The sequence below is a fragment of the Capra hircus genome, chromosome 12, assembly GCF_001704415.2.
Source record: "Capra hircus breed San Clemente chromosome 12, ASM170441v1, whole genome shotgun sequence".
Taxonomy (NCBI): Eukaryota; Metazoa; Chordata; class Mammalia; order Artiodactyla; family Bovidae; genus Capra; species Capra hircus.
In genome coordinates, this window is record NC_030819.1 from 67,427,720 (window position 1) to 67,680,989 (window position 253,270).

General features: G+C 41.5%; 4 protein-coding genes and 1 pseudogene across 12 annotated transcripts; 3 read left to right on the forward strand and 2 right to left on the reverse strand.

Annotated features, from left to right (window-relative positions):
• On the forward strand, positions 2,617-3,422 carry LOC102187058 (annotated as a pseudogene). The gene has a single exon (XR_001296353.2). The product of XR_001296353.2 is annotated as a proteasome subunit beta type-6 pseudogene (transcript).
• On the forward strand, positions 12,494-64,965 carry RCBTB1 (RCC1 and BTB domain containing protein 1). Of its 3 annotated transcripts, none has more exons than XM_018056738.1 (13): positions 12,494-12,593; positions 29,169-29,244; positions 29,357-29,526; positions 30,046-30,196; positions 38,038-38,204; positions 41,463-41,621; positions 44,322-44,429; positions 44,914-45,056; positions 46,051-46,241; positions 50,971-51,097; positions 53,155-53,306; positions 55,138-55,268; positions 62,674-64,965. In XM_018056738.1, exons 3-13 carry the CDS (start codon positions 29,401-29,403, stop codon positions 62,812-62,814), a joined length of 1,596 nt encoding a protein of 531 aa, XP_017912227.1. In that variant the 5' UTR covers positions 12,494-12,593; positions 29,169-29,244; positions 29,357-29,400; the 3' UTR covers positions 62,815-64,965. The 3 variants fall into 3 exon arrangements, with proteins under 3 accessions (XP_017912227.1, XP_017912226.1, XP_017912228.1); XM_018056737.1 differs by having other exon boundaries at positions 29,360-29,526; XM_018056739.1 differs by having other exon boundaries at positions 29,380-29,526.
• On the reverse strand, positions 72,946-106,068 carry PHF11 (PHD finger protein 11). Of its 2 annotated transcripts, XM_018056741.1 has the most exons (12): positions 105,863-106,068; positions 99,487-99,608; positions 90,572-90,679; positions 85,883-86,016; positions 81,305-81,339; positions 81,036-81,107; positions 79,437-79,480; positions 78,524-78,706; positions 78,063-78,111; positions 76,912-77,043; positions 75,600-75,671; positions 72,946-73,680 (listed from the first exon to the last, which is right to left on the reverse strand). In XM_018056741.1, the coding sequence occupies exons 1-12, from the start codon at positions 105,954-105,956 to the stop codon at positions 73,541-73,543; spliced, it is 1,185 nt and encodes a 394-aa protein (XP_017912230.1). In that variant the 5' UTR covers positions 105,957-106,068; the 3' UTR covers positions 72,946-73,540. The 2 variants fall into 2 exon arrangements, with proteins under 2 accessions (XP_017912230.1, XP_017912231.1); XM_018056742.1 differs by lacking the exon at positions 78,524-78,706.
• SETDB2 (SET domain bifurcated 2) lies at positions 108,070-147,969 on the reverse strand. 2 transcript variants are annotated; one of them, XM_005687460.3, is made up of 14 exons: positions 147,856-147,969; positions 144,663-145,016; positions 137,723-137,848; positions 136,645-136,710; positions 132,756-132,852; positions 128,484-129,047; positions 124,147-124,263; positions 120,985-121,154; positions 119,142-119,361; positions 118,517-118,616; positions 117,067-117,160; positions 114,630-114,955; positions 110,805-110,893; positions 108,070-110,250 (listed from the first exon to the last, which is right to left on the reverse strand). In XM_005687460.3, exons 2-14 carry the CDS (start codon positions 144,676-144,678, stop codon positions 110,133-110,135), a joined length of 2,103 nt encoding a protein of 700 aa, XP_005687517.2. In that variant the 5' UTR covers positions 144,679-145,016; positions 147,856-147,969; the 3' UTR covers positions 108,070-110,132. The 2 variants fall into 2 exon arrangements, with proteins under 2 accessions (XP_005687517.2, XP_017912215.1); XM_018056726.1 differs by lacking the exons at positions 144,663-145,016; positions 147,856-147,969 and having other exon boundaries at positions 137,723-140,498.
• Positions 148,602-240,101, forward strand: CAB39L (calcium binding protein 39 like). Of its 4 annotated transcripts, none has more exons than XM_018056744.1 (12): positions 148,602-148,678; positions 157,244-157,393; positions 158,031-158,105; positions 176,548-176,685; positions 190,726-190,866; positions 194,488-194,652; positions 199,979-200,097; positions 209,100-209,268; positions 214,576-214,635; positions 217,883-217,948; positions 228,730-228,873; positions 237,811-240,101. In XM_018056744.1, the coding sequence occupies exons 5-12, from the start codon at positions 190,765-190,767 to the stop codon at positions 237,988-237,990; spliced, it is 1,005 nt and encodes a 334-aa protein (XP_017912233.1). In that variant the 5' UTR covers positions 148,602-148,678; positions 157,244-157,393; positions 158,031-158,105; positions 176,548-176,685; positions 190,726-190,764; the 3' UTR covers positions 237,991-240,101. The 4 variants fall into 4 exon arrangements, with proteins under 4 accessions (XP_017912233.1, XP_017912235.1, XP_005687516.1 ...); XM_018056746.1 differs by having other exon boundaries at positions 158,034-158,105; XM_005687459.3 differs by lacking the exon at positions 217,883-217,948.

Consider the following 253,270-nt stretch of genomic DNA (forward strand, 5'->3'; position numbering starts at 1 on the left):
TTATATAATCTGGCAGCTGTCATTAACTAAAATAGCACTTAAAGCACTTATCACAATACCTGCTTAATTAATATTCAGTTCAATTCAGTCGCTCAGTCATGTCCGACTCTTTGAGACCGCATGAACCGCAGCATGCCAGGCCTCCCTGTCCATCACCAACTCCCGGAGTCACCCAAACCCATGTCCATTGAGTCGGTGATGCCATCCAACCATCTCATCCTCTGTTGTCCCTTTCTCCTCCTGCCCTCAATCTTTCCCAGCATCAGGGTCTTTTCAAATGAGTCACCTCTTCGCATCAGGTGGCCAAAGTACTGGAGTTTAAGCTTCAATATCAGTCCTTCCAATGAACACCCAGGACTGATCTCCATTAGGATAGACTAGTTGGATCTCCGCGCAGTCCAAGGAACTCTCAAGAGTCTTCTCCAACACCACAGTTCAAAAGCATCAATTCTTCGGCGCTCAGCTTTCTTTATAGTCCAACTCTCACATCCACACATGACTACTAGAAAAACCATAGCCTTAACTAGACAGACCTTTATTGGCAAAGTAATGCCTCTGCTTTTTAATATGCTGTCTAGGTTGGTCATAGCTTTTATTCCAAGGAGTAAGCGTCTTTTAATTTCATGGCTGCAATCACCATCTGCAGTGATTTTGGAGCCCCCCAAAATAAAGTCAGCTATTGTTTCCACTGTTTCCCCATCTATTTGCCATGAAGTGATGGGACCAGATGCCATGATCTTTGTTTTCTGAATGTTGAGCTTTAAGCCAACTTTTTCACTCTCCTCTTTCACTTTCATCAAGAGGCTCTTTAGTTCTTCTTCTCTTTCTGCCATAAGGGTGGTGTCATCTGTATATCTGAGGTTATTGATATTTCTCCCAGTAATCTTCATTCCAGCTTATGCTTCCTCCAGCCCAGCGTTTCTCCTGATGTACTCTGCATATAAGTTAAATAAGCAGGGTGACAATATACAGCCTTGACATACTCCTTTTCCTATTTGGAACCAGTCTGTTGTTCCATGTCCAGTTCTAACTGTTGCTTCCTAACCTGCATACAGGTTTCTCAAGAGGCAGGTCAGGTGGTCCTGTATTCCCATCTCTTTCAGAATTTTCCATAGTTTATTGTGATACACACAGTCAAAGGCTTTAGCATAGTCAATAAAGCAGAAATAGATGGTTTTCTGGAACTCTCTTACTTTTTCAATGATCCAGCAGATGTTGGCAATTTGATCTCTGGTTCCTTTGCCTTTTCTAAAACCAGCTTGAACATCAGGGAGTTCACGGTTCACCTATTGCTGAAGGCTTGCTTGGAGAATTTTGAGCATTACTTTACTAGCGTGTGAGATGAGTGCAATTGTGCGGTAGTTTGAGCATTCTTTGGCGTTGCCTTTCTTTGGGATTGGAATGAAAACTGACCTTTTCCAGTCTTGTGGCCACTGCTGACTTTTCCAAATTTGCTGGCATATTGAGTGCAGCACTTTGACAGCATCATCTTCCAGGATTTGAAATAGCTCCACTGGAATTCCATCACCTCCACTAGCTTTGTTCATAGTGATGCTTCCTAAGGCCACTTGTCTTCACATTCTAGGATGTCTGGCTCTAGGTGAGTGATCACACCATCGTGATTATCTTGGTCATGAAGATCTTTTTTGTACAGTTCTGTGTATTCTTGCCACCTCTTCTTAATATCTTCTGTTTCTGTTACGTCCCTACCATTTCTGTCCTTTATCGAGCCCATCTTTGCATGAAATGTTCCCTTGGTGTCTCTAATTTTCTTAGTCTAGTCTTTCCCATTCTGTTGTTTTCCTCTATGTCTTTGCAGTGATTTCCTCTATGATTTCCTTTATGTCTTTGTATTGATTGCTGAGGAAGGCTTTCTTATCTCTCCTTGCTATTCTTTGGAACCCTGCATTCAAATGGGTAGCTTTTCACAACTATTTGTAAGCCCTCCTCAGATAGCCATTTGGGTTTTTTGCATTTCTTTTTCTTGGGGATGGTCTTGATTCCTGTCTCCTATACAATGTCATGTACCTCCATCCATAGTTTATCAGGCACTCTGTCTATCAGATCTAGTCCCTTAAATCTATTTCTCACTTCCACTGTATAGTCATAAGGGATTTGATTTAGGTCATACCTGAATGATCTAGTGGTTTTCTCCACTTCAATTTCAGTCTGAATTTGGCAATAAGGAGTTCATGATCTGAGCCACAGTCAGCTCCCAGTCTTGTTTTTGCTGACTGTATAAATCTTCTCCATCGTTGGCTGCAAAGAATATAATCAATCTGATTTCAGTGTCGACCATCTGGTGATGTCCATGTATGGAGTCTTCTCTTGTGTTGTTGGAAGAGGGTATTTGCTATGACTAGTGGGTTCTCTTGGCAGGATGCTATTAGCCTTTCCCCTGCTTCCTTCAGTACTCCAAGGCCAAAGTTGCCTGTTACTCCAGATGTTTCTTGACTTCCTACTTTTATTAATTAATTTTATTTATTTGTTTTATTAATTAATAAATTAATTAATATTAGATATTATTAATATCATGACTCTTAATCATATAGACCAAGTGGATTCAGAGGAGGGAGGAAGGGAAAGATTCTTCTGGAAAATATCTTTTCTTGCTCGAGGAAGATGGCGGCCACCCTAGTAGCAGCTTGGGGAACCAGGCCGGCACCAGCTTGGGGGCCTGAGGCTATTGCCCCCGACTGGGAGAACCGGGAAGTTTCCACAGGGACCACTATCATGGCCGTACAATTTGATGGGGGCGTGGTTCTAGGAGCCGACTCCAGAACAACCACTGGGTCGTACATTGCCAATCGAGTGACTGACAAGCTGACCCCTATTCACGACCGTATTTTCTGCTGCTGCTCAGGCTCAGCAGCTGATACCCAAGCAGTAGCTGATGTGGTCACTTATCAGCTTGGTTTCCACAGCATTGAGCTGAATGAGCCTCCGCTGGTGCACACAGCGGCCAGTCTCTTTAAGGAGATGTGTTGCCGATACCGAGAAGACCTGATGGCAGGAATCATCATTGCCGGCTGGGACCCCCAAGAAGGGGGACAGGTGTACTCGGTGCCCTTGGGGGGTATGATGGTACGCCAGCCCTTTGCCATCCGGGGCTCTGGGAGCTCCTATATCTATGGCTATGTGGATGCTACCTACCAGGAAGGCATGACCAAGGAAGAACGCCTGCAGTTCACTGCCAATGCTCTCGCTTTGGCAATGGAGCGGGATGGCTCTAGTGGAGGGGTGATCCGCCTGGCAGCCATTGCAGAACCAGGGGTAGAGTGGCAGGTACTTCTGGGAGACCAGATTCCCAAATTCACCATTGCCACTTTACCACCTCTCTGAATCCTGAGATCCTAAGATATAATGAGACACCCCATACATACCCCATTCAAAATTCAATAAAAGTTCATCAGTGAGAAAAAAAAAAAATCTTTTCTTAGCTCCAACGCTTTGTGATATTTTAATGCTTTTGATCATGCCTATTCCCAGTTTTCTCTAATGAAATGCTATCTATCCAGATCAAATGTCACATATTCAGTCAAAGATTTCCAAGACATCCTGGTTGGAAATGATCCTAGTTACACTGAACTGTAACATTTATACAATCCAAGCCTCTTCACCTTTGCTGTCTTCTACAGTAGGATGGCATCACCGACTCAATGGACATGAGTTTGACTGAACTCCAGGAGTTGGCGATGGACAGGGAGGCCTGGCGTACTGCAGTCCATGGGGTTGCAAAGAGTCAGACACGACTGAGCGACTGAACTGAACAGTAGGGTTGGGCATCTCTGGTGGCCCAGTCGGTAAAGAATCCACCTGCCAATGCTGAAAACATGGGTTTCATCCCTGGGTTAGGAGATCCCCTGGGGAAGAAATGGCAACCCATTCCAGTACTCTTGCCTGGGAAATCCTATGGACAGAGAAGCCTCAGTTCAGTTCAGTCACTCAGTTGTGTCCGACTCTTTGTGACCCCATGAATTGCAGCATGCCAGGCCTCCCTGTCCATCACCAACTCCTGGAGTTCACTCAGACTCATGTCCATCGATCCATCTCATCCTCTGTCATCCCCTTCTCCTCCTGCCCCCAATCCCTCCCAGCATCAGAGTCTTTTCTAATGAGTCAATTCTTTGCATGAGGTGGCCAAAGTACTGGAGTTTCAGCTTTAGCATCATTCCCTCCAAAGAAATCCCAGGGCTGATCTCCTTCAGAATGGACTGGTTGGATCTCCTTGCAGTCCAAGGGACTCTCAAGAGTCTTCTCCAACACCACAATTCAAAAGCATCAATTCTTCGGTGCTCAGCTTTCTTCACAGTCCAACGCTCACATGCATACATGACCACAGGAAAAACCATAGCCTTGACTAGACGGACCTTAGTCGGCAAAGTAATGTCTCTGCTTTTCAATATGCTATCTAGGTTGGTCATAACTTTTCTTCCAAGGAGTAAGTGTCTTTTAATTTCATGGCTGCAGTCACAATCCATGGGGTCACACAAAGTCAGACACGATTTACTGACTGAACCTCCACCACCACAGTGGAGTTTTTTTTCAGGTGGGTTTATATAGCTTGCTTCTCCCTAATTAGACTATAAACTACCTGGTAAGAGAGACTGTGTTTTTCTTTTTTTTATTATTTTGTATTGCAACCAGAAAAGAGTATTGTGCAAATAGTTATTCACACTTGACTCACCAGTAAAAAAAAAAAAAAAAAAAAAAAGCCCCAAGTAGTATATGAGATTCCTTCTAGCATTTTGTTTTTCTTTTGGCCACTGTGCAGTGTGTGGGATCTTAGTTCCTGAACCAGGGATGGAACATGTGCCCCCTGCATTGGGAGCACAGAGTCTTAACCACCGGACCACTAGGGAAGTACCGCTCCCCAACATTTTCGTATATATCTTTCATGGAGTTTTATAAGAATGAAGAACAACAACTGAGCACTAACTCATCATTGGGGGACAATAGTGGTAGATGTGGGTATTTTATGGTCAGTGGTTTTGGCTAGAGGAAATTTATAAAGAATACAGTGATGCCTGATTTTCCATTTTGAAACAAGGATGATTTTATATATACTACCAGTTAAACTCTGCATATAGGTTAAATAAGCAGGGTGACAATATGCAGCCTTGATGTACTCCTTTTTTTATTTGGAACCAGTCTGTTGTTCCATGTCCAGTTCTAACTGTTGCTTCCTGACCTGCATAGAGGTTTCTCAAGAGGCAGGTCAGGTGGTCCTGTGTTCCCATCTCTTTCAGAATTTTCCAGTTTATTGTGATCCACACAGTCAAAGGCTTTGGCATAGTCAATAATGCAGAAATAGATGGTTTTCTAGAACTCTTTGCTTTTTCGATGATCCAGCGGATGTTGGCAATTTGATCTCTGGTTCCTTTGCCTTTTCTAAAACCAGCTTGAACATCAGGAAGTTCATGGTTCACGTATTGCTGAAGCCTGGCTTGGAGAATTTTGAGCATTACTTTACTAGCGTGTGAGATGAGTGCAATTGTGTGGTAGTTTGAGCATTCTTTGGCATTGCCTTTCTTTGGGATTGGAATGAAAACTGACCTTTTCCAGTCTTGTGGCCACTGCTGAGTTTTCCAAATTTGTTGGCATATTGAGTGCAGCACTTTGACAGCATCATCTTTCAGGATTTGAAATAGCTCAACTGGAATTCCATCACCTCCACTAGCTTTGTTTGTAGTGATGCTTTCTAAGGCCCACTTGACTTCACATTCCAGGATGTCTGGCTCTAGGTGAGTGATCACACCATCGTGATTATCTTGGTCATGAAGATCTTTTTTGTACAGTTCTTCTGTGTATTCTTGCCACCTCTTCTTAATATCTTCTGCTTCTGTTAGGTCCATACCATTTCTGTCCTTTATTGAGCCCATCTTTGCATGAAATGTTCCCTTGGTGTCTCTAATTTTCTTGAAGAGATCTCTAGTCTTTCCCATTCTGTTGTTTTCCTCTATTTCTTTGCATTGATCTCTTTAACCATGAGAAATGCTGGGCTAGATGAAGCGGATGCTGGAATCAAGATTGCCGGGAGAAATATCAATAAACTCAGATATGCAGATGACATCACCCTTGTGGCAGAAACTGAAGAGGAACTAAAAAGCCTCTTGATGAAAGTGAAAGTGGAGAGTGAAAAAGTTGGCTTAAAGCTCAACATTTAGAAAATGAAGCTCATGGCATCTGGTCCCATCAGTTCATGGCAAATAGATGGGGAAACAGTGGAAACAGTGTCAGACTTTATTTTTTGGGGCTCCAAAATCACTGCAGATAGTGACTTCAGCCATGAAATTAAAAGACACTTACTCCTTGGAAGAAAAGTTATGACCAACCTAGATAGCATATTGAAAAGCAGAGACATTACTTTGCCAACCAAGGTCCGTTTAGTCAAGGCTATGATTTTTCCAGTGGTCATGTGTGGATGTGAGAGTTGGACTGTGAAGAAGGCTGAGCGCTGAAGAATCGATGCTTTTGAACTGTGGTGTTGGAGAAGACTCTTGAGAGCCCCTTGGACTGCAAGGAGATCCAACCAGTCCATTCTGAAGGAGATCAGCCCTGGGATTTCTTTGGAAGGAATGATGCCAAAGCTGAAACTCCAGTACTTTGGCCACCTCATGCAAAGAGTTGACTCATTAGAAAAGACTCTGATGCTGGGAGGGATTGGGGGCAGGAGGAGAAGGGGACGACAGAGGATGAGATGGCTGGGTGGCATCACTGACTTGATGGACGTGAATCTGAGTGAACTCCGGGAGTTGGTGATGGACAGGGAGGCCTGTCGTGCTGTGATTCATGGGGTTGCAAAGAGTCGGACACGACTGACAACTGAACTGAACTGAACTGAACTGAATCAGTTAAACTTATTTTGTTTTTTTGTGGGAGCGGGGGTTGGTCATTTTTTCTTTTCTTCATATTTGCTTAAGATGTTTTCCTTAAAAATTTTAAAAGTTATAGGTGAATTTAACATTGTATATACATCATAAGGAACTTAGAATATTTAATTCTGAATTTGCCTTTCATCTTCAATTTGATTGCTATGTAATATCCTAGTGTGTTTTATCCTCTAAAAATTAATAATGTTCTACAAGCATTGTTTACTTAGATTTACCAATGTAATCTACTAATTTCTTTACTCATTATTGATTCCTGTATTCAAATCCTTCCTCCTCGGTTTATTTTTCTTCTTTTTGCAAGAGTCTGTCAGTGGAAAATTCGCTTAGTCTTAATTTGAAAAGGTCTGTAGTTTTTTATCTTTATTATCTCCCTCCTCACTGTCAATTATCACCTCTGAAGGTTTAGGTGACTTACCCAATGGAGGGACTCAGATTCTCAAAACTCATGAGTTCCAGTTACTGTTTATCACGCCCTTCTCAGGCTGTACCCACTGCTCTTGTCCATTTGTTATCACAATTGCCCAGGACAGTACTAAGAGAAGTTCAAGTTGATTCTCTGGTGCCCCAATACGGGTTTTCTTGACTCCATGGGCTTCCCTGGTGGCTCAAACAGTTAACAATCTGCCCGCAATGTAGGACACCTGGGTTCGATCCCTGGGTTGGAAAGATCCCCTGAAGAAGGGAAAGGCTACCCGCTCCAGTATTCTGGCCTGGAGAATCCCCATGGACAGAGAAGCCTGGCGGGATGCAGTCCATGGGTTGCAGAGTCGGACAGGACTGAGCAACTAAGCACAGCACAGCGCACTGTAACAGCTGAGCACTAGCTCCATTGCCTCTTGGTGATAAGTCAGTTACCCTCACCAGGACCTTACTGTTGCCTGCTGGTCCCTGACACAGGGGCCCCAAGCGCCTGAGCGGTGGGGTAGCTTAAAGATCAATGAAGACTCTTGCTGTGTTCCCTGGTAGAAATGTTCCCCCTCTGGGAACCAAGACCTTCAAACCTGTGGTTATAGTTGTGAGGATGAGAAAGCAGAAATTCCCACGTGGGTCACCAGAATTGATGGTAAATAGGGACACTCCTGCTTCCACACACTGGCTCTCATTTCCAGGTTTCCTATTGAGGATAACAGCACCATATAATGGTGATTGATTTAGAGCATTTTGCATCCTGGAGGGGGTAGCAACTTGTCCTCACAGGGTGTCATCTCCAAGATGGCAATTCAGCCAAGCTTTCAACCGGCTGTTCTATTGTTTACCAGGCCAGTCTCTTCTGGGTGCCATACCATGGGATAGGTCCACTGGATTCCATGCCCATGTGCCCACTGGTCCACCTCCTTGGCTATAAAGTGGTTCCTGCATTGGATTTCATATTTAAGAAGCTCTTTCATCTGACCAAGGGATTCCCTGGTGGCTCAGACAGTAAAGGGTCTACCTGCAATGCAGGAGACCCAGGTTCAATCCCTGGGTTGGGAAGATCCCTGGAGAAGGCAATGGCAACCCACTCCAATACTCTTGCCTAGAAAATTCCATGGATGGAGGAGCCTGGTGGGTTACAGTCCATGGGGTAGCAAAGAGTCAGACATGACTGAGAGACTTCACTTCACTTCACTTCATCTGACCAGGGACAAGGAAGCAATTCTAAACAGAGAGTGTTGGATCACTTGTATATGGTGATCTTGCGTGGGAGTGGTGTTGACACCAGGAGAGCAGCAGTCTCACGCCTGGTCTCATGGCTGGTCCAGGGAGTGAAGCAGGTTTTATCTTTTTATGCCACCTGTTCAGCAAAGCATCTGCTTCAGCACAGGGGAAGATATGAATCAGGGGAGCCATCTCCTTCGGCCAGGGCTAAGGTGCTTATTTGTTTATTTAATGTGTTTGCGTGAGGATCACAGGGAAATCGTCTAGTTCCTGGGGTGAGGGTGAAAGGGAATTAAAATTCTTTTCCACGTCTCCATTACCACTCCTCTCAAGCTTTTCTCCCCATTTTACGCCATGTTTTTTCATCCCAACTGTAAGAGCAGAAATTATCCCCAAGGCAGTTTGATCACTAAGGACTGAGGTTGTAGAGCTTGTTGTCACTGATCACATTCACCTGCTTGGTTAAGCTCATTGAAGAATCTCCCTCTAGATAAATGCTACGTTTTATTACATTTGCACAATCCTAGAAATTATGTCATCTCAAGTCTCATAAACAATGATGTTGTTTTTGAGAATGCCAGACAGATTTCCTGACTGTGTATTACATAAACAGGTAAGCAATCTTATATAGTGACCTAAATGTTCCCTAGTTAACCATTATAAGAGTTGGTGGTTCTCTGGTTTATTTCTCTGAATCTTGACTAACCACGAGAAGAGAGAGGGGCAGAGAAGAAAAGGCAGAGATAATCTGAGTGCTCCCAGCTGTTTTCCTTCTCTCAGGAGAAATAATATTCAAGTGTTTAAGGGAGTAAGTGAAATCCCTTTTACTTTTGCTTGCTGAATATCGAGAACTTCCCAGTGACCTGTGAAAGACGCGTGTCTGCCTAGGGAACCTTTAGAAGACTTCCTTGGCCAAGAAAATTGTGTAAGAGGTGCATTCAGTCAAGCATTAGATAGCCCAGCTGAAGGAAGTGGGGCTGGTTTGGCTGACCCACGCCTGACCCAAATGAGACTCGGAGTAGAGGAGTACAGGGCAGGGAAGGGCGTAAACAAAAGATGATGTTCGGAGCTCCCATTTACAGAGAGATTGACTTTTGAAACGAAATTCTACAACCTCCGAGAGTGCTTAGAATGGCTCTCCTATGTCCCATCCCACCTTAAACCTTACATTACCTATATTTCATTAGTTTACTGACAGACACTTCTTATCAGCATAGTGCTGTATTAGCACGAACACCCGGATGGGGTATCCCCCCTGCCCCCACCTCTGGAGATAAGCGCCCAGTTTCTTCCTTAAACAACTACTAGTGAATGGAGTTCTTTTGCCCTGCAGGCAAATTTAGAGGGCCCTAAGATAATCTCCTTTGGAACAAGTAATTTTGCTGTTTTTAGAAACAGTTACAGAGAGCTTTTGGAGCTGGAAAAAAAGAAATCACCCAGCACAGAGCGCAGGCCGATTTTAGGTGAAAAGACTGTAGTTTGTCTGATGGAAACTTACTCAATCCAATAAATAGTCCTAATAAATATCTGATTCTTTCAAGTACCTTAATGTTAACCTAATTAGGTATCCTTTGTTCCAGGTGTAAACAAGGTCATCGAGTCCAGCTATGCAGGGTGACTCACTTTTCCTAAGTAAATAACACTGTTTCAGAGGCGTCCCTATCTTTGAACACATTGCTCTCTCTTCTGGAAGGGCTTTCCTTCCCTTCTTCATCTAACTACTTCTTGTCCACCTGAATTTGGTCAAACTTTTTTCTTAACCCCATGTCTAATTCTTGGTGCCTCATTTGTGTTCATTTAGCACTCTGTATCACACTTTCATCTTGGACTGGAATAACCAAACTACACCTTCCTTGAAACCCACAAGCATGTCTTACTAAACTTTTCATTCTCCAAGATTCTGGAAGCACAGCATCTGGCCCATGATAAGCAGTGAGTGCTCAGGAAGTATTGATGACTCAGACCCCAAACTCCCATTTTTTCCTCAAACACGTTTTACAGGAGAAACTGACTTCGGTGTCTTTGAGAAAAGTAGACCTCTTTTAGAACACTCACTGAGTGTCTGCTACCTTGGGGTCAAGCCACTTCATTCAGTGCAGATTGAGGGTCTTTGTATAAACCTTCACTCAGGTATTGAGGATCTACCACACTGATCATCACTCAGGGGATACTGAGGGCATCAAAATAAGCCCAGAAGTCTTGTTTTAAAAGAGTTTATAATTTAGGAAAGAAGATAGGGATAGAGAATTTACTTCTTACCAGAATTGAATGGAACCTTTCTGAGTACTGTGAGGTTTACGTATGAGAATAGGGACACTGTCCTGGAAACTGCAGCTGACACCTCTGCATGAACTTCAGTTGCTGTTTCATCAGGTGGAGGATGCAGGGTAGGAAGACAAGAGTGGGTTTTGACCTGGATTTTGAAAGATGAGTAGGAGACTGATATGTACTGATATGGGTTGTTAAAGATAACAAGAACTTGACAGTGGTTAAGGCAGTAAGAACAAGACTTTATTCAGCAACTACTGCAAAGGGGAAAACAAACCTCACTATAAAACTGGACTCAATTCCCTTGTGGCAATAGCTTGTGATCAGAATCTGTTTTTACTTCTTTAACTACTGTTGGGCTCTGGTTTTCTTTATGGGAGGAGAGGGCATTCAGGGCATCTCAGACTGAGGCCAAAGAATGAACAAAGAGGAGTAAAGCAACTTGGGGGGAAAAGTAAGTAATCCAAAGAAAACTGAGCAGTCAAGGGAAGCAGGAATTCTCTGCAGCCAGAGCATGGAGTTGTGTTCAGTTAGCGCTGGAAGATGAGGAAAAGTAGGCATCTTTTAGTAGATTAGCTGAGCTGTTTGGTGATGCTTAAAAAATGGTATGTTTTCCTATTTAAACGGGAAAAGTAAGTTTGAACAAAATTGTTTGCCAAGCAGTTGGGACTTTATATTGTGGAGCCAGAGAGTTTCCCCAGAGCTGCGCAGTACTTTATAAAGGTGACTGCAGTCTCCATGCTTTCCCAGGTGGCTCAGTGGTAAAGAATCCGCCGGCCAATGTAGGAGATACAAGTTTCGGATACCTGGGTGGGGAAGAGTCCCTGGAGAAGGAAATGGCAACCCACTCCAGTATTCTTGCCTGGAAAACTCCATAGACTTGGCGGGGGTGGGGTGGGGGCTACAGTCCATGGGGTCACAAAGATTCGGACAGTCTGAACTACTGAGCATGCACGCGCGCACACAAACCACAGACGTGGTCACAACGGATGACAGGCTGGATGGAGCAGCAGGTCGCATACCCACTCTCGGCCTCAGTGTTGTTGTTGTTGTTTTCATTTATAACAAAAATAAACAAATAAAGGGTCATTTGCCGTCTTAGGTCCCTTCCCATCCTGACAGCCTGCATCCGAGGTACCTCTGCCTTCCTTCCATTACCGGGGCCCTGTACCTCCCTCCCTGCTTCCTTCTGATCTTGGTGCAGGGGTCACTTTCTCTATTCCTGGGCCTTAGGCGCTTGTCCACCGGTAGATTAAATGAGAGACGGATGCCTGGAGCTTGGGGGGTGCGGGGGATAGACAGCTCTGGCCTTTTGCCCCTGGCAGCAACCCCTAAGTAATGCCCCCGTGGGCAGGCGCGCTTTGGGGCCGGGAGAAGGGTTTCCAGCCGAATATGTCCATCCTAGGTCCCTTTCGGATGGCTGGATGGCCCCCTCCCTACGGGCAATCATCCAGAGCGGGGACGGCGGGAGCAGAAAGGCAGGACAAAGCCGCTGCGAGTGCCGGCAGTCACCGAGCAACCGGGACTCTCCGCAGAGCCTGGGGGCTCCACACGGCTTCTCGGGAAGCCCCGCGCCCGCTGGCCCGGGCCGAGAGCCTCGGGGCTCCCAGGCCGGCGGGCGGCGGCGTCACGTGAGGCGGCCGGGGCCGCGTGACCCGGCGGCCCGGCCCCCGGCGCCCCCTCCAGCTCCGCCCCTTCGCCCGCCACTCGCCGGAGGTTCTCGGGCCCCGACGCCTCAGAGGTCCCGGCGGCTGGGCCTGGCGGGACGGCGCGCGGCCGCGGCTGGCCTCCCAGGTACCCCGGCGGGGCGGGGAGGCTGGGCGCGGGCCCGAGCGCGCGGAGGCCCCTTCCCCTCGCTCCGCCTTCCCAGCGGGCCCGGCCGGCGCGCCGCGTTCCTCCTGCGCGCTCCCCCCGGCCTGGGTCCCCAGGCCCCCGGTCCATCTGGCGCTGCGGCCAGGCGGGTGATGGGGCGGCCGGCGCCGCGCCGTTAGCGCCTCTGCTAGCGTTTCATCCGAGGAGGAGGAGGGACGGGGTGGGGGAGAAGCTCTGGAAAGTTTTCCCGGCTCCCTCTCTTTCGGGAGCTGCGGAGACGACGTTTTGCTCGGAGCTGAAGTCTGGCACGGCTCTGGGCGCTGGTCTGCGCGAGAGGAGACCTCTCCGCCGACTCTCCCCGTCCTCCCTCGGCCCTTGCCAAGATCTTCGCATCTGTTCCTAAGCCTCAGTAGGTCGCCATACTCTGCACCGTCTCCCTTTCCTCCGCAACACGGAGTCCACCAAAGGGGTTTTATTTAATAGGGACTTTGGTCCAGGAGTGCGATGAACCGAGTGAAAAGACATTTCTCTAGTCCTGCGTCGGTTAAGCTGCCTGCTTTATTTAAGATGACCGTCTAGGCACGCTCTATTCTGCTCTTGTAAGTGACTTTTTATGTTTATTTGCACGTGAGACACTCCGAAATCATCTGCTGCAGAACTCTGCATCTGAGGATTACAGTTTTATAAAGCAGTTTCATAACATTTAAGAAAACCCAGATTCATAGTCTTATTTGGTTTTGGCTTAGTCTTTTTGGAGGGAGGATTATAGCTCTTGGAGGCAAAAACTGAGTTTCTGAAGCTTGTGTGTGTTGTGGGCTAGCACATGAGAGTATCGAGGTATATAATGCTGAAAGGAATGGGGAAAATGATTTGAACCTGACAACAGTGTGTGATGTGCTTTAAATTTTTTCAAGTATCTATTTGTAGTGAGCACTGGTGAATTTCACCTCTTTGGACTGCCTTCAGGGTTGAATAGGTATATTTAGAGTCTGTTAATATGGCAGTTAATCTGTGGTATGGATATCTTTTAATCCATTGTGCAAATACCAGTCCATTTATTAATACTTCTAGACTAGTCCTTTTTTCCTACCCTCCCCGGCATTTCTGTTGAAGAGGAAGGGTATTCATCTTTAAAGAGATTTCTTCTGCAGTGATTTTTATGTGATCCAAACGATCAAGTTCTGAGAACTTCAGAAAGCAGGTAGCTATAAAGATCAGTGCTATCAAGTTTGCGGCTTAAAAAAAAAATTTCTTTAAAATTGTTTAAAGAGTTCGCTCTGTGTTCTCTGTCCAGCAGAAGCTTGGCTTCATCTTAATACTCAGCAGCTCAAGCTGGGAAGTCCAAGACTGTGTCTTCCTTTATCTGAAAGTCAGAGTGGGGAAAATGAAACAGAAGGGATGTGAAAGACCTTTATTATCATTATGACGCTGTTCCTTCTGTGTGTCCTGCATTGAACAGTAAGACAGGCGTGGAAAACAAGGTTTGGACCCTCAAGGAATGTCGAGTGCAGGCAGACATTAAGGAAGAATGTACATCACCTGTAATTTATATCATCTAAAGAGGACAATATTTTGGGTGTAAGTCCTTTAAAAAAAAAAACAAACTTTTTTTGAAGTCTAGTTGCTTTACAATGTGGTGTCAGTTTCTACCATACAGCAAAGTGAATCAGCTCTATGTATACATAGATCCCCTTATAAGTTCTTTTTAAAAACAGGTATACTGGATTGCTCTGTTCAGATAGTGAGATTTCATATTGTAAAAGGTACTGTGATACTCAAATTTAGTCCATTCCTGAGCCTAGAAGAGCCAGTAGCAAGTTTGAGTATTGAAGTACTTAGCCAAATCTATTTGATTCTTGAGTTTGGATAGAAAGAGTTAAAATAGCTGGGGAGACCTCTCTTTATATATATATTTAGTATAGATATGTTTTTTAAAAATGAGATTGTACCCCTGCATACGTAATATATTGTAAGTTGTGAAATGACTTCAGAAAATGATGAATCGCATCTAGGGAAGATTATACTTGGACCATTCCTGAAGTCTGATGGTCTGTCTCCATCCCACAGTCCCAGAAGAGAAGATTCCATAGCTTTTGTGAGCTTAGCATCCCAAGGGGGAAAAAAGAATATTTTTGCCCCAATATTCTTTTTGATGCTTAAGAAAAAGTTTGAGTTTTGGAAATAGATAAAGTCTGTACCCTCTCTAATGCTTCAATCCTGAATTCAAGTGGTATCTTGAAAATGTTCAGTAATACTGTCTACAGCTGTGGAAGAGTGTTCCAGAGGTGACTGCCAGCAATTTATCCCATCCCTCCATTATCGCCCCTCCTCCCCTCAAGAGATGGAGTCTGTTTCTGCTCCCTCTGAACCTAGGCTTTCCACATCACTCACTTTGACCAGTAAATGTGGTGGAAGTGCTGTGAGTCAGTTCTGGACATAGTCCTTAAGAGCCTGGCAGCTTGAGCATTTCCTCTCTTGGGGGCCAACAGCTGGTATAGAGGCTTGAGCTAGACTAGGTGGAGAAAGACCACCTGAGAAGGTTTATGTGAACAAGGCCTGGCCCGTTTCAACCCTGCTTAAGCGCCCAGTGCCTGTGATCCCAGCTGAGCCCACTTAAAACACAGCATTGAGTGAAATAACAAATTGCTGTTGTTTTAAGCCACCGAGTTTTGGGGTGGCACGTTACTCAGCAACAGATAACTGATACAGTGTAGCACCTTGTGCAGTGAAACCCTGGGTATGAATCCGGTTTGCGTATAAAGCTGTCCCAAGATGGGATCCATGAGCACAAGACTGTGGTCAACATACCCAGGGGCATGCTTTAAAGATAAGTCTCTCAATTAATTACATCTTTATTTCATATTACATAGGGATGCACTAGTTGAATTAAGTACAGTTTAATGAAGGCTATGGCTATGTCTGGGCTTCCCTGGTTGCTCAGCTGGTAAAGAATCCCCCTGCAGTGCAGGAGACCTGGTTGAATTTCTGGGTTGGAAAGATCCCCTGGAGAAGGGATAGGCTACCCACTCCAGTATTCTTGCCTGGAGAATTCCCATGGACAGAGGAGCCCGGTGGGCTATAGTCCATGGGGTCAAAAAGAGTCGGACACAACTGAGCCACTAGGCACCGCATAGCACCTGGCTGGCTATATCTTGTACTCTCCTAGATGATGGTTAAGTCAAAAGACAGTTTCTTTTGTGTAATTGGTTATTATTTGTATATATGATCAGTCTTAAGTTAACACTTGGTGATAGCAGTGTCTCACATGTTTTAGAGGAATTGCCCATTGTTGAGGTGTTGGATGTGTGGTGTTCCTTGAAGTTTGCCACTTGATGAACGTAGCATCCTCATGATTGTAGTCCTAAGTGCAGATGTAAGATCTGCTGCAGGGAACACAAGTCTGGGAAGTGCTTTGCTTTCAAGGGTCAAGGAGAGTGAATTGTATGCAAGCTGTCATTTCTAATGAATATGATATAGGACTTCAAAAATCCACTGATGGATTTTTCAGGGGCAGTTCTTACTGCCTTTTAAAATAATTATTTATTTATTTGGCCATGCAAGTTCTTAGTCTCGGCATACAGGATCTTAGTTGTGTGGCACATGGAATCTGTTAATAGTCCCCTGACCAGGGATGGAACCCCAGCCCTCTGCCCTGGGATTGGGAAGTCTTAGCCACTGGACCACCAGGGAAGTACCCTTGTTGTCTTTAAATGAAAAAAAAATCATCTGAGCAGCTTTTCATTCTAATTCTGGTTCAGTTAAAAAAAAAAAATCCAAAAAACCCTCTTTTCTGGAGAAGAAAATCTCATTGGAGATCAGGTGAGTGCTTTTATAGACTGATAGTCTCCGCCTCTGGTGGACTCCGTATAACATCTTTTTAGGTTTCCCTGATCAGTGGTCTTTCCCATCCTTCCTGGTGGCTACTTCAGTCTCCCCCCACCTCTTTTTTTTATTTTTTATTTTTTTGATGTAGACCTTTTTTTTTTTTTTTTTAAGTCTTTATTGAATTTGTTACAGTATTGATTCTGTTTTATGTTTTGGTTTTTTGGCCATGAGGCATGTGGGATCTTAGGTCCCTGGCCAGGGATCAAACCTGCACCCCCTGCATTGGAAGGTGAGGTCTTAAGCACTGGACCTCCAGGGAGGTCCTACCCTTATTTTTTATTGGTTCGCTCCATCTTTTGTTGCTACCTCCCCTCTTACTCTCAGCCGAAAGCCTTCCCTCTTCGTTCACAGGGAGAATTTATGAAAGAGAATGCTCTCAGATGCAAGTCAAACCCACAGTGAGATACTACCTCACACCCACTAGGGTGATTATAATGCAAAGACAGACAATAAGATGGAGAAACTGGAACCCCCTATGTTGCTGGTGGAACTGAAAAATGCAGACTCTCAGTAGCCAAGAGAGGACAATAAAGAAGGAAATTACCTCCAGCCTTGTAAATTCCTTTTCATCAGGTCTGTCCTTTACCTTTTACACGCTCTCAAACCATTGCAACCTGGCCTTATTCACCCATGCCTCCCTGAGGCTTCTTACAGTTGCCAGTAATTTTTGGTAAACCCAACAGACCTTTCTCAGTCCTCACTTTGTCTGGTCTCTCAGCAGCATTTGACCCAGACACTGCCTCTTGCGTCCCTAGGCTCCTGTGACACTCTCCTCTTGGTTTTCTTCCTGTGCTGCCTCTTCCTCCCGCCTCTGTCATGAAGCCCTGCTTGTCCCTTTCCTGTTGGAGTTCCTTTGAGTTTTTTCCAAGACCCTCTTCTCTTCTTACTCCACACGCTTTTTCCTGAGTGATCTCATGCCAGATTTCCAAGTCTCCAATACAGATCTCTTGCTTTTTAAAATTATTATTGTTATTTTTTGAACTAGAGTTGATTTGCAGTGTTAGCTTCAGGTGTACGGCACAGTGATTTGGTCATACATTTGGGTACATATCTGTACAGCTCTCTTTCTTGATCTTCAGATTTATAAATCTGTCTATTCTACATACCCACTTTGATATCCCACAGGTAGCTAAAATGCCCAGAGTAGAATTCCTCATCTCCCCCTGAAACTTGCTGTGTTCTCTCCCACCATGAGTGGTTGTTAAGGATCCCTCACTGCCTGAGCCGAGCGTCTGAGTGTGAGCCTTGGCTCTCCCTTTCCCTTGTGTCGCCTCCTCCTCCCGTTCAGTCAGTTACAGAATGCTTTTAAATTTGTCTCTGGGTGGTTTTCTCCACTTCTGTTTAGCTGGCATAGACGTCCATTCTTTCTTCCCTGGTTACCGCAGCCACCTTAGGCCCTGGGTGTGTCTCCTTCGTCATCCCCATCTAGTCTCTGCATTCTGTCGAAGTTGCCTTCACAGACACACATCTGATCATGCCACTTCTGTGCTTAAGTTCCTTTGGTAGTTACTTGTTGCCTTTTGGATAAACTAAGCTTTTCGGCCACCCTATGCGAAGAGCCGACTCATTGGAAAAGACACTGATGCCTGGAAAGATTGAGGTCAGGAGGAGAAGGGGATGACAGAGGATGAGATGGTTGGATGGCATCACCAACTCGATGGATATTAGTTCAAGCGAGCTCTGGGAGATGGTGAAGGACAGGGAAGCCTGGCATGCTGCAGTCCATGGGGTTGACTGAATAGCAACAAGCTTTTTGCAGCAAGTGTGGCCACGCTGTGGTTAGCATCTATTTCTGTGCCTCGAAACCGCCCCCCCTGCCACCCCAATTCCATGAAGTTCTGCTGGGGGCGAGATTGGCTCTGTGTCTTGTTTACCTAGAGGACATCCAGTAAACACTTACAGAGTGAATAGAGTGTGTTTCTGCCCATCCATTGCTGGAATTGTAGTTTGGCTTTAGGCCATCACAGGGCACAGGGATACTCTTCATGCAGTGGAGAGTAGTAGGTGAAATCATTTTAGAGATGTCCCAGGAGGAGAGGTTCATGACACCAGAGATAGATTTGAACTTGGACCCATCCATTTCTTTCACTATTCACTTGTCTATTTTTACGTGGCCTATTTTGCTAAATCTGCATGCTTGATGCAACAAAGAATAGAAGCGTAGAAAAAAATTATTTGTAGTCATGGAGATTTCTTTTCTGTTTCCTTTTGAAAATAAAAGTATGTCGTAAAAGCAGCATAACTTCACAACCCTGAAGTTTTCCTCTTTTGTTGCTAGTGCTGTGTACACTTGGGTGGTTTGCTTTGCTAACCTGAGCATGTGGCTTCTGTAAAATGATTTCTTCACTTACAGTGAATGGGCTGTCAGATTCCCAGGTGTCCTAGAATTGATTGCCTCAAGCTTCTGTGCAATGACATGAATGCAGCCTCTTGGAGGATGAAGCTTAAGAATCGCTTTCTGAGGCCATTATTGCACATTGAACTTCAAATCAGGTAACCTGTTGGGTGAGAAGTAACAGTTGTCTTCTTCAATGAGTAATGGACTTGAATGAAGCTGATGAGGCCAAAGGGAATCGCAGTATGTGTTAGGAAATTGCAAGAGAGCAGTCATGTGGCCCTTCAATGAAGGTAGGAGGGTTACCTTGTCCCTCGCACAGAGGAGTCTTGATGAGGGATGGCAGAAACTCCTTTGGAGAACACTTCATTCTTAGGGTCCCATAGTCTTTGTGGAATTTATCAAGTATTTGGGGCATTCTTTCTTACTCTTTCATTCTTGAGTGAGTGAGAGTCGCTTAGTTGTGTCCGACTCTTGGAGACCCCATGGACTGTAAGCTACCAGGCTCCTCTGTCCATGGGTTTTCCCAGCCAAGGATACTGGAGTAGGTTGCCATTTCTCTCTCCAATTTTCATTCTTGCCATACAGTAATACTGCAGAAAAGAGAAGTGAACGGCAGTTGCTCCAGCTGTTTCAGCATCTGTGTCTCAGCCAGTCTCTGAAACTTTGCTACTTTGCAAGATTTATATCAGAATAGATGAGACAGTTTTAAAGTGTATTTTTTTAAAGGGTGAAGTAGTAAAAAAGAATACCAATTTATTATTTTATAATTGTTTTTAATTTCTTGTTAATTTGACTTGAATTTTTTAGCCAGTGCCCTTTCTTTCCCAGGATCAAGGCACCTGGGAAAGGTAATTATTAACGTTTCTTATGTATATTAAATGATTTTAAGTAACTTTTTTTTTCACAGAAAAGATATTTATCAGTTTTCATCAATTAATAGCCAGACAAAAAAATAAAAGATAATTACAATTGCAAGCCATGATGGAAACATGATTAACCTAACAGTATAAAATAATTACATAACAAAAGTGTTTTTGTATTTAAAAGATTTTTGAGCTCATTCTCTGGAGGCTTGTCTGGACCTGGGAAATACATTTGGTGTCGAGATCAGTGTTGTAGCATCTGCTGGGTCTCAAAAAGCTCATCAGGATAGGTGTGGAAGAAAATAGTAAGAGTAACATGCGGCTCTTCTGTAACTTCAGAGGTTTTTTGAATTGCTTGTGTTGTAGCATAGATACAAGACACAAGTTATAAAATTGTGCTTCAGAAAAGTTTACGCCGAGCCCTAGAATTCCTGTTTGAAAGTCTTCTAGAATTGAAATATAATGTACTCCAAAATAGGGAAAGATGGCCACGCTCTAAATCTTTTGTGTTCAAATGGGAACTTACACGGGTGACAAAAGGAGGCTATAAAGAAATGCTTGTTCCTGCAGGAAACCTGGATGAGCTCCACTGAGGAAATGCTTTCATATTGTCATACGCTGGAGAGAATTTGACTTCTGGAACTTCATATAACCGGTTTCTGGGAGATGTAATTTTTATATAGTTGTAACTGCTGTGCACATAAATTTTTTTCCATTTACAGGTATCACCTGGCCTGTGTTGCCGTGTTTGTCTCATTGCTTACTTAGTTATTCCACTTGTATTTGCATTTTAGCTTTCTACTTACTAGGGTTGACTTTCTGTTAGTCCTAAAGTTTCTCAGAGACAGGGGTCATAATTGTATCGCTTTATGCTTTTCCCCAGCATTATTGGTATGTGGGGTCAGAAGAATGAATATATATTATCATTTTGTTGACATTATCAAATGGTAGTGCTTTCTTTTTTTTCTTTTTTTGGTAGTGCTTTCTTGTAAGACATCGTAGACTTTATCAATAGCTCATTAACTATAAATAAATCCCTTTTTTAAGATGGCCTAGCAACTAAACTGACAATTAAAATCATCACCCATCCAGTTTATGAAAAGAGAGAAACCTTTACTAGGGATCTTCAGTTTATATATAAGTGCTCTAAAGATGTTTCAAAAAAATCATGTTTCATATTTGCCATGACTGTTTCTGGATGTCGTCTAAACCTGGCTATGGCTGGTATGGTGCGGAACACATAGGCCATTTTAGACGGATTGTTCCAATGCTCAGAGTCCTTCCTGTTTCCTGTGAGGATGTCAGCTTCCGTGATAAAGAGTGATGCAATCTCACTTCATGCCCGGAGGATGACACCAGCCAGGGGAGTCAGAGTCTGGGAGCTGCCCAGTTCTGCTGGTGTCTCACTCTTAGACTCTCCTTTCCTTAGCAAGCTTTCGGGTGAGCAGAAGACGGGTTGTGGGGGTGAAGTCCCATCGGTGACATCAGTCTCTTTTGTGCCAAATACATCTGAGTAGAGTTCGGGGGTTGAGGTCTCTGTGGACACCAAGGGCTGGCTTATAAGGCAACCCCAAATTTCTGGTATCGTTTAGTATTGAGACCATTATTTGATCAGATGGAAGTTTTCCTGTATTATTTTCCTCCATTTCCTGTTTTTTAAAAATACTAAACATTTTCAAATATATTTTTGCTAGATCAGTAAAACAATGCCTTCCCTGCACCCTCCCTTAACACTCGGTTCTTAGGGGAAATGAAAACAGACGTGCTCTTAGGGGAATCAGAAGATGGGCTGCTGCGTACCCCTCAGTCTCCAGGTCTAATGCAGGTTTCTGTAATTGGAAGGTCTGTGTCTGTCCTCTTGATTGAATTTGCTTTCAGAGAGTACAATGAAACAACCTTTTCTTCCCCATGCCACCAACTCTGAGGGGCAGTGCCAGTTGCCAGGAAAAGCCAGCCCAGGGAATGTGATACAGATCTGTGGTACTAGTGCATACAGAGTCAGTCCCTGGCAACACGGAATGTATATATATATATATATTTAAGGATGTATTATTTTCTAATGGCAGAGAGAATACAGAGATCTGAGTGGGTTGGCATATTATCCTTTGAGAGTGTGAAAGTGAAAGTCGCTTGGTCGTGTTCGATTCTTTGTGACCCCAGGGACTGTAAAGTCCTTGAAATTCTCCAGGCCAGAATACTGGAGTGGGCAGCCTTTCCCTTCTCCAGGGGATCTTCCCAATCCAAGACCTGGATCAAACCCAGGTCTTCCGCATTGAAGGCGGATTCTTTATCAGCTGAACCATAGAGGAAGCCCTTGAGAGGGTTAAACTCTTTTCTAATCTCTGCTTCCATTTGTCTTTTTTGTTTTTTTCATGTTTATTTTATATCCATATAGCCAAGAAAACAAAACAAAACATTGAATCACCTATTAATGTACAGTGAATGATAATTCATTCTGCACGTATCAGTGCTATTTATGAGAACGTATTTCCTAAATAAAATAATGGCTAAAAATAACGTTGCCAAAAAAATCACTGTCTTGTTGAACTTCATGAGTAACTGTTTAGCATAACGGGCATGCTAATTACAACTCATTCTTTATGATTATCAATTAAGTTCTGGAAGGACCTGTTCATCATAGCAATTAGTTTGGTCTAGTTTGAAATGCTGTATGTACTGGAAAGTTCTAAGAAGGTTGTGTTTCTTTTATGAGTAGAAATGTTCCATTCAGAATTTCCCTAATCTGAGTTTGCTTTTCTGAGACAGAATTATGACTGTCCTTTTCCTGAACTATTTTTCAGTTCTGAAACTCTTCTACATTTAACTTTTAAAAATACATGCTTGAGGTTATTAATACAGGCTTGATAGAAGCCCGTGGGACCTTTCTTTGATTTTTAAAAATTGTGGTTAAAACATGCGTAACGTTAAATTTACCATTTTAAAACCATTTCTGAGTTTAATGACATTAAGTCGTTCACATGGTCATGCCAGTGTCCCCACTCTCAATGTCCAGAATGTTCTCGTCGTCTCTACTGAAATTCTGTACCCTATTTACTAACACCCTATTCCCACCTCCCCCAGGGCCCTGGCAACCTCTGTCTACTCTGTCTCTCTGAATTTGAGTACTCTAGGTATCTCATGTACGTGGACACATACCGTGTTTACTCTTTTGTGTCTAGCCTGTTTTACTTAGCATAATGTCTTAAGGGTTCATCCTCATCGTGTGTTAGTATTTCATTTCAAGGCTGCATAATATTCCATCACATCCATGTTTATTCATTCCAGTGGGTACATATTTTGTCTATCCATTCATCTGTTGATAGACATTTGAATTTTCCTTTGGTTGTTGTGAATAATGTTGCTTTGAACATTAGTGTACAGCTGCCTGCGACCCTGCTGTCAAATCTTCGGGGTATACACTAACAGTGGGGTTGCTGCTAAATCACATGGTAGTTCTGTGTTTGATTTTTTTTGAGGAACTTCCATAATGTTTTCCGTGTTGGCTGTTCAGTTCAGTCGCTCATTTGTGTCTGACTCTGCGACCCCATGGACTGCAGCACGCCAGGCCTCCCTGCCTACCACCAACTCCTGGAGCCTACTCAAACTCACGTTGGCTGTACCATTTCACATTCACACCTTCTGTACTTAAGTTTATATTAAAAATTCATTTACAGATTTGCCAGAAGCATTCTGTCCTCCTAGGTAGTGAATTGAAGGTACAAATACCTCTTAAAACTTGTAACAGATTAGGAGGATAAACATAGTTAAGATAACTATTATTTTCATTTAAAATGCTTGTTTATTTTTTAGCACAAAATATGTATTACAGAAATTTGGAATATAGTTAAGCAAAAAACAAACAAAAAAAAATCACCTCTATCTTTCCAGAGAAGTACATTACATATGATACTTAAAAAATTATATTCTTTTTCTGTATACATTATACTTAAAATTGTATTCACATGGTACATATTGTTTTATTATATACCTAAGTCTTCCAGAGTGCTTTTGGTTTTTGTGGGTTTCCTGGTTTGTTTTGGTTTTTCTCTTGGAAATGAGCGCATAGTTTAGCTTTTGTTAGCATCTTCCCTGAGTGCCCACTGATGTCGGGCAGAAAAGCACTGGGCTATCAGCCTTAAGATACCTGCTTGTCATGGTTGTTGTTCAGTTGCTAAGTTGTGTCCGACTCTTTTGAGACCTCACGAACTGCAGCACGCCAGGCTCCTCCACTGTCCCAGAGTTTGCTCAGATTCATGTCCATTGAGTCAGTGATGCTGTCTAACCATCTCACCCTGTCACCCCCTTCTCCTTTGGTCTTCTATCTTTCCCGGCACCAGGGTCTTTTCCAGTGAGTGGGTTCTTTGCGCATCAGGTGGCCAAAGTGTTGGCACTTCAGCATCAGTCCTGCCAGTGAATATTCAGGGTTGATTTCCTTTAGGATTGACTGGTTTGCTCTCCTTGAAGTCCAAGGGACTCGAGTCTTCTCCAGCACCACAGTTCGAAAGCATCAATTCTTCAGTGCTCAGCCTTCTTTATGGTCCAACTGTCACATCTGTATATGATTACTGGAAAAAATGATAGCTTTGACTAGACGGACCTTTGTCAGCAAAGTGATATTTCTGCCTTTTAATATGCTGTTTAGGTTTGTCATAGACAAGGAGGAGGTAATGGCAACCCACTCCAATATTCTTGCCTGGAGAATCCCATGGACAGTATAAAAAGGCAAAAAGGACACCCTGGCTAATCACCGCTGAATACTTAGCAAGGTACATTCCTATCCAGGGTGGCTTAGGTTGAGTGGACCTAGTGAACCTAACAGGTGTGAAGATTCTTCCCTATTAGTTACACATCTTCAGTCCATTCATTGGTAGAATAACTTCACAAGTTGCTATTTGAAGCGTTTAATTTGTTTTTGAAAACTCCGGAGTGATGATTTAAAGGAAACGTAGTTAAACTATGTTTATGTTCCTCTACAGTGAAATCCATACAGTTAGATAAAAACTGTTAATACCTGTGCTTCACATTTAGGCACAGTTAGTAGATACCACAGGACATCAGCATTGTCCTAACTAATTCCACTTTTCCTGTGATGGATCCTTGTATTTCCTAGTCATTGAAAGTCACAGGGTTCTTCAGTCTGATAAGTGCCTGGGTGCTAAGTCGCTTCAGTTGTGTCTGACTCTTTGCAACCCTATGGATTGTAGCCCATCAGGCTCCTCTGCCCGTGGGATTCTCCAGGCAAGAAGATTGGAGTGGTTTGCCCTGCCCTCCTCCACGGGATCTTCTGACCCAGGGATTGAACCCGTGTCTCTTCGTCTCCTGTGTTGGCAGGCAGGTTCTTCACCACTAGCACCACCTGGTATGTCTGATAACAGGTTTCATAAAAGGTTAAGTGGTTAATTTTTAGTGATTCTGCCTGCTTTGGCTTTTTGGATTAGCACTTTTATAATTTTGTGATAGAGGGTGGAATGTTAAGTCTTTGAAGTTGATAGAATGACGCTTCTTAGTATGATTTTCTTAATAACCAGCAAAGATACCACTGCCCCCAGGAAGAAGAGTAATTCAATGTCTCACCACTGTAAAGTAACTAATGACGACGGCGGTCATTCTGAGCTAATCAGAACATTCTGGTGGTATTTCCATTTGCACTGCGCTGCCTCAGTAAAGGCTCACCGCGAGCCCAGGCTCAGGACTGATCTGTCTCATGGGCAGCACAGGACAAGTCCTGGGTTTTGATGGCTCCACAGAGCTCTTAGAGAACCTTGCTTCTGTTCTGAAGATCCCCTGTTCATGTTATCAGTTGGCCAGGTTGAGTCTAGTCTGATGAAGACCCACTCCGTGCCTTAGTCCACAACCCAAGGGTATACTTTGTGCCACATGCTCTTGTGACCTCTCTGAGGATGAAGGACACATGTAGTCTTCAGGGCCTGCGTTCTCAGTGGTTTTGGGAGAATGAAGGTACCAATGACATTCCCAAGGTTTAACCAGGTAAATCCAGACAGAGGCATTTTGGGGAATTGGGGAATGGATTTTTTTTTTTTTTGGAGGTAAATTTCTTTTATATTTGAGGCATTTTGAAAAGATGCTGGTGTACGTGTCTGAGACAAGGTAAAGACAGAAGGAAGCCGTGTTGGGAGCAGTTCAGCCCTTGAAGGACTGATGTTCTCTGTAAGAAGAGTCTCAGGAGTGGGTGTTGAATCCTGACTGCCCCTGACTGCCCCGTGACCTGGGGAAGTCATTTCACCTTTGAACCTCTTTCATTACCTGGTAAGCGTGGATTATGGTCTCTTCCTTGTGAGGCTATTGTGGAGATTAAATGAAATAATGTCTGTGAAGCTACCTAGCACAGAGCAGGTCCTTGATCCTTTTCGTTTCTGACTTCCTGCACTGGCTGGTTTCATTACCAGGAGTAAATTGCTTGCTTGGAGTAAATTGCTCTGAAGCTACCTAGCACAGAGCAGGTCCTTCCTTGATCCTTTTCCTTTCTGACTTCCTGCTCTTGCTGGTTTCATTACCAGGAGTAAATCGCTTGCTTGGCTAGTGTCGCTGCCTTTGTGTTCAGAAATCCCTGGAGCTTATTCTTTGCATCTTGAACTGTAGATTTTTGCAGAGCAGCTTTTTGGAAAACCCAGGCTTAGGACGGTTATCACATCCCATGGATTGATTAAAAGCAAACCTGGGACTAAAACCCAGGCCTCAGGGCTCCAGTCCTTTCCACCAGGCCAGGGTTATTTGGTAATGCTTTCTGCTTTTCTGAGGAGTGTGGGCATGGAAGATACATGCTTTGACTTTTTTATTGACTCTCAAGTTACCAGTGTTTGGAGCAGTATCTCATAAAGCTTCACATAATTTAGCATGCATAAACTCAGTTCGTATGATGAGCTATCATTATGCACGTTAGCTTGATTTTTTTTTCTTTTTTTAGCAGATTACCAAACCCTTAGGGCAGAGCTGCCTGTAAACTGATTAATGACTGCAGAATAATTGCACTGCTGTCAGGAAATTGTATGACTTTGAATGGTAATATCCTTTTATGTTATAATTTTAAAGGTGGTGAATTGTATTTTTGGCTGATACAATTATTCCCCCCCTCATTTAAAATGTAATTGTATATTACCATTAAGTATTAAATTTTGACACAGTTTGGTACAGGTTTTGATTTAGTTCATATTCTAGAAGAATGGTGTCTGGATTTTCTTGGAATTTATGTCCCTCCTTGTAGATATCCCCACTGTTTCATTTCTTGTGTTTTTCTCCCCTTGTTTTGTAAGGGGCACAAGGCAGACCATTTGGGGGGCATCTTTTCTGTTACTTCTAAAAGCCTTTAAGACTGTCTTCTTAGCATGCAAAGAACACTTCTAAATCAGGAACTAAGAAAAGAATGAGAGTCCAGTAGAAAAAATACTGACTTTATGTAGTGGGATGACACCGGTCTCTTAATCATATGAGACCGAGAGGTGAAGGGTGCACACACTTACTAGTTTGAGCAAGCTCTTAAAATCCCTTTGTCTCCATTTCCTCGTCTGTCAAGTGAGGATTAAATGAATTAATAAATGTAAAACAACTTGGGACAGTATTTGGCATACAATACTCAAGAAGTGTTAGCTGTTGCTATGATTGTGATTATGTAAAAAAAAAATTATCCCAACCTCACTCATCCTAAGAGAAATTCAAGTTTAAGCAAAGCTGAGACACGTGAAAATACACTGTGAGCGAGGGTGCAGGTGAAGGGTGGTGCCGTACGTGGACGATTCTTTTATATGAATATATAGGTACTGCTTTAGCAGAGGACAAGTTAAAATAGCTGTTAAAGGTAAAAGAGCTATTAGATTTTGACCCTGCTGTTCCACTTTTAGGAATTTATCTTAGAAACATGTATTAAAAAGATGTGTATGTATGCAAGCAGTAGTTTCAGTGTTGTTCATGTTAGCAACAGACTGGTAGTGACTTATCTATTTCTGGTGGGAGGCATTGGAATTGTTAAATTCATATAATGAAATGTGCTTGTGGAATCACTGAAGAGAGACGGCGTACATGTGTTAATGATTCCAAAGATGTACTATTAAGGGGGAGGGGAAGCTTTCATCCCCACACCCCCACACCTGCCATGTAATTCTGCACTGTCTCTGGAAGGAATTAGAATCGACTGTGGTAGCGGTTGCCTTTGAAGAGAGGGTCAGGGAGGGGTTGTAGGGAGACTGACTTTCCTGTATCCTTTTGTACCATCTGGAACAGAAAAATGTCAACATGCGTAAGTGTTAGTTTTTCCCCTCCCTGAAGTCCTTTGTGTGCTCCCACCAACACACACACGTGTGTGCGCATGTACATACACCCTCATGCACACTTTTCAGAACAAATGTTAGTCCAGGGGTCCAACTGTGCAGTGATAAGAACCAGCCTGTGCTGGTGGTGGTGAATGCTTACTGAATATGCGCTGTGATCCTTGGGGCATTGCAAGCATCTTACCCTTCTCATCCAAGCAGGTGCTGATGAGCAAAACCTCCCTGGGTGGTGGAAACTGAGGCCCTGGCTGAGTAAGCCCAAGACGCAGGGCTCTCCTATAGTTGCTGGCAGAGGTGCTGGGGCCAAAAAAGACCTTGACTTGTGTGTCTGTTTTTAGAGATCTGAGAAGAGAGTGAGTTGGAAGGACCATTAAGAGTTCTGTGCCTCATTAGGAAACCCTGGATGTGTCTATCAACTCTTTGATTCTATTTCAGTTTCCAGAGGTGAGAGCCAGAATGGAAACTCACGAGGCTTGGTAGATTTTTGTGCTTCGTGCAGCCCCATGGAATTTCTAGAAATACTTTTGAACCCTCAGAGAATTGGACCTATGACCAAGATTCTTTGTGTGAAACTTCTTGAACAGATCAAATGTAGAGTTTTATGGAAATTGGTACATATCTCTACCTTGTATAGGATGCTCTTTAAGCTGATTGCTACTTGCCTGAAGGCTGTAGTTATCAGCTCTGACACCATGATGAGGGTGAATTGGCTTATCCTTGTGCGTCTAACATTTCTCAATGTGAAATGCAATGTGGTCTATATATATGTAGAAAAGGTAGTCATATAAATTATGCATTGAATATGGTACTTTCTTTTATGGTTTCATCCAGTAAATCTTAGGCTACTGCTTCTTAATATTTTTCCCATTCCAGGCTGTTGAGGGATGTTCCATTTCTATCAGTAAACAGTGGCTCATCCTGGGAGCAGTAGTGGAGAGTGGGAAGGTAGAGATAAATGATTCTGATTTTTATAACACACACACACTCCCACTCTCCTAGTTGAGATGAGAATTAACTCTCTTAGACAAATGAATATTGTAACCTTTAACTTTATCTCATTACCCTGGAGGCAGAAATACCTGATGAGACTGTCAGATTGCACACAAAACATGTTCGTGACCTTTGAGCCCTGACTTGTAAGCAGGCACGACAGACAGCTGGTTCTAGCCAGTGGTTCTTCTCGTTACAGGACAAGGCCCAGCTTCAAAGGTGGAGGAAGGATTCGACACGGTGCTGGGGAACGTGAGCCATCCATTTAACCGAGAGTAGGTGGTTTACTCTGAAACCAGCTTCTGTTTCCTCTTTATCAGCGTGGTCTTTTTCGGGTTCAGCGAGTGGCTGTTTAATCTCTTCTGGAACCCTCTCTGTTTGTTACAGCAGAGATGTCGGCTCCTTTGTAGGAATCACTTGAAGCCAGAGTCATGGTGGACGTGGGAAAGTGGCCCATCTTCACTCTGCTGTCGCCTCAGGAGATCGCGTCCATCCGGAAAGCTTGCGTCTTCGGCACCTCAGCCAACGAAGCGCTCTATGTCACTGACAGCGACGAGGTGGGCCTCTCTCAAACCCCAGAGCTTCCTTCTAGAGCTTTCTGGGAGGTTGAGTCTGCTGTGTGCAGACTGAGAAAAAAGGAGGGCAGGAGGAGAACCTGAAATCCAGAAAGATGGTGTGTCTTTGATGTAATTTGTCTTTTCCTTCAGTTTCTTGATTTAATACCCGTCATCCCTGCTGCCCTTCGAGTTTCATTGCTTGTTGCTCAGTAGCTTAGTCATGTCCGACCCCCTGGACTGCCGCACGCCAGGCTTCCCTGTCCTTCACCATCTCCTGGAGTTTGCTGACATCCGTCTCTATTGAGTCAGTGATGCCAACCAACCATTGAGTTTCACGGTACAGCCAAATACTATAAAACTTAAGTAGGCAGCAGAGGTTGAATTTTAACAGCTGTGTCAGTCTCTACCTATCTGCTGAGTGGTCAAGCTGAGCTGAAGCGCCTCTATGTTCAGGGTGGAGAAGGGACCCTTTGTGTAGCTGTAGGCCAAGTGACTCAGACAGAACTGTTTGTCTCCCAGGTCTTTGTATTTGGACTGAACTACAGTAACTGTTTAGGAACTGGAGATAACCAGAGTACACTGGTACCCAAAAAGCTGGACGCCTTATGTGGAAAGAAGATTAAGAGTCTTAGTTACGGGAGTGGACCCCACGTTCTTCTCAGCACGGAAGGTAAAGTGGCAACAAGTTCAGCGTCTTCTGTTTGTGGGAAATCGAGCGGTTAATTCTAACCTAAGAGGAGGTAGGGCTGGGCCACATACTGAGTTTCGAATGATTTGTTTCTTAATTTCTGAGCGGAAGTACATAAAGCAGGTGAAAGTTATTAAACACTTCAGGCTCCCCTTGGAACAGCCGTCGGATGACTTTCATTTTAAGCAAACTTGTGAGGTTTTAGACGACTTCTGTAAAGTTGTGGAAGATGAACCGCAGCAGACGAAGTGGTCCTTCAGCCCAGTTTTTCAGTGAGTTTTGTTGTAGCGTGGCAACGTCCAGGTTTTACTTGGTACGTTTTTAAAAACACAGGTGATACTGCTTTTGCTTTACTGGTGTCATTTCTGTATCTTGAATTCAAGTCTCAGTTCATTTCCTGGCATTCACGTGGCCGCCGTATAGAAAAAAGCTGGGGTACCTTCTTCCTGCCTCTCCAAGATCAGCAGAGAGGCCTCCGCGTTCTTCCCAGGCTGTTGATCTGTACCGTGGGCGCCCGGAACGCCCTGAGTCAGCCATGCATAACCCGGCTTCTTCCCTTCACGTTTGGGCACATGAGTTCCTGCTCTCTCTTGCTTTTGTTGGGTAAACTGTAGGGTGCATGGGAGCGTTTGCGTCTCTGCCTTTCTGTCTCTAGCCTGGGGAATCACGGCTTCCTTGGGTGTAACCACCGGTCTTAGTGTTGAGCTTTTTAGTTGCCTTTGACTCCCATTGGAATCCAGCTGGGTTCTCGGCATCTTCCTTAGGCTGTGAGGTCCAGATGTGAGCATGAGTATCTAGTAAGAGTGTAACTGGCGTGGAGCATAATGAGGTGATTATTCTGCCTCTGAGTTGTGTGATCTGGCCTTCTGGCATCACATGGGCCCTTTCAAGCAGCTGCTTCTTTGCTGGCTGGCTCAGCTTGTCATCCATTGTGACCTAATGGTTTAATGTTTTCCTAATGCATTAATTTTTTAATGCGGCAATTGACTTCCTACCATAAAGTACTGAAGCGGTCCCCCCCCCCCCTCCCAGAGCAAACTATTAAACCATATGCATGACCTTGGGGGGGTTAACTTTTGGAATTATTTTTGGAGTTCAGATCCTGCAGTTTTAAATATCTTGAATGTTATAATTAAGATATAAATAAGCAGAAAGCACAAATATAAGTAACTGATTTTCTTGTGGAAATAGTCTTCTTTTTGTTTTTAATTCATTTTTGATTGTTGTAATACATTGTACATAACATATATGAGATATGTGATATATAGCATGTTTAATGTATGTATAATATATACATTTGTGTGTATTTTGTATCTGTTTTAAGTAGTCATATAGTTTAAACACTTTAAACCATCAAATGTTGTATGACTTTTAGTAAAAACCAGCACGCAGTTTCATCCATCCTTACTCTTAAAAACCACTCCTTTTTAACTCCTTCAGGTGTGTTTTTCTGACTTTTAATCTCGTGTTTTTAAATTAATATGCTTATGCTGTTGGTTTTGAATTTTCATTTTAGACCTTCTCCTTGGACTTTCTGTATCAGCAGATAGGATTAGCACTCTCTGATTAGCCTTCCCTCTGCTTATCCTGCCAGTATAGTGATGTCACCATGTCTCCATGGTCAGTTTTCACATTCCCAGGGCTCGAAAAGTGTTATTCTCAGCTGAGCCATTCTCCTTTCTTCCACGGCTACCTGCTTTCCTGGGCTTACTTTTCTCCCCATCTCATTAGCACGAGCTGGAACTCCGCTGTATCGCAGTGTTGCTTCTGGGCACCTCTGAGCCCGTCGGGCCACTCCAGGTCATCCTGTCCCCCGGCTCCAGCTGGGACTGGTCATGCCAGGCTGCTGCACACCCGTCGTCCTAGATCCTCATGTCACCATCATCCTCGGAAGTCCCTTCACCTTTGTCCTTCTGAGTCACCTACATTTTGTGTCCCATGTCTTCCTCCTTGGATTATACCCTCATGTGGGTGAGACACATTTTCTAGCAGCTTCTTAAGAAAGGGATATGAGAGAAGTCTTTGAGACACCGTGTTAAAACGCCTTTATCTTCCCCAGGCAATTGGTCCCTGACTTGTCTGCACAAAAAAGACAAAACAACAACAAAACAGCCTTTTCCATTCCAGTCCTTTAATCGTGTTTTGAGCATTTGCCTCTACTGCCTGGTAGGCAGAGCTCAGTCCAGAGTAAAGGGTCTCTTCCTGGTAGGACCCATTTACAGCCACCGGGGCTGCTGGCATTTTTCCAGTGTAATCCCCTTACCAGCTCTGTTCGGGGGCATTTTCCCCGTAGCCCTGTAGTTTCTCTTGTTGACAGAATGGTTCTTGTGTCTGCATTTTGTGCCTCTCAGGTGCAAGAGGAAGATGTCTAGAGGCAACCTGTCTCTGTATCTCTGCAGCCCCTGACACCCACTCATTGTATGGCCCCAGGAGGCCACCCCAAGAGAGTGCACCAGACTGTCACTTGGTGATTCCCGTCACCCTCTTGTGATGGGCGTTGACACATCCTACTTTAATGAGCCTCTTTAATTCCCAGAGTGATTGCATAGGGCCATGCCCCATGTGGGCATCCCTTTTCCAGTCCAGTTTCCATTGCCCATCCACCTGACCACACAGCCAGGCCATTGGCTGTAGCCGGTGAGTTGGTAAAGACCCAAACACAGGGGGCTTTTCCGATTTCTCAGTTCTTGCATCACTGCTGGGAAAACAGCCTGCAGTTCAGCCACTGAGCTGATTGTTCTTGCCTCCTTCAGTCAGTCTTGCCATCCACTGGTTTTAATGTGGCCACTTTCCAAATGGGAGAGTGTCCATTTGCCTTAGAACTGCGTCTGTAAGGCCAGCAGCTCTTGGTCGCTTGGTTAGAGCTTCATAGGGCACATCTGTAAGGCAGAGGGTTCTAGCAGCTTCTCAGCTGGCTCCAGAGTTGGTCCTCAATGAACAGAGGCTGCCTGGTTCATGATATGGCAGGCACCTCCCCAGCAGCACGCCCCCTGGGTAAAACATTTCTGTTTTATTATGAAACCCTCTGGGTACTGCCTTCCTTATTAGAGTGCTTCTCCAACCCCACCCAAGATGTTGTGGATATCTCAAGTTTCATGATTATTTTATGTCCTTCAGTCATTGAGGGAATCTCAGTTACCACCCAGGCTACTGATTTCCTCTCAAATGGTGAGCAGCATCTGGGAAATTTCTGGTTTGAAATCCCAGTGGTCACTGCTGGGAGGTGCTCCAGGTTGGCTGTAAGCTCCTGGTGCAGAGTGCGGGGGGCGGATATTCTCAAGGTCATGTCTGAGTCAGTGCCTTCCCACCTTTTAGCAGTGGGAGAGCTGCCGCCCTCTGCTAACTCAGATATGCCTGCTCTCATGCAGGACCCCACTCAGATCCAGCTGTCTTTTGCAATCTTGCAGATGGGGCTTCCCTGGTGGCTTAGTGGTGAAGAATCCGCCTGCCAGGCAGGAGATGCAGGTTCAGTCCCTGGGTTGGGAAGATCCCGTGGAGAAGGGAATGGCAACCCACTCCAATATTCTTGCCTTGGAGATCCCATGGACAGAGGAGCCTGGTGGTCTATAGTCCATGGTGTTGCAAAGCGTCATACACAACCAAAGTGATTTAAAAAAGCCTGCTGTTAGTCCCCAGAAACCATCTACCTTTCCCCCAGTGGCAAGCTTCAATCGTTCAGCGAGTATATTGGTCCCAGCGCCCCAGCTTGAATTACAGTGGTGAGCTCTTCTTGTCCACGGGGTGTTCTCTCCTTAAACACCTGTTTGGGCTCGGGCAGTTTTAGGGGTTCCCAGCCAGCGCCCGGTTAAAACTGGCCTGAGGGTGGATTTCCACGCCTCATGTTTTAGGTAGGGGAAGCAGTCCCCAGTCAGAACTAATATCCACCCAATAATACCTTCAGGTAAGAGAGATGGGACCACCTCACACAGAGTCTGTTCCAAAACCCCAGTTACCATCCAGACTGCCACTTGACTCCTGTCCACTGTTGCGTGTCCGCATCCTCCCATTCTACGCTTGGCTGTTAAGACTTCACCCGCAGGCTGTGGAAGCACGGTGCGCTGGTCCTCTCCCCCACTGGCTGTTTCACCCACACAGGTGCTTATGCCTTTGGGTGCCTGGCCAGCGGTGGGGCCAGAAGATCCTGGCCTTTAGGTCAGTGTTCATCCTGATCATCTTCCTTATCCTCGCCCCAGGGCATTCCGGATCAATTTTCTTATCTTAATCATTACCTTCTAGCTTTTTGAAAAGAGAAAGGTTGCTCAGTCGTGTCTGACTCTTTGCGACCCCATGGACTGCAGCCCACCAGGCTCCTTTGTCCATGGGATTCTCCAGTCAAGAATACTGGAGTGGGTTGCCATTTCCTTCTCCAGGGGATCTTTCCGACCCAGGCGTTGAACCCATTGGGATTGAATACAGGTGTCTCCTGTATTATAGACATTCTTTACCATCTGAGCCACCAGGGACGCCCTTCTAGCTTTTTAAATGCCTGTAAAACTGGGATAAGTAGAGTCGACTTGTTTGGGGCCCTTCGGTGTCAGAGACCAACATGGGGTCCCTTTGGTCCACCAGACTGTGACAGTGCCATGGGCATCCCTTGGCTTCAGTTCCATCAGCATCCCTTTTATTGACCCCGCTCAGTACTTGAAGACTTATTCTGCCGGGTTGGGTCCCTTGATGCTCTCTCTTTGTCTTTCTCCATTTTCATAATTCCTTTCATGTTTTCTGTAAGATCCATATGGGGAAGTTGAGATAGCATATTGGATAAGGCATCTCAAGCTATTTGATTTTGTATTCAGAGGTGAATACCCCAGGTATCCTAAAGCCACAGTCCCACACGGCTTGCATCTCAGCTGCTTCATCTGGGATGTTCCATTTGCCATTAATAGCGGGAGTTGGGAAATCCGTCTTCTCAGGATAAACACACTACCGTGACTTTTATCCAGTTCACCACCCTGGCAGTTTCCTTGGGAATAACCTCCTGGGTCACGCACAGCCTTGTGTGATGGTTCAGTAGAGAGCAGTGGGTCCTGCCTCAACCCACACATGCTCTTCTAGCCTGCAGGCTTGAAAACCACAGACACAGCCCTTACATCAGTTGCACGCACAGCCTGTGTCAGTAAAGCTTCCTCAGGAAGCCGGTGACATCAGCCCTCAGAATGAGCCAGTTCCTGCACACTGTACCCCCTGCCTCCAGTTGTTTCTTGGTTTCCCCTTCCCCTACGTTAACTATTTTCTCAGTTGACCCAGAGGTATTAGAGGTACTTTCCTTTGCTCCTGCATAATTTTCTTGGCAGCTTTGAGGAAAATGGCTGAAGCTCAGATTGACCCAAATCTGAGCTTGAATCAACTTCAAGGGCTCCACCCAGCACTTAATTTTCATTTTGGCTGTTACATATGAAATAAGCAGGAAATTGTTCATTTAGTATGCTTCTTACTTTGCATTTCCTTATGTATCTGTTGAGCCAGTTCCTTAGGAGTTGGCTCTACTCCCATTTCTAAATTGCATTGATAACTTTGACCTTTAGTAACTGATCACTAAAGATTTTTGACTGTGTGGATCATAATAAACTATGGAAAATTCTGAAAGAGTTGGGAATACCAGACCACCTGACTTGCCTCTTGAGAAACTTATATGCAGGTCAGGAAGCAACAGTTAGAACTGGACATGGAACAACAGACTGGTTCTAAATAGGATAAGGAGTACGACAAGGCTGTATGTTGTCACCCTGCTTATTTAACTTCTATGCAGAGTACATCATGAGAAACACTGGGCTGGACGATGCACAAGCTGGAATCAAGATTGCCAGGAGAAATATCAATAACCTCAGATAGGCAGATGACACCACCCTTATGGCAGAAAGTGAAGAGGAACTAAAAAGCCTCTTGATGAAAGTGAAAGAGGAGAGTGAAAAAGTTGGCTTAAAGCTCAGCATTCAGAAAACGAAGATCATGGCATCTGGTCCCGTCACTTCATGGGAAATAGATGGGGAAACAGTGGAAACAGTGTCAGACTTTGTTTTGGGGGGTTCCAAAATCACTGCAGATGGTGATTGCAGCCATGAAATTAAAAGACGCTTACTTCTTGGAAGAAATGTTATGACCAACCTAGACAGCATATTGAAAAGCAGAGACATTACTTTGCCAACCAAGGTCCATCTAGTGAAGGCTATGGTTTTTCCAGTGGTCATGTATGGATGCGAGAGTTGGACTGTGAAGAAAGCTGAGCACCGAAGAGTTGATGCTTTTGAACTGTGGTGTTGGAGAAGACTCTTGGGAGTCCCTTGGACTGCAAGGAGATCAGCCCTGGGTGTTCTTTGGAAGGAATGATGCTAAAGCTGAAACTCCAGTACTTTGGCCACCTCATGCGAAGAGTTGACTTGACTCATTGGAAAAGACTCTGATGCTGGGAGGGATTGGGGGCAGGAGGAGAAGGGGATGACAGAGGATAAGATGGCTGGATGGCATCACCGACTTCATGGACTTGAGTTTGAGTGAACTCCGGCATTTGGTGATGGACAGGGAGGCCTGGCGTGCTGCAGTTCATGGGGTCGCAAAGAGTCGGACACAACTGAGCGACTGAACTGATCACAGCACGGCTGCAGTTTCGTACCACGGTGACTAGGTAGCCATCCGGGAGTCAAAGTTTCCTCATTCTTTGCTCTTTAATCTCTTTGTCTTCAAAAAACAAATGTCTGTGAGCCATTCCTGACATCAGCTAAATAGAGAGTTCTTGGTTGCAGTGTGTGTGTGTGTGAGTGAGAGACAGAGAGAGAGAAAGACAGAGAGAAAGTGTTAGTTAATTCCTAGACCCAATCTCTGTGTGCGTGTGTGTATATAGGCATTCCCACACCAAGAAGTAGTGCTTAGATATTATCAGGGTGTCCAGGAATTGCACACAATTCTGATGCTCTCTACTCAGAGATAGAATCAGATTGCACAGGTAAGAGGCTCAGTCCTATGACACCACCCTCCACTTGAGAGGCTGGTCTTGAGCCCAGGTTGTTCCCTGTGCTTCTGATTAACCTGCTGCAAATCCCAGGTTCCCTCCATCTCTCCTTGGGCTTTGTGGGTTTTTGTTTTTGTTTTCCACCATGGCATGTGGGATCTTAGTCCCTGACCCAGGGATCAAACTCAGGCCCCCTGCAGTGGAAGCACAGATTCCTAACCACTGGACCACCAGGGAATTCGTGCTTTGGATTGGATTAATTTGCTGGAGTGACTCAAGGAACTCCAGAAAATCGATTTACTCACTAGATGACGTATTATTATAAAAGGATATGAATCAACAGCCTGAATAAAGGAGCCTCCATCCTTGTAAGGTTTGGTGCCTAACACAATGGCATGTGTCAGTGTTCTGGTTCTCCAACATGGAAACACTCTGAAAAGGGGCCAGAAAACCGTCCCCTGAGGTTCTTACGGAGGCTTCCTTACATAGTCATGACGGCTAAGCCATCGGCATTGGCAGTTGGTTCAGCCTCCAGCCCTCTCCCCTCCAACCCACTTACCTTACGGTTGGTTCTCCTGGCAGCAGAGATGCCAGGAGATAATGTTCTCATTATCAAAAGACGCCCTCATCATTGTCAACTCTAAGGAGATTCCTCCGGTTTTGGGAGCTGTGAGCCAGGGACTGTGGATGATGACCAAATATACAAGAGCAATGTATTTTTGTAATCTGGATGCCCAAATACATACTTCTTACAAATCGCAGTGTCACTGAAAGAAGTAAAGGTTGGAACACGAGTTGTACAGAGTCTGGGAGGAAAGTTCCGGGTCGGCTGTCTCTTCTCTGAGCTGATTGTGTGTGTGTGGCCCCCCTTGTGTAGATGGAGTCGTGTATGCCTGGGGCCACAATGGCTACAGCCAGCTTGGGAATGGGACAACCAACCAAGGCCTGGCACCCATCCAGGTCTGCACCAACCTCTTGATCAAGCAAGTGGTTGAAGTAGCTTGTGGCTCGCATCATTCAATGGCCCTGGCAGCTGATGGAGAGGTAAGTGCCCTGCTCTTATGCTTTATTTTTACTTTTAATTATTTTTAATTTTGGGGGGGCCATTCCTCAAGGTATGGGAGATCTTAGTTCCCTGACTAGGGATCGTGCTCCCTGTAATGGAGGTGCAAAGTCTCAACCACTGGACTGCCAGGGAAGCCCCTCATTTACTTTCCTGTAGCTCGAACAGTAAAGAATCTGCCTGCAACGCGGGAGACCTGGGTTTGATTCCTGGATTGGGAAGATTCTCTGGAGAAGGAAATGACAACCCGTTCTAGTATCCTTGCCTGGAGAATCCATAGACAGAGGAGCATGGTGAGCTACAGTCCACGGGGTTGCAGAAAGTTGGACATGACTGAGCAACTAACACACACAAAAGACATATAAAAGTTACCATCTTAACCATTTTTAAGTGTTTGGTTCAGTGACATTAAGTACATTCATGTTTTGCAACCATCACCACCATCCATCCACAGCACTCTTTCCATCTTGCAGAACTGACCTCTGTGCCCATTAAACATGAACCCTCTCCTTTCTTTCAGTTCCACCCCTGGCAACCCCCATTCCGCTTTCTAAGAATTTGACCCCTCTAGGTACCTCATATGAGTGGAATCACACAGTGCTTGTCCACTGTGACCACCTTATTTCACTTAATGTCCTCAAGGTTCATCCACGTGGCAGCATGTGTTGGATTTTCATCCTTTTTTCAGGCTGACAGTGTTTCATTGTTTATCTGTTTTGTGTATCCATTTGTCTGTTGATGAACATTTGGATCATTTCTACCTTTGGCCATGTGAAAGTGCCTTGCCTTTTTTCTTTTTCTTAAGACCATATTTGTACTTGAACTGAATAGCATGTGAACGTAGCTGCCCTGGGTACATAGCTAAAACCACTGTGAGAACAAGCTCCTTCTCTAACACAGCCTACAGTGTGTGATCTGGAGCACTGTTTTGAAGACAGTAGACTGAACTCAAGGCAGTTGAGTCTCGGTTTTTGCTCAGATTACAAATCAGATGTGTATGGCAGTGTCCTGTACTGTCGTTTTCTTAATGACCTCTACCCGCCCCCTGCCCTCCCCAGGTCTATTTTGGTTTTCAGTAAATGTAGTGATGTTATAGCATCACTACCAGCATTCCAGTAGGTTCTGTACAGCTAGATTTCCTGCCCCACCCCACCCCCAACCAAGTTCCATGCATATCTTAACTGTTACTCATCCCGCGGGTTCTGTCGCCTGGTGCCTTGTGTCATTTCATCCCTCTCCATCTCTATCACCGTAGGTCGGGCTTTGCCCTCTCCTGGACTGTCGCCATGGTCTCTTCTGTTTGATAGCTTTTTTTTCTGTTTTTAAATCGTTATTTATTTATTTGGCTGTGCCGGATCTTAGTTGCAGCACACAAGAACTTAAGCTGTGGGATGTGGGATCTAGTTCCCTGACCAGGGGTCAGAGTCAGGCCCCCTGCACTGGGAGTGCAGAGCCTTAGCCGCTGGCGCACCGGCACAGTCCTCATCCCATAGCTTTTATGTTGGTCTAAACTGTGCACTATAACTTCTCTGTCCACTGTGTCTTCTGAAATAAAATTCAGATTCTGTTGTTCCCTGTTTAGACCTTCAGAGATGTTAGAGTGATTCCACTAAGTGGGGCAGGTTACAGCTGAGAAACCAGAGCAGCTCGGTGAGATAAAGGTTTCGTGGCTGGAATGTGCTGGAGCCGGGCCTTGCGCATAGCCCTGGTGCATGGAATCTACCGTTCCCAATCTGTTTCTTGGTCAGTGGAACCCCAGTCCCCATTTTTTAAAAAAAAACAAAAGGCAACTGCATTGGAAGAGAACTTGGGCTATTTGAAAAGAAGTGCAAAAGAACGACGGTTGAAATTAGAACTTGCTAATTGCGCAGCCTGCGTTCCTGGTTTATTGTAACCTTAAGCATATGCTACTCTGGGAAACTGGTAAAGATAAATATTTACACTAGCTAGTCCTGTGAATCCACTTAACAGGAAGTAATCTCTTTCAGGGTTCTTTCTTTCTTTGCCTGTGAAATGAACCTGTGCCACACGTACTTTTTAAGACATCAGTGTGAGTTTCAAGACGGTCCGTGGGCAGCCTCAGACATGTGATCTTAGGTAGAAAATGCTGACAGAGGAGAGAGAACAGAGACTCATGGAAGCCAGAATTCAGGCTGTGTGAGGACCGCTTGCCACAGGCAAGTGAGGGGGCTAAGAGGGGTCCTCACAGATCTTCTAGTGATGGAGGAAGTTATCTCCTCTGTGGCCAGCATCTGCCCTTGGCTGATTCTTTTCTCTGGCCACACTCTGTTTGACAGGCTCAGTTAATAATTCACTTGAAGGGATTTTTCATTTTGTTTTTCATCTTTAGCTTAGAGATCCATCTGTGTCTCTCTCCATTAGGAATATGGTTTTCAGACTGTGGCTGATCACAAGCCAAAAGTAAACAGGATGCATTTGAGGGGAGCTGCTTGGAGATGACAGCCATGAGGACTCATGAAACATTATCCAGAGCAACTCAACCTTCTAAAGCAGCAGTGCTACAGTTAGAATTAATTAAGAAAAAGAGTTTCTTAGCAACCCCATGTCATTCCTGTAGGGACAGACATCTCCTTAATACTTGTGAGTGTGACTGTGTTAGGAAGTGGAACTGTGATTAATAATTATAGTGATGGTGGGCTTGTGTCATCAGGGAGGGTATATAGTATCGCGCACTGATGATTAATGAGATAGAGGAAAGTAAGTATTGTTTTGAAGGATTTCCATGGGGGAAAAAAAAAAGACTACACCCAAAGAGTTAGGCTGATTTTTTTTCATATCACTGATACTTACGTGGCACATAACCTCGTTTCCTTTGGATGCCAGATCTAAAAACCATAAAGAGCTACTGAAATTACAGTGGCGGTGTAACAGTTTGGAGAGCACTGCTAGACTGCTTGGGTTCGTATTAGTAATAAATCGTATTTACTAGCTGTGGCATCTCAAGCAAGTCACTTAACTTCTCTGTGTTCCCATCTACACGTATCCAATGGGGATGATACTAGTATTAATACCGACCCCAGGGTCATCTTTCAGGCTTACTGTGAGGGTTAGATGGGTTCCTGTGTGTGAAGCACTTAGGACCATTAGCACACTGTAAGGACTCATTCAGTGGGTTTATTTTTGTTTTATGATGATTATTATGTAACATGATGATTATTGTGTGTTAGAATTTTCACCCTTACTCTTCTTTCTTTCTCTTTTCTCCTTCTGTTGTGTAGGTATTTGCTTGGGGCTATAACAACTGTGGCCAGGTGGGGTCAGGGTCCACCGCAAATCAACCAACTCCTCGGAAAGTGACAAACTGTTTACATATTAAGAGGGTGGTCGGCATCGCCTGTGGTCAGACCTCGTCCATGGCTGTTCTGGACAATGGTGAGGTGAGCGGTCTTCGCACCCCCCTTTCTCCTGTCCGTTTCTTTATGAGGTACGGGCTTAGATCATGGAAGGAAGAGTGCTCTGATTTGGTAGCTCCATAGATAGTTAGCTGATAGAGGTGTAACCACAGGCTGTTCGCTCCTCATTATGAATTTTTAAGTTCCAAGGTTTATCTGCAAGTAGAAGTTTGAATGTGTTTTTGCCAGATTCACATAGCCTGATGCTTTCAGGCATTTATTTTCGATTTAATGTAGTAGATGAAAGAGTTTGATGTTGCCTCTTTCTTCTAATGAAAGAGGACTCTTTTTTTTTTTTTAATTTAGAGAGATACACATTCCGTAGACAGAATACAGCCTGTCTCAGAAGATGAGACCAAGAGTGCGGCCACCTCAGACGGTGAGAGGCGCTGTGCGCTCTTGAAAGTTGGCTGACGGTGTTTATAAGCACTGATGCTAATGGGCATGAAGGCTGTGTGCCTGCCTTTGTCTGCAATGCTTGCCCCCAGGAAGAAGCAACTTGGAAATGGAGAATTTTTCTTCCTGACGGTTATTAGCTACTCTTAAAAAACCCACCTTTCAGTGATCCTCGACCACGGTCACCTTTGAGCTGATGGTTATTTCTATAAAATTGTTCTGGTGGCAGCTTCTACTTAAATGGACCTGTTACCACTTGTACGTGCCCCAGTGCACAAACTTTACTCCAGGACACTTCTCTGAACGCGAATGTACAGCATCCTGCATCGGGGTGTGAGGGTGCTGTAGAGTTTACTGAGTACTCAGCTCTGTTAGCTGACTCTCTGAATCAAGCCTGATACTATGCTGGATGACTTCCAAATTCCTTGGGATAGTCATCCAACATCCTCCATCCCAGTATTTTCCACTTCTTTATTGATTTCTTTCTCTTTTGAAACGCTTTTTTTATTTTTAAAAGTAAATTTAATTTAAAAATTATTATTATGTGATTACTTCAACAAAGGAAAACAAATAAGACACGTGAAATAAAAAGTGCCTGCCTGTCCCTCAGTTTTTTAATGGTTTGATGTATGTCCTTTTGGACCTTTCTCTATAAATAGTTACATACAGGTGAGTATAATTACCTACCGCTTTTCTCTGCCAGTTCGCACCTTTTTTTGCTTGACAGCATAGATGTTTTACCAGAATCCATTGGCAGACCATTTATAGTTGCTTCTATTATAACAGTTGCTAAATTTTCTTGGTATGGATGTTCGTTTTCCATGACCCATATCCAGAACTCTTCTGATGGGCATTTCAACTTTTTTTTTTTTTCATATTTGGTTACTAAAAACACTGTTGTGCTGATTTTCTGTTACTGTTTGTGTGTATATCTTTGTACACACATACAAGTATTTCTATAGAATAATTTTCCAGAAATAGGGTTTCTGGGTCAGGGAATATACCGTTACATTTTTGGATAGCTCTTGCCAAATTTCTCCTCAGAAGGTTCAAACCTGTTAGACTTCTGACATTGAACGTGTGCTTCTGGCCATCCCTTGCTAGCACCCTGAGGCCTTGTCCCCTTTCCCCCTTTCACCTGGACGTGGAAGGCCCTCACCCGCGCCCTGCTTTGCCCTGGGGTGTGTTGCCACCACACCGCGTGTTTCTGATCTGAGCCAGGCCTTCTGTCTGTTCCCGGCTTCCCGGCCAGGACTTCACCCTGTCCCACGCTGGCTGTTCTCAGCCTTCAGCACTCGCTGTCAGACCTGTGCCCGGCTCTGCTGCTTTGAGTGGTGACCCCTATTGCTGCAGGTGTCTGAGGGGTCCCCACATTCTCCTGTGTCTCCTCCTTACACCTCTTTCCTCTGTCCCGTCTCCTGTGGTCCTGCCGTCACTGCCTTCGCTGGACCCCCATCAGAGCTCACCTATCTGCCAATGGGAGACGAGTTTATGTATTTGAGGTCTTCCTGCCTCTGGTCTTGCTCACCGCAGTCAACCCTTCATGTTGCTGCCTGCAAGATTGCTCCAGAATACAACTTTAATTATGTTAATCTCTGCTTTGGAATATTTCAGTGGCAGATCCATGGATGCATTTCACGTTCCTTGGTCTATGTTTGGGCACTTCATCCCTTGGCCCATACTTTTCCTTCTGGTCTTTTCCCTACCGCCACCCAAGGTGGGTCCAGCCAGCCCACCTGCTTGTCTCCTGAACCTGCCTCTCCCTGGGATACCTTCATCCCCATCTACCCTTCAGCCAGATCTGAGCATCTACCTTGCTCAGATTTCTGCTATCTGAAAAAAAGCTTAACTTTCTTCCTATGGCTAAGTCCTTTCTCCTCTCTGTCTGCAATGCCTTGACTATATCTGTACCCTAGCACTTGCTGTCTGGCTGCAGAAAAATTGCGTATGTCCATCCCCCTGTTCAACTGCGTCCAAAGATTTAATTCCTACTACTTTTCAAAAAATCCTGAAATACAGTAGGTGATTAATAGTTGTTAATGAGCCTCAGGTTCCTCTTGTAGCAAGCAAGAATTAATGACTCGCCCAAGCCTATCCAGCTAGTAAGATCTGGAGCTGTCATCCCCACACCTGAAACATCTTCTGTTTGGAGATCAGTTGTAGGACCTCATTCAGTAGAATATGAGTGTTGGAAGTGAAAGAAATCTCTCATTTGTTTAGATGGGTTTCATTTTTATCTCTTTCCTTGCACCAACAGTTTTAAAACCCTCTTCTCCCCCTTCCTCTAAGGTGTATGGCTGGGGCTACAATGGCAATGGTCAGCTCGGCTTGGGAAACAATGGCAATCAGCTGACCCCCGTGAGAGTGGCAGCTTTGCACAGTGTGTGTGTCAACCAGGTACGTGTGGTGGGCTCCTAGCTGCTGCTCCCTGTCTGTCTTCCCTGCTCCGACTTGGACTGTCTGTGAGAATTTAGATCCCGGACCAGGGATTGACCTTGTTCCTCCTGCAGTAGAAGCACGGAGTCCTAATCATTGGACTGATAGGGAGGTCCCAGAAATTCACTCTTTTAATCAGACTTTTTGAACAGTCCCTTGTGCCTTCATCTGCCACATTTAATATTCTGTCCTCCCTAAATTCCCATGATGAGAAGCAAGGCCATGGTGCTGGCACATTGGTCTTGATAATTTGAAAAGCTACTGGGAAAAATCCAGTAGTCTCAGGTACAGGCTTTTCTAATGCTTTTTTAAATGTTCCAGAGAATGTCAGTCCACACCTGATGATGAACTGGCATTCTGCAGGAGCTGGCTGTAATCTTTGAGTAAATGTTTCCCCTGCCCTTCTGTTCTCCTGTTGATGGTAACCATGTAAATTTACTTGCAGATTGTCTGCGGCTATGCACATACTCTAGCACTAACCGATGAGGGCTTGCTGTATGCCTGGGGAGCTAACACGTATGGGCAGCTGGGAACTGGCAATAAAAATAACCTGCTAAGCCCAGCACACATCATGGTGGAGAAAGAAAGGTAACTTGGTGGTACCATGTCTTGGGACTGTGTGTGCATGGGGACTTGGGCCTGTGTGCTCTGGAGCGCTGGTGTTTGGCTTTGTAGCTCTTCTGGTCATTAACATTCTCATTGTGAACAAAAGAGTGCTGTGCCAGTCAGAGTGAACGTGAAGTTGACATGATTCTCTTGCAGCTTTCTCAGATGACCACCCAAAATAACCACCAATAGGCATTCATGCATTTTGCTGTATTGCCTGCAGACTTCCTAGTAGGGTCTGTCACCATGTTGAAATTTAAAGCATATTATTTTCCCTTTGAGCCAACTAAACTTTTAAATAAATAAAATCTGCCCTTGAAAGGCCATTATCTGTTTAAATATTGATTTGATTTAATGTGTGTTACTGGAATAGATGCTTAAATGTTTTTTGAGCCATATTGTGAGGTCTTGCCCACTAAAGCTTTAGGATGTTGACTTCTAATTCTGGGAGGCCACCTAAGAAGCATACAGAGAAATGTAGTAAGTTTGGCTTGATGTCCCTTTGGATTGGGATATTCAGAGTCCATGACCCCTGGACCACTGCTTAATCAGCCTAATGAGCATTCTGAGCCCCGATTGGGGGTAAGAGAGAAAGTTGTATTTGTAAGGAAATGGTTTATTGACTACAGGATTTTTTGCTACTGTTGAAGCCCCCAGAACTGCCAGGACATTTTTTTCAGTCTCTACTTTCCTCATTTATTTTGGTTGCTAGTCCGTTTTCCCAGGTTTTCCTCAACATTATGCATTACCTGTCCTAACTCAGAATGAGCTCCGGGTGAGAAAGGGGCACCAGGATGAGCGTAACCCAGAGCTGATGCCCCAGTCTTTTGGTTTTGTCCGTATGACCTGACAGCTAACTTCCTGGATCCTGGGCTCTTTGAGGTGTTCCGAGCACAAAACTTTTTATTTACCGTGTGTGGTGCACTTGGGCTTCTGCAAAGAAAACGTAACGTGCGTTTTTCGTAAAACTCTCCAGGGTGATAGAGATTGCGGCCTGCCACTCGGCGCACACGTCGGCCGCCAAGACGCAGGGCGGCCACGTGTACATGTGGGGCCAGTGCCGCGGCCAGTCAGTGACCCTGCCGCACCTCACGCACTTCTCCTCCACCGACGACGTGTTCGCCTGCTTCGCCACCCCCGCCGTCACGTGGCGCCTCCTGTCTGCGGGTGAGAGCTCCCGGCTGCCCGCCCGGACGAAGGGCACCGTCAGCCGAGCGCCGTGCCTGCGCGTCTGCTGGCTGTGGGCTCCGTCCGCTTCAGAATGCTTTACCCTCCTTTAGCTTTAATACCCTTCCCCAAATTAGATTTGCATGATACTGTTTATTAAAATACGATGGAATATTATATGAATTTATTATTTTCTCCCCTTGGGTGTTTTCGGTTTGAGGTGAAATTCACATACAAAAATTAACCATTTTTAAAGTATACAATTCAGAGGCATTTACTGCCTTCACTGTGTTGGGCAGCCAGCATTTACATCAAGCTCTACAGCATTTCATCACTGTAGAAGAAGACCCTATACCCATTACACTGTCACTCCCCAGTCTTTCTTTCCCCCAACCACTGGCAGCTACCAATTTGTTTGTTTTGTTTTGTTCCTATGGATTTGCCAGTTCTGGATGTTTCCCTTAAGTGGAATCTTACCAGATACAACCTTTTGTGTCTGACTTCTTTTACTCGGTGCTTTTGAGACCCATCGAGGTTGTAACATACTAGGTGTCAGTAGTTCTTTTTATGACTGAGCCCTGTTGTATTATATATATAGACTACAATTTGTTTGTCATCTATCTGTTGATGGACATTGGATGGTTTCCACTTCTTGGCTATTGTGAATACTGTTGTTTTGAACATTCATATACAGATATTTGAGTGTGTACAGATATTCTTAAGTCCTTTTGTTATACTAAATTTATTATATAATTTAATGTGAACTTAAAAAAATGAAGAGCTTGTTAACTTTGTAGAGTTAATTCCACTTTTTTTTCTCCTTTTTTCCTTTCAACCAGTCTCAAAAGTTTTTTTTTTTCCTTGGAGGAGAGCTAAGGAGAGATATTATGAAGGATAGTGGGGGACTTACCTGGTAGTTAAGACTCTGTGCTCCCACTGCAGGGGGCCTGGGTTCGATCCCTAGTCAGGGAACTAAGATCCCACCTGCTGCACAGTGTGGCCTGAAAAAGAATAAAAGGATAGTGGAGTTCAGAGTGATCTTTGGTTACGTCATCTGTCCCTTTTCTGAATACTGTCTTCCTTCATGGGCCTGTTGTTGATCGAAAATGTGAAGCTGTCATCAAGCTGAGTAGGCATTAGCAGGATAATCTCAGTCTCTTTTTATTTCTTATTTGTACCTTATAGCCAGTGTATTTCTTCTAAATGTATTTCTTCTAAATTGTTCTTTTGTTTATAGTGCAGAGGGAATAAAGTGAGTCATGATACCCTGTGCTTGAAATTTAATTCAGCTGTGACAGCATGGGGTTTGGACTGCTCAGCAGCTGATACTGAAGGTCTTGTAATATACATCCGGCTCAGGTGTGTCAGGTGGCTGGGGCTGTCCCATCAACAAGTGACCAGTCTTTGTGGTCATGGGGGCAAGATGTTTAGGAAAAGTAAAGCTGCTGCTCAACTTAAAGAAATGGAACCTTTGCAGGTTCTTTAACTGTAATTCAGTGATTGCAGTGCATGTTGTGATTAGAGAAAATTTAGTTCATAGGACGGGACTTCTTGGCCGTATTCACACATATGTATAGACCTGTATACATCTTCAAAGTCTCATATACCTGCCTAACCTGGACCTGTTTATGAAAGGCTTCCCTCGGGTTCTTGCATCTTAAAATCCTCATCTTGAAAAGACATTCTTTTCAGACCAAATGTCCTACCATTTTCTACTATTAAGTTAGGAAAAAATACAGTCACTAAGTATAACTCCCAGGTGACTGCTTTTCCTGTCCACCCTCTAAACGTCAGAAGTGTTTGTTTCCTCGCAGTTTCTGATCTCAGCAGGCCCCAGCATGGGACTTGCCCTGTTCATGTAGGCCACAGGCACCTTCTTGATGGGAAAAAGGTGCAGAGCACCTTCTCAAGAGGGTCTTAGAAGCCCGGGCAGAAAAGTGAACTCAGAGAGCTTCTATGCTCCAAAGGATCAGCCTGAAAAAGAAAGGGAGAGAGAAAAAATGACATGGGGTGACCAAACTTCGGTGAGTGAGGCCCATAACTTTATTTTCAAAAGGAACTTTTATACCTTGACTTGTACATAGAGGGAAATGAAAGATGCAAAGTCATGCAGAGTCAGCCCAAACATTACATCTGTTTCGTCTTAATCAAAGTCAGGATTTTTTCTGCATACCTTTCCCATAAACAATGTTGTATACATTATCTTCTGGCCTTGGAGGCCTGTGGACATTTTATGACCCTCTTTTGATAACGGCTGCTTAACCAGAAAACTTATTTTCCCTTGAAGTGTTTTTTCTTTATATTTCTAATCTATGTCAGCCTCAGAAAGTATTAAACGGAGTTACATTCTCATGGAGCAAAGGTGCAGTGAGTTACAACAAAGAAAGAACCAATGAGCTCAAAGGTCTGATGTGGTTAATTCCAAGGCTACTACTGTTTTTCTTACATTCCAACTATGTTAACTAATGCACTCCCAGGTGCACAGTGGATAAGGGATATGGGAACTTGGCAGCAAGCATTGGCTCAACAATGCAATCCTACACCAGCAGTACTCTTAATAGTTTTTAACTCTTCGAAAGGCTCTATATTTTTAGAATATTTTAGGCTTCCCGTGTCTGTCACAGTTGGGAGGCTGTGAACAATCACATGCGTAGCTGCAAGAGTCTGGATAAACCTGCCAAGTAAGCTAGAATGCCGACAGAGGGGGTTTGAATTGAAATATTCCTCTCATGCCCTAGAGACTTATTAACTAAAGCCCTAAGTTGACTTTTTCCAGACAAAGGTGGTCGGGGATAGCCCCCTGTTAATGTCAGAAGAGTTGGTGAAAGGCACAAAATAGTAAGACAGACAGATTCTGGTTTTGGGGTAGATGCTCGAGCAGGTCCAGGGGCTCAGGGAGTCCTGATCCGCCTTGTTCATCAGGTCTCTTCCACGTGACCTTGTCATGGGTGGGATCTCCCGTGCTGGCTCCCAGCATCAGAGGATGAATGGGTGCCTCTGAAGAACAGTTTCTCCTCTGGAGGGTGGGACTATACTTGTTGCCAGAAACCAAGGTGGTCCAGCCCTTAGGGCGAGATGCAGGAGTTGAGGTACTGAGAAGAACTGTGCTTTGGGTGTGGAGGGTGGGTACCAATCTAGGCTCTTGGACTCTTTGCCCATCTTAGTTATTTTCCGTCTTTTCATTCACTGGAGATTCAGATATCAGGATCAGGTTTTTGAGAGAATATCCACCTTTCCCCCAAAGCCAAGAGAGCTCTGCATCGTCAGGGTCGGAGGGAAGGCTGTAGATCAGAGTCACAGGGCTTAGGCAAATGGCATTTCCTTAGGAGAGTCTGATAATAGAGCTCACGGAAAGCTCGTTGTTAGGTTTCAGCCTAGCTTTTAGCAGTTGTCCCTCTGTAAGAGTTGCCCTGGAAACAGCAGCTGCTGCGAGTCTTGGGGGAAGTCCTCATGTTGGAGGACTTGGAAATGGGTCTCCTGCATCAGTAGTGCCTTCATTCAGCAATGCCAGTGAGGGTCTCTGGAATTTTTATGTTTCCCCGTTAGCCACCTTCTTCCTCTTTTCCTTTGTTCACACATGTAAAGCGCAAGAAAGTGTTGCATGAGTTTGTACACCCGCCTTTAGTTTTCTTTATGATAACACAGTTCTACTTATAGGGAAGAATTATATGTCCTTGTACCTTTTCATCAGGCAGTGTGACCACGGTTTTGTAAAGCGACTCCTCTTAAGTACGCATTCCTACTAAGTAAATTTGCTCTGCTTTTGGATAGCGTGTAAGGATTATTGTTTGTGCTGCATTAATTTTTAAGGTTAAGAAGGATGTTTAGATGCCAGATAGGGAGGGAAAAGGGTCACCCTGGGAAAGAACACCACTCTAGCGTGACCACTCATGTGAGGAATGTGTTTCTTAGGACTCCTTGAATTGAATTTACGAGCTCCTTGAAACTACCCTAAAAGCAGAGCAGAGGTGTCCAAAGTGCTTCAGTGGAGGAAAACTGATCCATTCTCAGCCTTAGATGAATACTGCTCAAACTTTTGAGAGAAGAGTTTACGTAAAATGACAATTTATAACTTTTTCTTTTCAAAAAGCCTTTTTTTTTTTTAATGGGAACCATGTTTTTAAAGTCTTGATTGAATTTGTTACAACAGTGTTTCAGTTTTATGTTTTGTTTTTTTTTGGATTTTAGCTTCCGACTAGGGATCAGACCCACAGCCCCTGAGCTAAAAGGTGAAGTCTTAAGTACTGGACTACCAGGGAAGTCCACGGAATACACATTTTTAATGTCTGGCTTAGTTTGGAAGACCAGTTTTTGGCCTTTCCAAATATACATTTTTAAAATTAATTTATTTTTTATTGAAGGATAATTGCTTTACAGAATCCAAATATACATTTTTTTCTTATAGTTTATACACTTGGCGACATTTAGGTATCACCAGCTGCTGAGACTCACCTTCTCATCTCGAGATGAGATCAAAAACTATCTCCTGTGTCTGAAGTACCTTCATTCAGTGCTGACAAGGGCCCCTGGAATTTTTTGTCTCCCTGTTAGCCTGTGAAATTTAATTTAATTTCTGTGACATTGATTTTAATACTGGAAAGTTGATTTGTCGAGTAAGGTGTGAACTCTTATGACAAAAATCTAATGGAATTATCCATCATGCTAGTCACTATCTTTGTGAAGTCTTTCAAACCTTGAGCACCTGTGTTAATGTGCTTGCTTCCTTCAGAGCATGAAGACTTTCTAACAGTTGCAGAGTCACTGAAGAAAGAATTTGACAGTCCAGAAACTGCCGATCTGAAGTTTCGAATTGATGGGAAATACATCCATGTCCATAAAGCTGTTTTGAAAATCAGGTATTTTCTCATGAGTTTAGAGTCATCAGTAGCCTTACTCTTTTGCAGTCTCCATTTCCTTGTTATTCCACACAATGGAGACTAATAAGAACTAATCTTGGGAGTAGAGTGAAACAGCACACTTAATAATTTTACATGTAGTATCAGTCCACTCATTATTGAAAAGTTTTGTGTGTATGTTTCTGTGTGTGTATGTGTATGCGCATGTACTCATGTGCCTTTTAGAAAAAGCATAATGTGGGAGTATTTTTCTGTATTGTTTGTTAAATGAAGTAGCTCATACATAATTATTTCCATCAAAAAAATTGTATATAGGTTTAAGAAAATACAAAGGCCCATCAGTGAAAAGTGTATATGTCTTCTTTTAATTAAAACTTCCGGAGAAGGCAATGGTACTCCACTCCAGTACTCTTGCCTGGAAAATCCCATGGACAGAGGAGCCTGGTGGGCTGTAGTCCATGGGGTTGCTAAGAGTTGGACAAAACTGAACGACTTCACTTTGACTTTTCACTTTCATGCATTGGAGAAGGAAATGGCAACGCACTCCAGTGTTCTTGCCTGGGGAATCCCAGGGACAGCGGAGCCTGGTGGGCTGCCGTCTATGGGGTCGCACAGAGTCAGACATGAGTGAAGTGACGCAGCAGCAGCAGCAGCAGCAGCAGTTAAAACTTCATTTTCCATAAGCAGAAAACTTAGGAATACTGGACTTTCTGGTCCTGAGAGACATCTAATTCCCAGTTGAAGAAATATTCTCTAAATATGGTGCATGGCAGGAGTTCTTGGTATAAATGTGAGGAAACTTTGTATTTATTAATAACTGGATGATTGCTCACTGAGGCTGCCATTCAGCAGAGAGGCACATAAAATCTGACCATTGAGAGTTAAACTGGCCATTTACGAGTCTTTTTTCAAAATTTAGTTTAACATCTATTTACAAAATAACATGTTTTTAGGGAACTAAAATGCTATGTCATTCATTACTTTAAGGGAGTAAGTGTCTACAGCAAAGTAGTAATTGAAAAGGGGAAGGGGAATTGTTTCTGTCTGAAGACCTGTGGTCAGCCCATCGGTCCCTTTCCTGCATAGTGTTCTGACCGAGTTTATCTATTAACCCTTGCCTAGACAACTGTAACTTTTTCCCTCCCAGATGAGGTAATTTCCTTTCTAATTGGAGCCATTCTTTCAGTATTCCGAATGGATATTGAAAATATATTTGTGTTTTTCTACTGTAGCTCATTTTAAAAAGGATTTGTAAAGATGATTTTTAAAAAATTATGAAGTATGTTATACTTTAAGAAAATCAAATATTCAGAAATCAGTTCCTCATTTAGGTGTATCTGTACATGTAAATACAACACAAAAAGACCTATTTAGTTTTTCTTCAAATATGTGACTATCCTAGTGGGTGTGCTTTACAAATAAATTGGTAACAGGCTTGGGAGGAGAAGAAGGGGAGCGGATGAAAGAAAAGGAACAAAGTTGGGATGGTGGCTGTTTTGAGGATGAGTCAGAAAAGAAGGAAAGTTGTCATGTATGGTAATGGAATAAAAGTCCTTTGAACATAATCCAGTTAACTTTTAAAACCATTTTAAGAATGTGCTCATTACAAAAATGCTGATTGCAAGAATGTGCTGGTAACACACAAACATTGAATCATTTGAGTGATATTAATACGTATCAAAAGTTTGAACAGTCACTTTTGAATTTCTTTTCAATTTCATTGTTTGAAATGCCCTTCTGTATAACATCTTTTAAACAAAACAGGTAAGCAAAAACCTTAATCTGAATGAGGTCTGTCAGATGCAAACAGTGGTGCTTGTTGAAGCGCTGGTTACTTTGAGGCTATGTGTAATTCTTACTGTTTTAATAGGCAATACCTTAAAGAATGAGAGTGAGTGTATGTAAAAGGTGAATATAAAAACCCTTGCATGTGGAATATATTTTGGTTCTTGTACGTGGAATGAATGTACTATTCAAATAGGGTAAATGTCCCTGTAATACTTGTTTATCCTTGCTCTCACCGCCTTAAGCAGGTAAGTTTTGCTGTTCTGTTTCAGGTGTGAGCACTTTCGATCCATGTTCCAGTCTTACTGGAATGAGGACATGAAGGAGGTGATAGAGATAGACCAGTTCTCCTATGCTGTGTACCGTGCCTTTCTCCAGTACCTCTACACAGACGCAGTGGACCTGCCCCCTGAGGACGCCATAGGTACCAGCCATGCTGGGACTGGCAAGACACAGGGTCAAAAGCATGTCTCCTCACACTCTTACTGGGCTCACCTTGTGGCTCAGCTGGTAAAGAATCGGCCTGCAATGCGGGAGACCTGGGTTCAATCCCTGGGTTGGGAAGATCCTCTGGAGAAGGGAAAGGCTACCCACTTGGGTATTCTGGCCTGGAGAATTCCATCGACTGTATAGTCCATGGGGTCGCAAAGAGTGGGACACAACTGAGCAACTTTCCCATACTCTTATAGTTCAGTTCAGTTAGTCGCTCAGTCGTGTCTGACTCTTTGTGATCCCATGGACTGGAGCACGCCAGGCCTCCCTGTCCATCACCAACTCCCGGAGTTTACTCAAACTCATGTCCATTGAGTTGGTGATGCCATCCAGCCATCTCATCCTCTGTCATCCCCTACTCCTCCCGCTGTCAATCTTTCCCAGCATCAGGGCCTTTTCAAATGAGTCAGTTCTTCGTGTCAGGTGGTCAACGTATTGGAGCTTCAGATTCAGCTTCAGTCCTTCAGTGAATATTCAGGACTGATCTCCTTTAGGATGGACATGTTGGATCTCCTTGCAGTCCAAGGGACTCTCAAGACTCTCCTCCAACACCACAGTTCAAAAACATCAGTTCTTTAGTGCTCAGCTTTCTTTTATAGTCCAACTCTCACATCCATACATGACTCCTGGAAAAACCATAGCTTTGACTAGATGGACCTTTGTTGGGAAAGTAATACCTTTGGTTTTTAATACATTGTCTAGGTTGATCATAACCTTTCTTCCAGGGAGCAAATGTCTTTTAATTTCATGGCTGCAGTCACCATCTGCAGTGATTTTGGAGCCCCCCAAAATAAAGTCTGTCACTGTTTCCATTGTTTTCCCATCTATTTGCCATGAAGTGATGGGACCAGATGCCATGATCGTAGTGTTCTGATAGTATTGAAGGGTAAAAGGTTTCAGATTTATTGATTTTTAATGTGATTTTTAAGAATGATTTAAAGTAAATGCCTTTAGAAATAGTATTGAATTTGGGTGAGAGATAAGCTTCCAGTTTGGGGTTAGTAGAGGCAAACTATTACATACAGGATGGATAAACAACATCCTGCTGTATAGCACAGGGAACTGTATTTGGTGTCCTGGGATAAATCATAATGGAAAAGGATGTAAAAGAGAATATGTTGTTCAGTCGCCAACTTGTATCAGACTGTTTACAACCCCATGGACTGCAGCATGCCAAGCTTCCCTGTCTCATGAATATGCTCTGGGAGATGGTGAAGGACAGGGAAGCCTGGCATGCTGCAATCCACGAGGTCGTGAAGAGTCAGACACAACCAAGCAACTGAACAACAACATGGTCGAGTATATAAGTGTGTAACGGAGTCGCTTTGCTGTACAGCAGAAATTGACATTGTAAATCAACTATACTTCAATTTTTAAAAAGTTTAGAAACTATATATAGATATCACAGTTAATAATTGTGGGCACAGTTAATTTATGACTGTGATCTCATTTTACTCTTTTAATCTTGAAGTATAAGTTGCTAATGAATTAAGCACATCGTTTTGGAAGCACAGGAGAATCCGATTTTTCCCTCTTCCTTTGTACTGTAGAAGAAATTGTATAAACCGAGTATAGGAGAGGTGTGTTTGGGAGGTGGGAAGGGGACGAACTTAGAGAATTTATTTAGTAAGATTTGGAGTACTGTTCCCTAAGAAGCTTCTGACTTATCTGTATAACTCTCTTCACCAAAATGAAATATTTATGTCTATAGATGATTGGAAACTATTATAAGCTCCATTAAGCATCCCATACTTTACTTTCAGGTCTTCTGGACTTGGCGACGTCCTACTGTGAAAACAGGCTGAAGAAACTTTGCCAGCATATCATCAAGCGAGGCATCACCGTGGAGAATGCCTTCTCACTGTTCTCCGCCGCAGTCAGATACGACGCAGAGGTAACGTAAACCAGCACGCAGAAACACACACCGCCCGTAACTCCCCGTGGGCACCTTTCCCCCTTTTTTTCTCATGGGACAAGGAACATGATGAGGGACTTCACTTCTGTTTAGGGAATCATTGAATGAACTGACCCCTAAAAAAAAGAAATCTGGCTGGCTTTATTCTCTTTCAAAAATGGTTGTTTCTCCTATTTCTACCTAAGATAGGAAACTGGAGTCCCAGCAGCTCCGCTGCAGGTTGGAATATAAAGAGCCACATCTAATGGGACTAGCAGACGGCACATGATACTCTCAAGTATTTCTCCAGGCGAGCTTAAAGTATCTTTCCTCAGGACCCGCTGTGCTTTCGCCCCATCTTTGCCCTGTCGTAAGCCGGGGCTGCCCTGTGGTTTATACCTGTGTTTGCTCTGAAGTTCTGTCGTCATCTAACTGTCACTCACGGTTATTCATGGATGAAGAGCCTGCTCTGGACTCCTTTTTGTTCAGTGGTTTTTTATACTGGATTGATTCATGGATCTCTAGAGAGTCCTTGAGTGAATGGGCTGTTGGGAGCCTGAAGCTCTTTGACTGTGTGCATTTTCTGGACGTGCAGAGCCATGGCACCGTCAGAATGTAAGCTCCCTCTGAGCAGGAACTGGATCCCGTCCGTCTGTGGCCTTGTGCCCAGCACATGGGTGGCCAGTGTTTGTTGAACTGAGTGGAGGTGGTGCCGCGGGAAGGATGCATTAAGGATAACTAGGGAACTGAAGGCTGAGAGGCTGCTTTTATGTCTTCATGGAGAATAAAAGTCAGAGAGCAATAGCTTTGGCATCTGAGGTGTCTAGCTAAGGTTTGCACCCGAAATGACACAGTCAGTCTTTCGTTTTATCGTCATATGACCAGGGAGATCACCTGGTGTCAGAATTTACCAGACTCATGCAAAGATCTGCAGCCGCGGCCTTGGAGATGTGTTGGAGGACAGACTGCGTCTTTGCCGCATTTGGGGATCGAAATGGACCATTATGTCTTGGGTTTTCAAAATGCATCCTATTTTTATTTCAGATTATATTATGATTATAAATATTTGATAAGGTCAGATATAGCTGATTTTCTCTGTGGCCTTTTCAACAGATGGGATGATGATCAAAGTAAATAATTTCTAATAGGAAATGGATGTCTAATTTTTTTCCTACCCTTTCTTTGTCATCAAACAGAAATGCTGTTTCTTCAGATTTTATTTCCTCCCAGTGATATAATTTTAAATTGGTCCATGACTTTTCACTTCATTTGGCGGTTGACTTTGAACCTTCTGTGTCTTTCCATATTCCTCCTCAGTGCTAATGAGGTCTGTGTTCTTGAGATAAGGATCTTGCTGACCAAAACCAGTCAGGACCGCCTGTGCTGTGCTACGTCGCTTCAGTCGTGTCTGATTCTGTGCGACCCCATGGACTGTAGCCCCAGGCTCCTCTGTCCATGGGATTCTCCAGGCAAGAATACTGGAGTGGGTTGCCATGCCCTCCTCCAGGGGATCTTCCCCACCCAAGGATCAAACCCGTGTATCTTTTGTCTGACCTGCATTGGCAGGCAGGTTCTTTACCACTAGCGCCACCTGGGAGCCAGGACCACTGGGGCAGCAACTCGACTCTAGTTGCTGGAAAGTTCTTTCTCACCTTCAGCTAAAATCTACCCCAGAAAGTTTACGGAAGATGCCTTATGCCTACCCAGGCCAGGTCATTTCCTTCACTAGTTTTCACTTTTCTGATATCAAGTACATTAGAAGCTGTCCCTTGCTTGAGACCACAGACGTGCTTCACCAGAGTCTGTCCCAGTGCGGGCGTATAGTTGGCACTCAGAAATACATGCTGAGTTAAGTGAATGAATGAATGTATTTGAAACATGTCACCATAAAGTTGTACTTTAAAAAAAATTGTTAAACAGTAACTCGTAATCCTGTAAATTTTATGTATTCAACGTAGAGAAATTAGAAAATAGAAGGCAAAAAGCCTTCTTTTTAGGTTGTATTATTTTTTATTCTGTTGGGAGTTATATAATTGACTAATGTAACTTTATATTTTATTTCCTTAATACTGTAGAATGTAGAAAGTAAATAAAGCTTTAGAATATAAAAATAAAGGCCACTTACAATATCTGTTAGTTGATGGGAAGCTCCTGCTAAGGGAGATTGGAAATTAGCTACAAAATCTGTTATTTTCAGTGATTCAGCTTAGGGACCCTACATGACTTTTCTTTCATTCTGTGAAAATGCTAGGAGGGTGGAGACTCCCTGCCTCTCATATTTCTTCTCTTTTCTGTAAAAGTTACTGTGGTTCCTCCATGCTTCGACAAGATAATTTTGAAGCAAATGTACATATGTTAAAGGAACAAAAATGTATTGACTTAATAGTTGTGAAGATTTTTGAAAGTAAGCTAATTGTTGTGGAACCCTTATATTATAGATGCATTGTCAAACTTTCTGCAAGTTTTTAAAAAGTAAAGAAGGACATAGAGAAAGAAGACTTAAATATTCCTATAGTACAAACCTGAATAAGTGTTGATATCAGGGGAGAAAATGTGAATAAAACCTTGTCTCATGATAGTCCTGATCATGTTATAGGTATAAACATTTTGAAATGCTTCTATTTATACTGTTTCTTTTCAGGAAATTTTTGTTTTCTGTGTCTGGTTGAACATTAGAAGAAACAATTGGGGAGGGTTTTTTTTGTTTTGTTTAATCAGATTAGAGAACTTTCCAGAAAATTTTAAGAGCAACTATGTCTTAAATTTTTGCTTTTGGTGGGTAGAAATAAATATCAGCCAAGAATCTAATTACAGAATTGATTTTGGGATATGATTTTTTTAAAACTTAGTGCTAATGCCAGGTGGTCAGCATTTACTTCTTTTCTTAGGAGGTTAATTAAACATTTTTTGTGATCAGTAGACTACAGAATATTTTTTGAGTGTATATTCAGTCACTCAGTCATGTCTGACTCTTTGTGACCTCATGGACTGCAGCAGGCCAGCCTTCCCTGTCCTTCACTCTCTCTCAGAGTTTGCTCAAACTCGTGTGCATTGAGTCGGTGATGCCATCCAACCATCTCATCCTCTATCGCCCCCTTCTCCTCCTGCCCTCAGTCTTTCCCAACATCAGGGTCTTCTCCAGTGAGTTGGCTCTTTGCATCAGGTGCCCAAAGAATTGGAGCTTCAGCATCAGTCCTTCCACAGTGAATATTCAGAGTTGATCTCCTTTAGGATGGACTGGTTGGATCTCCTTGCAGTCCAAGAGACTCTCAAGAGTCTTCTCCAACACCACAGTTCGAAAGCATCAATTCTTTGGCCCTTAGCCTTCTTCATGGTCCAGCTTGCACATCCATATGTGACTACTGGCAAAACCATAGCTTTGACTCTACGGACCTTTGTCAGCAAAGTGATGTCTCTGCTTTTTAAAAACTTTCCAATATGGTGAGACACTGAAATACTTTCTAAAAAAGAAAAAACCCACTTTGATATGGAATGTTTTTGTACTTGATGTACAGTTGATCCTTGAACAGTGCAGGGGTTAAAGGTGTATAATTTACAGTCAACCCTCCATATCTGTGGTTGTCCAAATCCCTGGAGTCAGTCAGCCTCGGATCCTGTAGTGCAGTTAGTATGTGCTGTTGAAAAATATCACCCTGGCCGAGTAGTCCTTCTGCAAAATGTCTAAGCACTCATGTATTTTAGCCTTGGGCTTTTCAGACTGGATAAGAACTCCATTGAAAGCTGCAACATCATTTTAAAATGTGGGTTTTAAGACTCAATCTTCCATGTTTTGTTACTAAAGAAAATCTCTGGAAAGAAAAACCAAGTTATTTTCGTAGTGTGTACAGTGATTGGAATAATGCGATGTTTAAAGATTGAGAATGAATTTATAAATGTAGAAGAGCAGTATTGTGTTTTGATTTTTTTCCTAATTACAACAAATCTGCTATTTGATCTACTTCAGAATCACTTTATAATAATTCCATCGCAGAATGTCATAAACATGGACTTTGCTTTCTGAAACACCAAGAATACCATATTATGAGATTCCTTGAATTTACACCCTGCCCACTTTGGTATTCCATAGCCTTGAGAAGGCACTTAGAAACTTTTTTCACCAGCTGGCCAAATACTCCTCGTCCTTCTTAGAATTTTTTTTTTTTTAAGTCCAGCAGTGCTGTTATAGTCGACTTATTCGTTGGGTAAGAGTTGCATTTTTTTTCCTGGGTGATTGAAGATCTGATCATTTGCATATTGAGCTGAACAAATCATGTCAGTTCTTACACTATTTAAGAATTCTCAGAAGGGCATTTTTCTAATTCACATAGCCGCATCAGCAGCACACGGGCTCAGGTACTGATTGAATCTGCTTGACTGTGCAGCTCTCTGGTTCATGGAAGTGAACGTGCGGATTTTAATTCCTCCCTTCAAGTGTGTTCAGTGCTTCTTTTTCTGAAGATCTGCCTTAACCACAGTTTAATTAGTTATTTAGACAACTCAGATTTAGGTTACTTTCAGTATTCTTTGGAGAAGGCAATGGCACCCCACTCCAGTACCCTTGCCTGGAAAGTCCCATGGATGGAAGAGCCTGGTGGGCTGCAGTCCATGGGGTCACTGAGTCGGACACGACTGAGCATCTTCACTTTACTTTTCACTTTCATGCATTGGAGAAGGAAATGGCAGCCCACTCCAGTGTTCTTGCCTGGAGAATCCCAGGGATGGGGGAGCCTGGTGGGCTGCCGTCTATGGGGTCACACAGAGTCGGACACGACTGAAGCGACTTAGCAGCAGCAGCAGCTGTATTCTTTAGTTAGCCTTTCAGTGTTTGAAACTATTAAACATTTGTTGAATGCGGTTGACCCTTGATCAACATGGGTTTGAACTGCATGGGTCCACTTATACATGGATATTTTTCAGTAGTAAATACTGCAGTACGTTAGACCCATGGTTGGCTGAATCTGCAAATATGGAGGGCCAACTATAAATTATACTTGGGTTAACCCCCTGTCGTTTAAGGATCAACTGCACTGAGAAATCTCACTAAACTAAATGGAGGGGAAGACAAAGCAGTTTGATAAAACTATTTTCATAGAGTTGTGAACTGACAATTTAGAAGCCCCATTTGTATACCTGGGGTTTCCCTGGTGGCTCAGACGGTAAAGAATGCCTGCAGTGTGGGAGACCCAGGTTTGATCGCTGGGTCTGGACGATCCCCTGGAGAAGGGATTGGCTACCCACTCCAGTATTCTGGCCTGGAGAATTCCACGGACAGAGGAGCCTGGTGGGATACAGTTCGTGGGGTTGCAAAGAGTTAGACATGACTGAGCAAATAACACTTCACTTTGTATGCCTGTACTATATAAAAAAGTTCTTAAAAGTTTATATCCCAGGTAATCTATACAATTAATAAACTGAATAAACTCACTTTTTCATTATACTACAAAGATCTTTAATTCCAAATTAGCAGATATAGAAGTAAGTTTTTGGTTTTTTTTTATTTTTTGCACTTCTTATTTTGTATGGGGTTATAGCAGAAGGGAATGGCAGAGGATGAGATGGTTAGATAGCATCACCGACTCAATTGATGTGAATTTAAGCAAACTCTGGGAGATGTGAAGAACAGAATAGCCTAGTGTACTGCAGTTCATGGGGTTGCAGAGAGTTGGACACAATGACTGAACAGCAACAACAAGTAGCCGATTAACAAGCGATGCTATGATGGTTTCAGGCCGACAGTGACGGGACTCAGCCGTACATACACATGTATCCATCTCCCCCAAACTCCCCTCCATCCAGGCTGAGAAGTGGTATGGTTTTGCAGTGTCAGAATTTTATTTCGCCTTTGAACTTGAAATTGTGTAATTAAAATTTAAATACCTAAAGATCTGTATCTGATATGTGACATGGTTTGAAGAACTTTTTATGCTGTGACTGGGTCCTTCTTCCTCAGTTATATGTAGATAAACTAGTTACATATTTTTAGATAAATTAAAAATGTGACTTTCATCTTTCTATGGAATATAATTTAGTCCCTAGAGCTGTTTAGTAACCATTGAGTTATAATACCAGGAGTGTTATATTGCTTTTTCCTGAATAACAATGTGAGAGAGAATGTTTTATGTTGTAGGGCATTCAGCTTTCCATTTAGCTCACCAGGAATCTCTTACTTTAAAACAAAATAAAACAAAGCCATGGATCTAGAGACTGCGCTAACAATCTAGATGTATTTTCAGTTATCTGGGAATAGAGCTCTGGCAGCAGCTGGCCGAGAGACTTCTGACGTGGTTTCTCTCTTCCTGGTTATGACTGGAGGGGGTGCTGCTTTGAGCAAAGGACAGAGAGACGTGTAGAACGAGGAAGCATTTGTTTGCAGGGGTCTGAAAGGGGCATTTCTGTGTGGAAAGCAGCCCTTCCCCACCCTGCCTGATGTTCTCATTTGCTGGGAGCTGGGATGCAGGAAGCCAAGACCCTGCAGTTTAACTGTTGTTGGGATCCTGGTCTGGTAGCACCCTGAATATTTACCTTCAGTCTTGCTGGCCAGGTTACAGAAGCTGAGCTGTTAGACTTCACCTTTGTGTACATTCCAGGTTACCTGACTGGTGTAATAAACGTATGTTCCAACACTTGAAGGAACAGAGGTCACAGTAGCATTTTGCTGGGGGTGAAAGCATGTCTTAGCACAGGCCAAAATCAATTCTGAAACTGTTGGTTTGCCACTTGTGTATGAGACTGGCCCTGTGAATGTTGATAGCTGGCGACTCTTCTCCTCTGATTGACTATCTGAGAAATTAGTGTGGTGGAAATCATAGTATATTATTCCTTGTGGCTTTAAAAATGAAGACATTTTTATATAGGAGAGCATGAAAGTGATTTTAAGGTCTTTGGAATTTTTATTTAAAATTTTTTTTAATTGTTTTTTTTAGAATGTTTAATGTGTCCCTTTAGGTTGACCAATTCTCTTCATCGTTTTTCTGTTTCTTAAAAGTCTTTTCTTCCCTGGAACCAAATGACCCGCATCTTAAGGCTTTTCTCTGATGCTGTAGTAAAACATATAATATGGACTTAAGTTGCTTTCAACTCTTTAAAACCATGTCTTTGAGTGACTGGATTATGTGATAATTGTGAAGAAACTGCACCCCCACATCCCACAACTCTGTGTGTGTGTTTTGAAGAGTCAGACTTGAGTACGGGAACCATTGCTTTTACTGTGTGATGAGAAAATAGTTTGTATTTTTTCTGCCTTGTACCTGTGGTCACGTGTTTGCCTAGTTTGGGGTTTCTGGCCTCAAATCTCTTCTAGGGGAGGGTGAGAGCTTTGGGGTGAGGGATCTGGAGAGAAGTAATTCAGTCAAAGTTAATTAAAAAAAGGCCTCTTCTTGTTTTTATTTTTGTTGTGTGTGTCCAGGATTTAGAAGAATTCTGCTTTAAGTTTTGCATCAATCATTTGACAGAAGTCACACAGACTGCAGCATTTTGGCAAATGGATGGCCCTCTCCTAAAGGAATTCATTGCTAAAGCCAGTAAATGTGGAGCCTTTAAGAACTGAAGCCCAAGACTGCTGGGTTTTGTGTGAGTGCTCTGGGGCTGGTGAAGGCTTGTCGTTTGTGCTCTATGGGGGATGTAATTCTGCAGGTAAAACAAAAACAAAACCATCACATGTCTTGCTCGCATGGGGATACAGTTCTCTGTGTAGGGATATGTGAAGAGTGCACAGCTCTTCCTGAACCCGATTAAAACTATTTCCAGACGTGTGTATTTTGAATGTGACCTTAACATGGCTGGGACATTGTAAAGGGGTGAAAGTTTTGCTGGTTGGTTGTTTTTTTGGTTTTGTTTGTTTCTGATTAGAGGAACTTCTAAAGTTGGAAAGCGGATGTTTGTGGCAACTCTCCTGGCTCATGTATCAGCAGCCCTTTTGATCCCAGGAGTTGGGATAGTGCACAGATTGTGAGAGGTCTAGCGGGCCCACCCCCACCCCCCAGAATGAAAGGTGCTGGCCTGGGACTTGGCTGAAGAGCTGCGTTAGTTGCTAGGTCTGTAGCCTCACTTTGAAGGGATAGTTAAGATCGTTTGAGGTTTTACTTGTGTTTTTTGCATCATTGATGACTTTTTTTAACTTCAAAATCATATTCAATTTAACATAAACCTATCGAAATGATAATTACATGAAGACGAATTTCTCGGTTAGTCAGGGTTTCTCTTAAGACTTAAGTACGTTAAAGAGTAGTAATGTAGAATTATCTATGAAAAATTAATGATGGAAGGAACTTCACTTGGGTGAAGGTGAATATTTTATAAATCAGAGTCTCCACTTCTATCTAACAGTGTTTTATTAAGGCTAAATTTGAGAACCCAAATTTTAATGCCCCCACCTTTTCCCCTATAAATGCTAATCGTGTAAGAGGATAATAGTGATATATTCAGCATTCTCTTGCTTCCTAAATCATGGTTGCTGAATCATCAGATTTGCTATGTCTGACTCAAATAAGTAGTTCTTAAACCCAAGTTTCTTACAGGACTTAACAGAGTTTGTTTTTATTGGTCTTTATCTGTGCCAAATACCACCATACATTTTGCTTATTTGAAATTTCACCAGCTTTCACATTTGACTTTCCTTTTGGTTGTGTTAGGTATAATATTTAGAACAACTTAACTTTGAAGAAGGACCTAAATTACGGGGCAGGTGGTCTGGTTATGAATGTGGCTTTGGGAGTGAGAGTGCTCAGTGCGTGTCTTTTCAGCTTGCTTCATGTGTGTCTGTTGAGCTTGCTTTGAGATCAAGGCTTTGTTCTTCTCTCTGGCCAACAGACTCATTTCTCTCTGGGGAAGCTCCCTTGGTGAACTGTTTGCTGTTTGGAAGGTCTCCCATCTGAATCGAGACTAGATACATTTTCAGACTCAAATGAACAAGAGGGTGAAGAGATGCTGCAGCTACTGTTTTTAGCAAAGTTTCTGTGTGTGTGTTGGCGGGGGAGGGCCCAGAGATGGAAATTCATTGATGGGGGCAATAAACACAAGCCCAGAAATCCAAGCCCCCTTTTCTTGACCGTGTTGCAAGTGATCAAAGCCCAGTGAGTTACTACATTAGGATTATTACTGCAGCATGATAGAATTTTCTTACTAGGTTGAGAAATGTACATTAATTTGATTATTAGCTATGATGGGTAGTACTTATAACAATCACTGTCATAGGCTTATGATCCGGGCAAAACAAGAACTTCAGTGTGTTTACTATTGCTCTTACTTGAAAAAAAAAAACACTTTAACAAAAGCACAAATTAACGTAGTATATCCATTTCCATAGATAGTTCATTCATTCAACAAATATTTGCCGAGTTCCTAATAGGTGAAGAACCACTTCTCAGATTACTGAGTTATTTGTATGAGTATGTATTCAGTGAAGAGGACAGGAAAAAGTCCTTCAGAAAGTACTTGTGTGTATGTGTTTTTTTTAAATTATACTCTCTTATTTTTCTACCTGGTTTTGTTAATCACGGCAGGAGGCAAAAACTATTCTTTGAGTTGTTTTCTTCATCTGACATAATTATGAAAGCCGAAGTATTCGTATTTCTTAAAATAGCCCTAAAATGTACTCTTGAACTTCTTACTGGAACATTTGATACTCTAGTTATACAGGTTGTATTTATGCAGTGTTTAGAGTGACATGTTAATAAATAAAGCAGTCTGTTAAAATGGGCATCTAGAGTTGTCTTTTCCCTCTCAAAAATCAATCATATGCAGCCTTAAAAAGGAAAGAAATTCTGACATGCTGCCACTTGGATGAACTTTGAGGGTGTTATGCTCAGTGAAATAAGCCAGTCACAAAATGACAAGCCCTGTATGATCCCACTTACATGCGATCCCTCGAGCAGTCAAGGTAGATGGTTGTTGCCAGGGGCTGGGGGAAGGGGTCCGAGGGGTTATTACGTAATAGGTTCAGAGTTTCCGTTTAGCAAGATAAAAAGTGTCCTGTGCGCAGATGGTACACAACAATGCTTATGGACCTAATGCTGCCGAACTTAACCATGGTTAATACGGTAATGTGTATTTTGCAATGAAAAATTTTTTAAAAAGCAGTACTCTGATTCTTGAATATTAGGCTAAAAGCAGGTATCACCGTGAGCATTTCCCTGGTGGCTCAAAGGGTAAGGCATCTGCCTGCAGTGCGGGAGACCCGGGTTCGATCCCTGGGTCAGGAAGATCCCTTGCAGAAGGAAATGGCAACCCACTCCAGTATTCTTGCCTGGAAAATCCCCATGGACAGAGGAACCTGGTCGGGCTACAGTCCATGAGGTTGCAAAGAGTCAGACACAACTTAGCGACTTTCACTCCACCATGAGCATGCTGTTTCTCAGCTATTTCCCAACCCCAGAAAGTAGGCTCTAGTTTTATTCCTGCTGAAAGACACTACAATTGAGCCATCACAGCGGAAAAATATTAATAATTCCGGATCCTTTGGGGGACTAATAAATGAGGGGTGAGACATAGTCTCTGTCCTCAAGGAATGTAAAAATTGTTAGGAGGGAGGAGCGAGATTTAGGATTAAACACAGTAACAACATTTATAAACAGCTTCTCGTAAGTCATTGAGAAGAAACCCAGTCTGGTTAGTGTGAGAAGTAGTTGTTCTGAAGGCCCTGTTTGTGTGGCATGGGGGTGCACACACACTGGCCTTTTAGCTCATTCCCAAAACAGGTGAGCGGCCCAAGCAACGGCTCAGAGGTGGGGGCTAACACGCCTTCCAGGACGTTACCTTAAGCAAGCTTGTTTGGTCAGAATGGAGAAAATAAACCAGGGCTCCTCGGGCAGCAGTGTTGGCAAGGGAAGGGCGTGTGGACACGTGTGGTGTGTGCGTGTGTGTGATGTGGATGAGAGCAGTTATTTCCCACGATGCCAGGCCCTGTGCCTCACAAATACTTGGTTTTTGTTTTCTGGCTGTGCCGAGTCTTCATTGCTGTTCTTGGGCTTCCTCTAGTTGCGGCTCATGGGAGCCGTTATTCCTGGTTGCGGTTGCACAGGCTTCTCGTTGCGGCGGCGTCTCTGGTGGCAGAGCCCGGGCTCCAGGCGTCTCTGGCTTGGTAGTTGTGACAGTGGCTTAGTCCGGCACGTGGAATCTTTCCTGGCCAGGGATCGAACCTGTGTGCCCTGAAATGGCAGGCAGATTCTTATCCACTGCACTACCAGAGAAGGCCCCTATGTTTTCTTTTTTAATGCCCACATTTTTGTACCATAGAGTAGGCAAAATTAGGCTCAGATTAAATAATTTTTTCAGCAGGAAGTGACTCTGCGAAAGTACAAACCCAGCTTCTGTTTTCACTTGTCCAACATTTGCCCCTTGATGGCTGCCTCCTTCTTGTTGCTCTGTTGTGCTGAGTTCCCACTGTGAATGACCAGTGAAATCTGAAAGTAAAGTGGAGGCCAGAGGGTTTTTTAAACGTCACGACATGAGAACTGCTCCTCAGATAAGCTTTGCTATAGGATGTAACATCAGGGAGGCAAGCGGAAGTTACAGCAGCATCTAGACCAGGGGAAATCTTTCTTCAGCAGGTCTAGGATGGAGTCTTGGCTTTTTTATTGAGGTATAGTTGATTTATAAGGTCCGTCTAGTCAAGGCTATGGTTTTTCCAGTGGTCATGTATGGATGCGAGAGTTGGACTGTGAAGAAGGCTGAGCGCCGAAGAATTGATGCTTTTGAACTGTGGTGTTGGAGAAGGCTCTTGAGAGTCCCTTGGACTGCAAGGAGATCCAACCAGTCCATCCTAAAGGAGATCAGCCCTGGGTGTTCTTTGGAAGGAATGATGCTAAAGCTGAAACTCCAGTACTTTGGCCACCTCTTGCGAAGAGTTGACTTGATTCATTGGAAAAAGCTCTGATGCTGGGAGGGACTGGGGGCAGGAGGAGAAGGGGACGACAGAGGATGAGATGGCTGGATGGCATCACTGACTCGATGGACGCGAGTCTGAGTGAACTCCAGGAGTTGGTGATGGACAGGGAGGCCTGGCATGCTGCCATTCATGGGGTCACAAAGAGTTGGACACGACTGAGCAACTGAACTGAATATTAGTTTTAGATATACAACATATTGATTCAACATTTTTATAGCTTATACTCCATTTATAGTTATAAAATCTTGGCTATATTGTGTATCCTAATAGCTCATTCATTATAAAACCTAATAGTTGTAGCCCTTGGTCCCCTAAGGTTGTGTTGTGTCTAGCCCCTTCCCTCACCCCACTTGTAACCTCAAGTTTGTTCTCTGTGCTTATGAGTCTGTTTTTTTCTGTTACATTCACTAGTTTGTTTTAATTTTTAGGTTCCACATGTAAGTTGAAAACATACAGCATCTGTCTTTTGCTCTGATTTCTCTTAGCATAATACCCTCCAAGTCCATCCATGTTGTTGCAGATGTCAGAATTTCCTTATTTTTGATGGCTATCTAGTACACACACACACACCCCACACATCTTCATCTGTCCATCTGTTGATGAACTTAGATTTCTTCCATATCACGGCTACTGTAAATAATGCTGCTATGAATATTGGGGGATTGAACCTGGGCCATGGCAGTGAAAGCCCAAATCCTAACCAGGGAACTCCCCTATTTATGGTCTTTTTGAGGACAGCCATTCTGACAGGTATGAGGTGATACATCATGATACTTTTTGCATTTCCCTGATGAGTTAGCAGTGTTGAGCATCTTTTCGTGTGCCTGTTGGCCATCTATCTCTGTGTCCTTTTTAACGAAATGTCCCTTTTGCTCTTCTATTTTTCATACAAAGTTGTTTTTTTTTTTTGATGTTGAATTAGATGAGCCATTTACATGTTTTGTATATTAACCCTTTATCATATCATTTGCAAATATTTTCTCCCATTCTGTAGGTTGTCTTTTTGTTCTGTAGGTGGTTAATGTGTCATTTAAGATCAGTGTTGCCTTATAGACTTTCTGTCTGGATAATCTGTCCATTGATGTAATTCAGCTGTGAAAGTTCTCCACTATTATTGCATGGCTGTCAGTTTTTCCCTTTATGTCTGTTAATATTTGCTTTATAAACTTAGGTGGTCCCATGTTGAGTGTCTCTATATTTCCATTGTTATATCTTCCTTGATCCCTCGATTGTCATGTAATGTCCTTCTTTACCTCTTCAACAATCTTTGTTTTAAAATCTATTTTGTCTGGCACAGTATTGTTTTCTTTTGATTTCCACTTGCATGGAATGCCTCTCCTTCTTTTAACTGTGTCTACACGTGTCTTTAGATCTGAAGTGACTCTCTTGTAGGAAGCATGTTTTTGTATCCATTCAGCCAGTCTCTGTCTTTTGATGAGAGCATTTAATCCATTTACATTTGTAATTACTGGTATGTTTGCAATTATTGCCATTCATTAATTGTTCTGTAGTTCTATTTGTAGACTGTTTTTATATATATATATATTTTTTCCTTCTTTTGTTCTCTTTCCCTTGTGATTTGATGACTATTTTTAGTTTATGTTTGAATTCCTTTCTCTGTTACTGCTTTTTGGGGTTTTGGTGTATGGGTACCATGAGGTTTTTGTATAGCTGCTGCTGCTGCTGCTAGGTCGCTTCAGTCATGTCCGACTCTGCGACCCCATAGGTGGCAGCCCACCAGGCTCCCCGCCCCTGGGATTCTCCAGGCAAGAACACTGGAGTGGGATGCCATTTCCTTCTCCAATGCATGAAAGTGAAAAGTGAAAGGGAAGTTGCTCAGTTGTGCAGGGACCCCATGGACTGCAGCCTACCAGGCTCCTCTGCCCATGGGATTTTCTAGGCAAGAGTACTGGAGTGGGGTGCCATCGCCTTCTCCTTTTGTATAGCAATCTGTGTATATGTGATTATTTTAAATTGTTGATCTCTTAATTTCAGATGCATTTTAACAGCCCTACAGTTGTACTCTCCTCCCCTCATGATGACTGTTTTTGACATATATTTTGAATCTGTTTGTCTTGTCTAGCCCTTAACTTCTTTTTGTAGGCATAAATGATTTTACTGTTACTTTTGTCTTTTCTGGAGAAGGGCACGGCACCCCACTCCAGTATTCCTGCCTGGAGAATCCCATGGACAGAGGAGCCTGGTGGGCTACAGTCCATGTGATCACAAAGAGTCCGACAGGACTGAGCAGCTAACACTAACACTTTCGCTTTTTGTCTTTTATCCCTCCTGCTAACTTTGTTCATGAACGATGTACTGTCTTTGCTGTGTGTTTGCCATCACCAGTGGGTTTTTTCCTTGTATAATTTTCATGTTTCTAGCTGTGTGGGCTTTTCTTTTCCACTAAAAAGTTTCCTCTAACATTTGTTGTAAAGCTGGTTTGGTGGCACTGAACATTTTTGGCTTTTGCTAGTCTGTGAAACTTTGGATTTCCATCAGATCTGAACGAGAGCCATGTCAAGTGGAGTATTCTTGGTTGTAGGGTTTTCCCTCTCATCACTTTAAATACTATCATGCTAGTCCCTTCTGGTCTGCGGAGTTTCTGCTGAAAAGTCAGCTGATGTCCTTGTGGGAGTTTCCTTATAAGTAACTTGTTGCTTTTCCCTGTTGCTTTTAGTATTCTCTCTCTACCTTCTGTTTTTGCCATTGTAGTTACAGTATATCTTGGTGCGGTCCTTTTTGGGTTGATCCTGTTTGGGACTCTGTGCTTCCTGGATTTGGGTGACTGTTTTCTTTCCCTGGTTAGGCAGGTCTTTAGCTTCTGTGTCTTCAGACGTATTCTCGGGCCCTTTCTCTCCTCTCCTCTGGATTCTCTATCATATGAATGTTGGTGTGGTGGTTACTGCCTCAGTGATCTCAACTGCCCTCTTTCCGTCCCTCTTTTCTGTTCAGTGTCAGTGATTCCCACTAGTCTGTCTTCCAGCTCATGGGCCTGTCCATCCGTATCATTTCAGTCTGCCATTGATTCCTTCTCGTGTGTTTTCATTTCAGTTATTGCATTCTGCATTTCTTTGCTGGTTCTTTATGTTTTCTAACTCTTTTTTAAGAACTTCTAGTTTCTCACTCTGTTCATTCATTCTTACTCTCAGTTCTTCAGTTGTCTTCATGATCATGACTTGGAACTCCGCCTCTGCTTAGCTCTAGGATTGTATCTTTCATCTGAGATGAAGTGTTTCTCTGTCACCTCATTTTATTTAACTTACTGTGTTTATTTCTATGTATTGGGGAGGTTGGTTATGTTCCCTGACTTTGGAAAAGTGGCTTTTGGTAGGGGGTGCCCTTCTGTGTGGGCTGTGTGGGTCTTCCTGCTGTGGCAGGCTGACCACTGTGGGCAGGGTGGAAGGTGTGGGTGGCCTCTGGTCTGATGGGTTGCCAGGCCCTGCCTTGGGCAGAGGCAGCTGACCACTGGTTGACAGGTGGATCACGAGGCTGTGGAACCCTGCGAGGCTCGCCCAGGAGCTGGTGCTGGCTCGCTGGAACCAGGAATTGGGTCCAGGAGATTCTGGAGCTGGTTCCTGCCCCCTGGTGGCCGAAGCCAGGTCCTGGGGTCCCGCTTCAGGGTCCTGGGGTCCCAGAACTGGTGTCCGACCCCTGGAGGCTATGGTCAGTTCCTGACACAGCTGGCTACAGGGTCTGGGGTGTCTTTTTTTTTTTTTTTTAAGCTGTTCTGGGTCTTAGTTGCGGCATGAAGGATCTTAGTTGTGGCATGCGAGCTCTTAATTGCACCATGCAGACTCGACCTCTCTGAGCAGGGATTGAATCCAGGCCCCCTGTATTTGGAGTGTGGAGTCTTAGCCATTGGACCACCTGGGAAGTCCTGGGTCAGGGTGTCTTGAAATTGGGTTTATCTCCTGGTGGGTGGAGCTTGGGCCCAGCTAGTCCCGGGACTGGTACTGGCCTGCTGGGGGGCTGTGGTTGTCCTGAGGCGGGTGAGGCTGGTCCCCAGGCTGGAGCCGGCTCACTGGTGAGTGGGCTGGGGCTCCGGGGAGTCTGGGGCTGCTGTCTGCCCACTGGTGGACAGAGCTGGGTCCCAGGGTGGTCGGGTCTGCTGTCTCTGCACCAGGGCCTGGCCCTCTGGCTGGCAGGGCTATGTCCAGGGGTGGCTCTGGGCTCGGGGGTCTTAAGGCGGCAGGTCTGCTGGTGTGTGGGGCTCTGTCCCCACCCCAGTTGTTCTGCCTGAGGTATACCAGTTGCTGCTGCTGTTTACTCGCTGTGTCCAACTCTTGCAACTCCATGGATTGTAGCCCGCCAGGCTCCTTTGTCTGTGGAGTTCTCAAGGCAAGAATACTGGTGTGGGTTGCCATGCCCTCCTCCAGGGAATCCTCTTGACCCAGAGATTGAACCCACATCTCCTGCTTTGGCGGGTGGATTCTTCACCACTACACCCCCCGGGAAGCCCAAGGTCTCCCAGTACTGGTACCGATAGGCTAGCACGGGCACGGCTCATCCTGAGGCTAAAGCTAGAGGATTCCAGAATGGTGTTTGCCACTGGTCTACCAGCACTGTCCACGTGGTAGAATGAGCTCCCAGAAACGGCCGGTCTCTGTGTTCCAGGTGAGCTCCAGTCGCCTCCCAGCTCTCAGGGAGACGCTTCACGATGAGCAGGCAGGCCTGTCCTGGGCTCTTTTCAAATTGCTGCTTGTGCCCTGGAGCGTGTGTTCCTGTGTGCAGCCTTTAAGAGTGAAGCCTCCATTTTCCCCTGCCCCCTGGGACTCCCAAAGGCAAGCCCCACTGACCTCCAAAGCCGAATGTCCCGGAGGCTCGTCTTCCTGGCACAAGACCCTTCGGCTGGGGACGCTGATGTGAGGCTCAGCCCGTCGTTCCTCGGGGAACCTCTGTGGGCCACTCACCCCAAGGGTGGGGCTTGACCGTATTTTTGTTTTTGCGCCACGTCTGGGTATGGTTCTTTATCTTCAGCTGTAGAAAAGACTATTGGGTACCTTCGGTCTCTTGGATCCATAGTAGTGTGCGTGTGTTCACTCAGTCATAGTCTCTTTGATCTATAGTAGTTCTTCGTGTGTGTGTGTGCACACATGCTCAGTCGTGTCCGCCTCTTTGTGACCCTGTGGACTGTACCCTCCAGGCTCCTCTGTCCATGGAGTTTCCCAGGCAAGAATACTGGAGTGGATTGTCATTTCCTTCTCCAGGGGTTCTTCCCAATCCAGGGATCAAACCCACATCTCTTGTTTCTCCACCATTGGCAGGTAGATTCTTGACCACTGTACCACCTGGGAAGCAAGTTGTAATTTTGGTATACTCTGCCATCTTCTAAAGTGTGTGTGTATATATATATATATATATATATTTTGGCTTCTATTGTTTGTCCTCTGATGATTCTGATGTAGCCAAATTTGAAAACCACTGAGATTTTGCCCCCAGTTATTACTGGCTTGGGCTGGGGTTGCCATTACAGCAGGGATGGACGTGTTCTTCATTTACATCATATTCTTCAACAGATATTTTCTGAGTGTATTATGTGCCAGATACCGTGTTGGGGACTCAGACCAAACTCATGCTGAAATGTAGCACTGTTGTGGGTCAGTGTGGTGAAAAGGTGGAAACGTGAACGTGAAGTTTTCAGAGGTCAGACGTGAATAGGACATTAACATCTGAACTATATATTGTTAGGTTGAGAAAAACCTCCAAAGAGGCCAGTTTTAAATGTTTATTTTGAAGATGATATTGTACTCACGTGGTGACTGTGGATGAAAAGAAATTTCAAAAGCAGACAGGTTTGGTAATGTATAATAAAATTTATTATATCAAAGAGGCATTATGGGCTGGAACTAGAATCAAAGATAAAAAGTTTATGCATTTAACGTTTACTGAGCATGCTAGCTGCTGGAAACGTGACAGGGAGAAAAACAGGAATGGGAGTTTCTGCCCACAGGCTGCTTACACTCCAGTGGTCTGATGTGCGATACAGTGGCTTGCACCGAGAAGAGACGTGAGGAGAAAGGACGATCTCGGTGAAGACCTCACAGCGGAACGTGCAGAGGCCCTGGGGCGGGAGCACCTGGCAGCCACTTCGCTCACTGGCGTGGGGAAGGCCGCTAAGGGGATTTTAAGAGCCATGGACGCACGGTCTAATTTACTCGAGTAGACTCTGAGGAATAGTTTACCAGTGGGAGAGAGGTAGAAGTGAGATGGCAGTAAGGAGGGGAGGCGGATGGGCTTCAGAGGCCCAGCAGCAAGAGCAGGTAAGAGCGGGCAGGGCCAGAGATGCCCCGTGGGCCCGGGGCTGACGGTGTGTGGCTTCACAGGCCGCTCTCCAGCTTTCACCCTGTCTGCAGCTGTGCTCGACTCCTGGCTCAGGAAACGGCCCTTCTTAAGAAGACAGAGAAGAATCTGAAGTGGAACTTGACTGAAGCCCAGAGCACAAGGTTTGTTTTAAGTCCTGGAGCAGCTCAATCTCTTCCTTCAGCTGCCGTCGCCTCTCTTCAGATTCGTGAATGTGATTCTCTACTGCTGTGAGGAGGAGGTTGTTTCAGGTCATTTGGTAGTTCTATACATGATGCACCATCTCTAGCCTCTTTTCAAAGTGCTCAGTACACAGCACTGTGCCCCAGATGGACAGGGTCCAGTGCCTGTGAGCCTTCATGCCTTTGCTTCCTCTCCTAGTTCAGGATCGAATTCTAGTATTTATCACACTTAAGGCGGGTCCATACATCTTTAAAATTTTGTACACAATTAGAAAAGGTAGCTTCTGTATCTCTCTGAGGACTTGAAAGCAGCGACTGTATAACCTTAATGCTGCACATTATCCATTTATTAGGAGAGGATGTGGTTAGATTACCGAGGGTACGGCAAACCTTTCAGACTAATGCATCCTAGTTTTAATGCTACAGAAAAGCTCCTGGCTTTATTTAGAAATAGGAGTGCTTTTATTGTGGCAACTTAGAAGCTACTTTAGTTAGGCTTTATGAATCTATAATAATATTCAATGGCAATGTCATTTTTTAAAAACCTGAAAATGGAAGAATATTAAAATATATACATACATAATCTTTTCTTGGAGTATCTGTATATATGTAGTTAACTTTCTGGAACATTGGAAATGCTGAATTAAGCATGAGAGTTACCCCTTGGAGTGTCAGAAATTAAATCTTCTAAGTTGGTTCTCATGCAGTTCCAAATAGTGTCTCCTCCTAACCGTGTCTCCCTGGTGCTCACACCCCGCAAACAATACACTGTACTGCTCCCACCTGACTCACCTAGTGCTGACATGTGCTAAACGTGCCACTTTTATACGAAAGAAAAATAAACACAAACGAAAGTCAAAATACAAAATAAAGCGGGTGCTTTCAAAAAAAAAGGTACTCCCATTAGAAGTATGCAGACATTCTCAAGAGACTGGTGAAAAAACAACAACACACCATTGTTGGTAAATTAAAAACAACATTTTCCTGCCAATTATAAATGTAACACAAAATTCAAACAAATGTGTATTATGAAAACAAAAATGAGAAAGGCTTATGCATACTGAGAGAGGAACATGAACCAATATTTTCTTCACGGGGAAAGTATTTTCTTAATACATTTGCTGGAAAGACAAATACACCTCCGGGAGAGAAAAGAGTATAGGCCATTGTTTGTTTTCAACTTCAGGGGGAGCCCTTTGCCCCAAATCCTCCACTCCTGCCTGGGATGTGCAGGGCACAGCCTGCCAGCTGTGTGTGGCAGCCTTGGTGGAGAAGTCAGGCAGGACCCATCAGTGTGGAAACGTAGCCTCTTTCAAAGGCATCCGGAACAATGGTCAGAGGACCACTGCCCAGTGTCTGCTGGAAAAATTGTCTCTGTTTCCAGCAGGCTTTCTCAAAAATTTCTTGGCGGTTCTTTTTTGATGATGAACTTTAGAATCAACCACAACTTTCCCTCTCCTCCATTAGATTTGAAGATTGATGTTGGCAGAATTGAAATTTATACACGTCACACCAAGTGAGAGGGAGACCGTGGCGTTGTGATTTATCACAGCCTCACCCCCGTTCCTGCTGATGTCCAGGAATGGTGCCCAAATACTTCCATTCTGCAGTCAATTTTTTTTTGTTTCTACTTTTTTAAATGAGTTTTTTTCTGATGAGGGAAGCATTTTGTGTCTGTATTAAATGTGGAAAATACAATGAGCACTGAGACAAAAGAAGTTACTATAACCCGGCCACTTACAGGTAACTGCTGTTTCCCTCGCGTGCAGTCTGTGTGCGCATGTGTGTCTGTGTGTATATGTGCTCCTGTTGGGTGGGAGGGCACATGTTTGTAATGGGCTTTTTAACGGAATGAAGCGGAATTGAACATTCTTCTAAAATAGGACTTTTACCACCTGACTAGTGTTGTATCATGTCAATATGGAAGTATTTATGAACTCTGCTGCTCAGTTATAACTCACATACCTGCTTGAAAGTTTACAAGTGTGTCTTCAAACAATCTACAGTCAAAAAGTGAAGTCCCGATTTCCTCATAGTCTGGAGGGAGGAAAACATTTTCAGTTGTTTTATACAGACAGAAACGCCTCACAGAGGAACCCCAGATAAGGAGCAGCGCACACAGCGGGCACCCCCTGCTGCAGCAGCAGCCTCCCCAGGGACCCTGCTGGAAACGCAAACCCCTGGCACCTTTACTGCATCAAAAAGGTCCCTGCCCCCTCCTGGGAAGGGGCCACCGTGTTAACAAGCCCCCCAGGAGGTTCACATGTGCTTGATCTAGAGACAAGAATAAACAAACAAAAGGATGTAATGAATGATCTTTGGCAAATGTTTGCTTATAACTTCACTTTTTGGTTTTGTCCTATAGAAAAAAAATCCCTTTCAAATAATCGTATATTTTACATTGTTCTCTAAAATACAGTCAGGCCTTTCCTTTTAAGACAGCTATGCTGCTGACCTCCTGTGCCGTCAAAAATCCAGGCTAAACTTTATAGCTAGCCCGCCAAAATATGCGGTTCTTCGATCTGTGGTTTTGCATCCACAGATTGGGTAGTATTTTATTGTGTAGTATTTACTGAAAAAAAATTCAGGTATAAGTGGGCCTGTAAAGTACAAACCTGTTATTTAAGTGTCAGCTTTATTTATAATAAAGCTTTTAGGCTCCTAACACAGCTTATAAGAAGGGTATGTGGTATATACCTGCGTGTACAGATGGAAACTTAAGCTGCCCAAAGAGTTGTTTCTGAAACGCATCTTTAAACCAAAATCGACAAAAACGTTAAAATTTCTTTCTTCTATGTTTTATAGTTTAAAAAAGCAGCTAGCTTTTTAATGAACAGAATCTGAGTCAAATCAAACCTATAGCTTTTTAATGAACTGAATCTGAGTCAAATCAAAACTAACATAATGAATGCCATTCTCAGATCTTAGTAGTAAACATGCTCAGTTGCGGGGAGGGGGCAAGTGTCTGACTGAATCTAGTTCTGAGCTCTTGCTGGTCACTCTCAGTTATGAACCTCTGGGGAAAAAACATTAAAACTTCCAGGGCATCAGGCTATTTTTTTTTTCTTTTACTACATTAATGAGTTTGTGAATTACTTACATTCTTTTGACTTACAGAGATCTGGATCAATAAACTTTATTTTTTCTTTTCCTTCTTTATCTTATTCTTTAATAAACAGCATAGAAAGAAAATGTGTACTTTAGGGGGGTGTTTGTTTTGTTCCCGATGTAGGTCTGTGAGACATCTCTATATGTAGAAAATTTGTTATTTCAGTACCTGATTCTGCGGTGGTCTCATCCATGAGTCTTTCCTGAATCAAATGAAGTTTGTCTAATATTTCTTCAAATAAAGCATCAAGAAGCCCTGCTTCTTTACATTTCTTGAGAAAAGCAGCTTTCACAATTGCATCTAAGAATAAGAAAGGAATTTCAGAAGGACATGGTACGTCTCAGGGCAGCCATCCTACACACACTCACTTCTTCAGACTTTCCCTAATGGTGGATGAGCGTTACTAGATAACACATACACAGCACTTTTGGGCTTCCCTGGTAGCTTAACTGGTAAAGAATCCTCCTGCAATCGGAGAGACCTGGGTTCGATCCCTGGGTTGGGAAACTCCCCTGGAGAAGGGCATGGCAACTCACTCCAGTATTCTTGCCTGGAGAATCCCCATGGACAGAAGGGCCTGGCGGGCTACAGTCCATGGGGTCACAAAGAGTCGGACGTGACTGAGTGACTAAGCACAGCACAGCACCTTTATCTTTTCTGTTAATTTCTCCATAGCTTGCTCTTTTTTTTCAAGCTGAAACAATGAAACGTTATAAAAAGGGAAAATAACTTCTCTGCTTAGAATAATGATGTAAATAGAATTTTCTAAAATTTAGCTTCAAATCTTTGAGATAATAGTCTCCCTCATTTTTTTTCTGTCACAATTGACTGTTTATCATTATGGAATATCTGTTTCCTTCACTGGACACTGGAGTGGGCAGCCTTTCCCTTCTCCAGGAGATCTTCCCAACTCAGGAATCAAACCCAGGCCTCCGGCATTGCAGGTCGATTCTTTACCAGCTGAGCTGTAAGGGAAGCCCATTTCCTTAACAGAAAGGTAAAACTACTGGCTCCAGCCTCCTGCGGTGAGGGTAGGGGATCACAGGGTGAGGGGCGGCCTGTCATTGGACTCTGAACTTGGGCAACCCTGGCTTCTATATCGGGAACTGTATCCTTTCCTAATACTGAAGAGCAGTGGGCCATCCCACCCCATTACCTTGATCTGTTGAGATTTTGATGGAGTGGATAGTCAGGACAGAAGATTCCCACTCTCACAGTTCACTACTACAAGTCCAGAAGAATAAAGTGGGGTGCCAACTCTCAAATTCACGGTAATAAGTACTGTAAGTCATATTTGTTACTGAAAACTTATAGCAAACCTGTGTGTCTGCTGTCCTTTTCCTTCTTCAGTGCCATTCTCTCAGGTGGCTAGGAGAGAAGAATCAAGACTACTTTACACTGATTTTTTACTGTTGATATTTAATACAGTAAGTCCTCTACATATGAACAAGTTCCAGTCTGAGAGCGCGTTCCTAAGTCCAGTTTGTTTGTGTTCCAACAGTTAGCCTAGGTACCCAACTAACACAATCGGCTATACAGTACTGTAATAGGTGTATAATACTTTCCACAAAAATAATACAGAACACACCAAAGAAACATTTTTAATATTACAGTACAGTACCTTGAAAAGTACAGTAGTACAGAATAACAGCTGGTATACAGGGGCTGGCCGAGTGAAAGGAAGAGTTACTGACTGGAGAAGGGAGAGGAGGTGGGAGACGGTCTAGAGCTGAAGGGCCGGCAGCAGTAGGAGGTGAGGGCAAGCTGCAGCTTCACTCACGCCTGAGGTTGACGGCACAGGTTCTGGCTCCTTGCTGGGTTCAATTCTATCTACCCTCTTGAGAAAGCGGTCCAGTGTTGTCTGGATAGGAGCTCTCTGTTTCTCATCACAGGCGACAGCGCAGCACTGGACTGCATTCTGAACGGCTGCTGCAGCCTTCGTGTGCCGTCCTACGTTCGGGTCCTGTGCTCGAAATAGAGACACTGTACTACTGTAGTCTCTGTAGTACTGTGAAGTGCACAACAGAACCAGCGCCTGTAGAGGCTGCACACAGGTGACAGTGTGCGCCAGACAAGTAAACCAGCTTATGTGACTGGACATGCTCACATCTTTGAAAGGGTGCAACTTGAAGGTTCATATGTAGGGACTTACTGTATTGCATAAAGTGAGAAGTTTTATCAAATTCAGTGATATGCCTATGGTGAAAGTCATGTCTGTAGGCATAAACATCAAATGTATTTTTGTGTTGTCTAACAAAACCTTAAGAGGTGTAACAAGCCCCTCTTGTATAAAGGGTGAGAGGCGAAGGCTGCTGGCTCATATTAATTTAGCTTATATGAGCTAATGCAAATCCCCAAAACATTTTCATATGCTTTACCCATAACAGGAATCAGAAAATTATGAGTCATGTATTAGGGCAAATATGGATCCTGTAGCTGGGAAATACTTGGCTAGGTAAGGATGTTCCACTGTACCATGTGGGCTCAGATCCTCACTGATTTGGTACCAGGGCACGTATTACAGGAACCATGGGATGGTCACCTCCTGGAGGTTATGTGCTTGGACACCCAAGACACATCTGACTTCTCTTTCATATTCATCTTATCATCTATCATTGTGTCACCCAAAATTCAGAATGGTTTAAAAAAAGACTGGAGAAAATTAAAGCTGTAATAAAATGAAGTCAAATTACCTGTACATGATGTCGTTTACGTCTTCCTCTTTTTCTTTTCACTCCTGAAAAGTAGGGTGAAAAACACAAACTATGTAGACGTTGGAATTCGTAAAGGAAAAGACTAATGCTTGACTGCATAAAGTGTACAAAGTCAAACTTGGGTATGTCAGACTTAAGACTAAATGTCTGCAAAACAAACGCCAAAAGGGCAAATTTTAAAATATAAAAAGACCATATAAATCAATATGAAAAAGGCAGCTTAGGTAGAAAAATGGGCAAATGGGGAGCTCTGGAGAAGAGGCTTCATTAAACAGAAAAACAAATTAGGTCATAGGACAACAGATGTAACTAATCAAAAGTAAGGGAAATACACTCAATTTCACCCAAAGTAAAGATATGCAGAGGAAAACAGAATTTTTCACTGGTCAGATTAAGATGAAGATGTTTAATATATAAAGTTTGCAAGGATTTGGGTCATTGTGTGTACTGCTGGTGTGGCCTCTAGAAGATAACTAGCCAACAGTTAACCCAGAGTTTCACTCTCCATACGCTTTGACCTAGCTATCTACTTACAGGAAGTCAAACAGTACTGTTACATACCTGCACAAGGATGATTCCAGAAGAAGGTTAACTACAGTATTTAATGTGATAGAAAAAGCTGGAAACAAGTGGTTCAGCTATACAACTGAGTAAGATACACAGTGGAAGACGATGAAGCCTATTTTAAAAAATGAAGTAAGATCTACTCACAGCCACTGACAGGGAAGAATCTCTAAGATACATGAAGTGAAAAAAGCAAAGTACAGTGTATGTTTGTATACACAGAACACTTTTGGAAGAATTTTAAAAAAAAGATGGTTTCATCCAGGGAAAGGATTCATTACAAATGGTGTTACAATTTTCTTTTTGAAATACATTATGGTCATCTTTTCCTGTCAATAAACATTGATTGACAGCAGTATTTTTTACAGTATATCTGATAAGTTGAAAGGCTGATGGTTGAAGAATGAGGGTAGCTCTTTGGTTGAAAGAGCATTGCTTAACACCACACAGTGCAGCTGGCAGGACAGGGAACTAAGCCTTCACCCGAGAGGGCTGACTCCCATGCAGACAGCATTCCAGGTAAGTGTTGGCAAGACGGCTGTTCCAGCAGTACACAAAGGCTACTTAACTCTAGGCAGCCAGGACCCAACTGGCCTCAGAACAGAAATGCTGATCATGCATTCTTAGGGAAACTGCATTCAGAGAACATACAGCACTTTTGTCAATTTTATCTACTGAAAATTGACAGTCATTTTATAAGATGAATCGGAGAAGGCAATGGCACCCACTCCAGTACTCTTGCCTGGAAAATCCCATGGATGGAGGAGCCTGGTAGGCTGCAGTCCATGGGGTCGCTAAGAGTCGGACACGACTGAGCGACTTCACTCTCACTTTTCACGTTCATGCATTGGAGAAGGAAATGGCAACCCACTCCAGTGTTCTTGCCTGGAGAATCCCAGGGGCAGGGGAGCCTGGTGGGCTGCCGTCTATGGGGTTGCACAGAGTCGGGCACGACTGAAGTGACTTAGCAGTAGCAGTTAGAAGACGAATAGTCATAAAACCCACAGCTTTTACCGTGTCTTGGTTTGGTCTGTTCACTGTAGTGAGAATGGAAGACACCAGGCAAAGGCTTCATCAATGGTAGATCTAGTTACAAAGAGAAATTTAGTCCATTATATACTGCACACTGCACAGGGACCAACAACTTAATTTTAAAAGTATTTTAACATTTTAACTCAAACACTTGTATTTTAACTTACTGAGGCCAGTACATCAGGTTATTCCATGTCTTACCTAAACGTTTACCTTTTTTAAACTCACAACACTGAATTTTAGATACTTACCATTTTGAGGGACAGCATGTTGTTGGCAAAACACTCTGAAAACATGAAATTTCAGAAAGTCAGATATTTTGACTTACACTTTTCAAGTATTATGCCTGTTGCTTTGTAACTTAAAAGGGAACTAACCTGTTTTTCATGAGGGCTTAACCCTAAGTATTTATTTTAAAAACAAAATTGCTGGGCTTCCCTGGTGACTCAGTGGTAAAGAATCTGCCTGCCAATCCAGGAGACACGGGTTTGATTTCTGATCCAGGAAGACCCCACATGGCCTTGGAACAGCTAAGCCCGTGTGCGCCAGAACTTAAGCCTGTGCTGTAGAGCCTGGGAGCCGCAGTTTCAGGCCCCTGGGCCCCAGCTGCTGCGGCCTGCTTGCCCTACAGTCTGTACTCTGCAACGAGAGAAGCCAGCACAGTGAGAAGCCCCCGCTTGCCACAACTGGAGAAATGACCCTGCGGCGATGATGATGCAGCAGGGCCAAAAATAAATAAATAGAATTATTAAGAACAGAACTGCTGGGACTATCCCTGGGTGTCGAGTGGTTAGGACTCTGCGCTCCCAACGCAGGAGGTGAGGGTTTGATCCCTGGTCAAGAAACTCAGATTCTGCATGCTACGTAGCACGGCCAAGGAAAAAAACCCCAAACAAAAAATCGCCGCTCAAGCCTGCGTTCACGATTGATGCACATCAAGTGCAGATGGAGCCCATACCAGCGTCCCCGGTGCCCTTGAACCACATGGACCGTCAACGTGCTCTCTGCAGGGGTGAGTGCTGATGACATATTTCAAACAATATGCTTATTACATAGGAGTCAGTGGGATTTTACTGTATAAAGATCCCGAGCAATCCAGCAGCTAAGGCACACATTTTCATCTGACTATACAAAGTTCTGCCGCTTCTCCACAATAAGCACAAAATTGGACTTCCCTAGTGGTCCAGTGTGTAAGAAACCACCTGCCATTGCAGGGGACATGGGTTTAATTCCTGGTCCAGGAAGACCCCACATGCCATAGGACATCTAAGCCAGCATCCCCCAGCCCACGTGCTCCAGCTGCTGAGCCCACGCCCCCAGAGCCCGTGCTCCACAACAAGAAGAGCCACTGCCAGAAGCCCGCGCTCCGCACAGCCAGGGAAGAGCCTACGCAGCAGCGAAGACCAGGCGCGGCCAGAAAGAGACCAGAGACTGAGGCCGCAGACTGCACGCAGCGATCTGCGGGGCGAGGCGCTTTCTAACTCCACAGGCATCGCCCCCAGATCTTTGATTTGAGCTGCACAAGCCTGGAACTGATCAGCCATAGAAGAGAAGGAAGAAGTGAAGCTGCAGTGGAGGAGTGCTCTGAGTGAAGGAGCTGCTCTGGCTCCATTTTTTTTTCTGCAGCCTTTGTTCCTCCTTTGCCCCCAGATCTGTGTCTTTAAGGTGCTGACCTCCAGATGCAGGGTCCCCCGAGCCTAGGAGAATATGAATTCTTCCCATCTTACCTATACCAGTGCCCGCTCCTCCATGCAGTTCTCCCAGCAAACCACCCTCCATCCCCAATCAATATTAATCTCATCCTTCAGATTCTGGTATCTCCGAGCACTTTTGTTTGCCAGGTATACTTAATTTTTTATGGAAAATTTCAAACAGAGAGAAGTGGAGGAGATGTGATGAACTCCCATGCCCCCACCCATTTTCAACAATTACCAACTGAAGGCCAAGCCAGCTGCATGCAAGTCCCATCCTGCCACAGGCTTAGTTCTGACCTGGTCCTCCTATGAGGTGACGGGTTTAGTCCATGTCTTGTTCCTCTTTACATCATAGCACCTAACAAGGGGTCTTGTGCGTGACAGGCACTCTGAATGTTTCAGTTCAATAAAAAAATCAAGGAAAGTTCACCTGATACTTGATAGTGTCAGTCGCTCAGTTGTGTCTGACTCTTTGCGACCCCATGGACCACAGCCCGCCAGGCTCCTCTGTCCATGGAATTCTCCAGGCAAGAATACTGGAGCAGGTAGACATTCCCTTCTCCAGGGGATCTTCCTGACCCAGGGATCAAACCTGGGTCTCCTGCATTGCAGGCAGATTCTTTACTGCCTGAGCCACCAGGGAAGCCTAATACTTGATAAAAACTATGACAAAAAGGATTACTTTATGGAGTCTCTCTTCAGTGGTTCTAATATATGATCAGTATTTTTTCAGACTTTAAGGTATAGCAGGAAGTTCTTTTTGTTTGACCTTGTAGCTCTGCTAATAATAGTCTTTCACAGTGGGTGTTTCAGGACTTTGGAGAAGTCATAATAAAACAAGCTCTTTGGGAAGGTTAAGTAATAAAAGTGAAGTAGAATATTACAACCCGTGGGTTTCTCCGTATATCAAATATAGAAAGAATATAAAATTAACATATTCATACATTTCCTGTCTAGTCTCAAGCAAGAAAATACCTATGGAACTTGTAAAATCAGATATCAAATTATAAATTATTTTAAATTTCTTGGAATGTTAGGTTTGCCCATATGTTAGCATATATGACCCCTAAGCTTAAAGAGGATGTGGTGGCAAAGAGCAAAGTCTCTGGAGCCCTTTAGCCCAGCCTTGCTACTTGCCAAAAGTGTGGCCTGGGTACAAATGACTGTCCCTCAGGGCCTCAGTCTCCTCATAATAGTACGGGAATAACAGTATCTACCTTACTGGGCTATTATATGAGTTTTAAATGAATTAACCTTTGCAAAGTACTTTGAAGTATTCCTGGCAAAAAGTAAATGGTTAATAAAGTAATAAAATAGTGTTGGAAGATTTTGATAAAATTGGGGGGGCAAGTCTACCCTCCATATGGAATTTTAAAATATCATTTAGGAATGTAATCGATCTTATAAAAATTGTATTAACAGTAACCCTCTGGGAGGGATAAATTAGGAGTTTGGGATTAGCATATATATACTACTATATATAAAACAGATAATCAGCAAGGACCTACTGTATAACACAGGGAACTCTGCTTAGTATTATGTAACAACCTGTAAGGAGAAAGAATCTGAGAAAGTCTGAGCTGACTCACTTTGCTGTACACCTGGAACTAACACACCACTGTAAATCAACTATATCCAATGATAAAATAATAATCCTCTCAGCACTGATCCTATTATTCAGACACCATGACTGAAAAAAATGTACATATCTCACTGAACTTGGAAATGTCCAGGACTTCCTTGGTGGTCCAGTGATAAAGAATTCACCTGCCGATGCAGGGAACACATGTTCGATCCCTGGTCCTGGAAGAGTCCGCATGCTGAGGGGCAGCTAAGCTTGTGCACCACAACTGCTGGGCCTGTGCTCTAGAGCCCGCGTACCCAGGGCCCGAGCTTTGCAACAAGAGGCCACCGCAAAGAGAAGCCCTCTCAGCAACTCGAGAGTGGCCCCCCACCGTCACAACTAGAGAAAGCCTGTGTGCAGCCACGAAGACCCAGCACAGCGAAAATAAAGAAAATGGTTCGATCAGAATCTGTTCACATGCCCCAAAGAAGTGACAAGTGTCTCCCTGGCTTGTCCACGCTAGACCATCAGTTTCTGTTTTATTCCATCTCATAACATTAAAAAGGTCAAAACTGTTAAGACCATTATATAACTTTCTTCACCTTTATATAACATATTCTAGACCACATCTATGTATGAAAGAGTTCACTTAAAATGACCTGAATCAATTAACAACTGGCTTACTGATTTCCTCTGACTAAACTGTATAATGACTTAACTGACATCTTTCATCAGAAGGAAGATCAAGTTTCTCCGGGTAAAACAAATACACTTGTAGTAGACTTGAAATACGCCTCACTGCATAAAAATTAACATGACAGAATTATTTAAAGACAAGGAGCAGGATTTCAAAGCCAAAACAAGTTTTTCTTCAAGGACTTGATGTCTGATAACTTGCTGCCTAGTTTATCATTTTCAGAGGCTGTTTATACTGAAGAGGGTGGTGACATTAGTGGGAAAATGCATCCATTTGGAGACAAGATGGGCATAGCGGGGACCTGTGACTAAGAAGGCTCCCTTCTGTTTGCAGACAAGCGCGAGTGAGAACTGGTTCCCAGCCTCGTGGCCAACTGTTAGGTCACTAGCGCCCCTATGACAAGCAGCACTTTCTACCAGGAAAGACACGATACAGGGAGAGCAAACTCCAGACAGAGCCAACCTTGCTTCTTTCCTTCCTGTGACTATTGTTGCTGTTTAGTCGCTAAGTCGTGTTCACCTCTTTGCGACTCCATGGACTGTAGCCTGCCAGGCCCTCTTGTCCGTGGGATTCTTTCTCCAGGCAAGAATACTGGAGTGGGTGCCATGCCCTCCTTCAGGGGATCTTTCTGACCCAGAGACTGAACCCACATTCATACACTGGCAGGTGGGTTCTTTACCACTGAGCCACCTGGGAAGCCAGGGATGGTCTTCTGAAGTCAGGTTCCTAACTGGGCATCTCCCAAACCACATTCCTACTTGGAAACAATTTGTATAGAACTAGCTTTAAAAAATCTTCTCTTACTCTAACCATTCCATATTCCAATCCACCCTTTCCCCAAATATGGCTTTAAAAAAACAGTTTTATTAAATACTTATAAATTCCTCTATGTCCATCAGCTTGCAGAACTGCGTGGTCATTCTTGGCACAGAAAAAGTGGTAATTCTTGAAACAGGATTTTAAGTCGCATCCCACGGTGGCTCCTTTTTTCCCACAAAATGTGCATTTCTACAGAAAAGGAGATTTACTGAGTAAACACCTGCTTTTTCAGATTTTTATAAAAATTAAAAGGCAAGAGGTCATCAAGTGCTATTTTTAAGCTGGCTGCCCTCATGTCCTCAGTTACAAACATTGGGTCCCGACATCTGGCTGCTCGTTTTGGAATCTCAGCACCACCTCAGCTAACTGGAATGTTTTTGTAATGATCTGATTAAAAGCAGAAAACTCCTGTCCCCTCTCTTTAAGAGATTTCTAAAAAGCAGGGCTGGCAACACTGCCAGGCTCTAGGCAAGAGGTTCTGCCGGTGACACTGAGCCTGTGGCCAAGGGCAGCTCCAGGGGGTGCCCTAACAGCTGTGCGATCTCGAGCAGGCCCCCTCCCCTCTCCTAGACCTGCATTCTCCCCTGGGGATAACAGCACGTGTCTTACAGACGCTTGACTGAGGAGACATGAGAGAAAGGAAGGGAAACCTCTTTGGCATCTATGCAGAAAGGCCACAAATGTAAAAAAAAACAAACATAAAAAAGCTTCTGAAGAGTAAGTTTTTTCCTTACTTCAGTTCATTTGATCTCTTGCCTCTGTATTAGTCTGTTGGCCTGATAGGAGGGTGGGGTAGAGATGGCTAGAAGGTCAGAAACCTAACTGTTTGCGGGAATCCGAGCCATGACCAAGGCTGGTTTATATCACACTCTGGCTGCACGAAGTACAAGCTCAAGGTAACCACCTAGCAAAACAGGAGAAAGCTCACACAGTATCCCAAGAGCAGCACAAACTGTCTAAATAAACAAAATGCAAATATGGGAGAGCAATTAGATTGTGCGGAAGGCCGGATGTGAAGTCAGAGTACAAAGAAGGACCATTTACTGTTGGGGGGGGGGCATCTAACTAGATGTATAGAAAAGAAGTAAGAGGAAGATCCCTACCTCACGATATATTTCTCAATAAATTTCATGTGGAATAAGGCTTTATATAAAAAATAGGTTATTTTTAAAAACGTACTGAAATCTGGAAAATATGAGAAAGAAGAAAAAAGTATAGCACTGAGGTGAGGAAGGCTGTCTAAGCAAGGCAGGAAACTCAGAAGCCACAAAGAAAAGACTGATCTGACTACGTAAGAGAATGTAAGCGCCGCCTTTAAGGTGATAAGATGCCATAAAAAGAAGAAAGGAAGACTGTTGGCTGCCTAGTTGATAATGGGTTAAGAATCTACTAACCCACAGAAAAACGGGAAGAGGCAAATCACACCAGAAATACAATCAGCTAATAAACATCAAATTAGAAGACGCTTGCTCCTTGGAAGGAAAGCTATGACAAAGCTAGACAGCATATTAAAAAGCAGAGACATTACTTTGCCGACAAAGGTTCACATAGTCAAAACCATGGTTTTTTCCAGTAGCCATGTACAGGTGTGGCAGCTGGACCAAAAAAGAAGGCTGAGTGCTGAAGAACTGATGATTTTGAATTGTAGTACTGGAGAAGATTCTTGAGAGTCCCTGGGACAGCAAGGAGATCAAACCAGTCAATCCTAAAGGAAATCAACCCTGAATATTCATTGGAAGGACTGATGCTAAAGCTGAAACTCCAATACTTTGGCCACCTGATGCGAAGAGCTGACTCATTGGAAAAGACCCTGATGCTGGGAAAGATTGAGGGCAGGAGGAGAAGGGGACGACAGAGGATGAGGTGGTTGGATGGCATCATCAACTTAATGGACATGAATCTGAGCAAACTCTAGGAGATAGTGGAGGAGAGAGGAGCCTGGTGTGCAATTCATGGGGTCACAGAGTCAGACATGTCTTAGCAACTGAACAACAATAAACACTGACTCACTGAAAGTCCACAGAGTAGCTGTTGACCTGGCAAGCTCTCTTATAGGACAGGGGAAACCGGAGTGGATAAGGTACTTGCCATTATGAAGTAAACTTTGTGGTGGAGACAGACAATGATCAAATAAAGCCAACTTTAAAACAATGACATATGCTTTGTAGAGAATTAAGGCCACGTGATACAGTGTCTGGTTCCCTACTTCAAACTGGGTGGTCAGTGATACACAAGGCCTCCCTAAGGGCGTGACATCATAAGCTCCTAGTCTACATCAAAGCAGAGGTAAGGACATTGTCAGCAGAAGGCCTTGTGTTCTTGTGACAGGAATGAGCTTCCATACTGGCCAGCTTACAAGAGGGACGAGTAGTGTTGCTGGAACAGAGAGGAGGCAAGGGGGAGAGTGTGAACTAAGATCCAGGGGGTAATTGAGGGCTTGACATAGGGGCCTTATGAACCACAGTGATGAGCTGCAGTTTCATCTTCGTGCAAGGGGAGCATAAACTGGCGCATAAAGACACTGTTCTGGCAGCTGTGTGGAGGATGGGCTGGGAGGGAGAAAGCGGGATGGGCACCCGCAGTGTTCAGCAACCGTCGAGAGAGCGGGGTCAGACCCCACCCTGGTGGATGGGTGGTGGTGAGAGAGAAGAGGAGGGCGCAAGGTCTATAGGGTGACACCGATGGGCTGGATGCTGGGCTGGGGCTGCGGAGCAGATGATGGCGGACAAGCGACCTGCTGTTTGCAGAGGAGAAGCGGACAGGTGTGGATGGACCGTGTGCAGGAATGTGCAGGGGGTGGAACTATTTTTTTCTGGGCCAGTTTAACGGGAGATGCAATTAGACATCCAGGTAAGTATGTCAGGCTGGTCTTCAGGGCTGGAGATAAGAGAGTCCAGGGATAAGAGTGGTCCTGAAGCCACGGGAACTGGATGAGGTCATGGAGGAAGGATGTTTAGATTGATGAAGGAGCCCAGGCCAGGGCCTCGGGCACTCCAAACCACAGAGGGTGAGCGGAGGAGGAAAAACAGCCCAGGCACCTGGGAAGAAGCAGCCTGAAAGGTAAGACATCCCAGCAGAGTGTGCCCGGACGTGAGAAGAAGGAAGTGCTGCAAGACGCAGGGCAGGGACCAGTGTGTGAGGGTCCTGCCGGAAGGTCACCTAAGTCAGACAAGTGACCCTGTAACTGACCAGCTTTTGGCGTATGAGGGAGGATTTTTTTTAAAAAGATGACATGATCTGTTGATCATGTTTATATGCTGACGGGAATAATCAAGTAGAAAGAGGGGACACTGATATGAAGGGGTGGGGGAGGAAAATGCAAGGAGGGGAAATGGTCAACCTCTCCAGGGGTCAGGGAAACACAATGTAGAACTTGGTGAGACTGGCAAAAATCAACAAGGTCTGCGACACTCATTTTTGTCTAGGACTGGGAGAAGCGCTCTTTCATCCACTAAGACCAGACGTATAAAGTGGTACAGTCTTCCTGGGGGTCATTTTGTCAGCACGTTTCAAAGCTTTTAAAGGGAATTCTCTCTGACTCAGTGGTTTCTAGGACTGTGCCGTACAGTACCCCTCACACCAGCACATAAGGGTAATGCACAAAGACGTTTACTACGGCTTTGTTGTTCCAGCGAAAACCAGAGTCAACTCACTATCTAAGGGCAAGGGAACGGCCTCACACCTTCTATTACATCTATGTAATTCTGTGAGGACAGTAAAGAGAATGCCAGGGAGAGTCTTATGCTTGTGGTTCTATGAACACGTCGCATCTTCTTTCTGGCCTTCCATAAGCTTTTGCACACCCTGTCCTCTCTCTCTGGAATTCCCTGCCTTCATTTTCACCCCCACCCCCAGCGCGGAAGGCTTCCTGAGCCCCAGCTGTGCTGAGCTGCCTGCTCACTGAGCGCCCAGAGCAGGCACATCTCAAAGTACATCAGGTGCTGCGGAAACTGCCCCCGTATATGCTGACATCGCACAAGGACTGAAAGAGTTTGCTCTGGATCACTAAGCTGACTGTGGGTTGTGGTGGTGCTGAGCGTGTCAGTGCTTATGGTTGCTGCACTGCTGACTAAGCTGTGAAGGGTGCTGTCACTGGGGGAGTCTCCTGTAGCAGCCCCGGGAGGGTAACTACCCAGGGTGCTTCGTTCCCAAGGAGCTGACCCCAGCTTCAAGGGTAGATCCTGATTATGTATGGTCACCTCTAGCAACTGGTGCAGAAAGAGAAATATGGCCTAACTCAGCTTTCAGGAGGGCTCTTAGGCCATGCTTGGGGAATAACTTTTTATAGACAGGAAGACGAAAACCTGATGCTTCAGCAGCTGCCTGTGGCCACCCTAGGATCACCAAGGGACCAGCTGATGCTGTGGACAGCAGGGTGGAAAGGATGATAGGCCCTTGATGATGTCATTGAGCCCCTGAATCAACCAACTCTGAAGCCAGTTTTTCCTTGGGCTAAGTGAGAAAATGAGCGTTCTTTTTTTTAACAGCCAGTCTCAGCTGGAGTTCCTTCTTTTAGCCAAAGCATTCTGACTCCTTATCTATTGATACTTTTTGCTGATGAAACACATTGTAGCTTATTTTAAAATATTAATATATTCAACTGAATATAAGTTTCCAATACAGATCCTCCTTTTTCAGCTCTCCAAGATACGTCTGTATCCCTGCTTTATTAATCAAACAGACTTTCTTTTGAAGGCATCCCCAAGCGTCTGTTCATCTTTCTGAGAAAATGATTCATACTTACCAACTTCCTTCCTCTCTTGATTTCTTTCTTTACTGATTCCACATCAAAATTTCTATCATTATTAGATGGATCACAGTCCTCACATTCCACAAGTGCAGAGGAATACAGCTGCAGATTGGGAAAAGAAAAACAATCCAGATTATGTACAAAGAAATGTTGAGAGCTACAAGTCAGAAAATGGTACCAAAAAAGTGTTCATCAGGAATGGAAGCTGACAACCTTTTGGGGTGTGTGAGCAGACCTCAAGCCAGCCAGCTTTTCTCTGGGAAGAGTCCTGATCCCTGGGCATGTTTCACACTGCCTAACCGGACTTGGTCAAGGCCCAGATCCCAAGCTGGGCCAACCAAAGTTCCTATTCTAGGAAAGTTAAATAGGCTCTGAGGCTCATGGTCAGAGAAGAGAAAGTCAGTCTATTGAGAGAGGGAAAACAAAAAATGAGGGCCAGACAGGACATCCCAGGTTCCTAAGGGCTTCTCAGCTGTTTCTTGGCTGCAACTCTGGACCTGCCTTCAGGAGCCACACAGTGGCCCTGCACCTCACTACAAAGCCTCTTGTGTATTCAGGTTGGCTCTAGTTTCTAAGAGCTTCTTGAGACCAAAAGAATCCAAACTACTTCCTAATGAAAGACCAACGTTACAGTATACTTACATCATAAAGTGCATGGAAAACATAAGAAAAACATTCTGACCTGACAAGGCGAAGATTTCTAATAAAAGCAGAAACTATAAAAAAGGTGTCAAGTTGCTTGGGACTTCCCTGGTGGTCCAGTGGTTAAGAATCCACCTTCCAACGCAGAGGACATGAGAGGACAGGGATCGACCCTGGTCAGGGAACTAAGATACCACATGCCATGGAGCAGCTAAGCCCGTGAGCTGCAAAAAAAGGCTCCACATGTTGCAACCAAGACTCAACACAGCCAAGTAAATAGATAAATATTTTTTAAAGTTATCAAGTTGGAATTCATCAAAATTAAAAGTTTTTGCTCTTTGAAAGACATTGCTAAGAAAAAAGAAAGGCAAGCCAGAAATTGGGAGAAAATATTTGCAATTCATATATCTGACAAAAAACTTATATCTAGGATATCGGAAAAACTGTTGCCACTCAATAAGACAATACAATTAAAAATGGCCAAAAGATCTGGACAGACACTTCAGAGAAGAAGAGTTACAAATGGTGAATAAGCACATGAAAAGATGCTCAAAATCGGTAACCCACAGCCACAGCTACAATGAGAAAGCAATACACACTCACCAGATTGGTTAGAATTAAAAAGACTGAAAAATAGCCAAGTGTCAGTGCAGGTATGGAGCGAATGAAAGGCTTACACATTGTTGGTAGAAGTGTAAAATAATGCAGTCACCTTTAAAGTTAAACATACACTTATTTTATGACCCAGCATTCCTCTTCTAGGTATTCACCCAAGAAATAAAAGCGTATGTCCACATTTAAAGAAGGCAAGAATATACAATGGAGAAAAGACAGTCTCTTCAATAAGCAGTGATGGGAAAATTGGACATCAACACGTTAAAAAATGAAATTTGAACATATTCTCATCATCCACAAAAATAAATTCAAAATGGATTAAAGACCTAAGTGCAAGATGGGGCACCATAAAACTCCTAGAAGAAAACACGGGCAATATTCTTTTTTATCTCCAAATGCAAGGAAAATATAAACAAAAATAAACAAATGGGACCTAATTAACCTTAAAAGCTTTTGCATCAACAAACCATCAATAAGACAGAAAGACAACCTATTGAGTGGGAGAAAATATTTGTATATGATAATGACCAGTAAGGGGTTAATATACAAACAGCTCATAAAACTGAAGATCAAAAAATAACCTGATTAAAAGATGAGCAGAAGATCTGAATGGATATTTTTCCAAAGAAGACATGCAGATGGCCAAAAGGCACATGAAAAGATGCTCAATATCACGGATCATCAGAGAAGGGCAAATGAAAACCTGAAAGAGATGTCACCTCACATCTGTCAGAATGGCTGTCATCAAGGAGACTGCACACAAATGTTAGTGACGATGTTGGGAAAAGGGAACCCTGTGCACGGATGGTGGGAATGTAAGTTGGTGCAGCTGCTATGGAAAACAATATGGAGGTTCCTCAAAAAAAACTGAAAATAGAACTATCATATGATCCAGTAATTCCACTCCTGGGTATGCATCCAAAGAAAATGAAAGCACTAATTCAACAAGATGCATGTACCACAATGTTCATAACAGTATTATTTACAATAGCCAAAGTATGGAAGCAGACTGCGTGTCCATCAACAGATGAACGGGTAATAAAGATGTGCGGTGTGTCTCTTTGTGGCCCCATGGACTGTAGCCTGCCAGGCTTCTCTGTCCGTGGGATTCTCCAAGCACGAATACTGGAGTGGGTAGCCACTTCAGAAGATCCCTTCTCCAGGGGATCTTCCAGATTCATGGATCAAACTCGAGTCTCTCACACTGCGGGCAGATTCTTTACCGTCTGAGCCACCAGGGAAGCTCCTATATATATACACACATATATGTATGCATGTATGTGTATGTTTAGTAGGTATACACACACACACACATAAACACACAATGGAATACTATTCAGCCATAAAAAAGAATGAAATTTTGCCATTTGCAACAACATGGATGGATGTGGAGGGTATTATGCTTAGTGAAATAAGTCAAAGACAGATAGTACATGTCATCACTTATATGTGGAATCTAAAAAAAACAAACCAGTGATATAATACACAAAAAGCATGTCTACATGAAGACACACATTCAGATGTTCACAGCAGAGTTATCTTAAAATCCCCAGGTGGTGCTGGTGGTAAAAGACCCACCTGCTAATGAAGGAGACACAAGAGAAGCAGGTACTGTCCCTGGGCTGGTAAGATCCCCTGAGGAGGGCATGGCGACCCACTCCAGTATTCTTGCCTGGAGAATCCCATGGACAGAGGAGCCTGGCGGGCTACAGTCCATGGGGTTGCAAAGAGACGGACACGACTGAAGCAACTGAGCACAGCACATAGCATAGCCCCACAATGGAAATAATACCTATGTCTATCAACAGACAATAAAAAAATTACGATAGATCCATACAATGGAATACTATGCAGAAATAAAAAGGTACAAAATACAGATATGCGAAACACCATGGAAGAATCTCCAAAGACTGTTAATGAGCAAAAGATGCCAGACACAAAGCATACACACTGCTTCCTTTCATACGAGATGGAAAGACAGGCTCAACCTAGAGGTGCTGGGGCTGGGGGGAAGTGGTTACAAGGAGGCATGAGAGAACCTTCTGGGGTAATAGAAATGTTCTACATCTTGATGGTGGTAGCGGTTACATTGGCAAATACGTGAATTAATACTCTCTGAACTGTACGTTTAAAATGAGTGCTTTTTAATGTAAATTATACCAGCAAAGTTAACTAAAAATAGAAAATGAACATTAAGAGTATATTAGGATAAACATCACAATCAAATAGTGTTATTCTCAAAATGGCTTAACAGCAGAAAATAAACAAGCACATATCTTATAGTAACAAATTAAAAGGAGAAAACTTGAGACATGAAAACCAAACATAACAGAATCTTCTGTTATAAAGCAAGTTATTAGGACACTTGAACCTGAAACCTGAGTGGTCTGAGGATCAGGTGATAGTCATATATTAACGCTAAATCCCTGATTTTGATGGTTACATTGTGATTATGTAAATATCCTTGTTTGTAGAAAAGGTGCACTAAGTGTTCAGGAAAGACATCGTGTCTCAATTTCCAATGGTTCTGTCAATGAAAATAATCAGTAAACCATCTATAATAAGAATGGATTTGAGCCAAATGAAGGCCTAGCCCGGAAGTCCATTTCCCAGATTACGCTAAGAAACTGCTCTGCAGAAGCAGTTTCTAGTACAGTTTTATACCTTGTCAGAACAAAGAACGTTAAACAAGTCAGCGTTACATTTCTTCAAAATTATTTTTAAAAAAGGAAGAAGAAAAAGAACAGACCAGCACGTACGCAGTGAGTCAGTATGACCTTGGTACCTGGGAAGGGAGGTTTATCATCAAAGAAGGACCAGCGTTGGCATGCCAGGAAGAAAGACATTTAATCTTTATTTTTAACATGGACATTCTTTACTTCTGGTCAATGTGCCCTTATCTCTAACAAATAAACCAGATGTACAATGTATATTTGATAGGCCACAGAAAGACTATTTTAGTTAGCATAAAATTCAAGTTAACTCATGTATAAGCCAGAATGACTTTCCTTTATCTCAATATGTGAATATTTCTTTGATCAGTTCCAACAAAAAAGATTCTTTGTACTGTATGTGCAACTTTTCTCTAAGTTTGAGATTTAAGAAAGCCAAAGTGTATATATAAAAAAAGAAAGCATTTAGCATTGTGCATGGCCAGAGAAAGAGAGGGAAAGAGCCCAGAAGAACATTACAATAGATGCAGAAAAAAGCACTTCATAATATTCAATACTTTAACTTGTAGAAAACTAGGAATAAAACGGAGCTATCTAATTTTAATAAATTGAAAGTATTAAAAACTTAAAGTAAATACAAATTTAATGATAAAACCTAGAAGCATCCCAGTAATATAAGAACAATCAAGGCTCACTAAAATGCTTCTAATCACCAGTATAACACAGTGTTCTAGAAAAATGTGGTTAAATAAGAAAAAGAAATTAAGAGGCCCCAAAGTTTATAGGAAAAAAAGTTTTCATTTATAGATGAGGACTGTCCAAATAAAATATCCAAGTAACTGATTTTTAGATGCAAGAGTTTGGCAAGATTTTTGGATGAGTTAAAAAAAAATCAATAGTGTTTGTGTATATCAATTATGCTGTTGTCTAGTTGCTAAGTCATATCTGACTCTTTTGCCATCCTGTGGACTACAGCCTCCTCTGTTCATGGGATTCTCCAAGCAAGAATATACTAGAGCCGGCTGTCATTTCCTCTCCAGAAGATCTTTCTGACCCTCAGATTGAACCTGCATCTCCTGTCTTGGCACGTGGATTCTTTACCTCTGAGCCACCTGGGAAGCCTGTATACCAATAATAGTCCATTTTAAAAACGTATTAACAAAAACAAAACAAAAACCAACACAGGAATAGACCTAACCCAAAGATCTGACAAAAATTTTTGGACATTTTTGAAATTCATAAAAGACCTGGCTAATATGTCTTCCCTGTTAATGGAAAGACATTTTGTGAGGGTATCTATTTTTTCCCAAATTTATCTATAAATTCCATAGAATTCCAGTTAAAATTCCAATAGAAATTTCTGTGAAACCTGATAAGCCGATCTCAAATTCAAAGTGCAAAAAAAAAAAAAAAAAAAGCTAAGGCTTATTGTAAAATCATAGTAATTAAGAGCATTGTACCAGCTCAGGGATACGTAAGTGACTAATGGAACACAATGGACAGCCAGAAAGATATCTGTGCCTATACGACAATCCTGTTAAGAGCAACAGGTAAGGATGAAGGTTCAAGAACGAGACATCTAGGTGAGAGTCCTGGCTCAGTCACTTACAGCCCTGTGACCTTGGGCAAGTCACTTAATTTCTCCATGCCTCAGTTGTTCCACCTTTAGTTTGGGCATAATTACAAAACCTCCGTCTTAGGGTAGTTGTGAGGATGAATAGTTAAACACAGGTAAGCTCCCACCCAGAGTATTACCTCACACACACTGGACACCAAATCATAATAACAATAGTTACCATTATTATCACTACAAATCAGTAAGGAAAGGATAGTTTGTTTTTTTTAATAACAGTGCAGGAAAGTGAAAGTGTTAGTTGCTCAGTTGTGTCTGACTCTTTACAATCACATGGACTGTAGCCCACCAGGCTCCTCTGTCCATGGGATTCTCCAGGGAAGAATACTGGAGTGGGTAGCCATTTCCTTCTCCAGGGGACCTTTCCAACCCAGGGATCAAACCTGGGTCTCCCACACTGCAGGCAAGATAGAGCTGGGAGAAGTAGTTAATCACATGGAAAAAACAAAAAGAGGTGAGAGTCAATTCCTAGGCAGGTTGATGAGATGTCTGGGGTACTCAAGGAGGAGAGTGGGGTCTGGAGTTCCCAAAGAGGAGGAAAGGACAAATGTTTTTTCCTACACTGCTTTGTCTTAGTCAATGTAACAATGAATCTTGCTCAAAGACATGTTTCTCCTTAACAAGAACCTTCTGACTAATCTTGTTATCTTAAGATGTATGTTGTGAAAATGCATCTGGTAAGACCCTTTATTGTAATAAGGTATATAGTGCCCTTGCAAAGACCAGTGAGCGGGGTACTCTCCACCCCTCTTCTGATGTCTGTGTCAGAAGCTTTCTCTGTCCCTTTTTCACTTTAATAAAACTCTGCTACACAAAAGTTCTTGAGTGATCAAGCCTGGCTCCTGGTCCCAAAGCTAAATCATCTTCAGATGCCACGAATTCGACATTGTTCACCATAAGTTGTCAAAAGTAGATCCCTGCTTTATATGGTGATCCAGATAAATTCAGTTGCATCAAAAATATCACTTCCCTTAATTATTTCGATCTTTCCTTTAGCTTTCTAATATGTTGTTGTTTAGTAGCTAAGTTGTATCCAACTCGTTTGTGACCCACAGACTGTAGCCCAACAGGCTCCTCAGTCCATGGGGTTTCCCAGGCAAGAATACTAGAGAGGGTTGCCATTTCCTTTTCCAGCGGATCTTCTCAACTAGGGATCAAACCCACATCTCCTGCATTGTCAGGTGGATTCTTTACCAATGAGCCACCTGGGAAGCCCATAGCTTTCTAATTTACCTCAGTCCTAAATGAGCTGTTTCTAAATCCAAAGGCATTCTTATTATCAACAAAAAACTGATTAGCATAATTAAAAAAAAAGCTAAATGAGAACAACACAATTTTTGAACTTTTTGGGAAACAGAAACTTAATATGGAAAAGAAATTCTTAGGGTGAAAATCCTACAAATTATAAAGGAAAATGATGAATGTTAATTACATTACAAGCTTCCATGCAACAGGAAGCACCATAAATAAAATCAAAAGCCAAATATATGATAAAGCATTGAATGTATTTTTATGTAAATAAACATATATAAGTGAAATTAAGATCTCAAAAATAAAATGTAGTCTCTGAACATGTCATAGAATCAACAAACGGAACTGCATAAAGAAAGCAAAACAGAACCACACAGAAGAAGGAGGTGCAAGCCCACAAAGTCATCCAGGAACTGCAAATACAAACAAGAGACTATCGCACACCCATCTGAAAGGAAAACATTAAATTTCATAGGATCACGACACACACCAAAACACAGACCCAAGGAGGAACTGTGAAGAGAGAAAAGAAGAGCTACAGGTTGGGGGCAAATACATAAAATATATCTGTCAAAGGACTTCTATCCAAGATATAAAGAGCTCTTAAAACTTAACAACAATAACAAGCTAATTAAAAACTGGACAAAAGATCTGGACAGACAACACCAAAGAAGATATACAGATGGTAAATAAATATATGAAAAAATGTTCAAAATCTCACGTCATCAGGCCATTACTGATTAAAATACAAACAACATGAACTCTCACTCATTTCGGGTGGGAATGTAAAATGGTACAGCCACCGTGGAGGACAGTTTGGCAATTTTCTACATAATTACACACACTTTTACCAGACCAAAATGAATAAATAAATAAATCACACAGAATTAAGTGTTGACAAAGAAGTAAGAACAGTGGAAGTCAAACTTGGCGCAATCCCTTTGGAGAGCAGTTTGGCACATTTCGTGAGGTGCAGAATGTACTCTTCCTTAGCCCATAGGTTCTGCTTTTTGCTAAGTGCCCCCCAGATCAGAGGAAAGCTCCCATGAATTAGGAGACCTATCTAAGGATATTCATGGCAGCTGGTCAGTCACACAAAAAACTGGAAAACCCCAAATGATCATTCACTTTAATAGTGATTATGGAGACTTCCCTGGGGGTCCAGTGACTAAGAATGTGCCTCCCAATGCAGGGGACGCGGGCTCAATCCCTGATCCAGGAAGATCCCACATGTCTTGCAACTAAGCCTGTGCACCACAACTGCTGAGCCTGCGCCCTCTGGAGCCTCTGCTCTGCAACAAGAGGAGCCCCAGCAGTGAGCAGCCCACGCACCGCCGACTAGAGTAGCCCCTGCCTGCTGCAACTGGAGAAAGCCCAGGCGCAGCAACAAAGACCAGCACAGTCAAAAGATAAGCAAACACTAAAGAAAGAAAAACAAAATCATTTTAAAAGATAGTAATTATAGTCATAAAATGGAATACTGTAACATTTAAAATTAAAGATTAGAGCGCCTATCAACATGGATAAGTCTCAATAATCCACAGAATTTGATAGAAATTCTGTAAAGTCCAAGAACATGTAAAACTATATCATATTATTGTTTAGAAATACTTAAATATGTGGTGGAAGCATAAAATTAAAAAGCCAAGATAATAATAAGTACCAAATTTGTGTTGGTGAAGGAATGCCGCGAATGGGACAGAGAAGGGAGAGTCCTTAACTATCTACGTTGTTTTTCCTTTAAAAAAAAAAAAAAAAGCTGAAGTGAGTATCATATAATACCATTTTATAAATCTGGGGTAGACATTTTATAAATGTCTATGGGTATCTGTTATATTTGAAATATTTAATTAAAATATCTTTAAAGAGGCTTCTTCACCAGAATTCCTTACGTTTGATCAGTTATAAATAAAACCAAAAGTAATCAAAAAGTGTTATTATCTGACACTTTAAAAAGAGAAAAATATGCTCCCCAAATCCCCACTTCAAAGCCCAAATCATGGGCAGCCAATGTGCTGTTCTTTGTTGTATTCAAAGTACATTTGTCTATTTCGGGATGTCCTTCCCTGAAAGGACTCATGTGTGTTCAAACTTACCAAACAGTTTTCATGAGCAGCTATATTCTCTGACTGTGCAAAGTACAGGACACTACACTCGAGGTCTTTGGGGCAGAGCGCGCATATCCTTTTTTGCAACCTTTCTGCAACCTGGAAGACACCTACAAAGTAACATCCCTCGTGAGAAATGGAAAGTGGAATTTCTTGGTCTGTAACTCCTCCACCCATCTTAAAGGAGAGGGCCGGGCACTTGTTTTTAGAAGAGTCTCTCAGCTCCCAGGGAGAAAAAATTTGGGACCCAAGTAGAAAAGCACCTTTGCAATTTTTAAAATTTTACTTTTGCATTTTTTAATGGATTAATAAAAAAGAAAATGTTTTATTTAAAATGTCCAGGGACTTTCTAAAACAAAACAAAAATAAATAAATAAAAGATTGAAACATGAGGAACAATGGGGTTCCCAGATGGTGATAGTGGTAAAGAACCCGCCTGCCAATGCTGGAGACATAAGAGACACGGTCTGACCCCTGGATCAGAGAGACTCCCACGGAGGAGGGAATGACAACCCACTCCAGTCTTCCTGTCAGGAGAATCCCATAGACAGAGGAGCCGGGTGAGCTAAGAGTCCACAGGGTCACAGAGTCAGACACGACTGAAAAGCCTGAGCACACACAGGAGGAAACCCTCTGCCTAACAAACAGAAGTAGGAATTTAAATACAAAGTTCTCACATCACTTCCCTGCCCACAGGAAGCTCTCAATTATAATCACTGACATTATAAATCAATTGTATTCAAGAAATAATGCTCTGATTAACTACCTATAAAAAAGAATTTAGATCCTTATACTATATTCAAAAATAAATTTGGGGTGAATTAGAGGTAAATGAACAATGTACTTTAATGTGATGTAATCTAGTATAATAAATTAGGAGAGAAAGATACATGATAGGAAGCAGTTTTTGTTTTTTTTTTCAAAGAGAAGAATGAAGAAAGGAAAGAGACAGAGAAGGAGAGCTAGGAAGAACAGGGAAGAGTCAGAGATGGAGAAAAAAGCCAGCTGTTCCCAACATCCCACTTGGATGCACCCGGGGGAGACAACCTTTACTCGCTAATCTATTAGTTTGCTGTTAGTTTGGCCACAAGCATCCATGTAATATTTCTTTGCCCTTTCCAATGCTCATCCTCTTTATTCATCTGGTTTTCCATAGCAGAAAAGCACTTTCAATTTTACCTTCAAATTTTAGTTCTGAAACAAAACTTCATTTAACGGTGAAAGGGTTTAATTTAGATGAGGTTAAACTGCTTAAGCGCTTCTTAAAAGTCTTTTTGGTTACTCCAAAGCGTAAGATCTCTCAGCACCTCTCTTAAATTAGACTTTTACGTCTCACACTGTCCAAAGACCTCACTTTGGAGCTAGCATTTGTTTCACGTTCAGATGAGTTTCTTCTTTAATTATCATTTGTTTCCTGGATTGGAGTCCTGCTTAGTGGGGCTACAAACGAGTGGTCCTCCTGCTCCTATCAACCAAGAAAACAGGAATGGGGGAGACTGAGAGGAAACGCCTCAGATGAAATGGAACCGGCGAACTGCTGCTTTTCATTCCTCTCAAACTACCACCGAGTCGGGAGCGCCTCTTTGTACAAGAGTCACTGTGTTGAGGGCTCTACACCAGCGCTATCCGTAGAAACGCCACGTGGGCCACAGGTGTAGATGAAGAATTTCTAGAAGCCTCATTTAAAAAAGCAAAGGAGGGACTTCCCTGGTGGTCCAGTGGCTAACACTCTGCTCTCCACGCAGGGGGCACAGGTTTGATCCCGTTGGGGATCTAAGATTCCACATGCTGCATGGCGGGTCCCCCTCAAAAGGAAGTTGGTGAAATTAATTTTAATAGGCTTTATTCCATCAAATATATCCAAAATACTACCCTTTCAACATTTAATCAATAAAACAATTAATTCATCCTTTGTACTGAGTTTTGAAGTCCAGTGTGTTTCGTGGTTACTGCACGTCTCAACTGGACAATCCATATTTTCAATGCTCCAGAGGCATAGGCAGACGGTGGCTACCAAATGGAAGATATGGTACAGATGGAAGAAGGTACAGCAGAGGCTATAAAAGAAACATGAGACAGAACTGTTGCCTGCAAGAAGCTGACAAGGTAAACAAGGAGATGAAGTAGCAACTACGAAAGTAAAATAACAGAATACATGGCACAGAGTAATGTAGCTGCTGAGTAGGAAATAAAATACATGCTATGGTCAGAGGAGGAAGCGCTCCCGGTGGGATGGGGTGCTGTCAAGGAGCCGGTACAACCTGGAGATGGAAAGGGGAGTCAAGGTGGGGGGGACGTTGCAGACAGAAGCACAGATGGGGGGAGAGGCCAAGAGGTGAGACTGGGAGACAGCTCATCAGCGGGACGGAAGAGGAGAGTTCATGCAAAGGAAGCGGGAAAGGAATTTGAGGAACAGACGGTGAAAGGCTGCCAGGAAGGATTTTTGAGGAGGGGAATAACACGATGAAAGAGTTGTTTTAAGCTCCATTTCAGTACAAGGAGGGAAATACGGTGCACCTGGACAGAAGGCTGGATGTCATAATGCTGTCTGTTCTAGCTCAAATAAGGGCAAACGAAAACATGCTGCCTGCCATCAAGCCATCAGCCACGGCAGCAATCCCCAGCCCCTAAAAATCCATCAAGCCACCAGCCACTGCAGCAATCCCCACCCCCTAAAAACGGTGTGCCCTCGGGGGGTTCAGGATGGTGAAAACGGAATACTTGCTCTAAATACTTAGGATGCACTTCTAAGGAATAATTTCCATGAGCCCAGATTCTTGCATCTTCCCATACTTGGAAAAGCTCTAAAATCAGTAACTTAGCAGTAGTCTTCTAATGTTCAACCACATGTTTGTTTTCAGCAAAAACTTTATATCCTGGCTCCTCCCTCACCTCTTCAAAGCAGTTCCTCAGAGTCTGGCTCCCAGGCTACAGTCCTGAGTAAGGTCCCCACAGGAAACAAAACTTGCATTTTTAGGTTGTGTTTTCCTTTGTTGGCGTAAGTTTTAGATTTAATGCCATTTCAAGTTAAATCTCAAGAAGGTTATTTTAAAGAGGTTGAAAAATATATTATTTGGAAGTATAAATGATTATGGGCAGTGAACAAAACTTAGGGAAAAATGAGAGAGAGTCTGTCTGATTTTAAAACATACTATAAAGGTATAGCCGGGACAGAAAGTTAGATGACTGAGTCAAAAAAGAATACAAAGTGCAGAGAGAAATGAATCATCATCTCTAATTGTGAATATAGGATATCACAAGGTGGCATCTGCATTTCTCCTCTGGCACTGACATCCTTAGCCCATTTTTCTACTGGATTATTCACTATTTCCTGATTTATAAGAGCTGTACTATCTCCTGATTTATCCAGGCTCACCATCACACACAGGAATGACCCCCAGCAGACATGTTTGTACTAAGTGACTCTTTCCCTATGCACAGCTGACAGTCCTAGAGGACCTACCTGCCCGTCCCAGATATACAGAATTCAGAATAGAAGATTTTAGTTCAGACTGGGCTGGCTTCTTGAAGGAGATGTAAAAACCTGAGAAGCTGTGAGTGTGGCCATCTTCTATCCCATTAGCAGGAAAACTGGACCAAAGAAAGAGAAGAACAAAGCAGATATGCTGAGTGCTGTCAAAGTGTATGAAGACTTTTCAGGCCCTGGTTCCTGGCTCTTTCTGGAAAATACAACAGCATCCATGCTCCTGGGATGAGTCTGGTCTCCCTGCTTTCCAGTAACAAGCATCCCCGTTGCTTAAATGGTATCAGGTTGATTTTGCACTATTTGTAGCCAACAGGCCCTGATTAACACTGGCACTGCCATGACCTGATCTCTGTGTGTAGGCACACGTGCACCTGAGAGTGAGCTCTGGCAGCAGTGTGGGAAAGCCTTGCCCTCACTGTCTTTTATCTGGTCTATTCTGATAAGCTCATGTCCCTCCTCCTGCTTTCCCTTGTCACGCCTCCACTTCCTTCGTCACACTGCTGCCAGAGTGGGCTATCTAAAATGTCCACTGTCCGTGTTTCTCTCCTGCTAAAAACTCTTCTCTATCACCTGGAGAATAGAAGCCAAGCTCTTTACATGCAGACTCACTGGTTTCTTTAATACGTGATGAGCACCTATTAAGCATCCTTTTAGGCACTACAAGTAAAGCAGGGAATAAGATGTGAATTTCAACACTCATGAAACTTACATCCTAGTAGTAGAGATAGACCCTCAAACACATTATTTTCAGGTAGTAGTAAGTGCTATGAAGAAAAAACGAGCAAGGGAAGGAGGGTGAGACTGATGAGGGTCGGGGGACGGCTCTTCTAAACAGGGTGGGCAGGCAAGGCTATCTGTGGAGGTTACCGCTGAGCAGAGATTTGAATATGGTGGGGGTTTAGAGGACTCGCAAGGCAGTGAGGGGTGGCAGTCATCAAGATGGGTAGGGATTGGATCAGATCAGGACACAGGGTACACAGTAGCCACAGTAAGATTATTCGGAAAGCAATGAGACTACTGCAGGGCTTTGAGCAGGAGAATCACATTTGCTTTTTGTTTTATAAGGTCCTTTTGGCTTCTGTGCAGTCCTGTCTGTATAAGAGGCTACAGCGGAAGACAGGAAACCCACAGTCTAGGTCTGAGATGATAGTGGCTTGGATGGTAGTGATAGAAGCGGCAAGAAGAGGTCAGGCTCGAGATATATTTTGGAGACAGAACTGACTGGTCTGACTAACACGTGAGGTGGGAGGCAAGGAGGAAAGAGCGGCACCGAGTGTGGAACTAGGGTCTTGGCCTGAGCACCTGGGTGAACGGAATGGGAAGGCTGCTAGTAGTTGGTTGAGCAGGTCTGGAGAATGTGGGTGTGTGCAGGCAAAAAGGAGTTTGAGATCGCTCCAAGCATTGATTAAATTGGTGATAGGAGTCTGGAGTTTGGGGAAAAGGTCGGGAAACAACCTCATCTCCAGTAACTCATCTTGCATTCTGTATGATCAGTAGTGCTAGTGTTAAGTCACTCAGCTGAGTCCAACTCTTTGCAACCTCATGGACTGTATGCAGCCCACCAAGCTCCTCTGTCTATGGGATTCTCCAGGCAAGAATAATGGGGTGGGTAGCCATTCCCTTCTCCAGGGGATCTTCCCGACCAGGGATCAAACCCAGGTCTCCTGCATTGCTGAAAGAGTCTTTACCATGTGAGCCACCAGGGAAGCCCACTAGCTAAATGCTCGCCGGCTAAAATGAAAGTCAACATGTTGCTTCACTTGTGGCTGTCACATTTGATGTTTTGTGGCTGGCGCCTTTATTCGAGTCTTCATCTCTGGACTGCCCTTTCGCCCTTTCTACCCCTGGGTGACTGACTCTTGCCTTTTAAAACGAAGACAGGGTGTCCCCTGAACACCAGGCTGAGCTGAAGGAGCCCCTCATTTGTGCCTCTGTGGTTCTCAGCAGCTCACACCCGAGTTGCCTATTAGATTCTCTAGGGCAGGGTCTGCCTAGTTCATCTCTGTATTCCTGGCACCTGGTCCTGAGCATGCACTGGGAAGAAGGTCTACACGGGTTAGAAGATCCACACCTGTTGAACTGCAAGAAAGGTGCCCCCTCAAGAGGCTGCTGTCTCACTTAAAGACAGGGCCACAGACTTGAACTACTAAATGGAAAGGAGGGCATGGTTCCAAAATATCGCATTCTCTGCGGAAAGTTTCCAAACTGCTTCTTAAACCTAGCCAGCCCGCCCCGACCCCTCCTCCCCGCCGGGCTTCTCCGGTGGCTCAGCGGTTAAAAAAAAAAAAAAAAAAATCCGCCTGCCAAGATCCCCTGGAGGAGGGCATGGCTACCCACTCCAGTATTCCTGCCTAGGGAATCCCTTAGACAGAGGAGCCTGGCGGGCTACAGTCCATGGGGTCACAAAGAGTCGGACGCGATTTAGCGACTAAACAACTGATCCTGAGACCCAACTGACCAGTTCTCTTCAAAAGGGGTCCACCTCCAGCCTAGCTCCCCTCTCCCCGGGGCACTTCTCCGGCCGCATTGTTTGAGAAGCGGGCGGAGCCGCGCTGGGAAAGGAAACCCACAGGCTTTTCTTTCGCTTTCCCCAGCTGGCTGCATTCCTAGCGATGTAGGACCGCAGCAACGGGCTTTCCCATCTGCAGTGGGGAGAGGCAAGGCACACGGTAAACGGAGGCAAACGATCGCCCCTCCGAGGGGCCCCGGGTAGTGGTCTGGGCTCGGGGCCGCTGGCGGTGGACGCCCGGGGGCCGCGGGGCAAAGACTTCACCGCGGTCTTGTAGACGCGGCCGGCGACTCCCATAAGGCGGCGACCGCAGAGCGGCCCTGGGCCACCACCGAGCCCCACCCGACCGCCCCCCGCGCGGTACTCACCGGTCGGGAGCGGGACTGTGTCCCGCGCGGCGTGGGCCTCGGACCAGCTGGCGCCGCGGGTCGACTCGGGCGCGGAAGGCCCCGCCAGATCCATGTCTGCGCGCTGCTTCCCCGCCGCCGGAAGTCCGCTTTGGCGAAATCAAGCTGATGGATTTCCCCTGCCGGGGAAGCGCACCGAGGCTTTGCAGACAGCTTCTCTACCTCCGAGTCTGAATTCGAACTGCTTTAAAAAGAAAAAACAAATCACGCCAGGCGCTCCCCACTCTGCGCCCACTTATCCGATGGTCGGAGGGAAGGTGGCCGAAGTCCCTGGACTCAGCTGGAGAAGTGATGGGTCTTCCTGAGGGATTACCCGTTATTTTTAAAAAGCCATTATCACGTGGGGCTTCCCTGGCGGTCCAGTGATTGAGACTCCACACTTCCACTGCAGGGGGCCCGGATTCAATCCCTGGTTGGGGAACTAAAATCCCACATGCCATGCGGCACAATCAAAATAACACTCCACACACACCCACCCACCCAAGTATTAACCGAGTGCAATGCCAGTTTCCAGTGGTCAGCCATTATTTCACTCGCACACCCCCCAAGTTTGGGCTGAACAGGTCTATCATAAGCGGAGGCAGAATTAACTGAGTGCAATGCCAGCTTCCAGTGGTAATCCTTTATTTAGCACCGGTAGCGTACACAGCACCATACAAGATGAGGTTTCTGGCGCATGGAACAAACACACAAAACACAGACGCGGGTAATTAAATCGCAGTTACAAAATAAGTTGCTCTGTAAAAAAGAAACATGTAATAGCTGGTGGTTTGCTGAGGCAATCAAAGGAAAAACTTCTCGAAGTCTTGCTTTTTGAGCCAGGTTTTAAAGAGAGGAAAGGAGGCAAATTGGGGACAGAAAAGAGAAACTGTTAAAAAGGATAACTTAGTCTTGACCAACACACATGAATTACAGCAGCAGATGTGCGGAGCAGCAAAAGGAGAGGAAAAAGGGCAGGCTCTGCCAGCAGTGTTTCGCCTTCAAGCAGTAAGACTGACTCATTGCCAGGCCAAAAAGTCCTAAAGACACTGAATAAGAGCTTGAATAGCTCAGCTGGGCCAAGTGAAGCAGGTGAAGGGCCCCTTCCCCCACTCTCAGATCCTAATCTCGGCTTTTCAGTGTTCCACTCTTAGGGAGGAGCAGACTGCCAAGATCACTAAGGAAAGCCTAAAGCCTGAAAGACAAAGACCAAAGGAAACATACAAAGAAAACAGAAATCTTGGAGGTCACAGATACTCAGGAAGAAAATATAGGCATGAATGCCTGTGTGTGATGTACTATATAAAGTGTTTTCCAAGCGACAAGATACTGCAACCATGAACCAGTAAGTTACTACTGAAGAAAAACAAAATATTCAGAGAGCTCTAGAAATAAAAAAAATGAGACCCTGCCCCCAAGTAAACTAACAAACTGTCATGTGAGCGTATGTTCCTCAATTCTTTGTCTCATCACAATAAAGATTTGGAGTGACGGACATTAAAGCCCCCTCGGCGTGTCGCAGCTCTTAAGTCTTGGATAGACCGTGTTATAGCTCTCAGGTCTCGAATGGACCATGTTATAACTCTTAGACAAATCAGTGTTACAGCTCAGTGTTACAGCTCTATTTTATTTAGAAGATAGCAGGAAAATCCATCTTCGAGGCATGAGGGCACGTCAATCTAGACACGAGAAGAGCGCCCCAGAGCGCGGGAGACAGCAAGCTAGCTTTGGCTCCTGTATTTATATGTTTCTGTCTCCCTGGGCCTGTCCTATATAAATTGGGCCAGCCAGGAGTGTTGTTTGTTTTACCTGAGGTCCTCACTCTGGTCCTTGGACCTTCTTTTGTTTCATTTTCACGGGCTTTTCCCTTCCTTGTCTTGTAGCCACTGCCATTTTGGACTCCTTTTCCCTGTTCTACCTACCTAACAAAACCAAAAAAACCACCACAATAGACAAATTGGAAGATTAGGTTGAGGAAATCTCCCAGAAAGTAGAGCAATAAGACAGAGCTGGAAATTAACAGAAAAGGTAAGAAAATCAGAGAACCAATTCTGGAGGTCTACGGTCTGGGTAACAGGAATCCTAGAAAGTGAGAACAGATAAGGTATCATTAAAGAAACACGTCAAGAAAAGTTCTCTGAACCAAAGAACAAGGTTTTCAGATTAAAGACTCCACCAAACACCTAGTATCAGGTGTAATAATAGACCTTTACTGGGAACAGAACACTGGGTCAAAGAGATTGCTGTAACGTTCTAGAGAGAGAAAGACTGGTCACAAATATAAGAGAGAAAAAATGGCCTCTGACTTCCAACAGTCACTCTGAAGGCGAGAGGTGAGAACATTTTCAGATTTCAAAGCAGCAACACTGGAATGTAGCATGTATGTTCAAAATTGGGTATGAAAGCTACTCAGAACTCTCTGCCCTGCCAAAACAGCAATCAAGTGTAAGGGCAAAAGAACATATTGAAACATATAGTCTCATTTTTTCCCTTTCAAAAGGTACTGGAGGATGTGCTTCACCCATAAAGTGAAAGTCATTCAGTTGTGTCCAGCTCTTTGTGACCCCATGCCTATATGTGGCAGTAAATCAATGAAAGGAGAAATAAGGGGATTTAACTAGAAATAGACCTGACATCGGAAAGACAAAGGGAATCTCTAGGATGCTGACGGGAGATGACAGCTGGGAACCAGTACAGATGGAGGAGATCAAGATGTCAGATCTCTGTACAGATTTCCCATACTTTTCAAGTGTCTTCATTTTATTTCAGTGCGTTGCCTAAAATTCCTGCATCTTTACGGTGAATAAATGAACTTCTCAGCTTTGCCCATTTGTCTATGGCTGTCTGGTTACAATTTCTTGCTCCCTTTCCTAGCTCTTTGGTTTCCCACTCTCTAACCCACCTTCAAGTTAAATTTTTATTTAGTTCAATATTTTAAAGAAATTAAACCTAGTACAAATTTAGATTCTTGTTTGAAAGGTGCTGCTGCTGCTGCTAAGTCACATCAGTCGTGTCTGACTCTGTGCGACCCCACAGATGGCAGCCCACCAGGCTCCTCTGTCCCTGGGATTCTCCAGGCAAGAATACTGGAGTGGGTTGCCATTTCCTTCTCCATTGTCTGAAAGGTAACCAAAGGTAATTAAACCCAGAAGCTGAGAAAAAAAACAAACCCTAAAAAACCCAGAACTACTTCAATTCCTCCTTTTTGAGCTAGTATTCCTATGCTGGTTCCAGGGGCGAGGAGAATTTCCTGACAGCCAAATGTACATCTTTGTTTTAACTCTTGGAGACTCTCACCCCCTTTTCACTAGATGATCATGGTCAGGAAACCTACAGCAGAGTAAATCTTTCCCTTTTTCTCTAGGAAAATAATTTGCACATCATGCCCAGGAAACTCCAACGGTCTGTTTCAGACTCTTTCAACAGAATTGTTTTAAGTGAAATTCTTACCCAGCACCATCTCTTCTGGCAATAAATAAGCCATGTCTGACTATTCTCTTATAAGTTTCCTTTTCTTACAGTTCTACTCTGTCTAGAACAAAAATATTTCAGCTCATCCAAGTTTCTATTCTCGCTTTTCCTGTGTTTGTATAGAAGGAGTGAAAAGAATCTGTGGAAAAGAAGTTTCATTTCAAAAAATGTGCCAAAACTTTCCCCTAGGAGAGTTTCTCTTCTTTCTCATTCAAGTGGACTGATGGGACACTATTTCATGGAGCTTATCCAATTAACTTAAAATACTTGGAAGTAATTTGCATAATATTAATATTCTTCAGGCTCTGATGCCCATCTTATGGCTCACAATGGTAAATTATTTGCCAGGAACTAAACATAAATAAATTTTGTAGGTAAAGAGGTGAAATGTGGCCCTGTGGGGCCTTGAAAGTCAAAGATCATAATTACAAAAGCAGTAAGAAGTGCTGAAATCAACTGTGACATCAGTTCTTCTGAATATATAATTTACAAATAAGTTACAAATTATACAGTGGTGTTTCATATAAAATATACACATCCATTCTACTCATGTACAGTTGAAGAGCAGTAAGAATAAAGAGATAGGCTATGCATATGAAAATGTCCCTATTTTGTTCCAAGCATTTCTAAGTAATGCAAATAAACACTCCCAATAAGGGTAAACTGGGATCTCTTGACAGATCGTAATGTAAATTAATTCCACTGGCCACAGGGATTTCTTTTGCATGGCCCTAGTTTCAGCTTGATCAGCTGATTTCATGAGCACGTATTAACTACAGATTTATAATATTTTTTTTCTACACTTATTAACCCCACATTGGCAGAGGATTTCTTTCTCAGGCATAGTTCCAGCTTCATAACCATAATCCCATGTTAGTTCTGTTCTTGCTTTCACATACCTAGAAAGTAGAAATTTAAAAAATAATCATAAATTATCCTGAATGAACCAAATTTGATTATAATCAATTTTCATGTTAACATCATTAACCCTCCTCAACAATATCGTTTTCTCTCTCCAACATCCACTACTTAGGAATGCTCTATTTGAGTTTTATTTCAAATCTACTAAAATCCCAAATAAGAAGAAACTTGTCAATATCCACAAGGGAGGAAGTGTGTTTTTAAAAAGAATGGGCCCCAGCAATGCACTGAGGCCCGGGGAAGTAATCAGGGGTAGTTCTGACTTAAAGATGTAGCATTCTGCATCATTTATTTTCTGAACTGAACTGGCTGAGACCTGTCATTCTTAGCCTTTTTGGACATTAATTCTAAGAGGAAATAAGAATTAAAATTTCAACTATTTAAAATTTTATCGCCTCTAAACAGTTTGGGATGACTGAGTATACTAGGGTACCAGAGAGTTAGGGCTATAGCATATATCTTCTTTTATTTTTGTACTGTTATTTTTAAAGTCACAACTTCAAAATTAATCATATTAAAAAATTTTTCAAACCTGTTGGTGAAGAACGCCACCAAGGGAAAACTTCTGTCATGTGTTTCTACAAAAACATTCTGTACCAAAAGATTTGGGCAACAACTATGCTGTTAACAAAAATAGACAAACACATGTTAGATATAGCATAAAGTCTGATACATTGTTCTTTGAAGCATTAGAACACCATTCTGTTTCCAACACATCTTATTTTTCTTTTTTCTTCTGACTAGTATGCAAAATATCATAGCTCATTACAATTTTGTTGATGGTAAGAATTCATTCAGAAAGCCCTGTTTTGACATTCTTACATCTTGCCAGTAGAAATGCAAAATAGTAAAAACTCCTATTTATCATTATTATAAATGCATTTATCTTTTGATTCAACAATCCAGTATCTGGGAGTGTATTCGACAGATATATCTGCATATATATCCATGTAAGATTATTTACCGAACATTGTTTTCAACAGTAGAGGTTTTGAAGCAATGCAAATGTCTATCTAAAGAGGATTATTTAAACTTCTGGATAGCCACACACTGGAATCATATGCACCTATAAACAAAAACAAATGAGGAGCTTGGTGTACTCATACAGAAAGATCTCCAGGGTATATCGTTAACTTAAAACACAAGGTGTAGGACACTGAATGTAATATGCTGTCTTTTAGGTAAGGGGTAGGAATAGGAACACATCCTTATGTTTACTTGTATTTTCATAAAGAAACACTGTAAGAATACACCAAAAAGTAATAAAAAATGATTTTACTATAGAGGGTGGATTGGGGGCAGGGTGAACAGGGGCAGAGTACATTATTTTTAAAACAAAACAAAAAGTTTAATATGAAGAATATGTTATGACCTGAATTTTACATCAAACAGATCCTTTGGAAAGGGCATCTGTGTAAGTAATTGATTTCTCTGCTGAACACAAGCATCATTTATTGTTCTTCCAAGGCTTCTAACATGGTGATGACTATCTCCTATCACCACCGTTTCAGTGCTATTTTGCTGCACATGAGCTGTTATTGCTGCACAGTCATCTATCACCAGATTCATACAGGGATCGAATCCCAGCAATTTTCCTCAGACACATTTACCACTGTTAGATTTCAATAATAACTTCCTATCATCCATACATTTTTTTCAGTTTGAGCCTGGTGAGCTTTACTCAGGGTACCTCCTTGGCAGGGTCACAGATGCTGTGAAACAATTCTGTTTGTATGTATTTTCTAAGGTGTCTTATTTTATTTAAGTTTTTAAATCATGAGAATGGATTATCTATGTAGAAAATTAAATCTAAAAAGACAGAAAGGCCTTGTTTTTCTCTTCCTATAAACAACGGGAGATCCAGCTAGTGAGACCAAACATATCATTCCAGTGTAGCCACTATTCAACGTAACTGACTGGAAAGAAAGCCACAACAGTTCTTTGCTAAGGATCATTCTTTACTGATCTCCTGGCTCTCCTGGCATGTTTAGTAGCTTCCAGCAGTTTGGCAATAGTGTAGAAGTAGTGAAAGTACAGGAGACCCAGGTTCCATCCCTGGGTCAGCAAGATCCCATGGAGAAGGGAATGGCAACCCACTTCAGTATTCAGAGAGGCGTCTCTTGTTAACCAAGTATCCTTCTAACTAGGAGAGCGAAAAAGAAAAAGGCCAAACAGATTTCTCTAGCAAGGAAAAAAAGTTCTTTGGTTTCAAAGATTTTCTGACTTGAGAGTACTTTTTCTTCTGATGGCACATGAATTACATTTAAAATTATCACTAAACAGCAATTTCAAACCATTCAAATGTCATATTTTAAAGAGGTGTTGAGGGAATTCCCTGGTGGTTCAGCTCTTAGGACTCTACTTTCACTGCAGAGGGTACAGGTTTGATCCCTGGTCAGTGAACTAAGATCCTTTGAGCCAAGTAGTACAGCCACAAATAAATAAATAAATAGGTCTTGAGTTTAGCAAAGGAAATACATAAAAGAATCTTGGGCTATGCATGCTTCCCATTATTTTAAGGGAAAAGTCAAAGCTGCCCATCCCACTAACAACGCCACAGAGAGGAAGAAGCGCTCTGATGCAGAGCAAAGAGAAAAATTAAGGCCACATCCAGAAATCAGTGAACCTGAATGGACTTTTCCAAAGGATGTGTGGAGGTTATCATAAAGTTCCTGTCCTGCTTCCACGATTCCTCGTCACTCTCCTGGGTAGGATAAGTCAGAACAAAGTGGAGCCCAGAGAGGAGGAGGAATGCAGGTGGTTTCTGCATGGTCCGGCTGGCCAAAGACAGGGCAGTCTATACAGACACTGGGACTAGTGGTGAAGGTATTTCTCTTTTTTCCCCTGGAAAATTTCTGGGACTATGTACATTCTTTGAAAAGCATGTATGATGGTAGGAGGCAGGAGAGACGAGACTGGCAGTCTGATGGGAAAAGCTAACTCCAATTCCACCCTACACAGTAGTTATGGCCAACAATGCAAAGTATCCCTCTCATCATGAAGATGCCAGGAGTCTTAAGTGTCAATGAACCTTGTGAAGTGAAAGTCGCTCAGTCATGTATGACTCTTTGCAATCCCATGGACTATACAGTTCGTGGACTTCTCCAGGCCAGAATACTAGAGTGGGTAGCCTTTCCCTTCTCCAGGGGATCTTTCCAACCCAGGTCTCCCGCATTGCAGGCAGATTCTTTACCAGCTGAGCCACAGGGAAGCCCAAGAATGCTAAAGTGGGTAGCCTATCCCTTCTCCAGCGGATCTTCTAGACCCAGGAATAGAACTGGGGTTTCCTGCACTGCAAGTGGATTCTTTTCCAAATGAGCTAACAGGGAAGCCCAATGAACCTTAAATCAGAGAAATCATAAATATTCCTCTATATAAATGAAAATAAGTCTCATTACATATATCCCAAACATACACAGAAACAGCAAATGACTATGGCTTAGGAATAAGAAGAGTTAGATAGTAAAATGCAATATTCTGATAAATGTACTGGTTTTCTGTACTAAGCCACTGCTGCCACTGCTGCTGCTAAGTCGCTTCAGTCGTGTCCAACTCTGTGCGACCCCATAGACGGCAGCCCACCAGGCTCCCCCGTCCCTGGGATTCTCCAGGCAAGAACACTGGAGTGGGATGCCATTTCCTTCTCCAATGCATGAAAGTGAAAAGTGAAAGTGAAGTCGCTCGGTCGTGTCTGATTCTTAGCGACCCCATGGACTGTAGCCTACCAGGCTCCTCTGTCCATGGGATTTTCCAGGCAAGAGTACTGGAGTGGGTTGCCATTGCCTTCTCTAGTACTAAGCCACTAAATCACTCAAAATTTAGTGAGAGTAGTAAAACATAAGTGCTCCCAACTAAATTTTTTTAATAGAGGTATTTCTGAATAAGACATTCTATCATATGAGACACAAAAGAAAAACTTATTCTATGTGCCCCGTTGTTTTTTTGAAGGAATGCATCTTAAAAGCCTTTCAATAAATATATACGATTTTCTTATAATTTCTTATAGTTCCTTTAAGCAAATGTTTACTGTGTGCTAGATAGTTTAAGCACTTTATATATAATACATTTATATATAAATGGCCCAGCAGCAATAACTACCGCTATGGGTTTTGTATATGTGTTTTTGCTAGATGATCATTCACAACATTCTGGACAGTTATTTACTCCATATTATCGAAGTGGGAAATACAGCATGGAGAGGTCAAGTAAGATGTCCAAGCCCATGTGAAGTAGAGGCCTGGCATTCTAATCCAAGTAGTGTGGCTCTGGAATCTATCAGTCATATTTTCCTCATGATTTTGTGAAGCAGCCTAGGGGAAAAATGTTTAGATATAGGAATCTCAGCCCATATACTCACATTAAGGAAGCGGCCCACATTTCCTTCTTTTGTGGCATCCAATAAAAACACATTCCCTTTATTGAACTTCTCTAGAGAATCAGATGAAGCATCCTTGATTTCATTTGGTAACTCTTTACCAAAAAAGACCTGCTGGTTTTGACATGCTGGAGATTTTTCCTCTTGGGGCTTTTGTATTTGAACCTCATTCTTGTTATCCAGTGTGACTGCTTGGTGACATGTGTCCCCTGGTGGAGTGTCTTCTCTACACTTGGTTATATCTATCACATCAGATTCAATCACAGGCTTGTCTTCACAATCTTCAACTTGGTTTGAGCTTGAGTCCTCTAATAAACATTTCAGAAGGAATTGTCAGGGAATATAAATGGCTGAGCAATACTGCTGAGAGTAACAATACTAATTAAGTGCAAGTTGTGTTAATTATTGCTAATCCGTACAATGTATTAAGGTACACAGTACTTCAATTTTACAAATGAAAACTCTGAGCTTCTGAAGGCTTAAGGGATTCACTCAACTAACTAACTAGCAATAATAATGAGAAGTGGGGTAAGAAACCCAGAAATATCTGATTCTGAAGTCTACCTTCTTTCTACTACCGAACAATGGCTTTTTATGAATCTGTATACATGTTGTTTCCTGTTACTATAGTTAAGCTCTACTCCTTACAAATTGACTTCTCTTCAACTTTGTACTCTGCATTTAAATATATTCTAAGCAGCTGGAACAGAAAGGGTTTAGGGAGCATTTTAGGCCTTTATGATACCAATGAAAGGCTGGGGAGACCCTGATTAAGTTACCCGCTCTAAGGCCCAGAAGCAATAACTACCGCTATGGGTTTTGTATATGTGTTTTTGCTAGATGATCATTCAGTAATCACACTTTTACAAACAACAATACTTTAGAAGATGAACTGCTTATTTTTCTTATCTAATAATGCAAGTAATTTTCCAAAATATTCAAAAGTATGGATGCATGTCAAATGGAATAAGTAAAATTATTTATTGTTAAAAAGTCATTTGTGCCTCCTAATTCAGTGGCAGAAAGAAATTACACTTTTCTAAAATTAATGTTTTTGATGTAATCATCACTGTTTCTGGCTGCTTTTTCCTATCATAGGTTACCTGCAGTAATATTAATAGTATATAACTAATTTTGTAGTACCTGCTATATGTACTGTAGTGGTCAATGAAAACAACAAAAGAACCAAGAGCAACAGGACTCAGACGACTTTCATGCTTTAAACAGTGATATATCAGAATGTTGTCCCAAAACACACATCTTTGACATAAGAACTATTTTAAGCTAAGGGCAATTTGAGCTAAGCAGTAATACAGGAAAAGCTCCAAGTCCTCTCCCCTCTCTGCCTAAAAATAGGATATAAATTTACAAAGGTGTCCTTCTATTAATACTAGGAAGGGGGGGAGTTGGGGGTGTATATGTCTAGGAAGCCCAAAGGGAGAAGAGGCCACGGTCAGTCAGTTCTTCACAAAGGGTCATGTCTCAGCAACATCTCTCCCTGAGGGATATACTGAAATGCAAATAAACTAAAGCCCAGTTTTGTCAGGTTTTAATATTAAAGTGGGCTTTCCTTGTGGCTCAGCTGGTAAAGAATCTGCCTGCAGTTGCGGGAGACCTGAGTTTGATCCCTGGGTTGGGAAGATCCCTGGAGAAGGGAAAGGCTACCCACTCCAGTATTCTGGCCTGGAGAATTCCATGGACTGTATAGTCTATACCATGGCAAGACTGGTAACACTGAAAGATGAGCACTCAGGGTAGCAATATTTTCACTTTCTGCTAAGCATCCTCTGGGGCAGCACTGGCTGGAATACTGCAGGAGAATGTCTTGTCTTTATTTTTAAAGGAGCCTAAACAAAGAGGAAATGGCTGCACTGGGCAGGGCTTCCGAAGCTGGAAATGGACTGTGAGTTGTCCATGCTATTCTCCTGCCCAGCATCAGGTCACGGCTGGCATCTAGACCAGGGGTCAGCAAACTTCTTCTGTAAGGGGCCAAACAGTAAACACTGCGGGCTACACCATCTCTGTTGTGAGTATTCAGCTCTGCTACTATAGTGTGCAAGTAGAGACAATATGTAAATCAAAGAGTGTGGCTATCTTCCGATACAATTTATTTAGCAACACTGAAATTATAATATCCTGTAAGTTTCGAGTGTCACAAAGCATTATTTATCTTCTCATCTCTTCTCAGTTATTTTAAAAGGTAAAAATTATCTTAGCTTACAGGCCATACATAAACCGGTGGTGGGCTGGATGTGGCCCACAGATCACGGTTTGTCGACCTCTGATCTAGACATACAGGAAGCCGTGTGCTGAATGCAGCATTTTTGTAATGGTGTCTGAAAAAATTAGCTACGAGTATTGAGCATGAGAGACAAAAAGGCAGAAGAGGGGGGCAACCACAGAATGAAACAAAGCCTACTTCTCATTTCCTTGGCTTTAGAGTTCAGATGTACTTGAGCTGGATTAAGTTCTCCATTATCTTCTGAGGTGACAGCCTCTGAGGAAGTAAATCCCTTAAAAGAAAACAAGGAAGATGTCTTTACTTTCTAGGTTAGGAAAAAGAATTTAAGTTAGCAGTAAGGCCTCTTTCATCAAGTTATCAATCTCCATAGGCTGCACCAATTAGAAGTTTTCAAAGACTCCAAGCTGATAGCCTGAGGCATCTCTGACACGTCGGAGCCCTTTAGCTGTGTTCTACTCCTAAGCACTTTCGTGAGCCACAGCTATGAACATTATAAGGACTGTCAAGACATTCTTGAGGCATTATAAATTCAAAATGAAATACACACATATCTGTCGGTATCCCTCAATTCTGATACCAGATGATAAATTTGGCTTCCACTAGAAGATGTGCAAAGATTAAAAACACTCTTTGGCTAGTTACTTGAAAGAAAAGGTTAAAGGAGCTGCCTATCTCCATGAGTTGAGGACACTGCAGTCACTTTATATGGTAATGATAACTTTCAAAAAGGGGTATTAGGTTTAGCACAATGCTTGGCACGCAGCACATTTGACCATTATTCTTCTTATCCATGTACTTCAACGGTCAACATGTGTTGAGCACTGAGCTGGGTGTCAAGCATTGTGCTACACTAAGTTTCTGACGTTATCTCATTTAACCCTCTTAATTCTGAGATAGATACTATTATTATAATTTTTCAAAAAAAGAAATGCAGACAGATGTTAACCAGCTAGTTAAGGTGCAGTGTTGGAGGGCAAACTAGGTCTATGTGATTTCCTGGCCCAATCTTCGCATAATGATGTGGTATTAAGGAGTTATCTTCTGTATGTTACTAGGCAGAGGGCAAGTATTTGTGTACCACCTACGTTAGTATTTTTCACCAACAAGCCATGAACTACCATTTTGTCTGCCTGTTCTGTTTCTTGCATCATTCTCTTAAGTTACAGTCTCTGACTAGTTATTCTTCTCAGGACAGACTGAAAAGTGTATCTTCAGAGGCTATCATGTAAAGCGCTGCTTTCTGGATGATCCTCTCATTAGACTGCTTCTGTTCTTTCTCCTACATCTCACAACCGTACCTCCTCAACCTAAATTACTCCATCCTTCTTTCTTATGTAATACTATCACTTTAGCTTCTTGCATGAATTCTTATACTGTATACCTCTCAGTCTCAGTAGAATACACGGTCAGATCACGATCAACATTCTCCTTCTATATCTAAGTTGGGAACATGCCAACCATTACTTAGGATACAAAGTTACTAAAAAACATAGTCCTAACACTTTAACAGCACCACATTACAAAATAATAAAAGAAATCCTACACATTATTAAGTAACACAAACAATTTGAATTAAATAGTAGTTAATGTTCTCAGAAGGGCACCATCTATGTTTTGCACTTTTTACCATATTTTTCCCATTGTGTTGAATAATGACCGTCTTGGTTTTAGGACTCCTAATGACTGAATGATATCGAATTCTTGCAATGCTGTTATATTTCATTCCTCTGAAAAGGAAAACAAAGTTATTCTGTAAATCACTAAAAACGCTCTTTACTGTGCCCTGAAATATAGACAGCATCACTGTTATGTAAATATTCATTAGAAATTAATCTAAGCTATAACACTTATGCCTACTCCTCACTAGAATAATCATATTTTAAAGTCAATCATTCTGGAAGTATATTTAAAAAATGAAGAAAATCTAAGAAAACCTTTGCAAATAAAATGGTGATAGAAAATAAAAAGAACTGCCAAAGTCATGACATCCATAAACAATCTGATTAAAGTCAAAGTTTTTAAAGATGAAGTTCCACAGATGGAAACTGAGGAAATACAGTGTGTTGGTCAGATTTTTAAATTTAAGTGCCCTAGATTTCTCAGTGTGAAACATACAACTGGGAAGCAAACTGATATATAAGAGATCCAGAAGCTGGAGTGGAAAGTAAGAAATAAGAAAAAGAAAGAACTACTCTTAATTGGTACGAAACAGTATAGATCAATCTTGACTGGGTTCCTATGATCTCACTCACATAATAGGCTCTTTGGTATTATTATGGAACTTAGGTGGATACTCCTGAGTCTCCATACTTCTCGGACATGCTTCCAGTTCTATTGGGATAACTTCAACCTCACAATCTGCAACTTCTATTTTCCTCTTTTTGGAAAACATATTTTTCATAACATTCTCTTCTTTTCCATTTTCATCAACAGCATCAGGTTTCTCAGTGTCAGATCTGCTTAGTAATCTTCCTAAAGGAAAAAGTAAAAGAGCTAAATATGACAAAAAGTAATAGTTACAAAGCAACAAAAGGGCATCTCTTCTGCTCTATTAGAACGGTGTATGGTGTACCTCACTTCTAGAATGAAGATAAACATTAATTCATCCTAGAAAACTACTGTGAGAAATAAAAAAATAAAAGACCAAGAAGAGATTTCGCATCTTCCAGTACATGAAAAAACATAGGAATCTAAGTCTGAAGTGGGATAATACAGAAGACAGGAGATTCAGCTACAATAATATAAAACAAAAATACAGATCAGAAAGCACTCTAGAACTCTAGTCTTACAATTATAGCTTTTGTGTCTAGTTATGAATGCTTTATCATTTAAAAACTTTATTTATAAAGTGATGTATTTAAATCTGTGGTGATATGTGCCTATTCTCATCTTAAGCCTTAATGTAATCAAAATGTTAGTCTGAAGTTTATGCATTTTCTTTCAAGGAACTTCAAATTACAGTTAACAAGTCAAAATTAACAGCTAGATTAGAGAGATACCCTTAGGTGCATTTCCTAGCAATGCAGATAAAGTCAATAAATGACACTTCCTGGACACCATCTGGCATTTTATGGTAAGCTAACTTTTATCAAAGGGTTATTTTGAGAAATATGAGAGACAAATGTCCAGGCAAGCTGTGCAGTATTTGTGTCTGTAAGGGGGATGTGGCAGGGATCCAGCTGTGACTGTTCTGAACTCTGAGGATTCCTGCCCTCACTAAAGGGAACCTGGAATTCCAGATAAGGAGGCCTGCTCTGGTCCCTGCTGCCTGGCACATTTCCTTCAGACTGCCTTGAGAGCCACATTTCACCAACCTTTCTCACTTCGTGGCACACACAGAAAGTGAGGACTTTTGCCTGACACTCTGGGGTAAAAGGAAGAGACTACTAGAGATGGACCTGTCTGGCCTGTGGGCTGTGGCCTGAATGAATCAGTAATTTGCACGACTGTAACACACGGTGGGGAGGCTTTGCTCAGAACATGGGCAACTCTCTATAGAATCCTGAAATGGAGAGAGCTGCCCTGACTGACTTGGAGAAGGCAATGGCAACCCACTCCAATACTCTTGCTTGGAAAATCCCAGGGACAGAGGAGCCTGGTGGGCTGCTGTCTATGGGATCGCACAAAGCGGGACACGACTGAAGCGACTTGGTGGCAGTAGCAGCAGCAGCCTTGACTGAATCATCACCTAAAGGTATTCATTATAACATTAACTTGCTAAATTCTAATAGCTCAAGATGTGGACGAAGACAGTCTCTGACCAATAATCTTTACCTTAGTAAATCAGTCACTTTTCTATTTAAAAGTTTTCTTACTTTACCCCGAAGCATCTGCAGCCACAGAGACTAAAAAACACATCTCATGCAGTAACCCAAGTTTTATCCTTCAGCCTTTCTTTTCTGGAACACCTGGTACCTCCTAATGCACGTCATGCCTTCAGGGCTCGATTTCCCAGTCACTTGCCTTCCTCTGACAGTCCTCCTATACTGTCGCTCTTGTCCTTGCTATAAGATCTCGGTGGCCCTGACTAGTCAATGGAGATTCAGAAATGTAGATCTTCCCACAGCGTAATGTGAAAGTAAACCTTTGCTTTACCTGAATAAATGCAAACAAACGTCCCTCTGTCAATATCATCTAGACAGCGCACTCCCCATCCCTTCTTCTCAGTTTTGAACACTTGTAGCCTCACTTGAGGTCCGTGCTGGACAACTCGGTTTTGACACATTCGTCGATCACACTTGCATAACAGGCTGCATTCATAAATGCTTGTCAATAAAATATACAAGAGAAAATCAATTAGACAAATTAAAAGCAAAAGCACTTTCTATTGCTACCTTGCTAATAATCACTGAGGGAAAGAGACCAAGTGTGAAGGCTCCCAGGGCTAGACTGCCTAGTTTCCATCACAGCTCCAGCACTCACTAGCTGCATGCCCATGATTTAATCTCTTTGTGCTTCAATTTTCCATTTTTAAAAATGGGGATTATATGGTACTACCATATAACATGGATTATATGGCATAGGGTGGTTTTGTGAAGATTAAATGAATTGGGTAAGTCAGACAGAGAAAGACAAGTATCACATGTTAATCTTTATATGTGGAATTTAAGAAAATGGTAAAAATGAACTTATTCACAAAGTAGAAATAGAGTCAGAGATGTAGAAAACAAACTTAAGGTTACCAAAGGGGAAAGTTGCGGGGCGGGGAGGGGGGATAAATCGGAGATCAGGGGTGACATATACACACTACTATATATAAAATAGACAACTAATAAGGACTTACTGCATAGCACGGGCACTCTGCTCAGTACTCTACAATGACCTATGTGGGAATGGAATCTAAAAGCAAGTGGATAGATGTATAACTGAATCACATTGCTGTATAGCCGCAACTAACACAACATGGAAATCAACTATATTTCAATAAAATTCAACTTTAAAAAAAGATTAAATAAGCCTATTTGCAAGGTGCTTGAGACAATGTGTGGCACACAATAAGGGTTAGCTCTTTCAAAATGTTGCCCAATGTCTAAGAAGGGAAAGTCTAGGAAGAATACTTTTCTGTTTGTCTTTTAGCAATAACCACCTTGAAAAGAAAATTCCCAATTCTCAGACGACCTCTGCACAGTATATGTCTTAATGGGGAAACGTCTACCCAAAGTAAGCTAACCCAATAGGGCTAAGAGTCAGAGGCAAAGCAGATGAGTGTCAAGTACTGTCTGCATGTTACATGTGTGTACTCTTGACTTCCATTTCCAAAAATGATATACAGGCTTTTAAAAAAATTCTTTAATTTAGATTTTTGGTATAAGAAACTAATTCCAGCTGAACTATTTAAAATCCTAAAAGATGATGCTGTTAAAGTGCTGCACTCAGTATGTCAGCAAATTTGGAAACTTGCCAGTGCCACAGGACTAGAAAAGGTCCGCTTTCATTCCAATTCCAAGGAAGGCCAATACCAAAGAATGTTAAAACTACTGTACAAATGTGCTTGTTTCACATGCTAGTAAGGTAATGCTCAAAATCCTTCAAGTCAGGCTTCAGCAGTACAGGAACCAAGAACTTTCAGATGTACAAGCTGGATTTAGAAAAGGCAGAGGAACCAGAGATCAAATTGCCAACATCTGTTGTTGGAAAGCAAGAGAATTCCAGAAAAACATCTACTTCTGCTTCACTGACTGTACCAAAGCCTTTGACTGTGGGGATCACAACAAACTGTGGAAAATTCTTAAAGAGATGCAAATACCAGACCACCTTACCTGTCTCCTGAGAAACCTGTATGCAGATCAAGAAGCAACAGTTACAACCAGATATGGAACAACGGACTGGTTTCAAATTGGGAAAGGAGTACGTCAAGGCTGTTTATTTTCACCCTGCTTATTTAACTTATATGCAAAGTATATCATGAGAAGTATCAGGCTGGATGAGTCACCAGCAGGAATTAAGAATGCCAGGAGAAATACCAACAACCTCACATATGCAGATGATACAACTTTAAAAGCAGAAAGCAAAGAGGAATTAAAGAGCCTCCTGATGAGGGTGAAAGAGGAGAGTGAAAAAGCTGTCTTGAAACTCAAAACTCAACAAAGATCAAGGCATCTGGCCCCATCATTTCATGACAAATGGATGGGGAAAAAGTGGGAACACTGACAGACTTTATTTTCTTGGGCTCCAAAACCACTGCGGATGGTAACTGCAATCATGAAATTAAAAGATACTTTCGCCTTCAAAGGAAAGCTGTGGAAAACCTAGACAGTGTATCAAAAAGCAGAGACATCACTCTGCCAACAAAGTCTGTATAGTCAAAGCTATGGTTTTTCCAGTAGTCATGAGTGGAAGTGAGAGGTGGACCGTAAAGAAGGCTGAGGGCTGAAGAATTGATGCCTTTGAATTGTGGTGTTGGAGAAGACTTGAGAGTCCTTCAGACTGCAAGAAGATCAAACCAGTCAAATCCTAAAGGAAATCAACCCTCAATATTCAATGGAAAGACTGATGCTGAAGCTGAAGCTCCAGTACTTTGGCCACCTAATGCGAAGAGCCAACTCAATGGAAAAGACCCTGATGCTGAGAAAGACTGAAAGCAAAAGGGGAAGGGGGCAGCAGAGGTTGAGATGGTTAGATGGCATCACCGACTCAATGGATATGAATTTGAGCAAACTCAGGGAGACAGTGAAGGACAGGGGAGCCTAGTGTGCTGCAGTCCATGGATTTGCAGAGTCGGAAACAACTTAGCAACTGAACAGAAACAACAAGTAAGAAATTCAGCATTCAGTTCAGTTCAGTCGCTCAGTCATGTCTGACTCTTTGCGACCCCATGAACCGCAGCATGCCAGGCTTCCTTGTCCATCCCCAACTGCCGGAGTCTACCCAAACCCATGTCCACTGAGTCGGTGATGCCATCCAACTGTCTCATCCTCTGTCATCCCCTTCTCCTCCTGCCCTCAATCTTTCCCAGCATCAGGGTCTTTTCCAATGAGTCAGCTCTTCGCATCAGGTGGCCAAAGTATTGGAGTTTCAGCTTCAACATCAGTCCTTCCAATGAACACCCAGGACTGGTTGGATCTCCTTGCAGTCCAAGGGACTCTCAAGAGTCCTCTCCAACACCACAGTTCAAAAGCATCAATTCTTTGGTGCTCAGCTTTCTTTATAGTCCAACTCTCACATTAAGAACATTTAGAAGACTAAATAGGCCACAGTGATAAAGCACCCTCCTTCAAAGGTATAAACACCCTGCAACAAATCCACAGTGTATCTTACCCAGTAGGTATCTGTCTCTCTAGTCTTTTATATTTATATCCAGCGGTTATTTTATTACTTGACAAGGGGCAAGTCTTGGCATTCCTTGCTGTCAGTTGAAGACATGCACATTTTGTTCTAAGAGGAAGACAATGGATGGAGAAGTCAGAATACAAAAGCATCAAGTTATGAGGCTCTCTTGACAAAAGTATTAAGAATATAGTTGTATTTAAAATAGTTATTTGGCTCATGGACTGTCAAGACGTCTTCCCTAAATAAAACAGACCTCTTTGAAAGACAACATTTACCAAAAGTTTATAAATAATTATAAACTGCCCTGTACCTCGACTTGCTCATTAAATAGTTAACTATACGAGTTTTAACATTTCAAAATGAATTCCTTTCATTTCCTATTCAGCAGAAGCTTCATTGTGAGAATTCTCCCAGGTTTGCTCTCCTACAATGGATAAACTTAAACGTGTCAAGCTCAAAAGAACTTACATAGTTTTGTGTATGTTTTATATTATCTCTCTCTCCAATGACATAAAAATAGATTGAGGAGACTGATGCCACGTATCCGGCTGTTTTTCGTAGCGCTGCTAAGCAGTGAACATGAACACCTAAAAACAAATTTCCTCTCTACCTACTGAGATGACTATCAAACATGACAGGGACTTAACACTCGATAGAAGTAAGTTATAAACCAGATGTGTGACTACTGGTTAAAAATCTCTGAATCTCATCTCCTGTGTTAAATGGCAAGTGACTTTAAGATTGTTTCCTCTATGATTCACTTCAGTATTTTTCTGTATATATACAATACATGTCAGAGTGGTAACTACCATTTGCAACAGAAAAAATAAGCAATAAATTGATTGACTTGGATTCTATTTACAGATGTAGAAATCTATTGTTGCTTTTTCAATACGAGTTTGTTTGCAAAGTTTACAAAGTACAGACAACACAAACAATAACAAACACTCATTCTGAGCAGACAGAATCAGCTGTCATCATTTTGTCTAGTCCTTTCTCTTATGTATATACAGCTGACCCTTGATCAGCACAGGTTTCAACTACACAGGTCCACGTATATGTGGATATTTTTCAATAGTAAATAACACAGTACTACATACATGTGGTCATGTATGGATGTGAGAGTTGGACTGTGAAGAAGGCTGAGAGCCGAAGAATTGATGCTTTTGAACTGTGGTGTTGGAGAAGACTCTTGAGAGTCCCTTGGACTGCAAGGAGATCCAACCAGTCCATTCTGAAGGAGATCAGCCCCGGGATTTCTTTGGAAGGAATGATGCTAAAGCTGAAGCTCCAGTACTTTGGCCACCTCATGCAAAGAGTTGACTCATTGGAAAAGACTCTGATGCTGGGAGGGATTGGGGGCAGGAGGAGAAGGGGACGCCCGAGGATGAGATGGCTGGATGGCATCACTGACTCGATGGACGTGAGTCTGAGTGAACTCCGGGAGATGGTGATGGACAGGGAGCCCTGGCATGCTGCGATTCACGGGGTCGCAAAGAGTAGGACACGACTGAGCGATTGAACTGAACTGAACTGAACATAATCTACAGTTGGATGAAAACTTGGCTGTGGAATTATGGATGCGGAACCGCTTATGTGGAGGGCCAATTATGTTACATGTTATATTTTTGAGGGCTGGCACCCCTAACCCCTGCATTGTTCAAAGGTCAACTATAATTTACAACCTTTATACTGTATATATGATCTTCCTTAAAAAAAAAAAGATAAAACTAAGCTCTCAAGAGGTTTGGTGAGGCATCCTTTAAACTTTTACATATATATTTATCCACAAACAATGTATTGTTTTAAAATATTACTATAGTTATTATCCTACAACTTGTCTTTTCATTCAATATAATGCTTTTGAGATTTACCTTTTTAACTTTTCCATAGCATTTAGAATCACAATTAAACTGCTTCTAGCTTTAATACAACAATGCTGTAACATCCTTATTCTTATGCCCTGTCTAAGCATCGCTTGGGTAGCAGCTTTCAAATATTTTTGACTATGACTCACAGCAAGAAATGTCTTACATTTCTAAGAAAAGATGCTACAGAGGCAGCATATTTATATGTGTGTGTATATGTAAAGTAAGAAATAGCAGTCACATATAAGTACCTTACCACTGTACTTCCTGTACACATGGTACTTTCTGTACAATTTAATTTTTAAGATTCTAGTTACAACCCTTTAAGTGATTTTACATCCTACTAAACTTAGAACTTGGAAAACAATGCTCTAGTATAAAAATACTATTGCTGAAAAACAGGAATGCATATCTTCAACTGCTGTGTAATTGTCTGAATACCCTCTTAACACCCCCATCCCCCACCATATAACTGTCTGGCTTTTTACAGAATTCTAGTTTTATATTTATTTTCCTTCAGCATCTTAAGCTAATATGCCTTTTTGTCTTCTATTATTTTTGATGAAAACTGCCTTGTCAATATATTTTTTCTCTTTTCCATCTGCTAGCATATTTATTCTTTGCCCTAGATACTTGCAAAGTTGCATCGTGATATATTTAGATGTACAGTTATTTTATTTCCCTTCCTAGGACACAGTCGGACACGACTGAAGCGACTTAGCAGCAGCAGCAGCAGCAGTACACAGCAGGCTTTTTCACTCTGAAGACTCCTGTCTTCCTTCAGGTCTGGAAAATTCTCAGCTATTATCTCTTTGAATGATGCTCTCTTCTCAGAGGTATGTTGGAATTTCCCATTGACCTTTCATATTTTTCAACCTGCAAACTTTTTTCCTCGTATCTTTATCCCTTTGCATTCTGGGAGAACCCTTTAGTTTTGCTTTGCTATTCACTGATTGTTTCTCCAGCTATACCAATGCTACCACTTAGTTCATCTACTTAGTTTTTTATTTCCATAACCATATGCTTTATTTCCCGTATTTCTAAATGGCTCTTTTACTTATATAGTATTGTTAAAAATGATCACCTCCTCATTTCATGGATGTTAGGATCTTTTCTCTTTGGACATCTTAGACACACCTATTTTAAAGTCTCCTTCAGTCCATTCCGCGTCTACCTCTGACTCCTCAGGCGGGGCCTGTGCTCTCTGTGGGAACTTACGCTGCCTTCACGGTCCTGCCTGCCTGTGTGCTCTGACTATGCGAGGTCATACTTCTGCCCAGGTCACTCCTGGGCGCTCTTCTACACTGGCTGCTCTGGCTCCGACCTACGGGTTTCACAGCTCTCAGCCTGGCTGTTATCAGGACAGTTATACAACCGCAGGCCCTGTGGGTTATCAGCCAACCTCCTAGTCTTGGGTAGGTCCCTGTTTCTGCCCGCTTTCCCTGAGAGCTTGGTGCCCACTCTCCACCATGCATGGGACACATTTAATTCCCATTCCTGTCAGGATCAGAATCCCTGGCCACAGTGTTCATGTCCAATTCCAGATTCCCGTGAGCCTCAGCTTTTTGCTTATTTTGTGACTTCTCTTGTAATTTGTGACCAAAAAACGAACATATGTGTGCTGGTGGTGCATGTTACATGGGGATTAGTTTCTATGGTCTAAGGCAAAAATCACACACCATCAAAATTATGCTTGAAAAAAACCTTGTTAAACTAACCATAAAGTTCAGTAAACACTGTCCAACCCAACAGTTACTTTTCTCCTTTAGCATTGAAGGAGACTGGGCTTGGCCAGATGTAGACAGGTTAGAGGCAATGCTTAAAAACAACAACCTATATTTAAACAGAATAAAACTTGGCACAGTGAGAGGTTTCCTCTATGACAAAACCTAAAGGAAAAGGCAATGGCAACCCACTCCAGTGTTCTTGCCTGGAGAATCCCAGGGACGGAGGAGCCTGGTGGGCTTACGTCTATGGGGTTGCACAGAGTCGGACACGACTGAAGCGACTTAGCAGCAGCAGCAGCATAGGTTCAAATCCTGGTGCTTAAATTTGTTGACCTTACATTTGGATTCTCAACTTCCTCATTTGCAACATGGAAATAATATTAACTACTCCATAAGACTTTGTGAGAACTAAACAAGAAAATAGATGGAAAGCACTTGTCACAATGTTTGGCACAGTTACACGGCATTAGCCCTAATTGTTGCTATCAATAGTTACAGTAACAGATTAAGGGAAAAACTTATCTCTGCAAGAAATAATTCCCCGATAAATAAAATAATAGGTGAAGAGTTTCCTTCCTACTGCTAAAGGAGAGTGCATCTCTCTATTTTCAATTCTTGATGAACTGGTTTTAGATAAGATAGACAGACAAACTGATACACAGCAGGATTTCTTGACAAGTACCCCTACATTCAGAAGATTTTTTTTGAAATGCCATGTTCTTCTACTCACATGTCTACGCAGCCCTCAGAACAGTCACATGAATCAGTAAACATGTTGGAAAAGCTGTTTAGATAATATGCTCGTGGCCACATAGTCTTTCTGTATTTAAACTGTGGAAGTTTTCTATTGTCAATTTCATTACAGAAAGCAATGGGCACCGATTCCACTCCATTGCTAATATCCACATCAGAAACAATTTCTTCTTCCTTTGGGTAATTCCGAGTCAATTGAACATAGGTATTGAAAGAAAAGTTATCTGTAAATAGAAAGTTACACTCTGTCTCAAGCAGGTAACGAAAAACTTCCTCCATGTTTCGTAGACTCCTTCCACAAGGGGTTTTATAACTCACGTGGAGTGCTGAAGAATGAGAGTTTGTCTTTGCGTGTCGTCTTTGGAAATGGCATTTGACTGGTAGCTGCAGAGGGTTTTCCCCCTTGAAGTTAAATGGCATTTTCATCAGACAGGTGCCAGAGCACTCATGCTTTTGGTAAGATAAATTTAAAGAAGATTCTTTTTCTCTAAAGTCTGCATCTTTATTTTCCATAAGGGGAATTTCTTGGTTTTCTGTAGATCTGTTTAAAATTAATTATTTATTAGAACCTCAAATTTATAGCACAATTCCCCATATTTAAAAAAAAACACTAAGATGATATTTAATTCCTATATTAGTTTCTTCTCAGACAACATGAAAATAAGCCAGACTCTGAAATAAATCTATGTTTTACAGTTATATAAAGTTATGTTTTTTAATCTTCTTCTGAGCACCAAATAGGTGGTGTTTTTTTTTCTAGCACCACTTCTTCAATGAGTGTCCAATAATTCAGTTCAATTCTGGCATTATCCACCTGGAGTCAGCATCAGATTCCACAAATTAAAGGGTTCAGTCCCACAAAACTGCCCCCAATCCAGACGCAAAATGCAATTTCCAGGTCACCACACTTCTGACCAATCCATGAGTTTCCACAACCTCCTCCTCTTTGCTAATGGGCTGGAAAGACTCACAGACTTCAGGACAGCATTTCAACTACTATTACCAGTTTATAATAAAAGATGCACTCAGGAACAGCCAAATGGGAGAGAGGCATGGGGTAATGTAGGTAAGAAGGGGCATGGAGTTTCCATATGCCCTCTCCAAATGCACCCCTCTCCCAGCACCTCAAAGTGTCTGCCAACCAGGAAGCTCCAAGAGCCCTGTTGTTTTTTATAGTGGTTTAACTGCTTAAGCATGAAAGATTAAATCACTTGCGACTGGTGATTATCTTCACCTGCAGCCCTTCTCCCCTCCCTGGAGGCTGGGAGGAAGGGCTGCAAGGGCATCAAAGATTTCTTGAATGCCTGCTATGTGCCAGGTGCTATGAAAACAAAGATGAGAGCTCTGTAATCAAGGAACTTACATTTGAGGCAGAGAATTAAGTATTTATAATAAAGCATAAATGATATTATGAATAATGCCATGTTAAATAATGTTATAGAAAGACATCTTTTATTTTTCTGATTTTAAGAGTTCTAATTTTATAATTAATTTTTTGGGTTTGAGAGTTCAATTTCATCTGGAGTTTATATTGATGTAACATGAATATCTAACTTAAATTCTCCAAATGATATCCAATTGTTCTAGAGTCTTTTACTGAATATTGTCAAGAGTCCTTTCACTTAACTTTGACTTACTAGCTTAATATCTCAAGTTTTTATAAATGCACAAAAATGTTCTCTTATTTTCTAGACTCATTTTTTTTTCTTTTGGCCATGCTGTATGGCATGTAGATCTCAGTTCCCCGATCAGGGAAAGAACCCATGTCCCTGCCCTGGGAACATGGAGTCTTAATCACTGGACGATCAGGGAATTCCCTAAATAACAAATTTTTAAATGAAAAGCATGTATTTTCATTTTCTAGTTGCTGGAACCATCCTGAAGCCTAGTTTAGATACTGTGATTTCCTTCACTGGAGCTATGAGCAGCAGCACAGTGGCCCTAACTCTATCATCTTAGCTTGAAACTCTTAACATTTCTAAAAAAACATTATAACATGGATAATCCAGAAAGTATTTCTATAGTGTTCATTAAAATCATTGGTTTTCTGGTAATGGTTTCTTTTTTAAGAACACTATTCATCATTCTCTTCTTTTTCTCATCCATTTGCCCTTTTCTTCTACATTTTGGGTAATCTTATAGATTCCAGACTATACCTTTGAGTTCCTTAATAGCAACTTTCACAATGAATACTTCCTTAAAAGGAAGTTTGGGGTAAAACTGATCACTGTACTACTATTTACATTAGGTAGTATTTGGAATGATCTATCCATCCTTAAAAGGATGAACAAATAAAATGTATTTTCACATTATGGAAATCCAAAGAACAGTTAAAGGGAATGAAACAGATCTATAACACAGCAAGCAACATGATTAGATCTCAAACTAATGCTGAGCAAAGTAAGAAGGTACATATATGAATATTTATGTAAAATTTAAAAACTATAAGTAATAGCACTAAATATTACTTATGGCTATGTAAATATTTTAAAAATGAACTAGAGAAATAAGTGATGACAGTGACTGCTCTTAGAAAGGCAGAGAGGAGAACAGGGTGGGAAGTTAGATATGGCTCAAAAGAGACTACAGTGTTTTGTTTTCTTTTAAAAAAAGACACTGGAAGCAAATACAATGAAATGTTAATAGCTGTTAGTTCTGGCTGGTGTTAATATAGTTTTTGATATATTCTTTTATATGTTTCAATCTTAAAAACTCTCAAAAAGATAGTAAAAAATATTGAATGAGAATGCAGCTAAAAGATCAATGCAAATCTATCATATCCATGGACTACAATGCAATAGCACCTAATACATTAAAAATGAGGGAAGAAACAAAAAAAAAGAGGTAAGGTTATGTTTTCCCTTAAATAATTTCAATCTATTTTAGTAGTTTTTGAATAATACTGGGGGTACATTCCATAGTAAAAATATAGTCTATAATGCATTTTTTGCTTTGTTCTTCCATTTTTCTTTGTTTTTCCATTTAACTTCTATCTTCTTAGCCTAGTCCACTTTAATAAGTTTTTGATTTATTTGTTTACTTTGGTATTCAGTATTTCCTTCTTTTTTAAAGACTGTGCCTGGAATTACTCTTTCCTTATCATTAAATGCCAAGTTCCTTTCTACCACTTTTTCTTATAAAGCATTATAGTATATTCTGAGCCATGAACACTACTATTTGTCTACCTGGGATATATATACCTTTGGTTTCATTCAGTACTTACTGAAATAAATTCTCTTAAGCTCTCATAGCTTTGTTCTTTGTTTTGTTCTAGACTAATTTACTCTTGAGTGATTTACATAGCTACAGTGTGGCTGAGAGGGTAAAGTGTCTGTCTGCAATGTAGGAGACCTGGGTTTTATTCTTGGGTTGGGAAGATCCCCTAGAGAAGGAAATGGCAACCCACTTCAGTACTCTTGTCTGGAAAATTCCATGGATGGAGGAGCCTGGTAGGCTACAGTCCATGGGGTCGCAAAGAGTCAGACACAACTGAGCAATTCCACTGGTGTTGGATAACCAGTAAACTGAGTGTTTCATTTCCCTTTTCAACTTGATTTTGAACTTTAAAACAAATAAATTATGTTTCAAGCTGGGTTCTGTGGCATTCTTTTCTACAAAATGTCATCAATTTATTTCCCCTATTTTTGCGGAAAGGGAATATGAAATACTGATGATTCAAGAAGTTCTTTGTTATGAAGGGATTAACTCAGCATATATTCAAGAGAAAAAATTTTATCTGGGGTATCCTTAGTTCTAAAGTTTATTAAAAGATTTTATTACTTACAGATTTAACAAATAACCTATGTAGAGAATTATTAAGCTACATAAAATATACAACTTTTAAAACTTTTCAGGAAGGGCAGGGGAAATGGATAGTTAGAGAGTTTGGGATGGACAGCTATACACTGCTATATTAAAAATGGATAACCAACAAGGACCTATTGTAAAGCACAGGGAACTCTGCTCAAGGTTATATGGAAGCCTGGATGGGAGGGAGTTTGGGGGAGAATGGATACATGTATATGTATGGCTGAGTACCTTTGCCATCCACCTGAAACTATCACAGCATTGTTAATCAGCTATACTCCAATACAAAATAAAGAAGATTAAAAAAAAAAAAACTTTTCATGGGAAAGAATCCTTTTTTAATATATTTTATCCACTCTTATGTCAAATGATTAGCAACAATAAATCGCTTTCTGGGAGCAAAAGCACTAACAACATAAATAAATTTAACTTCTATACATACAGATAGGTGCAGTCTTTTGGAAAGAAGTCTTCATATGATGTCGAGGGCAATGAACTTAATTTGTTTTCTTCTGCATTCTGGGTCACAGATGTATGATCTACATGAAAAAATTACAAACAAGTTAAAAATGAGTCACTGTAATATCTAAATAATAACTTTACTGACTAGAGATATAAGAAGCCCTTAAATCTGAAACCATTAAGGTTTCAAAATTGAGGCAAAAATTAGCTATCAACATTTTTAAAAATATTAAGAAAATAAGATAGGATAAAATGAGATGTAGAAGAAATTTCTACTGCAGAAATTCTAATTTGGCCCAAACTTTATCTGAATTTTAATCATCCTTTAAAGCAAACATCAAGTATCCCTGTTTCTGCTTGTATTTTACAGAAAAAATAGTGTAACTCTCAAAGACTCTATTAAGGTTGCAAAATGGGAAGCCTTCACATTTCTCTTGCTTTCTCGTTATTCTATTACTTTCTATTTTTGTAGAGAGAAAAGTATTTGGGTTGCTCTTTTTGTCTTTTCATTTGTTCCTTCATAGTTCTCTTAGTTTTCCCTATATCTTTCTGCACTTAATTTCATCTTGAACCAGGACGTCCCTGGTTCATTCTTGTCTCTGTTTTCCAACTTCACCTATTCTTACTCTCTAACATAACTTCACTATACAAAGAAGCTATGCAGTTAATGAAAAAAAGTTATAGATTTCCTGCTCTTATTTTGGAAAAAAAAAAAAAGTGAATATGCAGAGTAATCTGTTTTTAAAAAAATTGTTTTTAATCATGCTTTTTCCTATGCAGTGGTGGACCTTAATAAAAAAGTGATTCTCTTCCTGCCTTATTATTAACTTGCATTGGTCCTTTAGCGTAGACCAGCCTTATTAAACAGAAAAAAAAAGTTTAAGAAAATAAAGGAATAGTTTAAGTTATAATCCAGGGTCATGTGTGCAGACAAATGCGTCGCTTCAGTCATGTCCAGCTTTTTGTGTCCTTAGGCCACCAGGGTCCTCTGTCCAGGGGATTCTCCAGGCAAGAATACTGGAGATGAATACGAGAATATTTGCCATGCTCTACTCCAGGGGATATTCCTGACCCAGGGATAGAACCTGCATCTCATGTTTCCTGCATTGGGAAGCAGGTTCTTTACCACTAGTGCCACATGGGAAGCCCTAATCCAAGGTCATCCTTGGCTAACTGGAAAGCAAATATCCCTCTTTAGTTATGGAGGTAAAGAAAGAAGATTTAAAATCTGATAGATGAAGAGAGCTACAATAACTGATTAACAATTAGTTTCGGCCAGTGGTTAAGACTGTGCTCCCAACGTAGTAGAAGGCAAAAGTTCAATCCCTGGTTGGGGAAGTAATAACCCAATGCCATATGGCACAGCCTTTAAAAAAAAACAGTAAGTTTTTCAAATTAAGAATTTCTGATTTTTCACAGCAAATTTCTTTGAATGAGCCATATAACGCCATACTAACAGATACAAAGATAACAAAGGTGTATAAGCAGAGTCGGAAACAAGATTTACTAAAAAACAAGGAGATTTGATATCAACCATTAGATAAGAGGAGAAAGGAGTAATAATAATTTCTTTCAAGAAAACAGTATCCAGTTCTTTGTATAGGGATACAGCAAATATTTCTAGAATTACACACAAGCAAAGAAAAATCAAATGTATATTAGTGGTTTGGGGAATTCAGGCTGGATCTGGGTGGCTTGTTTTGACCTCAACACCAAGTCCTTTTGTTTCTCCCAGTCTTAGTATTCCTTTAAAAATAAATAATAATATGAAACCTAAAGTTTAATAAAGTTACTGCTGCTGCTGCTGCTAAGCTGCTTCAGTCATGTCTAACTCTGTGCGACCCCACAGATGGCAGCCCACCAGGCTCCCCTGTCCCTGGGATTCTCCAGGCAAGAACATGGCAGTGGGTTGCCATTTCCTTCTCCAATGCATGAAAGTGAAAAGTGCAAGTGAAGTCACTCAGTCGTGTCCGACTCTTAGTGACTCCATGGACTGCAGCCCACCAGGCTCCTCCATCCATGGGATTTTCCAGGCAGGAGTACTATGAAGTGTTTAATCCCTACATTTGCTAGCAATGTCACAACATAATTCCCTGATTACTTTAAAAACATTTGCTAGCTCTACCACTAGCAAACATATACTTCTATTTTGATAAATTTATTACACTTCAGATAAACATATAAAAATATGAAACTAGAATACTCTGCATTTCTACTAATGAAATCATTACTTTAAAAGAACCAAGACAAAAACCCAACTTACTTTCTTTTACTGGGAAAGATTATTTAGAAAGAAAAAAGCTGTTTAGAATTATTTCTTCTTACCACCTCTTGCACTTATAGGCTTCTCTCTTAGAAAACTAATCTAACCCTTAAGGTATGTTGATTCTAAGTGCTACTGTAGGCTACTGGGAGAAAGACTGTTTTCTTGAAAGAATGTTCTCTTTTCTAAAACTTTATGTTAGCGACTGAAACTGAAAACATTTCTGAAAAATAAAACCTTTCTTTAAAATAAACTGATGCATATACACAATGGAGTATTACTCAGCCATTAAAAAGGATACATTCGAATCAGTTCTAATGAGGTGGATGAAACTGGAGCCTATTATACAGAGTGAAGTAAGCCAGAAAGAGAAATACCAATACAGTATCCCATATATATGGAATTAATAAAGATGGTAACGATAACCCTGTATGAGACAGCAAAAGAGACCAGTCTTTTGGACTCTGTGGGAGAGGGCAAGGGTGAGCTGATTTGGGAGAATGGCATTGAAACATGTATAATATCATATGTGAAACGAATCACCAGTCCAGGCTCAATGCATGATACAGGATGCTTGGGGCTGGTGCACTGGGATGACCCAGCGGTATGGTACGGGGAGGGAGATGGGAGGGGGGTTCAGGATGAGGAACAAGTGTACACCTGTGGCGGATTCATGCTGATGTATGGCAAAACCAATACAATATTGTAAAGTAATTAGCCTCCAATTAAAATAAATAAATTTATATTTTTAAAAAATAAATAAAATAAACTGATGTTAAACCATATTTTCAAAGATTTAAAACTCTAAGGCTGCAAATTATGACAGTTAAAATGATTACAATCTGTTGAAAATACATGGCAGTATTAACTAAAATTTAGAAAATGTACTTCAACACTTTAGCAGATTGGTGATAGTCTAACATTTATAGGCTAGTGATTCTGATAACTTTTTAATAAAAAAAGTTTTTTAATTGAAGGATAATTGATTGACAGTGTTGTGTTTGTTATATAGCAATGTGATTCAGTTATATATACACACACACACACACGTATGCTCTTCTTCATATTCTTCTCAATTATGGACTACTATAGCATATTGAACATAGTTCCCTATACTATACAGTAGGACCTTGTTGTTTACCTAAAATAACTTCTCAATTTTTCTTTTTCTAATCCTAGTACATTATCTTTGTTCAATTCCTTTAAAGTTGATACACTGATGTTCTAATAATAATACAGAAATGAAAAAAGTTTCCATCAATTTATCTATACCAAAATATATCTTTGTAGCATTGTTCTTTACACAAAGCAGATTTACAGTGGTTTGGAGTCTTGGAATTCTGTTTGTGCTTCTTATAGGAGAACCTTTTTTGAAGAAGAGATACATTTGTTCTTCCTGAGAGGTTTAACAGGGTGTGCATTTCCTATCTCTGGATGGCCAGGACTTTTCATTGACTAGGAACACTGATTTCCATAACTTACTTATATGGATCTTGCAGTTTTATTTTAAACTGTCTTTGCTTAACGCAACATAATTAAGGCTGGCTTGCTTCAAAGCAAGAAAACAGCAGAGAATATTCTAGGTTAGGATTAGAAATGTACATACCCTTTATCAATGTTGAATTGTGGTTTATAGTTGCATCTTTTACTAGAATCATTGCTTGGATGTATTCTGTTAAGGAAGGGAAAAAAGAATGAAAACAATCAGCAACAACATCACCTTATTCAAGATTTCAGCTACTGTGCTATGCAATTCACTGATACATACTTTATCTCATTCCATCTTTGTAACTCCTCTAAGAGGTTTTTATGAGTATCTACTTTAAAGACAAAGAAATTGAAGCTTATAGGTTAAGCTGTTTACTTCAGGTCAATCAGATAGGAAGAGGTAGAAGTGAATTCAAACCTACATATATCAGATTCATGAAGGAATAAGAATATTAAAATGAAAGACAGTATTAATTTTGCAGACAAACACACAACAGATTAATGTCATAGAATATCCAAAAAGAATTTAAAATATCCTGGGGAAAACAAAGAATAGGAGGGGGGAAATTTTGCTTGAAAATCATATATTCTGATGTAATGAAGGAAGTTTCCATATAAAAGTCTATATTCTACAACTACCTGGGCTGAAGACAAAGAAACAGAAAAAATAAAAACGTGGATGACTGAACCGACTGCCTATGTAAAACACAAGACTTGCTCTCTGAAGACTACTAAGGCAAATTCTGTCTGAAGCAGGCAGAACATATCCATATACATCTAAGCTGTCTCTGAAAGACTGGGTGATGGATAGTCTGTTATATTTTACTGTATGTACTAAATGTTCTACAAGGAGCACATACTGGTTTTGTAATACACCCCCTCCACCCTGCATAAAGATACAATGAGGGAGAGAAAAGTAGCCTGAGATAAAGAGATTTATTTATTCATAATTTATTATTCAAAATAATCATCTTCATCCCCTTTTACAAATGCTCATAGTATGATAACAATCAGTTTTTATAGAAACAGAGCATATACACAAAAAAAGCAAACAGAACTGATGTCAGGTTCTTAGAAAATAAAAGAAAATATTTTGACTTTTAAAACAAATAGCAATACTGGAATTAGAACTAAACTGTATTGCCAGTGGGCAATATTTAGCATTAAATGTGTTGAAAGTTTTTATTGCTTCATACCTTTATTTGTGGCAGACCCATCTTTGATCTTTTGTTTCAGTGACTGCAGCACATTTTGTACTTGTTCAAATATGAAATCCACTTTCCCATCATCTTCCAGCTCCATCCAGAAAGTTTTTGCATCACCTAAAGAAAAAATAAGTGAATAGCCTAAGAGCTCAACAGACATAGACTGTAACTTTTCTAAGGCACATGCTACTAAAAATCCACTTAGTTTCTAAATAAAATCAAGATTTAATTGGGCTATTACTTTCCTTCAGGAAAAATATTTTTGTCACTGTTTCTTCTTTTCTTTCAGCCACATGATCTTAGTTCCCTGACCAGGGACTGAACCCAGGTCCTTGGCTGTGGAAGTGTGGAGGCCTAACCACTGGAGTCCTTGGTCACTGTCTCTTTAGAAAGAATGAAAAACAAAGATGACCTAGGCATCTCCCTTATTTCTGCTAACTAAAAAAAAAAAGTGTTGAAAACTTTAGTGAAACTATTTCTTGACTGGAAAACAGAAGGAATGACTTCATTCTGGGATGGAAGTGGGCGTACTTATGGACAACTATACATTTAAAATTTTTCAAGGACATAACCTCCAATGAGTATCAAGTGGATGATTTCAGAATGAAACATCTCAACAACCATTGAAATAATGAAATATCTAACACTAATGCTTTTAAAAATCTTTGCTACCAACTTTTTAATGGTTATCTTGACTGAAGAAAAACAATCTAAAAGCTGCAAATTATGTTTTATTTGGGGACCTACTGAGGACTACAGTCTGGGAGAGAGCCTCTGAGATAGCTCTGAGAAATGGCTCCCAAGAGGTAAGGGAGGAGTCAGGATAAACAGTTTTTGCTGAGAGGAAAAAATAAAACATGTAATTAAAGATTGAATGATTACTGCCAATCACAAAGAACAGATGTCTCAATTTAACGATGTTAGTGCTTTTTTATGTCTAGGGAGATACAAGAGTCTGGGCTCGCTGAAATTATTCTTCGGATATGCATCTTAACTATCTGTGGTCAGTACCTAATTTTTCTACCTTTTCAGTTCTCCTCAGGGAGTGCTACTGGGGGTGGATGTAGATGTTGGCTTGATGGCAGGCAGCACTATTTTCTGAAGTAGCAGGCAATATTTTTTGTTCACAGTGACATGAGGCAAAATAATGTTTAAAGCTTTTATAAAGTTATATAGATAAACTAACATTTCAGATGCTCAGCAAACTAACACTGTAATCAAAAATTTCCATCCTTTCACAGTTGAAAACAGAAATATGAGAAATGCAATGAAAATAAACTGACAAAAGTCAAATCTCACACCATGTTTCAAAGTAACAAAAATACCCAAAATGTTAAACACAAATTATTTCTAAAATAGATAACATTAATGCATACAATGCTTAAAATGAACAGGGCCTTAAGCAAAGGAGGAAATGCACTGAAGACAGGTCACTTGAGAAGCCACTGGGAGGATTAATGAGCAGACAGCACAGTAAGTTCACCAAAAAATACATTTTCCTTCATAAAAATTAAACCCAGAAACTCCCAGTTAGTAACGGTGGGGAATTCTTCAGTCTCTACTCTCCCTGGCAGTCATCTTACCCCAAGGGGACCTCTGGCTAACGAAGCGGCTGCTCTCCAGCAGCCTCAGGAGCAGCACTGCTTCCCTGTTACCTCTCTGGCCTGTTGGGTACTACACAAGACTAAGCCTAGTTTTAATTCCCCAAAGCACAGTTCAGACAAACGTTTCAACACTTGAAAAAAAAAAAAAACACAATGTGAAAAGGCAAAAGGGATGAGAAATGTTTTAGAGAAAGGTAGGGGGTGTGACATGGAGGGCCTTGTGTGCCATACTAAGCAACCTTATTTTTATATGGAAGGCAATGGAGAGCCACTTGAGAGGCTTAAGCAGCTTATCGTTATGTCATTAATTTGTTTTTAAAAATATCACTCATGGGGCAGTGGGAAAGGGAGTCAAGACTGATTTCTCTGTTCCTGACTTGGTCAACCACATGTACAATACTGGTATTATTTGCAACAGTGAATAAAGGCAGAGCAACAAGTGGGAAATTCAAGCAGCACAGGTAAAGTGGATACATAGGTTCCAGAGGAAGATCTGGTCCAGATAGGCAATTTTGGAGTCAATGATACAAAAATTCTTGATTGAAGCCACAGAGGAGATGTGATTAGAGAGAATGCGTAGAACGAGAAGGGTTTTCTGTAAAACATCAACATATAAGTGATGCGAGTAAGAAAAAGGAATCATGGAGACTGAGAAGGAATATAGCACCAGATACTTGAGTTGAAACTCAAATCAGTAAACTAATACTGCTGCTACTTGCCTCTAGAAATGAAGAATATCATCTTACAACTCCACTGTCTATCCAAGCTTGCTCCATTATTCAGCTAGATTTAAGATTTATTGCAAGAACATAATCATGAAGCAAGAGGTACGGCACCTTTGCAAAGAAGGAAGACAAGTAAACTATACAGTTATACTATATGTCTTCCAATCTCACATGAGATAGAGTCTTTGTAAATAGGCAACAGTCATGAATCATGTTGACCTGAGCTCATTTAGTAGATGAATATTTATGGACTGCTTACTAAATACACTGATAATGACCTAGGTACATGTATATGTATGTATTTATATTTCTCCATCCATTCCTTGAAGAGCTTCAGGGCAGTGGTCCAGAGAATCTCTAAGACACCTTTGAGCCTCTTATCAGCAAAGTATAGTTTATGAATTCTTGGATGTTGGGGCTTCCTCAGTGGCTCAGATGATAAAGAATCTACCTGTGATGCGGGGCACCTGGGTTTCATCCCTGGGTGGGGAAGATCCCCTGGAGAAGGGAATGGCAACCCACTCCAGTATTCTTGCCTAGAGAATCCCCATGAACAGAGAAGCCTGGCGGACTATAGTCCGTGGGTCAAACGAGTTGGACACGACTGAGCAACTAAGCACAGCATAGCACAAATCTTTTCAGACAATACACTAGGTCAAAGTATTTTAACAGTAATACATTATTTGCCTTTTTCTTCCCTATATCGACATTAGCTGATGGTTCAAAAGCTCTGGTGAATAAAAGTGCTGGAGCCTTAGTATGAATCAAGGCAGTTGCACCAAACTACCAGTTAGCCATTGTATTGTTTACCACCAATTTCACTTAGGGTTCTTGATAAGGCAACATAAATAATTCCCACAGTACAATGGCTCTTTCAAGGAAAACCACTAGTGAGACCATTTTGAGTTGTAAGATAAACTAGCTTTCTTATCCTCCCATCAGTTCAGTTGCTCAGCCGTGTCCGACTCTTTGCGACCCCATGAATCGCAGCACGCCAGGCCTCCCTGCCATCACCAACTCCCGGAGTTCACCCAAACCCATGTCCATTGAGTCGATGATGCCATCCAACCATCTCATCCTCTGTCGTGCCCTTCTCCTCCTGCCCTCAATCTTTCCCAGCATCAGGGTCTTTTCAAATGAGTCAGCTCTTCACATCAGGTGGCCAAAGCACTGGAATTTCAGGTTCAACATAAGTCCTTCCAATGAACAGCCAGGACTGATCTCCTTTAGGATAGACTGGTTGGATCTCCTTGCAGTCCAAAGGACTCTCAAGAGTCTTCTCCAACACCACAGTTCAAAAGCATCAATTCTTCAGCGCTCAGCTTTCTTCACAGTCCAACTCTCACATCCATACATGACCACTGGAAAAACCATAGCCTTGACTAGATGGACCTTTGTTGGCAAAGTAATATCTCTGCTTTTTAATATGCTGTCTAGGTTGGTCATAACTTTCCTTCCAAAGAGTAAATGTCTTTTAATTTCATGGCTGCAATCACCATCTGCAGTGATTTGGGAGCCCAGAAAAATAAAGTTAGCCACTGTTTCCCCATCTATTTGCCATGAAGTGATGGGTCCAGATGCCATGATCTTCGTTTTCTGAATGTTGAGCTTTAAGCCAACTTTTTCACTCTCCTTTCACTTTCCTCAATAGGCTCTTTAGTTCTTCACTTTCTGCCATAAGGGTGGTGTCATCTGCATATCTGAGGTTATTGATATTTCTCCTGGCAATCTTGATTCCAGCTTGTGCTTCCTCCAGCCCAGCGTTTCTCATGACCATGGAAAACCATTTTTACTTAAAAGAAACACTAATAAAAATTATGGTTTTCTGACTGGGTGTTTGGTACACATTTTCTCAAGCTTGAAGGACAAAACTAACTGCAGTCATTGCTAACGATAAAATTCAAGCTACCAAATTAAAATTGAAAATTTAGAAAACTTGCATCTGCCATGGTAAGTTTGAAAGGTTCTCACTAATTCATCAATTTTAGATGACTGACAGCGATATTAACAAATGCAATTTTAAAATACCGTGATTAAATGTGTCAACATTTAGAAAAATCTGCATAATTCATTGCACCAATGTTTTCCAAGTGGCCAATGCATGATGTTATAAAATCATGCCTGTGTAAGAGACCCATTCAAAGTGCAAGGCAAATTGATGGATTTTAATGTAACAGTGTAAAGAAAACTCACTGATATGAATTCAGATTCCACACTATAACTAATCTTGAAGGAATGACTACTTTTTGAGTTTTGTAGTTGTATCAAACAAAAATTTCAACGATTATCTGAGAGGCTATTAAAATATTCCTTTTTCCAACTTCTTGTCTGTGTGAAGCTTCATTTTCTTTATACATTTACACCGAAGCCTCATTTCACAACAGACTGAAGGCAGAAGCAGATATGAGAATCTCTCTTTTATTAAGCCAACTATCAAAGAGATTTGTAAAAATAAAAAACAGTGGTTTTCTAATTTTTTTGTTTCAGAAAATAGTTCTCTCTCACGTAATTTATATTAACATGTTGGGTTTATTATTTTAAAAATATAGATCAATTACCATTTTTGAAGCTTCTCAATTTCTTAATATAGTAAATATGAACAGATATGAACCACATAAACAAAAGCTATTGAGGGTTTTAAATACTTTGAAGAGCATAAAGTAGGCTTTATACTCTTTATACTCTGAAACCAAAAGAAGGCTTAAAACCACTGGCCTAGATAACTGTCCAGTGAAACAGGTACTACAATCTGTTTAACAATTCACCTATTACACACATGTTAAAGGGTGGTGAAACTATTCTGTATGATACTGTAATGGTGTATACATAACATTATGCATTCATCAAAACCCACAGTACTTGAAAGCACAAAGAGGGAAGCTTAATGTATGCAATATCATTTAAGAGATCAGGGATCCCAGGAAGGCATGTATACACAACTTTGCTGAAGGGCTGGGTGGAAAAGATGTTGATTGAAACAACTTTGGAAATAAGTGGACTCTGTAAAACTACAGGCAAAAGGAACTTGCACAAGCACTGAGGTTTCCCACCTCTGAATGAGTTTATACTTCTGATACTGCTATACATATATATTGGAATTAAGCAAATAAGTAAGTGGATAACAGATAATGGGAATTTACAGATAAGCAAGGGGACTAGGTTAGCATACCCATGTGGTAATGGATTAGAGCCAGAAACATCAGTATAAACTCATGTTTAACTTAATATAGTTAGAGATGGTTACATATAGAAATATTTATAGATACATATAAATACAATTTATATATATCTTGCTCTGTCAGTTGAGAGGGCCTATAATCAAGACACCCCAAGAGCAACAAACACACCTACTGCCCAGATCTTGGTTTGTAATACCATTCTCCAATAAAAGGAACCTGGTAGGCTCATTCAAGAAATGGCTCATTCTAGGAGGATGGCAGGAAATATATGAGATTAACTTGGAGCATCTTTTAGTACCAGAAAGTAAGAAAGTGCTAAAAACCAAAAACAAAGAACAAAACAAAAACCACCTGCACTGATGGAGTATGTCCAAGGGGGAGGAGACTGACTGAAAGAGCTCCAAATGCCCAATCCTGGGATAATTTGAATAACAAAATAAAAAAGTACTGGATTATAATGCAAAATATAACATGTATTCACGAATCTATACTGATATAAATACATGACTGAATAAATACATATATTGGGGAGAGGAGACCAATCTCCCTTGTAGAAGAATTTTGAATAATAGTATGAGCATCCTGTTCTCAAAGAGGAGTATGACTTTCCGCTCCTTAAGTATGGGCTGCACATAGTGATTTCCTGTCAAAGAGTAAGTAGGGAAACAGAGGGAAAAGAGAGCAGTAATTTATAGTGGAGAAATCACTGAACACAATTCAGCCAGGATCAACATCAACAGACAAGAAATCATGTTGATAACATGTACCCTTGACATCATTTGGTAAAAAATGACACTTTACCGCTATGGTCTTCCTCCCCCAAATAAACAACCCCAGGTCTAATCATGAGGAAAAAAAATATCACTCAATAATTCCGATAGAGGAGCATCTTCCAAGACACTTGGATACAAAATCTTACAAACACAAGAAATGTCTGAGAAACTGTTATATCCAAGAGGACCCTAAGGAGACATGACAAGTAAATGTAATGTGGTATCCTGAATGGGACCCTGGAATAGAAAAAGACATCATGTAAGGAAATAAGAATAAACTATGAACTTTAGTTAACAATAATGTGTCAGTAACAATAACTGTAACAAATGTATCAGCCAAATGTTAGATTTTAATCATAGGCAGAACTGGGTACACAGAACTCTGTACCAGCCTTTCAATTTTTCTGTAAAGTTTAAAGTTTTCTAAAAAAATAAAGTATATTTTTTAAAAGTACATTTAAGTACTGACTAAGCATTACAGATACACAATTAATTATAGAGTCAAAACTGTTGTTCCATGAGAATAAATCCTTAATTGTAATTCAGGAAAGTCACATGCAATGAAAAAACTTGAAAATTCGACAATTCAACTTCATTAAGAAGTCTATATACTTTTAAACATAAAGTTTAACAATGGTTTTTCAACCTACCATTTTTTTCTCCCATCTTTTGGTGCTGTTTACAAACATCAAATTCTTCAAAATTAATTGTATCAAAGAACTGAATCACTTTGATTGTAGAATATAACTGGAATCCAACTGTGGTCTCTGAAATTTGCAGTACTCAGAGAAAATATATTATTATACTGTTTTAAGCCGAATATTCTTTGACACCTGAATTTTAAACTGTGCTTGAAGAAACTTTCCGAAATGATTACTAGTCCAACTTAATGATCACTCCATGAATCTTTATCAAGTGAATACGTACAGTTGTATCAAATCAACAGTATCTTTTTAAAAACAGAAATCAACTCCATCTTTTGGTCCATGAATACATGAAACATTCTGTAAGGAAAACAATAAGGAATGGTAAAAGACATATTTGAAAATAATAAAATATATCAGAAAAAGAGGGTTGTTGTAACAATAGCTCTAGCTTTTAAAATAGCATGAACTATCATGAAAAAAGAATATGTATTAACTGGAAAAATATGTAAAATATCAATATTAGGAATATTATAGGAAAATTCAAAATTACCTATTTAAAGTATATGTTAATTAATATAAAGTATCTCCATTTCATAAACCTTTAAAAACTTTTAAATGGGGCTAATAATGTTAACTACTTCAAAAGACTGTTGTGAGGGTGACTTAATCCCTTAGAATAATACCTGACACATTACAAAGGACTCGACGAATGCTAAGTTATTATTATTCTTTCTGTATATATACTTTAAAAACAAAATTTGAATTTTAGTATATATAAATTTGTATGATCTTTCATTGATAATACATCTTGCACTTTCTCTCATCATTAATGTTTTTCTATAATATGACCTTTTAAGTGATTGCACAATATACTTTGGTCAATAATCCATTAAGTTAAAGTATACTAAAGAATTTTAATAATTAGAATGTAGCAAATTATTAAGTCAACCTCTATATGAGACGTTTAGATTATTTCTATTTTCCCAGTACAATGAATAATGATGGAACATACTTTACGCCTATCTCTGATTATTTCCTTAAGATACACACCTAGAGGCGAAACTAAGGTCAAAAAGAGGTCAGCAGTTTTAGTCTCAGGATGTTAGTCAACGCATGGTGAATTCTTCTCCTACTCCCACACCAAATTCACAGAAACCTTAAGTTTTTAAATTAAAAATATAGAATCATGCTGAAAATAAAAAGGAAATTATCTATAGACTGAGTCTGTGGGACCTCTCTGTGGAAAGGAAACAGATGGGAAGTTGCAAAGATAATGCCAACCACAAACGTATCATGGCAAAATAAAGAGCAGATCCTCCCAGAGGAGACGAGTATGTACAACTAAGAGTCACCAAACAGATGAAAAAAGTTACACCATGGAAGAGACTTAACAAGCCCACCAAACTCATGAATTGAACTGAATTAAAGAGAATTAACTGAGCATCCTGAAAATAATTTTAAAACAAGTATTACTGTATTTAATATCAAAGAGCTAAAGAAATAACATACAATTCTGAAAAATAATTAACTGGATATCTTGGATATAAAAGTAGTTGTTAAATAAACTCAATAATTAACATTCATAGTAACAGATTCAGATAAAGAGCCAGGAGACAAAGTTGAGTAACTCACTCAGAATACAGAGCAAAGAACTGGCAAAAAGAGGGGTAAGTAGAAAGAAGACAAGGCAATAATGATCAAAAAATTCTTATAACTGGACAACACATAGGCCACTAAGAGTCCATTGAGTAACAAAATAAACTTAATACAAACCACTAGACAAACCATGGGTAAACTTCAGAATATCAAGAATAAAGACAAAACCTCAGAAACTTTCAGAAAATCTAGATGATCTAAAATGAACACTTATCAAACTGGTAATCAGACTTCTCATCAGAAATGTCGATGCAAAATGTTAAGGGAACATAAGTCTGAATCCAGAATACTATTTCAGCCACCTTATGTTTCAATAGCAAGAGTTAAAAGAAAAAAGACTCTTAGAGACATTCAAAGAGCCATCAGAGACTCTGAAAGAAATGAAGAAGCGCTTCATTAATAGAACTAACCTAGAGGGAAGTGCTGAGGTAAAAGAAACAAAAGTGAGCAAATTCAGAAATAAAACACATTAATGCCAGATAAAGAGAGATTAAAAGTGGGTTTTAATGACGAATGAAATAATGCTAGAAAATAAAACCACAGGAAATTAACATTTTTTTTGGAGGAGGGACGGAAGGGGATTGTTGTAAGATTACAGAAAGTAAAGTAAATCACACGAAGTTCTTTGTAGAGAGAATATCAATACGAACTAAATGTATGAATTGCATTAAAAATATAAAGGTGACACATTGTAAAGCAACTATCCTTCAATAAAAATTTTTAAACATGTAAAAGTACAGTATGAAAAAGAAAACAGAACAAAGAAAACTTGGGGCTAAGCTCATTTAAAAAGAAAAATAGAAAAATACAAGATACGAATAGAAATATGGTAAAGAAAGAGGACGCAAAAAAGGCCAATTATGTTAGTAATCACAAAAAAGGTTTTCTTCAGTAAATTTGCAGAATATTGTAAAGCACAGAGAAGAAAATTTAAATCATTCATAATTTCATCATCCAGAGACTACCAATTTAACTTTAGATTGTCACAGTATTTAAAAATTTGTTCATATTTTTCCCCCTTCTCACTTTTTCATTTTGGCAGAAAAACACTGTTTCGCTTCGATTTATGGTTCGTTTTCACCAATAGGCTTTTGTGAAACTGTGACCATTTCTTCTGCTATGTTTTACCAGTGATGACAGTAATGAACATTCATTGCGTATAAACCATGTGTCAGGCAGGCTTCTAAACACTTGCCGTGTTATTGACCTGCATAACAATCACGAGGGACAAACTGTAGCATGCCTGGGTTTCTCTCACAAAGAAGCTCAAGCATGTTACACTGTAAACAGCAAAGACAAACTAAGGAACCAAGCAGCCTGGTTTCTGAGCCCTTTTTTGATCCTTCTAATCTACCACCTCATTCTTAACACACACTGCAGGATTCCACTTGCTGATGAGCACAATTACGTATTGTTTCTTATTTCCTACCTATTGGGAATAACTACTTATTGGGTTGTGGTTAATGAAAGGAGCTCTGAGCATCTGCTCCCAACTCCGTGATCTTGGGGAAATGATTTTACTTATTCAGCGTAGTTTTACCTGTGAAATGAGTCAGTGGATAAACCGTCAAGCTCTGCTTCTGGATTTTGGACCGCAGTTCATTTTCCGCAGCCCCTTTACAGCTTCAGGTTCCCAGCTGCTTTAGGAATCACCTCTCACGGTGTGCAGCCGGATGTCAAGAGACTGAAATGTGGCGGGTGGGAACTCAGGGCGCCCGCGGTCCGCCTCTTCAGCCCGGGACTGTACGCGGGCGAAAGGAAGATGGGAGGTCCCAAGGGGTGGGATCCAGGCGGCAGAGAGCTCCGCTGCGTTCCCTGGTGCTGGGCCGAAAGAGCCTTCGGGAGGGCCACCCACGGCAGCTCCACTAGCTCAGCTAACGGTTTCCACGCAGCCCGCGACAGCCGAGAGCTGCGCTCCGCCCGCCCCACTGGCGAGGCTGAGTTCCCCGCGGGTCGGACTCCTCTCCCACTCCACGCCGCCGAGAACCCACGGCCTCAGGTGCCCCCTGGCCGGGAAGTACTTCACCGTTTACTAGCCCTCACCTCAGCCAACAGTTCCGCCTCGCCTCAGCCGGGTAGGGAGGACAGCCCATATTTCTAAGGTCCATGAGCCCGAAATGGGAGTACAACACCGACAGCTCCCACTTCCCAGGCTCTAGCTCATTGGCTGCACACCCCTACCGGGTTCACGCCTTAGAGGTTCCGAGCGCGTACAGCCTGCAACGCGACGGCGCTTCAGCGCGCCGTTTTCCGATTGGCTGTCAGAGTTCTCGGGTTGTCTCGCGCTCTCCGACTGGACCAATGCGGATATCCACAGTCTAGAGACCGGCATCGCTGGAGTGGTGGTTCGTCTGTTTCCTCTGGTAGGTGTTTGGCTGCCATCTTGTGTGTGGCTGGGACTGGGCTGCTGGGCCTTTGAAACCTACCTTAGCGGCTCAAGCTGTAGAGATGTCCTGAAGAAGCAGTGGAGGAAAGAAGGGGCCTGAGGAAACAGACCTGGAAGCTTCTTACCTCCCTGAAAGGGAAAGGTTTTCCTGGTCTGAGTCTCAGCCCTGGCTGGAAAGAGATAAATGATGGAGGTGATTAGGATCACAGGCTTTGGTTGGTTATTGTCATGGCTTGGTGTGGACTCTGACACTTTAGCATCCCTTCGGTTCCAGGGAACTATTCTAGTAATCGTTGTCTGCGAAAGATTCTGACCATCAACCCTCTATACTCACAAGGAAGGTTGTCTGATGGACTGCCTGATTGAGAAAGGAACAAGACTGGTGATGGAAGAGGAGAGAGGGAGCTACGACTATCTTTACTAGTCGGAAGAGACGTCTTCGTTTTCTGTCGTTTGCGAGGGAATGACGACTAATGTGTTTTGCTTAACTTCTAAGGCCATCCTTTGAAGCCGTGCCCCAGCTTCTGCGTTAGGGCAGTTTTATTCATTAGTGTACAGCCGACACTCCTGCAGTGGTTTTTTTTTTTGTTTGTTTTTTTAAGCTAGAAGTGGATGGCCTTTGCAGAAACAGTGGAGGCGAAGGAAGAATTTTGTCAAATCTTGGTTTTCCTGATTACGTTCTGCTGAAGATTTGGGAATCTCAGGGTTTGCTTTGGCATGCTTGGTGGCTTCGTCCTGGGTAGGCAGAAGTTTGTGTAAAAGAAAGTGTTTTGCCCAGAGTCCAAGTCCCCAAAACTGAGAGAACAAGACGTCCCCAGCAATGCAAAAGCATGAAGGGGTTTTATTTCTAGCTGGAGCCAGGGCACCCCCACCGCAGTGGAGTGGAGCAGAGCAAGAGCCCGGAGCCCAGATTTACAGCAGTATTTATAAGTTTAGAACAGAGACAGGGAGTTGGCAAGGGTTGATTGGCTGCAGGGGTTTCCTGGTATTTACTGATTGGCCAGTTATCATCCCAGAAGCCCCGGAAGCATGACTCAGGGATTATTTTTGGCCTAGTGCACCTCTCTGAGCCTGTCATGGCTCTGGTGAGGTTGTAACAAAAGCGTTTTTAACTCCCAAACTCTTTGAGATGGGAGGACGGAGCCAGGAATTACCTCTTTCTCCTCTTTATTATTTTTAAAAATCAAAGTAGAAAGCTTGCTTGGTTATTCATTTGAGGGGGAAATTATCTCAGATCCGAAAACCTAGCTAAAAGGCTAGTATTTTATGATTAATGTTACCAGTTTTGATACTCATGAGAAGAAGCGAAGATACTGCCTTGAATTTAGAAATCAAATGGCAACCCACTCCAGTATTCTTGCCTGGAGAATCCCATGGACAGAGGAGCCTGAGCAGGCTACAGTCCACGGGGTCACAAAGAGTCAGACACGACTGAGTGACTTCACTTCACTATCAAGGTTAACTGGTAACCCATTCAAGTCAACAGTGCCTTGTATTTTGTGGCAGGAATATCAAGGAGAACAGCAGTAAAATGTAAAATAAACAATTGAAAATTAATTTTCTTTAAAAAATTTACTTTTTATCCATGAATCTTAAAATCTTAAGTTATAAGAGTTCAAATATCATTAATTTATTATGGAGTTGATGGCTTAGGTACTAGGTGCCTAAGGAATTTTGATATCTATGGGGAGTTTTGGAACTAGTCCTTGGCTCTGGAGAACTATATAGGCTATCAAAGGGATTGGTGGCTAACAAACACCAATAACAAAGTACCTGCTCAGTAAATGTTTGTGAAAGCCTTTGGGTAACGATAACACGGTAATAGTTCTTGGCATATATTCAAAAATATAATTGTTGAATGAATGAATTAAAAAATATAGCAATTGGGAGGTATGGATATATATATATATTTTAAGTTCAGTTCAGTCACTCAGTTGTGTCTGACTCTGCGACCCCATGGACTGCAGCATGCCAGACCTCCCTGTCCATCACCAACTCCCAGAGTTTACTCAAACTCATGTCCTTTCTTTTTTTTCTTTAGCCTAACTAAAAAATAACTTTTTAATCTGCTTTCCAAAAACTTGACCTTCAGTTTGTTTTTCTCTTCCAATTTATACATTAGAATAATACTAAGGATGAGTTCATAATCCTTTTTTTCTGAGGTGTGTTTATGAGATCCTACAGTAGAGATAATGAAAATGAACCCTTAAGTAATAATGCTCTATTTGCCATTTTTTTCTTGAAAGTATCCAGTCAGGGTAAATGATGCCAAACTTACTGCTTTCAGTCTCTTCTGCTGAAGAAAATTTGTTACTCTACAACTTAAAGTCAAAATACTGTGTTTACATTTACTATATTGCATAAATATGTTCTGTATATAAGTAATTTTAAAATAACAAATTAGGTGAGTATCTGCAGACTTTTGTTTGAAGAACATAATTCTCTAGATTTCATAATAATCTGAAGATCCATAGAAATGTTTTAAAATAACACTTTTGCATGAACAAGGTCAAGTGATGTTAAGTAAAAGTGATTTAACTTTGATTTAACTTGTATTAAAAGTTAAAGCCCTGGTGGGCTGCAGTCCATGGGGTCGCTAAGAGTTGGACACGACTGAGCGACTTCACTTTCATGCATTGGAGAAGGAAATGGCAACCCACTCCAGTGTTCTTGCCTGGAGAATCTCAGGGACTGGGGAGCCTGGTGGGCTGCGTCTATGGGGTTGCACAGAGTCGGACACGCCTGAAGCGACTTACCAGCAGCAGCATATATACAAATTTAGATTTTTTCCCATTATCAAGTGATACATAGTTTCTAAAAGAAAAAATTTGACGACACCTTTTAAATATGTTTTGTGACTGAATGTAGATTAGAATATCACAGTAATCCAAGTCTATGCCCCAACCAATAACACTGAAGAAGCTGAAGTTGAACGGTTCTATGAAGACCTACAAGACCTTTTAGAACTAACACCCAAAAAAGATGTCCTTTTCATTATAGGGGACTGGAATGCAAAAGTAGGAAGTCAAGAAACACCTGAGGTAACAGGTAAATTTGGCCTTGGAATGCAGAATGAAGCAGGGCAAAGTAGAGTTTTGCCAAGATAATGCACTGGTCATAGCAAATACCAACAACACAAGAGAAGACTCTACACATGGACATCACCAGATGGTCAACACCAAAATCAGATTGATTATATTCTCTGCAGCAAAAGATGGAGAAGCTGTATACAGTCAACAAAAACAAGACCAGGAGCTGACTGTGGCTCAGACCATGAACTCCTTATTACCAAATTCAGACTGAAATTGAAGAAAGCAGGGAAAACCGCTAGACCATTCAGGTATGACCTAAATCAAATCCCTTATGATTATACAGTGGAGGTCAGAAATAGATTTAAGGGCCTAGATCTGATAGATAGAGTGCCTGATGAACTATGGAATAAGGTTCGTGACATTGTACAGGAGACAGGGACCAAGACCATCCCCATTGAAAAGAAATGCAAAAAAGCAAAATGGCTCTCTGGGGAAGCCTTACAAATAGCTGTGAAAAGAAGAGAAGCGAAAAGCCAAGGAGAAGAGGAAAGATATAAGCATCTGAATGCAGAGTTACAAAGAATAGCAAGAAGAGATAAGAAAGCCTTCTTCAGAGATCAATGCAAAGAAATAGAGGAAAACAACAGAATGGGAAAGACTAGACATCTCTTCAGGAAAATTAGAGATACCAAGGGAACATTTCATGCAAAGATGGGCTCAATAAAGGTCAGAAATGGCATGGACCTAACAGAAGCAGAAGATATTAAGAAGAGATGGCAAGAATACACAGAAGAACTGTACAAAAATGATCTTCACGACCCGGATAATCACAATGGTGTGATCACTCATCTAGAGCCAGACATCTTGGAATGTGAAGTCAAGTGGGCCTTAGAAAGCATCACTATGAACAAAGCTAGTGGAGGTGATGGAATTCCAGTTGAGCTATTTCAAATCCTGAAAGATGATGCTGTGAAAGTGCTGCCCTCAATATGCTGGCAAATTTGGACAACTCAGCAGTGGCCACAGGACTGGAAAAGGTCAGTTTTCATTCCAATCCCAAAGAAAGGCAATGCCAAAGAATGCTCAAACTACCACACAATTGCAATCATCTCACACTCTGGAAAAGTAATGCTCAAAATTCTCCAAGCCAGGCTTCAGCAATACGTGAACCGTGAACTTCCAGATGTTCAAGCTGGTTTTAGAAAAGGCAGAAGAACCAGAGATCAAATTGCCAACATCTGCTGGATCATGGAAAAAGCAAGAGAGTTCCAGAAAACCATCTATTTCTGCCTTATTGACTATGCCAAAGCCTTTGACTGTGTGGATCACAATAAACTGTGGAAAATTCTGAAAGAGATGGGAATCCCAGACCACCTAACCTGCCTCTTGAGAATCTGTATGCAGGCCAGGAAGTAACAGTTAGAACTGGGCATGGAACAACAGACTGGTTCCAAATAGGAAAAGGATTACGTCAAGCCTGTATATTGTCACCCTGCTTATTTAACTTCTATGCAGAGTACATCATGAGAAACGCTGGACTGGAAGAAACACAAGCTGGAATCAAGATTGCCGGAAGAAATATCAATAACCTCAGATATGCAAATGACACCACCCTTATGGCAGAAAATGAAGAGGAACTAAAAAGCCTCAAACGAAGATCATGGCATCCGGTCCCATCTCTTCATGGGAAATAGATGGGGAAACAGTGGAAACAATAGCTGACTTTATTTTTGGGGGCTCCAAAATCACTGCAGATGGTGATTGAAGCCATGAAATTAAAAGACACTTACTCCTTGGAAGGAAAGTTATGACCAACCTAGACAGCATATTCAAAAGCAGAGACATTACTTTGCCGACTAAGTTCCATCTAGTCAAGGCTATGGTTTTTCCAGTAGTCATGTACGGATGTGAAAGTTGGACTGTGAAGAAGGCTGAGTGCCGAAGAATTGATGCTTTTGAACTGTGGTGTTGGAGAAGACTCTTGAGGGTCCCTTGGACTGCAGGGAGATCCAACCAGTCCATTCTGAAGGAGAGGAACCCTGGGATTTCTTTGGAAGGAATGATGCTAAAGCTGAAACTCCAGTACTTTGGCCACCTCATGCAAAGAGTTGACTCATTGGAAAAGACTTTGATGCTGGGAAGGATTGGGGGCAGGAGGAGAAGGGGACGACAGAGGATGAGAAGGCTGGATGGCATCACTGACTCAATGAACGTGAATCTGAGTGAACTCCGGGAGTTGGTGATGGACAGGGAGGCTTGGTGTGCTGTGATTCATGGGGTCGCAAAGAGTCGGACACGACTGAGCGACTGAACTGATTTGAACTGAACTGATGGCTCAACTTAATGATTGTTGTATGTGAAAGATACAGTTGTAAAAATCATAAATAAAGGGAGTTAGTAAATGAATAATTTATAAATAGTAAGAGTGTAAGACTTATCAAATAAGTGCAAATTTTTTAGAAAGCGGGGTTCGTTATCTTAGTATTAGACAAGGCAGAATATAATTGAAAAAGCATTAAGATGAAGGATATTATAAAATATCCCTTATAAAGCTAAGGGCTATATTTACAATAAAGATTTTTAAAAATATCTGTTTACCAAATGACACATCAATAGATATGAAGTAGAAACTGCTAGATATGTAAGGAGGAACAGAAGCCTCCTAATAATAGAAAACTTTAACACGTATCTCGACGTAAGTCAGGTTAAGTAGACCAAAAAAATCAATCAAGTAGCTCTTACAGATTTGTATCAAAGTCTGAATCCATTAATAGAGGATATATCTTCTCAAGCGCACATGCTGCTGCTGCTGCTGAGTCACTTCAGTCGTGTCCAACTCTGTGCAACCCCACAGATGGCAGCCCACCAGGCTCCGCTGTCCCTGGGATTCTCCAGGCAAGAACACTGGAGTGGGTTGCCATTTCCTTCTCCAGTGCATGAAAGTGAAAAGTGAAAGTGAAGTCGCTCAGTCATGTCCGACTCTTCGCGATCCCATGGACTGTAGCCTACCAGGCTCTTCCATCCATGGGGTTTTCCAGACAAGAGTACTGGAGTGGGGTGCCATTGCCTTCTCTGCAAGTGCACATAGGACAGTTATAAAAATCTAGATTAGACCACAAAGAATATCTTGGTTCCAGAATACAGAAGTCAAAATTTTGATCACACATAGTAAGTCAAGAAAATAATTCAAAAATTAAAAAAATAAAACTTGGCTCAGGGTTTCTGTAGGATGATGGTAACTTTCTAAATCCAAATCTCTCCATATATCCTTTTTGAAAACCACATAGATCTATAAGGAGAGCAAAGTAAACTACCACCACCCTTGCCTGACTAACATAATCTCAAATTATGGTTATGTAGGCAAGTTAACACTGAGACAAAACAGCGTCAGCTCTAGAACCTGTGCTCAGAATGACAAAAGTGAAGTTGAGACTTCAGAACAGAGGAAAGGGAAGCAGGACCTGGGGTCAGTAGAATGCAAGTAGAAGGGAAAAGCCTACCCTAAAGAGGAAAACCCTTGGTGTCTCAGTGGGTAAAGAGTTCACCTGGGCTTCCCAGGTGGCACTAGTGATAAAGAACCCACCTGCCAGTGCAAGAGATGCAACAGACATGGGCTCAACCCCTGGGTCGGGAAGATCCCCTGGAAAAGGAGATGGTAACCCATTCCAGTATTCTTGCCTGGAAAATTCGGTGGCCAGAGGAGCCTGGTGGGCTATATAGTCCGTGGAGTCGCGAGGAGTTGGACACACCTGAGCATATATGCATATTGCAAAAACAGCCAAAAATGATTCATGTTGACATATGGCAGCACCAACACAATACTGTAAAGCAATTTCTGTTCAGTTAAAAATAAAATTTTAAAAACAGCCACAACTGATTAATTATCTTAAAAAAGCCTTTCTCACCCAAATCCAAAGTTATATAATATAGTCTATGGACTGTGTGAGACCAGCACTTTGATGCCTTTCTGGTAAGAATGCAAAAGTGCAAATCCCAGGAGGAACTTTGACAATATCTTATAGAATTACGTACGCATGTATCTTTTGACCCAGACATCTCACTTTTAGGAATCTGTTCTAAGGACACATTGGCATAAAATATAAACTGGCATTTGTATAAATTTAGTCAAACAATTACTTTTATTAGCAAAAGATTGGCAACAATGAAATAATCTCCAGGTTGATGGTATCCCTTCCAAGCTGCCCTTTTCCTCAGAAGGCATAAAGAGACTGTAGAAAGTCTCCATGCACCAATATAGGGTGATCTGCAGAGTATATTTTGAAATGGAAAAAGCAAAAGCCCAGAAGAGTCTATAGATTAATCTATAAGTAGAAGGGATGGTGCCAATGATGGAGAGATTTCTCTATAACTTGTTTATATAGTTTTGATCTTAGAATCATGTATGTTTACATATTCAAAAATAAAATAAACAGGTAGAAAGAGAAATCTAAAAAGGAAATAAATTTACGTAACTATAAAGAATGTTGATGACATAGCCACTCAAGAAAAGGAACAATTTTAGTAACTTTATTTTATCTTTCAGATTTATTTATGGCTGCATTGGGTCTTCATTGCTGCTGAAAGGCTTTCTCTAGTTGCAGTGCTTATGCTTCTCATTGCAGTGGCTCCTCTTGTTGCAGAGATGAGCTCTAGGGTGTGCAAGCTGAGTAGTTGCAGCTCATGAGTTTAGTTGTCCCACAGCATGTGGGATCTTCCCAGACCAGGGATCGAACCAATATCCCCTGCATTAGCAGGCAGATGCTTAACCACTGGACCACCAGGGAAGCCCTGATTTTAGTGACTTTAGAACATAAATTCTGGACTGTACCTTGGCCCTCTGCATCTGCAGTGTCAACCAACCACAGATCGAGCGTGTTCTGGGAAAAAAAATTCGAGAAAGTTCCAAAAAGCAAAGCTTGCATTTTCCCCAGTTTATAGAGCATGTACATTGTTAAATAATGTAGAGATGATTTAAAGTATATCTGTAATGTTTATGTAAGGGATCTAAGCATCCATGGATTTTGTTGTCCATGAGGGGATTGTGCTGGAACCAGTCCCCCATGGATAACAAGAGATGACTGTACCTTAATGGGATATACTCAGTAGTATAATTGTTGTTGCATTGCTATTTTTGAAGTAGTTTATGTCTATTGTTGGGTAAAATAAGTGTTGCAAAATAAGTGTTACAGAATATTAATTCTTGAACAGAGCCACAGTAGTTTATCAGGGCTATGACTTAGAAAATTTAGCTTGGAAAGTCCTTTGCTAGATTGAGCAAAGTGGAAATGAAGTACAAAATTACACAGAAAGACAGCTAACGTAACAGAGTGCAGGTAACATGGCAGGCTTTGTGCTAGGCACTATATATATATGTATATATATAATTTGACTCTTAAGAGGTGTCCTTTGAGTTTGTGATACTATTTTCATAAGAGGGTCAGAGATGTTGAGATTTAAACCCAGATCTATGTGATTCCAAAGCCTGTGTTTTTTCTACTACATTATTGTAGGATATATACATCAAGTATTGAGAAGAAAGAATATCAAGAGCTAAATGTTCTATTTAAACCGGTAGTTGCTGCTCAGAAAATAAAGATGCAGACCCAGAGTCAGTGGTTTATACGTTCTTCATGCAAGAGCATTATACTGAAGGCGAGAGTGTAAGTTTTCTCTTATTTCTAATGGGAAAATGTAAACATACACACATGTACACCTGTACACCATCATATGGATGTTGAGAGAGAAAAATTTTATAAAAGTTGCCATTGATGACTGAAATTAGTGAAAGATATGAACTAAAGCTATGGCAAAGCAGAAAAGAGAAAAGAATCTAGTAGTCATGGGTTTTCATGGTGCTTTTATCAGCAAAAAACCTTTCAAAGCTTCCCTTTGTGATATTTTAGAGCTCTTCTAAGCTTTGCACAACTTTTTGTACATATTGAAGTTGTGTAGTTTAAAAAATACTAGTTTAGATAAAGAGGTTTCCTCCTGTGTAAGGTGAAGGCTGATAGGGATTTCAGCCGTGTTAGAGTTCCTCTCATCCATACCACCCTTTCACATTTCTACTTATTTCCCCCAATGTTGAAATATTTTTATTTGGTTCAATACTACTCTTTTAAATGTCTACCAGTTAAAGTAATCAGGAGTAGGCTATTTTAATTTGATTTATTTGTATTGATCTATGGTGATGATGAAAATTCAATTTATAATTCTATGTACCTGATAACAATAAGAAAAAACTGTTAAAATTTCTATAAAGATTTTTTCAATTAAGTTTTTAGCTTTTCTTTTTGTCAGAAGCTGTGTTGATCAGTGACTGTGGTGAAGGCTGAGAAAGTTGAAGCAAATCTGCAGGTGATACAAACTTCAAAGGTAAGCTAACATACTGGATTGGCCAAAAAGTTCATTTGGGTTTCTCCATATTATCTAACAGAAAAGCCTGAATGAACTCTGGCCAATCCGATAACTCAGTCAAGATTATAGGTGCCCTTGACAGACTTGTAGACTACCCTAACACACCAAAACAAGACTTATCGGGAATAATTATAATATCCCAATTAAAATTGTGCAAAGCAATTGCAGAAGTATTAAATAGATTTCCATTTCTGAGAATATGATAGAGAAAAGAAAGTGAAGTTGCTTAGTCATGTCAGACTCTTTGTGACCCAATGGACTGTATGCAGCCTGCCAGGCTCCTCTGCCCATGGGATTTTCCAGGTAAGAATACTGGAGTGGGTTGCCATTTCCTTCTCCAGGGGAATCTTCCCGACCCAGGGATCGAACCCAGGTCTCCTGAATTGCAGGCAGACTCTTTACTGTCTGAGCCACCAGGGAAGATCATGATAGAGAAGACATCCATAAAATATGTAAAATAGTAGATTCCATATTAAAAAATCCTTTAAAATAAATGGATGAACCTATAAGAAAACAAAGGAAACTTTCTGGGGCTAGAAACCAAGCAAGTCTATTCTGTGAGGTAAACAAGTGCTGAAATCACTGAATACTTTGGTGGCATCCGTCAATTTCTGTTAGCATAGAAACTTGTACATGGAGAAAAATGGAGACTTGGAGAAAATCCTTTGCATTCTGCAAAGTGTAGGGGGCCTGTTAGAAACCATCCTGGAGAGGCATACAACTCTAGGTGGAGTTAAAATCTCCCTGAGCAATTCCTGGTTACCAGGTCACATTTACTTGGATTTGAGGCCTTATTTTATATTATTTTCATGGTCTCTAAACTCTACAAGTAGAGAGTTTTAGTTTGTAATAGTCTGTGACAGTTTTCAGAAACCATCACAAATCCTCCATAGAGAGGGTTATTAACCTAGTTATCAAATAATCATAGTTAACATTCTAAAAAATAAGCTCATACACATTTTTTTTAAATCACAAAATATAACAAGGGAGAAAGAATAAAAATACATTGAGCTAGAGTCAGCAGAAACCAGAACTAAAACTTATCTATAGATATTTCAGCTATTAGAAGTATCCAAGATATAAGATAAATGTATTTAATAAAAGAGGGATTTTTAAATATAAAAAGTAACAGACTATAAAAATGGCCAGGCACACTAAAATAAGAACAAATTAGGGTATCAGAAATTATAAACCCCATAATAAAACTAAGAAGTAAAGATGTTAAACCCAGCATATAAGGCACAGTTAAAAAGAGAAAGAAACTGTGGTTGACCTTGTGAATTTTTTTCAAAAAGTACCTACTACAGTACTACATGATCTACGGTTGGCTGAACCCACAGATGTGGTTACTGCAATTACAGAAAGCTAATTTTAAAGTTAAACATAGATTTTTGACTGCATGGTGGTTAGTACCCCTAACCCTCCATTTGTTCCAGGTTCAACTGTGCATAGAAGGCCATACACAAAGAAAAAAGATACAGAAAAAATAAAAGAAATTGTGAGATGAGTTAATCAGAATAACAGGATACAATTTGTGCAAGAAAGTTAATACTAAAGTAGAAAAAATGAACTTCTCTACAGAGAAAGCGTCATCCCCTTTGTAAGGGGATAAAAGAAAAAAAAACAAATTTCATTTAGTGAGTTCCTCAACTCATCACATAAAAGTCAGCGCTTCCTCCTTGTCTTACTTTTTGATTCAAGATAAAGAACGTAGTAGAACAGGAAAGTGATTCATAATTTAAAAAAATCAGTTGTAGATTTATTCACAAATATTTGCTGAGAATAAAGCAGGATAAAGCAGTGAACAAAACACACAAATTCCCTCCCTTCAGATTAACTTATGTTCTAGTGTCCTTAAAGTCATTTAGGAAGTAAACATCAAGACAACAGCATGCTTTTTCCTTTCCTTTTCATTCATAACTTTCCTCAGCATGGGATTAGAATAGAGATCCAGGATTATGCAGACTTTATCATATTCAGAGGATACAATAGTGTAGAGTGTGTACATTATGTGTATCAGAGCCTACATTTTTTAAAAAATGCCTATCTAAAGAGAAACATAGCTGCTACTTTTTAAAAAATGAAACTTTCTGCTTACAAATGCTATGGTAGAAAGTTCAGTGTTTTTCTTTTTAAACTAGAACATTTATTGAGCAACTAATTATCAAAACTCTTAAGATCAACTGGATGCTGCCACAGCTGCTCTTTTGGGATTAGGTGATGTTGTTCAGGAACTCAGGCCTGAATCTGCTGTATACACCTTTTAGGTGCCTTATTCAGCTAGTGCCAGTGGCGTTTCTTTTAGCCTTGGCACTCCAGTTATATTTTCTCTTGCACTTGGCAGGGTAGTCGCATTTGCCACAGATCGGTTTATGTCAGTGATAGGACTTAGAGCTAGGACAGCGACACAGCATGTGTCTTACTGTGACATTTTCTGAACAACGACGTTCGCTTCCTCACCTCGCTTCTGATTATTACAGAAAAGAATAGAGGGAAAAAATAATCCTAAAAACAAAGAAAATTACTCTAAAATTTTCGTTGTATTTCCTTCTAATTTTATCTGGATAAAAATTATATGTGTATATGGACATGCAAATGGCTGTGTGTATTGTGGTTGTTATTGTTCAGTCACTAAGTTGTGTCCAATTCTTTGCGACCCCATGGACTGCAGCCCACCAGGCTCCTCTGTCCATGGAGTTCTCCAAGCAAGACTATTGGAGTCTATTGCAGTTTCCTTCTCCAGGTTGTATGTATATATGTAAGTAAAAGTGAATTTGATGTATGTATATGGGCTTCCCTGGTAGCTTAATCGGTAAAGAAACTGCCTGCAGTGCAGGAGTCCCAGGTTCAATTCCTGGGTCCGGAAGATTCCCTGGAGAAGGAAATGGCAACCCACTCCAGTATTCTTGTCTGGAGAACCCCATACACAGAGGAGCCTGGCGGGCTCTAGCCCATGGGGTCGCAAGAGTCAGACGCAACTTAGTAACGAAACCACCACCACCACCATACATATATGATAGCTGATTCACTTCATTGTGCAGCAGAAACTAATACCATATTGTCAAACAGTTGTAGTCCAATAAAAAATGAATTTTAAATACTCATATATTTTATCATTTAATTTTTATTTAGCATATTTTTCTTATATGAATATATGACCCTTTCAAATGTTATTTTGACATTCTATTAAATTCTATAATAAAATGGTAGCATAGCATAATTTATTCAACCATTTCTTTTTTGTAGCTATTCTAGGCTTTCCTATCATAAATAACATTATATAACATCACTGAATATCTGGTCATATTTCTGATTACTTTCTCATACTAGCTTTCTGTTAGTAGAAATGGTGTGTTAAAGAGCATAAACATTCTGAAAAATTGCTTCCTAGAAGTATTCTTAGTGATTTTATTCTGCACAGCAGCATATGAGACTTTGTCTTACCGCCTGGTGGTAGTCTATGTTTTAAAAAATCTTTATTCTATTCCTTAGGAAGATTCTGTTTCTTATAACAGTTATGCTTCTTTTACTAAGGTGAAAACTTTTATCTACATTTTTGATTCTGTATTGAAATGGAGAAATTGTCCACCTTTTAGTAGTTGGCACAAGAATTAGTTCACATTTCCTTTGTAAAACAAGAGACCGTGTGTGTTTATATTTACTACAGATTTCTTTCCCCCTGTGGTCAGTAGTTATTAATAGATTGTAATTATTTCTCCTATTCTAGATCATGTTTTAGAAGTCTTTAGAGTTATGGTAAAATGTGTTTTATAAAGAAAATGGAATCCAACTATAGTTACTGAACTAATTCCATAGAAATTTTTCCATTCAGTGTGTATGTTTTATTATAAGTTCTATGTATTTGTTTGCTGTCAATGGATTTGTTAGAATCTGAAAATTAAATATCTTGTTTAAAAGGACTTTCTGTTATTAACAAGCTTCAAAACATAGAAAGGGATACTCTGAGACAAGTTCCCCTTGACATTTTAAACTGAGTAATTTATAACTCAAGGTTTTCTTTCTCTTCATTCAGCCTTATCTTTCTTTGTCCTTTCTGTGTTCTTTTTAAATCCTGTTTTCTCCTTGGCTCTAGAGCACCAGCTTACAAATTGTACTTTTAAAGATTTACAATAGAAATAATATGATTTTCCAACATAAAATTTTTCATGTAGTTCTGATTTCCATAATTTGTAGCAAAGGGAAAGTTTGTAAAAACCTGGAAAATTAGAAGATGACATACTTTATAAAAAGAGCAAACATGGGCTGAGAGTTGTTTAAAAGCTATATTGTTTTCATAACTGATTCAAGAAAGAACTTTCCATAGAAGTATCGACTGTGGAAAAAGTAGAAAATAGCTCCAGCAAAGAAGGGCAGAGAAATATGAGACTCATCACCATCTGACTCTAGTTTTATAGCACTAAGCCCATCTTTGTTGGTTATGATGCTATTGTATATTATACCTGCGGATTCCATGATTTCTTTCTTTTGTCATTCTCTGTTAGTCCTTAAATTGGGAATTTGGAGGAATACCATAGCATGTTTCTCACCTAGTTAGTTTTTGTGGTGCAATTGTAAGTGAAATTGTACCATTGGACATAGAATTTGATGTGCATGAATTATAGCCTTTAGCGTTTCTTGCTACATTTATGTGTTTTTGTAACCTCACTTTTCACTCTGCCCCAGTGCTCATTCTGTTACCTCACTCTTACTCTCTTGAGCTGATTTTAAGTCCTTCTCTTCTGAGAAAATGGAAGCAATCATGTGCTTTGTAACTTCATTCCTCTTTACCCGGACAGTTTCTTTACGCACTCTTTCTCTTCCTTTTTCATTTTAGAAAAACATATATAATTCTTTGTGGGGGTTGAACTTTCCACTTATGGTCTTGATTCCATCTTCTGTTGTGGGCTTAAGACTCTTGCCTCATTAATTTCCCTCTTCTTATCTTGCATCTTCCTCCTATCTGTTCCACCCACTCAGTCTACTGACAGTTCAAAGTTAACAACAAAAAAGCAACAAAAATCCCTTCAAGCTCTCCTTCTGTTCCTTATCAAATGCTTGGAAACAGTGTTGTACGCTAGTGCCTTCATCAGCTCATCCTTAACCTCTTGCAATCCTACTTTTGCCCTGGACTGCTGTTGTGTGTCAGGTACTGCGAAGACTCTGACCTTTCCATTCAGTGTTCTAGGTGAGGCAGCTGAGCCATGCTACCTAGATCTGAACCATTATTACCAGTTTCCCAGAAGGACTGGCTAGGAGTCCTCTTCCTGCTTTATGCTTTGCTATAGTGCCCACATGGGGCTTCCCAGGTGACGCTAGTGGTAAAGAACCTGCCTGCCAATGCAGGAGACCTAGGAGATGCAGGTTCAAGCCCTAGGTGGGGAGGATCCCCTGGAGGAGGACATGGCAACCCACTCCAGTATCTTGCCTAGAGAATCCCATGGACTGAGGAGCCTAGCGGGCTACAGTCCACGGACTCGCAAAGAGCTGGACACGACTGAAGCGACTTAGCACGCATGGTGCCCTAAGATCTGGTGATCGCAACCTGGCTTTTACCTCTCTATCGAGAAAAAGAAACACAAAAAGGCAAAATGGTTGTCTGAGGAGGGCTTACAAATAGCTGAGAAAAGAAGAGACGCTAAAGGCAAAGCAGAAAAGGAAAGATATACCCATTTGAATGCAGAGTTCCAAAGAATAGCTAGGAGAGATGAGAAAGCCTTTCTCAGTAATCATTGCAAAGAAATAGAGGAAAACAATAGACTGGGGAAGACTAGAGATCTCTTCAAGAAAATTAGAGATACCAAGGGAACATTTCATGCAAAGATGGGCTCAATAAAGGACAGAAATGGTATGGACCGAGCAGAAGATATTAAGGAGAGGTGGCAAGAATACACAGAAGAACTGTACAAAAAGGATCTTCACGACCCAGATAATCACAATGGTGTGATCACTCATTTAGAGCCAGACATCCTGGAATGTGAAGTCAAGTGGGCCTTAGAAAGCATCACTATGAACAAAGCTAGTGGAGGTGATGGAATTCCAGTTGAGTTATTTCAAATCCTCAAAGATGCTGCTGTGAAAGTGCTGTACTCAATATACCAGCAAATTTGGAAAGCTCAGCAGTGGCCACAGGACTGGAAAAGGTCAGTTTTCATTCCAATCCCAAAGAAAGGCAATGCCAAAGAATGCTCAAACTACCACACAATTGCACTCATCTCAACACTAGTAAAGTAATGCTCAAAATTCTCCAAGCCAGACTTCAACAGTATGCGAACCGTGAACTTCCAGATGTTCAAGCTGGATTTAGAAAAAGCAGAGGAACCAGAGATCAAATTGCCAACACCCGTTGGATCATTGAAAAAGCAAGGGAGTTCCAGAAAAATATCTACTTCTGCTTTATTGACTATGTCAAAGCCTTTGACTGTGGATCACAACAAACTGTGGAAGATTCTTAAAGAGATGGGAATACCAGACCGCCTGACCTGCCTCTTGAGAAATCTGTATGCAGGTCAGGAAGCAACAGTTAGAACTGGACATGGAAGAACAGACTAGTTCCAAATAGGCAAAGGAGTATGTCAAGGCTTTATATTGTCACCCTAGTTATTTAACTTATACGCAGAGTACATCATGAGAAATGCTGGACTGGAAGAAACACAAGCTGGAATCAAGATTGCCGGAAGAAATATCAGTAACCTCAGATACACAGATGACACCACCCTTATGGCAGAACGCAAAGAAGAACTAAAGAGCCTCTTGATGAAAGTGAAAGAGGAGAGTGAAAAAGTAGGCTTAAAACTCAACATTCAGAAAACAAAGATCATGGCATCTGGTCCCATCACTTCATGGCAAATAAATGGGGAAGCAATGGAAACAGTGAGAGACTTTATTTTTCTGGGCTCCAAAATCACTGCAGATGGTGACTGCAGCCATGAAATTAAAAATCACTTGCTCCTTGGAAGAAAAGCTATGACCAACCTAGACAGCATATTAAAAAACTAAGACATTACTTTGTCAACAAAGGTCTGTCTAGTCAAAGCTGTAGTTTTTCCAGTAGTCATGTATGGATGTGAGAGTTGGACTATAAAGAAAGCTGAGCGCCAAAGAATTGATGCTTTTGAACTGTGATGTTGAAGAAGACTCTTGAGAGCCCCTAGGACTACAAGGAGATCCAACCAGTCCATCCTAAAGGAAATCAGTCCTGAATATTCATTGGAAGGACTGATGCTAAAGCTGAAATTGCAATACTTTGGCCACCTGATAGGAAGTACTGACTCATTTGAAAAGACCTTGATGCTCGGAAAAATTGAAGGCAGGAGGAGAAGGGGACGACAGAGGATGAGATGGTTGGATGGCATCACTGACTCAATGGACATGAGTTTGAGCAAGCTCTGGGAGTTGGTGATGGACAGGGAGGCCTGGGGTGCTGCAGTTCATAGGATTGCAAAGAGTTGGACATGACTGAGCGACTGAACTGAACTGATCAGCCTATATTTCAGGATTTTAGGGGAATATGAATACTTAAGGGTCCCCTTCCTTGTCCTACTTCTTTGGACATCACTGTTTCTGCTAATACTTTTGGTTTGTAGAATTGAAAGCGACCCCTGGCAGTTGAATTACAGGTGTGCGCAGGTGCTCATCCCTGCTGTGCAGTGTTCGGTACTGTTATTGCACACTTCATATTCTTGATGCTCTGACTTTTGGTCATAGTGGTAGTATACTCTTCTGGTTCTCCTTTCCTTCTCTGACTATGATTTCTTTAGTCACTGTTTTTTTCTACCACCACCTGTAGGTGTCCTTTAAAGGTTTGTTCTTGTCTTTCTTGTTGGTCTCTCATATTGCATTGACTTCCCAGGTGGCACAGTGGTAAAGAATCCGCCTGCCAGTGAAGGAGACATAGGAAATGAGGGTTCGATCCCTGGGTCAGAAAGATCCCTTGGAGTAGGAAATGGCAACCCATTCCAGTATTCTTTGCTGGAAAATTCCATGGACAGAGGACCCTAGCTGCTAGCAGTCCATGGTGTCGCAAAGAACTGGACAAGCGTCAGCAGTTGAGGAGCATACATTGCATAGGCAGCGTGATGTGTGTCTCTGGCTCTATTTTCTCTCCTAGTTCTGTGTGTTCAGCTGCCTCTGTAAACATCTATATCCAGAAGCCTTGCTGGCATCTCAAACTTGTTACATAAAAGCAAGTTGTTATTGTGTAAAGATTTGTTTTTTCTTCTTCGGCCCTTATTTACTCTGAAGATATTACCCGTCTACTCTCACATAGGCATGGAAACTCATCATCCTGTTTGTCCTCTCCATTACCACCTACATTTATTCAGTGGCCGAATCTATTGTCTCTGACAGTCAGGTAGTCCTCTCCTTCCCACTGTGTACTTAGTTTCATTGTCATCCTGCTGCTGCTGCTGCTTCTAAGTCACTCAGTCATGTCCGATTCTGTGCGACCTAATGGACTGCAGCCTACCATGCTCCTCCGCCCGTGGGATTTTCCAGGCAAGGGTACTGGAGTGGGGTGCCATTGCCTTCTCCACATTGTCATCCTGCTGCTGCTGCTGCTAAGTCGCTTCAGTCATGTCCGACTCTGTGCGACCCCAAAGATGGCAGCCCACCAGGCTCCCCCATCCCTGGGATTCTCCAGGCAAGAACACTGGAGTGGGTTGCCATTTCCTTCTCCAGTGCATGAAAGTAAAAAGTGAAAGTGAAGTCGCTCAGTCGTGTCTGACTCTTCATGACCCCATGGGCTGCAGCCCACCAGGCTCCTCTGCCCATGGGATTTTCCAGGTGAGAGTACTGGAGTGGGTGCCATTGCCTTCTCCGCAGTGTCATCCTAGACTAGTACAATTGCCTTTCATTTCATCTCCGCCTATTTCTCTACCTTTTTGATTCTTTTTTACTCTTCTAAATTCATACTCATGAAAGAGTTTGATTACCTCATGGCTCTCCCTTGCCCGCAAATTAACAGGTAAACTCAGTAGCCTAGTATTACACTCTTCATAATCTGGTCCCAATCTGTTTTTCTTTTTACTGTCATTCACATAGCACTTGCTTCTGATAAACTAAATTCTTGCTTGTTATTTACATCTTGCACTTCCTAAATCCTCTGTTCCTATCTCCATATGACCAAATGCTACCCATCATTCAGAACTGGGTTCAATGTACCTTTTCTCTGAAGCCTTCTGTGATTCCTCAAGATATAAGTACGGTTTGGCTTTCCTGAGTTTTTTGGCATTTCATTAGTCTTTTCATTTGTGATTCATAACTTTTTGCCTTACACTGTAGTGATTTTTGGTACATGTATTATACCCCCTAAGAGAATGTGAATTCCTTTTCACTCTGTAGCCCCAAAGAGCATATTTTCCTCAGATGGTTGGATGAATGAATCCTATATATGGACATGATAAGAAAGTTGTAACAGGGCCTTGCCATTGTGTTTAGGGCCATTGCATGTTAACTGTATGGTTTGTCCACTAATCAAAACTCTTGGCTAGGAAAGTGAGTAGGGCCTGAAATCCAGCTCACATTCCCCCTTCCCTCCAATCAAACTATGTGCCAGGATGGTGCAGGGTTGCATCTGCCTGAAGGAAAGAATACTTGCTCTTTGCATGATGATGCTATAGTCTGGTTAATCTGTGCACCTGCTTGACTGCACCTGTCCCTTTTTCTGACCCTTACCAAAGTAAGCTAGTAGCAACCCTGAAAGTACCGACAGTATTGACTGAAGTTCATTACGGAAACTACCTTGGGGACTTCCCTGGTGGGCCAGTGGCTAAGGCTCCCTGCTCCCAATGCTGGGGGCCCAGGTTCAATCCCTGGTTCAGGAACTAAATCCCACATGTGGAAACAAAGATAAAAGATCCCACATACGGCAACTAACACCTGGTGCAGCCAAATAAATAAATAAATATTAAAAAACCCTACTTTGTGTCACATAGAAAGTACCCCAGATTTGTTTGTTGAAATGAAAGATGTGGATTAATCAAGTGTAAAAGCATTGTTATAGACAGTCTCCTTGATAATTTGCAATTAATCTCAAATTCATAAATATTCTGGAACCCCTATGATATTTCTAGAACCTTTGAGATTTCTTGTAATATTTTACTTAGATCAAATGGCTAATATCCCATTTCCCTTTCCCCCACCTCAACTCTATCTTTTGGTTAGAGTAAATTAGACTAGACTCCAGAGTTTCTGTGCTCCTGTCCTGTGCTTTTTTAAAATGCTGCATCCAGGGAATTTCTTGGCTGTCCAATGATTAGTAATCCAGGCTTTTAATGCCAAGGGCAGGTTCAGTTCCTGATGGGGGAACCAAGATCCCACAGGCCATGTGGTGTGGCAAAAAAAACAACAACCCAAAAAACTGCATCCAGAATTTTTTTTTAATTTTAATTGGAGGCTAATTACTATATAATATTGTAGTTGTTTTTGCCATATGTTGACATGAATCAGCCACGGGTGTACATGTGTTCCCCATCTGGAACCCCCCTCCCACCTCCCTCCCCATCCCATCCCTTAGGGTCATCCCAATGCACCAGCCCTGAGCACCCTGTCTCATGCATCGAACCTGGACTGGTGATCTATTTCAGAATTCTTTTAATTGAATTATTTTGGCCTGGTTGGTGTATAAGGCTTTTTTTTTTTCTTTTTCCTTTTTGGACTTCCCTGGTGGCTCAGATGGTAAAGCGTCTGCCTACAATGCGGGAGACCCAGGTTCAATCCCTGGGTCGGGAAGATCCTCTGGAGAAAGAAATAGCAGCCCACTCCAGTACTCTTGCCTGGAAAATCCCATGGACAGAAGAACATGGTAGGCTACAGTCCATGGGGTCACAAAGAGTCAGACACGACTGAGCGACTTCACTTTCAGTTTCACTTTTTCTTTTTTGGACTGTGCTGTGGGAAACTCAATGGACATGAGTTTGAGAAAACTGCAGGAAATAGTGAAACACAGGGAAGCCTTAGGGTGCTGCAGTTCATCAGGTCTCAAAGAGTTGGACCCACCTGAGTGAATGAATAACAAAAGTGTCATACAGGATCTTAGAACCTCAACCCGGGGTCACCCACCCTTCCTGCAGTGGAAGCACAGTCTTAACCACTGGACCACCAGGGAAGTCTCAAGACAAATTTAAAAGTCCTTAAACACAGAGTTAATGACTTGGTGTGTGGGTTATGTATATCTCGGGGGCTCTTACTGTGGCACTTTGCATCTACTAAGTGTTTTATGAATGAGGTTGACTACAAACTACCTGTGACCCCCTCCAAAGGATCTGCCTCATCTGAGAGTAGTCACAGAGAAACTTCAAGTTGGATGATGTACTTTTAGAATATAAGAGTATTTTTTTTTTAATTTTATGAGTGGATCAGTGTCTAACATTTAACAGTTAACTAGATCCCAGGCATGCATGTATAGTGTATTTCACTTGATCCTCTTAACTAGTGCTGGAGTGTATAGGGTTGTATCCAACTTAAAGATAATATTGCTTATATACAATCTGTTTTCATTCAAGTCTGGGTCAGCCTAATTCCAAAGATTCTGTGGCCTATGAAACTAGCCACTTGATATGAGAAGAATGTTCACAATAGTTTATCACATAAACCCCTTCAGAGGCTATATAGCTATATTCATTTATTAGTGAATAGATGTACATAGAGATATATCTTGGCATCAGGGAAACAAGGTGGTCCTTCCTTAGACTGGCATGGTAGAGCTCACTGCTGAGACCTAAGTATTTTAGCTGCCACTGCAGCGCTATACCAGCAGGGGGCCAGAGTAGTGCTCCAAATTGAGAAAAGGTCTGATGTTCTCAACTTAAAGATTGCTCCAGCGTTTAGGAAATACAGCCAGTGGGCAGGATTGTCACCTAAATTCTGTAATCCAAGCTTCCTCCTGCCTAAAAAAAGCAGGAAGAGATGGAAGCAGAGTTAGTGTGAGAACAAAAACAGACTAATGAAGTTTTGTTATCTTGCTGAAGATCTTTTAAAGCTTTCCAAATTTAGCCAAGGATTAGCAATTAATGGATAATTGGAAATGTGTTTTCATTCTATCAATTAACCCCCATTTCACTGCAGCTTGGACACCTCTAAAGCATTTCTCATTTAGCATTTCGTCTATATTCTGCTTTTATGAAAACAATTTGAATATCTTTAAGCAAGTTCCAGGGTAACAATTCTGCCTGAAACGGGAATTATGAAAAGAACTTGAGGTATCTGTGGTATGTGGATAGCATGGCAAACTCCTAAGGTAGTAAATAGATTCTTTGCTTTGAAGCTTTCTTTTTGGCTTAAGACCATTGAAGAATAAGTCAAATGTTATTCCTAGGCTACCTGAATGTGTAGCTGTGGTATTAATATTTTGTATCTATACTGTAGTCTTTCAGAAGAGAGATAAATAGAGAAACAAAAGCATAAATGAGAAGTGAAAGGGGGGGAAACAAAGAGAGAGGTAAATATCACTTAAAAAAATCTTTAGTTGCCCAAATTAGCAAACTAATAGCAATAAGTTCACAATACTTGTTAGCATATTCAAATAAGGGCTTTCCTGGTAGCTCAGACGGTAAAGCGTCTGCCTACAATGCAGGATACCCGGGTTCTATCCCTGGGTCGAAAAAATCCCCTGGAGAAGGAAATGGCAACCCACTCCAGTCTCTTGCCTGGAAAATCCCATGGACGGAGGAGCCTGGTAGGCTACAGTCCATGGGGTCACAAAGAGTCGGACACGACTAAGTACCTTCACTTTCACTTATTCAAATATATATATACATATATTTTTATGGTGGTGAAAGTAACAGTCATTTCTGCTTTAACACGTTTTGAAAACACAGGTTTGTTCCAATATCATTGATGTATTAGGAAACATTTGAATATAATGCAGATTTCTCATTTGCTTTTGTATAGTCTCATGAATGCAGAAAGCCACCCAGCTGAACAAAGCCACCCAGCTGAACCAAGCCATGGAGAAATACACAAAACATAGACATGCACACATCTCAAACACATACCAGCCATCTCTGTATACCTCACATTATGTGAGTCATATTCATCCACCTTTGGTGTTACAACTTTACAGCTGATAACAGACAATCCTCCCATCCAAGTACTCAGTTCAGTTCAGTTCAGTTGCTCAGTTGTGTCCGACTGTTTGCGACCCCATGAATCGCAGCACACCAGGCCTCCCTGTCCATCACCAACTTCCGGAGTTCACTCAGACTCCCGTCCATCAAGTCAGTGATGCCATCCAGCCATCTCATCCTCTGTCGTCCCCTTCTCCTCCTGCCCCCAGTCCCTCCCAGCATCAGAGTCTTTTCCAATGAGTCAACTCTTCACATGAGGTGGCCAAAGTATTGGAGTTTCAGCTTTGGCATCATTCCTTCCAAAGAAATCCCAGGGTTCATCTCCTTCAGAATGGACTGGTTGGATCTCCTTGCAGTCCAAGGGACTCTCAAGAGTCTTCTTCAACACCACAGTTCAAAAGCATCAATTCTTCGGCTCTCAGCCTTCTTCACAGTCCAACTCTCACATCCATACATGACTACTGAAAAAACCATAGTCTTGACTAGATGGACCTTAGTCGGCAAAGTAATGTCTCTGCTTTTGAATATGCTGTCTAGGTTGGTCATAACTTTCCTTCCAAGGAGTAAGTGTCTTTTAATTTCATGGTTGCAATCACCAACTGCAGTGATTTTGGAGCCCCCAAAAATAAAGTCTAACACTGTTTCCACTGTTTCCCCATCTATTTCCCATGAAGTAATGGGACCGGATGCCATGATCTTCGTTTTCTGAATGTTGAGCTTTAAGCCAACCTTTTCACTCTCTTTTACTTTCATCAAGAGGCTTTTTAGTTCCTCTTCACTTTCTGCCATAAGGGTGGTGTCATCTGCATATCTGAGGTTATTGATATTTCTCCCGGCAATCTTGATTCCAGCTTGTGTTTCTTCCAGTCCAGCATTTCTCATGATGTACTCTGCATAGAAGTTAAATAAGCAGGGTGACAATATACAGCCTTGACGTACTTCTTTTCCTATTTGGAACCAGTCTGTTGTTCCATGTCCAGTTCTAACTGTACTAACCAGGCCCAACCCTGCTTAGCTTCCAAGATGAGATGAGATCAGGTACATTCAGGGTGGTATGGCTATCAACAAGATAAATCCTATTTCCACTTTTGACATAATTCACAAGCTATAAATCTTTTAACATCTACCTACACAAGCAAATATCAGGTCTTTTCAAGGAAAATGCCATATTTATTGTGGTATTTATTTTATGTATTTGTTTATGCCATATTTATTTTATGTATTTCTTAAACTGCTTGCTGTAAAAAAATGTGTTATTTTTATTAGGTTCCTACTTTAAGAGAAATAAGTATGTTTCTGATGACATTATTGAGTATTGAGCTCCAACCCAATTTCCCCCACAATTTCTTTGGTTCTTACTACATGATACAGAGCTGTGTAACATGGTGATTTTTTAGGAACACTTACCTTGTTTTGTAGTGAAACTGACTGTACATGTTAATTATAGCATATTTGGAAAACACTAGAATATATGAATGTAATCACCAGTGTTCCAGGACTTCCCTGGTGGTCCAGTGATTAAGATTCCACACTCCAAACACAGGGGGCCCAAGTTCCATCCCTGGTCAGGGAACTAGATTCCACTTGCTACAACTGAAAAAACAAAATTCACACATGCTGCAACTAATGGCCACACATGTGGCAACTAAGACCTGGCACAGCCAAGTTAATAAACAAATAAGTAAATAAAAGAAATATTTAAAGAAATTTTAAAATATATTTTTTAAAAATTACCAGTGTTCCAACTAATGTTAATACTTGGTATTATTTCCATATCCATATAAAAAGAAATGTTTGTGGAAAAATTAGAACAAAAATTGTGAGCTCATATTCTTTATTAAGCTTAAGATCTTAGATTTTTTAACTTGATAGTATGCAATAAATATATCCCCATTTCTTTAAATATTCTTAAGCAGTTTGACTATGATAATCTGTATGGATGAATGAACTCCACTCAGTATTCAGCAGACATGCTGAATGGCCTGGGACTATGCTAGTTGTTTGTACACTTGCTTCAGTTGGTCAATGCCCATGCTACATGGAATCCAATGATTAAATATAGTCAATCACGTAGTTTTGGACTTTCTGGGGAGGGGTGTTTGCTATACATAGTAGTAGTGGCTCAGTGGTAAAGAATCCACCTGCAGTGCAGGAGGTGTGGGTTTGAGCCCTGGGTCAGGAAGATCCCCTGGAGGAGGGCGTGGCACCCCAGGCCAGTATTCTTATCTGAGAAATCCAGTTTACAGAGGACTCTGGTGGGCTGTGTGTCCATGGGGTCACAAAAAGTTGGACACGACTGAAGTAACTGAGCACCCACAGTGTAATAAATATCTCTGTATCTGCTTCCTTGCATATTTGTTATTCTTCGAATGAATTTGTAGACAATGAATTACTAAATGAAAAGGAATATGAATATTTTAAGCCTTTTGCAACTTATTGTTAATATCCCTACAGGGAAAAGTTATGTTAATTTACACTCTGTGTTAAAGTACTAGAGTTCTTGTTTTATTTTACCATAACCAACCTTAGAAGTATAATTAAAGCAAACACAAAATAAACTTTCTTATCTGTTTAGGTAACTAGAGTGTTACTGATCAGGAGGGAAGACTGTGAGGAAAATAGAGGCTGACCCCTTTCTGTAGAGAGTTAAATACAGAAAGATGTGGACCATGGGAAGTGGAGTGATGTACAGAACTAATAAATAGGAATTTAGTTAAGTAATAAGAGGTCTTTTAGAAAAATACATGCAAGATAAGGTGAAAGGAGACTGTAAAATTTCTGCCTTCTTGCAGTAAAACTTGTTGGCTGACCCAATGATATAAATAAAGTAGAAAAAGAGAGGAAGTCTTATTTAAGACCTTCCAGATATCACTTCCAATTGCCAGATTTTAAGCCACCCTCCTCATAATATTGTAAATAAGCAAAGTTGCAGGTAAATGAAATGATCATAATCACTGAAGTGGAGTAATATGTGATTTCACAGCATTCTACCTGGGTAAAATTTGAGTCACAGGATTTTGAGTAAAAGGTAATGAACTCATATGAGAAATCTGAGCAATTGTTTTGTGTGTGTGTGTGTGTGTGTGTGTAAATTTTTGGCCACACGGAGTGACATACAGTTTTTTAGTTCCGTGACCAGGGATCGAAACTGTGCCCCCTGCAGTGGAAGTGAGGAATCTTAATCACTGGACTTCTACAGAAGTCCCTGAACAATTGTTTTAGATTTATGTTATACATCGTTATAGGGCTTCCCAGGTGGCTCAGTGGTAAAAAAAAAAAATCTGCCTACCAACGTAGGAAACATGGTCCCTGGATTGAGAAGATCCCCTGGAGAAGGAAATGTCAACCCACTCCAGTATTCTTGCCTGGGAAATCCCCCAGACAGAAGAGCCTGCCAGGCTACAGTCCATGGGGTCACAAAAGAGTCTGACACAACTGAGCAACTAAACAACAACAACGTATACCATTGCAGATCCTCTGGCACTTGCTTGTCTCATTTCAGCTCTGTGCAAACCCTAATGCAGGTACAATCTCATAGCTTCATCTCTCATCATTCTGCAAGCCCTTTGCTACCTGCCCCAAGGCTTCCCTGTGGCCACTGCTATGAGGTCTCCTCAAGGTCCAGACCACACTTGTGCAACCCAGAAGCACAGAGGAGTTAAACTCAAGGGTAGGGGATTTAATGCCCTTTGGGGAAAGCCTTTGATCAAGAAAAGATAAGAGCCAAAGGTAAATTCTTCCCCTTCCTTTTCCACCCTCCCACCCCCAAGCCCTAGGGGTGATCCTGAAATGTACTTTGTATGGCTTCTAAGAGGCTCAATCTGATAGACTTAACAGGTGGCCAGCTTGATGAGGCATTGTCATATTGGCTGTCCTCCTTTGCTTTATTTCCCTATTCCCTCATTCCTGCTCACTGTGATTGGATTTCTTATTAAAATAACATTACACGAGCTTTTTGCTTCAGACCGTGCTTTTGGTGGGGGCAAAAACACAGGCTACAAGGACAGCAGCAAAAAGAATAGTGCCTGTAACTGACTGAAGCATATTGAATATATGAAAATTTGTGAACCTAATACGATAGTCAAAAGAAGAGAAAGAATTCCCCTACCAAAAAACCCAGTCTCTCATTTGCCGCCATTGAAAGTGAATATTATGAGCCTCCTTCTCTCAGAATTGATAATCAGGACTTTCCTGGTGGTTCAGTGTTTAAGACTCCATGCTTCCGCTCCAGGGAGCGTGGGTTTGATCCATGGATCCCACATGACACACAGCATAGCCAAAAAAAAAAAGATATTTTGCTCTATAATTATACATGTATAATAATGAAAAAATGTTTTTTATAAGCTTTAGCTTTTAAAATTCTCACTGAAGGGGTGTTACATATCCTGACTGATAGTGCTTGTATGTGATGAAGTGGGGAGGGATGGGGAGCATTTGGTTTGCACATGAATGGTATGAACCATTTTGTGTTTGGTGTTGTTTCTCTGTTCTATGTAATTTCCTTTGTATAACTAATATTGATGCTAAATTTCAAAATATGCCATATTTAAAAAATTTTTTTCACAGAATTACATTGAAATTATGAATACTCATTCTATCACCTCCCTTGCTTTTTTAAGAATCTTCTGACCTATAGTCAGATGCATTATCCATTGCCTCACTGACCACCCCCCATCTCCCTTGCTTTTTAAATCTCAAGATTAAATTACTAATATTGGTGTGTTTACTTCCTACACTTTCTTATTATGACTGAAAATAGCATCTGCCCAGAGGAACTAGCATATTGGCAGATAAATCTGTTATCACTATCAACATGCCTTTGTTATTCACATTTTGAAACAAGATGGTCAGGGCAATTTAATCTGTTGACAAAACCCCATGCAAGTATAGGACTTAGAGGGGGAAAGATGTAATGAGAAAAAGATTTTGTTTATCCCTAGACTTTTTTTTTTTTTTTTTTTGCCAAGAATTAAATTTGCCTCAACTTAATTGCTTTACGCACATTCTTGTGACATTGCATGATTGGGAGGGAGGGAGAGAGAGATGGAGCTGTGACTGTGTGGAATGTGTCTAAAAGCGTGCATTAGAGGAGAGGAGAAAGCACAAGCAAGCTGGTTTGACCAGAAACAGAACTGCCTGTGACAGATTAAGAGACAAGCAAGGCTGGGAATCTGAGAGCAAGTAAAGAGAGTGGAAATTTACAGCTGCCCGGTGTGAGTGTTCAGTGAGCATTTTCTGCTAACGTTTTCCGGTGGTAACTGTTACTCTTCAAAGAGAGAGACAGAAAGTCAAGACAGATCGTGGAAAGTCTTTTCTCTGCTATGCTTTGGTAATAGGAGGCACCCTCTGTTAAATGGAAGATAAAGGCTACTTCATCTAAAGTGCTTTGAGCCCCAGAGAGAGCTGTCTTCAGCACCTCACCATGGGTCTACTTTTTGCTGCTTAGACAAGCCTGGACTTTTCTATAACATTGGGTGAGTTATCAACCAGGTTACCTATCCTGGTTCACAGAAATGGAATTAATATGATAAGCTTTTCGTTTAGTTGAGGTTTTACAGTTACTGCTTATAAATTTGTTTTATAAACCAAGCTGTTACCTCGTTTCTTTGTGCATGATGAACTGCTGTTACTAGGAGAGGTTTAAAAAAACAACTACAAAACAATACTTCTCTGTTGCCTAAGGCACTTGAATCATTACCAACTATTCTGTGTCCATGGAATATCTTATTTTGGAAATGGGTTTTTATTTACAGCGTGTTTCCAAAAATAAAACAGTGGCAGGATACCATTTTTCATGTTTCTCTTTCAACTGAATGAAAATTCCAAAGTTACCTCTATCTGTTTATTGTCAGTAAATTTAATATGATCATTGTGATGTTTGATAGTATCAATTATTATAAATTGAAGCATTCCCTCATAATTCAATTAGGAATGTTAATGAGGCCATTAATTAAAGGGATATGAAATTTGAATGTTGAATGCTTCAGTTAGACTCAAAGTTCTGTAGTGAAAACAAAAATTAGATAATTTACATCTCAGACTTACCATTTGATACAAAATGAATGCACCTTTCAAATTAAGGAATAAGGAATAAGAACAATTATTTTTTTCTCATAGATGGTACATAATATAATGTAATATAATATTGTTCTAGTGAAGAACTATTTTAATGAGTTGCATTTATGTATGTAAGCAGTAGAGCAGAGAAAAAAAGAGTAAACTCTTGAAATATGTATTCACATTCCAATAAACTTCATTTTACAATCTTAACAGAGGAGATTGTATACTAATTTTACACGTCTTTTTAAAGGCACCCATGGAAGGCATGTAATCATTCTTCTGTGGGAAGAAGGAAGTATATATTGTTAACTGCTAAAGTGAGTCATTGCTTAAAGATACATCTTTCTAAGCAAAGTTTCTAATCTACTCTGCCAGCCTCAAAAAAGATGTCCTTAGTTACTGATTCAAGTGAGTCCTTTAAGGCAGAACAACTTAGCAGAAGTGAAAACTTAAGCAGAGTGTCAGTGAACAATTAAAAGGGTTTGTACTCGAGGTATAATATAAACTGGCTGTACTTTCTCCAATAGTTCCTGTATGTGTTCAGAAGCCTGTAGAACAGGTTTTGTTTCATGGGTGTGTGTGTGTGTCTGTGTGTGTTTTGTTTTTTTTTAAACCTGTTGACCTGTGTATAAGAAGAAACTTAGCTGGTCTGTGGAAACCTTTTCCAAACTAGTATCTTGTTCTTGAAGTCAAAAGTAAATCCAAAGCAATTATATTTATATCACAAACCAAGTTTTACTTCTTTACAGAATTCTCCACACTCAGTGCTTAGACTGATGGAAGAATTGCATCTAGCTTCACAATCTTCAGAATAAGCTTTTATTTTAAACTAGTATTTCATTGATGTTATCTTAGTAGGGGCACCATTTCTCAAGCCTATAGGAATGTAAATATATAGAAATAGGGAATAACTCATCCTTAGATTCCAAGTGTTTTGTACCTTAGAAATTTATTTGTAGGTGGGTTGTTGGGAATTTAGGAACCATCTTCCCTGGGAAACGATTTAACAAATGATTGCTTGATTTTATTATAGTCTAAGATTATATTTTATTCACACTATAGAAAAACCATTGCCACCCCGAAAAATATTAGAAAATCAGTTATTGCAAAGATTTGGACATGACTTAGCAACTGAAAACAACAACAAAAAGTGATGAAACTAAATCTAGAAACAATTCAGGGTTGAATAAGACATTTTTATTTTTCCTAAATGTTAATACATGAAGGAAAGCAATATGTTTATAAATAGCATTTCTATGTACTTTTCAGAGCTTCTAAGATTAACTGCACTGTTTATGAGCCTTAATCTTACAATAATATCAGTGATTTTTCTTTTCCTTGTTACAGAAATATTTCTAGCTGATTCTTTTATACTTATCAGCCATTTCTAAGATCTAGCCCAGTATCTGGCACGTAAGTAGGTAGCTAATAAATATTTACCACATGGAGACTGAACTCTTTCTTTGGTTTACAAAAATGGAACTGAGTAGTTTTTCCAATGTACCCCAAAAAGGAAAGGGGTTTAGGGGCACACAGTTTTTATTATGAGAAAGAGATGGCCTGTCAAGAATTGAATTTTAAGAAGCAAGCAAAGCAATAGTAGTACAGAATAGGCCTAACTGTTAAAAGAAGAAGAAAAGACCATGGTGTAACTTAGCGACAACCCTGAATGAGTAGGGATGGTGATGAGGGGGGCAATTTACAAGCTTGGTATCTTGAATACATGGGACATTCTGAAGTAAGGTGTCAACTTCAGACTTATTACTTATTACATACATATTGCATATCACTCTTACTTCAACTCAACAAATAATGGCATAATACCAATAATGATGTGCTTTGTAAATTATTATATCTGAGAAGGCAATTCTAAGTTATGATTTTGCAGTAGGGAGAGGCCTATTTGGGATATAACAAATACAGTAGAACTTTTATGTGTACTTTTTTATTTTAAAATTTACGTTTATTCAAATGTACCCATTTTAAGAGAATGTTTCACTGAATGTTGAGAAATATATATACTCCTGTAATCTCCATCCCACTGATTAAAAAAAAAAAAAATTTATGTACCTATTTTTGGCTGCATCCGGGTCTTGCTATACATGGGATCTTCTCTATGGCAAGCGGGATCTTTCAGTTTGCTCAGGTTTAGTTGCCCCGAGAAATGTGACATCTTAGTTTCCTGACCAAGGATCAAACCCATGTCCCCTGCCTTTGAAGGCATGTTCTAAACCACTGGACTGCCGGGAAAGTCCCCATCCCATTGATTTTTAAAAATGAAACTTATTGGCCCAATTAGTTTCCCCCATAGATGTACTTTTTCACTGCATTATTTCTATCTGTGAGTCGTGTATGGAATAAAAGATAAAAGAATGGGAATTTCTGAACTTTCCTGAAGTTTTCTTTAATGTGGTTGTTTACTCTTTTTTTTAGTTGAGAGAAGGTAACTGTGACTTAAGTTTAAATTAGCAAGCTCTATGGAAGACTTTTGGAAATGTTCCCCTCTTATCGCTGATTATAAAAGAAACCTATATGAAGGGAAAAAAAAGGCTCATTTTTTAAAAAAAAATTATTTTTAATGGAGGATAATCGCTTTACAGTGTTATGTTGGGTTCTGCTGAACAACAAATTGAATCAGCTGTATACTTTTATCTATCTACCCCCTCCCTCTTGCGCGTCCCTCCCACACAGCCCCCCACCCCGCGGGTCCTCACAGAGCGCCAGGCTGGACTCATGCGCTGTGCAGCAGCCTCCTGCTAGCTGTCTAGTTTACACAAGGTGGTGTGTATACGTCAGTGCTGCTCTCAGTTTGCCCCACCCTGTCCTTCACCTGCCATGTCCGCAAGCCCATTCTCTACGTCTGTGTCTCTATTCCTGCCCTGCAAATAGGTTCATCAGTACCGTTTTTCTTGATTCCATGTATATGCATTGATATGTGATCTTCATTTTTCTGACTTATTTCACCCTGTATAACAGACTCTGGGTTCATCCACCTCACTACAACTGAATCAATTTCGTTCCTTTTTATGTCTGAGTAGTATTCCATCGTATATAGGTACCACAGCTTCTTTTTTCATTCATCAGTTGATGGACAGAAGATACGGTTTACCCATGGAAATCCTGAGACTTTTCTTGTCTTCAGAGAGAAATTTCCCACTCCCTTAAGATTTCGTGGAAAACCTTTGAAGTTAGAACTGTTATTGAACAGTACAGTTGGAGATTAGACATGAAGGCCTAGAAATTCTCATTAGCTATTTCAGTTCAGTTCAGTTCAGTCGTCTCCGACTCTTTGTGACCCCATGGACTGTGGCACGCCAGGCTTCCCTGTCCATCACCAACTCCCAAAGCTTGCTCAAACTCATGTCCGTTGAGTCTGTGATGCCATCCAACCATCTCATCCTCTGCTGGCCCCTTCTCTTCCTGCCTTCAATCTTTCCCAGCATCAGGGTCTTTTCTAATGAGTCAGTTCCTCACATCAGGTGGCCAAAGTATTGGAGCTTCAGTTTCATCATCAGTCCTTCCAATGAATATTCAGAACTGATTTCCTTTAGGATTGACTGGTTTGATCTCCTTACAGTCCAAGGGACTCTCAAGAGTCTTCTCCAACACCACAGTTCAAAAGCATTAATTGTTCGGCGCTCAACTTTCTTTAATGGTCCAACTGTCACATCCATACATGACTACTGGAAAAACTATAGCTTTGACTAGACAGGCATTAGCCATTTATTCCCCTTTAAAATACTTTAAAGGATACCATGAGGGCATTTAAGGCCCCAAATGACCTCTTCTCCTAGCTTCTCCTTCCCCCTTCAAATGCACTCCTCTCCACTTACATCATAAACATGTTTAGATGAGTCATTGGAGTGACTGACATTGGGTCATCTGTAGAGGCGCACACACGTAAATTAGGACTATGAAATATTTCACTGTGTCTTAGGAAAAGGAATGCTGCCAAAATCTACTAAAAGTCTACAGGGCCTGAGTTGCCTGGGAGCAGAGCTGAATAATTTTTTTTGGCTTTCTCTCCAGGATCTAAGCCAAGTACAACTCTTTAATGAAATTTCATAGCCAGAGTAACAGAAATCATTTGTTTGACTAATGCTTTGAAAAGACATGATGATCAAATATTCCACAGTTTGAACTTTAAAAAATGGTTATTTAGGCATTAAAATTTTCATTTATGAGAAGGTGTTTCCATTGTAAATGTATTTGCGTGATCTATTAAAGTTTGAAGAAAAGAAGAGAAAATGTTAAGGAAGAAGAAAATTAAATATTCATAATCCAGCTACCCAGAGGCTATCATTGTTAACTTTTTAAAATTATTTCTTTCTGCATAAGTTTTGTGTATTTGTGGGTTTGCTTGCTTTTATGTAGTTGTCGTTATACTCTATATTATGGGATGGTTCTTTTAGCAGCCTGTACATTTTATTTCACATTCTTTGTAAACATTTTCATAGCCATATACTGTATTCCATCAAATCTAAGAAGTCATTGGTTTTAAGGCATACACTTTATGTATCACTAAGAAAGAAAACAAACAAATGAAGAAAAATACCCTGCCAGTTAGTATAAGGTTCCATAAATTATTAACACACATGCACATTTTAGAGATGTTGAAATGTGAAAAAAAAAAGAGTTGTAAAGATAACCATTATTAGTTTATTTTCTTAGGACAAACTGATAGAATTACTGCATCAGAGGTTTTGATATTTAAAGGCTCTAGATCCATGTTGCCCAATCCCACCAATAAGAAAAGAGAGAACCTGTTGCATTTCACCATCAATAGCTAGAATTTTCTCAAACCAACAAAGACACTATGTTACATCATGAGCAAAATAGTCCTTCATTTTTAACTTTTCGTGTTCTCATTATAGAAAATAAACATTCACTATGTGTTTAACTATATTTCCTCCTTTGTGGTTTTCTAATATGTATACATTATTTCGTCATGGTTTTCTTATTTTAGATCTCCTTTTATAATGATTTTAGCCCTCTGTCTTTCATATTCATGTCACAGAATTCTCTTATTTGTTGTTTGCCTGTAATGTTATTATTATTATATCCATAAAAATTCAAAAAGTTTTAAATAAATTTGTAGCATATTAACTGATTTGTCAGTCTTTTTTTTTTTTTTGAGATTTACTTCATTACTTGTAAAATTAGAGAAATTATTTTATATCCAGAAATTTGAAAGTCACTTACAGTCACTTCTGTATCTGGCCTGTTTTGTTCCATTGGTCTGTTTTTCTTGACTTACTGTTTTACTTATAGTACTTCATAACACTTTCAATTTCATTCCCCCGTAAGAAATCTTCCATTTAAAAAAAAATTTGTTATCCTTGTTCTTTTATATTCTTGACTTAATTTATTTACTAAAAACTTTCTTGGATTTGTGACTGGAATTGTATCAAATTATGGACTTTAGGAGTAACTGACATTTTAATGATATTGAAATATTCAATATTTGATTTTTCTATTCAAAAATAAAATGGGTTTTTCTGTTCAGTTCCTTGCTTAGTTATATGGATTTTTTCCCTCACAAATCTGTCTATTGTTTCAGTAAAGAAGAAATATGCTCATTATAGGTAAACAGAAAAACATCAAGATGACAAATCTCATTCAGATAATATGAATTAACGTTAATTGAGCCACATTCCGGAAATGATTCTGTGGTTGTATACAGTTAAAAAGGTGGCTTGCTGAAGGATTGAATAGATAAATAGACATACTTTGTACATGTTTAAGTACATCTTTCATTTGTTAGTTTTCTGCCTCAGGAATAGTAACTATCCTTATGTTGGATCATTGCTGTCAATTTCCCATAGTGATAGATTCTTCACTTTTAACTTTTTATTTTGAGATAGCTATAGATAAGAAACAATACCAAGAGATCCTGTGTACCTTTCATCTAGTTTCACCCATGATGACATCTTGCATGCTAATTAGCAGTTAGTGAAAGTGAAGTAAAAGTCGCTCAGTCGTGTCTGACTCTGCCACTGCGTGGACTGTAGTCCGTCAGGCTCCTCTGTTCATGGAATTCTCCAGGCCAGAATACTGGAGTAGGTTGCCATTCCCTTCTCCAGGGGATCTTCCCAACCCAGGGATCGAACCCAGGTCTCCCACACTGCAGGCAGATCCTTTACCATCTGAGCCACCAGGGAAGCCCAACTAGCAGGTAGTGAATTAATTTAATGGATAATGATCAGGACTTTTTTTTTTAATGATGTAGGATAGAACAGATAGAATGGAATCTATCCAGAGTTCAGGTATTGTTTCATGAGACAATTATACTACCATTTATACACTCCTTTGCTCTGGGTCACAATATAAAGTGCATTTTTTACTATATGTCACTATTTTAAAAGGTGAAGGAGTTTCCTGGTGGTCCAGTGGCCAAAATTCCTTGCTCCCAAGACAGGGGCCCAGGTTCAATCCCTGGTCAGTCAACTAGATCTCACATGCCGCAACTAAACATCCCCCAGGCCACATCTAAGACATGGAGCAGCCAAGTAAATAAATAAAAATTAAAAAAAAAAATTGAAAACAATTAGGAGTCAGAGAGTGAGTGAAATTTGCTCAGTTGTGTCCTACTCTTTGCAACCCCATAGTCCAGGGAATTCTCTAGGCCAGAATACTGGAGTGGGTAGCTGTTCCCTTCTCCGGGGGATCTTCCCAACCAAGGGATGGAACCCAGATCTCCCACACTGCAGACAGGTTCTTTACCAACTGAGCCACCAGGGAAGCCCACATTGTGGTATAAGTGCATGCTAAGTCGCTTCAGTTGTGTCCAGCTCTTGGTGACCCTATGAACTGCCAGGCTCCTCTGTCCATGGGATTCTCCAGGCAAGAATACTAGAGTGGGTTGCCATGCCCTTCTCAAGGGGATCTTCCTGACCCAGGGATCAAACCTGCATCTCTTGCATCTCCTACATTGGGAGACAGGTTTTTGTTTTGTTTTTTTTGTTTGTTTTTTACCACTAGCGCCACCTGGGAAGCCAATGGGGTGCTCTATAGCATGTTAGATAAATGTGAGATTTGTATCAATACACAAATCTCATAAACATAATGTTGGTGGGGGGAAAGAAACTGACTTGTAGTACCATTTCTGTAATGCTTTAAAGCACACACAACAATATCACGTATTATCTGTAATATTAGTAAAAGTGTGAAAGTATGTATAGCTAGGGTACATGATAAATAGATACAGTATGAGCCAGAGGTGCATGGGATCAGAGAACTGAAGCTGCCAAGGTGAGCTTGGGTTGTTTTGATTTTTGAGCTGGGTGGTAAATACACAGGAACTTGTTACATTGTTCTCTATTTCTTCTTCCAGATGCCCCAGATATTTTATTTAAACTAAATTAAAACACCTAGGGGGGAAAGCCGAGTTGAAGGGTATTTTGATTAGCTTGGTGGTGTCACAAGCCGTTTGTGAGCCAATTGCTAGAGCCAGGGCGGTGGAAGAGATACTTGGCCTGCCTGGGTCATGTCCTCACCCTCTTGCTAGAGTAGGTGGGGTGGTGTGTGTGAGGTGGGGTGGAAAGGAGAGCAGAAAGGTCTATCACCAGAAAAAAAACAGGCACCCAAAGTACCAGAGATTTTCTTTTCCTGTTTTGATTCGGTTATTTCTAATTTTATTGTTATTTCCATTCTTTTTCTTTGAGATTTTTGAAGCAATCTCCTTTTTGACGTGAATGAATTGTAGATTCTCACCCTCCCACCTCAAGGCTCCCTTTCAAGAACTATTTCTGGTTTTGTTGAGCTTTTGTGGGTTTGACTCCATCTCAACTTTTGGTAAAAATTTTATGAAGTGTACACAGTCTATCTGCACATAAATATGTTGGCCAGAGATTTGATTATGAGATTATAGACTTTCCTTTGAGAACTCTAGATTTCTCCATGGCTTCATGACATGTAGTTTTATGAAAGTCCAAAGACAACTTAATTTTGATCCTTTTTGTTGTTACAGTCATTTTGCAAGAATGAGCTTTCAGAGAAAAGTGTTGGTTTCTTCTGAAAGCGGCACTGAGTTTTGTTGATGTTCAGTCGCTCAGTCGTGTCCGACTGTTTGCGACCCCATGGCCTGTAGCACGCCGCAGCACAGTGAGTTTGGGGCCTCATTATTAGTCTCAGCAAGAAAAATCCTTTCAGTGATCGCATTTAGATCTCTTTTCTACTTAAGCTGTTTTATCTTTGTTGCTTCTACTCCATGTTTTAGTTCCTTTTGCACTTGTTGGCTTCCTCCATCTCTTTTCATTGTCATAATATGTGTTTTTATAGGATATAACACTGTATCTTCTCCATATTTCTATAATACTGGGTTGGCCAAAACGTTCATTCAGGTTTTTCCAATGCAGGATATACTACACACACACACACACACACACACACACACACACACACACACACACACACACACACACACACAAGTATCTTATCTCCATCATTTTAGTTTGAGCTTTTCTGGTGTTCTGGCAAAATCCTTCTGTGTGGCTGTGTCTCCCACTACACTGAGCACTCTCTGAGGCTTATTAACTTTTGTATTTAGTAGTGCAAGGCCTCGAACCTTATAGAAACTCAGTAAATATTTTTTGACTGAATAAATATGGACTAATTGTGTACCTTTCCGTTGTCCTCAGTCAATGCTCTGTGGGGTCACTTCTGCCCTGTGCAGATCTGGATTGCCATGCTACGTCTGGGGGTGTTTCTGTATGTGTGTGTGTATATTATGTGTTCATCTTTTATCTTGACCAGTTCTCCTCTCTGTCTTAAGTCCTTTCCTTTCCCACCTCCCCACCCTCAGTTATCTCTGTTCTGTCTCCTACAGGGAATTAATTCTGGAAGTTACCTTTCCTGTTGAAGTCCGCAGGACACTTATCCCCTTTTCTTGTACTGCTATTAAAAAAAAAGAAAAAAAGCACCTGTGTTATTTGTTGTTTATTCTGTTTAATTACTTTGTAAATGGGAAAAGTACAACAGGGCCCATGATGGTCATCTGCTATTTATGTTGCTGCGTGGCTCACTGTCACCACTAACCTGGAGGGCAAGTTGATTTTCAGTGCCCCGGGGGCATTCGTCTGGGCAGTGTCGGTCTGTTGGACCTAACATGGCATCTTCTCTTGTTCCTGCTTCTTGTGTTGCTGAAATATAATGCATGTTCTAGAAACTCTGAGGTAGAATTTATGGGAAAATTACTAGTACCATGTTATCCCAAGGAGGCATCATTTTCAGAACTCCCCCTTACACCCTTTATCTTTGGCCTTGATAGATACTAAGAATTAGACTCAGAATGGGTGTGGGCCAGTGATGAATAAGAGAGAGCTCACCGTATTTGGCCTATCTAATTTGAAAATATGATGCTCTATCTTTCTTTATGAATCAACCTTACAATATAAAGGTTCCTCAAAAAATTAAAAGTAGACTGACCATATGGTATGGGTACTTATCTGAAGAAAATGAAAACACCAATTCATAAAGAACTATGCACCCCCATCTTTATCGCAATGTAATTTACAATAGCCAAGATAATGGAGACAAGCTCAGTGCCCATCTATGGATGAATAGATAAAGAAGTGCTGTGTGTGTGTGAGGTGTGTGTGTATAGAACAGTATTATTCAGCCATAAAAGAATGAAATCTTGCCATTTGTGACAAGAAGGATGGAACTTTGAGGGTATTATGCTAAGTGAAGTAAATCAGAAAAAGACAAATACCATATGCTCTCACTTATATGTGGAATCTAAAAGACTAGGAAACAGAAGCCGAGCTTATAGATACACAGAATGGATTGGTGGTTGCCAGAGGCAGAGGGCGGGGTGTGGATGAAATGGGTGAGGGGGTCAAAAGGTACCGACTTTCAGTCATAAACTAAGTAAGTCATGGGGATGCATTAAAAAATAAAATAAAGTAACTTGCTTGGTACTAACAGATAGAATGTATGTGGGCTTTCTCAGAGCCTTTGGCAACATTTGTCCTGATATCTTCCTGAGTGAGATAGAAAAAATATGAGTTAAACGTTGTAACAAGGTGAATTTGCAGCTAGTTTAAAAAAACACTAATTAAAAACTTAAATGACACGTAGACAAGCATGATAACTTCTGAATCATAGTGGATCAGTTACCAAGTCAGAACTAGATTAGGATTTAAATACCTCATGTTTGTTTAGCAGATACGTTGAATGCCAGCATTATAACTCTTGATCACAAACAACAAGTACTGAAGAAAATTTTTGGAAGGATCTCAAGTAACTCAGAGATTGGACAGAAATCCTAGGGAAGCAGATTTGGGGAGCAGGAATCCAGGGGATGTAGTGTTTAGAACCGTAACCAAGGTTATGCTGGGTGCATAACTGGTTAGAGTATTGCTATCAGTTGCTGTTATACATTTGTGTGTAATATTCTTCACTGATTAATTGCATTATTGTTAATAAGAAAAATATGAGGAAAAATGGAGTTGACCCAGAAGTCTTTCTATAGAGGTATTGGTAAAATAAAATTTAATAAGAAATTACCAAATACTCCTAGTAATTATATGTCTGTATAATGGATGTTGTTGTTGTTGTTCAGTCGCTCAGTTGTGTCTGACTGTTTGTGACCCATGGGCTGCAGACGCCAGGCTTTCCTGTCCTTCGCTATCTCCTGAGTTTGCTCAAATTCATGTCCTCTGAGTTGGTGATGCCATCCAACCATCTCATCCTCTGCCGGCCCCTTCTCCTCCTTCCCTCAATCTTGCCCAACATCAGGGTCTTTTCCAGTGAGTTGGCTCTTCACATCAGATGGCCAAAGTATTGGAGCTTCAGTTTCAGCATCTGTCTTTCCAATGAATATTCAAGGCTGATTTCCTATAGGATTGACTGGTTTGATTTCCTTGCAGTCCAAGGACTCTCAAGAGTCTTCTCCAAAAGCATCAGTTCTTCAGTGCTCAGCCTTCTGTATGGTCCAGCTCTCACATCCATACATGACTACTGGAAAACCATAGCTTTGTCTAGACAGACCTTTGTCAGCAATGTGGTATCTCTGCTTTTTAATATACCGTCTAGATTTGTCATAGCTTTTCTTCCAAGGAGCAAGCATCTTTTAATTTCATGGCTGCAGTCACCATCTGCAGTGATTTTGGAGCCCAAGAAAATAATGTCTGTCACTGTTTCCATTGCTTCCCCATCTATTTGCCATGAGATGATAGGCCCAGATGCCATGGTCTTAGTTTTTTGAATGTTGAGTTTTAAGCCAACGTATTCACTCTATTCTTTTTTTTTTTTTTTCTAGTTATATATTTTATTTTTATTTTTTTTAAAATCTTTAATTCTTACATGCGTTCCCAAACATGAACCCCCCTCCCACCTCCCTCCCCATAACATCTCTCTGGGTCATCCCCATGCACCAGCCCCAAGCATGCTGTATCCTGCGTCAGACATAGACTGGCGATTCAATTCTTACATGACAGTATACATGTTAGAATGCCATTCTCCCAAATCATCTCACCCTCTCCCTCTCCCTCTGAGTCCAAAAGTCTGTTATACACATCTGTGTCTCCTTTGCTGTCCTGCATACAGGGTCGTCATTGCCATCTTTCTAAATTCCATATATATGTGTTAGTATACTGTATTGGTGTTTTTCTTTCTGGCTTACTTCACTCTGTATAATCGGCTCCAGTTTCATCCATCTCATCAGAACTGATTCAAATGAATTCTTTTTAACGGCTGAGTAATACTCTATTGTGTATATGTACCACAGCTTTCTTATCCATTCATCTGCTGATGGACATCTAGGTTGTTTCCATGTCCTGGCTATTATAAACAGTGCTGCGATGAACATTGGGGTACATGTGTCTCTTTCAGTTCTGGTTTCCTCAGTGTGTATGCCCAGCAGTGGGATTGCTGGGTCATAAGGTAGTTCTATTTGCAATTTTTTAAGGAATCTCCACACTGTTCTCCATAGTGGCTGTACTAGTTTGCATTCCCACCAACAGTGTAGGAGGGTTCCCTTTTCTCCACACCCTCTCCAGCATTTATTGCTTGCAGATTTTTGGATCGCAGCCATTCTGACTGGTGTGAAGTGGTACCTCATTGTGGTTTTAATTTGCATTTCTCTAATAATGAGTGATGTTGAGCATCTTTTCATGTGTTTGTTAGCCATCCGTATGTCTTCTTTGGAGAAATGTCTATTTAGTTCTTTGGCCCATTTTTTGATTGGGTCGTTTATTTTTCTGGAATTGAGCTGCATAAGTTGCTTGTATATTTTTGAGATTAGTTGTTTGTCAGTTGCTTCATTTGCTATTATTTTCTCCCATTCAGAAGGCTGTCTTTTCACCTTGCTTATATTTTCCTTTGTTGTGCAGAAGCTTAAAAATATGGAACGCTTCACGAATTTGCATGTCATCTTTGCACAGGGGCCATGCTAATCTTCTCTGTATCGTTCCAATTTTAGTATATGCGCTGCCGAAGCGAGCACTCACTCTATTCTTTCACCAAGAGGTTCTTTAGTTTCTCTTTGCTTTCTTCCATTAGGGAAAGCCTAAAAAAAAATACTATAGCCTGAAAAATACTGTTTTTAATATTATTATATTTTGGTTTTAAAAATACATTTTTATATAGAGAGAGAAAAATTAAGGAGGAATATGTATAAAAGCTGATAACAGCTGTTACCTCTGTATCACTGGTTAATGGGAGCTTTTGATTAATTACATCATATTTCTGTAATGTTTGACATATTTTTACTAATTAATGTAAAGCAAATGAATATGTTTCTCCTAACTGGAGCCTTTAATTTAGATCTTTTTGCCTAGCATATTTTTAGTATAAATAGGGTCATAATAGCTATATTTAGCTTTTTCTGCTCTATGCAAATAGATGTTCTCAAAAAGAACTGATTTTTCTTTTCCCCTCCTCCTCACCTCCCCACTCCCACCCATCATGGTAATCCTCATTTCATCAGTGAGTATGGCCAGCTGAATATTTGAAGAGTAACAAAAAAAAAAAAAGGATTCTAAATAATTTTACATTGTAATTTTGTTATTGCTATGGAGTGGAATGTTTTAAAATATTGCTTTACTAGAGCTTGTGGATCCTAGTCTGACTTCTGTTTTACATGTTCTATTTTATTTATCATCATTAATATCACCATCTTCCTCACTCTCTTTAGTCAAAATATCTAGTTTTAAGTATCAGCTTATTCTCTAAGAATACTCCTTTTCCTATTCTTGTATAAATCTTTAATTTTTTTATAAGAAAGATATTAAACTCTGAGTAAAAACTTTTAGGTAAACCTTTAAAAATAAATTTCTTGAAATATTTTACACTAACTTAAATTTGGCATGAAACTTAAAACTTGTTTTAGTTTGATCGATTTTAATGTTCCATATTACTGAATTGGTTGTTGAAAACATGACATTTTGGTATAACAATTTAATCATGTTAAGAATTAAAATAATAATTTTTGTTTGTTTACTTGTTTTCAGCATTCTATATTACATGAAGAGATTTCTATAAATGAAAAAATGCCTCTGTTTAGTAAATCACACAAAAATCCAGCAGAAATCGTGAAAATTCTGAGAGACAACTTGGCTATTTTGGAAAAACAAGACAAAAAGACAGATAAGGTATGAGCTAAAACAATAATGTTATTATTAAAATACATGAATAGACCAAAAGCCAGTGTAAAAGCTTAATGAAGAATCCTAAACATGGTCTGCGATGCACTCTCAAGGTCTTTGTGAATACAGTTAAATTGGTTTCAGGTCTTAATGCCATTGATAATTATTGAATCTGTTGTCTTGAACTCTTCTTTCATTTTCTAAAGCCTCAGACCAGCCTTGTATCCTCTAGACTTAAGGAGTAACGGAGTATCACTCAGTCATAAAAAGGAAAGGACATCTTGCCATTTGCAACAACTTGGGTAGACCTAGAGGTTCACTATGCTAAGTTAAATAAGTCAGAGAAAGACAAACACTGTGCAATTTCACTTATATGTGGAATCTAAAAAACAAAACAATATTAAGGAGAAACAGTTATTGTCAGAGGGGAGGTAGGATTTGGGTTGGGGGAAGGAATTGGTGAGGGAGATTAAGAGGTACAGACTTCCAGTTGCGTGGGTATGAAAGAGTGTGGAGAATATAGTCAATAACTAAGTAGTGTCTTTGTATGGCCACAGATCGTAACTAGACTTATACATTTTAGAAATGTATAGAAATGTCAAATCACTATGTTGTGTAACAGAAACTGACATAGTGTTACAGGTCAATTATACTTCAAAAACATATGAACAAACAAACTCAGAAAAAGAGATCAGATTTGTGGTTACCAGAGGCAGGGGTGTTGGGAAGAAGGAATTGGATGTAGGCAATCTTCCAGTTGAAAGGTAAAGAAAGTGCTAGAAATATAAGGTACAGCATGATAAATGTGATCATCACTTCTGTATGTTATATGTGGAAGTGGTTAAGAGAATCCTGAGTTCTCATCACAAGGAAAAAAAGTTTTTTCTCTTCTGTTTCTTTAATTTTGTATCTGTATGCAGTGATGGATAAACTTATTGTGATAATCATTTCATGATGTATGTAAGTCAAATCATTATGCTGTACACCTGAAACTTATACAGGACTATATGTCAATTATATTTCAATAAAACTAGAAGGAAAAAATTTAGAATGAAAAAAAAAACCATCTGGGGTTTTACAGTTAATATCTAACGGGTTATACTATTAATACTTATACTGTGTATAATGTTATACATGAAGGGTGAAAAGTTTGTGTTTAAAGATCATCTGACAGTTTCTACTACGATGTTGCCTTTTTTCTCGTTTTGGCCACACCACAGCACCATGTGGGATCTTAGTTCTCCAACCAGGGATTGAACCTTGTACTGGAAGCATGGAGTGGTAACCACTGGACTGCCAGGAATACCCAGTGCAGCCTCCTTTTAACATTGTTTTAAAGTCCTACCCAGCAGCGCTTCCTCAGAGGAAGTTCTTTTTAGTATCTTAGATATTCCCTCAAAGGGGCATTGAATCCGACATATTCAGTACAATACCTTTAAAGTGACTGGGGCTTCCCTGGGGTCTCATCGGTAAAGAATCCGCCTGCAATGCAGGAGATGCAGGAAATGTGGTTTGATCTCTGGGTGGGGAAGATCCTCTGGAGGAGGAAATGGCAACCGGCTCCAGCATTCTTGCCTGGAAAATCCCCATGGACAGAGGAGCCCGGCAGGCTGCAATCTATGGGGTCGCAAAGAGTCGGACACAACTGATCACACCTGCACCCCTGCACCTCACTGCATGCATGCTCTAAAACCCTGCAGTTCCCTCCTAGTGTAAGCTCTAGAGATGTTCTTGCACATGTGCACCAGGATGCGCTGTCAAGATTGTTCATAGCATTGTTGTGCATAGTAACCCATCAGTGGAAACACCTCGGTGTCCATCAACAGTGGAACTGAGAAGTTGCTGTCCAGCTATCAATAGAATACTATAGAACAGTGCATTTAAAGAAGTGCTGTGACATACAGCAGAAAGAGTGAGCCTTACAAATACAGTGTTGAGTGAAAGAAACAAATCATAAGAGGGTGCAGGTGCTATTCCAAGTCAGCAGAACTAAGCTATGTTGTTTTGGGAAACAAACATAGATTTTAAAAAAACCTGTAAAGAAAAATAAATCAGTGGTTATCATCAAAGACATAAAAGGATTTACTTCTAGACTGAAAAGAAGGCATTCAAAGTGGCTTCTGGGATGCTAAAAATGTCCTCTTTTTTGACCTCTGTTTTGGCCACACAAGTGTTTGCTTTATAGTTATTCTAAACTCTGTATATGTTTAAAGTAATCTTCTATAGGTATATATCACAATTTAAGAAAACTTCTTACCTTTAATAAATTAAGGATTTCTTCAGTCATATCATGAAACGTATCTGGAAATTAATTTTTTAACAACTACTATGAGTTAGTTTTTTATTATTTTGCTTTATTCTATTTCCTTCTTTACTTATAATGATTAGAGTACAATACTTGAAAGTACTAAAACTATACCTACTTTAAAATATTCAGCAAAGTGTGAACTAATTTGCCTGTTTTCCTTACCTATTTTTTAAAATTTTTGCTATAATTTCTTAGTATAATTAACATACTATACAATCTACCATTTTAAAGTGTGCAATTCAGTGGTTATTTATTCAGAAGGTTGTGTACCCATCACCGCTGTCCAATTTCAGAATATTTTCAGCACCTCATTCTCCCCTCCCCAGGCTCTACTCACTGATATACTTTCTTCCTCTATAGGTTCTCCTATTATTCTTCTGGTTAATTAGTTTGGCTGCACTGAATCTTAGTTGCATCACATGGAGTTTTTAGTTGTGACAAGTGAACTCTTGGTTTCAGCATGTCGAGGGCCCCCTGCGTTGGGAGGGTGGAGTACTAGCCACTGGACCACCAGGGAAGTCCCTCTCCTATTTTTCTTTAGAATGTAGTGAGATTTTTTGCTCTTTTTTTTAAGTTTCATAGATAACAAAAAGATAATGGTTATGTGTGAGGGATCAGTGGATTGACAAAGGTTATAGGTTTTGACAATATATGATTTTGTACCTATTTCATTTAAAAAATAAGAATCATAGGGATTTGTTGAAAATCATTAACAAATGCTTTAAATAAGACTGCTTGCTACTGATAAGTCTTCAACATGAATTGAATTGAATTTCCAAGAGTTAAATTTATAATTACTAGCAAAGTTCACTATGAATATGATTTAAAGAAAGATCATTTCAATTATATTAACCAAGTAGAAATACTAAAGATCTCTCTTTTATAAAGTAATTTCAGTAATATTTAAAAAAAACCATAAACAGTGCCTACTACATGGCTTTTGTTTGTTTGTAACTGTACTGAGTTCTTTAATCATAAATAAGCAGAAAATAGGTAACTAGTGGGAAGCTGCTATATAGCACACGGGGGCTCAGCTGAGTGCTCTGTGATGACCTGGAGGGGGTGGGGGTATGGGGTTGGTGGGGTGTTGGCGGGTGGAAGGGAGGTTCAGGAGGGAGGGGATATATAGCTGATTCATGGTGTTGTACAGAAGAAGCTCACGCAACACTGTAAAACAGTTATTCAATTAATAAAAATAATAATTATACAGAATTTTAAAAGTAAATAAATAAGCAGGGCTCAAGAAGTGGTTGTTGTTTGTTTGTAGCCTGAAATTTTCTTTTTCACTCTTAACTGTTAGCGTATATTTTGGTCCCTAGGCTTCAGAAGAAGTGTCAAAATCACTGCAAGCAATGAAAGAAATTCTGTGTGGGACAAGTGACAAGGAGCCCCCAGTGGAAGCTGTGGCCCAGCTCTCACAGGAGCTCTACAACACCGGGCTGCTGGCGACACTCATAGCCGACCTGCAGCTGATAGACTTTGAGGTACACTATCTGCCAAAGGCTGACACTTGTGCTTTTCAGTTTTTATACACATGACTACCAGTATCTGACTGTCATCTTTTCTTACTGTTGTTGTTGTTCAGTCGCTAAGTTGTGTCCAACTCTTTATGACCCCATGGACTACAGCATGCCAGGCCTCCCTGGCCCTCACTTCCTGCTGGAGTTTGCCCAAGTTCACGTCCGCGGCGTTGGTGATGCTATCCAACCATCCCATCCTGCTGCCTTCTTTTCCTTTTGCCTTCAGTCTTTCAGGGTCCTTTCTAATGAGTCGGCTGTTTGCATCACATGGCCAAATTAATACTATTTATATACTATTTAAAATCCCATTTTCCCCACTAAAACTTCTAAAATCACCTTAATCTTTAAAAAAAAAAAAACAAAAGGTATACCATAGTTAAGTTTTATGCAGCCAAGTTGTGAAGTTAATGGTCAATAATAATAAAAGATAACTTGTTGAGTGCTTACTGAACGTTGTACAGTTTTTAAGCACTCTTCTAGTTTAATTCTTTTCTTTTTAAGTTTTAAAAAATATTTATTTATTTGGCTTGCCAGGTTTAATTGGGGCATGTGGGATCTAACCCTGACCATGGATTGAATTCAGACCCCCTGCATTGGGAACATGGAGTCTTAGCCACTGACCACCAGGGAAGTCCCTCTTTTTATTCCTCAAGCAACCTGTATGTGATCAGTACTATACTATTGGCCTTGATTTATAGATGAAGACCCTAAAGTTTAAAGGTATTAATTTCCCCACAGTCACTCGGTCACTAAGAGCCTAAGCTGAGGTTCAGATGTAGTATCTGCCAGGCCTGTTTCTTTAATTAAAACATTTATACCAATGATTTAAGAATTTTGTTAAATGCTACTAATATAGGATATTTCTCTCATTTTTTGAAAGCAGTTATACCTAATTACTGAAATAATATGTAAAACAATAATCTAGAAACATAAGGGGTGAATGTGTGTAAGCATTTTATTATCTCTGATATATCTAACTTAGAACAGTGGTTTCTCAATGAAATGTGTGGTGGTGTGACACATTTCACGATGGAAATCTTGGCTTTGATTTGGTTGCTGTTTTGCTACTGCTGTCAGGCTTCAGATAATGTCAGGTAAGCACTTGGATCTCCATTAACTCTCAGAGATAGAAGAGAATGGAGATTTCTGAAGTAAATTGCTTTAGTTTTGTCACTGAGGAAGTGAAAGGAGACTCATTACAGTGATGGACCAAGATAAGGTCGGGGCTCTGGGGATGTGTGGAAATACTAGCTCACAGCTCTCTGGATGGCTTAGATGGAGGAAGGTTTTGGCCAACTAGGGCTGAGGGGGAGGAATGCAGGGCAAGACTGCCCTGTGTGCTTGGCTAGAAACAAGACTGACGGAGGGCCCCACAGGGCCCAGATTTCAACTCAGCCTTCCTTTTAGAAACCTCTGTCTTGTTGGCCATGCCACTCTGAGTGCGCCCAATCTTGTCTGATCTCTGAAGCTAAGCAGCGTTGGGCCTGGTTAATACTTGGATGGGAGAAACGTGTCATTTTTTTTTCCTTCCCTCCCTTATATGTTTCTCTAACTTTGACATTTTCTGCTCAATTATCTCCTTTCTTACCTTTCCCTTTTGCTTGGCTTGTCATTCTCCCTCCCCATCTTACTCCCTATTTCCCTTTAAAAAATATTTTTATTTAGTTATTTATTTTGGCTGCACTGGGTCTTAGTTGCAGCGTGTGGGATCTAGTTCCCTGACCAGGGATCAAACAAGGGGCCTGTGCACTGGGAGTGTGGAGTTTTAGCCACTAGACCGCCTAGGAAGCCCCTCCCCATTTCCTTTTTAAAACCAGACTTAATGGAATTAAACTGTAGTTTTATCATTGTGTTTATATACTTTCATGTTTCCTTCATTTAGTTTAAAATGAGGTATTATGGGCATTTGTAGGAGCTGTGCGTAGTAGGAAAACCCTTGACTTAGATTTAGACTTGTTTATGGAGTCCCTGCTCTGCCATTTGGTAGTTAGCAACATAACCTCTTTGGGACTAAACTTTACCATCTATAAAATAGGAATAATATGAACTTACAGCATTGTTTTTAAATATTAAACTAAGTAAAATATACATACATATATGTGTTATGGAAGAACACTTAAATACATATGCAAATATATAGATGCCAAATAGTATATTCTCATCTCTCCTTCTCAAACTTAAGTTAGATATAATCTGGTTTATTTTTGTTATAACCCTTGATGTCTGTTTCTTCGTTTATTATTTTAGTTTTAAACTTGGTTGGTGAGTGACCGTAAATGGGAAACTCCCCTGCTCTTAGAATATGATGTTAGATTTCTATAAATCTATTGTTTTGTGTGTTTCCCTGAAAGCAGCAGTGTATTAAGCTATTATCATCATTAATTTAGCTTGAGTTAGTTTATGAGATTAACCTAATCTGCAGTGGGATGCTGGAAGGACTATGACCAAGGTTGGCTATGTTTTGAAGACTGAGTCAAGGGTGAAATATTGTTGGGTCCGGTGACCTTGTGAGGCCTTGAGCAACCACAGAATAGCATAGGCTCAAAGCGCTCGCCAAGAATTGAGGAGATGGGAGTAGACCAAAGAAAAACTTTGTATGTTTCACATCTTTGTGCTGCATTGACTTAGGTAACAAAAGAGGAACAGTAAGAAAGTTTACTTTAAAATTATTTGGGAATTAAGTCATTAAATTGCCTAAAAATGGACTTCTACATTATCAAGTAGAGTAAAATTTTACTCCCTAAAATCCTTGGAGAAAAATACTTATCTTTCTGAATATTTGAATTTTCCATGTAGCTGAAGATTAAGTTAACTCTTCAAATGGAGAGAGATAAGTAGATAAGTAGTACTTTTGTGGCTTACTTTACATTTTCTTTATAAAATGCATTGTAGACGTGCCTGTCCTCCAAAATGATGTACTAGATGTAATAATTTTCCCTGGTGACTCAATACTATCATTACGAAGGCTTGCTGTCATGATAATTGCAGGCAGTTTTTTTTTCCCCAGCTTTATTGAGGTGTAGTTAACCAGACAGGTCTTGACTTTGTTCATTCAGTTGTCACCTAGAACATAGTTATAAATGGACGTGATATTCAGTAGGTGAGGCTGTCCTCCTCAGTCAAGCCCACAGACAATAAATACTTATAAATGCTTCTTGGTTGAATGAATGAATGAAAAGCAGTTAAAGTTGAAAACAGTTTAGTTTTAAGCATTCCACTGATTACATACAGTATTTTCAGAAAGAATGCACCATTAGGAGCATCATTAGACTACTTGCAGGAATGTACTATCCATTTCTGTGGACTAGAAGTGTTAAAGATCAGCCTGCGGGCAGCAACTTTTCTTCTCACGGGTAAAGTATCCACATTAAAAAGTGCGTTTTGCTTGTTAAGTCACTTCAGTCATGTCTGACTCTGTGCGACCCCCATGGACTGTTGCCCTCCAGGCTCCTCTGTCCATGGGATTCTCCAGGCAAGAATACTGGGGTGGGTTGCCATGCCCTTCTCCAGGGAATCTTCCCACCCAGGGATCGAACCTGCATCTCTTTGATTGTAAAATCTTTGGTGTATTTTTATAACAGGAAAGGAAAATTATTTCTTTAGGGATGGGCTGCAGCTTTTGCCAGATAGCCTAGAAAGATGGAGCATTGCTTACAGAGAAAAATAGACCTTTTGTTTAGAAGACACCTACATGGGCTTTTTTGTTCACTGTGAAAAGTGAGGTCTCCAGGCAGTGTTGGGAAGGAAAAGACTGAAAGAAAAGAGCTTAGATTCCTTTTGCAGAGTAAAATAGCAGAAATTTGAGAAATGTCCTCTCATTGGCTAACTTTGATAGTAGAAGGAAATAGGAGATAGGAAAAGGGAATGGAGTAAGGGGGATTGAAGGCTCCAGAACCAAGACAGAGGAAGGGGCTTAAGGAAAAAAATGATCAGAAATGCTGAGGAATCTGTAATAATAGTGATGTGTGGGATTCAGTTGGACGTTGTTTCTGCAGTGTGCTATAATTATCCTTTGTTACCCTTAAACCCTTGATAAAAGAACTATGTACTAATAATATGTTGAATGAAGGAGAAGAGGCAGTTTTCTACACTTGAGATAAACTGTGTATAAAATAGCTGGTTGAGGAAATAACTGGTTGTAGAAGGCAAGACAATGAACAAGGGTTGAGAGGAGGTAGGAGCAGGGATTTGAACTCCAGAGCTGACAGCAGTGATGGTGGCCCAAGGCGTTGGTTTCGGTTGAGTAGCAGAGACTGACTCAGCAATCTGTGTGACAAGCCCACTTCCTTCTTCAGAAACCCGGAGGAGAGTAGTCCAACGGGGTGAGCGAAGAACTGGAAGACCCTGCTGTGATGTGAATAAGGGCTCATTAGAAGACAGACCTTTGGGTTACAATTGTTTAAAAAGAAAACTCATTACTTTATAACCATAAATTTTTCTCTAATCTTTTAAGCCTTAAAGATGCTGACAGAAAAAAAAAATTACTTCAGCGTATTCTTATGAGTTCCAAAAAGAAAAGAGTTATGGCTGAGATTGCAAGCTGTCTGCTTTATGGGCTCAGGAACAAACTCAGAGCTATGGTGTTTGAGGTTTGGCCAGTATTCAAGACACAGCCTTAGACTCTTTGATGTTTTGAAATACAGTGTGATAAGAGATCAAAGGATGAAAACGTATTGTATGTAAGAGTCCATGCGTTCATTTTAAAGGCAGGTGTGCCTTGCAAAAATAGGGCGGATACAGTCAACTGTTCAGGTTAAATTAGAAGGCGGCTCCAAAATGCAGAAAACTTCCTACTGTGATAATTTAATCACTAATGATTATTTCTTGCTACGTTAAAAAAATAAAAAGCAAAAAAAGCCCTCTAGAATCAGCTTCTCAATAAGCCAGGTTATGGTCCTGTTTTTGAAACTTTCTATCCCCTTAAGATCTTTTTCTGTTCCCCAACCCTAATTAAAAAGTGGTCCTCAACCTTTGGTTTTATTACTGTAAAAATAGAGATCACAAAGCCTTTAGACACAAGCTTTGACTGTACTTCATGCATTTAATGATTTGAAATGCTTACTAGGTGTGTAGGGCATTGATTTTATTTGGCCTTGACTCTGGTTGTTTGTTTATTTTTGTACCTATCTTTAGACAAATGAAGTCAAAGAATGCACAGGTGGGAAAATATCATATTAAATGGACTGAGTATGTGTGTGTTTGTATATAAACAGCTTTTGAAATAATGTACATGCCATACAATTCACTCATTTAAACTATACAACTTAACGGATGTTTGTTTCTTTAACAGGGAAAAAAGGATGTGACCCAGATATTTAACAACATCCTGAGAAGACAGATAGGCACTCGGATTCCTACCGTGGAGTACATTAGTGCTCATCCTGACATCCTGTTTATGCTCCTCAAAGGGTAGGTGCATGCTTTCCTTTAAAGTAGGTTTGAGTTTGGAAAAGTTGTTAAAAGTGGATGGCATTAGCATCATTTGAGATATGATCAGTTCCCTTTTGGATTCATATTTTCTATGCTTGAAGTCAGCCCTCCAAATCTATGTCTCTGTGATTGTTCAGGCTGCAACAAAATGCTTCTAAGTAAAATTCCTTCCACCTACTGCCCCTCTTTCCTCCACTTTCCTTTCTTCTCTACCTATTACATTATAGCTTACACTTCCCAATCCACCCTCTTCCTGGCTGCCCACTTGCCCTCTTCGTTTCACTAGTGGCTCAGATGGTAAAGAATCTTCCTACGAGAGACCCAGCTTCAATCCCCAGGTTGGGAAGATCCCCTGGAGAAGGGAATGGCTACTCACTCCAGTATTCTTGTCTGGAGAATTCCATGGACAGAAAAGCCTGGTGGGATACAGTCCACAGGTTTGCAAAGAGTCAAACACGATGGAGCAACTAACACTTTCACATTCACACTTTACCCTCTTTACATAAAATCGAATCACCTCATTACACAAATATACACAGACACGGACGCATACATACAATATCCTTTCAATGGTTAGCTTCTACTCAGGCGACATGCTTTCATGTAGGAATAGAATAATAATCACTGTACATATATGGGACCACAGGGCAGCCAAAAACCTAAAGTCTAGTCGGATAACAAAATCCTCGATTATGACTCTTTTGTGTTTGCTCATTTACAGAGGTTTCTTGGGCATTGTGAGGCTACTACAACTCCTAGGATTAGAAATATGAATGTAGCAGGGCTTGGGGATAGTAGCCTTTTGTCTTTGGTCTCCCCTTCTCTGTCTTTCTACTTTACCATTTTGAACTTCACACGCTATTCCATACCTAGTCCATCTCATCTGTTTTCAATTCCCAAGTCCTTGTGCATTTTAAAATATTTAATTGTATCAAAATAATACGTGCCACATACTTTAAAAACCAGATATAGGGACTTCCTTGGTGATCTGGTGACTAAGACTCCGCCTTCCCAATGCAGGGGGCCCAGATTCAATCCCTGGTCAGGGAACTAGATCCCACATACTGCAGCTAAGACCCAGTGCAGCCAAATAAATAAACCAGACACAACAACAAACAGCACCTCTTGGCTTCTTCCTTCTCCATTCCTCAGTCCCATTTACCAAAAACAACCACTTTGATCTTTTTTATTTGTTCTTGTGGTATTTACCTCTATATTATGAATTAGGAGCTTTTCCTAAGTTTTGATTTGCCCATTTAAAAAAATATCTGTTAAGTTTCTCATGGACTAGGTGACAATTTCATTTTTCCACCACCACCACCACTACTCCATTTTCCTTCCCCTCACCCTCCCAATATCCTTTGTCACAATTTTTTATCTCATTTAAAAGTTACATGTATATTATTATAGCTATGTAGTGTACTATTACTTTGTTTTTCCGTACAAAATATTGTTTTTACTGGAGAATTAAGTCTTTAAATTCTGGAAAGGGCAATATACTTGTATCATGTATTAGGGTAGCTTAAAATTATAAGAAACCTTAAGCTTTATAACAAATAGTCCCCACAATGTAGTGGCCCCACTACAAGATAACTGGATTTCTCACGTAATAGAGAACAGATGTTCTAGGTCAGCAGGGGTTCCTTCAAAGTGTGCTTCCTAAGAGCACTGTGTTGATCGCCAGTTCACCCCACAGGAAGGCAAAAACACTTGGGAGAATCTATGAGCCAGGCCTGGAAAGGGCTTGTGTTACTCCCACTCACATTCCATTTGAGAGCACTTAGTCACTTGGCCTCTGAATTCTTAAGGGAACCTGAGAAATGTAGTGAGCACCCAGGAAGAAGAGGAGAAGGGATTCTGCAGACAGCTAACTTTCTCTGCCCCTTAGTGTTTCTTTGAAAATGTATTCCCTTCCATATTCTCTGTCCTTACTTTCTAGACCTCCTATTAGTCAAAGCAAAATCTCTGAGACTGATTTCTTAACTCTTCTGTTTTCTGTTTGTCTTTTTGTCTCACTAGTCAGAAGATGTTCTTAATTGTATCTTCCATTGACGATAAACTCAACTGAACTTTCAACTACCCTATTTTTAATTTATAAGAACTCTTTTTTGTTCTCTGATTATTCCTTTTTCTGGTCTCTTGCACTTATCTCTGTGACCTTGGGCAAGCCTCTGCAGCTTTCCACCAAGTCTCAGTTACCTTATCTGTAAAGAGTAAAATTTGTAATATTACCTTTGCACAAAATAATGTTACATTATATGCATTGTCAGACAGATTTTTGTGTACAGTCAGGGTTCTGCTATTTACTTGCTAAGACTTTGGGCAAGTTACCTAACTTCCTTAAGTCTTGATTTCCTCCTTGCAATCTGAAGACAATAATAATACCTACTTCAGTAGGTCATTATGAGTCTTTTAGTGAGGTAGTTTCTGCAGAGTTTAGCACTGAGCACATGGTACGTTACTTGGTAACTACTAGTCTAAGAAATTATTATTACTATCCCTCTTAAGAGCTGCAGTTCACACTGAGTAAAAGTTTGAACAAATATAATTAAGACCATACATAAGTGTCAGAATAATACTGTAAAGGGAAGTGTTCATTTCCAGTTCAGGTATATCTACAAGATTTAATGGGGTATGATCCGCATACCTGGTTATTGGTGGAAAAGACTGAAATGATCAATTTTTACTCCCATCTGGAGATTCTAAAATGTTAAGCTAAAGCATTTGACATCATCCTGTAGGAAATGGGAAGCCATTGGATTGTTTTGGGAGAAAAATATCAGATTTGTGTTTCAGCAAGTGAAGACAAATTAATTTGAAGTTGGCTTGCAGGACTTCCCTGGTGGTCAAGTGGTTAAATTAATCTCTGGATTAAATTAAATCCAGAGATTAAATTAACTGCCAGTGCAGGGATCCCTCCATGTTCGATCCCTGGCCCAGAAAGATTCCACGTGCCGTGGAGCAGCTAAGTCCGTGCAGCACAGCTGCTGAGCCTGCACGCCCTGGAGCCTGTGCTCCGCAGCAAGAGAAGGCACTGCAGTGAGAAGCCTGAGCGCTGCAGAGCCTAGAGAGTGCCCAGGCACAGCAATGAAGATCCAGTGCAGCCAAAGATAAATAAGTCGTTTCAAGTTCACCTCCTTCAAAAACATAAAATGGAGTTAGCTTGCAAATAAGTGATCCCTTGACAATGCTGAAATATGTTGTCCTCCTAAAAATATGTTGGAGAGCACGTCAGCTGTTGTGGAAGAGAAGAGGTGCGGGTGGTTTAAAACGGTATCTTCCGCAGTGAGGTCATTATGTGAAAGCAGACACGCACCTCCACGAACTGCATTCTCGGAGTGGGAATTATTTGTTTGGAGGCTCTCCTTTCTGTAGTTGCTGTCACTGAATAGCAGTCAGATGATGGCAACCGTCTCTATTATAATGATTCTTCCGTTATTTTGTAACCCAAACTTTAAACTCATTCCTTCACGTCCTGCTTTATAGACATCACTTATTGAGTGTTTGCTATGTGCCAGGTGTTACATTCAGTGTCTTTACTTATGCTGTTTCATTAATCCTTCTATCAGTACTCTGAGGACTAGGTATTATCCTCACCATTTTACAGATGAGGAAATTGAAACTTAGAGTAAGGCTATTATTGCTCAAGGTTATATGTACAACTGAGTGACAGCCAATTTTTCAGTGCAGATCTGATTCTAAATTCCATCTTAACCACTAATACATCCTTGAAAAGACTTGAAGCCCTTCAGATAGGAAGGGAGAGGGAATTATAGAAGACCCAGAGGACAGAGTAGACAAAAAGAAGCCTTAAATGGAACTACTGCACCTGAATCAGCTTTCCCCATTACCATTTTCTAGGTTAGCTTGAAATGCCTGGAGTTTAGCTAGACATTTGGTAAAGGTCAGCATTTTTACTGAATTATCTCTTGCAAAGTTGTGCAAAAACTTAGAACATAACTTTACTGGTGCACTCATAAATCAAATAATGATGTTATTTAGGGATATGGTAGTAACATGCTATATTGGACCTAAGTTGAACCATAAAGAATTAAGACAGAAAGAAGGTGATTCTTGTCTATCAAGGAAAATCATCTGGGTATGGGATACAAAACTTGGTAAAAGGATTTGGAGCCCAAAGTTTATGAAAAGATTATTTAAAAGGACTTTCTTACTTTAGACAAACTTTTTTCCTGGCCCATGCAAATGACATTCCAGGATACTGAGAGGATTTGAGAATGAGGTTGCTAAACTGCTCTCACTGATCCATAAAGAACCACTGCCAGTGGAAGCTGTTCCAAGTCCAATATTAAAATAGTAAATTTCTCCTAATAATCTTATTTTTAAAAATTTTATTGCAAAACTTTTTTCAACCATATACAAAAGACAGAAGAAAGAAATCCCATGTCCCAACCTTTATAACCATTGATATTTTGCTGTGTTTTTTTTTTCCTCTATCTTCCCAACACCCCTCCCTTATTTTTTGTTTGTTTTTTTTTTTTGTAGTATCATTATGAACTAGTGGACTTAGTGTGTTTTCATACATCTTATATAATTGCACTTTTAATCAAGCATAAAAAAACCGCTAGGAAAAGTTTTATAAAATATCTTTCAGCAAACACTTGGCCTCCTCAATATAATCAAGAAGTTTTGCTTCTAATCTAGAAACATTTGCTAACTTTAAAAATAGCAAGCTAACACTGTCCACTGAAAAGGCCTAGAAGCAGTAACAACCCAATGTTAATGAGTATCGCTAGCATTCAAATTGTAGTTTCTAAGAATCATTTCTAACTAAAAGGAGCCAGAGTCCTTTGTTCAGTTCAGTTCACTTCAGTCGCTCAGTCATGTCCTACTCTTTGCGACCCCATGAATCGCAGCACGCCAGGCCTCCCTGTCCATCACCAACTCACGGAGTTCACCCAAACCCATGTCCATCGAGTCAGTGATGCCATCCAACTATCTCATCCTTTGTCATCCCCTTCTCCTCCTGCCCCCAATCCCTTCCAGCATCAGGGTCTTTTCCAGTGAGTCAGCTCTTCGCATGAGGTGGCCAGAGTATTGGAGTTTCAGCTTCAACATCAGTCCTTTCAATGAACACCCAGGACTGGTCTCCTTTAGGATGGACTGGTTAGATCTCCTTGCAGTCCAAGGGACTCTCAAGAGTCTTCTCCAACACCACAGTTCAAAAGCATCAATTCTTCAGCGCTCAGCTTTCTTCACAGTCCAATTCTCACATCCATACATGACCACTGGAAAAACCATAGCCTTGACTAGACAGACCTTTGTTGGCAAAGTAATATCTCTGCTTTTTAATATGCTTTCTAGGTTGGTCATAACTTTCCTTCCAAAGAGTAAGCATCTTTTAATTTCCTGGCTGCAATCACCATCTGCAGTGATTTTGAAGCCCCCAAAAATAAAGTCTAACTAACACTGTTTCCACTGTTTCCCCATCCATTTCCCGGGAGAAATATCAATAACCTCAGATATGCAGATGACACCACCCTTATGGCAGAAAGTGAAGAGGAACTAAAAAGCCTCTTGATGAAAATGAAAGAGGAGCATGAAAAAGTTGGCTTAAAGCTCAACATTCAGAAAACTAAGAGTCCTTTGTTGAAACGGCTAATTCCAGGTCTGTGTTAGGAAATGTATAGGATGGCCAGAAAGCAAGGAAGTGTTCACAAACTAGTGGGAGTGATGTCAAATGGACAGGGGTCATCTGGAAAAGGCCACTTTTGTTTTTGATGCTTTTCCTAGTGCTGGCTGCCCTTGTTTCTTCTATCAGGAGCAACAAAAGTCATTTTTCTCCTTACATAATATAATCTGCATTCTTAAACTGAGATATTCTTGCACAGGATCTTTCTTCAAATCATTTTATGTACAATATTTATTGTAGCTCACCACCAGATGAGATAAGTGCTCTTATACTTTGGCTTTTATTAAATTTGAAACAGATCTTCTGTGCTATTATTTGAATAAGCATGCATATAAAATAGTGTGCCTTCTCCACACTGACACAGTTAACCATACGGTCCAGACTTCCCATGTGGTTTCCCAGATAGCTCAGTGGTAAAGAACCTGCCTGCCAATGCAGGAGATGCAGGAGGCTCGAGTTCAATCCCTGGGTCAGGAAGATCCCCTGGAGTAGGAAATGGCAACCCATTCCAGTATTCTTGCCTGGAAAATTCCATGGAGAGAGGAGCCTGGTGGGCTACAGTCAGTGGGGTTGCAAAGAGTCAGATATGTCTGAGCGACTGAGCATGCATGTGTGCATATGATCTAAACAGCAAATCAGAAGGAAGATATGGTTCAGTTCTATAAAATAATGATTTACATTCATTGGAATAACTTTTATCAGCAACCTGCCACTAGGTTAGTTGTTGTGGAGAACATAGTGATTTGTCATGGTTCTTGTCCTTGAGACCCTTATCCACAAGTAGAGTAAAATAGATGAGGTAAATATTGATTCTTTACCAAACCTAAGGATATTAATGTTCTTGGGATTTGAAACTTAAGGTACTTAACTTATGGAGCACTTCTTTTTATAGCAAGCAATAAACTATCAAAAGGCAGTATCCTGGAGGATAGTCAGTTTGAAACATGTGAATTACAAGTTCCTTAAAGGGTACTGAGGAAAATTAGGAATTTCTTTATATATCTCAATATATTCCTAACTGTAAGAAGTTGTCAGCTCAGAGGAATGACCGTTCCTCTCTTGGGCACAAACTACTAGGATGGAATGACCGATGTTCTGACCCAGAGTAGCATTTTGAAAAATGCTCTCTTGTTTCTCAAGAATACATAGTCTGTGCATCACAGATGGTTCCGATAAACTTCACCTAATGAAACAAAAAAAAAGGAACTAATTATACACGAAAGTTTCGAGTAGAAACTTTTATTCTATAGTTTCCATTTGATTAGTTAAGAAATGAGAATAGCTAGAGATCATACAGTTTTTTCTGTAAGCCAAAGTGTGTGTCTCATTAGAGACTCCTCGTATTACGAAGTTTAATCAGAGTTTGAAGTTTACTAAATTCTTTATACACCTTTGTGAAAGACGTTATACTAAGCACTCTTTGGAGACCAGGGTAAAGATGGAGGCAGGTACCAGTAAATAAGACACGGATACCACATGGAGATTCACATAGAGGAGGAGAGAAAGTGACAGGGTGAGTAGAGCATATCCTTAGCAATGAAGCTGTTTGTGATAAGGTTAAGAAAACAAATGTATAACAATCTATTGAAATAGGCCACACTGAAGAATGAGAAATGTGTTAAAGTGGAATTACAGACAAGCTATTTAGGAGTCTGAAGGAGGGGAGGGTGACTCTGAATGGTAGGTGATTGGAAACACTTCAAGAAGGAGGTGGCATTTGAACTAAGTTTTGAAAACTGAGAGAGAATCTTAGAGGTGAAAACTTACGGAGCAGGGCATTCTAGGTTGAGAGAAGGCCATACCGCAAAGAATTAAGGGAGGTGTTGGCAGATGAAATTGAAAGGTTAAGTTTAAAGCAAAATTATGAATGTCCATAAATATCTTACTAATAAGTCATTTTAGGATTTTAATTGTGTGCCCCTTACGTTTTTTCTCTAGGTCAACAGTCTTTTTTTTTTTTTATCACTTCTTCAGTGCTCTATTAGTAAATGACTGTTCTTCTCCTTCGCATTTCAGAAAATGTACCCCTCTTTATGAAGTGGTACATCTTTAATAAAACCCACCTTATAACTCTTCCATGCATGCCAATAGGCTGATTTTCAAATTATTCTGAAAAGAGAAATTGCTAACACTATAATTTGGCATTTTTTAATATTCTACAAAGAATTGTACCTGTCTGAATATATTAGCGTTTAATGTTAACATGAGTTTTTCAGGGAATATTCAGATGATATTTGTGAATATTATTCCACATAAAAATGGGACAAAATTAATAAATACCGCCCTGGTTTAATGACTTCTCTCAGAGACCTTTCTTTGCTGTTTTCCCTGCTATAATTATCAATTGGAAGTTGCCAAGTAGCCTGTTTCCTAAATTGTGGGAAAGAGATTTTATTCTCGAGTCTGAAATTCATGTAAATATTCTTTTGTTATTCTTGAATCCTCAGTTTCCCTCAGCCCAAATTTATTCCTCAACCTACCTCTGCTGACTCTTCCCCTGAACAATATCCGTGACCTGCCCACAGTCCTCTACGCTACTTCCGTCGCCCAGCCCAAGCCCCCATCGTCTAGCTGGGCTGCTGTTCCTCCGCACTAGCTAGTCTCCCTGATTGCCCTTTAGCTCCACAGCCCACTCTTTTCTGTTTTACAGAATTCTCCACAGGGAGCCAGAATGATCATTGTTAAAGTATCTGATCAGCATTTTTAAAGTATCTGATCAGCTGTGTTAATTGCGTATGTTAAACTCTGCAGAGGCTTCCTACCACGCTTACTTGGCTTACAAAGCTGCTGGTTCTTTCCTTGGACTTTTTGCACTTTTAGTTCCTTTTCCTGGAATGCTTTTCTCCTTCCAGGACCACTTGGCCTAAAGTAAAACAAATTGACGAGTCACACTCTCTAGCGTACCTATTTTATTTTCTTCAGTTTTATAGCCCTGAAGTATATGAAATTATCTGGTCATTGTTTATAGTCTGTTTCTTCTCCCACCAGACGCATTTTCACTAAATTGTGAATGCTAGGAAGGCAGTGACCTTGTCTGCTGACTGTTGTATCCCCAACAAAAGATACTGTTGTATCTTTTCTAATCAATTCCAAGATTTCTTTAAGTCTGTTGAACTGCGAACATTTGATATCGCTTCAGATGCCTTTGCTACTTTTAAGGTATCCCCAGCATCTGAAATAGTGCCAGGCACATTGTAGATATTTGGTAGGTATTCAGTGAGTGGTGTTTGAATGAACTGTGACAAATGGTACCTATGCTTCCGTTAACAGCAGTATTGAAATGGTTCTTTTAATACATAGTTCTCTTTCTCTCTTGTTTGTGCTTTAGCTATGAAGTCCCACAGATCGCCTTACGTTGTGGTATTATGCTGAGAGAATGTATTCGACATGAACCACTTGCCAAAATCATCCTCTTTTCTAATCAGTTCCAAGATTTCTTTAAGTATGTTGAACTGTCAACATTTGATATCGCTTCAGATGCCTTTGCTACTTTTAAGGTAATTCCCTGCCCCTCCCCCCTCACCCACTCCCACCCACCCACCAGAATCAGCAGGGTTATTTAGTTTCAGTACTTAAGTCACTTGGCTCTAAGAGGCAGTCTAATTTTAAAAAGCAGAAAATTGTATTTCTTAGACCTGAGCATAGCCAACCATGTATGATATGGATCATAAGAGAATTCAGTAAACAGAACACAATCTACTAGACCCCTCTGTCACATTGTGGAAAGAGCAACTCAGCATGCTTGTCATGGGGCTTCCCTGGTGGTCTAGTGATTAACAACCCACCTTGCAATGCTGGGGACTCTGGTTCAACCCTGGTTTGGGGAAGATCCCACATGACATGAGGCAACTGGGCACATAAAAAGTCTCACCTGGCCAAACAACAGTTGTACAGTGGCTACAGTTGAAGCCCCTGGGAGTCTATCCTGGAACACATGGTAAGAGGGACCTTGGTGCGTCAAACAAAAAGGACATTTAACACAAAGGACCGTTCCATTTCTTTCTAGCAAATATTTGTGCTGAAATAATTCAGGTGTTCTCTATTAGTAAGTACTGTAGTGCCTTTTTTTTCCCCCTTTTCTATCTGATGACCCTTCGCCATCACAGAAACAAGTTAGTTCCTTTTTTGAAAAGCCATCGATAAGACTTCACAAATAGCTGTACACCTACAGCAGCTTTAATGAAGGGGAGAAAAGCAAATTCAATTCAGCATTTATTTCTGAAAATTTCCCCAAAGATTTTTCAACATTTAATAGAATAAACAAATGTGATAATAATGTCTTGATATCATATGATTGATCCAATTTAACTTTCACCACAATATTGAAGCACAAAGATAAATTACAACAGTTTTGTTGAACTTATGTCTCTGAGAATCTAAATAACCTTAAAAAAATAAACTTTCCTAGTATGCTACTGATATTGAAAATGCCAATTTTCTACATTTTACGAAAATGCTGCGGTCAATATAATGTAATGAATGCAAGTCCCTCTTTAAAAATCAATTAATTAATTTATTTTTGGCTGCGCTGTGCCTTCATTGCGTGTGTGCAGGCTTTCTGTAGTTGCAGCTAGCGGGGGCTACTCTTCCTCGCGGTGTGAGAGCTTCTCATTGGAGTGGCTTCTCTTGTTGAAGAGCACAGTTTCTAGAGCTGAGGCTCAGTAGTTGTGGCACATGGGCTTAGTTACTCCGAGGCATGTGGGATCTTCCTGGACCAGGGATCGAACCCATGTCCTCTGCATTGGCAGGCAGATTCTTATCCACTAGGCCACTAGGGAAGTCCCGCTTTTTTTTTTAAGTAACTGCTTTCAAAGGGATTTGTTAGCTTGATTGCTTGGCTGGTTTGGGCTTTTGTTTTTAACTTCCTAGGCTTAGCCTTTTGTTTTTTTTTTTTTTTTTTTTTGACCTGTAGGATGACTGTTCTTCGGTTTAATTATTGATGTTTTACTATTATTGGATTATATTTTCTCATGGCCTTGTCTGCAAATTTTCCATTCCCCAAAAAGATTCCTTACAACCACAGTCTCTTCCATGCCCACCCCCCCTAGGAATTGACATGCTAAAAAGTGGTTTGAATTCCATCTCTGTCTGCACCTGATTTGCTGTATGTCCTTGAGCAAGTTAGTTAACCCTTGGGCTTCATTTTCTTCATCTGTGAGATGAGGAACATAATCCCCGTTTCTGCAGAGTTGTGCAGATTAGAAATAACCTATGTAAAGTGCAAAGCACACTCTCCAGCACATAGTAAACGCAGCTGCTGTGAGCTGCTGTGATCTTGGGTCCCTGCCATGGAATGTATGTCTCTGTCATTTCACCCCGAGTTCTTCCAGGCTGTGCAGAATTCACTAAAATACCAATATTGATAATTTTTAGCATAAGACTTAGACCATGCAGAACCTAGTCCTGTCAAAACAGAATTGTTAGGAAGTGGGATGAAAGAATACACTATTTTGAATACTTTTTAAAATTTTTAAAATTTTTAAAAATTTGAATTTTAGTTTTCTTGGCAATTTCCTGGCTTTTTCCTTTCTTGGTAGAATCCTAGCTATTTTTTCTCCCACTCAGTTCTTTGATCTTTAATAATGCAACAGCTGTATTTGTCTATGTATTGTGTATATATACATGTGTGTATATATATAATATATATAATATATATATTATTATTATATAATACTTGGATTTTTCTATAATATCTCATATATGTGTGTCTCTGTATATATAATATATATTATTATATAATAATATTATATAATAATAATATATTATTATATTAATAATATGATATAATATATATATGCACAGACACACATATATGAGATATTATAGAAAAATCCAAGTGAACGTTTTGACCCACCCTATATGTGTATATGGGGGCTTCCCAGGTGGTGCTAGTGGTAAGGTACCTACCTGCCAATGCAGGAGATGTAAGAGACACAGGTTTGATCCCTGGGTCGGGAGGAGGGCATGGCAACCCACTCCAGTATTCTTGCCTGGAGAATCCCATGGACAGAGGAGCCAGGCAGGCTGCAGTCCATGGGGTCACACGGAATTGGACACAACGGAAGCGACTTAGCGCGCATATATGTATGTGGGGCTTCCCTGGTGGCTCAGACAGTAAAGAATCTGCCTGCTATGCAGGAGCCCCGGGATCAGTCCCTGGGGTGGAAAGATGCCCTGGATATGGTACAGTCCCTCCAGTTTTGCACTATTATGTGTATAAATGTGAGGGTATATCTATGTATATATAATGTGTGCACACTCACTTATTGTCTCTAACCACACACATTTGTGCTGGAGGAGTTTTTCCCTACCCTATTACATATTCTATTGTTGGATTTTAAAGTTATTTTTTCCCTTAGAATTTGAAGGAGCCGCTGCCCACAGAAGCCCTCCTTATTCCTCTTTCTTTGTGCAACACTAATGTAGGGCGAACGGAAACCCTCCGCAGGCAGCGCTTACCCGCCAGGTACTCTCTCCGGTGTCACCGTCGTTGCAGGTGTAGGGGCTGAGGCCACGGCAGACTGTGATCCTTGTACTCAAGGCTGATGGCTGGCATCACAGATGCAGAGCTCCATGGGTGCAGCCATCCAGAGTGCCTGCTGCAGCCCATGCGGAGACCTTTCTAACCTGAGTCAGCTCAGAAAACCACTAGTAACGCTCAGGAGATTGGGGACCTGAAAACTGAGCATTCCAAATATCCACTTAGAAAAAGACTAGGGACTCCAAAAGGATGCTGTGGAACTAGGGGGTCCCTGATGTAGCAACCAGTTTGAATTTTGACTGGGATGAATTCCTTAGAGGGTTTTCCCATTTTAGAATCCCAGTTCCAGAACCGTGCTGTTACGTTCTCCGGGGGAAACAAGTACGTGTCTCCATTGATAGGTCCAGTGGTCAAACAAGTTGTGACGATAAGTAATAGGAAATGAAGTTAATAGCCAGTTTCATTATTTGGGGGCTTGAAAATTGTAGTACAAACTGATGAGGACCTACCGTATATCACAGGGAACTCTACTCAATACTCTGTAAAGACCTATGTGGGAAAAGAATCAGAGAGTGGATATATGTGTACATATATAACTGATTCACTCTGCTGTACAGCAGAAACTGACACAACACTGTAAATCAATTATATGCCAATAAAAATTTTAAAGAAGAAAACTGTAGTGCAAAGTACTTTAAATATTTTACCTTTTATTGAAATAAAAATAAGTGGGTTTTACAACCCAGGACTCAGTGGCAACCTGGAGGGGTGGGATGGGATGGGATGGGGAAATGGGAGGGAGGTTCAGGAGAGAGGGGACGTATGTATACCTGTGACTGATTCATGTTGATGTATGGCAGAAACCAGCGCAATATTGTAAAGCCATTATCCTCCAATTCAAAAAATTGTTTTAAAAAGAAGTGAGTTTTACCGTTGCAGCTGCCTTCTTTTTCTCTGTGAGGTTATGTTGTGTATCTTGTATATACTTTTAATTAAATTAAAAGTTTTAATTAAATATGTATTAAAGCATAAGAGTTTATTTTGGAAAACTTGAAAATTCATGTTGTTTTTAATTAAATTCTGTATAGTACCTAGGCAAGGCATTTAGCCTTTAAGCATATTAAGAGGATTAGCTGGGGCTTGTTTTCTTTTGACATCAAGGTGACTTAAGGTTATAATTTAGGTGTGAATTTCCAATCAAACGTTCCTTTATGCTTTTGTTCAGTTTCCAGGGAGTTAGGTCTATAATTAGATCAGGCTACTTGTCCTCAACTTTGAAAGGGTGCATTGTGCTACTTAGTAACTGCACAACACTTCACAGCCCACTAACCCAAGCGCAGGATTAGGACAATGCTGAGATAAATGTCATTCTTGTGGGACTTCCCTGGCTGTCCAGTGGCTGAGACTCCACGCTCCCAATGCAGGGGCCCAGATTCTATCCCTGGTCAGGGAAATAGATCCCACATGCCATAACTAAGAGTTTGAATGCTGCCACTAGAGATCTCACGTGCCACAACTAAGACCCAGTGCAGCCAAATAAATAAGTAAAATAAACATAGTTTTTTAAATGTCGTTCTTGTGCTTCCGAGAATCCTGCTGCTGCTGCTGCTGCTAAATCGCTTCAGTCGTGTCCGATTCTGTGCGACCCCATAGATGGCAGCCCACCAGGCTCCCCCATCCCTGGGATTCTCTAGGCAAGAATACTGCAGTGGGTTGCTATTTCCTTCTCCAATGCATGAAAGTAAAAAGTGAAAGTGAAGTCGCTCAGTCGTGTCCGACTCTTAGCGACCCCATGGACTGCAGCCTACCAGGCTCCTCCATCCATGGGATTTTCCAGGGGGCACCTCCATTTCAAAAGTGATCAAGAAGAAAACTAAAGGTCAATCATTGAAAATCTGTTACCTTGTGAGACATGGTTTTAGTCCATTCAGAGTTTTTGCTTTTAATAGTTGTTAATGATATTTTAAAAGATCATCATAAGCTTTATTTGAATATTTATTGTATCATATTTACAATGTATAGTTATGGGCTTGAAGAAATATAATGTAAGCTTGTCTCTTTGGTGACATTTGTTTCACTAGTTAAATTATTTCTGTAATCTAACAATGATGAATTTAAAGCACTCTTTGTTGTTTTTACCATGAAACAAATTGTATTTCACACCTTAAACTAAGAAATGGAAATAATTCTGGGATGTAAATGAAAATATTCTGAAATTGTTGTGCTTCAAATTAATTGACTTAGAAAATCTTAGAAGAAAAGAATAGATTTTTAAAATTTATTACCTATAATAATTTTGTTTCATTGACTGTTCTTTTTCTAGGATTTACTAACCAGACATAAAGTGTTGGTAGCAGACTTCTTAGAACAAAATTATGACACTGTAAGTAGAAGTCATTTTTAAGTCTCTATCTCCTTCTTCCTTTCTCTCTCTCCTTCTTAGATCTCTTAGCCCTTACTTCTATTTATGAGAGAAGTTGAAACCAACCATCCACCCCCTTGGTTTATTACCCGGAAGTCAGATCATTAAGAAACTATGAAAAATAGAGGATAGCAGGAGATCAGGGCATCCTTGTTTTTCTTATCTCTTTCTGTTGTGCTCTGGAGCTCCAGGAAACAACTAGCACCAGCTCACTTTGACCTTGACTTAAGAGCATCCATGTTGCCCTTAAGAGGCAGTGTATATGTATGTGCCAAGTCCCTTCAGTTGTGTCCGACTCTGTGCAACCCCATTATAGCCCACCAGGCTCCTCTCTCCATGGGATTCTCCAGGCAGGAATACTGGAGTGGGTTGCCATGCCCTTCTCCAGGGGATCTTCCCACCCAGGGATCGAACCCATGTCTTACGTCTCCTGAATTGGCAGGTGGGTTCTTTACCACTAGTGCCACCTGGGAAGACCCAGAATACTGGAGCGGGTTGCCATTCACTTCTCCAGGGGAATCTGCCTGACCCAGGGATCGAACCCAGGTCTCCTGCATTGCACCAGAGGCTTTACCGTCTAAGCCATATAGGGCACCCCACCCTTAATAAAATGAATCCTTTTACGTGGTTGATAACTAGATTCACTGACTAGTAGAAATACCAAAATATACATCTGTCTTCCAGCTCCCTTCTCTAAGGGTGAATCCATCTCATCCTTCTGATAATCAGCTACCATTGTTACTGACCAAACTTACCCAGCATGCAGCAAAGCCAGTCTGCTGACACCGGGTTGTGGTGAAGGAAAGTCCAGCATTTACTGCAAGGCAATAAATGCTCAATAGACTCAAATCCTGAATAGTTTTCCAGGAAGAGGTGAGGGTTGTGAGTGGACCATCTTCTAACTGGTTGGTAGTAAGGTGACAAGGTGGTATATCAGGGGTTAACATTATCAACCCTTTCGTTTCAACCAGTATGAGGTCTTCATACTTGTGGTCAGTATACAGTTAACTTCTTCCACCTGGTGGGGATTTCAGTCTCTCTTAAACAACTCAAGGATATGACTCAGGATATTATCTATAGACTTTATGGAGGAACTGAAGATCCCTGACTTTGTTTTTGGCTAAACTATTACTGTTTTGTCTTCTTGACTGTTGTCCTTTGTTTCTGCATTTTCTCACTTCTCTGATTAAATTTGCTCTTTGGAATCTGGGCCTTGGAGGGTAAACATTTCCTAGAAACAAGAAGTGGGAGACTCGGGAAGGTACATCCCCGGGATTGCCCGCAGGGTCCTGCTTGGTTTCATCATGTAACTCTTCTAGGAAGCTTTCCCTAACATACACCCTAACCCCCTCACCCCCAAACACACACAAACACACACACACTGTCTCTCTCTCTCCCCCTCCCATTCTCCTTCTTTCTCACACGTTTCCCACATTGTCTAATATTATTATGGTGTGTCTTTATACCTTTCTGTCTGGCTCATAAGCTCCCTGGGAGGCAGGAATCTTATCTGTCAAACACAGGGGTTCAGAATGCAGTACAGATTTATGTCCAGTTGCTTTGCTGCAGAATCCTGCTGTATCTCTTACTAATTATGATTCTGGACAAGTTATTGTGCCTGCTAAAAAATGAGGATATTAATAATAGCTACTTCATAGGGTTGTTGTAGGAATTTGACAAAATTTAAGGTTTTTGGGATAGCACCATGGATTAATTTTTATCATGATTACTTACATCCCTAATACCTAACTCAGTACCATATATTTGGTGGTGTTAAATGAACATTGAATAAGCATACCCAACCAAGAGCTGCTATGCTTTTGCTAAGTGTATTGGCAATAGAAACAGCATTCAGTTCAGTTCAGTTCAGTCTCTCAGTCGTGTCCGACTCTTTGCGACCCCATGAACCGCAGCACGCCAGGCCTCCCTGTCCATCCCCAACTGCCAGAGTCTACCCAAACCTATGTCCATTGAGTCGGTGATGCCATCCAACCATCTCATCCTCTGTCGTCCCCTTCTCCTCCTGCCCTCAATCTTTCCCAGCATCAGGGTCTTTCCCAATGAGTCAGGTCTTCGCATCAGGTGGCCAGAGTATTGGAGTTTCAGCTTCAACATCAGTACTTCCAGTGAACACCCAGGACTGATCTCCTTTAGGATGGACTGGTTGGATCTCCTTGCAGTCCCAGGGGCTCTCAAGAGTCTTCTCTAACACCACAGTTCAAAAGCATCAATTCTTCGGTATTCAGCTTTCTTTATAGTCCAACTCTCACATCCATACATGACCACTGGAAAAACCATAGCCTTGACTAGACAGACCTTTGTTGACAAAGTAATGTCTCTGCTTTTCAATATGCTGTCCAGGTTGGTCATAACTTTCCTTCCAAGGAGTAAGTGTCTTTTAATTTCATGGCTGCAATCACCATCTGCAGTGATTTTGGAGCCCAGAAAAATAAAGTCAGCCACTGTTTCCATTGTTTCCCCATCTATTTCCCATGAAGCAATGGGACTGGGTGCCATGATCTTTGTTTTCTGAATGTTGAGCTTCAAGCCAACTTTTTCACTCTCCTCTTTCACTTTCATCAAGAAGCTCTTTAGTTCTTCTTCACTTTCTCAAATTATCCAAAGACTAATAGCTACCAGCAAGACTACATAGATGCATTTCTTTAAAAATGGCATAAGATGAGTTATCCTGCAGCTTATTAGATGAGTTAATAGATGCTTTCTTCAGGACTTCCCTGGTGTTCTAGAGTTAAGAATCTGCCTGCCCATGCAGGGAATATGGGTTCCATCCCTGGTCTGGGAAGATCCCACATCTGAGGGGCAATCAAACCCATGCACCGACACTACTGAGCCCATGCACAGCAACAAAAGACCCCACACAGCCAAAAATAAAATAGATGTTTTAGTCAAAGTGATCTATTGGGAGGACTCAGTTACTCCATTTTTCTACTCAATTTCTAATTTGCAGAACAGAGGGAAGCATGTCTCTGGTATCACCCGCCTCCTCGTCCTCCAGTATCTCTATGAGTAAGTGAGGATGGAGAAACGGGGAAGCCTCCCAGTGGACAAAGGCAATCCGCCCAGAGATACACAGCACAACCGCTGGGCTGGGCTGAAGGACTGGGGATTTACTTCTGAAGCAAACAGACTTAATGCAGAGAAATCACTGCTGGGTTTACATTCTTAATATTTGTTTTCTTTTCATTAGATTTTTGAAGACTATGAGAAACTGCTTCAGTCTGAGAATTATGTGACTAAGAGACAATCTTTGAAGGTAATGTCAAATTTCTTTAGGTTAGAGTCTCCAGAAGTTGACATTCTTGTTCCTAAATGACTGGTTTAATAGTGGACAAGTAGGAAATTCTCTGGTGGTCCAGTGGTTAGGACTCTGAGCTTCCACTGCAGAGGTCAGGTGTTTGATCTCTGATCAGGGAACTAAGATCCCTCAAGCCATTCAGCACCACCAAAAAACAAACCAAAAAATAGTGGGCAAGGAAACACAGAAAAATTATTCTCTTTTTTTCATAACTTGAGAAGTATTTTCTATATTATGGCTGTGTGTATTGGTCACTCAGCCGTGTCTGACTCTTTGTGACCCCATGTAGCCAGGCTCCTCTGTCCATGGAATTCTCCAGGCAGGAATACTGGCGTGGGTTGCCATTTCTTTCTGCAGGGGATCTTCACTCAGAGATGGAACCCGGGTCTCCTTTATTGCAGGTAGATTCCTTACCATCTGAGCCACCAGGGAAGCACATGTTGACAGTACTTTGTAGCAAAACAAGCTAAGTGCCCTGCTTCAAATACTTTTGGGAAGTAACAGTAAAAGTATTAAGTACAGCGTAAGCACAGGATGAGGAGTCTGTGTTTGTATGTAACCAAATAGCATTTGTGATATGAGATTCTGTCCAACGAAATGCCTGTAGAAATGCCTGTCCCTCATCAGACAGGGACCCAGCAGAGTAGAGCCACATCCGTCTATGAGGGATCTCCCCTTCCTCAGTGGAGAGGTGCCTGGAGGCAGTCCTTTTGCCCGCATGAAGAGGGACAGCTCCTGAGGGAGTGGGCATTGGCTGGAACTGTATCTCTGCCCTTCAGATCCTACTCAGAGCTTCAAAAGAAGGTTTTTGGCAGATAATAATTTGATGTCTTTTGTCAAGCCGTTTATATGATGCTTGAGCTTACTCAATATTATTTTATATTATTATTTTATTTATTATTTCTAAAATATATTATTTTTATATTATAGAACAGTGCATTTGTTTCTAAATGTTGGATACAGTTTTACGCTCATATATATTATTACATATTCATATTCTATATATTATTTCTAAAATATATTGTTTTTGCATATTGACATTATAGAACAGTACGCTTGTTTCTAAATGTTGGATGCAGTTTTAAGCTAAAGCAATAAATTAAATCTGCCTTGTAGCACTCATTTGTCAGTTCACTGTCCCCGTGGCTGTGTCGGCCTTGATCGTGCTCCCCTGTACCTGCGCCCTCGCTGCTCCAGCTTTACCCATTGAGGGGGAGATCAGGGGACTTCAGGCAAAGGCCATCAATGCTGTGTTCTCCCATGTCCAGAAAGCTTGTTAAAAGCAGTTGAAGGGGCTTCCCTGGCAGGTCCAGTGGTTAAGAATCCATCTCGAAGTACAGGGGACATGGGTTCAATCCCTGGTCAGGGAACTAAGATCCCGCATGCCTTGGAGCAACTAAGCCTGCACGCCTGCAAGTACTGAGCCCACACTCCATACCTAGGGTCAGTGTGCCACAGTGAGAGATCTTGCACGACATAACTAAGACCCTATGCAGCAAATAAATAAATTAATTAGAAATATTTTTTTAAAAAGAAGCAGTCAAAGATGAGAGTACATCCTGTTGGCATAGCCATGTACTGAAAGAGTCAAGCCAGGGAAACTCTGTGTTGCAGAGGTGGAGGACTTTGGAACAGGAAACAGAGGTGACAGTGCTCTAAAGGGCCAATGTGCAGCTAATCTCTCATGAATTTTCCAAGTCCTTCCTCTTTTTAATGGGCATCTGTCAGATACTGGACCAAAGTAGAGAGGTTGATGTGAACTAAGATGCTTGAACAAATTTGGATCAAGAAAGCTGGGGTCATGGGCTTAGAGTTGATCCTCGCACCAATTCCCACAGTGATGAGAACTTGTGGCAGATTTTTCTGAGATTGACAGTCTCTAGGGCTTTAGGCAAAGTTATAAAGCTGACTTTTTTTTTACCCAGATATCTCCCTTCTTGGACTTCTTCCTGCTTTTCTTTCCCACTGTCCTGTCATCCCGTCAAATGCATGTGCCCTCATTCTCTTCTCAGGATGTTTTCAACCCCACCTGGTCCTGTTCCCTTGTTAATATTTGTAAAATGGTTAGAGCAGAACCCATCAAATGGTAAGGGCTGGATATATTTTCTAAAGAAAATTGAAGTAAATTTCATTAATAAATATTCTTCATCATTGTCCCCAGAGTTCAGTCTCTGGAAGGCACTGATCTATTCTAAATAAATAATTGGGACTAGGGTATGAGTTAGAGGGCTTCCCAGGTGGCTCAGTGGTAAAGACGCTGCCTGCCACAGCAGGATATGCATGAACAAAGCTAATGGAGGTGATGAAATTTCAGTTGAGCTGTTTCAACTCCTAAAAGATGATGCTGTGAAAGTGCTGCACTCCATATACCAGCAAATTTGGAAAAGTCAGCAGTGGCCACAGGACTGGAAAAGGTCAGTTTTCATTCCAATTCCAAAGAAGGGCAATACCAAAGAATGTTCAAACTACCGCACAATTGTAGTCATCTCACAAGCTAGCGAAGTAATGCTCAAAATTCTCTAAGCCAGGCTTCAACAGTATGTGAACTGTAAACTTCCAGATATTGAAGCTGGAGTTAGAAAAGGCAGAGGAACCAGAGACCAAATTGCCAACATCCATCGGTCATCAAAAAAGCAAGAGAGTTCCAGAAAAACATCTATTTTTGCTTTATTGACTATGCCAAAGCCTTTGACTGTGTGGATCACAACAAACTGTGGAAAATTCTTCAAGAGATGGGAATACCAGACCACTTACCTGCCTCCTGAGAAATCTGTATGCAGGTCAAGAAGCAACAGTTAGAACTGGACATGGAACAACAGACTGGTTCCAAATTGGAAAAGAAGTATGTCAAGGCTGTATATTGTCACCCTGCTTATTTAATTTATATGCAGAGTACATCATGAGAAACGCTGGGCTGGAAGAAGCACAAGTTGGAAGCAAGATTGCCAGGAGAAATATCAATAACCTCAAATATACAGATTATTCACCCTTATGGCAGAAAGCAAAGAAGAACTAAAAAGCCTCTTGATGAAAGTGGAAGAGGAGAGTGAAAAAGCTGGCTTCAAACTCAACATTCAAAAAACTAAGATCATGGCAGCCAGTCCCATCACTTCATGGCAAATAGATGGGGAAACAGTGGGAACAGTGGAAACAGTGAGAAACTTTATTTTGGGGGGGCTCCAAAATCATTGCAGATGAAATTGAAAGAAGCTTGCTCCTTGGAAGAAAAGCTATGACCAACCTACACAGCATAGTAAAAAGCACAGACATTACTTTGCCAACAAAGGCCCATCTAGTCAAGGCTATGATTTTTCCAGCGGTCATGTATGGATGTGAGAGTTGGACTATAAAGAAAGCTGAGTGCCAAAGAATTGATGCTTTTGAACTATGGTGTTGGAGAAGACTCTTGAGAGCCCCTTGGACTGCAAGGAGATCAAACCAATGTATGCTAAAGGAAATCAGTCCTGAATATTCACTGGAAGGACTGATGCTGAAGCTGAAACTCCAATACTTTGGCCACATGATGCAAAGAACTGACTTCCTTGGTAAAGCCCCTGATGCTGGAAAAGACTGAAGGCAGGAGGAGAAGGGGATGATGGAGAATGAGATGGTTGGATGGTGTCACCGACTCAATGAACATGAGTTTGAGCAAGCTTTGGGAGTTGGTGAGGGACAGGGAGGCCTGGTGTGCTGCAGTCCATGGGGATGCAAAGAGTTGGACATGACTGAGAGACTGAACTGCACTGGGTTTGATCCCTGGGTCAGGAAGATCCCCTGGAGAAGGAAATGGCAACCCACTCCAGTGTTCTTGCCTGGGAAATCCCATGGACAGAGGAGCCTGGTGGGCTATACTCTGTGGGGCCACAAAGAGTTGGACACGACTGAGTGACTGATCACACACACACACGTGTATGAGTTAGACTTTTTCCTACCAGGATGCATTTGCATTTAAAAATCCAAGCCTCTTCACCCAGTAGATGTATGATTAGTACAACCCATAATATACATTTGGTGGGTAACAAAGGTGAGAAAGACACATTTCTCACCACCCTGCTCTCCATCATCCAGCTTCTCTTCCTCTTTTTCCATGGTTCTGCAGTTGAAGACCTCAGCACTGTTCCCAGTGACTCTGGCAAAGAGCATCTGACTTTGTACAGTATCTGGTATAGAAAGTCTCCTTTAAACTCTCCCCTTTTCGGAACTTCCCTTGTTGTCCAGTGGTTAAGACTTTGCCTTTCAATGCAGGTGGTGCAGGTTCGATGCCTGGGTCAGAGAGCTCGTTCCCACATGCTGCAACTAAATATCCTGCATGCCACACAAGACCTGGCACAGCAAACAAAGGCATTAAAAAAAAAAAAAGCTCTTTCCTTTCAAACTGATTGTTACCTGCTTATTTACAGATGCCCCAGCCCACTCACAAGGTCTCTTTCTTGTTCATTGTTAATCCACCCACACATACTACATGAGCCACCATTTCTGCCTAAAATCCTTTACAGCTGACTCTCTCACCAATATTTGACTTACAACGTAGTAAAACCGAGCATTGGTCAGACATTGAAAAGCACTGGTAAAAGGCAGATAAAGCATATCAAGAATGCAAAAATTGTTCAAATCGTTATTGAAGATATCCTTTTTGAATGCTAGATTCTAGGTAAAGGTATTGCTTAGATGGTCTTGTATCACTCTATTCAAGGAATGAACTCCTTAAATATTGTTTGCTCTTGTCTTCAACCGAAGAACATGGTTCTGGAGAATTCCCCCATGCGCTGGTGGGTTTTCCTTTGGGAAATTAGATCTGTGGTAGCAGTGTGTCCTGTTTTGATGTAACAATGTTTATATCTCTGGATTCTGTAGTATTTTGTGATATTTCATAATTTTAGAAAACAAGAGAGGTTAGATTATTGTAAGTGTATTTACTCACAGTACCATGTAAGTAATAGACTGAAAACTAGGCTATTTTCTGATTCCAAAGTATTTGCTACCTGCTGCTTATTGTTAATCATATTCTAAATTTTTTGAACTATCTTGAGGTGCTTAGATTCTTGGTGTCAATAAAAAGAAATTAACAGAGAAATTCCTTTCACTCAGGTGACACAGCTTAGGATTTATTTCTTATCTTCTTCAGAGGCCTGGTATTTAATTACTAGCAGGAAAGATTATAATTCAGAAGAAGCTTGGTGGAATTTTGGATTTGGGGATGGCTCTGATATAAGCGTCTGAATGCAGAGTTCCAGAGAATAGCAAGAAGAGATAAAGCCTTCTTCAGCGATCAATGCAAAGATAGAGGAAAAGAACAGAATGGGAAAGACTAGAGATCTCTTCAAGAAAATTAGAGATACCAAGGGAACATTTCATGCAAAGATGGGCTCGATAAAGGACAGAAATGGTCTGGACCTAATAGAAGCAGAAGATATTAAGAAGAGGTGGCAAGAATACACAGAAGAACTGTACAAAAAAGATCTTCACGACCCAGATAATCACGATGGTGTGATCACTCATCTAGAGCCAGACATCCTGGAATGTGAAGTCAAGTGGGCCTTGGAAAGCATCGCTATGAACAAAGCTAGTGGAGGTGATGGAATTCCAGTTGAGCTGTTTCAAATCCTAAAAGATGATGCTGTGAAAGTGCTGCCCTCAATATGCCAACAAATTTGGAAAACTCAGCAGTGGCCACAGGACTGGAAAAGGTCAGTTTTCATTCCAATCCCAAAGAAAGGCAGTGCCAAAGAATGCTCAAACTACTGCACAATTGCACTCATCTCACACGCTAGTAAAGTAATGCTCAAAATTCTCCAAGCCAGACTTCAGCAATATGTGAACCGTGAACTTCCTGATGCTCAAGCTGGTTTTAGAAAAGGCAGAGGAACCAGAGGTCAAATTGCCAACATCCGCTAGATCAAAAACATCTATTTCTGCTTTATTGACTACGCCAAAGCCTTTGACTGTGTGGATCACAATAAACTGTGGAAAATTCTGAAAGAGATGGGAATACCAGACCACTTACCTGCCTCTTGAGAAATCTGTATGCAGATCAGGAAGCAGCCGTTAGAACTGGACATGGAACAACAGACTGGTTCCAAATAGGAAAAGGAGAATGTCAAGGCTGTATATTGTCACCCTGCTTATTTAACTTCTATGAGAAACGCTGGACTGGAAGAAACACAAGCTGGAATCAAGATTGCCGGGAGAAACATCAATAACCTCAGATATGCAGATGACACCACCCTTATGGCAGAAAGTGAAGAGGAGCTAAAAAGCCTCTTGATGAAAGTGAAAGTGGAGAGTGAAAAAGTTGGCTTAAAGCTCAACATTCAGAAAACGAAGATCATGGCATCCGGTCCCATCACTTCATGGGAAATAGATGGGGAAACAGTGGAAACAGTGTCAGACTTTATTTTTCTGGGCTCCAAAATCACTGCAGATGGTGATTGCAGCCATGAAATTAAAAGACGCTTACTCCTTGGAATAAAAGCTATGACCAACCTAGATAGTATATTCAAAAGCAGAGACATTACTTTGCTGACTAAGGTCCATCTAGTCAAGGCTATGGTTTTTCCTGTGGTCATTTATGGATGTGAGGTTTGGACTGTGAATAAGGCTGAGCGCCGAAGAATTGATGCTTTTGAACTGTGGTGTTGGAGAAGACTCTTGAGAGTTCCTTGGACTGCAAGGAGATCCAACCAGTCCATTCTGAAGGAGATCAGCCCTGGGATTTCTTTGGAAGGAATGATGCTAAAGCTGAAACTCCAATACTTTGGCCACCTCATGCGAAGAGTTGACTCATTGGAAAAGACTGATGCTGGGAGGGATTAGGGGCAGGAGGAGAAGGGGACGACAGAGGATGAGATGGCTGGATGGCATCACTGACTCGATGGACGCGAGTCTGAGTGAACTCTGGGAGTTGGTGATGGACAGGGAGGCCTGGTGTGCTGCGATTCATGGGGTCACAAAGAGTCGGACACAACTGAGCAACTGAACTGAACTGATGAATTTTATTAAAATATAAAGTTTTTATTTTTAAAACTCTTATTATTTCTACATGGTTTCACTGTGTGCTATTAAGCCTGTAATATGAAATTTAAAGAAACAGAAATATGAATCTTTTGCCATTTACTTAGTACAGTATTTCTTTATAATGCTTTGTATTATTATGAAATGGAACACTTTTACTATCAGTATTAATGAATAGACTAATATCTAACGACTAAAAGACTCAGTGTTTTTGGCCAAGTGGTTTAACACAATTGCTTGCTTCTGAAAAGTAGTGAAATTATATAAGGAGGATAGATTGATAGAATTTATATGTAGGCATCCCCATGTAATAAAAATTGAAGTGGTTTACCTGAACTTAACTCATAAATATCACTACAATAAATTTTCATTGAATATGTGTGTGCACAAATTTTAAATTTTTTAAATGAAATTTCTCTGTGGTCAAAAGACCTTTTGATATGTGTAGGAGTATATGATATATGTGTAGGAGTATATGATATATGTGTATATATTATACATATTATATTTAAATAAATATGTATCTACATAGAATTTTTAGTTACACAGAAGCTATATATTCATATATGTGTGTGTGTGTGCGTGCTCAGTGGCTTCAGTTGTATCTGACTCTGTGTGACGCCATAGACTGTAGCCAGGCTACGTAGCCCGCCAGGCTCCTCTGTCCATGGAATTCTCCAGCAAGAATACTGGAGTGCGTTGCCATTCCCTCTCCAGAGTATCTTCCCAAGCCAGGGATGGAACCTGCATCTCCTGCACTGCAGGCAGATTCTTCACCACTGAGACACCAGGGGAACCCCTAAGTGTGGGTATATGTGCAGATGAATATATGTGTGTGCATATCTGTATGTATATCTTCAGAAGCTTCTTGTCAGTTTTACAACCTAGCATAATTGTTTTGAGCGTCTGGGAGCCGTCCCCCTGGAATGTGAACATCTAGGAAGACAGCACTCCTGCCTCTCCATCACAGGAGAGTTTAACCTTGGTCCTGCTCTCCGAGCTGTAACCATTTGCTTGTCAGAGCGATAAGAAGGTTTATTATCGTCTTCATTAGTGGATAAAAGCAGCTAGGTAAAACAAATGGCTACTTCCATGGCTGGGTGAATTCAGAGTGGACTATGAAAAGGTGCTGTCAAGCCCTCTTATAGGGGAAAGAAAGGAAAGTGAGGTCGCTCAGTCGTGTCTGACTCTTTGTGACCCCATGGACTGTATGTAGCCCGCCAGGCTCCTCGGTCCATGGGATTTTCCAGGCAAGAATACCGGAGCGGGTTGCCATTTCCTTCTCCAGGGGAATCTTCCCGACCCAGGGATCAAACTCCGGTCTCCTAAATTGCAGGCAGACTCTTTACTGTCTGAGCCACCAGGGAAGGTCTCTTAAAGGGGAGTGACCAGTTATCTTTCATCTTGAGCATATATGTATGTACTGGATTATAACTGTTTGCCTGTATAAATGAGGCAGGATTGTATGTCTTTGTAATGTCTTCTGTGTAGAGTGCCTATAGCGTCATGCTCTGGATACACGTATTCAGTAATAAAACTGCTTTCTTTCTTTTTACACTTTGTGGAGAGGATTCTGTGTTGTTTGGCCTTTATTTCCCCAACAGTATCCACACACCTCACACAAGTTGTCAAGGCTACTGATGTGAGCAGGATTTGATACATGCCCTTGTGAAGCTTGTATTCTAAATAAGTTTACCAGTAACTCTGTTCTGCAAAGCAGAGTAAATACAACTAGGAGAAAGCAAAGAGCACAAAGGCAGGAGGGGAGAGTCAGCTGGGAGAAAAGTTGAGGTTGAGCTATAGAAACAGAAGGTAGAATGGTGGTTATAGGGTGAGGGGCAGGGGGATGGGAGATGTGGGTCAAAGGGTACAAGCTTCTGGGTATAAGGTGAATGAATTCTGAAGATCTAATGTACAGCATGATGGCTATAGTTATTAATACTGTATTGTAGGACTTCCCTTGTAGTCCAGTGGTTAGGACCCCAAGTTTTCAACGTAAGGGGTCCAGGTTTCATCCCTGGCAAGGAACTGTGATCTCACATGCCACACTTACAGCCAAAAAAAAAAATTCATAGTAATATTGTAGTGTATGCTTGAAAGTTGCTGAGAGTAGATCTTAACTAGTCTCACCACAAAAGGAGGAAAGGGTAACTACATGAGGTGATGGATGTGTTAATTCAATTGATTGTGGTAAATATTTCACAGTATGTGCTCGTATCAAATCTTCATGATGTACACTTTAAATGTATACAGTTTTGTCAATTACACCTTGCTAAAGCTGGGGGAAAATTGGCGCAAGGGGAGTTATGCCACAGAAGCAGAAGAATGAGAAAAAATAAGTGAGGTAGTGGAGAGAGGGATAGAGTAGCAATGAGTCCAGTCACAGTGGGTTTTGTTTTGGGTTGTTAAAAAATATTTTTATTTGTTTATTTCGCTGCACTGAGTCTTAGTTTTGCTGCCACTATGGTGAAAATAAAAGTTCAGCTATTTCCTGCCAGAGGGTCTTCAACTATTCCCGCTTTTGGCATTTTTATTTTGTTTTGAAGTGTCTTAGTCCGTTTGGGCTGCTATAACAAAAATACCAAAGACTGGGGGACTTAAAGAACGCACATTTGTTTCTCACAGTGTGGATGCTAGGAAGTCTGAGATCAAGGGGCCAGCAGCAAGAAAGCTCCCGGGGTCTCTTGTGTATTAGCACCAAACCCATGCATGGTGGCTCCACCCTCATGTCCTGTTGACCTGCCAAAGGCCCCACCTCCTAATACCATTGCGCTGGGGATTATGATTTCAACATATAGACTTACAGGGACAAAAACCTGCAGTTCATAACGTGGAGTAATGCTGCATTTTAGGAATTATTGTCCCCAGAAAATGTTCTGTTTTACTTTTTGATAAAAACTTGCTGTACGTATTAAATTTCATATGGACTCAGGGTCAATGAATTTTTTCTCTTCTGGCTCTATATTAGGTTTTGTCGTAAAATTTAGGGAGAAGGTAAGAGTCACTTAATATTGTCTGTTTTTCCAGCACTACCAAAGTATATTTATTCAGATAAGGGAGAGATCATTGTTGAGTCAGTTTTATTATTCTTATCCTATGTCAGTACCTAAGGAGCAATACGTTAGTGAGAATCACATTAAAGCAAAGGATAAAAATTAGAAACTAACTTCTGGCTAACTTGATGAAAGCTGCAGAGAGAGCTTTCTGTTTGTCTGCACTGGGCCTTTGTTGCTGCGTCTCTCTAGTTGTGGCGAGGGGGAGCTGCTCTCTAGTTGTGGGAGGCGGCCTTCTCGACGCGGTGGCTTCTCTTGTTGCAGAGCACAGGCTCTAAGGTGTGAGGACGCAGCTGCCACTGTGCATGTGGGATCTTCCTGGACCAAAGATGGACCCCATGTCCCCTACTTTGCAAGGTGGATCCTTAACCACTAGACCACTAGGGAAGCCTGAAAGAGCTTTTTTTTAAGCTGCAACAATGAATGGCATTAAAAAAAAAAAAGACTCAGAAATGGATTAAGCACTGACTTTAGCAAGACTGTATGAAAAGTTTAAAAATAACAAGGATAACTACAGCTTCCATGCCTGCGCTTTAAGATGCACTTAAGGACTCTGATTTTTTTTTTCACGTCAACATTCATAACTTACATTTTGTTTTCTGGTGAGAAAGGAGTGGGATATATTTTGAATAAGAGGACTCTCAGATTCTACTTTGGTTTTGTGTTTTTCTGTAGTTGCTAGGTGAACTGATCCTGGACCGGCACAACTTTGCCATCATGACCAAGTACATCAGCAAGCCAGAGAACCTCAAACTGACGATGAACCTCCTCCGGGATAAAAGCCCCAACATCCAGTTTGAAGCCTTTCACGTCTTTAAGGTAAACAGCACCCTGCAGAAATAATGTGGACATTCCTTTTCCAGTTTCAAATGGCAAAATCCCTATTTTGGACCTTCCTTTTGACTTGAGAGAACATGAACTAAGCAATCTGTCGGTTTTGTGTGACTTAGGTGAGATTCTAGAGTTATTTGAATGGATGCCCATTTGTTTCAAAAAGATTTGCTGATGAATCTATATCTCGAAATGTTTGCATCTTTTTCAGTAAGAAAATAGGTGGATATTGTTTCCCAGAAGTTACTAAGATAATCAGTGATTGAGCTAAAACCCCAACCCTGAGTGTCAGAATTTGAATGTTTCACTTCTGCCTTAAATGTTCCTTTGAAGTTTAAATGAAACGGAAAGAAACACAGTGTACTACTTTTATTCCTTGCTTAGAAATATTTTAATGCATTTTAAAAGAAAACTAGTCTATATAATACCTACTTTTTCGAATATTTTTTCTGTGATGTAAGAGTAATAAAATCATCTCCTAGAAACTTTAAGCAGTAGATTTGTTTAAAAGTAGAGTGGGGGCTTCCCTGGTGGTCCATTGGTTAAGAATCCACCTGCCAGTGCAGGGGACATGGGTTCGATCCCAGGTCGGGAAGATCTCGCATGCCAAGGAGCAGCTAAGCCTATGTGCCACAACTACCAAAGCCAGGACGCCCTAGAGCTCGCGCTCCACAGAAGAAGCCTCTGCAGTGAGAAGGCCGTGCACCACACCTAGAGAGTAGCCCCGGCTCGCTGCAACTTGCGAAAGCCCGTGCGCAGCAGTGAAGACCCAGCACACCCCAAAATAAATAAATAAAAATCTTTTTAAAAGAGTGAAAAGAAAGTGACATCACTCAGTCATGTCCGACTCTTTGTGACCCCATGGACTGTATGTAGCCCACCAGGCTCCTCCATCCATGGGATTCTCCAGGCGAGAACGCTGGAGTGGGTTGCCATTTCCTTCTCCAGAGGATCTTCCCAACCCAGGGATTGAACCTGGGTCTCCTGCATTGTAGGCAGATGCTTTACCATCTGAGTCACCAGGGAAGTCAAATCTTTTTAAAAATAAATTAAAAAAAAATAAAAGTAGAGTAGGTGAGAGAAATCTAATCTATAATCCACTAACCATGACTTAACTCTTGTAAAGATTTTAGTAAATTTTATTTTCCTGTGCACATATGTAAACATTTTTTTCTGCAGCTGAATTCACATTGTACACAATATTGATACACTAATTTTATCACTTAATGCTATACCATATGTGAACACTAATTCATTATTGTTATATATAGCTTTTTAAAAGAGTCAATAGTTTTACTGGTATCATAGTTTTTCACTGAGTATATTTAGTTTACTTAAATATTCCCATGTTGTTTATAGTTAGGCTGTGTTCAGTTTGTAGCCACAATGAGCATTTTACGTTTCTAGCTAATTTGTTTCCAATTTTAGGATTATTTTCTTAGGATCAGTATCTAGAATAGAATTAAGGGTTGAGAGAGTTCCAACCTCTTTTTCTTTTTTAAATCTTTGTAAGGTATATTCTGTGATTGAATTTACATATATAAGTCAGAGACACAGCAATTTTTAAGGTGTGTGATTGTTGCTTTGAAAGGTAAAAAAAATTTTAGTCGATTTTTCAAGCCACCAGATCTTTATTGTGCAAAAAACCACTAGAGCCATTCAAATCCCATATTAATTTATATATTCTATTTAATTGCATTCAGAATCCTAGCAAGTCTTTTTCTGGAACCTGACTAGCTGATTCTAAACTTTGTATGATAGAGCAATGGCCTGGGATTATCCGTGACAATTTTCAAAGAAAACAAGGTAGAGAAATCCACTCTACTATATATTAAGACTTCCTCTGGGATTTATCATGAGTGGAAATAGTACTGTATTGGCATGGAGACAGATAAATAGAGCAACAAAACAGAGTAAAGCCCAGAAGTGAGCCTGTGCAAATATGAAAATTTGATATTTGGTAGTGGAGAAATTATAAATCATTAAAGAAAGGGTTACTGTTTCTTAGTTCAGCTCAATCTCTCAGTCATGTCTGACTCTTTGCGACCCCATGGACTGTAGCACGCCAGGCTTCCCTGTCCATCACCAACTCCTAGAGCTTGCTCAAACATGTGTCCATGGAGTCAGTGATGCCATCCAACCATCTCATCCTCTGTCGTCCCCTTCTCCTGTCTTCAGTCTTTCCCAGCATCAGGGTTTTTTCAAACGAGTCAGCTCTTCACATCAGGTGCCCAAAGTATTGGAGTTTCAGCTTCAGCATCAGTCCTTCCAATGAATATTCAGGACTGATTTCCTTTATGATTGACTGGGTTGATCTTTTTTCAGTCCAAAGGATTCTCAAGAGTCTTCTCCAACACCCAGTTCAAAAGCATAAATTCTTCGGTGCTCAGCTTTCTTTATAGTCCAATTCTTATATCCATACATGACTACTGGAAAAACCATAGCTTTGAGTAGATGGACCTTTGTTGGCAGAGTAATGTCTCTGCTTTTTTAAATGCTGTCGAGGTTGGTCATAGCTTTTCTTCCAAGGAACTAGCATCTTTTAATTTCATGGCTGCAGTCACCATCTGCAGTGATTTTGGAGCCCCCCCAAAATAGTCTGTCACTGTTTCCATTGTTTCCCCATCTATTTGCCATGAACTGATGAGACCTGATGCCATGATCTTAGTTTTCTGAATGTTGAGTTTTAAGCCTACTTTTTCACTCTCCTCTTTCACTTTCATCCAGAGGCTCTTTAGTTCTTCTTTGCTTTCTGCCATAAGGATGGTGTCATTTGCATATCTGAGGTTATTGCTATTTCTCCTGGCAGTCTTGATCCCAACTTGTGCTTCATCCAGCCCGGCATTTTGCATGATGAACTCTGCATATAAGTTAAATAAGCAGGGTGACAAGATGCAGCCTTGACTTACTCCTTTCCCAATTTGGAACCAGTCTGTTGTTCCATGTCCAGTTCTAACTGTTGCTTCTTGACCTGCATACAGATTTCTCAGGAGGCAGGTAAGTGGTCTGGTATTCCCATCTCTTTCAGAATTTTCCACAGTTTGTTGTGATCCACACAGGCAAAGGCTTTGGCATAGCCAATAAAGCAGAAGTAGATGTTTTTCTGGAACTCTCTCTTTTTCGATGATCCAGCGGATGTTGGCAATTTGACCTCTGGTTCCTCTGCCTTTTCTAAATCCAACTTGAACATCTGGAAGTTCACAGTTCATGTACTTTTGAAGCCTGACTTGGAGAATTTTGAGCATTACTTTACTAGCGTGTGAGATGAGTGCAATTGTGCGGTAGTTTGAACATTCTTTGGCATTGCCTTTCTTTGGGATTGGAGTGAAAACTGACCTTTTCCAGTCCTGTGGCCACTGCCTAGTTTTCTAAATTTGCTGGCATATTAAGTGCAGCACTTTCACAGTATCATCTTTTAGGAGTTGAAACAGCTCAACTGGAATTCCATCACCTCCACTAGCTTTGTTTGCAGTGATGCTTTAAGGCCCACTTGACTTCACATTCCAGCATGTCTCACTCTAGGTGACTGATCACACTATCATGATTATCTGGGTCATGAAGATCTTTTTTGTATAGTTTGTCTGTGTATGGTTCTAGGAAAAGGATTATTAATATAGAAAACTCCCATCCACTATATTCAGAAATAAATTATCAGTAGAGGTCTACACTTGAAAAGCAAAACATCTTTTAACTTTTAAAAGAGAAAGTAAACCTTTTATGATGTTGGGGAAGGAAGAATTTTTAAAAAGAATTTGAAACCACAAAGCATAAAAGGAAATAATATTTGACATTTAAATTTAACACCTATTTGAAAAGACATCATAAACAAAGAGAGAGAACAGGACAGAATGTGGTACAGAGAGCTGACAAATCATTTAGAAAAAGGCAAACAATTAAACAGAAAAATGGGCAAAGGATACAAGTTGGTAACTTGCAAATGAGGAAACCTGTTTTTGTTGTTGTTTGTTTAGTCACTCAGTTGTGTTTGACACTGTGACCCCATGGGCTGTAGCCCGCCAGGCTCCTCTGTTCGTGGGATTTCCCAGGCAAGAATACTGGAGTGGGTTGTCCTTTCCTTCTCTGGGGGAAACCTGATTGACCAACAAATAAGTAAAGATGCTCATCTCAGTGGCAATCATGGAAATGGCCATTAAAATATCAATGAGATGTCACATTACATTTTTCATATTGCCAAAAATGTTTAGGTCTGACAAGATCAAATTGTGGTAAGGTTGGGGGAGCAGTCAGTTTGTACACTGTAAATTAGTATGAATACAAGCACTTGGGAGAGCAGTTTAGCAAAATAAAGTACTGAAAGTGCCCATACTCCTGATTCCTAAAATCTCATTTCCTGGATAGTCTTGCTCACAGGCATAAGGAGTTATGTACCAAAATGTTTATTGCACATTGTTTAGCATGAAAATGAAAAAAAAAATGGGTATCTGCAGAAATCTAGGATAATAAATTGTGATATATTTATATAATAGCATATTAGTAATGGGTTAAAATTAATAGAGTTATATGGAATCAATGTAGGTAAGTCTCAGAAACACTGAGTGGAATTAAGCAAATATTAAAAGGATTTTATTTATTTAAAGTTTAAAAACATGAAAAACTATACTATGTATAGATTCATACATATGTAGTTAGTGTCTAGGAGAAGGCAGTGGCACCCCACTCCAGTACTCTTGCCTGGGAAATCCCATGGACGGAGGAGCCTTGTAGGCTACAGTCCATGGGGTCACTAGGAGTTGGACACAACTGAGCGACTTCCCTTTCACTTTTCACTTTCTTGCATTGGAGAAGGAAATGGCAACCCACTCCAGTGTTCTTGCCTGGAGAATCCCAGGGACGGGGGAGCCTGGTGGGTTGCCGTCTATGGGTCACACAGAGTCGGACACGACTGATGCAACTTAGCAGCAGCAGCAGCAGCAGCAGTTAGTGTCTAAAAACCTGCATGGAAATGATAAATACCAAATTGAGGATAGCAGTCACCTCACAGGAGAGAGAATAACATCAGGAAAGAGAATGACATCAAGAAGTGTCTAATGGCCTTTAATTTTATCTGTAATGTTTTATTTTATTCAGATTCTGAAGGCACATATGGCAAAAATGATAGAGCTGATGGTGGGAACTTGAAATCTGCAGTGTTACTGCTGTGCTCTTCTCTGTTTGTATTATTTCATAAGGAATAAGCACAAATTGGATGGAATAAAAATAGGCTCTTGCAGGACAGGAAAATGCCTGCACAGTATAAAATGATAGACCCTCTTAAGATCCTTCCTTTTTGACTGAGGAAATTATAGAAGGCTTGCCATTGTTTTGTCATTCCAGCTCCCACAGAGTTTTACTTTGCCATCCTAGATGAAAAGATGCTTCATATAATTTTGTTCCAAAATGCAGTATTGTAGAAGTATTCAGTGGGTGGCAAAATAGAAATAACCTACTTCCATCCTGTGAGATCAGAATTTGGATTGTCTCATTATTGGACAGAGTACTTGCATGTGTATAAACTGGATGTACCCTGGACCCTGACTTTCTTCCTTCCACTGAAGTGCACACTGAATTACTTGCCAAAAATAATGTTTTGTTATTTAGAAAAATAAAGTTATTTTTCACAGGTTTTTTTCAGTTCTTTATTAATAGTCTCTTTCCCCAAGTACCTTCCATAAGATACAGAAAATGTGGTCTAAAAATGTCTTCACCAGATTATTAATGGCCAGTTTTCATTAGCTTGCTTGAATCTTTCAAAGACTTGAATGAGATGCCATTTCATGTTTTCTCTGCTATTGACAAACAAGATTGTATGATGGGAAAGGACTGGCCGGAACTCAAGAGACCTGGGTGTTTGTTGTGGCTCAGTTGCCATCAGTGACTTTGGGCAAATCCATTCGGATCTTCACTTGCAAAATGTTAAATTAAAAAAGTTGAAGTTAGGGACTTGCCTGGTGGTCCAGCGGCTGAGACTGCATGCTCCCAGTGCCCTGGGCCCGGGTTCGATCCCTGGTTAGGGAACTAGATCCCATATGCTCCAACTAAGAGTTCAGATACCACAACTAAAGAGCTAAAGGTCCCATGTGCCACAACAAAAATCAAAGATACCATGTGCGGCAACTAAGACCCAGCACAGCCAAATAAATAAATAAAAATTAAAAAAATGTTTAAAAGGTACAGTTAGATTAAAATGAAAAAAGTCTGGACAAGGTGGAAGGGAGGCTCAAGAGGGTGTGGATGGATGGATGTATTTATACACAGAGCTGATTCATCCTACTGTACAGCAGAAATAACAGAACATTGTAAAGCAGTTATACACCAAGAAAAAATAAATAAATAAACATGCAGTATTTTTTTTTTAAGTGTAATTCCAGGATACTAGGTTCAGGAGACCTTTGTCTCTATGATCCTGCCTCTTCCAGAGAGGTGCCCAATGTGAATTTAGGAATCCACTATGAGCTGGTATCTCTTTCCTTTCCCTGTTAGCCTCCTTAATAGCAAAGGACCCGACTGCCACTTTCTACTAAGCCATGTAGAGGATGGGGGTGGTCAGTGCCTTTCAGCTCACCACTCTCAGAGCTGCTGGAACTTGAGCATATGTGGTGCGTGAGTGAGAAGTCGCTTCAGTCGTGTCCGATTCTTCACGACCCCATGGACTCTAGTCCCAGGCTCCTCTGTCCGTGGGATTCTTCAGGCAAGAGTATAGGTGTGAGTTGCCATGCCCTCCTCCAGGGGATATTGTGGACCCAGGGATTGAGCCCCTGTCTCCTGCTTTCCTGCACTGGCAGATGGGTTCCTTACCACTAGCACCGCCCAGGAAGCCCAGTTTTGTCTCAATTATTACATTTAGCCATATGCACAGAAAAAATGGGCTTCCCAGGTAGCTCAGCAGTAGAGAATCTGCCTGTCAATACAGGGGACATGGGTTCAATCCCTGTGTTGGGGAGATACTCTGGAGGAATAACTGGCAACCCACTCTAGTATTCTTGCTTGGAGAATCCCATAGACAGAAGAGCCTGGTGGGCTACAGTCCATGGAGTCACAAAGAGTGGGACATGACTAAGCATCTGAGCACACAGCAAGCACTAGTCTCGTTGCGGTTTTCATTTGTGTTTCCTAGTGACCTAATGATGTTGAACTTTTTTTTCACATGCATATTGATAATTTATATATTTTCTTTGGGGAAATGTCCACTCAAGTCCTTTGCCCCTTTTAAAAAAGCATTGTGTGTATTTTTGTTGTTGCATTAGAAGAATTATTTATATATTCTGGATAATAGACACTGGTCATAGGCACGATTTGTTTCTAACCTTCTTTATGTTGTCTTTTCACTCTCTTGATAGTATCCTTTGATGCACAAATGTTTTAAATTTTGATGAAGTTCGCTTTACCCGTTTTTTTCTTTTCTTGATCATGCTTTTGATGTAGCTGTGAAACCAGTTAAAGGTCATGAAGATGTACCCATATAGTTTCCTCTAATATTTTTATTAGCTCTTACATTTAGGTCTTTGATCAGTTTTGAGTTAATTTTTGTTTATGGTGTGAAATAAGGATCCAACTTAATTTTTTTTTTTTGCATGTGGATTTCCAGCTGTCCCATGTTGAGTGTTTGCTTTTTTTAAATTATTATGAAAAGGTATTGGGGTTTGTCAAATACTTTATCTGCATGTGTTAAAATGATCGTATGGTTTTTTTTCAATGTAATCATGTGTCATATCGACTTCCTAGAGCTGGTTTCATGAAGTTCCATAGGCTAAGTGTCCTAAAGCAACAGAAAGTTGTGTCTCTGCATTCTGTCGACTTAAAGTCCAAAATCAAGGTGTCGGCAAGCTTGTTTCCTTTTGGAGCTTTCAGGGAAAATCTGTGCCTCTCTCCTAGCTTCTGGTGGTTGCCAACAGTCCTTGGCACTCCTTGCCTTATAGATGCATAACCCCAGTCTCTGTCTCCATCTTTTTTGTTTTTCTTTTTAATTCAAGTTTATTCATTGTATCTGAAGTAAAGCTGATTTGGCAGCATTCCTGTCTGTCTCCATCTTCACATGGCATTTTCCTCTGCATATGTCCGTGTGTTTCTGTGTCCAAAATTTCCTCTTCCTCTAAGGATACTGGTATTAATAGTGGGATTCAGGCCCAGCCTAGCCCAGTATGAACTCATCTTAATTTGATTACATCTCTGCTTCCAAATAAAGTCGTATTCACAGGTACCGAGGGTTAGGGCTTGAACATTCACCTTTTGAGAGGATGCAGTTCAGTCCAGTACATGTGGTGTATTACATTGATCGATTTCATTATGTTGAGGATGCTTGTATTTCTGGGATAACTCCCAATCGGTCATAGTGTGTAATCCTTTAAATATTATTCTGGACTTCATTTGCTTGTCTTTTGTTGAGGATTTTTGTATCTTCATTCATAAAGGATATTGGTCTGTAGTTTTCTTGTGGTAGTTTTGTCTGGCTTTGGTAACAGGGTGATGCTAACCTCATATAACGAGTTAGGAATTATTCCCTTCTCTTTTATTTTCTGGAACAATTTGAAGTAGATTGGTGTCGATTTTTCTTTTAAAATGTGTAGAATTTACTGTGAAATCATCTGGTCATGTCTGAACTTTTGTTGAGAAGTTTTTGGTTCCTGATTCAACTTCCTTAAAGAAATAAAAGATCACAAGAGAATACTACAAATAATTGTACGTCAATAAATTAGGTAACGTAGATGAAATGGACAAAATCCAAGGAACATACAATCCACCAAAAAAGAAAGAGAAAATCTGATTCATGGACTCTCATTCCACCTACACCGTAATTTTCTTCTGAAAGGGAGTAAAATCTCAGGCTTTCTGTGTTCAATAACTCAAGTAACAGATGAGAGGCGGGAGGGACCCGTGGTTTCCAGGTGTGCACCCCTTGACCTGGGTGTTTGTTTCCCCATGTTTCAGGTATTTGTGGCCAGTCCTCACAAAACACAGCCTATTGTGGAGATTCTTCTGAAAAACCAACCCAAACTCATTGAGTTTCTGAGCAACTTCCAAAAGGAAAGGACCGACGATGAGCAGTTCACCGATGAGAAGAACTACCTGATTAAACAGATCCGTGACTTGAAGAAGGCGGCCCCTTAAAGCCCCACCAAGTTTCCTGCCACTGTCGCCATCTCGTTTATTCCGTTCGTATGACAAGTGTCATTTCAGAAAGTAGCCATTCTTGGGAAGGCTGTGGAGGTGCCTGCTTTTCCTCAATCTGTCATTCAGGGTAGGTGGGATATAATCATTTGAATGAAAAAAATTAATTTAGAATAATATATTCATTGTAACCTGTGATTATTTATATGAAATCAGAGCCATTGTATTGGGGAATTGATGAAAGAGCAACTTTAACACTTTCTTAATGAAAGGCAGCAAGGCTGTGGGCTTGCAGATGAGCCCTCAGTCACCACGAGCCACCAAGTGCTGGGAACTTGAAGGGTGGATGTCACCCAGTCCTCAAGGAGGATTAAATTCTCAGAGGAGAATTGGGAGTTGGGGCAAGAGGCACAAAACTGTTTCGCCTATCTGCCCATTTGCCCACAAATTTCTTAAGGCATTAAGAAAATAAGATCCAGTATTTTCAGCCATTCCATATTCTATTCCCTGCCCACATCTATTAACCATAATCATTCATTCTTAGCTTCCTAGGAAACTGCTACTCTCCTTTCTGCTTATGACCCCACATTCCATCTCAATGAATCTCTTCTGCACACCTGACTCATGGTACACACACACACACATACACCCTACTCTGACCAGATTAGTATGGAACCAACTAGGTATAAACAGGATGGTCTAACAAGGATCACAGGCATGGAGGACCCAGTGGGGTAGGACCTGCTCACTTGAAAACTTGTAACCGACGGTTAAGAACCACAACTCTAGCAAAAGTAATTGCTGTTTCACAGACTTCTATAGGGTTAGTGAATATTTGGGATATTTCATTCATACTTCTTAATTTGGGAAAGAAGTTTTGTGGTGAAAGTGTTTTTCAGAGTAAGAATCATTGCATCGAGATGCCTAGTGTGTGTAAAACCACAGGTGCAGAGGTCACACAGGGCTTTAGACCACTTATACATAAGGGAACACTGCAGTTGGGAGGGCAAATGATTACATGCATGAAATGTCCTCAAAGGACTAAAGCAAATTTCACTCTAATTTCTGATCTGTCATGGTAATTTCACATCAGATTCTTCACTGAAAAGGTTTCTGTGAAAATGTTGGTCTCAAGTACTCTCTTGCATACTAGGATGATTTAGGAATTAATTTGTGTGTTTTAAAATAAAGGTCACGGTTTGTTTTCAGACATCAAGTGTACAAAATGGAATTTTAAAGCTATATTTACAAGACATTAAAAGTACAATTGTTAGTCTGTATTTTTTTTTTTAATGATTCTTGTTTCCAGATCATGAATTAGTGCCTTCCATAGGAATCTTCACTTTTTACAATGTAGGGTACTATGTTCTCGAACCAGATATTTCTCCAGCCAGAGAGGGGAAGATCCCTCTCCAGGATCCACGCTCTTGTAGATTTAGCATCTGAAGCATCACCTGGCGTGGTTTCATCCTTCTTGGCTGCGTTTATCCTCACCCCCAGCCCCAGCGTTGAATTCTGAAGCAGATGCTTTTGGGTCTGCTGGAGATTCTTGTGGCAGCACTGACCAGTGCTGGACCATCTGATGGCCTTCAATCTTACATCGCTGAGGTCAGATTATTTTTATAACATTCCCTGACAGTCCAGAGTCTCTTCGAATCTGACTTTTCTGGTTTTGTTTGTTTAAAAGAGATGAGTATAAATATTAAAAAAATAAAAGGAAGAAAGAAAGAAGGCGCAGCAGACTATTGGAAATTTATTTCTTTGCTTAAATACTGTCCCACACGTCATGGGACACGTACTTTCAAGTGGAAAGCAAAGCCTTGTTAGAGTTCTTTTTTTGATAAGTAAAACATATTTTATTTCCCCTGAGCTTGAATTAGCTCTTTCCTAGCAAACCCCCGTAATAAATGAAGTAGCTGGGGTTTTGCCGTGATACAAATTTGTAAATTGTTAACGTGAGAAAGAGGGAGCCAAAAGCTCACAGTTAAAGTATGTTTGCATAAAAGCCACTGTAAATATTGTGAGATTTGAGTTTCAAAAAGGTCATATTTAATAAGCCATTTCAAAAGCACACATTTAAATAAAGACTGACTAAATGAAAAGGTGCCACATACTCCTTGGTCGGTTTCATTTCTCTCTGCGTGTCCCGCCCCTGTGTTCTTATCACCGCTCCAAACAGGGAAAGCACCGGCTGCCGGGAGGCCCCACGTCCCCCCGCCCTGTGAGGCTCACTGCCCTTGACCAAGGGCTGCCTGTCAGGCAGTAGACATTTCACGGGTGCTTCACTACAGCCAGAGTCATTCCCATTTTATATTTGAGGAAACCAAGGCGCTAAGGAGTTTACCCCAGGCAACATGGACCAGAGCTGGGGAACAAAGCCACGGTGGCCAGAGGCCAAACTCCTACTCTTAGGCTTTTTTTCATCCCCAGGGCTGTGAAGGAGGGGCGGGCCTGGGGGTCTGGACTCATGCTGTGCCCTCCCCCACTGCCGCCTGGCAGGCTCCCAGGGGTGAAGGCTCCAGAATGAAGCCAGGATGGATAGAGTTCATATTGTTTTTGGACGGGGCTCTGGCTCAAGCCAGGCGTTTGCCCAAATGTTAGGCTTATTATCATGGGAGGAAAGGCCAAGAGGCATGCGGTCTTTGAGCAACCGTTCTGCCAGCCAGCCTCTGTGGCTGCCCGTCTTTGGGAGGCTCTGGGGAGCAGTACCTCCTGGAGGGGGCTGGGCAGCGAGCTTCCCAATGCCTCTGTCAGCAACCGCACTTGCTGGTCCGTGTGACACGCAGCTGCTCTGAGCCACGGTGCAATCTGGAAACGACATACGACCTGAAAGTGACTGGAATTGTGTGAAGGAAAATGAAATTCAAAAATCACTAGGATTTTTAAAATATGAAATGATAGTTGTTTTAAAATAACTTGACGGGTCTTTCTAGTCTTAGAGGCACTTAAGATTTATATCTTTTACTTGTTTTTTTCTGTGTTATCCAAAAGAATATTGCACGTATGGGTGAATCACCACCATCTTTTCATGCCTGTTCTTTCAGGAAGGTTTGGACTATTTTAATGAGGGCCCATAGTTAGATAAAGCCCGAAACAAAAAGAGACCTGGAAAAGCTACACTTAGGCTTCCTAAGAAGATTGAAAAGACAGAAGATGGCTGTGAACACAGGTGTGATTTTGTATTTTGGGTGTTTTTTTTACATAATTTATTTTTGGCTGTGCTGGGTCCTCGTCGCTGCAAGCAGGCTTTCTCTGGTTGCTGCAGGCGGGGGCTACTCTAGTTGCAGTGTGCGGGCTTCCCACTGCGGCGGCTCTTGTGGACCAAAGGCTCAGCAGCTGGGGCACTCGGGCTTAGTTGGTCTGTGGCACGTGGGATCTTCCCAGACCAGGGATCAACTGCATTGGCAGGCTGATTCTTTCCCACCCTGAGCCACTAGGGAAGCCCGTGATTTTATTTCTGACGTACAGAAAGTGCTGGTATGGGGCTTCCTCGGCGGTCCAGTGGTTAAGGCTGTGCTTCCAGTGCAGGGGGCGTGGGTTTGACCCCTGGTTGGGGAACTAAGATCCCATATGCCATTTGGGGTGGCCAAAAAATTAAAAAACTAAAAAAGTTATTTTAAAAAGAAAGTGTTAGTACATGACTACCTAATGAAAGCAAAGTACAGCAGAATGAGCAGCCTAGCTGACGCTAAGCCTCTTCAGACACCCCTTTGTATCAGTCCCAGAGGTGACGGAGGAAAGCACTGACTCACAGAAAGGGTGAGTAACTTCACCCGATCAAACAGCTGGCAGCAGAGCCAGGATTGAGGGCCAGGTCTGACCCCAGAGTCCAGGCTGCACGCCTGGGCCGCCTCCCTCCAAGCCTGCTCTTCAGCTCCACCCCCAGGACAGACACATCCTTCATCATGGCCCCCAAGGAAAAGAGGAAATCCTGCTGAAGGAGAACTCAGCAGGAAGATTTCAAAAGCTAGCTTCACTTCAGGGGGTAGCTTTGCTCCACGTGGTTGTCTGATCTTGGAAGAAGGCATTAGATCTACACGTGGGATTCTCCAGGGATTCATGAGATTCTCCAGGCAAGAATACTGGCATGGGTTGCCATGCCCTCCTCCAGGGGATCTTCCGACCCAGGGACGAAACCTGTGTCTCCTGTGTCTCCTGCATTGGGAGGTGGGTTCTTTACCACTGGCGCCACCTGGGAAGCATGTGGTTGACTGCAGGATGGTGCAATTCACTGTAGAGTTCCCCTGGCTGAGCCCAGATTTGGAGCAGCTGAAGGAGAGGGTCCCTGGGGCGGGGGGGGGGGGGGGGGGGGGGTCTGGACCCCGATGACAGGCCCAGCCAGGAGGCCTGAACTGCCATGGCTCCACCCGCCCAGTGAAAGGGTGGCTGCCACCTCACTTCCATTTGCAAGGCTGCCAACTTTCTTTTGAGCCCAACCAAGCAGGAGAGGAGACCCTGGAAGCCTGTTGCAGCTCAGTTAAATGGACATGTTCAAAACTCCCCATGTAGGTGCTGTACCGGGGGCTGTGTTCTCACATCCTCTTAGCATCTTACCCCCTTGAAGACCTCTGGCTGGTTTTCCCTCTTAAATGACACCAGAGTGTTGTGTGGAGTTGCTGGAACCACACAGACAGTGGGGACAACCATACCTGGACTTCCAGTTCCACGACAAGGATTCGATCTTGAGAATCACTCACCTTCATTTTCCTAACCCGTAACATGACGGGGAAAGAGAAGCTGCTTCACAGAGAATCAATGAGATAAAATCTGTGATGTGCCAACCCAGGGTCACTCCCATGTTGACTCCCAGCTACCCCTTGGGGTTCACAGCCAGTGGGAGAGGGAATCACACTCCAGTGTGGAGTCCGGGTGGAAGGGGCCACAGGCATGAAACACATGTGCAGAGATGACAGGTGTGTGCCCTGAGTACTGAGCGTGAGGACACGGGGAGGGATCTCGGCGGGGAGCCTTCAGTGGCACCTCAAGGGTTTAGGGCCATCATGGAGGCAGCTGGCTTTTCAGTAGGAAGTGACCTGCATCCTGCCTGTCAGAGCGGTGTCAGTCTGGAGGGCAGTGGCCTGGCCTGGGGAGTGCTGAGCGAGAGGGTGCAAGACAAGGAGGAGGCTCTAAGAGCAACTATGGCCGATCTGAGCCTTCTCTGGGTTGACCCGATTCCAGGTGCTTCACAGACACTAAACTCAAACCTTAGAAGGTTTGAGGCAAGAGTTCTTACGATCCTGACTTTACAAATGCAGGAACCGAGGCTCAGAGAGCGTGGGTCACTGGCCAGGGATTGTCCGGTAAACACATGGTGGGGCAAGATTCAAACCCAGGGGCCAGAGGCAGGAGCCTTGGAATCTGTGAAATAACTTAGGACTTGACATTGACTGGGCTTAGTTCCAAATCCCTTCTCAAAGATCAGGGCATTAAGAGCACGCGAAACTTGGCTAAAAGGATTCCTGGGAGATGGCCCCTCAGGGGACAAGTAAGAGACTGCTGTTTGAGGTGACAGTGAAGAGGAGGTTCAACTTGCTAGTGCAACTCCTTGGACCGTCAACCCTCCTCCAGGAGCTTCTTTCCAGAAAAATATCTCCTCCAAAAAGTCACAATCACCTGGCACAATGTGCCCTGTGCATAGAGATGCCATGTGAAGGACCCCACGATGCCCAGGTCAACTGGAAAATTGCAGCTTTTATGGAAGATGACAAATGACCATCTAGCATCATGCGCCTTCAGGCTGGTTTGTTTGGGCTTTGGGACATGCCCACGTGACACAGTACACTTGGATAAACATATAAAAAAAATTTCCCCATGAGCCAGAGACGCCAGTGTTCAATGTCAAGAAGACAACACGGTCAGATGACTTGCAGCTTCTCTTTCTTCCTGCTTCTCATCCAGTCAGTTCAGTTCAGTTGCTCAGTCGTGTCCGACTCTTTGCGACCCCATGGACTGCAGCACACCAGGCCTCCCTGTCCATCACCAGCTCCCGAAGCTTGCTCAAGCTCATGTGCATTGAGTCCATGATGCCATCCAACTAACTCATCTGCTTCTCATCCAAGGACCTGCTGTATCTAAACAGCACTTACCTTGCTTCAGCACCACCCCCACCCCACCCCCCCGCCACACACACACCAGTTCACTGATTTCTATAAAAATAAAAGGAGATATGGTCTCACTGATCATCTGCTGAGAATCACATCAAGTTACATCAGCTCTGATTTGATGATTTGACTCAGTAAAACTTAACAAAGGCCATAAAGCATTTAGAGTCAGCAAGTGCCTCTGTCTGAACAACGGCAGACCATTTCATACCAAAGGAATGTATCATCTACCAGGCCTTCTCAAGCCCATTAGACAATATAAATGATGGGAAAGGGGAGAATTCCAGGCATTCTCCCATTAAACATGGTTCTGCTGATAACATTACAGAAAAGCTGCCAGCACTTGAGTCGAATTATCCATTTGCTTCTATTACTGTTTCCCTGATAGCTCAGCTGGTGAAGAATCTGCCTCCTAATGCAGGAGACCCTGGTTCGATTCCTGGGTCAGGAAGATCCACTGGCGAAGAGATAGGCTACCCACTCCAGTATTCTTGGGCTTCCCTTGTGGCTCAGCTGATAAAGAAACTGCTCGCAATGCAATAGACCTGGGGTCGATCCCTGGGTTGGGAAGATCTCCTGGAGAAGGGAAAGGCTACCCACTCCAGTATTCTGGCCTGGAGAATTCCATGGACTGGAAAATCCAAGTGCATGGGGTCGCAAAGAGCTGGACACAACTGAGTGACTTTCACTTTCTTTCACTCTGTTACTGTAATGGGGCAGCAGGAGGGATCCCTCGGCCCTACCTTGGGTTTCCCTGGGGGTGGTGTTTGCCGCCAGGAACCCTGAAGGCAAGGCGCAGTCATAAACTTTCAGGAACTGTATCGTTTTAAGAGATTTTTTTGATGTGGGGCATTTATTGAGTTTGTTACAAGATTGCTTCTGTTTTGTGTTTTGGTTTTTGGGCTCCCAGGCATGTGGGATATTAGCTTGGCGACCAGGGTCAAATCTACACTTCCGCACTAGAAGGCAAAATGTTAACCACTGAACCGCCAGGGAAGCCCCATGAATTGTAACTTTTAAATGGCTGGGATAGAGACCCTTTGGTGACTAGTAAAGCCACCACATCTTAGTTCGTCCTGCTTACCTGTTGCTTTTCCTTATCATAAACACACACACATGCGCACACATGTAAAAAGGGGGGTTCCAGAGCAGGTCAGGCTTATCTTTAGAAAGCCATCATCACTAGAAATGCAGGCCAAGGCTTAAAAGAGACCCTCATATTTAAAAAAAAAAAATAGAAGTTTCTTCATTTTTGACGACTACAGAAGTCATTAAAACAGGTCAGGGCTCAGAATCTAAGAAAGATGTTACTATTTGCAGCCTGGTTTAGTGCAGTGGTTCTCATTTCTATTACAGTAAATATTCTTATTTCTTATATAGTAAACATTGGTAGGTGGCTCAGACAGTAAAAGAAACCACCTGCAATGCAGGAGACCTGGGTTCAATTCCTGGGTTGGGAAGATTCCCTGGAGGAGGGCATGGCAACCCACTCCAGTATTCCTGCCTGGAGAATCCCATGGACAGAGGGGCCTTATGGGCTGCAGTCCATGGGGTCGCAAAGAGTTGGGCACGACCGAGCAACTGAGCAGCAAACATTAATAGATTTAACCCAAATAAATGAATCGTTTGGGTCTTTAATAATTTTAGAATGGTTTTATTTATCTGTTGGCTGCGTTCTGGGTCTTCGTTCCTGCAAGCGCTGTTCTGTAGTTTCACAGAGTGGGGGCTATTCCCTGGTTGCTGTGCTCAGGCTTCTCATCGCGGTGGCTTCTGTTGTTGCAGAGCACGGGCTCAAGAGTTGAGGCACACGGACTTAGTTGCTCGGTGGCATGTGGGATCTTCCTGGATCAGGGACCAAACCTATGTCTCCTGCACTGGCAGGACTCTTTACCACTGAGTCACCAGGGAAGCCCGGGTCTTTAATAATTTTTGAGAGTGTATTGACAACCTTTGGTTTGGCTGAAGAACGGTACATTTTGGAGTAAAACGATTTTTAAGTTTGTTTTATCTCCCACTAGCTAGGCAACCTTAGCTGAGAAATTTAACCTCTGTGGCCTTCCATTTTCTATGGGTCGAACTAATTGCCCTTGTAATTATCTGCTCAAGCATGTTTCCCTGATTATGTCTGCAAGGTTCCTTCCATAACCCTAGCACAGCACATTGCATGATACAGGACAGGGCCTCAGTAAATAACTATGAACTGATCGGTTGATCGGTGGGACAGATATGAGGATTACATGGGGCAATATGTGCAAAGTGCTGCTGAGGTACCTGCCTGCAGGCACGCTAAGTCATGTCTTACTCTGTGACCCCATGGACCATAGTCCACGAGGTTCCTCTATCCGTGGGATTCTCCAGGCAAGATTACTGCAGTGGGTTGCCATTTCCTCCTCCAGGGGATCTTCCCCAGCCAGGGGTTGAACCCAGGTCTCCTGCATTGCAGGCAGATTCTTTACTGTCTGAACCACCAGGGAAGCCCCAGGGTACCCGGCACGAAGCAAGTGTCACAGATACTCAGTAAATGTCAGGTCTCTTTCCTCACCACAAGGCTGTCCTCCGTTAATGCGCAGTTCACCTAAATCAGGTGAATATATAAAGCACTGGGTCTCAAAGTGTGGTTCCTAAACTAGCAACAGCAGTAGCACCTGAGAAATTGTCAGAGATACAAATTATTTGACTCTCAATACTAGACTCACCCAGTCAGACACCCTGGAGGTCCATGGGTCTACATGAAATATTGTTGGAAAGTATTCTAAGGGAGGAAGGTGGTTAGGCGGCTGAGAGGTGGAATCCCCCTGCAGCAAGCCCTGGGACCGCACAGAGCCTCGCCTCTCCCATCTCATAAGACGTGGGGGCCAAAGTTCTCCTAGACTAAGCGGCTGCCAGCAGCTCTTCCTAAAGACGAAGGCGAGGCAGTTGGGGCGGGAGAGTCAGAAAAAGTGAAGTGAAGTGAAGTGAAGTAAAGTCAAAGTTGCTCAGTCGTGTCCGACTCTTTGCGACCCCATGGACTTATACAGTCCATGGAATCTCCAGGCCAGAAGTGTCTGGTAACCAACACCGCCGCTTTGGGGAGAGGTTCCACCAACCCCATCCCTGAATCTAGAGGTCGGAAACCGCCGGTGCTCTGGCGCCCTCTAGCGACCCATCGCTGTGGGGTCAACTCTCCGCCCTCCCTCCTGCCTCGGTTCTCAGCCCGGGGCCCGCTAGGGGCTTTGAGCACCTGCCAGGCTGATGCTATTCCTCCTCTCCCTCTAAGTGCAAACAAGCGTCCTGAGGAGGTTTAGGATCTCTTAGAAAAGGAAGCTCTTTTAGTCAATACGCTTTAACCCTGAGAAGGTGGGTTTCTAGAATGAGCCTGCAATACTGGGTTTTCCTCCCGGTGTTTGCAAGAAGAAACAGCCCAGAGTGCAGTGTGCTTGCTGTCCCCCTGGCTGACAGCAGCCTCTGGACATCAGGGGCCCAGGAAAGGCCCCGTCCCCCCTCTCACGGCAGCGCCCTGGCTTCTAACTCCCAGCCACGAGGCCTGGGCCTCTCCGAGGGACCCTGACGCATGGGATCACCATGGCGCGTGGGAAGGTGGAGAGAGTGAGGGCTGGGCACCTGGCCTGCATCAGCTGTGTGACCTGGAATCATTTCCTGACCACTCGGTGCCTGGCTTTCCAAGCAGGACACAGAGGAGGCCCTGAACCAGAGAGAAGAGTCAGTCTCCCCAAAGAACCTCCTTTCCCACGGGCCCCAAGCCAAGCACAGGTGCCACACGTCATGAGCTGATGTGCGACAAGCCAGGGAACGCAGTCCAGCGCCCCGGCCCCCGGCCCCCGGCCCTGCCTGAGGGACCCTCCTTTCCCCCTTCGGTGACAGCAACTCAGAGCCAGTCCCAGCGTCCCGGGATGTCTGAACTGCGCTGGTGTGGCCTGCTCCACACAGCTCGGTTTCCAGGTCATTCCGACAGGGAACAAGGGCACCTGCCCGGTGTTTCAGCTGCAAGGTCCCCGCTTTACAAACTGCTCCGTGACTTTTGAGGTTGGGAGATGTGAACATGGAAGCCTGAGACCAGCGATCTTATACACTGATGATGCAAGTAGAAACTGGGGTAACCTCTTTGAGGGTAATTTTAACTTCTGGATATTATTCCACAGATATCCCTGTGAAATTATTTTGACGCACAAGATACTTGTGCAGATGGCGAAGGTACAGGACTGGAAATGACTCACATTTCCATCAACAGAGACTGATTCAGTAAATTATGACAGGGCCATAAATTCAAATACACAGTTGTATTACATATGTGTATGTGTAAAATATAAACACATATGTATATATTTTAGTTTTGCACCATGTGAATGTACTACAGATTCTAGATATTAGTTTTCAAAGTACAAAGCATCACATCTACCCTTTTAGAATGGAAATTCTAAAACAGGAAAAAGAGATAAATTATCTGCTAGTCTTAAATAGTAGGATATGTGCACAGAACTCAAAAACTGTGTGTGTGTGTGTGTGTGTGAGTGTGTGTGTGTGCGTGTGTGTGTGAACTTGCCTAAATAGAACTGTGCTCTTGGGAACACTTCCTGGTACTTTCCTGTGAAATGAAAACTGTTATCTTGCTGATTGAGCTAATGGGGGTCATGGGATTTAAGATGACTGATTTAATCAAAAGGGTCACTTTGATTTAAGGGGGCTGATTGATCGAACGAATTTTGTGAAGAAAAATTGCTCGTGCGCAGTTTTAGCTTTCTCTTTCAAATGTCACAGCTGAATCAACCAAGTCCACAGAGAAATTGCATGTATTTACATTTCAAAGGATCTACAGGGGAATCTTTTATTCTATCTTCAATGAAAGATCCATTCAAAAAGAACAAACTTTCTAAAGTGTTAATTTTACAGTCCTGGCTCAGAACATCAAAAATACATGATAACTTTGTATTTTTAACTGTGTGTTTATTTGGCTCTATTGGGTTGCGGCACAGGGCCTCCTCACTGGGTAATGGGGGAATCTCTCATAGCTGCCCAGAACTCTCTAGCTACGGCACCCAGGCTCAGTAGTCCCCTGGCATGAAGGATCTGAAATCCCCGACCAGAGCGCAAACCTTCATCTCTTGCATTGCAAGGCGGATTCTTAACCACTGGACCACCAGGGACGTCCCTAACTTCATATTTCTTATAATTGGAAAACTAGTTGGAAATACATGGAGAAAAATAACAATATTTCAGGCTCATGCTTGAAACCACCTTCGCAGGGTCAAGGTGTATTGACCAAAAAAGCTTCCTTCTCCAAGAGATCCTAAACGTCTGTAGGGCACTTCACGGCGCTTAGAGAGAGCGGAGGAGCGCAATCAGGCTGGCAGACGCCCAAGTGCTGGGGATGGAAGGCAGGAGGAAGGGCCGAGCGTCGGCTTTAGAGAGGACGGCCTCTAGAGGGCGCCGGGCACCAGCGGAGCCCACCTGCGGCTCCCCAGCCAGACCTCCAGGCTGCGAGACGCGGCTGGTGGAAGCCCAAGGATGAGCCCAGAGAGCAGAGGTTGGTTCCCGGGCGCCTCTGACTCTCCGGCCCAAACTGGCTGGCCCCACAGAGGCCCCTTCGGCATCCGATGGGTCACTTCCCCTCTGATCGGGTGGCTCAGGGGCTAGACAGGCTGACGGGCTGTTTCTAAAGAGGACTCTGGACCCAGAACTACCTGGCTTGACTCTGGGACTTGCAGCTTGCCTGCGTGGGTGTTGGCATTTGGAAAAGGAGGGATGGGGGAGCGGCGGTCCTGAACTGGCAGCCTGTAAAGGCGGCGGTATTTTGGTGGGTGGGCTGTGCTCATCCCTGCGCCCTCTCTCTCGAGAGATCCCCCCCCCCACCGCAAACTTCTTTCTTTTCCATCTGAGCCTCTCCTGTCCCCGCACCCCTTCTTCCCGCAGCAGAAGGGTCTCACGTATCCATCTGTTGCCCAGTCACTGATCCCAGACTTCGCGTCAAAAGCTATGTGAGGTGCTGGGATCAAGGAAGAGTTCCCAACTTCTGCAGTTGCAGGCTTAAGGGGCAGACGGAGCGGTGGAGCTGGGCCACGCGACTAAAAGCCGCCCACCTGCCCTCCGTCCCGGACACCTGGCGTTTAGCGCCCGGGGCGGGGCGGGGCCTGACAATAGAGCCTGCAAGCGACTGGGGGCCGAGCGCCCCGCCCCCCGGAGTGGAGCGGGGGTTCACTGCGGAGCCCGAACTCCTCGCGCCGCGACTCTGCCATCCGCCCTCGCTGAAGCCCAGACCGCACCTGGCGCCGCCCGCCAGGTGCGCTGGCCCGGACCCTGCACCGCGTGGGTCGGGGTGGGGGTGGGCGGCGCGAGGCCGACTTTTGAGGCGCAGGGGTTCGCTCCGAGCTGCGGCTGCTCCTTTGGAAGAGCGGCCCCGCAGCACCTTCGGTTCAGTTCAGTTCAGCTCAGTCGTGTCCGATTCCTTGCGACCCGGTGGACCGCAGCACGCCAAGCCTCCCTGTCCGTCACCAACTCCCGGAGTTTACTCAAACTCGTGTCCATTGAATCGGTGATGCCATCCCACCAACTCATCCTCTGTCGTCCGGTTCTCCTCCAGCACCTTAGTCCAGGGGAATTTGGGTCTCTCTTTTCGCCCCTTTGCCCCCTGCCCGGCTGGCTCGGCCCCGCGTGGAATCGGGGAGGGGGCGGGACAGAGTCCGGGCTGGAGTCGCAGAGCCCCCTCCTCCTGTGGGCCGGAAGTGTATGCGGGTGGGTGTGGGGGTCCTGGGTCTGCACCCTCGGGGGCGGGATTCAGCCTCCTAACATGCCCTCACCTTAGAGTGGAATTTCCGGTAATACTTAATTGCTTCTCGAGTTCTAGGGCTTAAAACTGATCCATAGATTCGCAAGTCCCTTGATTTAGCCAAGTGCCTCTGTTCTCTTTCCGCTGTTAGATCAAGTACCAGCGGGGAGGGGACAGCAGATGCGACTGGAGGAGCCCCTGAAGCCCTGGGCTCAGCAGACTAAACAGGTCAGAGCCGCGCGGTCATAGACGGCCTTGGGGTGGTCGAGAATGATAGTTAATTGTAAATGGAATTATTTTATTTCTTTCTAATATTTGTATTCACTATTGTATTCTGATGCTGGCAAGATTGAGGGCAGGAGGAGAAAGGGGCGACAGAGGATGAGATGGTTGGATGGCATCATCCACTCAATGGACCTGAGTTTGAGCAAACTCCAAGCGATGGTGAAGGACAAGGAAGCCTGGCGCGCTGCAGTCCATGGGGTGGCAGAGAGTCAGACACCACTTGCCGACGGAATGATAAAACAACAGATTGTATTAATGTAATGCAGCTGAGTTTTGTATGTTGATTCTGTATCCTACAATCTTATTGTACGTAACTACTACTATTAATAACATTTGGGGCGGGGGAGCCATATATAAGGTCATGTTTTCTGAAGATAGAAGAAGCTTTACTTTTTCCTCTCCATTTTGGATGCCTTTCTAGTTCTTATTTTTCTGTCAGATTCCTCTGCTTAGGACTTCAGTACTGTCTGCAATAAGAGTCGTTAGTGTGGATAGCCTTATCTTGTTCCTGATTTTACAGGAAAAGCTCTGAATTTTTCACTTGGGATGGAACCCGGGTCCTGCATTTGCAAGGCAAATTCTTTACCACCGCACCACCTGGGAAGCCCATATGTCTGTTAGGGTTACTTTTCTAAGGCTTCCCTGGTGGTTCAGTTGGTTAGGAGTCTGCCTGCAAGGTGGGAGACCCGGGTTCGATCCCTGGTTGGGGAAGATCCGCGGGAGAAGGAAATGGCTAACCCACTCCAGTACTCTTGCCTGGAGAATCCCATGGACAGAGAGGTCACAAAGAGTTGGACATGGCTGAGTGACTAACACTTTTACTTTTCGAAAGTGTTATGCAGGTCAATGTTTTTCATTAATTTTCTGCCTGGAGATCTATCCGTGTTTACAGATGGGATATTGAAGTACCTTGCTATTCATTACTGCTCCTTTGTATGTAGTTTTGTTCATATTTGCTTTAAGTATCTACATGTTCCAGTGCTGGGTGCACATATATGTATGCTTGTAATAGACTCTTGATAATTTGACCCCTTTATCACTGTAGGGTAACATTCTTTGTCTCTTGTGACTGATTTGGATGGAAAACATGTACTAATCACAGTTACTCCTGCTGTCTTTTGGGCTGCTATTTGCATGGAATGTATCTTCACATCCTCTCACTTTAGTCTATATATGTCCTTATGTTGAATTGTCTCTTGTAAACAGCATATTGCACATTCTTTTTAAAATTATTGTTTTATTTTGGACATGCCGCTTGGCCTGCAGGATCCTTGTTCCCCAACCAGGGATTGTACCCAGGTTCCCAGCAGTGAAAGTACAGGAACTTAACCTCTAGATCTCCAGGGAATTCCCTGTAGGTTCCTTTCTTAAATTAATTATCACTTTGTGTCATTTAATTGGAGAATTTCATCCATTAATGTTTAAGTTGTTGATAAGGATTTTCATTGTTTTCTGTTTGTTATTGTTATTGTTCTGAAGGAGGAAACAGAACAGGCTCTATCTTGAATGCTGGACTCCATCTTGGACTTTGAGCTACATGTATAGTATCCATGAAAACAGCATACCAACTGGAAAACCAGGCCCCTAGAAGGAAGCACCCATTGCCTAAAAGAATACCCTAATTATCTGTGTAACCAAATAGAATCATACATTCTATTATGCTTATTGGGGTATGACCACAGGCCTATTGATAATTGTCCTCCGTTAACTACCTAGGCTTAAGGCATATGAATCATGGGTTAACTTTGATTTTATCTTTCTTTTTCCTTTGTTCAGACTAGTTTCGGGGAATTTGGGGTATGTAAGGTTTTCACAAAAACTGGCCAGGGTCCTTGGCTAAGAGGAGACTCTGCCTTGGGCCGGCGGGTGTAATAAACTGCACTCCACTATTTGCATTGTCCTTCTGAGTGAGTTTGTTTCTTGGAAATTGTGGCTACAACAGTTCCTTTAGGTTTTTTTTTTTAATATGGTATGAATTAATTATTTGTCTTTTGTGTAACTATAGTAATTTTTCCTTTGTAGTTTCCATGAAATGTATATAAAGTATCTTGTATGTAAAATGTGTTTAAGTTAATAACTAACCTTTAATTTCATAAAATATTTCATGTAAACCATAAATTATCCTCAGAAAAAT

Excerpts from the sequence above, each read along its gene's own strand:
- RCBTB1 (XM_018056738.1), top strand. The coding sequence starts at position 29,401 with ATGGTGGACGTGGGAAAGTGGCCCATCTTCACTCTGCTGTCGCCTCAG. Across the intron at positions 29,527-30,045 it reads ATGTCACTGACAGCGACGAG|GTCTTTGTATTTGGACTGAA; the intron begins GTGGGCCTCTCT and ends TTTGTCTCCCAG. Across the intron at positions 30,197-38,037 it reads CGTTCTTCTCAGCACGGAAG|ATGGAGTCGTGTATGCCTGG; the intron begins GTAAAGTGGCAA and ends CCCCTTGTGTAG.
- PHF11 (XM_018056741.1), bottom strand. The coding sequence starts at position 105,956 with ATGGATCTGGCGGGGCCTTCCGCGCCCGAGTCGACCCGCGGCGCCAGC. Across the intron at positions 99,609-105,862 it reads CACAGTCCCGCTCCCGACCG|GTGTCTTCCAGGTTGCAGAA; the intron begins GTGAGTACCGCG and ends GTTACTTTGTAG. Across the intron at positions 78,707-79,436 it reads GTAAACGACATCATGTACAG|GACCCGAACGTAGGACGGCA; the intron begins GTAATTTGACTT and ends TTTCGAGCACAG.
- SETDB2 (XM_018056726.1), bottom strand. The coding sequence starts at position 137,891 with ATGTCTGTTGAGCTCTTAGGCTATTCACTTATTTTTTCTTTAGGTGAT. Across the intron at positions 136,711-137,722 it reads TGGGTCTGCCACAAATAAAG|AATACATCCAAGCAATGATT; the intron begins GTATGAAGCAAT and ends CTTCCTTAACAG. Across the intron at positions 118,617-119,141 it reads AATACCAAAGAGCCTATTAT|AGGAATGAAATATAACAGCA; the intron begins GTGAGTGAGATC and ends TTTCCTTTTCAG.
- CAB39L (XM_018056744.1), top strand. The coding sequence starts at position 190,765 with ATGCCTCTGTTTAGTAAATCACACAAAAATCCAGCAGAAATCGTGAAA. Across the intron at positions 190,867-194,487 it reads AAGACAAAAAGACAGATAAG|GCTTCAGAAGAAGTGTCAAA; the intron begins GTATGAGCTAAA and ends TTTGGTCCCTAG. Across the intron at positions 217,949-228,729 it reads CTAAGAGACAATCTTTGAAG|TTGCTAGGTGAACTGATCCT; the intron begins GTAATGTCAAAT and ends GTTTTTCTGTAG.